The 288,358-nt window shown below is 37.7% G+C and overlaps 1 pseudogene; it reads right to left on the bottom strand.

Moving 5' to 3' along the window:
- On the bottom strand, positions 19,153-20,103 carry LOC102168309 (annotated as a pseudogene).

Here is a 288,358-nt window from a genome sequence, read left to right on the forward strand (position 1 = left end):
CCAAAATTTACAAATAGCTCATGTGGCTCAATACCATATAACCAACAACCCCATCAATAAATGAGCAGAAGACCTAAATGAGCATTTTTTCAAAGAAGATATACAGATGGCAAAGAGGCACACAAAGAGATGTTCAACACTGATTATTATTGGGGCTTTCCTGTTACTCAGATGGTAAAAAGAATTTGCATGTAATACAGGAGACCTGGGTTCTATCACTGGCTTGGGAAGATGTCCTGGAGGAGAGCATGGCAACCTACTCCAGTATTCTTGCCTGGAGAATCCCCATGGACAGAGGAGCCTGGTAGGCTACATAATTATTAGAGATTATTAGATAACTAATAATTACTGCTGCTGCTGCTGCTAAGTAGCTTCAGTCGTGTCCGACTCTGTGCAACCCCCAAGACGGCAGCCCACCAGGCTGCCCCGTCCCTGGGATTCTCCAGGAAAGAACACTGGAGTGGGTTGCCATTTCCTTCTCCAATGCATGAGAGTGAAAAGTGAAAGTGAATTCACTCAGTCGTGCCTGACTCTTGGCGACCCCATTGTGCAGCCTTCCAGGCTCCTTTGTCCATGGGATTTTCCAGGAGAGAGTACTGGAGTGGGTTGCCATTGCCTTAGAAATGCAAATCAAAACAATGAACTATCACCTCACACGGGTCAGAATGGCCATCATGCAAAAGTCTACAAACAATTAATGCTAGAGGGAGTGTGGAGAAAAGCGAACCCTCCTACACTGTTGGTGGGAATGTAAATGGGTACAACCACTATGGAGAACAATATGGAGGTTTCTTAAAAAACTGAAAATAGTATTGCCATGTGATTCAGCAGTCCAACTCCTGGGCATTTATCTGTAGAAAAACACGGTCTGAAAAGATAAATACATCTCATTGTTTATTGCAGCACTGCTCACAATAGCGAAGACATGAAAGCAGCCTAAATGTTCATTGACCAATGAATGGATAAAGAAGATGGTGCGTACACATACACACACACACACACACACACACACACACACACACACCAGAATACTACTCAATCATTAAAAAGAATGAAACTGTGCCATTTGCAGCAATGTGAATAGGTACACTTTTAAGATGGCTTGCAATGATTTTTACCTCTTGGTATTTTTCACTCTCCAGTATAATCTTGTCCTTTTGAATGTTGGCAGGACCCAGTGTCTGGTTTCTGATGCATTGAATATGTACAAGCTACAAGTTGTCACTTTCTAGTTTAGGCCACAGAAGACTTGAATTCCTTTTACCCGGCTCTCTTTCTCCTGGCTTGCTCATGGCAACAAACCTTGATGGAGTCTGAAAGAAACCCTACCCAAGTTGAACCTTAAGATGACTGCAGCTTCTTCTGAAACTCTGATTCAGTCTTTTTCTTTTTTTTAAATTTATTCCTGTATTTGATCATTTAAAACAATAACTGGAGCTGTTTTCTATCACTCCACAAAAGACTAAACCATTTGTACAACAGAAACATGAAATGGAAAAATTGCGTCCATTGTATCCCAAAAGGGACAAATTCATTTTTCCCTTTCACAAAGTTGAACTACATAGTGTAGTTAATGGGCACTTTTCTTACCATATTGATATGCTTTTGTGCATTTTCTGCCCATAATTTTTAAATTTATTTTTAGTTTTTATTTGATATTATAGTTGATTAACAATGTTGCATTCATTTCAGGTGTATAGAAAAGCTTTACCTATACATGTTCCTATTCTTTTTCAAATTATTTTTCCATTTAGAGCATTGAGCACAGTTCCCTGTGATATATAGTAGGTCCTTCTTGTTGTTCAGTTGCTAAATCATATCTGACTCTTTGAGACCCCATGGACTACAGCACACCGGGCTTCCCTGTCCAATCTCCTCTGATTCAGTCTTGTGAGAACTGTTGGTTCAGACATACTGAACTGTATTCCTGATTTAAAAAAAAGAGCAAAAAACTCCCAAACCCAAAAGTTAACAAACAAAAAAACCTGTGAGATAATAAATGTTACTAAGTTTTGGGTAAGCCACTAAGCTTGAAAGTAGTTTGTTATACAGGAATAGAAAAACTAGTGCATTCATGTTGATATTTGGCAAAAAAAAAAAAAGATTCTGTAAAGTTCAGTTCAGTTCAGTTCAGTTTCTCAGTCGTGTCTGACTCTTTGCAACCCCATGAAGCACAACAGGCGTCCCTGTCCATCACCAACTCCGAGTTTACTTAAACTCATGTCCATTGAGTTGGTGATGCCATCCAACCATCCCATGCTCTATTGTCCCTTTCTCCTCCTGCCCTCAATCTTTCCCAGCATCAGCGTCTTATCAAATGAGTCAGCTCTTTGCATCAGGTAGCCAAAGAATTAGAGTTTCAGCTTCAACATCAGTCCTTCCAATGAACACCCAGGACTATCTCCTTTAGGATGGACTGGTTGGATCTCCTTGAAGTCCAAGGGCTCTCAAGAGTCTTCTCCAACACTACAGTTCAAAAACATTAATTCTTCTGTACTCAGCTTTCTTTATAGTCCAACTCTCACATCCATACATGACCTCTGGTTCCTCTGCCTTTTCTAAAACCAGCTTGAACATCTGGAAGTTCATGATTCACATATTGCTGAAGCCTGGCTTGGAGAATTTTGAGCATTATTTTACTAGCGTGTGAGATGAATAAAGCAATTATCCTCCAATTAATAAATAAATATTTTTTAAAAAAAGATAAAACTACTTCAAACATATCTACACAATACTCTCATTTCCTGCAAATTTCTATTTGCAATGGTTCTTTTTTAAAATACATTAGTTTCTGTGGTTAAAGACATGTCTTCTCATGTACAAATGCTTTTATATAGTTATTTCCTCTCTAACTCCAAATCCTAGAAAGAATGAATAGGCAGTAATTTTCTTCAGAATAGATACCAAATGAGAAAAAAAAAATGTTTGGTTCAGGAGCAGAGATCTAAAATATTGTATTTTAATAAATCCATTGTATAATAAAGCAGCCAAAAAACAATTTTGAGGTTTTAGATTTTTAAAACAAATAACCTAAGAAACACAAATAAGAATAAAATATTTTTCTTCTCCCAAGGAAGTGCGAATCACTAGTTAGGAAAACTGGATATAGGAGGAAGGCTTACTAATACGCCAAAGTAATAAATGACAATTGGATTGCACAGATAGTAAGCAACCTAGAAAAGAAAAGAATAGCTTCCCAGGGGGATGCAGAACATATTCTAGTCCTTCAAAATGATTACAATCAGAAACTAGCCCAGGGAGTTGCCTGGGGGTCCAGGGGTTAGGATTTGGTGCTTCCACTTGGTGGCTTGGGTTCAGTCTCTAGTTGGAGAACTGAGTTTCCATAAGCTCTGTGGAGAGGCCAAAGAGGGAAAAAAGAGAAGAAGAAAAAAAAAAAAAAAAGAAAGTAGTCAAATTTCCAGCCTCCACTTTACCAAAACTAGTGTCTCTGCTCCTTGGTAGTTCATTGCCATCTACCTCAGCACAGATAGCATTTTATTTTACTTATGCATCTACAGGATGATACAGAAAGTTTATACAACTGCCCTAAAGATAGAGGAAATATTGGAAAAAGTCCAAATATTGGACTATATAAAGAAATATAGTCAACCAATTAATTTTTAAATTTTAAGTTGAAAAAGAAAACAATCAAAATATACTTATTGTATTGCTTATCTGTCATATAAACAATGTAAAAAATCACAATTTGAGGTTAAAACTATTTCCATTTTCAATAAACTGTTTTTGTATTATGCTTCCATTTTAAACTTCTGGAAGACTTATAGACTGAATGGCTAAATAGATATTTTTATTTAATGATACTGGTGAAATGCCCTAGTAGATATTTTTCAAAATTGTGATGTTATTCACACTCTAAGAGAGAAATAATACCCAGAGGAGTGTGAAGAAAGCAAGGAGGGTCACAGGAGTAAGGAGGAATGACATTTTATACAGGAAAAAATAATTAATAAAGACAAATACGGTAGCAAGATTGAGTATGTTAAAGACTCAGAAATGCCCAATGCGTGTGAAAATGTGATGGTTCTTTGATTTTAATAAGAGATGGCTTTAGTCATGAATATAGAGTCATAGGGCATAAATTGGAATTCAATGGATTAAAGAGTGAATATGAAGTGAGAAAATGACAAAAACAGATCAGCTTTTTGAAAAATTTAAATTAAGAGCAGAAGAGAGAGATTTGGTTACTGGAAGAGGACTTAGGCTCAGGGAGGTAAAAAAGTTTGAAGGATGTTTACAAATAGGAGACAGACAGAGAGAGAGAGAGCTCTCCAAAGCAAGACCTAAGTAGTTGAGTCAAGTGGTTCACTGTGAAGAAAAAGCTAGACTGCCTTGAATAGAAGGGGACTGCATCTCTAAGAATAATTATGAAGAGAAAAAATATAAGCAAATGTGTGGTTGTGTGAGAAAGATAACTGACTGCTTTCATTTTCTCTCTGCTGAGTGTAGGGAGGGCATTGGCAGCTTCTAAAGTAAATGCCTTACATTTATTGTAAGATTATTTCTTTTCTGAGTCATAGGTGAGTAGATGCAGTAGTCATATATGTCTTAAACTAGGTTTTTTCAGGTTTTTCCATAAGATGTTACGGGAAATCTCAAATTAACTCTTTGGCCAATCCAAAGACCAAACTTTGTTAGTCATGAAAACACTCCCTTACTTTTACTTTTGTCTTTTAGCCTCTTTCTCATATCTGTGTTATTTTGCATAGGCTAACAGAGAAAAGGATTAAGATTTATAAACTTTGAAGAAAAGATAGGAGATATTTGAAACCTGGAAATATGCACTTCAGATCTATTTTAGTTTATGTTGAAAATTAGATGTATTACTATAAAGAAAGCAGCTAAAGATTCTTTATTTAAAGGTAAAGCAAATTGCTTGTACATAACTGGGGGGTCAAAAGCTTGCTTGCAAACTCATTTTTAAAATATTCCTTTTTCCAAATGACTTATCCCAACAAACAAGTGAAGTCAGAGGCTGTTCTTGTTAGGAAAGACAATATGTGCAGGAAAAATATCTTGGACCCAGAGTTATAAAGTAGGGATTTGAGGCTCAATTGTGATATTTACTAAATCTTTGGTGTGGGGCAAGTTGTTTAAACTCTCTGAATCAGAATTTCCTACTTGTAAAACACGTATAAGATCTATTGTCCAGGAAGATTGTCTGAAAAAAATAATAAAATAATATTTCTGAAGGTGTGTGGTGAAATATAAATTGTCCTATAATAATGTTTTGGGCTTTTTTTTTTTTTTTTTTTTTTTTTGCTTAAAATATGCCTGAGATAAGATTTTCACCCCTGATCACTTTAAGGCTTCCCTGATAACTCAGTTGGTAAAGAATCCGCCTGCAATGCAGAAGACCCAGTTCAATTCCTGGGTTGGGAAATCGATTGGAAAGAGGAAAGGCTACCCATTTCAGTATTCTGGCCTGGAGAATTCCATGGACTGTATAGCTCATGGGGTTGCCAAGAATTGGTTTTGGTTCATACATTTCTGCCAGTGTGGGGATATTTGGCCATAGGTTATAGAAAATCCAATACAAATGGATCAAGCCTAAATTCATGTGAGGCATATTTTGATTTGCCATCATACAGAACACTTTAGAAAGTTTAGAGAACACAGAAGGGGAAAAAGTAATTCATAGACCTATAGTGAAAGTGAAGGTCAGGCAGTCATGTCTGACTCTTTGCAACCCCATAGACTATAACAGATTCTTTACCAGCTGAGCCACCAACGAAGCCCCCTATCACTTAAAGAGTGTGTCTTACTGTTTTATTCTCCATTCCCATTGGTTATATTGACATATATATATATATATATATATACACATATATATATACATACATGCATACATACATACATATATTTGAAGTGAAATGAAGTGTTAGTCACTAATATATGTCTGACTCTTTGTAATCTCATGGACTGTAGCCCCAGGCTCTTCTATCCATGAGATTTTCCAGGCAGTAATACTGGAGTGGGTTGCCATGCCCTCCTCCAGGGTATCTTTCCAACCCAGGGATCAAACTTGGGTCTCCTGCATTGCAGGTGGATTCTTTACCATCTGAGCCACCAGGGAAGATATTTTAAAAGTTATATATATATATATATATATATATATATATATATATATATATATATATATATATACACACACACATACATATATGTATAGGTATATATAAATTAAACCTTTTAAAATTAAATCTATAAATACAACATTTTTCTGTGGTATTGCAGCCTTTATAGACATGAGTTCAAAAAGTTCCACTGTGTGGACTTATCAGTATTACTAATCATTTAATGCATTTCTAGTTTTTTACTATTGCCGCGGCCAGCACAAGCAAGAGTCGCACCTGCACAGGGAGAGAACGGAGCGTCCCCGCTAAGAAAAATAAGAGAGAGACAAAAGATGGGGTTGAGAGGATCAGACCAAAATGGCTGATGCCTTCCTTTATTGTGCTGCAGTATATATAGGATAAAGTACGTGACTTCTGACATTTACAAGATTGTTTTTAATCTCCAGATACAATCACCAGACCCTTACCATTGTGTACAGATCACAATAAGATAATCTATCTTCTATCAATAAGATAATCTATCTTCTATGAAATGTTGCAAGAACCAAACGTCCTGGAGCCTTAAGGGTAATAAATTCTTCAGGGGGGCGGGACAGGGAGCTTAGGAACATGCCTAAGGCTCTGCATAACGCCGAGCAGCTCCCAAGACAACCCTTCACAGGCAGTCCCCCGCATACTATTATATATAATGAATATAAATCCTTGCTGAATTTAGAACTGTTTAACTCTCATGAGACCCATTCCTTAGGTTTATATTACTTACAGGAGAGATTTACTATTTGATTTTTTTTTTTTTTAACCTCAGGTCTTTAAATTTCATTTATTTTCTTTCATAGGTAGTGTCTTTTTTTATAAAATGAATTGAGTGAATAAACGTACTACAGTAGGTTGTGTTAATTCCCAAGAAACTGCACTCTTCATAAGGTTCAGAGTCTATCCTTCACCATAAAATCACCCTGGTTACCTAACATAGTATTTCAGAAGGAGTTGGCACCTAATTCATAGAATGAATTGTTTGTCAGTTTAGAAAGCTAGTTCATTGTCCAAGCTGGAGATACTGGTCTCTTCCAATGGCAGTGTAGAGAGAAACGGAGTCATGCAGTGCCTATAATGTTTTGTCATGTGAGAGAGATTATTTCAAGGCTAGTTGGGCAAATGATAATGTAGGCATAGCATATCCACAAATTAGATAAACAGATGGGCTTTTATTGCCGGAAATTATTTGTTCCTGGAAGGAACATCTAACACTGGTGACTCTCAGATTTTGACAGCAGAATGACATTTGGGATTGGAGTCAGAAGTGACCTGGCACAGTTCTAAAAGAGGACATCTCTGAAGCAAGTGAATAGCAGTTCATTTAGTATTATTATTTTTAATAGAGTACATTTGGTAAATTATTTATCTCAAATCACATTTGCTTAGTTATAGTACTCATTTCTAAACGTTTTAACTTTTTATAAGCAATGAGTACCGAGTCCTCACTGGTGCTAAATCTAATCTTACTTCCTAGACAGTTCCGTTATCATTTCAAATAACTACAGCCAGAGCATTCCATTACAGTGAAGCCCATGGGCTGAAGTACAAATCTGATGTGACACCTTATTATTTACTTAAGAATGATGGTCAGTCTTAAAAATTCTAGATAAGAGATGGAATATTATTTCTATCTGTATTGTGAATGATTTGAGGCGAGGAACTACTTCTTATGTAGTTCATATGTTTTATTTCTATCTTCCAATGGTTAGTTCTACCGTCATGAATAGATTCGTCATAACTGCTTGATTTTGAATGTATAGATACATAGCAGAAACAATAATTTCTCCTATCTCTAGTTATTGCCAAGTTTGTTACATGTTTGTTTCATGTCTAATCTTCCTTGAATTCCAAAATCCTAGTAACCAGTGGGTTATTCTTTAATTTACTTTTCCATTTATTCGATAGCTACGTTTTGAAAGTCTACCATGAATGTGCTCAACATTGCAAATGAGCTTAACACAGCAAAACTCAAAAAGTTAAATTGATGCTTTAAGATTATATACTAATAGAGATCTGGTATGTGCCACTACCAAGTATTTACAAGGAACACCTAATTTGAATGGCGAGGGAGATAGGGAAGTGAGTGAATGAGAAAGAGACCAAGAGAGGGACACAGAGATTGGCTTTGGGAAGTAACCATAAACCATTTAGTGATTTCATTCAATAAAGATTGCTTAGAGTTTCAGCTTTGTCCAGCTTTGTTAGATAAATGGATTTTGTTAGGGAATGACACAGCCATAAGAAAACTGGCTAGAGCCAATTAGGTCCAAGAAGGAGCTGACTTTCGCTAGACCTTGAGCCTTGGTATTTACACCCATTGTGACATATCAACAAGCTAAATGATACGCCCTTCAACTAAATCTGACCAAATGTTCTATACACCCTTTTTATTGATTGTTTTGATAAAACTTCCTAAATCGAATTATTTTGAAGTTCTTTTGACCTCTAGCTAACTTTGGGATGCCTCAGAGGGCCCCTGAAGCTGTGTTTATTTGGTTGGTTAATTTACATGGAAAAGATTATCAAATGAGTAATAAATTCTCTCATGTTATAATGTATGGTAAAATTTTTAATACAGATATCTTAGAAATTATATGGAGTTCTTAACATTCTGATATGTCCTGGTATTCTAATGGAAAACCTGAAGACTTCACAAAAGTTAACAAAAGGATTCAATGAACCAGCAAATATGCTTATAATTTTTATGGTTTCTGTCTGAAAAATGACGGGTTTGAATCTTATGTTTTCTGGGAGTAGGGAAAACCTTCCTCTCAAACTAATTATGACAATCAGTCAGTCAGTTCAGTCACTCAGTTGTGTCCGACTCTTTGAGACCCCATGAATGGCAGCACACCAGGCCTCCCCGTCCATCACCATCTCCCGGAGTTCACTCAGACTCACGCCCATCGAGTCCGTGATGCCATCCAGCCACCTCATCCTCTAGCATCCCCTTCTCCTCCTGCCCCCAATCCCTCCCAGCATCAGAGTCTTTTCCAATGAGTCAACTCTTCACATGAAGTGTCCAAAGTACTGGAGTTTCAGCTTTAGCATCATTCCTTCCAAAGAACTCCCAGGGCTGATCTCCTTTAGAATGGACTGGTTGGATCTCCTTGCAGTCCAAGGGACTCTCAAGAGTCTTCTCCAACACCACAGTTCAAAAGCATCAATTCTTCAGTGCTCAGCCCTCTTCACAGTCCAACTCTCATATCCATATGTGACCACAGGAAAAACCATAGCCTTGACTTGATGAACCTTAGTCAGCAAAGTAATGTCTCTGCTTTTGAATATACTATCTAGGTTGGTCATAACTTTTCTTCCAAAGAGTAAGCGTCTTTTAATTTCATGGCTGCAGTCACCATCTGCAGTGATTTTGGAGCCCCCAAAAATAAAGTCTGACACTGTTTCCACTGTTTCCCCATTTACTTCCCATGAAGTGATGGGACCGGATGCCATGATCCTCGTTTTCTTAATGTTGAGCTTTAAGCCAACTTTTTCACTCTCCTCTTTCACTTTCATCAAGAGGCTTTTTAGTTCCTCTTCACTTTCTGCCATAAGGGTGGTGTCATCTGCATATCTGAGGTTAGTGGTATTTCTCCCGGCAATCTAGATTCCAGCTTGTGTTTCTCCCAGTCCAGCGTTTCTCATGTTGTACTCTGCATATAAGTTAAATAAGCAGGGTGACAACATACAGCCTTGACGTACTCCTTTTCCTATTTGGAACCTGTCTGTTGTTCCATGTCCAGTACTAACTATTGCTTCCTGACTTGCATACAGATTTCTCAAGAGGCAGGTTAGGTGGTCTGGTATTCACATCTCTTTCAGAAATTTCCACAGTTTATTGTGACCCACACAGTCAAAAGCTTTGGCATAGTCAATAAAGCAGAAATATATGTTTTTCTAGAACTCTCTTGCTTTTTCCATGATCCAGCGGATGTTGGCAGTTTGATCTCTGGTTCCTCTTCCTTTTCTAAAACCAGCTTGAACATCAGGGAGTTCACGGTTCACGTATTGCTGAAGCCTGGCTTGGAGAATTTTGAGCATAACTTTACTAGCATGTGAGATGAGTGCAATTGTGCGGTAGTTTGAGCATTCTTTGGCATTGCCTTTCTTTGGGATTGGAATGAAAACTGACCTTTTCCAGTCCTGTGGCCACTGCTGAGTTTTCCAAATTTGCTAGCATATTGAGTGCAGAACTTTCACAGCATCATCTTTCAGGATTTGAAACAGCTCAACTGGAATTCCATCGCTTCCAGTAGTTTTGTTCATAGTGATGCTTTCTAAGGCCCACTTGACTTGACATTCCAAGATGTCTGACTCTAGATTAGTGATCACACTATCGTGATTATCTGGGTCATGAAGACTTTTTTTTGTATGACAATACTTTGGTAAAATCATACATTAGAAACAAAACAATTATATTTTCTCTCTGACTCCTCCAGAAATTGGAAACTCTTAGGTTTCCAGTAAGTTTATCAAATGAATTAGTAAGGTTATCTCACTAACAGGTACAAAAATCTCAAGAAATTTTGAGATCTTAAAAAGGGAAGAATTCACCTAGATTTGTTAGGCAAAATCTGTGATAAGCTTTTGGTGTAAGTTTCCCAGCCCTGTTTTATTTTAAAGGTTCAGTCTGAGACTCTATAAATGTTTCAGCAAAATAGAAAGTCTATAATCAATTATGATTATATAAATCATCAGACCAAAATTAGTGAGAACAGACCTATTTTGCAAACAAACTAAACTTAATTTGGTTATATTTGATAAAAATGAGGGTAATTTTAGGAAGAAAAAGATGTTTCAATAAATGTTAAATCCCAGTTTGTTAATGGAGGTCTGCATATAGTAAAACTCATTTCTTGGATAGTTCTTTGCTGTTATGTGATATTAATGTAAAATTTAATTGAATTCCTAAAGAACAACCTGTTTGTTTCTGAAGCTTATCTCAGTAATCTATCTTTGGATGAAGGTCAGATGCCTCATGACCTGCAACCAGGACTGGAAAAAGACATAGTTTAAGGTACTGTCTCCAACCTGGCTGGAAGGACTTTTTTATCAGGTACTCTTAACTAGCTCATGCATAATGAAACTGAAGGGAAATTAACTCTTAGATTAATTCCCACTTCCAAAGGCCCCTACACTGGATTGGTCTATAAAGAAGATAGCTGACCTGATCTCACCTTAAAATGATGCTCAAATAGAGGAGAAACTACACTGCACCAGGATGGGAAGATGATGACATCAGAGGTAGACAGCTTGCCCAAGATGCTGGACCTGAGTCATATCATTTATAAAGTTTCCTTAACTTCTTAGACCTTTGCATATAAATCAAAAGCTTTTCTATCATAGGCCTGATCCTATGCTAGTTTTAGAAATCAATCTAATTGTTGCATTTGTGGCCAATTACCTGTGTCTAGTTCTGGGTTACCTTTGTAAATTTCTCTACTACAAGACTCTAACTGGTTGGCCCTGAGAAAATTTACTTAAAATATATATATATATATATAATCATATTCAAGTCACTATGATATAACTAGATGGGATCCCCTCATTAGGCCAATTAATAATGCCTTCTCTGACTCTGGCCATAAATTTGAGCTTTCTTTTATTACTCAGGCTCAATCAGAGGAACAAGCAAAGTTTCAGCAAAGGAGGAAAAAATCTCCCACAATTACGGGATGGATTTATATAGATAACACCAGGCTATGGTAATTTAGGTTTAAAGTCTCCTCTGTGTTGGAAACATTAAATCATACTAAGGATAATCAGTCTAGTAACACTAGAATACTGGGCTATGTGCCTTATAGACAGTGCCAATATATAATTTACCTGGAAGATAAAGATTCTACAGAGCAGAATAAGTCAGATGACCTGAGATATACTGGGCTACATCTAATGGAGGCTCTTAACTAAGTCTTACTTTGACTTTATTAATACTGCTGGCTATCTTATTTGTATTTTACCTGTTTTACAAAATTGCTGTTTCTTACACTGCCAAATGCGTGACTGAGGCCTCTGATAGAATAATATATAGTTCCATATGAGATCAATGATGGTAACAGTGTAACTCTAGATATGGGAAGAAGCAACAAGATGCTTGTAAGGACCGAAAGGCTAGTAAGACAGGTAGTCCAGAGAATTTTGGATGCTGTTTTATGACCTAGTCTAGTAACAGCACATTGAGTGGTCTATCAACAAAATCTTTGCCAAACCTGAGAATGGACATTTTCAGTTGCTAAGTCGCTTCAGTCGTGTCCGACACTGTGCGACCCCACAGACGGCAGCCCACCAGGCTCCCCCGTCCCTGGGATTCTCCAGGCAAGAACACTGGAGTGGGTTGCCATTTCCTTCTCCAATGCATGAAAGTGAAAAGTGAAAGTGAAGTCTCTCAGTCTTGTCTGACTCTTAGCGACCCCATGGACTGCAGCCTGCCAGGCTCCTCCGTCCATGGGATTTTCCAGGCAAGAGTACTGGAGTGGGTTGCCATTGCCTTCTCCAGACATTCTCAGTACCATGGGATAAAATGATCATGAAATGCAATCATGGCCACTATAACTACTGACTTTCAATGCCTCTGAAAGGATTTCAGGATGAAAATCAGGAATGAGGCACTCTGTGCTCTGGGAAAAACTGGCAGAACAGTCCTTCAGATAGTTAGATCCTTTTAAGAGAAGATTTCATGAGTTCCAATTCTTGCATCTTCTCATACCTAGAGAAACACAGACGTCATTAATTGTGACATCTGCTTTGGCTAGTAAGGAAAATTTTACAGTTAAAAAGTCAAAATAGAGTGGCTATGGTTTAGACATCCTGGAAAATAACTAGGTAACACTATGGTGTAATTTCAGATTAGACATTGTATTGCTAACACTTGAGTTTTCTGAGTCATGTCAGGCTTAGATGCCACCATTCTCAAAACAATGTCTGCTAGAAGCTAGTAACTGCAACCTTACTTTTTATAAAACTAGGCAACTGGCTACCTGGCTACAAGTCTCCCTGAAGTGCAGGTTTCCAGACTGGGTTTCAGGCCTATTCTTCTAAAAAGAAATGATATTTATTTTGTGTATTAAAATTCCAGTTATCCCCTCCTCCAGCTACTTATCATTGGATCTGTTACAACAAAATGGCAGACCAAGGGATTGAGATTTTAATCATGTAAGACTCAGATCTAGGACTTGGACTCAGAAATACTTACAATTCAGTGTCTCTTCTCCAAGCTGAGGCACTCCTATGCTCCATTTTGACAGGAAGTTATCACAGTCATAGCTGCCCAGTTCCCTAAATTAAAATTGAGCAGGATGCTGTGGGGCTCTGGAGTACAGATCTCTTCTGTGTTCTCCATTTCTCGTCTGTAGGATATAGGCTTCATTCAGCCTCCTTGACTTTCCCTGAGTTCCAAAGGGTAGATTCAAACAATTGCTAATTAGGGAAGGGAGGGGATACAGAAACAGGAGAAACAAGCAAGAGTTGGTACAGCCTGCAGACAAAGTCCTTGTTCCTACTCAAAGAAATATGCATAACAATGTCTTTGAGTTCTTCTACAGAACTGGAGCCCCCACCCAGGTGGAGGATGGTAACTTCACACTGAACACAAGATTCCTGGAGGACTGCTCTGTTGCCTCACCACCAACCAATCAAAAAGGGTCACAAACCCTGCAACCCTCACCCCAAATGTTGCCTTCCAGGGACCAGAGATGACCATCCTGTTAGGTCTCCTGTTTGGCCTCTGTCTATTTCATCTCTGAGAGGGGCCAACAGTTTCAAACTAAATTGCTGTTATTAAAGGGTAAATATTGGTTTCAGGCAAAAAATACCTTGACTTAGATCAGGTAGAGAGACTTCTGCTCTACTAGGCAGGCCTACGCCCATGTACAGCAGGAAGAAGTTAGAGAAGAAAGAGAGCTCCACCCCAATTCCCAAGAAGTATCCTGAGTATGATGTCTCTCAGCGGGGAGTTGTTAGGGGAAGCACACTGACTGAAACCGCCCGCCCTGGTCAGGCCCTTTAGTAACCATTCACATGAGCTGTTTTATGACAGGAGATCCTCATAAGGAATATGAAACTAATAAGCCACCACCAACCGGAAGAGTTTGGGAAAGGTCAAAAGGAGACACTGTGTGCCCGTCCACATCCCAGAATCCTTCTCACTAGTATCCATCTTGGCTGAGTGATGAGTGCACCATCAGGAAAGACTCTGAATTAGAATGATTGGCCAAAGACAACCTGGAAGCTAATACCATCACCATAAAACCCAAGACTGTGAGCCACGTGGCAGAGCAGTTCTCCTGGGTTCCCTTACCCTACTGCTCTCCACCCAAGTGCCCTTGCCAATAAAATCTCTTGCTTTGTCAGCAATGTGTCTCCTTGGACAACTCATTTCTGAGTGTTAGATAAGAGCCCAGTATCGGGCCCTGGAAGGGGTCCCCCTTTCTGCAACAGTACCATTAAAACTATTATGTAGTTTCATTTATTTGGGAAAATATATTGATTGCTTGTGTATTCTTGGTTCTAGGTCTTACCTGGTGGAGTATGTGAAGAATAAAAGTCTTTATAGGATATCAGTTATTTCAAGGTTTTTTTTTTTTTCTTTTCTTTTTAAAATTAAGTTATTTCTTAGTTGAAGGATAATTGCTTTACAGAATTTTGTTAGTTTCTGCCAAACAGCAACATGAATCAGCCATTGGTATACATACGTCCCCTTCCTCTTGGAGAAGTTTCAAAGTTTCTAACGCATCTTTCCTTTAATCAAATGAAGAATCTGTCAAGCATTTAACAGGAACTTATAGTTTAGCTTTTTGGACAATGAAATGTTCAACTTATGAACAAATCAAAGAAGGTCAAACCCAGCATGAATCAAATTAGTATAAATTAGTAGGTGAAATTTTAAGAAATGTGTATTAGGACTGTTCTCTCTCTCCAGCTATGAGAAGTGAAAGGGAAGAACTCTTTTTCTATACTCACACATCTGACACTAACTACCCAGAATTAGCACAGACACCACAGATTAAAGGCTCAGTCCCACAGGACTGTCCCCAATTCTCAAGTCTAGAACTGCTGTACTTCTGGCCAACTGGTTCCATAACAGAGGTTAACACAATCTCTCTCCTAACATTCAATAATTTTCTAGAATGCTTCACAGAACTCAGGAAAGCATTTTGCTTGTCACACTACAGTCCATGGGATTGCAAAGGGTCAGACATACCTGAGTGACTGAGCTCAGCACAACAGCATTTTAAAGGATATAGTAATAACTCAGAAACGGCCATGTGGAAGACAGCCAAGACAAGATGAGGCGTGTCTACATGACTTCTAAGGAATGAAATGTTTCTATGCCCTCTCCAGGGATGCCATCCTTCTAGTACCAAGACATATTCACCAAACCTGAAGTTCTTGGAACTCCTTTGTTTAAGGTTTTCATAGAGGTTCCATTAGACAGGCATGATTAACTAGATCACTGACCATTGGTGATTAACTTACCCTTGTTCCTTTCCCCTCCCCAGTGATCAGGGAGTGGGTCTGAAAGTTCTAACTCTCTAATTAGTTTTTTTCTGGTGGCAGCCAGCCCACATCCTCCAAGAGTCACCACATTATCAAAAACTCAGGTTTGATAGAAAGGGACTCACTATGAATAACAAAAGATTCTCCTCTCACCACTAACAGTCAGGAAATCCCAAGGGTTTTAGAAGTTCTATCTTAGGAATCAGAGATAGAGATCAAAAATATATTTCTTATTATGCCACAGAAACAATTCAGTTTAATCATTAATGACTGGATATACATGAAATTCAATAACCAGCCTGTACATATGATGAACATGATTGTTTTCAAAAACTGTGAATCAAAGTACTGATGACTTTCAAGGAGTATGAGGTTTTTAAACTGCAGAAGGAAAGAAAAAGCCAAGAAGATAGAGATAAGGAGATGGTAGGTAATTGTGCGTGCTTGCTAAGTCACTTCAGTAGTGTCCGACTCTTTGCAACCCTATGGATCATAGACTACTAGGCTCCTCTTTCCATGGGATTCTCCAGGCATGAATACCAGAGTGGGTTGCCATGCCTTCCTCCAGGGGATCTTCCCGACCCTGGGATAGAACCCATGTCTTGTACTTCTCCTGCATTGTCAGGCAGGATCTTTACCACTGGTGCTACCAAGTAAAAGTTCATATGGTTAAAATAATTTTGCTTTATTGAATATGGATATTTTATGTTATGCACCGAGCCCGTATCTCTGAACCGACCGAGAGAAAGCAAGTCCTCCACAGTAATGCAAAAAGGCAGGAAGGGAGTTTATTTCTAGCCCGCTAGGGTCCGAGTCTCATCCGACACAGCGGAATCTGACAGGGACCCCGAACAAAGGGATATGGCGGTTTATATACAGTCAGTTCTTTGTCTCAGTTACAGGAGTCGCTAACGTTACATGATTGGCTAGACAGGATGAGCGCATGTCCTGTCTCTTTCTGGTTGGTGTGTATGGGAAGTCTTCCTAATTTGGTCAAGGAATGCTGTTTTTTTCTTCCCAGCTAACAGGAAACATGACTCAGGTCCCTGGTGCTATGCACCTCACTGAGCCGTCTGGCCTGCCTGACATTTTATATCTACAAATAATAAAGGGGGAGGGAAATTCAGATTTTATTCCAGAGAGTTACTCACATGCTGAATTCATATAATGTACACTGTATGGGTGAAAATCACCCATATGTTATGAATAACATACACAAAATATACAAGAGTAGAAAAGGACAAATGTAGTTTTCAACTTCTGGGTATGTGAAAACATTTTAAAAACTAAATTAAAAGTGAAATGTGTATATATATATATATAACATTGAAATGCTTTAAAAACTGCTTTCATTTAACATACAGAATTATGATTTATTTTTTTAAATCTAGAGAAACAAAAGACAGATTAGGTCTCATGATACTCAAATTTTCTTTATTTGATATCAATTGAAAAAGGAAAATTGAGTCATTTTCTATTTTTAAATTGATTGTTTCAATTATCAGTATGTCATTCTTAACAAAATATAAAGTAATCGAATAAAAAAAATGAATGTTTCAGAGTTAACCAGAGAAAGAAAAGATGGGTACCTCCTTTTCCCTCTAAAATTAATTATGTTAGAATATATTTTTATTACATAAAATTAGAAGATTCTCATTAGCCAAAAAATAATTGGAATATTTATATTCTTCTCCTACAAGTAACCATTACTAACCTTTGGTAAAGTTTCTTTCAGAATTTTTTCATTACATATTATTCATTAAATAAATATTTTTATAAGACCAAGGAGCATATTATTTTTTTCACTAAATTATACATCACAAACATGCTTCTACAGTATAAAAGTGTCCTTCAATATAATTGGGCACAATGTTTTATCTTATTTATGAATTAATAATGAGTTATTTAATTGTTATAACAACAGAGAGACGTTTAAAGGGAATTTAAATGTCTAGAAGAGGTCAAGAAGGTAACTTAAATCTTTGATTTAGATAATAATGCTTCTGAAACAACCGGAGAACCCAAGGCTAGCCTAAAAGATTTTAAGTATAATTTAAAATAAAAACAGAAACAAAAATTGCATTTTTAAATTGAGAAAAAATAAAAATATTTATTTGGTACCATACCTGATAATTCACATATTTGAAGAATTTCATGGGTCTCATCCAGTTGAGACCCAAATTATGCTGTATTTTTTAGATTGTTTAAGTCCCTGCTTTTATGACACTGCTGCTGCTGCTAAGTCGCTTCAGCCATGTCTGACTCTGTGCAACCCCATAGACGGCAGCCCATCAGGCTCCCCCGTCCCTGAGATTCTCCAGGCAAGAACACTGGAGCAGGTTGCCATTTCCTTCTCCAGTGCATGAAAGTGAAAAGTGAAAGTGAAGTCACTCAGTCGTGTCTGACTCTTAGCGACCCCATGGACTGCAGCCCACCAGGCTCCTCCATCCATGGCATTTTCGAGGCAGGAGTACTGGAGTGGGGTGCCATTGACACTAGGGAAAAACAAAACAAACAAACAAAAAACTTCTGAGAAGTCCAGTCCAGAGTATAATCTTCTGGAGCTGATTTTCTTTTCCTTCTGCAAGGTTCTACAGGATGTGACCTCTTTTTTTTTCTTTCTTTTAATTATTTGAGATATTGAAAAGACTTGCAAAAATAATACAAAGAATTTTGCTTTGCACAAAAATTTTCTAAAGTATTAATATTAATATTTCACCACATTTTCTCCTCTCTTGCTTTATATTTATATAAAATTACGCCTGGTGGCTCAGACAGTAAAGAATTCACCTGCAATGTGGGAGACCTGGGTTCAATCCCTGGGTTGGGAAAATCTCCTGGAGAAAGCATGGCAACCCACTCTAGTATTCTTGCCTGAAAAATCCCTATGGTCAGAGGCACCTGGTGGGCTACAGCCCATGAGGTTACAAAGAGTCGGACAGGACTGAGAAACTAAGCACAGCAGAGAGCCGATTGGAATGCTATTTCTTAATTTGTGGTTTTCTAGATTATGTAAGTGTTTTTAACTAAAACCACAACTCCTCCTAACTTAGACCAGTAATTGCATATACTTTCCCCCAAGAATCTTATTTAAAGCAAAGAAAAAACATCTTTACTCTTGCTTTGCTGTTCTGTTTGTTTTACTGGTAGATTTTTTTTTTTTTTTTCAGAAGAACACTTTTTATTTGAGGCAAAGAAAAGTCTAGCTGAAAGGATTACAGTACCAAGCAATCAAAATCCCACTGTTAGAAGGCACTATTCTGATTTTGTAAATTCAGTTTAGAAAAGAGTATTTGGGTTGCATGTTCCCCAGTTCCCCAGACAAGAAGGGCAAAGGAAAACTGAAGAGACCTCTACTAGTCTACTGATTCTGTTCTTTGGACCTGACACCAAGCTGGCCAAGCCCTCACCGGTTTGTCTAGAAGTTGCTGATCCACCACTGAGGGACACGGGTCAAATTACACTACACACAAGAAAAGAGGTGGGAGATGGCAGGTCATCTGGCCAAGGGCAGACACATGCAGCTTCAAAACTCCTCGTGAAAGGGGTAATCCCCATGGGAGGCACAGCTCACCAAGGCACAAGCCCTCCAGTCCCTGTTGTAGTTGAGCAAGGTGGTCATATCCTCCTTGTTCAGTTCAAAGTCAAAGACCTGGAAGTTCTCAGCAATGCGTTCAGGTGTCACCAACTTAGCGATCATGATCAGGTTCATCTACATGGGGAATCAGATCAGCACCTGGGCTGTGGTTCTATTGTGCTTGTCTGCAATCGCTATGATCCTTGGGTCCTCCAATATGGCAGGGTCCTTGGGCTTGGCCCAGGCCCTGTTGGGAGAGCTGAGAGGACTATAGGCAGTCACCACAATGCCTTTGGAGTTGCAGTATTGGATTAACTTCTCCTGAGTGAGGTATGGGTGGCACTCGATCTGGTTAACTACCGGCTTGTATTTTAAGCCAGGTTGTTTAAGAATCTTCTCCACTTGGAGATGGTTGAAGTTGGAAACTCCAATAACTTTAACCAGCCCTTCATCCACTGGCTCTTCCATGGCCATCCAGGTATCCATGAAATCTTCCTCATTGGGAATCATGTCTATGTCCTCATCCAATGGGAAAAAGTCTTTCCCAAGCTTGAAGCCCATGGGCCAGTGGATGAGGTAGAGGTCCAGGTAATTCAGCTTCAGGTCGCTGAGCGTCTTCTGGCAGGCTCCTTTCACCAGGTCCTTGTTGTGATACGTGCCCCACAGCTTGCTGACGATGAAGAGGTCCTCACATTTTACAACCTTCTCCTGCAGCTTGGCATGGGGGGCCAAACCCACCTCATTCTCATTCTAGTACGTGTGGGCACAGTCAATGTGACAGTACCCAAAGTCAGTCACCACCTTCACAGCCTCTGTCACTTTGCCTGGAGGGGACTTCCAGGTGCCCAGCCCCAAGATGGGCATCTTGGCGCCAGTGTAGAGCACAATGTGGTTGGCCATGACTGCTGAGCTGCGCTGACAGGGATCAGAGGACCGTGGTAGATATTTTTCTAGTCTACTTTTTTTCAATGAAGATATAGTGCCTTAAGTATTATCAATGTATGGGAGGATCTCAATTCTGTTGGTTCTGAGACCTTTCCCCTTTTTCCAAGTGATGATCAATACCCGCAGTTTTAGGGTCCTGGTATCAGCATATGTCTGTAAGATATGTGTCTATAGTTATATATTTATAGCTGTGGCTTCATTTTTTTTCATCACTTTCATTTCAACTTATTTTTTCACTTTTGCTTTATGCAGATTTTACCTCAACCTGTTGAGAGATCTCTTATCCATTTAAATATGTTTGTAAAAATGTATTCAGCATTTCTAGATGTTTAATCATGCATCATTTTTCACAATATCAAAGCAGCCTATTGCTAGAACAATTCTAAATAACAATTTTAAAGATAACATTTTCAATTGTTTACCTTGAATATAATATTCATTATATTTTAATGAGTCTGAAAAATAAAAATGTCAGAACTTATCATACTTACTGTTATAGATTCTTCTCCCCAAAGCCCCAATGAAATCACTGTATATAAAATAATTAATTATATATATATTCCTCTTCATCAATTAACTTATTTCTTTTGACATTTTGAAGATAAATCCTATCTTGGGTGTGCAGATGTTTTGTTGTTTTCCTAACATTCAGCTTGCTATTTTTAGCCAAAAAAATATAAGCAATAAGTTTCTAAGCAATGTATTAAAGAAAATGAATGCTTAAGTAACATTTGATACTGAGAACTGGAAAATGAGTTGATCAGAATCACACTGGTTAGCCTGGAAAGTGAGTTTTTAACAGAAAGCAAATTTGGCAGTGCCAACTCTGAACTACTCATTGTTTATGACATGATTTGACATTATAATCATTCACCTTACACTCTTTGTACTAATTCTTTATATGAAGTAAGCAAACTTGTCTTTATAGTTTGGCTTCCCATTTGATTTCCTACAGAGATTATAAGTTGGTCAAGGAAACTATAAATCTTGTCTGCTTAGCAGTGATATTTCTTTCTGTACATTGTTAAATTAGCATTCAGTTCTGTGCTAGCTTTTGTGAGCTTGGCTGACCTGAGACTATCTGGGAAAGATTGAAAGGCTAAAAATGAAACCTGAAATATTATGAACACAAGGATTCTGGGATGCTATATACATTACCAATGAATCAGTTATCCCTTAAATTGTTCCAGTGTTTTAGTCACGTAGACAGTCATTTATTTCTGTCATTATTCATTTAATCATGCATTTATCCATGCACCCATCCATGCATCCACCCATCCATTTAGCTATTCACTGAACCAGTACTTATTAAATATCTATTTATCTAGTTCTGTGCTAGCTGGTAGTAATAAATAGGAAATGATTTCCAGCAACTTTTCTTTAGAAGGGAGGCAGATAGGTGAAACAGAAACATAATCACATATTACAAACATAAAAATATAAAAATAAGTGTTACTCAGTATGATCAGAAGAAAAAGTGAGTTTACCCTGGAGAACAACAAAAAAAGGAAGCAAATATTTGTAACTCCTAATATCATCACTCTCTTTCAATTTCTCTGAAATTATGCCTTTAGTTATGAAAGAATATGAATTGATCTTGGATATATTTCTTATTTACATGTAAGTAAGTAAAAAATGAATAAAAATAGGCAAAATGTATGAAGTCACATCACAAGAGCCATCATTGGAAATATTTCCTCATTTAATAAGTGTATGCTGAACACCAATATGTACAATTATGTACAAGGCATATTTAATCACTGAATCGTGTGACTAAAAGTAATGCATCAATATCAAACTTGGCCTTTTATATTTTTAGAATATAAATGCAAATATAGAATTTTAATTTTTCATGTTAAATTTTAAACTATTGGAAGAAATCACAATTACAAATCTAAAGCTTCTTAGCTTCATGCTCTATTACATTAATTTTTAAACTACAGATTATTATGTAGATCAAAAAGACCTCAAAAGTGTTTAGTAGTGCTTTTACCAATAAATGAAACATCTATGATTAACACGTGAGTATTAATCTTTGACATATACAAATGCCATGTAGATCTATATATAATTTTATCTATATGTCCATAAGAAGAGGACTTATTTTTTAGAATATGAAGGAAGAGTATTCATTTTTTTAAGAGACAAAATTTTGTGCTCAGTGATTAGGAGATGAAAAAAAGAACCTAGAAATTTAACTGGGCACATTGGTCATGAACCAATACTGGATTTCCATAAATTATGTAATCTAAAATTACTGATCTGACATTTATAATATTAATTTACAACATTTATTTTCTTTGTCTCATTACAAAATTTGACTGTCTGTAAATTTTTGGCCTTGGATTAAGAATTTTAGATATTTATTTATATTTAAGATTACTGAGAAAATATATGATGAATTTTCTCTCTAATACAAAATATTATTCTCTAGTGTTGTAATTTTTATTCTAATGGTGGATAGTTAAACAGTATTTATCTGTTGTATACAGGTTTATTAACTACCAATTGGCCCTTGCCATTGCACTTGCCATCTACCACAAGGATTAAATCATGTGCTGCTGCAGGTGCTGATTTTCAACACCCTCTGAGAGCAATTCAAGGTTGAGAGCAGAAATGAGGCAGCCTGTGGTGGGGGTGGGGGTGCTGTGGGGGAGGAAACTGGAAGAACAAGTCTTCAGATAGTTAAATATTTTCAGGAGCCAATTTTATCAGTTCAATTCTTATATCTCTTTGTACGTAGAAAAGCACTAAAATACTTTATAGTGATGACCGCTCCTCATGACAAGCAGAAAACTTCTGCAAAAAATATGGGATTGATTACATGTACTACCCTCTTCAACAAAATAACATATATTCTGACCTTCCCCTCTATCTCTTTGGAGCAGTTTCTCAGGGCTATCTGAGGTGCTGTCTCTTGGGCTATAGTTCTCATTTTGCCCCCAATAAAGGTTAACTCACAACTCTCACTTTGTGTATTTTTAAAAGTCAACACTTGTTTAAATTACTAAACTGACAACACAAATACTACATATATTCTCAAACTCATTTATTAAATTAGAACAAAAATTAGCACATTTTAAGTATGCGCGTTAAAAATATCACAAAGTTCAAGGATTTAAATTTCACTCACATTTTCTGAACATTTCTTGAGGTAAAAGACATAGTGTTAGGTAATGTAAATAACATACAACGGGTTTCATGAAGAATCAAATAAGGTAACTGTGATAAATGCAGAATAGAGATATGAGGCAAAGGGCTGGTACAGAGGAGGGAACGATTGAGGGTTCTTGACACAAGACAGTCTTTCAGAATAATTCTTGCTTGAACTGGGCTTTTGATTACAAATAGATTTTTTTTTTTTTCCCAGGTAAATGAGGGTGGTGTAAAAGGGTATTGAGAATAGAGGAAAATAGAATAGCACATTCAAGAAACTATTCAGTATCCTAGAATGCAAGATGCAGATTTTCAGCAGGATGTATCTGCAATGTGGATATGATCAGATTCTATAGGATCTTGTGACTCAAGCTAGTATCTTTATCACTTGGATAATGGCAAGCCACTGAGACACAGAAAAGTTTAGAAACTGAGGTGAAAACAAACACACATACCCCTCCCATATATTATTTTTCACCTTAGCAAATACGTTATTTATTTTATATTTTCAAAAGAAAAAGAAAAAGAAAAAGAGAACAACTGAATCTTCTGAAACTCATACAAAATTTAAGGGTTTTTTTGTTGTTAAATTTTTTTAAATTTACTTTTTATTGGAGTACAGTTACTTTGCAATGTTGTGTTATTTTCTCCTGTATGGCAAAATAAATCAGCTTTGGAAAGGAACATAGGAGTTTGCAAGGTCAATCTCTACTCTTGGCAGATAAAGACTTTAAGCTTCTTAGAAGCTAAATGAGGTCCTTAAGCTCTTACCAAGGACCAGATGCAAAACTAGACTAGACCACAGGTCACCTACGCATTGTCCAGAATTATCTGGAGATTCAATATTATTGTGACTTTGCAAGATAGTTGCAATGTATTGATGCTTGGTACTGTTTAATGCCAGTACCATCATTCACCTATTATAAAATAGCTCTTGTATTTTGCTTTCATTAATCCAGGCTTTTAAGGTTCCTTGACTTTCAGATTAATCTTTGGCATATGCACTGTTAGTAGGAATAGCATTTGGTTTTCATGTGGCTTCTTTTAATCTCAGTATGATTGAAAACAAAATGAATGTTTCTTCTGACTCTCTGTGCCCTAATCCCAGCATGGAAGTTCGAATACAGAATATGATGCATTGGCAGAGACCCAAGATGGAAGCAGAAGGAGGTGCCAAAGGTCTGATGATAGGAGTCAAGGTTTTTGGCTTGTCTATGAAGGAAAATTAACACATGGGCTTTAAATGAAAAATATCCCATCTTCATGCAAAATGCAGCAACATTAATTACAAGAGTAAAGTCTATTCATACCTTACTTCAGAAGAAGGTGGGTTATTTTTCATTCTGGATGCACTGATTGTTATTCAATAACCTTGCTGGATTTTGCCCTTAACTGCATTTATCAACTATGAGACTTGCTCAGAAAATAAGTTTATAAGGTTAATTACCAGCACATTATGCAGAATGCAGAAAATTTGATGGTGGCTTTATATTCTGCTGGCATGTGAGGGAACATTTCGAAGGGCTCAGCTCTGATTGTTTGTGACATGGTGTTTCCTTAATTAAGAATGGCTATTCTCCTACATGTATGCTCCCCACACAAGGTAAATGTCAAGATTTAATTTTTTTAACTATTCTTTTTTTTTTAACAGCAAAAACCAAGATCAATTTACTGATTTGTTGGGAAAAAATTCTAATACTTAATTATTTTAAATTGCTATATAAGAAAAGAGCACTTCCATCATTATAAGGGGACTTTAGTTTTTTTTTTTATGCATATTATATGGGTTTCTGAATGTGTTGTGTGACAATGATAAACTGCTTAGTCCTTCTCTCAAAACTGTCAATATACCATTGAATTTTTTATTGTCTTTCAGTTTTCACTCTGACACTTAAGTGGAATACATGCTTTATCTGTTTGCTTAGGGTACATGATTAAGAGATAAGTACTCCTTGGGGGCTCAGACTATAAAGAATCTACTTGCAATGAGGGAGACCTGGGTTCAATCCCTGGGTTGGGAAGATCCCCTGGAGGAAGGCAAGGCAACCCACTCCAGTATTTTTGCCTGAAGAATCCCCACGGACAGAGGAGCCTGGTAGCCTACAGTCCATGGGGTCTCAAAGAGTCAGACATGACAGGGTGAGTAAGTACACAGCACTCTCCTATCTACTTCTTAAGATTTATAAACTGAATGGCTTTCAACATCTCTTGAGGAAAACAACATGGAAGACTAGAAGACTCTGAATGAATATATATACATCTAACAGTCCATACAGTTAATATTTGATGGCCACTATTTCCTTCCTTTAATTAAACCTAAGGTAATTGATCAATCTATGAGACTACCAAAGATCCATTTTCACAAGCCAAGAGGATTTTTTGTTTTAGAAATTTCATGACAATAGAGAAAAAGGAAGGTTTTTTTTACATTTTTATAATCCTAGGAAAATTTGGAAAATTCTTAGGCTTCAAAGTGTTGAACAACAAGAACCCTTACCTCCTTCTCTAACCTGTTCTGATATTACTCTTTTCCTAGCTATATTCCCACCATGCCAGTTATCTTTCAGGTCCTCAAACATTTCATGCTCATTTTTACTGCAGCTGATTTATCCTTGCCATTTCCTCTGCCTGAAATAATCATCCACAATTCTTGAATAGCTGACTCCTGGTTGTCATTCAGGGCCCAGTTCAAAGGGACTTTCCTTAGAGAGGTTATGCTAATAATCTAATGTACAGCACAGGAATCCCTAATACCAACCATTCTCTCTTTCTTCAAACTTCTTTCATTCTCATCGTAAAGAATAGAAGTATCAGAATGTATTTAGTTGCTCATTCTCTGTCGTCTCCTTCCAAAATGTAAAGACTTGGATGGTTTTTATATTCCTACTATTTAGAAGGATAGTAGTTCAAAAATACTGGTTGAATATAAGAAAGAGGGTTTCCCAGTGGTAAAGAACCCATCTTTCAATCAGGAAACCCAGGTTCGATCCCTGGGTTGGAAAGATCCCCTGGAGAAGGAAATAGCAACCCACTCTAGTAGTCTCACCTGGGAAATCCTCTGGACAGAGGGGCCTGGCAGACTACGATCCATGGTGTCGCAGAAGAGTTGGATATAACAACAACTAATCAACAACAAAAAATACAAAGAACAGATAGCAGCATCCTGTGTGTGGAGCTTTCTGTAATACATTCAGTGCATGTCTGTCTTAAATTAGTGGTTACAAATTCAAATGCCTACAGAGGTCAGGTAAACATTATGAGTGAAGTAGTGAGGTATCATGATAAATAGGGATAGGAAGGGGGAAGATTATGGCAAATTGTGGAATATTTCCTCTACCTACACTCAGTTCTGACTAACACTTATTTTCATGAATTTGAACTCCAAAATGCCAGAGTTTATGTATAATTCTTGAATTTTAGTGTTGGCAAAATAAATCTTCTTTTTAGAATTTTATTAGCCAAAAATGTATCTCTATGGTACATAAGTATTACTGATCCTCTTGTTTGCAACTTCAGCTACAGAATTAAATGTTACCATAACAAAGTATCAAAAATTCCCAGAGGGGAAAAAATAATCTCAGGAAATTGCATATGACATGTCACTCCAAATAAGGTATGTATTATATGACATTTCCATCTATAAAGACCAATTCAGTTGTAATTGAAACCCCAAAATGATAGTGGTTTGAACAAGGTACAGATTATTTTTCTCATAATGAGATATAGTATGTTGGCTTTCTAGGCCAGGAATCTGGTCTCCTTCAATTTAATTGCTTTACCAGCTTCACAAATGAGTTTTTCCTCATGGTTCTCAGTAGCTGCTTCAGTTCAAGATAACAAATCTGCATTTTGAAACAAGAATACATTTTGTGGTGGTAGCAAAACAAGAAAAGAAAGAGATAGACATCAGATTTGTACTGCAATCAGCAGAAAAAAGGAAGTGGATGAAAGAAAAGTGGTAAAAAATATCTGTTACTCAGCTCTTAAAAAATTTTCCTGGAAACAGATACATACGGTTTTTGCACATTCAACATATTTATTTAACAAATATTTACTAAGAGGAATTAAGTATGAATACACAACACATTTTTCACTGGATCCCCAGGATAAGGCACCATTTTGAGGTAGGGAAACACCAGTGAACAAACCATAATATCTGCCCTATGACATTTATGTTCAGGGAAGAGAAGAATAAAAAATGAAAATATATAGAAGTAAAATATATACAGTTGACCCTTGAATAGCATGAATTTAAACTGAGCAGATCCAATTACAGGTGGGTTTTTCCAATAATAAATACTATAGTACTACACTATTCTCAGGTGATTGAATCCACAGATACAGTACTGAGGATACAGAGGAACCAGGTATACGGTGCATGCATGCCTGCTCAGTCGCTAAGCTGTGTCTGACTCATTGCAACCCCATGGATGAAGCCCATTAGATTCTTCTGTCCATGGGATTTCCCAGGCAAGAATATTAGAGTGGGTTGCCATTTCCTTCTCCAAGAGATCTTCCTGACCCAGGGATTGAACCTGTGTCTCGTGCCTTGGCAGGTGGATTCTTTACCACTGAGCCACTTAGGAACCCCTTGGTATACAGAGGGCCCACTATATGTGGGAATGTAAATTGGTGCAGCCACTATAAAAAACTGTATGGAGGTTCCTCAAAAGACTGAAAACACAGTTGCTGTATGATCCAGCAGTTCCACTCCTGGCATATATCCTGACAAAACTATAAATCAAAAAGATACAAGCACCCCTATGTTCATAACGACACTATTTACAACAGCAAAAACATGGAAACAAACTAAATGTCCATCAACAGATAAGTGGATAAAGAACATGGAATACTACTCAGCTGTGAAAAAGAACAAAATAATGCCCTTTTGTAGCAATATGAATGCAAATAGAGATTATCATGCTAAGTGAAGTAAAAGAGAAAGATAAGTGATATGCTATCGCTTATATGTGGAATCTAAAATACAAATGAACCTTTCTAAGAAACAAGAAGACTCACAGATATACAGAACAGACTTCTAGTTGTCAGGGGAGGGCAGGGGTGTGGGAAGGATGGGAGAGGGAAGGACTGGGAGTTTGGGGAGAACAGACCCAAACTCTTATATATAATGGATAAACAACAAGTTCTTACTGTGTAGCACAGGGAATTTTGTTAAATATCCTGGGATAAACCATACTAAAAATGAATATGAAAAGGAATGTGTATATATATGTGTGTGTATGTGTGTATAACTGAATCACTGAATCACTTTGTTGTAGCAGCAGAAATTAACACATTGTAAATTAACTAGACTTCAATATAATTTTTTTAAAATTTAGCCATTTTAATAGATGTATAGTGCTTTTTATGTGGTTTAATTTGCATTTCTCTGGTGAAAAGTACTGATTAACACATGTTCATATCCTGTTTGCTATTTGTATTTATTTGTGAAATATATGTTCAACTTTTACTTGTTTTCTTTAATTTTTTGGTCATCTTTTTAATATTACATTGTAATGGTTCTTTATACTTCTGGAAGCAGATCCCTTAGTTAGTTATATGTTATACACACATTACACACATTTTCTCTAAGTCTATGACTTTCCTTTTTATTTTTTTAACTTTATCTTTCAATGAGCTTTAATTTATATGAATATTGTTGTTCAGCTGCTCAGTCATGTCTGACCCTTTGCGACCCCATGGACTACAGCATGCCAGGCTTCCCTGTCCTTCACCATCTCCTGGAGTTTGTTCAAACTCATGTCCAGCGAGTCAGTGATGCTAACAAACCATCTTGTCCTCTGTTGTCCCCTTCTCCTCCTGCCTTCTATCTTTCCCAGCATCAGGATCTTTTCCAACGAGTCAGTTCTTCACATCATGTGGCCAAAGTATTGGAGCTTCACCTTCAGCATTGGTCCTTCCAATGAGTATTCAGGGTTGATTTCCTTAGGATTGACTAGTTTGATCTTGTTTTCCAAGGGACTCTATTAATTTTCTTTTGCATTTTGTACTTTTTGTATTTGGTTTATATTTTCTTTTTTTCCCTATTTCAACATCACAAGAATTTTCTTCCTTGCTTTCTTCTAAGTCTTAATATTTTTATCTCTTTTATTTAGGTCTATGATCAGTTTCAGGTAATTTTTGTGGATGGTTTGAGGCATGAGTCAAGGTTCATCCATTGTATTGGCTTATTATCTTTGTCAAAACTCATTTGATGATATAAGTATGAGTCTACCTCTGACTATTCCATTGATTTTGATGTCTATCATTATGTGACTATCATACTATAGCTTTATAATAAGTTTTGAAATCGGATAGTATGAATCCCAGAATCCTGTTCATTTTCAAGAATGGCTAGTATGATTTTATACTATTTAGTTTAATCCTATGGGAAGGCAATGGCACCCCACTCCAGTACTCTTGCCTGGAAAATACCATGGGTGGAGGAGCCTGGTAGGCTGCAGTCTATGGGGTCGCTAAGAGTTGGACACGACTGAGTGACTTCACTTTCACTTTTCACTTTCATGCATTGGAGAAGGAAATGGCAACCCAATCCAGTGTTCTTGCCTCGAGAATCCCAGGAATGGTGGAGCCTGATGGCCTGCCATCTATGGGGTCGCACAGAGTCGGACACGACTGAAGCGACTTGGCAGCAGCAGCAGCAGCAGCAGCAGCAGCAGCAGCAGCAGCAGTTTAATCCTAACAATATACTCTGGTATAGTGGTTATTGTTATTGCCATTAACTGCAACAGAAATCTTATATATAAAAATGGCAGAGCCAAATTTGAATAATGCCAGTGTGACTCCAAAATCTATCAATTCAACCATTGTATAGTTCTGTCTCCCTGTATATGGACGATATGATATTGGACCTATTTATGGACACTAATGACTGAAAGAAAGCTAATGACATCTGTATTGAGTGTGTGTGTGTGTATGTGTGTGCATGCTCATACATGTGTATGTATCTGTATTATATATGAAAATTCAGATCAAGAACTTGTGCTGTCTTTTAGAAGATAATAATTTTCCCATCAGCCTCAGTAGATTTAACTTTATAGTTTTTGCTGAGTTTCTATGCTCTTTTTGGCCTTCCTGGTAAAAATCCTTAATCATATTGCCACATATGCCATGTTTCAAACCCATGTTCAGAGCTCATGACCTTTCTAAAATACTTGAACTGCTACAAGTTCATACAATAACACTGGTTTATAGATTTACATAATGCAGATATTAAAATCTTATCATGAGACAACAGTATTCCTGACATAATACATGAGATAACACAGGCCTTGGTGGAAGAAGACAATGGCAAATTTAAATTTCAAAATTCAGGAGGATTATTTTATATATATATATAAAATTATGGTATAAATAAAGTTTCTAAGTGCCTGAAATAATGGGAACTGACTCTGCCTGGTCTGTCAGACAACATATACTGAACTAGTTTTACTGAGTGGATCAAGGGAGGAAGATACTATAGTCTTCAGGAATGACATTGCAGAAATGGTGCCATCAGAGAGCCTGGCATTCCATGGGCCTAAAGCAGAGATGTATGTGTATAATCACTTGTTAAGGGTATAAGTATTAGAAATACTTTCTCTAGATTCAAGAATTAGTTTATAGCTACATTATCTGAGTATTTACCAAAGTCACAAAAAAAAAATAGGAAAAAATTATTTTCTGAGGTCAAACACTAAAATGGAATTGTTCATATGCCCCTAAAAAATAGAATTTTACAAAACTCACTTCCCAGTATTAGAGCTGATTTCTAAGGAATTAATAGAACAATTGTCAGTTGACAGAAAGAGAAAAAGAGTATTTTAGAGATGTGCTAAAAGATGAACCCAAGAAAGAGGTTTGCCTCTCTCAGCCATGATACCAACTTCAGTGGCACACCCTGACATATATGTGTAGAGGTAAGGCTAGGGAATCAAGAAGTGAACTATTGCAATAATTTTATTCCAGGTAGGAAGTGTTGAGGGACAACAATGGCAGTGCAACTAGAAAGTTTTATGAAGTAGGATCAGTGGGATACAGTAATCATTTGAAGAGAACAGATGTTTGAATTTTTCAGATCATGATTCTCCTTGTAATATAAACATTTTCCTTTAAAAAAAAGCCTTAAATGGACTCTTTGGAACAACACTTATTTTTAGTAGTCAATGTTAATAGGGAAAAGCTATTTAGAGCAAGAGAATGAAGGGAAAAGAGTGGATGATCTTCCCAGGCATGTGTTTCACAATGAATACAGACCCATCTGGGCCCAGCAATCTCCATCTCTGCCACTGAAAGTATGCTCCATATGTATTCACGAGTTCCCGCTTTAGCGTGCTAGGAGCCTGTGACCTTCAATTTGGCAAGGCGCGCTACAACAGGATGAATGGTATTCTGTATTCAAAGAATATTCAAAAAAAAAAAATCCAAAAAGCTATTGTGTTCAAAGGCTTGTATTAAAAAAAAAAAAAAAACACGTATCTTTTAATCTTGAGGAAACAATGGTGTGAATTAGACCATACGCTTGTTCTCTGAATAAAATTTTTATTGGCTCTAGTTAATGTTGCCTGAGTCCCAGATACAAACTAAGGAAGATCTGTAGACTTACCATGCGCTGAGAACATTTCTAATAGTATAACCAAGGACCTGCATTAGGAAACAGGCCATGTTAACTTTCTCTGCTTAATATAATGCAACTTAATAAATGTTTCATATATGAAATGATCTGCAGGGATGTGTGTGCTTTTTGAATAATGAGTTGAAAAGTGAAGGGAAAAAACAACCATTCAACTGGTTAAAGTCTCTTCATGATACCAGGCTATTATTTTGACCGATGTTGGCACTCAACTACCTGGGCTATTGTTGCCACATTGCCGTGACATACCCTGAAGAAGGCAATTAAGTCTCAAAATGGAAATATCCAGAACTGAAAAAAAGAAAAACCAAAGACAAAATCCACCAAAGAGAGACAAATTCTATGATGTGATGGTTTTGCATCCTGAAAACAAGCCATTTTTCAACTGCATGGTATTAACAGAGAAGTTGAAGAAACTAAAATGGATCAGAAACATCTGACTGTTCAATGTTGGTATAGTCATTTACCTTTCTTCTGATTTTGAAATGTTCTGAAACTTTCTGTACCTACTTCTTCATTTGGTGCCTGAATGTTGTACTTCAAAAAGTGTTACAAATGTAAAATTACAGTTGTAACTTGCTTAGCCTGTAAAAAGGGGAAAAAAAAAAAAAAAGTCAATTCACTTGTGCCTGCTTCCTTCCTTTGTAGTTATTGAAGTTAGATACATGATTTCCTGCTTCACTAGTGGCTCAGACTGTAAAGAATTTGTCTGCAATGCAGGAGGCCCAGGTTTGATCCCTGGATAGAGAAGATCCCCTGAAGAAGGGAATGGCTATCTATTCCAGTAGTCTTGCCTGGAGAATTGCACGGACAGAGGAACCTAGCAAGTTACAGTCCATGGGGTCGCAGAGTTGGATATGACTGACTAGTACTTTCACGTGATTTCCTAAGAAGAGAGGAAAATCCCCATTCAGTTTGTCCACCACTGATTTTGGCCACAATTGTTCTGACCGATCAGGCTTGGGGTGAGGGGGGAGAAAAGATGCGTACAGATGCTGTCTTGTAGAGACAGAACTGTCTGAAATAAAAGGAGAGGAGCAGAATGATGATGAAATGTGAAGGGTGATAGAGAAAGATGACTCTCTTAGCTTGGCTTGATCACCGTTAGAGATATTCCATGAGTCAAGAGTATAGTCATAAAATTAGCCCTAATCAAATGAAAACACTTATATAAGTACCCATGATGCCCTTTAATTTAACACACAGATAACTCATCAGCAGAACTAGAAACCATTTGAGCATCTTTATTTTTTAACAATTATTTAAAGTTTTAAAAATTATTTATTTTTTTTGCTGTTGTCATAGCTTTTCTTCCAAGGAGCAAACATTTTTAAATTTTGTGGCTGCAATCACTGTCATCAGTGATTTTGGAGCCCAAGGAAATAAAGTCTTTCACTGTTTCCATTGTTTCCACATCTATTTGCCATGAAGTAATAGGACTGGACCCCATGATCTTAGGTTTTTGAATGTTGTTTTAAGCCAATTTTTTCATTCTCTCTTTTACCTTCAACAAGAAGCTCTTTAGTTCCTCTTTGCTTTCTGCCATAAGGGTGGTGTCATCTGCATATCTGAGGTTATTGATATTTCCCCTGGCAGTCTTGATTCCAGCTTGTGCTTTATGCAGCCTGGCATTTTGCATGCTGTACTATGCATATAAATTAAATAAGCAGAGTGACAATAAACAGCTTTGATGTACTCCTTTCCCAATTTGGAACCAGTCAGTCATTCCATGTCCAGTTCTAACTGTTGCTTCTTGACCTGTAAACGGTTTTTCAGGAGGCAGGTATGGTGGTCTGGGATTGTCATCTCTTTAAGAATTTTCCACAGTTTGTTGTCATCCACACATTCAAAGGCTTTAGCATAGTCAGTGAAGCTGAAGTAGATTTTTTTTCTGGAATTTTCTTGCTTTTCTATGATTTAGTGGATGTTGGCAATAGATTCAGTAACATATAGCATTTTAAATGTCATTTTACTTGAAATTCATCTCTCTCTTAACTCTGTGGCTCTGAACCCTGTCTCCTAAGGTTAGTGTTTCCCAAAGCAGATTTCTGTTCTTTTGACATCTGATAGTTAGGGTTAACTTTTACAAGACTGGCTGCTACAAAGCTTCAAAGAAACTCGTTACCCTGATGCTTAAAGGCATACAGTCCTGCAGAGGATCGCAACGAGAGTTCAGAGTAATGGTTCTACCAAGTTGACTAACTGTAACCACATTACACGCTCAGTGGTTTGAACTCTAGTCCCTGATGATACCAGTGGAGGCACTAAAATTCTCATGACTGTGAATACTAGATTGATGGCACAGGAATTCTACTAGTTGTATAGTTGTATTCTTAATGTCTAGACCTCAGTTTCTTAATCACCAACGGGGAGGGTGTTCTCTCAGTTAATGAGTGCTTCAATTCTGGATTAAGCTTGGAGACAAGGTCCCCAGCCAAGGAGTTTAGGAGCCCCCAGACCTTTGACCAGGATCCCTCTTCTGGAGCCTAATGTCCAGACTTTTGTGTGCTGGCACAGCAAGCGAAGAGCCACAGAATCCTGCCATTGCTCTCTTTTTGGTGACTATTCTCCACTGATGGATGCTGATTCGGAAGGCAGGTGTGCTTGCTCCATAATAATTCACCTTCACTTAATCTTTAAGTCTTTTTCCTCAAGGAATCCATCTATTCATGACCTTCTTCTACTTATGCCAAGGTTCAGGGTAGAGAGTATAATTTATTAAATCTTATGTCTCTGTTGCCTAGCACAATAACTGCTGCAAGTAAGATTTTGCTCTACCAAACTCAACAATCCAACAGCAAGACATCACAGCCTTTTTTTTTTTAATAGATGAGTGAGAAACATTATCTGAGCAGTTCTTTTAGAGATTCATTTTCCTTCCAAAAAAAAGGTCTCTTGTTTACTTCCTATCTTTTTGAATAATGCAATAATTGACTCTTGTCATCCAAGCTCAATATCTTGGAGCCACTTCTGAATCTTGTCTCTGTGAGTTTCCATGTTAGTGACAAGTGGATTAAGGCAGACTGTGCTGGCTATAAATTCTGATTGCTACCATTGGATGTCTTAACAAACTGCACGTAGGAAACAAAGTACCAAACAGATACACAGTAGTAGCTTTTCACCATCTGTTGTTATACTTGTTTTTCTTTTTTTGGTAAATATCTTGTCTCCTCATCTAAATTAAAAGCTCTTTAAGGGCGATGACCTTATTTTCCCACAATAACTAGAACCATTCTGTGCCTAATTTCTGCTTAAGAAATACTGGTTAATTTTGATTAGATGATAAGAGTTATGGAAGAGGATAAAAACATAAGGAGGAGAGAAGCATCACAGGACACAGAGGAGGGTAAAGAATTAGGAGGTGTTCAAAGATGTGTCACCCATTTCACAAGTTTTATTGGAATGAGTTCTCTACGAACCTAAAAGGCCAGGCTGATGAACTGACCTGAAAGTACAGCGATTTCAGCTCTCCTCCAGACAGCTGATGCTTTTCAGCCTGATGACAGTCTGCTCTCTAATCAAACTAAGGAAGCTCTCCACATTTTCAGTGATTGGGAATCATAGAAAATTTAGACATGGGAATATTTCTCATTATCTTTGATACATGTACACTTTTAAAAATAAATCTCTAGACGGAATATTAACAAACAAAAAAAAAACACCAGAGAGAATAGAGTGGCACATGTTTTCCTGGAGGGCTACAGCTCTTACAAATGTCTGACCTTGTTTGCCGGGTTGAGGACAGCATTAGTAGATTTCCCCATCTGAAATTAACACCATCCATCTACATTCTGGCAAGTGTCTGGAGAGGCAGAGTCCAAGGTATCAGCTTGTAGGCTCATGGGATTGAATGCCCAGGTTCCTTGGGTCTTGGGAGCAAGACATTTTCATATGTGCTCATCAAGTGGACTTTTGGTCTGTAAGGAACATTATTTTGTAATTTGCCAAGGAATGTATTGGAATTACAGAAAATATCCAGAGAAAAATGCCTGGATTCGCTTATGAAGATTGCAGTGTTATCACAAAAGTACAGGTTTATACCCCAAAGTTTGTGTGTATCCAAAATAAAACATAGTGGGTAGAGATAGTTTTATACTATTTTACCTCTCTTTTGTCTTGTTTCAAAATTCTAAGGCATAGTTTGTCTGTCCATATCTCTTTCCATATGTGTATATAATCATGTCTTATGTGTTTTTTTGTGTGTGTATGGCTCTGACACTTTCACTCTTTAAATGGTGATTTCTCTGATCCTTTTGTTAAATTCTTTTATTTTTTTAATTGAAGGATAATTGCTTTACAGAATTTTGTGATTTTCTCCAAAAACTGACCCCCTTCCTAGCTCTCTGATTTCATCTGTAACTACTCCACATTTTGAACTCTCTACTAGAAATAGCATTTTATGTAGTTCTCTCAAAATACCCAATCACTGTATACCTATGTTCCTTTGTACTTGGTGTTCTCTCCACCTGGAATGCTGCATATGTCCTGTATGAATAATAAGATCATACAATGAACCTAGTTTGACAAAGATACTTTGAAGGATTCCTAGCCATTACTGTAGGAGGCAGAAAGAGAAAAAGGCAGAAAGTCATTCTCCTGTATTATGGAAGAAATTTGTGCTATACCACTCTCCTCCATGTAAGTTCTCAAGTTCTTTGAGTTTTAGTCTCCAACATTTAAAAATGAGGATAATAATATGTCATATGACTGCTGTAAGGATGAAAAAAAAAAAAATAGTGTGGAAGCTGAGTTAGGCATTCCTGACAAAATGGAAGCATGGCCCTAAACCCCCTCCGTTTGTTCCATAGGCACGGACCTGGAATGAAGGAGTTAGGCTTTGTGATTCTGCCTTGTTTTTTCCTTTCCTTGGCTGAGTTGATTGAAGAGAATATTAAGGTGCTATTGTTTTTGAGAGGAGCATGAGAAGGCATAAAGCCTTCTGCAACTGTGCTCAAAGAATAATTCATGAAGTTAATTATTGAAATTTGTCAATAACTTTTACAAAAGAGTGTTCCAGGGTGGGCACGTAGGCTGCAGCTTGAGATCATGGGAGGGATTGCTATCTGAGGCCTATTTCTGAGGAAAGTGTTTATGACAAGAGTTTGCTGAATTTAGGGCTTAGGAATAATTAAAATAATAAGAAGCTAAAGATTTAAGGAATGTTGTAATGTTAGCATATTCTACTATAGCTTATAGAAATTAGGGACTTTAGAGATATTATTAGCTAGAAGCCTTTTCTAAGAAATAGTGAACTTAGGATACTAGGGGCAAACAGGACTTAGAAAGATAAGAAATAAACTGAGGAATGTGGTATGCAGCCCAGACATTAGAATGAGTTACAGTGTATTCACAAGGACAGATAAGAAAAAGTAGAGAAGAGAGTCACTGAGGCAGAAACTCCTTTTGAGGGGCAAAAATGATTTTTGGAGAAAAATAAATCTGAGTCTATGAGAACTAAAAATATCAAACCTCTGACCTAATGCTTTTGTAAAAGTATAAAAGAGAATCATAGCTTGAAATAAACAGGCAGTCCAAGAAAACTGAGAGGCTGCCTCAGTTTCTCACTGATACCACTCACCCCTTCAGGGTGAATCCCTGGCTGCTGGAGCTGGACTCTGGCAAAAAAGATTATATGAAATGTTATAGGCAAGGTAAATACTATTTTAGGAGTTTACTTCAGATCATCAATTATATGAATTTATGATTTTATCCCAATTCTATTAGTGTCATTTTTCCCTTTAGGACTGGCCAAGAACTGTTACTAGGAGGAATCTATCTTCTGTATATTTATCCTTTGTCTTTATCATCAGGAGAACCACCTAGACCAAGATTATTCATTATTTGAAAAAATTATCAATTTTGCTTAAGAGCTTTAGCTAACATTATTGACTATGCCAAAGCCTTTGACTGTGTGCATCACAAGAAACTGTGGAAAATTCTGAAAGAGATGGGAATACCAGACCACCTGACCTGCTTCTTGAGAAACCTATATGCAGGTCATGAGGCAACAGTTAGAACTGGACATGGAACAACAGACTGGTTCCAAATAGGAAAAGGAGTACGTCAAGGCTGTATATTGTCACCCTCCTTATTTAACTTCTATGCAGAGTACATCATGAGAAACGCTGGACTGGAAAAAGCATAAGCTGGAATCAAGATTGCCAGGACAAATATCAATAACCTCAGATATGCAGATGACACCACCCTTATGGCAGAAAGTGAAGAGGAGCTAAAAAGCCTCCTGATGAAAGTGAAAGAGGAGAGCAAAAAAGTTGGCTTAAAGCTCAACATTCAGAAAATGAAGATCATGATATCTGGTCCCATCTCTTCATGGGAAACAGATGGGGAAACAGTGGAAACAATGTCAGACTTTGTTTTTTTGGGCTCCCAAATCACTGCAGATGTTGACTGCAGCCACGAAATTAAAAGATGCTTACTCCTTGGAAGAAAAGTTATGACCAACCTAGATAGCATATACAAAAGCAGAGACATTACTTTGCCAACAAAGGTCCGTCTAGTCAAGGCTATGGTTTTTCCTGTGGTCATGTATGGATGTGAGAGTTATACTGTGAAGAAAGCTGAGTGCCAAAGAACTGATGCTTTTGAACTGTGGTGTTGGAGAAGACTTCTGAGAGTCCCTTGGACTGCAAGGAGATACAACCTGTCCATTCCGAAGGAGATCAACCCTGGGATTTCTTTGGAAGGAATGATGCTAAAGTTGAAACTCCAGTACTTTGGTCACTTCATGCGAAGAGTTGACTCATTGGAAAAGACTCTGATGTTGGGAGGGATTGGGGGCAGGAGGAGAAGGGGATGACCCAGAATGAGATGGCTGGATGGCATCACTGACTCGATGGCGTGAGTCTGAGTGAACTCCGGGAGTTGGTGATGGACAGGGAGGTCTGGCATGCTGTGATACATGGGGTTGGAAAATTGGACATGACTGAGCGACTGAACTGAACTGAACTGAAGATAAATGTGGAGTTATTTTGAGAATTTAGGGATCTTACTCCAACTGTAATTCTTAGAAATTGCATTCTTTGTAATTCTTAGAAACGCTTTGGTCAGGTCCTTTTTTTAATCTTTCGCCTTCCAGTACCACAAGATGCCTTCTCCTTATTTTTCAATGGGTGTCTAGTATGTCTTCTTTATCCTTTTTTCTGTAGCTTAATTTCTTCTATGTAGCCTGTGAATTCTGCTCTACCATGACTTCAGCTATTCTGTCTCTCTACTTGATGTAATTTTATAGATCTCCTTCCTAAGAATAAGAGTTTAACTTTATCCCTTCATTAAAATTCTTGTGAGCTGGATAAAGCTACTCAGTTCAGGAGTTCAGGTTAACTGGAACAACATGGCTCCTTATGGACACCATACACCCCACGAGCTGTGCCACAGAAGATGATTTGGGTTTGAAGGCAAAAGTAAGCATGTCTATTGAGCTATATCTTTTTTGATTCATTTTCTAGAGTAATGGAAATAAAAACTAAAATAAACAAATGGGACCTAATTAAACTCAAAAGCTTTTGCACTGCAAAGGAAACCATAAACAATATGAAAGAAAATCCACACATTGGAAGAAAATATTAAAAATGCTGCTACCAACAAAGGATTAATCTCCAAAATTTGCAAACAGCTCATGTGACTAAAAAACGAAAACAAAACCCAATCAAAAAGTAGGTGGTAGGCATAAATAGACATTTCTCCAAAGAAGATCTACATGAAAACACACTCAACATCACTAATTATTAGAGAAATGCAAATCAAAAGTACAATAAGACATCACCTCACACAGTCATAATGGCCATTATCAAAAAGACTACAAATAATAAACTCTGGAGAGGGTTGGGAGAAAAGAGAAATTTCCTACACTGCTGGTGGGAATATAAATTGGTACAGCCACTATGGAGAACAGTAAGGAGGTTCATTAAAGTACTAAAAATAGAGCTATTATATGATCCAACAATCCCACTCATGAGCATCTGGAGAAAAACATGGTTTGAAAGGATACATGCACCTTTATGTTAATTGTGCCACTGTTTACAATAGCCAAGACATGGGAACAATCTAAATATTCACTGATGGATGAATAGATAAAGAAGATGTGGGGTGTGTGTGTGTGTGTGTGTGTGTGTGTGTAATGGAATATTACTCAACTATTAAAAAGAATGAAATAATGGCATTTGCAGCAACATGGATTGATCTGAAGATTATGCTAAATGAAGTAAGTCAGACAGAGAAAGACAAATATCATATGATATCGTGTACATGCAGAATCTTAAAAATGATACAAATAAATTTATTTACAAGAGTGAAACATAATCAGGGAATAAGAGAACAAATTTATGGTTCCTGGGGGGAATGGTGGGACAGGGGGAGGGATATATATGGAGTTTGGGGTCGACATGTACATGCTGCTATATTTAAAATAGAGAACTAACAAGGACTTTCTGTACAGCACAGGGAACTCTACTCAATACTCTGTAGTAACCTAAATGGGAAAGAATTTTTAAAACAGTCAGTTCAGTCGCTTAGTCGAGTCCCACTCTTCGCTACTCCATGGACTGCAGCATGCCAGCCCTCACTGTCCATCACCAATGCCCGGAGTTTACTCAGACTCATGTCCATTGAGTCAGTGATGCCATCCAACCATCTCATTCTCTGTCGTCCCCTTCTCCTTTTGCCTTCAATCTTTACCAGCGTCAGGGTCTTTTTCAAATTTAGTCAGCCCTTTGCATCAGGTGGCCAAAGTATTGGAGTTTCAGCTTCAATATTGGTCCTTCCAATGAATATTCAGGACTGATTCCCTTTAGGATAGACTGGTTGGATCTCCTTGCAGTCCAAGGAACTCTCAAGAGTCTTCAACACCACAGTTCAAAAGCATCAATTCTTTGGTGCTCTGCTTTCTTAATAGTCCAAGTCTAACATTCATACATAACCAATGGAAAAACCATAGCCTTGACTAGACGGGCCTTTGTTGACCAAGTAATGTCTCTGCTTTTTAGATATTGTCTAGGTTGGTCATAACTTTCCTTCCAAGGAGTTAGCGTCTTTTAATTTCATGCTGCAGTCACCTTCTGCAGTGATTTGGGAGTACAAAAAGATAAAGTCAGCCACTGTTTCCACTGTTTCCCCATCTATTTCCCATGAAGTGATGGTACCGGATGCCATGATCTTAATTTTCTGAATGTTGAGCTTTAAGCCAAAATTTTCACTCTCCTCTTTCACTTTCATCAAGAGGCTCTTTAGTTCTTCTTCAGTTTCTACCATAAGGGTGGTGTCCCCTGCAAATTTGAGATTATTTATATTTTTTCCAGCAATCTTGATTCCAGAGTAGATACATGTATTTGTATAATTGAATCACTCTGCTATACATTTGAAACCAATACAATATTGTTAATCAAATATAATCAACTATATACAGTTGATTGTTAATCAATTATATAATAAAGGGTTTACTTTCAAATTCTACTAGGATTTGAGACCACCTGAAATCTGACAATCTTCTAGGATCTATCAGAGGATCCTGGTTGTACAAGGGAAAAGGTAGGGAGAAGACACAAGGACTGACCTCAGCTTTAGGATTCCAGGAATTTTTTCTTGCTTGGTTTCCATTCTGCATTCTGGAAAGCTTCCTTCCGTTTAGATACTTTCTAGTTAGTCTCATTTAGATTACTTGGGTTTCCTGAAGGTCAGTGTCATAGGAAGGGGAATGAGAAAATAGAGCAAGTGCAGTTTTCAGTTTCTCTCCCAGATCTGCCTTATGACCTTTGAATAAAAGTGGAAACTGAAAACTGAAAGCAACGGAGCACTCATACTTACCTGGCTAAGAGGACACTGTGGTTGTCTCCCCAACATCTCTGTCACTCTTTCCTCGTGGTATCCCCATGAAATGCAGATAGATTGATCCACTCCAACATCTGGGTGGGAGAGTTCAGATTTGATTAACCGTCAGCCACAGTTACTGCTTACAGAGGTCTATTTCTTAGTCTGTCAATCTTAGCATTCCTCTGACCACAGGGGATGTGTAAGAATGAGTATTACATAAAACTTGGTTGCTGCTGCTGCTAAGTCACTTCAGTCGTGTCCAACTCTGTGTGACCCCATAGACGGCAGCCCACCAGGCTTCCCCATCCCTGGGATTCTCCAAGCAAGAACACTGGAGTGGGTTGACATTTCCTTCTCCAATGCATGAAAGTGAAAGGTGAAAGTGAAGTCGCTCAGTCGTGTCCGACTCTTAGCGACCCCATGGACTGTAGCCTACCAGGTTCCTCTGTCCATGGTATTTTCCAGGCAAGAGTACTGGAGTGGGATGCCATTGCCTTCTCCAAAAACTTGGTTAATAGGACATAAATGTGACACTTTATTGTTTTTTAAAGTGTTTTTCTGACAAACTTACTACCAAGTAGGATTATTCTTTCATTAGACAAATTCAGTTCGGTTCAACACTCAGTTGTGTCCGACTCTTTGCAACCCCATGAATTGCAGTATGCCAGGAGTCCCTGTGCATCATCATCTCCCAGAGTTCATGCAGACTCATGTCCATCGAGTCGGTGATGCCATCCAGCCATCTTATCCTCAGTCGTCCCACTCTCCTGCTGCCCCCAATCCCTCCCAGCATGAGAGTCTTTACCAATGAGTCAACTCTTCGCATGAGGTGGCCAAAGTACTGGAGCCTCAGCTTTAGCATCATTCTTTCCAAAGAAATCCCAGGGTTGATCTCCTTCAGAATGGACTGGTTGGATCTCCTTGCGTCCAAGGGATTCTCAAGAATCTTCTCTAACACCACAGTTCAAAACCTCAATTCTTCGGCATTCAGCCTTCTTGACAGTCCAACTCTCACATCCACACATGACCACAGGAAAAACCATAGCCTTAACTGGACGGACCTTAGTCAGCAAAGTAATGTCTCTGCTTTTGTATATGCTATCTAGGTTGGTCATAACTTTTCTTCCAAGGAGTAACTGTCTTTTAATTTCATGGCTGCAGTCACCATCTGCAGTGATTTTGGAACTGAAAAATATAAAGTCTGACACTGTTTCCATTGTTTCCCCATCTATTTCCCAAGAAGTGATGGGACCAGATGCCATGATCTTCGTTTTCTGAATGTTGAGCTTTAAGCCAACTTTTTCGCTCTCCTCTTTCATGTTCATCAAGAGGCTTTTTAGTTCCTCTTCACTTTCTCCCATAAGGGTGGTGTCATCTGCATATCTGAGGTTATTGATATTTCTCCCAGCAATCTTGATTCCAACTTGTTTTTCTTCCAGTACAGCATTTCTCATGATGTACTCTGCATAGAAGTTAAATAAGCAGGGTGACAATATACAGCCTTGACACACTCCTTTTCCTATTTGGAACCAGTCTGTTGTTCCATGTCCAGTTCTAACTGTTGCTTCCTGACCTGCATACAGATTTCTCAACAGGCAGGTTAGGTGGTCTGGTATTCCCATCTCTTTCAGAATTTTCCACAGTTTATCATGATCCACACAGTCAAAGGCTTTGGCATAGTCAATAAAACAGAAATAGATGTTTTTTTCTGGAACTCTCTTGCCTTTTCCATGATCCAGCAGATGTTGGCAATTTGATCTCTGGTTCCTCTGCCTTTTCTAAAACTGCCTTGAACATCAGGGAGTTCATAGTTCACATATTGCTGAAGCCTGGCTTGGATAATTCTGAGCATTACTTTACTAGCATGTGAGATGAGTGCAATTGTGCGGTAGTTGGAGCATACTTTTGCATTGCCTTTCTTTGGAATTGGAATGAAAACTGAACTTTTCCAGTCCTGTGGCCACTGCTGAGTTTTCCAAATTTGCTGGCATATTGAGTTCAGCACTTTCACTGTATCATCTTTCAGGATTTGAAAGAGCTCCACTGGAATTCCATCACCTCCACTAGCTTTGTTCATAGTGATGCTTTCTAAAGGCCCACTTGGCTTCACATTCCAAGATGTCTGGCTCTAGATTAGTGATCACATCATCATGATTATCTGGGTCGTGAAGATCTTTTTTGTACAGTTCTTCCGTGTATTCTTGCCACCTGTTCTTAATATCTTCTGCTTATGTTAGTTGCCTTGAGAACCCCATGAAGAGTATGAAAAGGCAAAATGAAAGGATACCAAAAGAGGAACTCCCCAGGTCAGTAGGTGCCCAATATGCTACTGGAGATCAGTGGCGAAATAGCTCCAGAAAGAATGAAGGGATGGAGACAAAACAAAAACAATACCCACCTGTGGATGTGACTAGTGATAGAAGCAAGATCTGATGCTGTAAAGAGCAATATTGCATAGGAACCTGGAATGTCAGGTCGATGAATCAAGGCAAATTGGAAGTGGTCAAACAAGAGATGGCAAGGGTGAACGTTGACATTCTAGGAATCAGCGAACTAAAATGAACTGAAATGGGTGACTATAACTCAGATGACCATTATATCTACTGCTGTGGGCAGGAATCCCTCAGAAGAAATGGAGTAGCCATCATGGTCAACAAAAGAGTCTGAAATGCACTACTTGGATGCAATCTCAAAAATGACAGAATGATCTCTGTTCATCTCCAAGGCAAACCATTCAATATCACAGTTATCCAAGTCTATGCCCCAACCAGTAATGCTGAAGAAGCTGAAGTTGAACGCTTTTATGAAGACCTACAAGATCTTTTAGAACTAACACCCAAAAAAGATATCCTTTTCATTATAGGGGATTGGAATGCAAAAGTAGGTAGTCAAGAAACACTTGGAATAACAGGCAAATTTGGCCTTGGAATGCAGAATGAAGCAGGGCAGAGACTAATAGAGTTTTGCCAAGAAAATGCACTGGTCATAGCAACCACTCTCTTCCAACAACACAAGAGAAGATCTACACATGGACATCACCAGATGGTCAACACTGAAATCAGATTGATTATCTTCTTTGCAGCCAAAGATGGAGAAGCTCTATACAGTCAACAAAAACAAGACCAGAAGCTGACTGTGGCTCAGATCATGAACTCCTTATTACCAAATTCAGACTCAAATTAAAGAAAGTAGGGAAAACTGCTAGGCCATTCAGGTATGACCTAAATCAAATCCCTTATGATTATACAGTGGAAGTGAGAAATAGATTTAAGGGCCTAGATCTGATAGATAGAGAGCCTGATGAACTATGGAATGAGGTTTGTGACATTGTACAGGAGACAGGAATCAAGACTATCTCCATGGTAAAGAAATGCAAAAAAGCACAATGGCTGTCTGGGGAGGCCTTACAAATAGCTGTGAAAAGAAGAGAGATGAAAAGCAAAGGAGAAAAGGAAAGATATAAGCATCTGAATGCAGAGTTCCAAAGAATAGCAAGAAGAGATAATAAAGCCTTCTTCAGCGATCAATGCAAAGAAATAGAGGAAAACAACAGAATGGGAAAGACTAGAGATCTCATCATTAGACAAGGACACATGTAAATCTCATTACAACTGGCCATCCTGTTATTATGAAAAAGCCAGACTTTATAAAAAGCAGTTATTATGGAAAACAGCTAAGAGAAATCAAAAGGAAATGGGTCTTGACAGCATCACTGAACACTCAAGTGAAACAAAATCTGAAGTTCTTTGTATTTTTTAGCTATGTGAACCAATATAGTATATGTATTATTTAAGCCATTTGCAGTAATTTTTTTTCTTGCTTCCAAAAACATCCTAACAGATACCTTTGCTTCAGAATTAATTAAAAAGAAAACACTTGTTGGACTATATAACAGATTTTCCAAGGTATTCTATCTTCAGATATGACTGGATACAGCAACAGTTCCTGGATACAGGAACTGTTTTGTCTCTCTTGAGTCTCTCTTCTACTTAGTTGGACTTATTTTCTGGTTTCATTCAGCAGCCCTCAGATAGTCAAAGGTCTGCTTCTGAAGCAAGGGGTGGAGTGAACAATCCTAGCAGAATACAGTAAAAGTAAAATGAAGGGTAATTTTCTAGTGGCAAATTGCATTAAGCGATCAGAAGAAGAATGGATGAATTCTGGGCAGGAGTAAAAATAGATATCTACTAAATAAGGGCAGATCACTTGACTAAAAAGTCCTTAGTTCTAGCCCCAGTTGATCTGTAATCAGTCGATCAGTCTTGTCCAACCCTTTGCAACCCTGTGGACTGCAGCATGCCAGGCTTCCCTGTCCATCACCATCTCCCGAAGCTTGCTCAAACTCATGCCCATCGAGTTGGTGATGCCATCCAACTATCTTGTCCTGTCATCCCCTTCTCCTCCTGCCTGCAATCTTTCCCAGCAACAGGGGCTTTTCTAATTAGTAGGCTCTTTGCATCAGGTGGCCAAAGTATTGGAGCTTCAGCTCTAGCATCCGTCCTTCCAATGAATATTCAGGACTGATTTCCTTTAAGATTGACTGGTCTCATCTCCTTGCAGTCCAAGGAACTCTCAAGAGTCTTCTCCAACACCACAGTTCAAAAGCATCGATGCTTCAGTGCTCAGCTTTTTTACAGTCCAAATCTCACATCAGTACATGGCTACTGGAAAAACCATAGCTTTGGGTAGATGGGCCTTTGTTGGCAAAGTAATGTCTCTGCTTTTTAATATGCTGTCTAGATTGGTCATACCTTTTCTTCCAAGGAGCAAGCGTCTTTTAACTTCATGGCCGCAGGCACCATCTACAGTGATTTTGGATCTCAAGAAAATAAAGTCTGTAATTGTTTCCATTGTTTCCCCATCTATTTGACATCGAGTGATGGGACCAGATGCCATGATCTTCATTTTTTGCATGTTGAGTTCTACTGTTGAGTTTTTGAATGTTGAGTACTATAGTATAATGTAGTATAGTATATTTAGTATACTATAACATCAGAAGAAAATCAAAGTAAACCCTAAAGATTGTTTATGCTAACTACAACTTTGGAAAATTAAGGTTAAAACGCATGTAAGAATTAAAGATTTTAAAATTTAAAAAAAAATAAAAAATTAAAATTAAAAAAAAAAACATTTTAAATTAAAAAAAAAAAAAAAAGAATTTAAATGACTTTTCCAAGGTCACCTCCAGTGAACTGTAGACCAACTGGGACTAGAGCTAAGGACTCATTAGTCAGGTAATTTCCCTGTAAAAATTGGAAGAAGGTGATATATCAGTAAGAAAGAATAACTCAGTATCTTAGTTAGGTTTCTTACACAGTATAACTCTGGGACTATCACTCTCACTGAGAGGATGATAACATTTTGCTCCTTGCTTCATTTTCGGAGGAGAAAATAAGTGCTCCAATTTAGCAAAAAAGTTTTAATCTAGGGAGAAAAAAATCTCTTCAAATACACCACAGCATACCTCTGTGAAGGTTATTTCTTTATTTCTTGGCAGGTTGGCATCTTAATTATTTTAACTGTTAAAGCCACATATGGATTTCTTCTGCTGCCGGATAATCATCAAAAATGAAAAAAGTTGCTTTGATCTTGAAAGAACATTTTAATCACAGGATGAATTAAATACAAGTCAGCAATTTATATCTGACTTGTAGAGCATCTGAAACCCTGAATCTCATCTAAAAAGGCAAAAAAAGAAGAGAAATGAGTAAATATACTAATATTTTTTCAGGGTAAGTAGTCACTTTTCACTGTACTTCTTTCAGTGAATATGTAAATAATTCTTTAATAATAAGAGGCAAAAGAAAGAAATAAAGAGGGTTGCATAATGGCTACAGGTTTGACATATCAAATTCAGAAAGTAATAGGACAAAGAGTGAAATGTTTCTCAAGGGCTTCAATTCAAGGGCCATGAAACCATAAGTGTTGTCCTTTGGCTTCTAGAGCCACTGCAGAGTTTTTTAATTTGACACTGCCAAAAAGAATTTTAAATATTTTGCAGGCTACTAACAGCTTAGAGTCCCAAAGAGATTTTAAAGGTATCATAAAGGTTGTGATAATACTTATTTTTCTTCTTACAGAGTGGGTCAGAGGTTCTATTGAAAAGCCTCTTTAATATAAAATCAATGTAAGAAATTCTCAGATAGGAACTCTATGTAGAACAGACAATTTCTAACATAATGACACCAGATTTTGTCCCAACAGAGGGGTCAAATAGCTACAGTGTGTGACCTCAGTTGCAGTAATTTTATGTCACTAATTTCCATTAGTGGAGGGAGTTGTGTTGCAAGCAGAGAGAAAACATAACTTCAAGTTACTGGTCTTATATATTGCTATTCATGTGGGGAAAAAAAGAGGCATGAGTTTAAATGGAGGTAGACACAGAGGTAGAGTGCAGGTAGACCATTTACTGTAAACAGAAGTGTTTTATTCATATACTTTCATTCATCATATTTCTGAATATTTCCTATGAACCAAATTCAGCACTACTCTTTAGATTCGTTCAGAAGTGCTAATGAGGGACATTAAGAACATTCACTGGAAGAACTGATTAGAAAAGTGTAAGAAAGCACTCAGCTGTGCGTACATGTGCATACCCGTGTACATGGACTTTGACACAATAGTTTTTTTTTTTTCATTGTAACTCGTTTTATTTATTTTGACTTCTTATAATAAATAACTTGTTTAAAATATAAATTTATTTATTATAATTGAAAAGAATACATTTGAATCAGTTCTAATGAGGTGGATGAAACTGGAGTCTATTATACAGACTGAAGTAAGCAGAAAGAAAACCACCAACACAGTATACTAATGCATATATATGGAATTTAGAAAGATGGTAACGATAACCCTGTACGCGAGACAGCAAAAGAGACACAGATGTATAGAATAAATAACTTGTTAAAATTGCAGTGTAATTGTTTTACAATGTTGTGTTAGTTTCTGCTGTACAACAATGTGAATCAGATATAAGTAAACATATATCCCCTCCCCTTTCACCTTTTTCTCAAGTTCATCCTGGAAACTTCTCCAGGATAAATCACATCCTGGGCCATAAATCTAGCCTTGGTAAGTTCAAAAAAACTGAAATCATTCCAAGCATCTTTTGTGACCACAATGCAGCAAGATTAGATCTCAATTACAGGAGAAAAACTATTAAAAATTCCAACTTATGGAGGCAGAACAACACACTTCTGAATAACCAACAAATCACAGAAGAAACCAAAAAAGAAATCAAAATATGCATAGAAATGAATGAAAATGAAAACACAACAACCCAAAACCTGTGGGACACTGTAAAAGCAGTGCTAATGGGAAAGTTCATAGCAATACAGGCATGCCTCAAGAAACAAGAAAAAAGTCAAATAAACAACCTAACTCTACACCTAAAGCAACTAGAAAAGGAAGAAATGAAGAACCCCAGGGTTAGTAGAAAGAAAAAGATCTTAAAATTAGGGCAGAAATAAAAGCAAAAGAAACAAAAGAGACCATAGCAAAAATCAAAGCCAAAAGCTGGTTCTTTGAAAGGATAAATAAAATTGACAAACCATTAGCCAGACTCATCAAGAAACAAAGAGAGAAAAATCAAATCAATAAAATTAGAAAGGAAAATGGAGAGATCACAACAGAAAACACAGAAATACAAAGGATCATAAGAGACTACTATCAGCAATTATATGCCAATAAAATGGACAACGTGGAAGAAATGGACAAATTCTCGAAAAAGTACAACTTTCCAAAACTGAACCAGGAAGAAATAGAAAATCTTAACAGACCCATCATAAGCACGGAAATTGAAACTGTAATCAGAAATCTTCCAGCAAACAAAAGCCCAGGTCCAGATGGCTTCACAGCTGAATTCTACCAAAAATTTAGAGAAGAGCTAACACTTATCCTACACAAACTCTTCCAGAAAATTGCAGAGAAGGTAAACTTCCAAACTCATTCTATGAGGCCACCATCAGCCTAATACCAAAACCTGACAAAAATGTCACAAAAAAAGAAAACTACAGGCTAATATCACTGATGAACATAGATGCAAAAACCCTTAACAAAATTCTACCAATCAGAATCCAACAACACATTAAAAAGATCATACACCATGATCAAGTGGGCTTTATCCTGAGATGCAGTTCAGTTCAGTTCAGTTCAGTCACTCAGTCGTGTCCAACACTTTGCGACCCCATGAATCGCAGCACTCCAGGCCTCCCTGTCCATCACCATCTCCCGGAGTTCACTCAGACTCACATCCATCGAGTCCGTGATGCCATCCAGCCATCTCATCCTCTGTCGTCCCCTTCTTCTCCTGCCTCCAATCCCTCCGAGCATCAGAGTCTTTTCCAATGAGTCAACTCTTCACATAAGGTGTCCAGAGTACTGGAGCTTCAGCTTTGGCATCATTCCTTCCAAAGAAATCCCAGGGTTGATCTCCTTCAGAATGGACTGGTTGGATCTCCTTGCAGTCCAAGGGACTCTCAGGAGTCTTCTCCAACACCACAGTTCAAAAGCATCAATTCTTTGGTGCTCAGCCTTCTTGACAGTCCAACTCTCACATCCATACATGACCACAGGAAAAACCATAGCCTTGACTAGACGGACCTTAGTCGGCAAAGTAATATCTCTGCTTTTGCATATACTATCTAGGTTGGTCATAACTTTTCTTGCAAGGAGTAAGCATCTTTTAATTTCATGGCTGCACTTACCATCTGTAGTGATTTTGGAGCCCCCCAAAAATAAGGTCTGACACTGTTTCTACTGTTTCCCCATCTATTTCCCATGAAGTGGTGGGACCAGATGCCATGATTTTCATTTCCTGAATGTTGAGCTTTAAGCCAACTTTTTCACTCTCCTCTTTCACTTTTATCAAGAGGCTTTTTAGTTCCTCTTCACTTTCTGCCATAAGGGTGATGTCATCTGCATGTCTGAGGTTATGGATATTTCTCCCTGCAATCTTGATTCCAGCTTGTGTTTCTTCCAGTCTAGCATTTCTCATGATGTACTCTGCATAGAAGTTAAATAAGCAGGGTGACAATATACAGCCTTGATGTACTCCTTTTCCTATTTGGAACCAGTCTGTTGTTTCATGTCTAGTTCTAACTGTTTCTTCCTGACCTGCATACAGATTTCTCAAGAGGCAGGTCAGGTGGTCTGGTATTCCCATCTCTTTCAGAACTTTCCACAGTTTCTTGTGATCCACACAGTCAAAGGCTTTGGCATAGTCAATAAAGCAGAAATAGATGTTTTTCTAGAACTCTCTTGGTTTTTCCATGATCCAGCGGATGTTGGCAATTTGATCTCTGGTTCCTCTGCCTTTTCTAAAACCACCTTGAATATCAGGGAGTTCACAGTTCACGTACTGCTGAAGCCTGGCTTGGAGAATTTTGAGCATTACTTTACTAGCATGTGAGATGAGTGCAATTGTGCTGTAGTTTGAGCATTCTTTGGCATTGCCTTTCTTTGGAATTGGAATGAAAACTGACCTTTTCCAGTCCTGTGGCCACTGCTGAGTTTTCCAAACTTGCTAGCATATTGAGTGCAGCACCTTCACAGCATCATCTTTCAGGATTTGAAACAGCTCAACTTGAATTCCATCACCTCCACTAGCTTTGTTCATAGTGATACACAAATCAATCAATCTAAAATACCACATCAACAAATTGCAAAATAAAAGCCATATGATTATCTCAATAGATGCAGAGAAAGCCTTTGACAAAATTCTACATTCATTTATGATAAAAACTCTCCAGAAAGCAGGAATAGAAGGAACATAACTCCACAAAATAAAAGCTATATATGTCAAACCCACAGCAAGCATTATCCTCAATGGTGAAAAATTGAAAGCATTTCCCCTAAAGTCAGGAACAAGACAAGGGTGCCCACTTTCACCACTACTATTCAACATAGTTTTGAAGTTTAGGCCACAGCAATCAGAGCAGAAAAAGAAAGAAAAGGAATCCAAATTGGAAAAGAAGAAGTAAAACTCTCACTGTTTGCAGATGACATGATCCTCTACATGGAAAACCCTAAAGACTCCACCAGAAAACTACTACAGCTAATCAATGAATACAGTAATGTTGCAGGATATACAATCAAGACACAATAGTTTTTAACTTTTTATTTTAAAATAAGAAGATTTGTAACATGTCATATAAAAAGTGCCATGCTAAGTCGCCTCAGTTGTGTCTGACTCTTTTTGACCCTATAAACTATAGCCCTCCAGGCTCCTCTGTTCTGGGGCTCTCCAGGAGAGAATACTGCAGTGGGTTGCCATGCCCTTGTCTAGGGGATCTTCCATGCCCAGGGATCGAACCTATATCTCTTAGGTCTCCTGCATCAGCAGGCCAGGTTTTTACTACTGGTGCCACCTGGGAAGCCCATATAAAGAGTACAGATAATTATTTCTAAGAATCTCTATCAAGGAAATAATCAGACATATGTGTACAGGCTTATTAATGAGGATGTTCATTACAGTGTTACTTACGAGCCTAACTGAAAATAATTTAAGTGAATATCAATTGAGAACCAGTTAAATACATTAATATATGTTCACATTATTAAATATTTATAGCCATTGAATAATGTATATAAATTAAATATTTATTTATCATAACCTCAATTTTATTATGTAATCTTATGAAAGAAAATGAAAGTGTTAGTTGCTCAGTCCTGTCTGACTTTTTCTGGCCCAATGGACTGTAGCCCATCAGGCGCCTTTGTCCATGGAATTCTCTAGGCAAGAAAACTGGATTGGGTAGCCACTCTCTCCATGGGATCTTCCTGACTGAGGGATCAAATCTGAGTCTTTTGCATTGCAGGTGAATTCTTTACCATCTGAGGCACCAGTAACCTTAAAGACATGTATAAAATTTGAAGGAAGTTTATAACCAAAGAGCTGTTATCTTTAGGTGGTGGTGACTACAGTTTTTTTCTGGATAGTATATTTTCAGGTAGTTGAGCTTTCTCAGATTAAAAGCAGATTTGACGAGTGAATATCAGCTAACTGCTAAATCACAACTGTTGATCATAATTCTCTGTTTTTGATGGTATTCTCTCAGTCACATTTAGGTTTACATGTTAGCAGAGAATATGATTGTGTAATGTGATATATTCGTGACATAGTAAAGGGCTCACTGCATAAAACTCCATCCTGCTACTGCTAAGTTGTTTCAGTTGTGTCCAACTCTGTGTGATTCCATAGACGGCAGCCCACCAGCTCCCACGTCCCTGGGATTCTCCAGGCAAGAACACAGGAGTGGGTTGCCATTTCCTTCTCCAATGCATGAAAGTGAAAAGTGAAAGTGAAGTCGCTCAGTTGTGTCCAACTCTTAGCGACCCCATGGACTGCAGCCCACCAGACTCCTCCGTCCATGGGATTTTCCAGGCAAGTATACTGGAGTAGGGTGACATTGCCCTCTCCAAAACTCCATCCAATTCCTTTTAAAAAAATTCTTTTTTTTTTTTTTTTTTTTGGCCACAGCTCATGGTATGTTGGATCTTAGTTCCCCAACCAACTGGCATTGGACCAGTATCCCTTGCAGTAGGCACACAGACTTAACAGCTGGACCACTAGGGAAGTCCCAGATCCATCTGATTTATTGCTAATGCCTTGAATTCCACAGATGGACATTAGGTTTTAATGTTTAAATGCCACAAATAAATAAAATAAATGACTTAAATTCACATTATGTGTCAATACTGTTAATACATTCCCTTAAGAGGGGGATTTTGAAGAAGACAGAGGGAGGTAGTTCAAGTTGAACCTGCTTTAAAGAGGGGAAAAAAGACTCTGAGGGAAGTTGCTGGAGATGAAGATAGCCATCACTGATTTCTGATTTTACAGCTTTCCTGAGGGTTGACTTACATTTAGTCATGCAAAAGGATATGCTTTGTGATATTTAAGTATCCCTTTTCAAAATACGAGATTTCATTTTGAATTATTTCTCCTGTTGATTAATCGTCTTTCCCATTAGACTGGAAGTTCCCTAAGGGTGGAGGCTTTGTTTTCTATGCAATTACAATCCTAGCTCCCAGTGCCTTTGCAAATTAAAAATGTATTTAAAAATATGTGAGTCAACCTACATTTTTAGAAACAGAAAAGGCTTTGGAATCAGATAGATCTGGTTATTACAATGGCTTTGTCACTACCACTATGATCCTTTTTTCCTCCCTTCCTTCCTTCACAGCTTCCTTCCTTCCCTTCCTTCTACAAATATTTAATTAGCTAAACACCAACAATATGAAGCTTTATGTTAAGTGCAAGCAAGTTAAAAACCTCTTAATCTCTATGTTTTATCAATGACAAAATGAAGATAAAATAGTTCTCAATTCTAGATGGTTGAGAATATTCTGTGCAATGAGAAATTATGCATTTGAGACATCTTGCATCATTTTCACAGTTTCCTAACTTAGTAAATGATAAATGGTAGCTATTAATAGCAATATAGTACTGTATAATAAAGTAGTCCTTTTGCACTTATTCATGATTTATATTGCAGATATTTATTGAGTAATTAATCTTCCCTGGTGGCTCAGACGGTAAAGCCTCTGCCTACAATGCAGGAGATCCGAGTTCAATCCCTGGGCCGGGAAGATTCCCTGGAGAAGGAAATGGCAACCCACTCCAGCAATCTTGCCTGGAAAACCCCATGGACGGAGGAGCCTTGTAGGCAACAGTCCATGGAGTCACACAGTCAGACACGACTGAGCGACTTCACTTATTTACTGAGTATTCTTGGAGGTCCAGGGATTGTTCTATAGATTGTCAATACAAAGGTGACTAAGACAGAGTTCTGGGCCTCTGGGATCTCAGATCACAGTGAAAAACATACCAAAAGGGCACAAAACCAAGTTACCTGATACACTTTTTGCAGCCAAGTTACATGACCCCTCCTCCCCATACTGTATTTTTCAAAAGTGTGATTAAAAAAAAAAAATACTGAAAGCTAAATCAGTCTAAGTCACTCACAGAAGTTGCAGGCTTCTCTTGGGTAATTCTTTACTTGACTGACCTTAGTGTGACAGAATGAAGGGCATCTGAGTGGAAGCAAAGGATGCTGGCTTTTCTGTAGGACTTCAACTTTTTAAGGGAGCATGGTCCTAACTCATTCTCAGTTGACCCAATCAGTACTAGGCTTTGTGTATCAGTTTCTAGAATAGATATGAGTGCTGTCCCATCAAGACTTTGAGGGAAGGAAGGGCCAGGGGCAAGAGACCTAGATTTCTGCAAAAGCAATAGAAAAAAAAGTATATTCAGGGGACAGGAAGATGAACAAAATTTAGGAATAAAGTTGAGCTTTACACTGAACATTGAATCAGAATGCACTAGGTAGAATATCAGAAACTGTTTGGGGCATATATTAAAAAAAGCATTGCAATTTTCCTCCTTATTGTCTGTCACTTGTATAATACATGTGTGTGTGCTCAGTTGCTTCAGTTATGTCCAATTTTTGCGACACTATGGACTGTAGCCTCCCAGGCTCCTCTGTCCAAGGGATTTTCCAGGCATGAATACTAGCTGGAGTGGGTTGCCATTTCCTATTCCAGGGGATCTTCCCAAACCAGAGATTGAATGTACAACTCTGAGTCTCCTGCATTGGCAGGCATGTTCTTTACCACTAGCACTACTCGGGAAGCCCTGCATAATACATGGATAGGGCTTTTCTGGCCTAACCTTAGAGCACTGAGGCAGACTCTTGCTACCTGCAAATCTTGAGGTTCCTGGAATGAGAGAACAGAGAAAAGGACTGGAAAAGGCTCTCTCAAATCTCCTGATGAAAATTCATAGCAACAGTTTCTAGACAAGTCCTACTATATGTAAACAATTCCTGCTGCCTGCAGTGGCAGATATGTCAGTACCACACTAGTGTGAGTGTAGCTGACTTCTCCTGTGTGCCTGTGTGCTCAGCTGCTCAGTCATGTCCAACTCTTAGCAATCCGATGGCCTGTAGCCTGCTAGGCTCCTCTGTCCATGGAATTCTTCAGGTAAGAAAACTAGAGTAAGTTGCCACTATTCCAGAGGATATTTCTGACCCAGGGGATATTCCTGACCTAGGGATCAAACTCACATCTCTGATATCTCCTGCATAGGCATGGGGCTCTTTACCACTGCACCAGCTAGATTAACAATTCAGTCAAAGTAAGGGTGTTGAAGACCCTCCATAATGCATGACTGGAGGGGAAAAATTGGGGAAATTTACTGATTATACAGAAACTTTCTTGTTGAGTCTAAAAAGGGACTATTTGATCGCTGATGAAGTCTTTCTCATTGTCCTTCAAAGAAAATCTCGATCTTCAGAGGCAAATCTATGTGTGACTGTAAGTACAGGATTCCTCAATGAAATGTTCTCTTTTAAGCATGAATAGTTCAGAAGGTTGGAGCCAAAGAGAAGCAGCTATCTGCTTTCCCTGTTTCCTAGCTACAGCCCTGAAGTAAGCTCCCACCCAGCTGGAAATGAGTTTTGACTGCGGCAATTATATAGATGTCACTGTAAGCTGTTATCTTATCAGATTTTTTTCTTTTCTTTCAGAGTCCCAGCATCATCTTTCAGAGGGACTGGATTACTTAAGATAAAGAGAGAGCTTAGATACATTGCCACAATAAAAACAAAGATGCCTCAGACATTGGCTTTATAATGTTAGCCTCAAATGGAAACTGCTTGAAAGGATACATGAAAATAAAAGCGAACCCAGCTCACTCATTGCTCAAGCAGTAATGATAGTCAGACTTTTCAAAGATTCTGGACACTGACTGATTTATCCATTACAAAGCTTGCATCTTACTTGAGGAAATTCTTTAAATGCAAGGTCAATGCATGCTGCAATGTCTTTTAGTGTCTATAGGGAGAAGTATCTAAAATCTTACCAACAAATCTGGATTCTGTGAAGCTTACTCAATGCTTGGAACAAAAATGCACTCATCCAAGAGTGCAATCTCAGTGAATGAGGGCAGACCTGCCACATTTTTGATGAAGACATGGTCTAGGAATGGACAGGAGCCTCTGAAAGACCCCACAAAAGACCAAGCAGGAAAGAAAGGTAATTTACAATTTTGCACATTTGTGAAAGGGAGGTGGCCTTAGCAAAGTGAAAATGGCATGTTAGCCTTCAGCTACATTTTCCATTAAAGAATGGGGGAGATTAAAAAGCAACACCAAAGAATGTTCAAAGTACCACACAATTGTACTCATCTCACACGCTAGTAAAGTAATGCTCAAAATTCTCCAAGCCAGGCTTCAGCAATATGTGAACAATGAACTTCCAGATGCTCAAGCTGGTTTTAGAAAAGGCAGAGGAACCAGAGATCAAATTGCCGACATCAAATTGCCGATCATCAAAAAGCAAGAGAGTTCCAGAAAGACATCTATTTCTCCTTTATTGACTATGCCAAAGCCTTTGACTGTGTGGATCACAATAAACTGTGGAAATTTCTGAACGAGATGGGAATACCAGACCACCTGACCTGCCTCTTGAGAAACCTATATGCAGGTCATGAAGCAACAGTTAGAACTGGACATGGAACAACAGACTGGTTCCAAATCGGGAAAGGAGTACTTCAAGGCTGTATATTGTCACCTAGTTTATTTAACTTATATGCAGAGTACACAATGGGAATGCTGCCCTGGATGAACACAAGCTGGAATTAAGATTGCCGGGAGAAATATCGATAACCTCAGATATGCACTCTTATGGCAGAAAGTGAAGAACTAAAAAGGCTCTTGATGAAGGTGAAAGAAAAGAGTGAAAAGGTTTGCTTAAAGCTCCACATTCAGAAAATGAAGATCATGGCACCCAGTCCCATCACTTCATGGCAAATAGATGGGGAAACAGTGGAAAAAGTGGCTGACTGTATTTTTCTGGGCTCCAAAATCACTGCAGATGTTGATTGCAGCCATGAAATTAAGACGCTTACTCCTTGGAAAGAAAGTTATGACCAACTTAGATAGCATATTAAAAAGCAGAAACATTACTTTGTCAACAAAGATCCGCCTAATCAAAGCTATGATTTTTCCAATAGTCATGTATGGATGCGAGAGCTGAACTTATAAAGAAAGCTGAGCGCCGAAGAATTGATGCTTTTGAACTGTGGTGTTTGAGAAGATTCTTGAGAGTCCCTTGCACTGTAACGAGATCCAATCAGTCCATCCTAAAGGAGATCAGTCCTGGGTGCTCATTGGAAGGACTGATGTTGAAGCTGAAACTCCAATACTTTGACCACTTGATGCAGAGAGCTGACTCATTTGAAAAGACCCTGATGCAGGGAAAGATTGAGGGCAGAGGAGAAGGGGATGACAGAGGATGAGATGATTGGATGGCATCACCGATTCAATGGACATGAGTTTGGGTAAACTCCGGGAATTGGTGATAGTCACAGAGGCCTGGTGTGCTGTGGTTCATAGGTTCACAAAGAGTTGCACGTGACTGAGCGACTAAACTGAACTGGTCTTAGAAAACTTTAACTCAGAAATTTATGATTTGCCAAGATTAGAATTTTGCCCCTGACTCTTCATTTCCTCATCTGCAGGGGAATCATAATGCACTCTCTATTAATACCTGACTTGAAGTGCCTCCCTAGGGCAGGAGTATAGGTACTGCACATTAAGACTTTCTTTGGCTGATGCAAAGTAAGAAGTGCCACATCTCTATATCAGGACAATGTTAAAAAGCAAGAGTTTCCAGAAAAAAAAAATCTGTTTCTCATTCACTGACTATGGTGAAGCCTTTGACTATGTAGATCACAAAACACTGTGGTAAATTCTTCAAGAGATAAGAGTACTAGACCACCTTACCTGCCTCCTGAGAAATGCGTATGAATTTCAAGAAGCAATAGTTAGAACTGGACATGGAACAACAGACTGGTTCCAAATCGGGAAATGAGTATATCATGACTGTATATTGTCACCTTGCTTATTTAACTTATATGCAGAGGCCTGGCTTGCTGCAGTCTATGGGGTCGTAAAGAGTCAGACATGCCTGAGGGACTGAAATGAACTGACTGAGGGACATTTTTGATTGTCGTGACTGATGAGAGGAGGGATGCCACTGGCATCTAATGGGTAAAGTACAGGGATGCTGCTAAACATCCTCCAATATATAGGACAGGCACCCTGCTTCAATCTCAACAAAGAATTATTTGATCCAGAATGTCTGCGGTGAGGAAGTTCTGGAAATTGATAGTGGTGATGGTTGTACAATTATGTGAGTGTGCTTAATGTCAATAAACTATATGCTTTAAAAAAAAAAAAAAAAAAACTTATATGCAGAGTACATCATGCAAAATGCCAGGCAGCATGAAGCACAAGCTGGAATCAAGGTTGCCAGGAGAAATGTCAATAATCTCAGATATGGAGATGAAACCACCCTTAGGGCAGAAAGCAAAGAACTAAAGAGCCTCTTGATGAAAGTGAAAGAGGAGAGTGAAAAAGTTGGCTTAAAACTCAACATTCAAACAATGAAAATCATGGTACCTGGTCACATCACTTCATGGCAAATAGATGGGGAAACAGTGACAGACTGTTTTTCTTGGGCTCTAAAATCACTGCAGATAGTGACTGCAGCCATGAAATTAATACACTTGCTCCTTGGAAGAAAAGCTATGACCAACCCAGACAGCACATTAAAAAGCAGAGACATTACTTTGCCGACAAAGGTCCATCTAGTCAAAACTATGGTTTTTCCAGTAGTCATGTATAGATGGGAGAGTTGGACCATAAAGAAAGCTGAGCACCAAAGAACAGATGCTTTTGAACTGTGGTGTTGGAGAAAACTCTTAAGGTCCCTTGAACTGCAAGGAGATCAAGCCAGTCAATCCTAAAGGAAATCAGTCCTGAATATTCATTGGAAGGACTATGCTGAAGCTGAAGCTCCAATTCTTTGGCCAACTGATGGGAAGAGCCAACTCACTGGAAAAGACCCTGATGCTGGGAAAGATTGAGAGCAGGAGAAGGAAGCAATGGAGGATAAAATGGTTGGATGGTATCATCAACTCAATGGACCTAAGTCTGAGCAAACTCCAGGAGATACTGAAGGGCAGGGAAACCTGGCATGCTACCATGCATGGGGAGCTGGAAAGGGTCAGACATTACTGAGCAGCTGAACAACAACATTTAATAAATGGGATAAAATATCAAAGAGTCTTAAGTGAATTTTCCATACAACTAGTATAAGACAGAATCATTTTCAGATCAGTTTTTGCCTCAAAGGTCAGTGTCGTTTCCACCATATCACAATGGCCTCTTCACTGACCTCAGAAAATTCTCTGAAGGATGCAAAGCACAGGTTAAGTCCTGTTTCTTGAAAGCCTAGCCTCGCCCACTGAGTCCATAATTGTCTCTCTTTCCTAAAAATCTACCTTACAAATTTCCTCATATGGAATTCAAGCAAACATAGCATCATTACTTTCTTTTTCAAGCTTAATATGTGCATGTTATCTGTCAGGCGAGTGTAATCTCAGTTCTGGATCATCTCAACAAAAATTTGAAACGACAGACACTAAAGCCCTCAGTGCATCACAGCTCTTGGACAGACTGTGGTCTCGAACAGACTGTGTTACAGCTCTTAGATCAGTGCTACAGCTCCATGTTACAGCTCAGTTTTATTTAGAAAATAGGAGGAAAATACATTCTTGAGCATGAGGGCATGCCAACCCAAAGATGTGAAGAGAAGAGAGAGAGCCCGCGAGAGAGAACAAGCACGCGAGCACAGGAGAGGAGAGAGGCCCCCGGCCCGTTGGCTCCTCTTTTTATATGTCCCCCCCCCCACACCCCCCACCCCACACCCCTGGCTTTCCCTGTGTAAATTGGGCTAGACAGGTGTGCTGTTCATTCTACCTGAGGTCCTCACTCTGGTCCTTGGACTTTCCTTTAACCTTCCTGTATTCTATTTCCGCGAGACTTTCCCTTCCTTGTCTTTTAGCCACTGCCATTTTGGACTCCTGTTTCCTATTCTAACTACCTAACATTCCCACTCAAGAGATGGGAGGCCCAATTCTTTGGGAATAGGGACGTCGAGGTCTTTCTGGCTACTTCCTGCTGAGCTGGCACGGCAAGGGGTATTGGGCCTCCCCCTCTTGCTAATCTCAGGCCTCAGAGTCCTTATAGTCCATCTAAGGGTGGGTGATATTTTCTGTGGTCGGCTGTAGTTTTATATATGCTTGTTGAACTGGAACTGCTTGTTGTAGCTTGTTGACCAGGTAGCAGAGGCTTAGCCTCTATGGTCTCAAAATTGGAGACTACTGCATATCCGGCTTTTTTTTTTTTTTTTTTTCCATCCAAGACAAAGCTGCTTCCATGAGTGTACCAGATTTCCTCAGGATTGATCAGAGGATCTCCCAACAATCCCTCTCAGGGTTTTGTCCAGTGGTTCAAGGTTTCTAGGCAAGAATGAAAGGGGAGAGAGCCCTCAGGGGTAGGCAGGAGGGTGGTTGGGTTAAGAACCTCACAAGGGGTTATACTGAGGCCTGGATTTTCCATCAGCACTACTTGATATCTGAGGATTTTTTGATCAGACATCCGTAAGTGGCCTCTCCCATTTAGGAGTTGTTTTACTTGATGGCTGGTAAAAATAGTTAGTTTGCCCCCAAAGGAGTTTTAAAGTTTCTTCTATCAGGATTGCAACAGCTGCAAGATTTCAAAGGCAGGGAGACCAGCCTTGGGCAGCTGGGTCCAGCCTCTTGGATAAATAAGCTTCAGGCTGGGGCTCAGATCCCAATCTTTGAGTTAATACTCCCAAGGCTATTCCTTCTCTTTCATGGACATAAACTTGGAATGCTTTTTCTGGCTCTGGAAACCTCAAGGCAGGTGCCTGAGTTAAGGCTTATTTTAGTGTAGCCTCTGCCTTCTTTTGAGAAGTTCCTGACATCAGTGGGATTGAATCATTCCATCCCTTTAAGCTTTCATATAAGGGCCGGGCAATTAGACCATAGTTGGGTATCCAGATTCTACAATACCCAGTTAGCCCCAGGAAAGCTTTCAATTGTTTTTGAGTCATGGGGGAGGGCAACTGGAGGATTCCTTGTACTCAATCAGAGGACAGCCTCTTGGACCTGTGTGCAATCTGAACTCCCAGGTAAGTGACCTTTGTCTCAACCATCTGTGCCTTAGCATGGGAGACTTTGTATCCTCTCTCTGCTGAAAAGTTTAGAACCCGAATTTCATGTTGTTGGGCATTTTTCTCATCTGGAGAGCAGATTAGTAGGTCATCTAGATATTTTAACTGTTTCCCATTAGGTCCCAGGTCCAGATCTAGGAGATCTCAGCTAAGGGTCTGACCAAATAGGTGGGGGCTATCTCTAAACCTATGAGGTAATACTGTCCAAGTCATCTGTTGGTGTTTTTCTCCTGGGGCTTCCCATTCAAAGGCAAAAAGATATTGGGATTCTTTAGCCAGTGGTATGCAAAAAAATGCATCTTTGAGATCCAAGACTGTAAACCACTTGGCACTGGGTGGGATTTCTCCCAAGATTACATAGGGATTGGGTACTGTGGGATGGAGGGGGACTACAGATTCATTTATAATCTGGAGATCTTGAACCATTCACCCGGTTCTGTCCTTTTACTTTACTGAGAGGATTGGGGTGTTATATGGCAAATTGATGGGGACCAATAGCCCACAAACAAGGAATTTATTTATTAAGGGCTGTAGTCCCTCCTGAGCCTCTCTTTTGAGGGGATATGTTTTCCAGTTAGGAAACCAAGTGGGATCTCAGAGGACAATGATGAGTGGTTCAGCTTGGTGGCCTTGTTCCACACCTGGGGGTTAATTTTGTCCTCCCATAGTTTTTGGTCCCTCTGTATTGGAGAGGGTGTAATGGGTTCTTCAGTAGTAACCAGAAGCTGTAGGGCTCTAGGGGCTGAAAAACTTTCCATCACAAGGGTGGTCCTCAGTTTAGTGAGAATATCTCTTCCCAATAAGGGAGGAGGACACTCAGGGACCACCAGAAACTGGTGGGAAAATATTTGTCCATCCCAGCAACAAAGAAGTGCTTGGGTGAATCTTTTAGTAGTTGTTTTTCCTGTAGCACTGCAAATGGCACAGGTTTGGGAGGAGAAGGCTCTGGAATAGGAGATCAGCACAGAGTAAGTAGCCCTTGTGTCAACCAAGAAATTCTCAGACCTACCTGCCACATCCAGTTGCACCCTTGGCTCCAGCCCCGTGATGGTTATCTGTGACAGGTGGGCTGGCTGGAGTGGGCCGCTTTAGTCCTGTTGAACCATCATGAGGGAAGGCTTGGCACATGACCTCGAGCCTCTTGAGTCCCAAGGGCAGAGTGCTGCCAAATGTCCCAATTGACAGCATTTGTAGCAAGCCATTTTAGGAGACTTGTCACGGTTTGGACACTCTTTGGCCCAATACCCTGCCTGTCTACAGATTAGGCATTTGCCTCGTGCTTTGTCCTTTAAGGACTTGGGGTTTGCCATAGGTCCATGGAGGGCAGCCACCATCTGGGCATGCCTTGTCTCTTTCCTTCTCTCCCTCTCCTGGGCCTGGCCTCCTTCTCCTGTTCTCTGTTGTAGCTGTTATAACTTTATTCTGATATCTGATGCACACTGGGACAGGAATTTGTCCTTTAAAATCACTTGTCCCTCTTTAGAGTGTAAGTCCAGATTGGTAAACTTTTGTAGGGCCTCTTTTAGCCTTTCCAGAAAAGCAGTGGGGTCCTCACTGGGATCCTGAATTATTGCTGAGACCCGGGCATAGCTGATTACGTTTTGCTGGGCTGCTTTCAGTCCTGCCTTCACAGAGATTAGAAAATGATCTAATTTTAAAGATGTGCTCAGGTTCATTATAATTCCAATTAGGATCTAAAGAGGGGACTGCAGTTTCCCGTACTGAGTATTTATCACTTGACATGTGAAGCCCTGTTCCATAACTTCTGGCTTCCTTTAAGACCCTAGTATGCTCAGGGTAAGATAACTTTGACTAAATATGACCATAATGTCCTTCCACATCAGGTCAAAGGCCAAGGTAATGTGTTGGAATGTATTTATATTTGCCTGGGTCATCTGTATAGCTTCCCAGGTCTTGTTTGATCTGTCTTAGTTCTAAGAGGGAGAAGAGCTTATGGACCCAGGTTGGTCTGAATTCTCTTCCAGTTTCAACTAAGGGACATATTTGAGTTGGCTTTTGTGGAGGGGGTGTTCCCAGATATGGGGGCACGTTTGGACACAAGGAAGGAACACCAGGCAACTCAGGAGCTGTAGGAGGCTCCAGCCTCTTCGGGGGTGTGAGAGGTGAGCCTTCATGGGCGGGGGGGGGGGGGGGGGGGCGGTTCTTTCTCTTGGTTGCCTGTGCCTAACACCATTTGCCTAGTAGGCTCACTTTTAGGGCATACAACAATCCCATACTTAAGACAGAGTTCCTTCATATCTCTTAGCCGGAAGAAAATTTGGGCATAGGGGATCTCTGCCCATTTCCCTTGTCTTTTGCAGAATAATTATAGCTGCAGGATAGTATTGTAATTTAAACTCCCATCCTCAGGCCAGGATACTGAGAGAATACCCTCCAGAGGATACTGTGGCCACGCAGTGGCAAAAAAGAATTTTAAGTGACTTCTTAGTTATCAAGGATGCATCTCATGGGCATCTGCGGGGAAGTGGATTGCTTATTTCCTATTTGAAAGACAATCATGAAAGGAAGGAAAATAAAAAGAAAAAACTAATAGGTCTCCTTCAGTTTCCATGGGTGACTTCCTTAGGGGTGAGTCTTTCTGAAGCTTATCCTACCCAGTACTGTTGCAACTTGAGAGCCAGGCATCCCCTGGGTCAGGGTGCAGATCCCCAGTCAGGCTGAGACATGACAGCCTCCTAGAGATCGAATCCCTGGGCAGGTCGAGGAGTGATGGCCTCCTAGGACCCCTGGACTGGAGGATCCCAGAGCAGGTTGAGGTGAGACAACATTTCGAGGACCAGATCCCTAAGCAGGTCAAGGCAGGTTGACCTCCTGGGACCCCTGGACTGGAGTTGGGTGTCCCCAAGATCTCCAGTGTGACCAGTGCTGAGTAGGATTAAGAGGTTTAATTTTAACTCATTGCCAGTATATTCACCACAGATGGGAATAGATAACCTGATGTAAGGCAATCCAAGCCTGTGCCCTGAGACTGGGAAACAGTGAAACAGTCATAAGCCTTGTCCTCTTACTGCTCTAAGGGATTGTAAATCACTGATTTCCTCCCCTAGGGCAATGAGACATCAGAGCTTGAGCTTCAGTAGGTCCTGAAGCCAGAAAATCTGCTAAATACCTGACCTGTGCTCACAGTTTTCATTGGCTTGATCCTTGGCACAAAGATTAAGGACAGAAGAACCCCCACCCACTTGGGTAACAGCTACTGGGGCTCAGCAGATAGTGGCTTTGGGACATACTGAGAAATAGCCTCTCCAAAATCCCTCAATAAATTAGGCATATGTCCCTCCAGCCATAGGAGAGAGGACGCTCCTACCTTAACCGGAGGTCTTCTGGAAACTGAGACAGCTGTGTGAGCTTTCTGCTGAGTTCGTTTTTCACTGTCCTGGTTTTCAGCACAATGGGCCTCTTGTCATTTCCTTTGTGCTGGGTTTTCTTCACGTTCCACTTCTACCGAGGGAGGTTTGCTGGGTTGGGCTCCTGCTGTGTTTGGCCTCTTCCTTGTGGGGACCGCGTGGAGATTGTTTCAGCCAGGTTAAACTCAAGTCACAGTACCATACATGTCAGGCTAGTGTAATCTCCTCGGTTCTGTCTTGTCTCAACAAAATTTGAAGTGATGGACATTAAAGCCCTTGGAGCATCACAGCTCTTGGACAGACCGTGTTATAGCTCTTAGCCAGATCTATGTTACAGCTTCATGTTACAGCTCAGTTTTATTTTGAAAATAGCAGGAAAATACATCCTCCAGGCATGAGGCCATGCTGACCCAAAGATGCAAAGAGAAGAGAGAGAGAGAGAGAGCACCAGCGCTCGTATACAGAAGAGGGGAGAGAGAGAGGCCCCTGGCCCTTTGGCTCCTCTTTTTATATGCTTTCTCCTCCCCCACACCCTGGGCCTGCCCTATGTAATTTGGGCTAGCCAGGAGTGCTCTTTTTTCTACTTTAGGTCCCCACTCCAGTCCTCAGACCTTCCTTTGACCTTCCTTTGTTCTATTTTCATAGACTTTTCCCTTCCTTGTCTTAGCCACTGCCATTTTGGACTCCTGTTTCCTATTCTAACTACCTAACACTATCCTTGCTTAACTCAACTTGATCCATTAAAGTAAGTATGTACTTGTGTTCATTCCCATCTGGATAAATGAATCACTTCCCTTTTCAGGAAAATTACTTTGTGGAGGGGGTGAGATTGGACAGAAAGCCTCAACATCATTGATACTTGCTTATATCCAATTAACATAAAAAGAGGACACAGAAACCACGAAAAAGATGACACACCTTGTAAGAGGTAGAGACTGTGTTCTAAGATTTTAGCTTATGTCTTTAAATGCCTAATTTACGATGTTTCTCACTGTGCTACATGACGCATATGGCTGGTTTCAATAACGTAATTTTTATTTTTAAAGCAGAAAAGTTCTCTGATTTGTCCTCACTCCCTAAATTGCCCAACAAAAGTATGTATTGAAAGGAAAACTTCCAGATTTGCTATACATCACCTGTGAGAAATTGCTCAAGAAATAATTCCTCAACTCATTCAGTCTCATTACTTTTCTCCTTTGAGGGATGGAAAAATGGATCTTTCTAGCAAAAATCAAATTTGTGCATGACAGTCAGTTGAGCTCAGAGGTCAAAGGATAAATTTGGGTTGCTTCAGTGCATTCCCATCCGTTCAATCTTTTGTCATGCTTGCACAGCAGGCAGTATTTGAAAGAGAATCTGCCCTTGTCTAAATAACTCTTTTTTTTTTTTTTTTCTCTTCTTCTTTTAATGGCTGAAAATAATCAGACCTATACTTGAAAACAGCTAGTCAGTGCCAGTTCCAGTACTAAAGTAAACCTCTGCCAATACTTAGGCTTGGCAAAATATTTCAAAAGTAATTGCCATGGCCCAGAACAGATCTTAGTGAAGTTTTATGTCTGTACTTACGTATGCAGCAAGAGAGTTGAAGGGGCAGGAGAGAATTTTTCAAGGAAGGGTCTCAGAAAAGTGTGTCTTTCCACAAATGCATGAAAGGGAGCACAGACATAAGCCCAAAGCTGATGTCACCACACACCAATATCTCCATCAAGCTCCAAGTTCCCAGTGACTTTATCAGTGCAATTTCAATTTTAGCTCCCAAGCTGCTGTTCTTACTAGGATTTGGTAAAAGGACTTGGTAAAAGTAAAGGACAAAGGTCAAAAACAGGAATAAAAATGAGAAATAAAAATCAAAAGCAGAAATCTCTGTTGTCTCCTGTTCTCACTTCACTTTTAAAATATTCTGCTTCCACATACCTGGTGCATTTCCCTTTAGGAAGAACCTGCTTTGAGCATTCTGAAGAGGCATGCACGCAGGTGTGCTAAGTTGCTGCAGCCATGCCTCACTCTCTGCAGCCCTATGGATGTGTAGGCCTCCAGGCTCCTCTGTTACTGAGTCCAAGCTCACTCTGCTCACTGCACGGTAGGCCAATGAATCCAAGAGATGAGGTGTTGAGGCAAGGAAGAGCCTTTAGTCGGGGAGCAGGCAAACCAAGAAGACAGCAGGTTAGTGCCTCAAAATAACCATCTTGTTAGGGTCTGGATGCCAAGTTCTTTAATAGATCAGAAAGAGGTAATGAGGAACTAAAGTCAAAAGGCAGACTAGAGAGGGAGAGCACTGGGGAAGTAAAGTGAAAGGGTCTTCAGTCTTGCAAAACATCTTCAAGGGAATGCCCAGCCTTCAGAAAGAGTGTGTTAAACTCTTCTATTCATAGGCGAGCATGGAAAAAGTATCTCTCTGTGAGCTGAACAAAAGCACTTGAATTTACAGTCAAGCAGAGAGGCAGGGTCCTCCAGGCAAGCCATTGAATATGATTATAATAATAAAAGCAAGGCAAAGAAACAGTTTACAACATGGAGTCAGAATCGACTTCCACCCTGCAACATGTCCATGGGATTCTCCAGGGAAGAATACTGGAACGGGTTATCATGCTCTTCTCCATGGCATCTTTCCAACCCAAGGATTGAACCCCATTCTCTCAAGTCTCCTGCATTGGCATGTGAGTTCTTTACCACTAGCGCCACCTGGGAAGCCCTCAAAAGAGGTGAGGTTGCCAAAGTCCTTGGAACTATTTTCCAAGTCCCAGACTTCAAAGTCAGAGCAACACTTTCTACTTAAAAAAAAAAAAAAAAAAAATTGTCTTTATTTGGCAGTGCTGGGTCTTAGTTGAGGCATGCAGAATCTAGTTCCCCAACCAAGGATTGAACTTAAGGGGCCTGCATTTGGAGTGCAGAGTCTTAGCCACTGAACCACCAGGGAAGCCCCAATGTCAGAGCAATGCTTTCTGTCAAGGCTGTGAAGTCCTGATGCTTTGTTAGCCTAGGTAGGGTCTCATCATATTGAAGCACACATACTTTTCTGATTTATTAAATATTGATGATGTCTAAATTTAAATAATTAAGAGATGTGGTCAGATTTATGTTTTGAGATTGTGATTTTCCATTTCTGTGTGAGCTATACACCTTGTGTCTCACTTTAGGTCAGCTGGACTCCTGTCCTAAGTGTTCTTAGCAGCCACATCATTTGAAACAGTTCTTTGCTTAGCAAACCAGTTTTCAGAAGACTTCATGTAAGTTTGTGTGTCTGCATGTGGCTTCCTTCACAACACCCAGGGCCTGGCTTCTCCATTGAAAGTTGTGTCATCTGCCCAGGGCTAGTCACTGAAACACCCCTTCTCCCCCAGCCTTCTCTGCAGCAGGACTAGAAGTTTTAGTGCCCTTAACACTGGTGAGTGAGACAAGTAAAAACAAGTTTTTCCCAGAAGAATTTTAGTCCACTATCTGCTGCCAATGAGGGAAGAGAATTTTAAGTACTAGTGGATTATAAAAACAATTCAAAATCTTAAAACAGGACATGGTGAGGGAGAAAGCAGGGAGTCATTTTTCAACAGTCACAAATGCTTGAAGAGCATTGAGAATATTCTTTAAAGATTACATTAAGGGAGACTTAAAGAAAATTTATCTGTATATTGAGATGTTGTTTTTTAAAGAGAAAAGCTGAAACACTCTTTTTATCTTGTGAAGTGCTATTAGAACTGCAAATATTTAATTTAGGGAACAGTCTTACTTTGATGAGTGTGCATGTGCACTCAATTGTACAAGATTCTTTGTGACCCTATGGACCATAGCCTGCCAGGCTTCTCTATTCTTGGGATTCTCCAGGCAAGAATACTGGAGTGGGTTGCCATTTCCTACTCTAGGGGATCTTCCAGACCCAGAGATTTAACCTGGATCTCCTGCATTGCAAGCAGATTCCTCACTACTGAGTCACCAGGGAAGCCCACTTTAATGAGAGCCTCTTGTGATTTAGAAATATTTCTATTTAAGCAATGATTAAAGCATATAGGTAACATGATTATAAAGGTTACTTAGTAGCTGTGGTAAGGATCTTGCCTTCTTAAAAAGGGAATCAAGTGAATATAGACCCGAAGGAAGATGAAAAGGAAGCAGCCTAAGATAGTGGTAAGATTGGACTGAAAGGGATCAAGCCCAGCTTTGCCAACTATTAATATCAATGTGCCACTCTGGGCAAGTAACTTCATGTTTCCACCCTTAGTCTCCCATTTGTAAAATGTAATTAATTATACTAATGCTTCTATAATGAAAGCACAAGAATACTTTTTTTTTAAGTATAAGGCATTTTGCATAATATAAATGGCATAGTAAATGTATAACAGTTACTATTGTTATTTATTAAAAATAATTATTGAAACTCCCACTATCTTCAAAATATTCATAATCATTTATTATAAGAAAGAAGATGAAAAAGTAGAATTCTACTGAATTTCATATTGTCTCCACAATGGGGAATAATTTGCAGTGTTTTGTTTTATATGTTCCTATTTCTGTTATTACTTTCTCCACTATTCTGTTCACCAAAATCCCTTTCAGGCTTCAGGGACCATCTCCAAACCTTACCTTACCCTTGATGAGCTCTGATGAAAGAAATTTTACCCATATTTCAGCATCCCTTTTATCCCATTACTTTGTTCTCTGTCATCTGCGGCATGTATTTATCTGCCTTATACTATATTTGGGCTCCCCTGGTGGCTCAGATGGTAAAGAATCTGCCTGCAATGCAGAAGACCCAGGTTTATTTATGTGTGTGTGTTTTTCTAAGTGCCAGTTGTGCAACAGGTACACAATAAACACTGTTGTATGAATGATGCATGTTTTTAACTAAAAATATTTTAGTTTATTTTGTATTTTGTACTTTAAAAATACAAAGCTTGAAACATTTTACTGTGACATAATAATTGGCAGAATTTTCAGAGGATGCATCCCAGAAGATAAATACACACACATACACAAGGATTACAAACACATTAGAAGTTGTACAAGGCTTTTTGTTGCAAGAAGCAGAGAGTCATTTTGGATAACATAAATAGGAAAATGATTTGTTGAAAGGTAGCAGATATCACACAAAATGTTTGGAAAAACTAAATACTGAATCTTTAAAATTAGGCAGAAAACCACAATAAATGGAACATAGAAACCACAGCTAGTGTGAGCAGCAGGAAGAGTTTGGATGGTGCCTGGCCTTTGGTGTCATCTCTGGATACAGCCATTCGGGCCAGGCTAATGAAAAGAAACCTTAAATTTCTTAAGCATATTTATCACTCAGTTAAGTTTCAAAACTTGTTGGTAAAATGAGTTCTAAACTCATCGTTTTGGTAAAATCAGATTTGAATGCCCAGGATTTATGGAAAGGTAAGATTTCCCTTCATTAGTTTTGACAGATGCACATGATGATAGATTAATCTCAAATTAACGTAGACATTGAAGTTAAAGAGACACTGAATGACAAATATACTTCACAATTAATTCTTTCTACTCCCCAAACCAGGGGAAAAAAATCCACCAACATATAATAAGACTGTTTTACACACAACTGAGAGTACATTCCTTCCACCTGCAAAGTGACAAAACCCCAAATCAGTTCATTTGTACAACACAATGCTCAGAATCTCTGGACTGGATGTACATTTCTCTTTAAGTTTTATGATGCTATTTCAATATATTGTAACCTATGGGCTGACTCAATTGTAGGGATAATCATCATCAATGTACCCAACAGAAAACTGTGGAACATTTAAGGGAGAAAAATCAATTGAAAATAAAATGAAAGTAGGTATGAGCTAAAATTGCTATTCTGCAATTGATCTTGAGGCTCTATTTTTTTATGACCTGATCCACCACATTCTTTTCCATGTATCTGTTTCCTCTCTTCAGCTAGTATCTCAGTTTATTGGGGTCTTTTTCCTAGCGAATCATTCAAACCTTAATATCTGAGAGCTTTGAACATTGAACAGCCTCCACTGAACAAGATTTCAGTTCAATTAAATTCATTCACTCAATCGTTTCTGACTCTGTGGCCAAATGAACTGCAGCAAGCCAGGCCTCCCTGTCCATCACCAACTCCCAGAGTTTACCCAAAATCATGTCCATGGAGTCAGTGATGCCATGCAACCACTTTATCCTCTGTTGTCCCCTTCTCCTCCTGCCCTCAATCTTTCCCAGGAGCAGGGTCTTTTCAAATGAGTCAGCTCTTCGCATGAGGTGGCCAAAGTACTGGAGTTTCAGCTTCAACATAAGTCCTTCCAATGAACACCCAGGACTGATCTTTAGGATGCACTTGTTGGATCTCCTTGCAGTCAAGGGACTCTCAAGAGTCTTCTCCAACAGCACAGTTCAAAAGCATCAATTCTTTGGCACTCAGCTTTCTTTATAGTCCAACTCTTACATCCATACATGACTATTGGAAAAACCATAGCCTTGACTAGCTATGGACCTTTGTTGACAAAGTAATGTTTCTGCTTTTTAATATGCTGTCTAGGTTGGTCATAAGTGTCTTTTAATTTCATGGCTGCAATACCATCTGCAGTGATTCTGGACCCCAAGAAAATAAAGTCAGCCACTGTTTCCCCATCTATTTGCCATGAAGTGATGGGACTGGGTCCCATGATCTTCATTTTCTGAATGTTGAGCTTTAAGCCAACTTTTTCACTCTCCTTTTTCACTTTCATCAAGAGTCTCTTTAGTTCTTCTTCAATTTCTGCCATAAGGGTTGTATCATCTACATATCTGAGGTTATTGATATTTCTCCCAGCAATCTTGATTCTAGTTTGTGCTCATGCAGGGCAGCATTCCCCATGATGTACTCTGCATATAAGTTAAACAAGCAGGGTGACAATATACAGCCTTGACGTACTCCTTTCCCAATCTGGAACCAGTCTGTTGTTCCATGTCCAGTTCTAACTGTTGCTTCCTGACCTTCATACAGGTTTCTCAAGAGGCAGGTCAGGTGGTCTGGTATTTCCATCTCTTTCAGAATTTTCCACACTTTATTGTGATCCATACAAAGACTTCGGCATAGTCAAGAAAGCAGAAATAGATGTTTTTTCTGGAACTCTCTTGCTTTTTCCATGATCCAGCAGATGTTGGCAATTTGATCTCTGTTTCTTCTGCCTTTTCTAAAACCAGCTTGTACATCTGGAAGTTCACAGTTCACGTATTGCTAAAGCTTGGCTTGGAGAATTATGAGCATTACTTTACTAGCGTGTGAGATGAGTGCAATTGTGTGGTAGTTTGAGCATTCTTTGGCATTTCCTTTCTTTGGGACTGGAATGAAAACTGACCTTTTCCAGTCCTGTGGCCACTGCTGAGTTTTCCAAATTTGCTGGCATATTGAGTGCAGCACTTTCATAGCATCATCTTTCAGGATTTGAAATAGCTCAACTGGAACTCCACCTCCACTAACTTTGTTTGTAATGATGCTTCCTAAGGCCCACTTGACTTCATATTCCAGGATGTCTGGCTCTAGGTGAGTGATCACACCATCGTGATTATCTGGGTCACGAAGTTCTTTTGTGTACAGTTCTTCTGTGTATTCTTGCCACCTCTTAATATCTTCTGCTTCTGTTAGGACCATATAATTTCTGTCCTTTATTGAGCCCATCTTTGCATTAAATGTTCCCTTGGTATGTCTAGTTTTCTTAAGGATATCTCTAGTCTTTGTCATTCTATTGTTTTCCTCTATTTCTTTGCACTGATCCCTGAGGAAGGCTTTCTTATCTTTCCTTGCTATTCTTTAGAACTCTGAATTCAAATGGGTATACCTTTCCTTTCCTCCTTTGCTTTCAGCTTCTCTCTTTTCACAGCTATTTGCAAGGGTTCCTCCGACAGCAATGTTGCTTTTTTGCATTTGTTTTTCTTGGGGATAGTCTTGATCCCTGTCTCCTGTACAGTGTCCCGAACCTCCATCCATAATTCATCAGGCACTCTGTCTATCAGGTCTAGTCCCTTAAATCTGTTTTTCACTTCCACTGTGTAATCAAAAGGGATTTGATTTAGGTCATACCTGAATGGTCTAGTGTTTTTCTCCACTTTCTTCAATTTGAGTCTGAATTTGGCAATAAGGAATTCATGATCTGAGCCACAGTCAGCTCCTGGTCTTGTTTTTGCTGACTGTATAGAGCTTTTCCATCTTTGGCTGCAAAGAATATAATCAATCTGATTTCAGTGTTGACCATCTGGTGATGTCCATGTGTAGAGTCTGCTCTTGTGTTTTTGGAAGAGGGTGTTTGTTATCACCAGTGTGTTCTCTTTGCAGAACTCTATTAACCTTTGCTCTACTTCATTTTGTACTGCAAGGTCAAATTTGCCTGTTATTCCAGGTATTTCTTGACTTCCTACATTTGCACTCCAGTCCCCTATAATGAAAAGGACATCTTTTTTGGGTGTTAGTTCTAAAAGGTCTTGTAGGTCTTCATAGAATCAGTCAACTTCAGTTTCTTCAGCCTTACTGGTCGGGGCATAGACTTGGATTACTGTGATATTGAATGGTTTGCCTTGGAAATGAACAGAGATCATTCTGTCATTTTTGAGATTGCATCCAAGTACTGCATTTCAGAATCTATTGTTGTCTATGATGGCTACTCCATTTCTTCTAAGTCATTCCTGCCCACAGTAGTAGATATAATGATCATCTGAGTTAAATTCACCCATTCCAGTCCATCTTAGTTCGCTGATTCCCAGCATGTCGACATTCACTCTTGCCATCTCCTGTTTGACCAGGAGTATAAGGTTAATGTGACACAAAAAGGCACTCCGAGAATTACTTTGGCTCCTGTCTTACTTCTTTCCTCTGCTCTCATTATACAGTAACAATCTTGTTTCCTGGATGATCAAAAATCAATCACCTCAACCCAAGGTAATCTGCTTTGCTGCCTGCTTATGTTGCCTTGAGAAGCCCCTAAGGGCCAAACAAGGAGACTAAACTCCCAGTTCAGTGGGTGGTCCTCTGGTGGAAGTAGTCTCCTTTAGGTAATAAAAAACAGACAGTTAGACATAAAGCCTCCCTAAATAGTAAGCTTCATGAATTACATGAAGGGAGATAAATGTAAGTCTTATAATTACCTGAGTTCATGTGTCTGTTGACTTTTTTGGAGAGATGTACCTTTAATTATTCAGTATATTTATTCTTTACCTCTGCATCTCCCAACCCTTACCCACTGCCCATTTGCTTTCTTTTTCCGCATATATGTTAGTCAGACTCACCTGCAGAAACAGAGTCAACAGGGGTATAATGGGACAGGAAGAAAGAAGTTATTAAATGTCTAGAGTAGTAGGTTATAGGTTCAGAGAAGAGGTCATCCACCAATTAATTGATCAGCTCCTGATGTGGGAGCTTATGGAGAAGATTATGGGTATGTCAGTATAGGCACTGCCTCTGTGGATTCACAAACAACTGTCTTGTTTTGGAGGAGCTGGACAAAAGGTAGAGGAGAGTGAGGCAAAGCAGAAGATTGTCAATGACCCTGTGCCTGTCATCATGGCAGAATTTCAGAGAGGAATTTCAGAGAAGAATGACTGCTATTTTACTTCTGCTTTCTAAATTTGCTCAAGTTTTTTCTTTTATCAAACACTTAACTGGAATCATATAGTTCCCAACTTAGTCAAGTTGACAAAACACAGTCCATCACACTGTGTGTGTATAAATTGTTACCAAATTAGATCAATATAGTAACTATAGCTTTGTATACATCTTTATTTTAACACATAAATTACAAGCATTTACCTATGCCATCAAATTTTACATGAATGTACCAAGAAAAAGCACACTGGAGCAGAAAAGTGTAAATAACATTTTAATTGTCCCTTGATGGGTGTGGGGGAGGGGGTTGGGGAGTAAAACAGAAAGTGGCATTAAGACAGAGGAAATAACATAAACAAAGAATGAAGGGAATGGACAATGTGTTTAGGGAACAGCTAGTAGCTGGCCGTGGAGAAGATACAGGGTAAATAAAATATTTAGAGACATAATAGGAACATAGATTCAACTGTACTTAACCTGACTTTAAATTTCATATCAGAGAGTTTAGACTTAATGCCAGGGACAATGGGGAGCCAATTAATAGTTTTAAGTTTGAGAGTGGTGATTGGGTTTGTTTTTCAGTTAAATCACTCATGAGTAAGTGTAGGAACTGGATTAAAAGGGCCAAGGGAATAGAGCAGAGAGAATCGTTAAGAGGTAACTGGAAGAGTTCAGGAGAGACATGATTCAGAATTAACCAGGGCAGTGGCTATGAGAAATGCTAGGAAAGGAGAAATCTGAAATTCACCATGGTAGCCGAATCCAATAGTTTGATAACTAAATATAGAGACTGGGATATAAAAGTGTGTTAGAGATGATTTTGAGTATTCTATCTTGAGTTGATTGGATAGAGAGTAAGATTAATTTGAATTAATTTAAATTCATATTAGAGACAGTTTAGGCTTGAAATATAGTGAGCCAGAATTGCTGCAGCAATTTTTAAGGAAGTCTCCCTCATCAGTGGCAAAAAGTAGTGATTTTCAGACATGGTAGACAGTCAAAGAACCAAAGGACCATAGAGAAGGCTCAGCACTGAAGAAATGATGCTTTTGAACTGTGGATAAGATGCTTGCAAACTGGAGAATATTCTTGAGAGTCCCTTGGACAGCAAGGAGATCAAATTAGTCAATCCTAAAGGGAATCAACCTTGAATATTCATTGGAAGGACTGATGCTGAAGTTGAAGCTCCAATACTTTGGCCACCTGATGTGAAGAGCAGAGTCACTGGAAAATACCCTAAAGCTGGGAAGGATTGAAAGAAGGAGAAGAAAAGGGAAATAGAGGATGAGATAGTTGGATAACATCACTGACTCAGTGGACCTGGGTTTGAGCAAACTCCGAAAGACAGTGAAGGACAGGGAAGCTTGGCATGCGGCAGTCCATGGGGTTGTAAAGAGTCGACTGAACGACAACAGTGATTCTGATGGTCTGCTAAGTTAGTGAGTTTGAATGTTGATTGGTCCAACTTTAAAGTGCCAATCATTTCCAATTTGGATTCCTTTTATTTCTTTTTCTGCTCTGATTGCTGTGGCCAAAACTTCTGAAACTATGTTGAATAGTAGTGATGAAAGTGGGCAACCTTGTCTTGCTCTCACTGTTTGCAGATGACATGATCCTCTACACAGAAAACCCTAAAGACTCCACCAGAAATTTACTAGAGCTAATCAATGAATATAGTAAAGTTGCAGGACCCTAAAGACTCCACCAGAAATTTACTAGATCTAATCAATGAATATAGTAAAGTTGCGGGATATAAAATCAACACACAGAAATCCTTGCATTCCTATACATTGATAATGAGAAAATAGAGATATTAAGGAAACAATTCCATTCACCATTGCAACGAACAGAATAAAATACTCAGGAATATATCTACGTAAAGAAACTAAAGACATATATAGAAAACTATAAAACACTGGTGAAAGAAATCAAGTTCAGTTTACTTCATTTCAGTTCAGTCATTCAGTCATGTCTGACTCTTTGCGAACCCATGAATCACAGCACACCAGGCCTCCCTATCCATCACCAACTCCTGGAGTTCACTCAATCTCATGTCCATTGAGTCCATTATGCCATCCAACCATCTCATCCTCTGTCATCCCCTTATCCTGCCCCCAATCCCTCCCAGCATCAGAGTCTTTTCCAATGAGTCAACTCTTTGCATGAGGTGGTTCAAAGTATTGGAGTTTTAGCTTCAGCGTCATTCCCTCCAAAGACATCCCAGGGCTGATCTCCTTCAGAATGGACTGGGTGGATCTCCTTGCAGTCCAAGGGACTCTCAAGAGTCTTCTCCAACACCACAGTTCAAAAGCATCAATTCTTCGGCACTCAGAGTTCTTCACAGTCCAAATCTCACATCCATACATGACCACAGGAAACACCATAGCCTTGACTAGACAGACCTTTGTTGGCAAAGTAATGTCTCTGCTTTTAAATATGCTGTCTAGGTTGGTCATAACTTTTCTTCCAAAGAGTAAGCGTCTTTTAATTTCATGGCTGCAGTCACCATCTGCAGTGATTTTGGAGCCCAAGAAAATAAAGCCTGACACTGTTTCCACTGTTTCCCCATCTACTTCCCATGAAGTCAAAGAGGACACTAATAGATGGAGAAATATACCATATTCATGGATCAGAAGAATCAATATAGTGAAAATGAGTATACTACCCAAAGCAATCTATAGATTCAATGCAATCCCTATCAAGCTACCAATGGTATTTTTCACAGAGCTAGAACAAATAATTTTACAATTTGTATGGAAATACAAAAAACCTCGAGTAGCCAAAGCAATCTTGAGAAAGAAGAATGGGTCTGGAGGTATCAACCTGTCTGACTTCAGACTCTACTACAAAGCCACAGTCGTCAAGACAGTATGGTACTGGCACAAAGACAGAAATATAGATCAACGGAATAAAATAGAAAGCCCAGAGATAAATCCACGCACCTATGGACACCTTATCTTTAACAAAGGAGGCAAGAATATACAATGGAGAAAAGACAATCTCTTTAACAAGTGGTGCTGGGAAAACTGGTCAACCACTTGTAAAAGAATGAAACTAGATCACTTTCTAACACCATACACAAAAATAAACTCAAAATGGATTAAAGATCTAAACGTAAGACCAAAAACTATAAAACTCTTAGAGGAGAACATAGGCTAAACACTCTCCGACATAAATCACAGCAGGATCCTCTATGACCCGCCTCCCAGAATATTGGAAATAAAAGCAAAAATAAACAAATGGAACCTAATTAAAATTAAAAGCTTCTGCACAACAAAGGAAACTATAAGCAAGGTGAAAAGACAGTCTTCTGAATGGGAGAAAATAATAGCAAATGAAGCAACTGACAAACAACTAATCTCAAAAACATACAAGCAACTTATGCAGCTCAATTCCAGAAAAATAAACGACCCAATCAAAAAATGGGCCAAAGAACTAAATAGACATTTCTCCAAAGAGGACATACAGATGGCTAACAAACACATGAAAAGATGCTCAACATCACTCATTACCAGAGAAATGCAAATCAAAACCACAGTGAGGTACTACTATTTCATGCCAGTCAGAATGGCTGCGATCCAAACGTCTGCAAGCAATAAAAGCTGGGGAGGGTGTGGAGAAAAGGGAACCCTCTTACACTGTTGGTGGGAATGCAAACTAGTACAGTCACTATGGAGAACAGTGTGGAGATTCTTTAAAAAACTGGAAATAGAACTGCCTTATGGCCCAGCAATCCCACTTCTGGGCATACACATCAGAATTGAAAGAGACACATGAACCACAATGTTCATCGCAGCACTGTTTATAATAGCCAGGACATGGAAACAACCTAGATGTCCATCAGCAGATGAATGGATAAGAAAGCGGTGGTACATATACACAATGAAGTATTACTCAGCCATTAAAAAGAATACATTTGAATCAGTTCTAATGAGGTGGATGAAACTGGAGCCTATTATACAGAGTGATGTAAGCCAGAAAGAAAAACACCAATACAGTATACTAGCGCATATATGTGGAATTTAGAAAGATGGTAATGATAACCCTGTATGCGAGACAGCAAAAGAGACACAGATGTAAAGAGCAGACTTTTGAACTCTATGGGAGAGGGAGAGGGTGGGATGATTTGGGAGAATGGCATTGAAACATGTGTAATATCATATATGAAACGAATTGCCAGTCCCGGTTTGATGCAGGATACAGGATGCTTGGGGCTGGTGCACTGGGATGACCCAGAGGGATGGTATGGGGAGAGAGGTGGGAGGGGGGTTCAGGATGTGGAACACGTATACACCCATAGCAGATTCATGTTGATGTATGGCAAAACCAATACAATATTGTAAATTTTTTAAAAAGCCACTAAAAAAAGTATATTTAATTTTAAAAATTACATAAAAATTTTATACAAAAGAAAAAAAAAATAAAGTGCCAATCATGATAACCATCTTTGTGAATATAAAGTGCACAATGTATATGGCAGTAAGCAGTTGTGCTGCTTATGCCTCGAGACTTCCTATTGAGAAAATAACCAAAGACAATTCACAAAACAGAATGATATGAAGATTAAACAAACCCAGACTAAAATCATAAAATAAAAATGTTTCTAGGGATGACTACAGGGTAGTTAACAAATACTGAAATAGTAATAGAGGAAAAATTTGGCTGTTTTTTGAATTTGCAAACTTGCCTCTGAAATTTCTGAACACTAGAGTGAATGACCCACGAGGGAGGGAACTTTGATTTTCTTCACTGTTGTATCCCCAACACCTTATAAAGAGACCGGTGTATAATAAGTGCTCAATAGATGAATTCAGTCATTTATCCTACACATGTTATCAAGCTTCATGTATTTTTTCATACTTTGTGCTAAAATAACTTTGTGATCACAGATGCTTGCATGTTGCTTTGCAGGAATGCTAGAGATTTCAGCATGATTGAAGGGTACATTGCAAGGAGAGGAAGGCTAGAGGCATGGATAAGGGTCAGACATATGCTTTGTTTGTTACCATGTCTCTAAATCTAGGGAAGTGCCTAAACAGAATAAATGCCTACTTTATTCAAAATAAATTAATAGGCCAAAGCATTGCAGAAAATACTTTGTAATTTATCTAGGAAGAAATGGAAAACTGCCAAAGGATATAAAGTAGATGAATCACATGAGAAGGTTTTTATTTTATAAAGGTTAATTTAAGCAGCATTGTGATATGTGGTGCCATTGAATGTAAGAAGAGCAATTAGGTGATTATCACAATTCTCCAAACAAGAGTAATTTAGAGTCTCAGAAAAGAAGAGCAGTTGAAATAGGAGAAAGAAGCAATAGGAAAGCAGGAGTACATGATTCAGGTGAAATAAGTACCTAATTCTATGTATCCATGGCTGAAGAGCAGTTGCTATTTCCAAAGGCAGAACTGTTGACAAAATTAATCAAACCTGTTTGCTACATGTTATGCCAAAAATTAACATGATTATATAACAAGGTACCAGGTAAGTAAGTTTATGTGTAATTTCTCTTACCACTGTTTGGTCTTCTTAAATAATCCTTTTTATTGTTTTCCTAAATTTGTGAGTTAAAAGACCCCTTGAGATAGTTTAAATTAAAAATGCCTAAAATTTTCATGAAATAACTGTCTAAACTTTACCAAAAAAGTGCCTTCTTCAGGACTCTTATGTAACTGGGGACCTTTCAGAATTACTTGGACAAATGATATGCTATATCCAAGGATGACTATGATTGCATTTGTCAAGCACACATACTATAAATATAGGGGCTTGTATACCACAGTTGCTCTGCAAATATCATGGTAAGAAAAGAATTGTACTAGCACAGAATCTCAGATGTTGATATTTTGAGTTATGATATGAATAAAAATAAGAGTCTTGACATTAATTATAATCAGAATCATAAGATCAGGCAATTTGAACCTCCTTCTCACCATTGGCCTTTAAAGAAAGATGACTCTTAATGGACATATCTGCATAATGGCTTTTCTATGTTACTTTCACTTAGAGCTAACTGACTGTAGATTGAGAAAGTTCAAAAACAGATGTTTGTGGCCTGGGCTGCCAAGGAATCTGACCATGACTCTAAGGGATATCAAACTTCCCAGGTAAAGCCTGTAAAAACATGTCACCTACTAATTTTTTCAACATTCATACACAATTATGTTATTCTAATTATATAGTGAGACAGAAAAACAATGAAACTTTTTTTTTTATAAATTGAAAACTTATAAAAATCTGTGGAGTTCTCTCACTCTGTGTCAGGTATGGAAAAGAACATTATCTGTCTCCCAAGAATTACAGTCTTCCATGTAGCAGACAAATTCCCTCAGCTTTTGACTAGCGAAGGGCCTTAGAGACTAAAATCTTTTGTAACTTGTTCCTAGAGGTAATAACCAGCGGGGTAAAGCATTCTGGTACTTTTAGTAAAAGACATGAACATTAAATAAGAAATATCTGGTAACTTGATCAGAGACACTTATTGGGACTATATATTGGACTAGAACTTAAAACTCCAATGTCTACAAATGCTTCCTATTTATATGTTTGTTTGTTTAGACTAATCTGTGCTGCTGTTGACAGCCAATTCAGCTAATCAAAAGTACCAGAGGAAACTTGTTATGAAATAATTTTGACAACTAAAGATCGACCTCCCCATACCAAGTCAAAACAGTTTTCTAATACAAATTCAGATTGTGATAAACCTAAGTTAAAAAGAAACATAATTGTTTGCACACACACTAATATATCATTGAGTTCCCACTAATCTTTTAATCTATTTAATTCAGAGACCTTAAATTAGATGTAGAAGAAACTCAGGCTATTAACCACAACAGTGGAACAACCCATTAGCAATGGACCATGAAGTTACAGCTCTTTCCCCTGTTAAAATAAAGAGCCATCCAGGGCTTTGATTGATTGGGAAATTTTAGATGTTTTCTAATTGCACCAAGAGGCTGCATCTAATAATTTATGAAAATCACATTAAAACTATCTGATGAAAATACATCCTGTAGAGCAGACTACCTTGTAATTGTTACAGGATTAGAATTGATTATTATCTTGAATAGTTTTAAATGGCTTAAAGTGGAAATGGAGAAAGCATCCTTCTATTTCAAGCCATTTGCTGATCAGTCATAGTCTATTATTTATTACTTTTCACATCCTAGTGGCTCAGATGGTAAAGAATCTGCCTGCTATGCAAGAGATCTGGGTTTGATCCCTGGGTCAGGAATGGCTGTCCACTCTAGTATTCTTGCCTGAAGAATTCCATGAATAGAGGATAGAGGAACCTGATGGGATATAAATATCTATGTATATTTATATGTGTATATTAAATATATGTATATATATTTGTATATATGTACACATGTGTACTAAATAACTTCAGTCGTGTCAGACTCTTTGGAACCCTATGAACCATAGCCTGCCAGGCTCCTCTGTCCATGGGATTCTCCAGGCAAAATGCTGAAGTGGGTTGCCATGTCTTCCTGCAAAGGATCTTCCTAACCCAGGAATCAAACCTCTTATGTCTCCTGCATTGGCAGTAGGGTTCTTTACTACGAGGGCCATTTTGGGAAGCCCATATACAAAATGTTTACATTTATTTATTCATGTGATAATAAATAAGATTGATAGATACATATCTATATATCTACACACATATATACATAAAGATATTTATATACACACACACAAATATATATATGTATACATATCTTTTCTTTTCTCCCAGATAGACACATAGTTGTATCTTCTGAATTCTTTTAGATTTCAATTCAAATATCATCCTTTCCAAAAGTGACTAATATAGTAATCCCAAACATTATTACCCAATTTTCTTTTATTAATTGCACTAAACTCTTAAAAAAAATCCTTATATTGTTATTTGCCTTTTAAAAATCATTTGCATAATTAAAATAGAAGCTTTTTCTGTCCAGTGGTCTTGCCTATCTTAGTCATTCTGAATTGCCTGTACCTAGAATTGTATTTACTAAAAAAAAAAAAAGAATAAGAAACTCAATAGATATTTATTATACATTCATTAAATGACTGAATGACTGAGCTAACTTTATTATAATGATATTGCCAAAGTGTCCTAAAATTAATGGTTCCTAGTTATACCATGACTAAAGCCAGGCTTTCAAATGCAAAGAATTATTTTTAAAATCAAGTAAAACTTTTGACAGGTAAGGAAGTAGAAGCTCAGGAACTAAAGAAACACAAACACTTTAACAAGTATGAATATCAGCAAAATCGGAAAAAGGACAAGTACCCTATCATTCACTGAAAATGTTAATCCAATGAATTATCCAGCATAGATATTAAATCGACAGTTGATATAAGTGAGTGTTATTTCTGTCCCTTTTCCAGTTGCATACAGAGATTCAACTAAATGTGTGTTCTTTACATATTTGTCTATCTACCCCTAATCCTTATCTATATCCCATTCAGAAAAGAAAAAAAAAAAAAACTTTTCAGATAGACAAATACTTCTCTGAGCATGCTTCTCAAGCAATAAGAATGGCACATGAGTCCTTCAGAGAAAATAAAATAATGATCTTAAAAGCAGTTGGAAGAAGTTTGAGTGTGGAGAAAGTGGAGGTTGGAAGGATTTCTGGTTTCCTCTTATGATCTGGAGAGCTGGAAAGAGCATCACTTCCACCCACACAAGGAAACAATAAAGCTGGACAAATGCAAGATCATGGATTTCCTTGAGCTTGAGCTGAGATTACTGTCAGCTAACCAGGTCTAAAATCCATGGAGAGGCAGCCACCAAACTCTTGGGAGATATAACATGCACACTGATAAGAAACTGATAACAAGAATCCTTTTAGAGAGGTTAGGATATTTAAAGGAGGCTCAGTCAAGGCTTGTGTACTGGCAAGAGAATGTGAGCCCTTGGGAGCTACAGACCTTGAGGAATCTGAGCCCTTAATAGAGCTATTCTCCAAAAACAGTACTGTACACTCACAAAAGACTGGAGAAAGTTTTAAGAAAATATTCCTGGTGGTACAGTCCTGGGAGAGAGGTGCTGCATGAGTAGGGGTGAAGGTGGGGCACAATGTGCACCCAGCTCCTTCTCCTCTGTCTTCCTCTGGCACTTTCATCTGTGGGTCAAACACAATCGCCCTAAGGACACTTGTGAAAACCCAAGAAAACCTACCACATCTGGAAAGAGGGAAAAGAGGAGGGGGTAGAAATCTACTCCCTGTGAGCAGAAGGGCTAACCTGGAGGCCCAGTGGTAAAGAACCCACCTGCCAATGCAGGAGACATAGATTTGATCCCTGGGTTGGGAAAATCCTCTGGAGAAGGAAAGGGCAACCCACTCCAGCATCCTTGCCTGGGAAATCTCATGGACTGAGGAGCCTGGTGGGCCACAGTCCATGGGGTTGTGAAAGGAGTCAGATTCAATAACAACATGAGCAGGAGAGGATTATGTGTGGGGCCAGGGTGTTACCAGCCAGGATTCTTGGCCTCCTCAAACAATAGAAATTGATCAGAAGCCAGACAAATAATTCAGGCAAGGCTTAATAATTTCAGGCAGCGGGCAGGGTGGGCAAGGAAGAGTAGTAGGTTCCCTTGTTTGCTTGTTCCCAACTGGAGGCTCCGAGCTGGTTCCTTATATGGGATGAAGATAGGGGTGTGTCCAGGGGTTGGGCCGGAAGGGTGGCTTAAGTGGTCTGCCCATCCTTCAAGTTGCTCCCAACCTCCTGCTTTTGTTTCAACTCTTCAGAAGTGGCAGTAGGGCTTTTTGGTCTTTTTTTTGTGTGTTTTGTTGTCCATAATTTGCCTCAACTGCACATGCATGGAGTTATTTCTGGTTCCTTACCGTTTCTTTGTATTTTGCTGCTTGAGGATACATTTGTCTAGATGCAAGCACTGCAGTAAAGGGTCCCTGGTCCTAAGTCCTAGCCTGTCTTAAGAGGAATCACTTGGAGAGGAACAAAAGAATGGAGTAGAACATATTCTTGAGACCTATGGAAGAGGCATCTACCTAATCCCCCACATATCTTCAGGTTAACCAGTGTTAACTGGCAAATAACTGTGGAAAACGGGAAAGTAAAAGTGTTAGTTGCTCATTCATGTTCAACCCCATAGACTATAGCATGCCAGATTCCTCTGTCCATGGAATAAGGGACACACGAGCATAAAAAGAGACTGTCTGGGATACAGCACCTAAAGCTGAGGGTGGAACAGAGGTTAAGGTTAAAAGTCTTTGGCAAACTAGCTTACCAGTCTAAATACTAAGTATCAATAGAAGAATTTGAAGATTGTGATGAACAATAACCTCAGATATGCAGATGCCACTACCCTTATGGCAGAAAGTGAAGAGGAACTAAAAAGCCTCTTGATGAAAGTGAAAGAGGAGAGTGAAAAAGTTGGCTTAAAGCTCAACATTCAGAAAATAAAGATCATGGCATCCAGTCCCATCACTTCATGGGAAATAGATGGGGAAACAGTGAAAACAGTGTCAGACTTTATTTTTCGGGGCTCCAAAATCACTGCAGATGGTGATTGCAGCCATGAAATTAAAAGACACTTACTCCTTGGAAGGAAAGTTATGACCAACCTAGATAGAATATTCAAAAGCAGAGACATTACTTTGCCAACAAAGGTCTGTCTAGTCAAGGCTATAGTTTTTCCAGTGGTCATGTATGGATGTGAGAGTTGGACTGAAAAGAAAGCTGAGTGCCGAAGAATTGATGCTTTTGAACTGTGGTGTTGGAGAAGACTCTTGAGAGTCCCTTGGACTGCAAGGAGATCCAATCAGTCCATTCTAAAGCAGATTCCCCGACCCCCCCCAAAAAAAGGAGATCAGTCCTTGCTGTTCATTGGTGGGGCTGATGCTGAGGCTGAAACTCCAATACTTTGACCACCTCATGCGAAGAGTTGACTCATTGGAAAAGACCCTGATGCTGGGAGGGGTAGGGGTCAGGAGCAGAAAGGGACGACAGAGGATGAGATGACTGGATGGCATCACCGACTTGATGCACATGAGTTTGAGTGAACTCTGGGAGTTGGTGATGGACAGGGAGGCCTGGCATGCTGTAATTCATGGGGTCGCAAAGAGTCAGACACGACTGAGTGACTGAACCGAACTGAACTGAGGGTAAACATAGCAACAATGCATCTCAAGCAGCTCCACTCCTAACTAATTCAGTAGACTGTACTTAAGGCTCAGAAGGACGAGCACACTCATTTCTAGAAATAAAAGCTGCCTCAGTGTCAGCTGAACTGCACAAGATGTCTGATGTTCAGAAATATACATATAATAAACTCTCCTGAACCAACCAACCAAACAACTGGAACTGTTTCTCAGTGACAAAGTAATCATCAGAGCAAGATTTCTGTATGACATAGATACTGAAAGTTTCTAACATGGAATTTGAAGTAGCTATAAATGATATATTAAAGGCTCTAGTGGAAAAGGTGGGAAATCTGTAAGATCCGATATGTAATTTCAGTAGAAAGATGGAAACTATAGGAAAGATTCAATGGAAATGCTAGAAATTAAAAAGCATTAGAAATGTAAAATGACTTTGATATGTGCATTGTAAATGCAATAAAATCTATAAAAGAAACAATGAACTTAAAGTTGGGTCAATAGAAATTACCCAAATTAAGACACTAAAGAAGAAAAAAGGGAAGGGAAGAGGTAAATAATAGAATACCTAGCATTTGTTGAACAGTTTAAAATACTCCAATATATGCATAATAGGTAACCTGAGAAAGAGAAGAGTAAGAGAATTAAGAGGAAGGGAAAAGAAACATTTGAAGAAATAGTGGCCAATAATTTTCCAAAATTGTATAATTTATGTGATCTTCGACTAAAGGCTAAACTACAGAAGAAAAAAATGATCTGAGATAGCAAGGGATTTGAGTGGAGGTGGGTGTAGGGTTTGATTACAAAGGGTAGCATGAAGGACTTTAGTGGAAAAGTAACCATGTCATAAGTAACTATATGTCACTTGAGGCATTTGTCGGAAGGCATAAGATTCAGCAACACAAAAAGAATTTTTACGCTATGTAAGTTGTCCTTAAATCCATCAAGATCTTGGAGAAAACCAGGGGTAGAAGGCAGACAAATGAATCCAACTGTATCACAAATCAATCATATAATCACACAGAAAGGAACAGGGAAGAAGGAACTTGCCTGGGTGCTATAAGGTCCCCAAGGGCACTGTAGACAAACAGAATTTGTTACATACATATGTTCATCATAGGAGTAAGAATTACCAGTTCTACAAGTACATATTAATTAGGGTTGAAGAAAACAGTTAATATATGAGAGCAATATTCTCACTGTTGTAGAAGGAAAAAAATCTATAAATAAATGAAGAGGGGAGGCTGTAATGAGTTCTATAGTGATATATAAATAGATGCAGATATGGATATAAACCCCTAATATAGATTAGAGTCAGTGTTTTGTATGAACTGATATTTTATATAGAAAAATATAAATGCATGTATATGTGTTTATATATATATATATGCTTGGGTTAACATGGTTACACATATTTCCTAGTTCTATGTCCTGAGAGGGAATAAAAGCACTGTCTGCTGAAGCACTGAGCAATGAGCACACTTAGCCATCAGATTCTGGTTTTTAAATATCATTTTCCAACAACAGTAACAGGATTCCTTGGTGAAGTGGCTGATTCCAAATTGGGGTCACATAAAATTACAAGTTGAGTCTGCAATACTTTGTGTTGACAGAAAGTATGGAAGAGATCGAGAAACAACAGAATGCTGTGTCAAAAAGCACAGGAGCCAACCTGAAAGAGCTCCCAACGGCCAAAATCAGAACAATCTGGGAAACAAAATAAGGAACAGTAGTAACTGATTGCACTCCCCACTCTAAACAAAGGAAATTATGTTGGTCCATATTGATAAAAATAAATAAATGAATACGAAAATAAATGAGAAAGAAAAGATAACCTTTCCTTAAACAGAATTCAAATAAATAAATGTACAAGAAATGCATGCACCATTAAAACATCACAGTAAGTACTGCACAATGAACTGAATGGATGAGTGCTAATGTCAAGAAGAGGAAAATTTAAGGAGAAACAAGATATTTGTGCAATCTCAAATCATCTCAAAAAGCAATGCTTTATTCACAAAAAGGGGAAATTATAAATTCACAGTCAAGTAAACAGGCAGACACTCTTCTAACCAAGTGGTCAAGTTAGTATCATCAGTAAGAAAACATATGGAGATCATGCACCTCCAAGTATGGAGTACTGAGAAGGTGTGATACTCACTTTGGTGATATTCTACCCAGAAACGCAAAACTTGAATTTTTGGTGAGGGAAATACGTAGAAATATATGTTAAACACTTAAAATACCTATGGCACAAAGGGAACAACCTATGAATTTTAATTATTTTAATAGCAATAACTACTATTATACCCATTTTACAATATGTTGATAAGCCAATAAATTAATATATGCATGTTGTTGGTGTTCAGTCACCACGTCACACCCAACTCTTCACAACGTCATGGACTGCAGCATGCCAGGCTTCCCTGTCCCTCACCATCTCCCAGAGTTTGCCCAAGTTCATGTTCACTGAATGGGTGATGCAATCCAACCATGCATTCTTTGCCCAAAAAGAAGAATTCACTGATAAATTGCAGTCAAAGGAAACTTGCTATTAAAAAAAAAATGACCATGTCTTTTGAGAATTCTTAATATCAAAGGAAGGGAATACTTTTTCTATTCAGGGGCACTATCTGTGAATTTAGAAAAATAAATGTCAAGATTCTCAGAGCAAAAAAAGGTGTAATCCTCTGTAGAAGCTTTATAAGGGACCAAGTCTCAAGAGAAACATGTTGCGCTGTAGTGGGGAAAAAAATAAAACCATAAAGCAAATGATGTAACCACAAATGAAGAAAAAAGTGGAACTAAAAAAAAAAAAAAAAACACGTATTTTGGCCACAGAAAAGGCTTTCCAGTGTGTTATGATTTCCAAAGGAAAGGATATCAAACAACAAGAAAAAACAGAAAATAGTGCTGTAGAACTGTAAAACTAGGTGAAGAGGGTTAAATCCCAGAATGCACTGTGGCACAATAGACTAAGAACAATAAAAAAAAAAAAAAGCTTATGAAGCTGTGTTTAGGAAAAAATGAACAAGAAAGTAATAACACCAGAGCTTGATGTGTAATGTAAATGTTCTACAGATTTCAGAGAGACAGAGCTTCTATTTTGCACCTCTTTTCCTTTGCAAGGAGAATAAACTTTAATATGAAAGTTTCCCTTAACTGCAGAAGTTGTAAAGAATATTTAAAGTCTCTGGAAAGAAAACAGGAAAAAGAACAAGATACCTGCAGATGGATGAATTCCTCAGCTTCCTAAAATGTAAACACTAGGGAAAGCCAAAATGATAGCACCTAATGTAAACTCCCCAAAATGTCTAGTCCAGATTACAAAACAGATGGTTTGTGAATGCTTGCAAAGAAAGCACTTAACATTTGGGCTCAGCATGATCTCCGTAAATGAAACATGACAAACTAAATTTATTCCCTTTTTTAATATAGCTACCAGACTATTAGATGAGGAAAAATACCCTAGACATAAGGCATCTGGATTTCAGAAATACATTTGACAATTTTCTCAGCTGTCCCTGTGAGCAAGTAGGAGCAATGTGGGCCATTGGATGGTCTCAAGCCTGCTTGTGTGGCTGTACTAAGGGTGGTGATTCATGCATCAGTGTAAGGCAGGTGGAAACCATCTAGTGCCATGTGCCAACACTCTGTTCTTGGCTTTGTTTCATTCCACCAATTTATCAATATCTGTTTGAGTTCTCACTGCAGCTCTTGGTAAGTTATATTAAAGCAGAAGCAAAATTTACTAATTTATTCAGCAGCCACTGTATGTTGATCATAGTGCATACATTATTTAAACTTATCCTTTCAACAGCCCATTAAAGCGGTTGTGGTCATCACTAAGTCATGTCTGACTCTTGCACACCCATGGACTGTAGCACGCCAGGCTCCTCTGTCCATGTGATTTTCCGGGCAAGAATACTGAAATGGGTTGCCATTTCTTTCTCAAGGGGATCTTCCCAACCCAAGACTCAAACTCAGGTCTCCTACATTGTAGGCGGATTCTTTACCGACTGAGTCACCAGGGAAGCCCTTCAAGGTATGGGATATTACTTCCATTTTACTGAGAAGAAAATGGAACTTAGCTAAAATACTTGTTCCATAGCTAGCATGTAGCAGAACAAGGAAACAGGCTTATATAATGCCAAAGTTTATGGCCTTAACACTGCATTATGCTATCTCCAAATGAAGATCAATTGCAGAATGTGATTATCATAAAAATTATTGCTGGCTTCTGCTACATTAATAGGCATTTAGTGACCAGATTAATGGAGGCAATTATTCTACTCTGCTCTGCAGTGGTTTGGCTATATCTAGAGTTACTTTGTAAGGAGCTGTTGCACATTAAGAGAAACACAGACAAAATGCAGTGGTTTAAAAAACAACCTGGGTTTGGAAACCAGTTATATGACTAGTTGTTATATAACAGAAGACATTTAAAGTTATAATAGATGTTTTAAAAAAATAGAGAATCTATGAAGGAAAGGAAATATTTTGTAGAGTTTAAGTCATCAGATATTGAATCAATAGGTAATGCCGACAAGGACAAATTACTATAAGTGCTTCATAAATAATAGGTCACTGCACAAAGTGAGTAGTTTACCTTGTGAGGGAACAAGCTTCCTACCATTGAATGAGAAATAGGATGACACAGAATGAGATATTGTGGGAAATGCTGTCACTTAACCCTCTTTTTTACACCCCTGTTGACTCACAACATGTGACACACAAACATCAGTATACTGTATTAAATGAAACATAAATAATTAGGGATAAAATAGACTTAAACTCTTGTATCACACAATGCATCTATTTTATCCATTAATCATACAGGTAGGACCTAACTGCCTCTAAGAGCTTACAATTTGGAGTTTGAAAAAACATATTAGCTCCAAACTACAGAAAAGAAATGCCACTATAAAAATTTAAAAAATGTTTAATGAAGAATTGAAAATATATCAGGAAATGAATTTTAATCTATGTAATTATTTATAGAGGAAAATATTGAGACAGTTACTGTGATTGATTCTATAGAATACCAAAAGTAAATAACACATAGAAAATATCTTTTTAAAAACAGCCAAATTCAATTTTAATAGATGGAAACTAAAAACTGTGAGATGAAAATGATATTTTATGGAATTAGCAACAGATTAGATTAGATATTGAATAAGAAAAGATCATTGAACCCAGAGACATGGTATTAGAAAATATCCAGAAAGAAACAGAGCACAGAAGTAAAATTTTTAAAAATGAAAGTAAGCAGTACCTCAGTGCTGCAAGTGATACAAGTGATCATAGTGATACAAATGATCCAGTAAACATAGAGGAAGGCAAAATTTATTTGAAGAAATATTTCCCAAATTGAATAAAAACTGTAATAATAAAAAAAAAAAACAGTGACATTTCACAAAAGCTGATATAAGTAATTGATTACCAGCAGGCCCATACAACAGAAAATGTTAAAGGACATCTTTTAGGCAGAAGAAAAATGCTACTACGTGGACCCATGAACCTGCATAGAAGAAAAATGATCACAAAGTGATGGTAACTGCATGTGTAGTCCACTCCAATCCTGAACTTGGAAGAAAGCACTGGAAAGATTCTTTCTTCACAGAAGAGCAGTCTTTGATGTTCTGGGCACACTCCAGCCTCTGAAACTTTGTGCTTGCTCTTCCCTCCTTTACTCTAGATTTAAGAATAAATTGCTCCATCTCTTCATGCAAGTATCCTTTGCTTCAGCAGTATATTCTTAGAGAGACTTTCCCCATCAAATTAAAATAACACCCCCTATAATCTTCAAGACTTCATTCTGTTCTGCTTTAAATTACTTATCACTTCAACAAATTGTATGCTATCTAAAACTCTCCATTCCATTTTTGGACCTGGCTAGTGGTGATTTGTTCACTTTATGAAAGTTTTTCCAGCTGCTGCTTTATCATTCTATTTTCTACATGCATGCTATGCACCAAATAAAAATATTTTTAAACACAAAAGAAAAACACAATGAGACACCATCACATATCTATTGCTCTTGTTTAGTCACTAAGCTGTGTCTGACTCTGCAGCCCCATGAACTGCAGCATGCCAGGCTTACCTGTCCTTCGCTGTCTCCCTGAGTTTGCCCAAGTTCATGTCCACTGAATTGGTGATGCTATCCAACCATCTCATCCTCTGTTAATCCCTTCTCTTCTTGCCCTCAATCTTTCCCAGCATCAGGATCATTTCCAATAAGTCACACATATATTAGAATGAATGAAATATAAACATTGAGTTCACCAAGTATAGGCTTCCCTGGTGGCTCAGACAGTAAAGAATCTGCCTGCAATGTGGGAGACCTGGCTTCAATCCCTGGATTGGGAAGATCCACTGTAGAAGGGAATGGCTATCTACTCCAATATTCTGGCCCGGAGAATCCCAGGGACTGTATAGTCCACGTGGTCACAAAGAGTCAGACACAACTGAGTGACTTTCACTTCACCAAATATAGATGCAGATATTAGGTAATGAACATTCTTAGTCAATGTTGAAAGGAATTTTTAATTGTTCAAGATCTTGAGTTTTTAAAAATACTTCTAAATTGTTTTAAAACTATAAGACATTTTCCTAAAAATTTAAAGTTTACTATAATATAGCTATTTTATACCTAGGCATTTCCCCTAGTAAATTAAAACATATATTCACAAAAAGACTCATATACAAATGCTCCCTGTAGTTATGCTCATGAGAGCTAAGAACTGGGAATAAGTCATCAAATGGAGAATATTCATTAAGAATTGAGTGAAAAAATAATACACATAATAATATCTACATAGTGAATTCTACTCAATAATAAAAAGGAACAACCTTCTACTGATACAACAATTTGAAAAACCTCAAAATTATTATGCTGAGTGAAAGAGGTAACACAAGACATTGTAAACTATGTGACTCCACTTACATAAAATTATGCAAACCAACAGGCAATTTATAGTAAAAAAAAAAAAGGCAGATTGACAGTTTCAGAGAAAATGGATTACAAAAGATAAGATGGATTGCAAAAGAGTATGGAGAAACTTTTGAGATGATATAACCTATTATGTAACTTGATTGCTCCAAACTCATTAAATGAATGAGTTTGCTATACATAAATCAAATCTCATTGAAGTTCATTCAAAATTTAGTTTTCCTTGGTACTCTCTCTTTCAGACAGTTCTTATCTTCTGCACTTTTCCTTTTCTTCCATGATATTACCTATTCCTGGCACTAGACAGACACAATAAATTATGCATAGAACTTTTTCATATTTGGCTTCAAATTATGTACTAGTCCAAGTTAAACTTAAGTGTATCTTAGTCAAGTTATTTTTCTCTCAAAACTTCTACTATGCTAAGCAATTTATTTCTGTAGCTTCCAATATGTGACACTGTCTGTATTTAGCTTTCCTACTTTACCAGGGAAATGAAGTAGCAATATGCTAGGAATGGCTATTCATGGCCTGCCTGCAATTACCATTCAGAATCTCACAGATCACACTGAATTCCATCACCTGAAGCCTTCCTTTTGCCATATATGAGAAACCCATAAAAATGGTAATTGGAGAAAAGGCAGGATTTAGTAAATTCTGGAAGCAGGGCCTGCTCTCAGGGCATTATTACATAATGAGAGTTTGTTCTTGCAAAGTAAGGCTTTTAACTAGAAGCTTCATTTCCCAAATGTGGTCAGAAAGCTCGGCTGATACCGCAATGCAATCCTGCAGTCTTCCGAAAGGTGTTGCGTGGAGGCAAACAGATTTTTCTTCTATCTCATGCAATTCCATAAGTAGCCTAATTCATTTGGTTCTTCCTCTTAATCTATTGGTAGTTTCCTTGTGACTGAAAGCATCTTTAATATGTTGAAAACCAAACCAAAACAAAACAAACAATAAAAATAGAAGTCTTTTTCATTGAACTGTAGCTTCATTAAAAAAAAATAGTTCATTTATTTTAATTAGAGGCTAATTACTTTACAATATTGTAGTGGTTTTTGCCATGCATTGACATGAATCAGCCATGGGTGTACATGTTTCCCCAATCCTGAACCCCCTTCCCCCCTCCTTCCCCATCCCATCCCTGAGGATCATCCCAGTGCACTAGGCCTGAACACCCTGTCTCATGCATCGAACCTGGACTGGCGATCTATTTCACATATAGTAATATACATGTTTCAATGTTATTCTCTCAAATCATCCCACTCTCGCCTTCTCCACAGAGGCCAAAATTCTGTTCTTTACATCTGTCTTTTTTGCTGTCTCGCATATAGGGTCATTATTACCATCTTTCTAAATTCCATATATATGCATTAACATACTGTATTGGTGTTTTTCCTTCTGACTTACTTCACTCTGTATAATAGGCTCCAGTTTCATCCACCTCATTAGAACTGATTCAAATGCACAGACTAAGTCACAAAGAAACTGTGTGAAGGACAGGGAAAGCAAGTTTGGAGCAGTCAGATGTGGATTTGAATCCTAGCTCCACCAGTTTGCAGGGTGACTAGGAGTGAGTCACAGTCTATTAGAGCTTCATGCATTTTCCTCAGTAAAGTGCTGACAGGCAGCACGCCATTATAGTCATAAGGATAAGTATAATGTGCACAAAGTGCTAGATACAGCTTTTGTTTTTAATCCAAGATGTAGTCTATATTATGCAGGACATAGTCTATACACATCAATTATATCTTATATGGGAGAAACAGACATAGAGAACAGACGACACGGGGAGACGAGAAGACAGGGTAAGATCTACGGAGAGAGTAACATGGAAACTTGCTGCTGCCGCTGCTGCTGCTGCTGCTAAGTCGCTTCAGTCGTGTCCGATTCTGTGCGACCCCATAGACGGCAGCCCACCAGGCTCCCCCGTCCCTGGGATTCTCCAGGCAAGAACACTGGAGTGGGTTGCCATTTCCTTCTCCAATGCATGAAAATGAAAGTCCGTGTCCAACTGCTAGCGACCCCATGGACTGCAGCCCACCAGGCTCCTCCATCCATGGGATTTTCCAGGCAAGAGTACCGGAGTGGGGCGCCATTACTACCATATGTAAAATCGATAGCGGATGGAAATTTGCTGTATGTCTCAGGGAACACAAACAGGGGTTCTGTATCAACCTAGAAGGGTGGGATGGGGATGGAGATGGGGGGGGAGGTTCAAGATGGAGGCGACATATGTATACCTATGGCTGATTCATGTTGAGGTTTGACAGAAAACAACAAGATTTTGTAAAGCAATTATCCTTCAATTAAAACATAAATTAGTTAAAATTATATTTTATGTTAATTGTATCATAAAGAACAAATTTCAAATTAAGAGTTAAACATATTGGATATCAGTACATATATGGAATCTACAAAATGGTACTGATGAACCTATCTGCAGGGCAGGGATAGAGATGTAGATGTAGAGAATGGGCTTGTGGACACAAGGGAAGAAGGGAAGGGTGGGACGAATTGAGAGAACAGCACTGACATATATATACATGATCATGTGTAAAATACATAGCTAGTGGGATGCTGCTCTATAGCATAGAGAGCTTACCTCTGTGATGATCTAGACGGATGGGATGGGGGTGAGGTGGGAGGGAGGGGATATAAGTATAGAGAGCTGATTCACTTTATTGTACAGCAGACACTAACATTGTAAAGCAATTATACTCCAATTAAAAAATAAAAAACGGGTTTATTATGTTTCCACGTAAGGAAAAGGTATCATACTGAAAATATCAGGAGATAACTGACAGTTTTGAAAGAAAATACTGACTACCCCTATGAATAGTGCCAAATGCTGTGTGTGAGGAAAGCCAAATAGCTGCGAGGGAGAATGGTAAAGCATGACATTTTAAGATAAACATAAATGCAACCCAACCTGAAAAATTCAAATACCTTAGACTTACTTAAAGCAATTGTCAATTGACAGAAACTAATGATTGCAATAACCCTTAAAATTAATGAGTGTTACCCAGAGTTCATTCTCTGATTCAACACTAACTCTGAAGAACCTTCTTTTGTACTATGGTGAGAGGTAAGCCTTTGCTTACTTACAGTCTTACATTTCAGAAGTGATGGCTAGGACATCACTTTGGCAGCCGATTGAATTCCTTTGAACCTAATTTACCACATGGGGAAATCTTATTCTGGATTATTTTGTTTTATACTGGTGTGATAATCCTTCATTTTTTATAAAAAAAACACAACAATATATTTTCTTATATAATTTCAGAGTGTTTCCTGCAGTTAGGCCAATTTTTATGTTGTATTTAGAGGGATATTATAGGTAAAACTTCCAAAGCAGCATAAAGTATTCAAAAGCATTCACAATCTGTGAACTCAGATAGATGATAACTTGATTCCCAACCCTAACACGTACTTAGTGTATGATCACTTGTGTATCTACTTTGTTTCTTTACCTGTTAGGTACTTACCTCAAAGGGCTATTGCAGAATTAAGATAATATTTGGGAACTGTCTATATATTTAGCAGGCACTCAACAATCATAGCTCTCTTTTAGGATATCAAGGGGAAAATAAACCAGTTATCTTCTAAATGTTTCCTTTTCCCAATACTGTTTTGCTGATACTATATTAATATATTTATGTCCATTAATTTGTTACAAAATTGATTACTGTTGACAAGATAAATAAATCCCCTAGAGCTCTCAGAAATATCCACAGCAAAGAATAGTAACTATTGGCCCTCATGTTTCTAAGGACACAAAACTCACAAAGTTGTCGACAGGTAATTTAGTGCCCAGTGAGGTAATCCAGACTTGTCGCCTTCAGTGCTCCTTTCATGGGATGGATTGTGCTTTGCAGAATCAGCAAAACTGCTTGGCAAACTACTAGGGTTACATTACTCCTTCAGCTCTCAAGTCACTCTAAATGTTTTACGAAGCAAAGTCTTGAGGCTTTAACAGAACAGTGAATGCGCTCTCTCAGCAAGACACAACAGAAATATTAGAAAGATAATGCTAGAAATAGACAGTGACTTCTGAAGTGTGTTCCTTTTCAGAAATTCAGCCACAGAAAAGGAAATAAAAGCTCTTCTTCCACCTCTTCCTTCCTTCCTTCCTTCCTTCCTTCTTTCAACCAATTTTTTTAAAGAACATAAGTACTTAGCACTGTTCTGGACACAGGATATAGAAATACAACAGATGGAAGTTGATGTATCATAGGGGAGTCTGTGCAAGCTCAGTTGCTCAGTCCTGTCCAACTCTTTGCGACCCCATGGACTGTAGCCCACTATGCTCCTGTGTCCATGGAATTTTTCCAGGAAAGAATATCGGAGTGAATTGCCATTTCCTCCTCCAGGGGAAATTCCTGACCAAGGATCAAACCTATGTCTCCTGAGTTTCCTGCATTGGCAAGCAGATTCTTTACCACTGAGCCACCTGGGAGAACGCCTTCTATTATAGGGGAATCAGATACTAAATAAATAAACCATGAACTATTATTTCACACGGTGACGACTGCAGTGGAAAAAAAGTAAAATAAGGCCAAGAGGATAGGAACTCCTGAACAGGAGTGGCTTGACATAATCTATGTTTTAATAATAATAAATATATATTATGAGACCAAATTATGCAATTTCTAAAATCACTTTAGGGTGTAATTTCCAAGTGCATTTTACCTTTTCTATATGATCTGCTTTTTTTCATAAGAGAAAAAATAAAACTAATACTGAGCTCTTTCTATGTGGCTGGCAGTTTACAAATTTGATTACCTTCAATTTTCACAAACTCTGTGAGAAAGAAATTATTATTTCCATTTGAAAGACAAGGAAGCAACCCTCAACTAACTAAAAGCTTTATCCAAAGATACCTTGATAGCAAAAATAGAGCTAAGCTTCCAATTCAAAGTCCATTGTAATTTTTCCCACCATGTCATTAAAATCTTTTCCACTTGGCTGTGCAAAAGGTGATTAAACTAACTATGAAGAGTAAAAATTAATAAAGCACTTGTATTAGATTGAGAGTGTTATTATGTGTAAAATAGATAACTAGCAGGAAGTTGCTATGTAACACAGGAAGCCCAGCCTAACACTCTGTGATAACCTAGAGGGGTGGGATGGGTGGGGTGAGGCTCAAGAGGGAGGGGAGATATATATATATATATATAAAATATATAAAATTATGACTGATTCATGTTAATGTATTGCAGAGACCACCCTTACATTGTAAAGCAATTATCCTTTAATACAAAATAAATAAAAATAAATAGATAGAGAGTGTTGGTATTGAGCAGGAGTTAACATGTAACGCTTTCTTTTCCTTATTCCTTTTAGTTCAGGCTTGCTAAAAGATTAGACTTTGTCTATTATAGAACTCTGTTACTATGAAACCAGATTCAGACAGGTTTCCATCTACTATTTACAGACAATTTGCTTCGTATATTCAAGATTTGCTCCATGGAGAATTTCTCCCAGTTCTTCCCTTTTCCCACAGGACTCTTAATTGCTCTGACACCTCCATGTGGTGCTTCCCCAGCCATGACTCAAAGACTTTAAATGACTGTATTTATTTCAAGAAAAACTCCAGTGCCTATAAAAACAGCATGTTCTCCTGTCGCACATCTGTTCTCTCTCTGAGTTTTATATCACCTCTTTGCCAGAGGTTTTACCTGCTACTTTAAGGGAGCTTGGTGTGTTCTGATTCCACTAGATTCTCATTCGTACTGAGTATAATTAGCTGAATATGTGGGGCATACTGATATAATTGCATGATCTTTGCCAGTTACTAGACTCTTCTGATCCTGAATGTCTTCATCTGTGAAAAGAAAACAGTAGTGTCTTCTTTGAAAGGTTTTCATATCTGTTTACTTTGCAAGAGCTTTTCCTTCCCTTTGGGTTAGCACTGCCTTTTCCTGGCATTTTCTTTTAATTATACTTTGGATTCAGTTCAGTTCAGTCACTCAGTCATGTCTGACTCTTTGCAACCCCACGGACTGCAGCACACCAGGCCTCCCTGTGCATCACCACCTCCCGGAGTTTACTCAAACTCATGTCCATTGAGTCAGTGATGTCATCCAATTATCTCATCCTCTGTCATCCTCTTCTCCTCCCACCCTCAATCTTTCCCAGCATCAGGGTCTTTTCAAATAAGTCAGTTCTTCACATCAGGTGGCCAAAGGATTGGAGTTTCGGCTTCATCATCAGTCCTTCCAATGAATATTCAGGACTGATTTACTTTAGGATGGACATTTTGGATTAGTGACACATTATTATTTTTTTCTCCATTTATATTTGTACCCAAACCTGTGTACTGTATTACTTTCTTATATTTCCTTTGTTCAGGACTCTTAATGACTTAGGGCATTAAACATGGAGAAGACAGCTGAATAGTTTTTGGTTTGGTATGTGTATTTGCATAAAATTTGACTCCATCTTGCCTTAAATGTGTTTTTCTAGTCAAATATCTTGACAGAGCCTTGGTTCAACTTAATGACTGTGTCACCACAATAATATGTCCCACTTGCAGTAAATAATAGCCAAAATAATATTAATTCTAAAGCACGGATATATTGGGTCAGGTTTAGTCTGCTGTAGAGTCAAATAAGCCCATAAAGTATGCTAAAGATTAGCCAGTCTTTCTCCATCTTGTAATTTTGCCATCTGATGCCTGTTGCCTCCAAAGTTATGATAATGGGGAGAAAAAGACATAGGAGATTCTTAAAAACACCTACCATGATATGTTCAGTTCTGCTAAAAATTCACTGACCAGGAGTCATAATATGGCTCCAATTTAATTGCAAGAAAATTCAGTGAGTACCACATTTCTACCTGAATAATATTATTTCTATCTCAGTAATGCATATCAGTTCCCCTATATGCTATCTGGATCCTACTGCTTCAAAGAAGACAAATCCCAGACTAACAGTTCTGTGTCTTACGGAATTTTATAGCAAACAATAAAACCCTAACAAAGAAATTCATGACCAGAACACAGAATATTGACAAAAGTTAGCCTATTTTAGACTAATAAGAGTAGAAAAATATAAATGAGCTATGTTTAATGACAGGAAACATATTATCCTCCTTACTAATAAGTATGCAGAAAAGTAACAATGATTTTTGTAATGGTGCACTATGGCATTTACTTTCTTTAGCAAATAACAACTCTCAATTAATTCATTAACTTCCATTAACTCTCAGCTACAATGCAGTGATAGTATTCTTCAAGATGAGAGTTTTAGTTACCAGAGTAACAACACTGCTTGCAAAATCCATATAGGCACTTAACAGTTTTAAAATTAGACTATCTCTTAAATCCACAGGAATGAATTTCTGAAATCTCAGAACTGTGGAGCTTCAATTTATGAACAACAACATCTAGACACCAAGTCAGGCTTTCAGTTGCTTCTTTTTTATCTTTAAAATAGACACAATTCACTGATTATCTCTAAACATTTAGAATCTTCTAAAATAAAACAGATTTAACAAGGATTGTCACAAAGTAATTGAACAATATTTGAATGGGAAAGAAAAGATAAAAGAGAAAACTGGCAAATATCCTTTAATGTAGAGTCAATAATTTAGAATTTTAATGTAGAGTGAATTCACTACAGAGATGTTTTTTCATTGGCATTACACACCAAAGAGGTCACAGTGAAAATGACAGATAAAGCAATTTCTGTGAACAGCCCAGATGATATGCATGTCTATGAAAATATATTTCATACAGTATGAATAAGCAAGCATTATTTATCTGCTAAGGCCCAACAGATTGTGACTGAATATTTTCAGTGTTTTAACTAATGATATGTTTTTTCTCATATTATTTTAAAATTGCAGTTGAATTTTTTCTGGTAGCTAAAAAATTATCTGTTTACAACAGAAAATTGGGAAATAAAAGCAGGAAAATAAAAACTCCAAGTAAAGTTTCAACAGCATACAATGCTTTGATTTGCTTACTTTTGACTTTATTCCAAAGGATCTATTAATTATATAAAAATTTAAGTCATACTATATATGTCTGACATATGATACACAGTTTTCAAAGCCTAAATTTTAGTGGTTATTTGACATACACCAACATAAATTCATATGTGGTGATATTTAATAGGTCCTATTTTGGATGTTTGAGCTATATCTAAAAATTTTACTGTATAATGAACTATACTGAACATATAAACACATAAGCCTGTACTCATATATCTCATTTATTTCTTGGGCTTATATTACTTCAAAAGGCAGTATTTTTGACTCTTAATAAGTACTGCCAAGCAGCAGTGACATTCTATAAACCAATCAAAATGAAGGTTTCATTCTTTAAAATTAATGAAATGTACTCATAGAATTTTGTTTATTGGCATTGAGAAATGAATGCTTTAATTTATAAAGAAAGTGTTATGGAGAAAGAATCTCACTGAATGGAGAAATGTAAGCTGTTTCCTAAATAAAAAGGCATTCCAAGATACAGCATGAAATAAGTGGACCAGGGAATGTGAAAACTGATGAGAAGCAAATTGCTTTAGGATGGTAATATATTCCTTCCAGAAGACAACTGTGAATAACTTCAATGGTAAGGTGAGGAAGAACCTCTGATTTATAGGATATGGGGACCTATCAGCATTTTAAGGAAGGTGATAAGTGAAGATTGTTTTGAGGAACAAGAAAAAAATATTGCAGAAGTGTTTAGACTTCTTAGCATGAGAGAAATACACAGTTTAAGAAGCATTTTAAAGAAAATTTATTCTTTTCCTTAGAATTAGTTAATGAAGCCACCCAATCAATACTGGCTGAGAAAAGAGCAGAGCATTAGGAACATAAAGTAGTATACCAAAACTATAAATGGGCTCAACTTTTTCATTCCAGTTTCATACATCTTGCCATTTTTTAGCCAGGTGCTGTGTGAAGCACTAGCAAAGGTGATTCCCACGTTGTGAGAATCCAGAGTAAAGGGAGAAGAAGAAGCAATTATTTACAAAGATTACAGTATAAGAATTGTAATAATAATGGGATATGATGGAATAAAATAACAGATAAATAACATGATGCCATAATGGAGATCTCAGATGGAACAAATCAGAGGACATGACAAACTATGAGGTGACATCAGGCTTTGTGAGGAGAGTCAATGCAGGTGACATTACACGACTAACCTGAAAGGTATCAAGGAGTCCGTCAAGAGGAAAGTTTTGCAGCAGGCATTCGGGGCTGCAAGGCAGGCACATTCAGAGTCAGGGAGGGGTAGAAGTGCGCGTGCATCCAGGGAAGTACCGTTATTTCAGTAGGGCTGTTGTTCTGGATTCACACACACTCAGATGGAAAGTTCTACCAGATTCATGTTGAAAACAAAGAGTTTACATTTTAACACATTGTGTCAGAAAGTCAATAAAAATGTTAAGCAGGAATTAATGAGATACACTGTGGTCTTGTCCTGTCCTATGTGTCACGCAGACACTTCTTCATATACACTCATAGGTAAGTAGCTTGTCTGAGCTCCGACCCTAGAATTACTTTGTAAAGACAGTCTCCTTGATTTTCTGCCTAAATATATTTATCTCCTGAACTTTGAGAGAAATATTTTAAGTGACAACATAGAGGAACTACCTTCTAAGTAGCTTGGGTAAGATGCTCCCCACACCTTACTCTATAGTAGATGATTATGGCATAAAATATAATAAACATCTCTTGAACTATAAAAAAGAATAATGCTTGTGTATGTGTGTTTAAACATATATAAAACATACTGTGAAACTTACTTTTTTCTTCTAAGATATAACATATCTTGAAATATCAACATGCATATAAGTGAATAATATATATAATATATACACATATAATTATATTAGATACATTCTACCTTAGGTGAAAAAAAATAATCATTTGTATAATATTGCTTATTTGTAAAAAAAAATAGGAAAGTCAATAAAAATATGTCTTAAATCACTTATCACTGCATCCAACATTTTGCATTTCTGAAAGAATATACCAGGAGTTACTAATATTAGTTACCACTGAGGAGTGGCAGTAAATAATCAGATTTTAAGAATAAGGAAATAATACAACTGACATTTTACTCTTCTATACTTCATTTTATATTTTGATCAGATAAATATGTTTACAGTTAAAAATTGTTTTACTTCATTATTATTATTACTGAGTGTTTAGATTGGAAGCATGTGAATGGAATGCCTCAAGTTCAAAATTCAAGATGTGCTTGAGAAGAATGTGTATGGCAATATTTCATAACAGGATTTTATATATGTCTATTAACCAAACTTGTGAATCATGTTATCCATAAAATGATAAGATACCAAAAGAGGAACTCCCCAGGTCAGTAGGTGCCCAATTTGCTACTGGAGATCAGGGGAGAAATAACTCCAGAAAGAATGAAGGCATGGAGCCAAAGCAAAAACAATACCCATCTGTGGATGTGACTGGTGATAGAAGCAAGATCCGATGCTGTAAAGAGCAATATTGCATAGGAACCTGGAATGTCAGGTCCATGAATCAAGGCAAATTGGAAGCGGTCAAACGAGATGGCAAGGGTGAACATCGACATTCTAGGAATCAGGGAACTAAAATGGACTGGAATGGGTGAATTTAACTCAGATGACCATTATATCTACTACTGCAGGCAGGAATCCCTCAGAAGAAATGGAGTAGCCATCATGGTCAAGAACAGTCTGAAATGCAGTACTTGGATGCAATCTCAAAAATGACAGAATGATCTCCGTTCATCTCCAAGGCAAACCATTCAATGTCACAGTTATCGAAGTCTATAGCCCAACCAGTAATGCTGAAGAAGCTGAAGTTGAACGGTTTTATGAAGACCTACAAGACGTTTTAGAACTAACACCCCAAAAAGATGTCCTTTTCATTATAGGGGACTGGAATGCAAAAGTAGGAAGTCAAGAAACACCTGGAGTAACAGGCAACTTTGGCCTTGGAATGCGGAATGAAGCAGGGCAAAGACTAATAGAGTTTTGCCAAGAAAATGCACTGGTCATAGCAAACATCCTTTTCCAACAACACAAGAGAAGACTCTACACATGGACATCACCAGATGGTCAACACCGAAATCAGACTGATTATCTTCTTTGCAGCCAAAGATGGAGAAGCTCTATACAGTTAACAAAAACAAGACCAGGAGCTGGCTGTGGCTCAGCTCATGAACTCCTTATTACTAAATTCAGACTCAAATTGAAGAAAGTAGGCAAAACTGCTAGACCATTCAGGTATGACCTAAATCAAATCCCTTATGATTATACAGTGGAAGTGAGAAATAGATTTAAGGGCCTAGATCTGATAGATAGAGTGCCTGATGAACTATGGAATGAGGTTCGTGACATTGTACAGGAGACAGGGGTCAAGACCAGCCCCATAGAAAAGAAATGCAAAAAAGCAAAATGGCTGTCTGGGGAGGCCTTACAAACAGCTGTGAAAAGAAGAGAGGTGAAAAGCAAAGGAGAAAAGGAAAGATATAAGCATCTGAATGCAGATTTCCAAAGAATAGCAAGGAGAGATAACAAAGCCTTCCTCAGTGATCAATGCAAAGAAATTGAGGAAAACAACAGAATGGGAAAGACTAGAGATCTTTTCAAGAAAATTAGAGATACCAAGGGAACATTTTGTGCAAAGATGGGCTCAATAAAGGACAGAAATGGTATGGACCTAACAGAAGCAGAAGATATTAAGAAGAGGTGGCAAGTATACACAGAAGAACTGTACAAAAAAGATCTTCATGACCCAGATAATCATGATGAAGTGATCACTCACCTAGAGCCAGACATCTTGGAAAGTGAAGTTAAGTGGGCCTTAGAAAGCATCACTACGAACAAAGCTAGTGGAGGTGATGGAATTCCAGTTGAGCTGTTTCAAATCCTGAAAGATGATGCTGTGAAAGTGCTGCCCTCAATATGCCAGCAAACTTGGAAAACTCAGCAGTGGCCACAGGACTGGAAAAGGTCAGTTTTCATTCCAATTTCAATGAAAGGCAATGCCAAAGAATGCTCAAACTACCGCACAATTGCACTCATCTCACATGCTAGTAAAGTAATGCTCAAAATTCTCCAAGCCAGGTTTCAGCAATATGTGAACCGTGAACTCCCTGATATTCAAGCTGGTTTTAGAAAAGGCAGAGGAACCAGAGATCAAATTGCCAGCATCCGCTGGATCATCGAAAAAGCAAGAGAGTTCCAGAAAAACATCTATTTCTGCTTTATTGACTATGCCAAAGCCTTTGACTGTGTGGATCACAATCAACTGTGGAAAATTCTGAAAGAGATGGGAATACCAGACCACCTAATCTGCCTCTTGAGAAATCTGTATGCAGGTCAGGAAGCAACAGTTATAACTGGACTTGGAACAACAGACAGGTTCCAAATAGGAAAAGGAGTATGTCAAGGCTGCATATTGTCACCCTGCTTATTTAACTTCTATGCAGAGTACATCATGAGAAATGCTGGACTGGAAGAAACACAAGCTGGAATCAAGATTGCTGGGAGAAAATATCAATAACCTCAGATATGCAGATGACACCACCCTTATGGCAGTAAGTGAAGAGGAGCTAAAAAGCCTCTTGATGAAAGTGAAAGAGGAGAGCGAAAAAGTTGGCTTAAAGCTCAACATTCAGAAAACGAAGATCATGGCATCTGGTCCCATCACATCATGGGAAATAGATAGGGAAACAGTGGAAACAGTGTCAGACTTTCTTTTTCTGGGTTCTAATATCACTGCAGATGGTGATTGCAGCCATGAAATTAAAAGACGCTTACTCCTTGGAAGAAAAGTTATGACCAACCTAGATAGTATATTCAAAAGCAGAGACATTACTTTGCCAACTAAGGTCCGTCTAGTTAAGGCCATGATTTTTCCTGTGGTCATGTATGGATGTGAGAGTTGGACTGTGAAGAAGGCTGAGCACCGAAGAATTGATGCTTTTGAACTGTGGTGTTGAAGAAGACTTTTGAGAGTCCCTTGGACTGCAAGGAGATCCAACCAGTCCGTTCTGAAGGAGATCAACTCTGGGATTTCTTTGGAAGGAATGATGTTAAAGCTGAAACTCCAGTATTTTGGTCACCTCATGAAAAGAGTTGACTCATTGGAAAAGAGTCTGATGCTGGGAGGGATTGGGGGCAGGAGGAGAAGGGGACAACAGAGGATGAGATGGCTGGATGGCATCGTGGACTCGATGGTCGTTTTTCTGAGTGAACACCGGGAGATGGTGATGGACAGGGAGGCCTGGAGTGCTGCGATTCATGGGGTCACAAAGAGTAGGACATGACTGAGTGACTGAACTGATAAACTGATAAAACTGATATTTGCTATTTTGTTGTTATTCAGTCACTTGGTCATGTCCTACTATTTGCAACCCTATTGACTGCATCACACCAGGCTTCCCTGTCCATCACCATCTCCTGGAGCTTTCTCAAAGTCACATCCATTGAGTCGGTGATTCCATCCAACCATCTCATCTTCTGTCATCCCCTTCTCCTCCTGCCTTCAATCTTTCACAGAATCAGGGGCCTTTCAAGTGAGTCAGCTCTTCACATCAGGTAGCCAAAATATTGGAGCTTCAGTTTCAGCATCAGTTCTTCCAATGAATATTCGGGATTGATTTCCTTTAGAATTAACTGGTTTGATCTCTTTGTAGTCCAAGGTACTTTCAAGAGTCTTTTCCAACACCACAGTTCAAGCAGCTTCAATTCTTTGGTGCTCAGCCTTCTTTATGGTTCAACTCTCACATTCATACATGACTACTTGAAAAATCTTAGCTTTGACTAGATGGACCTTTGTCAGCAAAGTGATGGCTCTGCTTTTTAAAATGCTGTCTAGGTTGGTCATAGCTTTTCTTCAAAGGAGCAAGCAGCTTTAAATTTCATGGCTTCAGTAACCATCTGCAGTGATTTTGGAGCCCAAGAAAATAGTCTGTCCCTATTTCCATTTTTCTCTGTCTATTTGCCATGAAGTGATGGGACTGGATGCCATGATCTTCATTTTTTGTTGAGTTTTCAAGCCATCTTTTTTACTCTCCCCTTTCACTTTCAGCAAGAGGCTCTTTACTTCCTCTTGGTTTCTGCCATAAAGATGGTGTCATCTACATATATAAGGTTATTGATACTTCTCCTTGCAAACTTGATTCCAGCTTTTGCTTCATCCAGCCTACCATTTCTCATGATATACTCTGTATATAAGTTAAATAAGCAAGGTGACAATATATAGTCTTGATGTAGCCATTTCCCAATTTTTAACCAGTCTGTTGTTTCATGTCCAGCTCTAACTGTTGCTCCTTGACCTGCATACAGGTTTCTCAGGAGGCAGGTAAGGTGGTCTGGTATTCCTATTTCTTGAGGAATTTTCCACAGTTTGTTGTGATCCACACAGTCAAAGCTATACTTCTATTCAATTTTTTAGGCTCTCTAATCTATTAGTTCATTAAAGATACATTAAAATATCACCATATGGTGACTAATTTATCGTTTCTATTAACTCTGCAAAATTTTATTTCATATTATTAAGATTTTATTAAGATGTTATTAAATATTGTTGGGTACTGCATATACAGGATAAATATATATTCTGGACGATTTGTTCAAGAAATTGCTGAATAATCCTTTTTTCTCCTGTCATTTTTAATTTTAAAACTCATACTTGATTTAATAATATCAAGTTTTTCTGTGGACATGAAGCAGTTGGAATTCTCATAAACCACTGATGGGAATGTAAATTTTACAGCCACCCTGGGACACTACAAATTTGAATATATCAGGTAAATTGAATATATGTATTTTTCATATGAGGCAATTCTACTCCCAGATGTATACTCAACATGGACATGTTCACTAAAGCAATATAAAGAAGAATATTCATGTTGGCATTTTTATACCTACAAATTGAAAACATCCCAAATATCCATCAACAGTAAGTGAGGTATATGAACTGTAGTAAATTTATACAATCAATATGATAGAGTGATAAAGATGAAGTCAGCCACATGAATGAATCCTGTGTACTTCATGTCAAATGAAAGAAGTAAACCCTAAAAACTACTTACGAGGAATACTTAATCACACAGAAGTAGAACATTCCTCAGCTTTAGGAATAAAGGAGGAGTAGTGTTTGAGAGACTGTATGAATAGTGGTTTTAAGAGTTGGCAATTACTTTTCCTTTGACCTTGCTGATAGTTATACAGGTTTTGTTTTGAGGTAATTTATTTACTAGTATGTATGTTTTTATGTACTTTCTTATATGGTTGTAATACTCAATAGCAAAAAAAGAAAGATTTTTGAGAAATAGATGAATATTTGCCAAACCATAAAATACATTTAACTCATCTGCTAAACCAACATACTTAATTTGAAAAAAATTAAAAAAAAGAGAGAATATTTCCTATTAAGTTAGAAATACAGGAAAAGTAGACCTTAACATTATTTTATAATCTTTATCAATGATGTTACACAGTGCATTCAGGCAGGAAAATAAACCTGACATTAAAAGCAAATGTAGAGGGACTTCCCTGATGGTTCAGTGGTTAAGACTTCCCTGGTCAGGGACCTAATATCCTACATGCCTCCTGGCCAAAGAACCAGAACATAAACAACAGAGGCAATATTGTAACAAATTCAACTTAGATGAAAAAAAAAAAAAAGGTCCACATCAAAAAAAAAAAATTTTAATGTGGAAAGGAAGAGTTAAATTTTCTATTTTCATAGACTATAATTGTATATGTGTGACATTTAAGAGGAAAACCTAAAAATTCAACAATCTAGTCACTAGGTATTAAATTGACAGACATCAATAGCTTTCATATGTAACATTTAGATGGCAAAATCAAAGAGAAGCTGCCATTTATCATAACAACAGAAACAAAAATTAAACTTCTAGAAATGTAGTAAATAAGTAAATATATATGTATATATATATATACACTTGTATATGTATATTTATATATATATATATGGAATGTTTTTTGTTTTAAAAGCACTATCAAAAGGCACACAATATGTTTTAAACAAATAGAATAAATATAATATTCTTGGATAAGAAGATTCACCGTTGTAAAATTCTCAGTTTACCTTGTTATTTTATGTTTAATGAGATCCCAATAAAATACTATTTTTGTTCTTTCAAGTCTATAGTTCATAAGGGAAAGAAGAACTTGGGAAAATCTCAAATAGAAGAGAAATAAGGAAGAGACTGCTACTTCCATATATATATATATATATATATATATATAATATGCTTTAAAAATTAAAACACAGTGTGCAGAGTTATTAGTAAACTGAAAAGCCAACATAAGAAAACAGAAATTCCAAAAATAGATTATAATGGAATCTGTACAGTTATTTATTTTATAGAAGTGGCAACTCAAGTCAGGCAGGAAAATGTAGTATTTATCTAACAGTGTTGAGAAAAGTGGAATAGCCATTTTTGAAACTAATTTTGATGTATGCTTCATATTGCATAGAAGGATAAATTCTAAATAGACTAAAGATTTAAATGTAGAAACAAATCTTTTAAAATACTAGAATAAAACATGAAGATATTCTTTGAAAATTTCAGGGAAGTATTTCTATGTCTCAAAATCCATGAAATATTACAATAAATAAATAAATTTACTGAGAGCATGATTTTTTGAAACAATTAAACAATAGACATGCTACCAAAATCATATTTTAAGCCCATCAGAAGACACATCTAGAAAGGGGACTAGACAAGTTAAAATTCAACCTGTTAGGAAAGTGTCAATAATCAACCACTTTCTTACCATTTATCAGTTCTGAGCATGGGCCCAGGATGAAGCATGACCTCATTAGAGGAACTCTACTAGGGAAAAGAGAGAGAGAAGGATTTGTGATGGTTGAGAAAGCTGGCATGACAGATTGTCAAGTAGAGAAGCCCTTTCCTCATAAGAAATTTGTTGAGATTTGTAGCCAAGCAGAAAGCTGGAGAGCTGAAGCATGTAGAAGGGCAGAGTGTAGTTTTGTGAACTTGTGGGGCTTCCCAGGTTGTGCTAGAGGTAAAGAACCTGCCTGCCAATGCACAAGACATAAGAGATGCTGGTTTGACCTCTGGGTCAGGAAGATTCCCTGGAGAAGGAAATGGCTACCTACTCCAGTATTCTTGCCTGGAGAATTCCATGGACAGAGGAGCCTGATGGGCTATAGTCCATACGGATGCAAAGAATCAGACACGATTGAAGTGACTTAACATATGCAGATGATACCACCCTTATGGGAGAAAGTAAAGAAGAACTAAAGAGCCTCTTGATGAAAGTGAAAGACGAGAGTGAAAAAGTTAGATTAAAGCTCAACGTTCAGAAAACTAAAATCATGGCATCCAGTCCCATCACTTCATGGAAAATAGATGGGGAAACAGTGGAAACAGTGGCTGACTTTATTTTTCTGGATTCCAAAATCACCACAGATGGTGATTGCCGCCATGAAATTAAAAGACGCTTACTCCTGGGAATAAAGTTGTGACCAACCTAGACAGCATATTAAAAAGCAGAGACATCACTTTGTCAACAAAGGTCTGTCTAGTCAAGGCTATGGTTTTTTCCAGTGGTTATATATGGACGTAAGAGTTGGAATATAAAGAAAGCTGAGTGCTGAAGAATTGATGCTTTTGAACTGTGGTGTTGGAGAAGACTCTTGAGAGTCCCTTGGACTGCAAGGAGATCCAACCAGTCCCTCCTAAAGGAGATCAGTCCTTGGTGTTCATTGGAAAGACTGAGGCTGAAGGTGAAACTCCTATACTTTAGCCATCTGATGCGAAGAGCTGACTCATTTGAAAAGACCCTGATGCTGGGAAAGATTGAGGGCAGAAGGAGAAGGGGACGACAGAGGATGAGATGGTTGGATGGCATCACCAACTCGATGGACATGGGTTTGGGCGGACTCCGGGAGCTGGTGATGGACAGCGAGGCCTGGTGTGCTGCAGTTCATGGGGCAGCACAGTTCTTCTGCAAAGAATCGAACACGACAAAGCAACTCAACTGAACTGATGTGTTTAGGATTCAAAGGCCCACTCAAAGAGGGGACCTGCTTTGAATACGTGAGTTTTCTCTCTTTAAGATGTGTATCAGATTCTTAGGTATTGTGTGTGGAGAATAAGGAGTTAAACACTGAACTTCCGAAGGGCCGAATCTAATATCTGGCAACACTCAACCAAAGGAGTCAGAAACCATGGCTTACAAAAACCAAAATCCCAGGAGGGTTACAGCTGAGGAAAAGTGGAAACTCTGGAGTAGATAGAATTTTACTAAAACCGTAATCTGACTCAAGCTCAACTCCTGGTTGATAAACGTTACCAGTACATTACCTTATTTGCCTAACAGAGACAAGGAAATCACTTTTTTATGGAAAATAATACTATCACGGTATCTCCAATGTTCTTCAACACATATACAGCACAGAATTAAATATTAAAAGAAATGTGGCGGCAAGGAATTATGATTGATTATCAAGAGAAGCAAACAACAGAAATAATCAATAACCATTTCTTCTTGGCTTTTCCCAGCTAAATACTCTGTGCAGCAAGGTTACAATGACTGGCCCATTTCTGCCCAAGGAGAGCTTCTTATTCTGATGGACAAGTTCTGCTTGATCATTATTTATCACCATGATTGAAGTTTGCTCAGAATTTAGTTGCAATCTGAGACTCGTCTTCCTGATTATATTTGTCTGTTCAGTCTGCTATACTGCCTACCATTGGCTGAGCTGCTTAAACATAGGAATGTATTTCTCACAAATTTGGAGGCTGGTAAATTAAAGATCAAGGTGCCAGCCAATTTGTGAGAACCCTCTTCTTGTCTTGCAGATAGATTCCTTCTCACAATATCCTCACATGATGGAGAGAAAAAGCTCTGACCTTTCTTTCTCTTCTTAGAAAGACACAAATTCCATCATGGGGGCCAAACCCTGATGACCTCAACTAAACCTAGTTATCTTCTAAAGGCCCCACCTTCAAATAACATCACACTGAGTATTAGTACTTCAACACGTGAACTTTTGGAGGACACAGTTCAGTCCAGAGTGATGATCCTTCCCTTTCTTCATTTATAGGAGTCAAAGCATCCTTCAGACTCTCCCTGTTTACACTTGCTTTTTCAGCCTGTTTACTCTTGTATCTCCAACAATAAATATCTTGTATATTTAATTCTGTCTTGGCATTTATTTATCAGAGAATCTGAAGGGCTTCCCTGGTGGCTCAGATGGTAAAGAATCTGCCTGCAATGCATGAGACCTGGGTTTGATCCCTAGGTCGAGAAGATTCCCTGGAGAAGGGAATGGTTACCCACTCCAGTACTCTTGCCTGGAGAATTCCACAGACAGAGGAGTTTGGCAGACTACAGTACATTGTGGTCTTAAAGAGTGAGACATGACTGAGTGACTAACACTCTCACTTTTTTGATGGCATCTATTTATAAAGAATCCAAAGGACACAGTGCAATACATATTAAAACCATCATTATGCTTTTTTTTGGAGCCTCATATAAAAGAGACCAAGAATGCTGAGCTAATTTTAATGCAAGTTTGGAAAAAATGTCAAATGAACAAATCTGATATATATTTTTAAATGACAGTTTAGCTGCTCTAAGATGAAATATATAACATATTTGCTGTTTTGAATTATCAAGGCCATTGCTGTCCTCTCTGGCTTAGAAAACTGAAAACTTTCTGCAAGAGATATGAGGACCAGACTTTCAGAAATGAGTTGTTGAAGGTGAGCGAGGTAGTAAGCAGTCTACTCACATCATATCTGTCAGAATTCAATTCCCACTACAATATAATTGAATAGCTCTAACCTTCCTGACGAAAATTCCCTTGGAGCTTAACTCCATAATGTTCATTTTCTCCCACCATCTGTTGATAGCAATGTGCTACCAGTCTCTGAGGCTACTAGCCTGCAATCAGTAGTTTCTGCCTTACAGAACTGCATGAAAACATTTCCAGAGTCCTGGTCTTGGTCTCAGGAGATACATGGACATAGCGATGCAGACATGCCAGTCACCGATAAATAAAGAATCTGTACAACTACTCTAGATATCCTTGTCCACTAGTTCTTGCTAAGCATACTTCATCAACTATAGCAATAGGTAAACCATCATTAATTTGAAGAGTAAGCTAACACACAGGTTCAGGCTGTCAACTGAAATACAAATCAGAAGTATACATTAAGCTTTACTTTAAAAAAGTCAAAATACTGATGGACGAAGAGGCTCGTACAAAGCAGAAAGAAACCTTGAATTTTCAAGGCAGATCCCCAGATTTTTCCTTTCTGTGTCAGACATGTGCTTCAGGTACAGATAAAAGGAGATCTTTAAGTGTGACTCACGGATTTCCTTAGACAGCAGCAAGCACTTAAAGAGGGCTGTGGAGCTCTTACAACACTCTCATTGGAGCCTGGCCCCATGGTTCCTGCTTCCTATTACTATAGGCAATAAGGAGCCAGAAGCGTCCTATTAAGAGCTTTTACTACATAAATATCTTTCCCCTAGCAAATATCTTTGGTCAATTTACCTGAAGGCCCAGTTGATAAGGAGCTTAAATTTGATCACCTGCATTCCTTGTCTCATGGGAACATGTCCTTGGCTGCCGCCTACCTAAAGGGCATGAATGTACCAAGGGTAACTGGCTCAATACTATCTTCCTGTGAATAACAGATGTAAGAATGTGGGGAAAGAAAGAAATAATTCCAAAGGAAATGGCTGATAAGGGAAGAGAAACAGATCATAAAGAAATATAAAGGAAGACAGAATTTATTGACTATCAGAGGGAGAGTGGTTTATTCAAAAGATATAGAACCTGGGGAAGTAGATAGGGAAACAGTGGAAATTGTGAGAGACTTATTTTTGAGGGCTCCAAAATCACTGCAGATGGTGACTGCAGCCATGAAATTAAATACGCTTGCTCCTTGGAAGAAAAGCTATGACCAACCTAGACAGCATATTAAAAAGCAGAGATATTACTTTGCCAACTATGGTCCATCTAGTCAAAGCTATGGTTTTTCCAGTGGTCATGTACGGATGTGAGCAGTGGACTATACAGAAAACTGAGCACCAAAGAATTGGTGCTTTTGAACTGTGGTTTTGGAGAAGACTCTTGAGAGTTCCTTGGACTGCAAGGAGATCCAACCAGTCCATTCTGAAGGAAATCAGTCTTGAACATTCATTGGAAGGACTGATGATGAAGCTGAAACTCCAATCCTTTGACCATCTGATGTGAAGAGCTGACTCATTTGAAAAGACCCTGATGCTGGGAAAGATTGAGGGCAGGAGGAGAAGGGGAGGACAGAGGGTGAGATTGTTGGATGGCATCACCAACTCAATGGACATAAGTTTGAGTAAACTCTGGGAGTTGGCGATGGAGAGGGAGGCCTGGCATGCTGCAGTCCCAGACACGACTAAGCAACTGAACTGAACTGATAGAACCTGGACTTCATGGTTAGGCTCTGTTTTTGTTCAGTTGTCAAGTCTTGTCCTCCTCTTCAAGACCCCATGGGCTGCAGCACTCCAGGCTCTTCCCTGTCCCTCACCATCTTCTGGAGTTTGCCCAAGTTCCTGTCCATTGAATCGGTGGTGCCATCCAAACATCTCATCTTCTGTCACCATCTCCTTCTGCCTTCAGTCTTCCAGTATCAGGGTCTTTTCCAATGAGCCAGTTGTTCTGATCAGGTTAGGCTCTAGTTTCCATCTTAGTATTATCATTATTATCATTATTATTTATTTTTCTCATGCAGTTTAACCTCTATGGGCTTGAGCTTCCTCAATAATAAAGTGGTGATGATATTTTTCCACAAGATGGTTATGAGGATCTGCTGCTAAGTTGCTTCAGTTGTATCCAACTCTGTGTGACCCCTTAGACGGCAGCCCACCAGCCTCTTCTGTCCCTGGGATTCTCCAGGCAAGAATAGTGGAGTGGGTTGCCATTTCCTTCTCCAATCCATGCCTGAATGCTACGTCACTTCAGTCATGTTGACTCTGTGCGACATTATGGACTGTAGCTGACTAGGCTCCTCTGTCCACGGGATTTTCTAGGCAAGAATACTGGAATGGGTTGACATTTCCTTCTCTATATGAAACCTTATGTGAAGGTGCCAGTTATCAGGTAGGAGCACATTAAAAAAAAACATTAGTCACTCAGTCATGTTCAACTCTTTGGAGCCCCATGGACTGTAGCCTGCTAGGCTCCTTTCCATGGAATTCTCCAGGCAAGAATACTGGAGTAGATACCCATTCCTTTCTCTAGGGGACCTTCCTGAACCAGGGACCAAACCCGGGTCTCCTGTATTGCAGGCAGATTCTTTACTGTCTGAGCCACCAGGGAAGCCCCATATATTTTCTTAATTTACTTTTTAAAGAAGCAGAAGATAATACTTTTTTGGAATTTTTTGTCCTTTTTTAATGGACATAACACAAATGTCCCAAATATCTGCCAACTATTTTTGTATGCTTTACCTGTTCTCAAAATACATGTTAGGTTCCTTTAGGGAAATGTAATTGTGTAGATGTTTATACTCTAAAGAGGTTAGATGTCAACTCTACTGCAGACTATTTCTATAAAAGTTACATTTATATAATGCTTTTAACTAATGCTACCTCTCTGAACACTAGAAAAGCATCAGGAAGGTCAAAATTTATAAATTAGGGGTTGGGGAGAGGCCAACTAATTAATTAGCTTTATTTCAGTTCTTCCCTCTATTTTACAGATGATAGACATATTTGTGTGACTTACAGCACATGCTAGAGCTATATCTAAGAAGGTTCCTCTCTCAGAATATGCAGCTTTCTTGCTAAATCCCAAAGTCTGACTGCTTTTGAATGAAATGAAAAAGAATCTCATGCTCTATCACTGATGGACAGAAGTCAGGCGCTAATGTAACTCAGTGCATTGTGGCAAGGTCTCCAACATGACAGTTGTTCTCATGCCTTAGGGAACAGTAAAAAGAAAAAGCAGTGCATGAGCTTGTGATCAAATTGTTGCTATTTTCCAGACATGCTTCCTAGATTGGGTCACATTGAAAAGCAAGTGGTCTCTCTAGGTATGCGGATTTTTATGTGCATACAAATCTATTTTGAATCTTGTAACACAGCTCATCTAATTAAATTTCATATCAGGGTAGTAGGGATGCCATCCCGAAGACAGGGAACTAACAGTATAGGTTGCACTGCTCTCACCTAGACTCTCCAAGACTTTCAGCAGAGATGTGCACAACGCTGTGATTCAGTCTGTCTACAGAAACAGTTTGTCTTTGGACCAGTCCGGCCACCAATAATTTGGCACTAATTTCAAGCTACAGTGGACTTGAAATTACTTCCTTGCCTTATTAGATTTTAAATCTGTAAAAAATGAAAATTCTTTCATGGCAGGAACCTCACAAAAATGAAAATCTTATAATTTCTTTTTTCTGGTCAGGCTTCTTGCATACTCTACTGACTTCAAATTAATCATTCTCCCATTAAGTAATGCCCTTCTGATGAGCATGGCATCAGACTATTGATTAACTGTGGTAATTGAATGCCATGATGAGGAAGTCATATTCTGCAGAAGAAATGAGACTAGAATGTGTTCACAACTCAGGCACTTAGTTGAATCCCTGTGCTTTAAAAAAAACAAAACAAAACAAAACAAAAAAACTGATAGTCTATATTTTGAGCAGTTTTAGTTTTATAAGAAAATTGAACAAATAGTACAAAGAGTTCTTGTATACCCCTTCTTTCCCCTCTCACATTATCCCTTATTAATATCTACCTAATAACTAATGATAGGTCTTTTCTCAAATATATATTCTGCAAATACTTTCCCCCAGTATTTGGTTTGCCTATGTATTGTCAGAACTATGTTTTTTATAGAACAGAAGTTTTCATTTTAATGACATGTAACTGATTATTTTATTCATAGATCATGCTTTAGGTGTTGTATCTAAAAAGTCATTGCCAAACCAAGGTTATCTAGATTTTGTCCTATGTTATCTTCTAAAAGTTTTATGTTTTTCTGTTTTATATCTAGAACTATGATCTATTTTGAGTCAGTTTTTGGGAAGGGTAAAATGTCTGTGTCTAGATTTTTTTTTTTTTTTGCATGAAGACATCCACTTGTTCCAGCAATATTTGTTAAAAAAATATCCTTTTCTCATTAAATTATCTTTGATCTTTGACAAAGATCAAATGACTTTATTTGTATTGATTTGTTTCTGAATTCTCTATTCTGTTCCATTGACCTGTTTATTCTTTATCAGTACCATATTATCTTGATTATTGTAGCTTTACAGTAAACCTTGGAATCAGGTAGTGTCCGTTCTCTGATTTTGTTATTCTTCTTCTATATTTTGTTGGCAATTTTGAGCCTTTTGTCTTTTACACATGAACTCCTGAATTAGGTAAAATCCACAAAATAACTTGGTGAGATTTTTAGTAGGACTGCACTGTACAGATAAAACAAGTTGGGGATAACTGATTTCTTGACAGTATTGTCCTTTTATCATTGAACACAGGATATCTATTTATTTAATTCTTTGATTTTCCTATCAGAGTTTTGTAGGTTTCCTCATGAAGATATTGTACCTATTTTGTTGAGTCTTGCCTGGATATTTCATTTGGGAGGACATGCTAATATAAATAAAAACACAGTTTTGATATAATTGGTGATATATGTGCACGCATGCTAACTCACTTCAGTTATGCGCAGTTCAGCTGAGTCATGTCCAACTCTTTGCAACCCCATGAACAGGGAGGCACGCCAGGCCTCCCTGTCCATCACCAACTCCTGGAGTTCACCCAAACTTATGTCCATTGAGTCGGTGATGCCATCCAACAATCTCATCTTCTGTTGTCCCCTTCTCCTCCTGCCCCCAATCCCTCCCAGCATCAGGGTCTTTTCAAATGAGTCAGCTCTTCGCATGAGGTGGCCAAAGTACTGGAGTTTCAGCTTCAACATCAGTCCTTCCAATGAACACCCAGGACTGATATCCTTTAGGATAGACTGGTTGGATCTCCTTGCAGTCCAAGAGATGCTCAAGAGTCTTCTCCAACACCACAGTTCAAAAGCATTTATTCTTCAGTGCTCAGTTTTCTTTATAGTCAAACTCTCACACCCATACATGACTACTGGAAAAACTATAGCCTTGACTAGACAGACCTTTGTTGACAAAGTAATATCTCTGCTTTTCAATATGCTGTCTAAGTTGGTCATAACTTTCTTTCAAAGGAGTAAGTGTCTTTTAATTTCATGGCTGCAATCATCATCTGCAGTGATTTTGGAGCCCAGAAAAATAAAGTCAGCCATTGTTTTCACTGTTTCCCCATCTATTTGCCATGAAGTGATGGGACCGGATGCCATGATCTTAGTTTTCTGAATGTTGAGCTTTAAGCCAACTTTTTCACTCTCCTCTTTCACTTTCAGCCAGAGGCTCTTTAGCTCCTCTTCCCTTTCTCCCATAACGGTGGTTTCATCTGCATATCTGAGGTTATTGATATTTCTCCCGGCAATCTTGATTCCAGATTGTGCTTCCTCAGGTCAAGCATTTCTCATGATGTTCTCTGCGTATAAGTTAAATAAGCAGGGTGACAATATACAGCCTTGATGTACACCTTTTCCTATTTGGAATCAGTCTGTTGTTCCATGTGCAGTTCTAACTGTTGCTTCCTGACCTGCATATAGGTTTCTCAAGAGGCAGGTCAGGTGGTCTGGTATTCCCATCTCTTTCAGAATTTTCCACAGTGTATTGTGATCCACACAGTCAAAGGTTTTGGCATAGTCAATAAAGCAGAAATAGATGTTTTTCTGGAACTCCCTTGCTTTTTTGATGGTCCAGCAGATGTTGGCAATTTGATCTCTGGTTCCTCTGCCTTTCCTAAAACCAGCTTGAACATCTGAAATTTCATGGTTCACATATTGCTGAAACCTGGCTTGGAGAATTTTGAGCATTACTTTACTAGTGTATGCAATGAGTGCAATTGTGCAGTAGTTTGAGCATTCTTTGGCATTGCCTTTCTTTGGGATTGGTATGAAAACTGACTTTTTTCTAGTCCTGTGACCACTGCTGAGTTTTCTAAATTTACTGGCATATTGAGTGCAGCACTTTCACTTCAGTTATGTTCAAGTCTTTGCGATTTTATGGATCATAATCCTTCAGGCTGTCTTTCATTGGCAAGTAGGTTCTTTACCACTAGAGCCACCCAGAAAGCCCCATAATCAGTGGTATATAGGATATCAATCAACTTCTGAATATTAACTTTGTGTCCTGAAACATCATTGTAATTGCATACTAGTTTCTGGAGATTTTGGACAATATTCCTTTCTTCCAGATTTTCTATATAGGCCGTCATGTGATTTGTAAAGAAAGGTGGTTTTGTTTATTTCTTCTGAATATATGTGTATTTTATTTCCTTTTCTTTTCTTACTGTATTAGCTAAGATAGCCACTAAAATGATGAACAAGAGTTTGAAAAGGAACATCCTTGACTTGTTTCCAATTTGAGAGAGAAAGCATCTCATTTTGTATCACTAGGCATAAAAATAGCTGTACATTTTTTGTAGGTGTTCTTTATGAGGTTTAGGAAGTTGCCCTCTATGTCCAGTTTGCTGAGAGTTTTATCATAAATAGGTGCTTTTTCTGCATCAAATGATATGGTTATATGATATTCCTTTTTAACCTGTTGATATGATGGGTTACATTACAGTTGACCCTAAAACAACATGTATTTAAACTGCATGGATCCCCTTACATAAGGATATTTTCCAATAAATACATTGAAAAAATATTTTGGAGATTTGTCACAGTTTGAAAAAAAAAACTTACAAAGAACTCAGTAGTCTAGAAATATCAAAAAATAAGGAGTTACTTATTCATGGAAGCATAAAATATATGTAGATACTAGTCTATTTTGTCATTTACTACTATTATATACATGAAAGTCTACCATATAAAGCTAACATTTATCAAAACTTACACAAATAAACACTTACAGACCATACATGACAGCATTCACAGTTGAGATAAATGTAAATATATAAATATGAAGTATTAAATCACAACTGCATAAAATTAATTGTAGTATCTACTTTACTATTGTAATAATTTTGTAACCACTTCCTGTTGCTATTCTGGTGAGCTCTAATGTTGCAAGTATTCTATAAAATACCTTGTGGCACTAATCATCTCTGTGTTAGCATTTTCCCTCCAGTAAATGCCATATTGCAGTAAAACATGATCTCTCACTGTTCTCACATATTTTTCATTATGTTTAATGCCATATCAGGGGCTTCTGTGGTAGCTCAGCTGGTAAAGAATCCACCTGCAATGCAAGAGACCCCAGTTCTATTCCTGGGTCAGGAAGATCTCCTGGAGAAGGGATAGGCTACCCAATCCAGTATTCTTGGGCTTCCCTAGTGACTCAGATGGTAAAGAATCGACCTGCAATGTGGGAGACCTGGGTTAGAAATAGTATTGGCTTAAAAATGTGATGGTAACAGAAGAAGCAGCTTCTGCCCACCAAGAGGCAGCAGATGCATTCTTAGACAACATTAAGAAAACCATCGAGGAGGAGATCTGCTTGAACAGGTTCTTAATGCAGATGAAAGTGCCCTATTCTTGAAAAAAAAAACACCACAGTGAACATTTATTATTAGGAAGAGCAGTGAGCCCAGGATTTAGAGCAGGAAAGGATAGTCTAAATGCAGTTTTGTAGTCAGGCTTATGCTCAGGACTGCCCTTATCTATAAAGCTGCTATCTTCTAGATTTTTGTAAGGAAAACGTAACAGCAGTCACTGTTTTCTGCTTGCACAAGAAGTCCTGGTCAGGACTTTTTCTGAATTGTTTCCATCAATGCTTTAACGTTCCATCAACCTTTGAAGGGAGGTACCTTGCCAGTAAAAAGTTTTACTGTCAAAGTTTTAAAGTTCTTTTGATATTGGACAATGCCTTTGGCCACTCAGCACTTCATGAGTTCAACACCAAAGGTGTCAAAGTGGTCTACTTGCTCCAAAACACAATGTCTCTAATTCAGCCTCTTAAATCAGGGGATCATGAGGACCTTTAAGGCTCACTGCATGTGCTATTCTATGGAAAGGATTGCTAACGCTATGGAGAAGTAGCCCAATAGAGAGAACATCATGAAAGTCTAGAAGGGTTACACCATTGAAGATGCTAGCCCCAAACAATAAATTCCTACTGGAGAAAACTGCGTCCGGATGTTGAACATGACTTCACAGGATTACAGCTGAGCTAATTTAGGAAATCATGAAAGAGATTATGTATATGGAAAAAAAAAATGTTGGGCATAGAATTTTGACTGCACAGGTGGTCAGCATCCCTAATCCCACATTGTTCAAGGGTCAACTTTAATTGATTTTCAAATGTTTAACCAGCCTTGTATATCTGAGATAAAGCCCACTTGGTCATGGTGTATAATTTTTTTACACATTGTTGAATTCAATATGTTATTATTTCATTGCAAATTTTTGCATCTATGGCCATGATTTCCTATTAATGGATTTTTATTAAGTTAGATTATTAGCTATCAGATTTTCTGTATATAGATTTCCTTTCTATTATTCCCATATCTTCTTTTGAGATTAGAGTAAGGCTGGCCTCATAGAATGAGATAAGAAGTCTTTCCTCTGCTTCTATTTTCTGCAAGATATTATAGACTGTGGTAGAATTTCATCCTTAAATGTTTGGCAGAATTCACCAGTGAACCTATCTGGGCCTAGTTCTTTCTGTCTCAAAGTTAGTTATTTTTTCCATTTCTCCAATAGATATGGTCCTACTATTTAGATTGTCTATTTTTCTTTGTGTGAATTTTGATAGGTTGTGTCTTTTTTGGAACTTGTTCATCAAGTTGTCAAATTTGGAGGCATATAGTTTTTCATATTTCTTTATCAGTCTTTTAATGTATGTTGAATAAGTAGTGATGGCTCATCTTTCATTTCTGATATGAATAATTTGTATTTTTTTTTTTTCTAGTTAGGTGGTTATTTTATCTTAGGGCTTTTTTTTCCTTAGGGCTTTTTTTTTCCACAGTTATATTTTTTTCCCATTCTCAAGAGAGAGGGATAAAAATTTGTGTTGTGGAAAGGTACTGGTCCTTTTATCACTGTTGGTGAACAATGTGAACAACAGATGAGAAGGAACCTAATCACTGTCACCAAACCCAGGTGTAAAGTATGTGGAAATTGTGTGTGTGTGCACCAGGCTCCTCTGTCCGTGGGATTTTTCAGGCAAGAACACTGGAGTGGGTTGCCTTTTCCACCTCCAGGGGATCTTCCCAATTCAGGGATCAAACCCACATCTCCTGCGTCTCCTGCATTGGCAGGTGGATTCTTTATCACTGAGTCACTTGGGAATCCTGTATGGAAATTAGGGGAATAATATTAGCTAGTGGGTTTTTGATGGCCTACTAAGTGCCCACAACAATAAATGGAATGCAATTTCCTTTCCCATAAAATTCAACAACTATCAACAATGAGTATTAAGCTTATTTTACAGAGAAAATTCATACTCAGATAAATTAAAAAATACTTTCTGAGTTACAAAAGAAAAAGACAAGAGTGATGAGGCAAAATTTTGAACCCATGTCTTTCAGGCTTCATAACTTATCCTCTTTCAGTGATGTTTGTTTCCTGGGGTGATTCAACCTCTATTGTCCTGAGCCCTGAGGGAAAAAGCAAAAGCAAAGTCTGTATCATTTAGCATAATATAAAACAGATGATACACTTTATATTATGAGAAATATAGCTGTTTATTTACCTATTAAGTTATTTTAATACTTCTGCTTACTCCTAGGGCTGAAGTTTTGGTGAAAGAAAAAGCAACCTGTCAGTAAATTATGAGTATATTTATAAAGTTTATTTGAGAGTATAAGTCATTTTTACCAAAAAGTGGCATGTGTTACCAAGAAATCAATAAACAAATAAGTTTGATAAAATATATTAATGATATGTCTAGAATTCTCCCTAGTTATGTGCTATTTCATGTCATTAGTGCAGCCAGTAATCATAAATTAAGCACAGGAAAAAAAAAGCCAGGTGTCTTAGGGTCATTCTTTTTACTGATGTATCATTATTATTTTGGTTTGTGACAGCTACAGTATTAGTGGCTATTAGATACATCCACTTAAGTCATTTCTAGAAACACAATTCTTTCAGTAGGTATGGTTTTAGGGTACTTTTTTAAAAAAGCTTCTGCAATAAATTTGAGGAAGGAACAGACTAAAGACCACAGAATACATGTTGAGCACAGAGAGTACAGGATGAAAAAAAGATTTCTGATAATGAAGTGATTATGATTAATTTTCATTCATATAAATCTTTTCATACATTAGAAGTGCTTCTCCTAAGTTCTTTATTTCAACTTCTATTAATTTCCTTTTACATGGATGTCTGAGAAACAGCGGGCATGAGGGCCCAAGGCCTGCATTTTAAGACACTATTCCTCATCACCATGCCTGTCAAAACAGCAGTCAAGAGAGAGTTAATAGAAGTCAGAAATACATGCTGGGAGGAAGGTAGAGAGAACAGGAAGCAGAGAGAGAGAGAGAAAGGAAGAAAAATAAACAAACAAGATGGCTTTAGAAGCTACGACTTTTTCCTCAGAGAGTAGAATTACATTTTCCATCTGATTGTTTTCAGGCTTTTCTTGTATGAAATAGGCGCAATGCTGATAAAAGGGGTGCATGAGGAAGTATGGTGACTCCCTCATCCAGTTATTTCCATGTGTAACTACATGCCTGGGAGAGGGAACCAATCTCCTGAATGCGGCATGGTAGATCTATATCATTTACCACACGGAGTACTGCTTGATTTGATTTTTTAACTCTGATAAAAAGCTTGTAATTTCTACACTGTCATAGGAAAACTTCCCATGGCATTTTGTAAATCCCAGTGAACATAGCTGATTTCATGTTTTCAACAGTCTGTCAAGCTTCTGACAGTTGGAACTCTTCGCCTCTGGAACACTGGAAAAACACCATGTTGGAATATTATGTTGGGAAATTAGTGAGCCAGTTTAGGGTTCGGAGAGGCATGAGAGCAGATTCCTCTACAGCTGCACATATAAGAATGATGGCTGAGGGCCTGACTCCCAGGGTTAAGATGTCTGGGAACAAATGTTTCTCAGTGTCAGAGTGGTCTAACTAGTCTTAAGCAGGAAGAGTTTAAAAATTCCGGTGCCTCAAGGTCTTCACTGCTGCTGCTGCTAAGTCGCTTCAGTCGTGCCTGACTCTGTGTGACCCCATAGACGGCAGCCCACCAGGTTCCCCCATCCCTGGGATTCTCCAGGCAAGAACACTGGAGTGGGTTGCCATTTCCTTCTCCAATGCATGAAAGTGAAAAGTGAAAAGTGAAAGTGAAGTCGCTTAGTCAGGTCCAACTCCTAGCGACCCCATGGACTGCAGCCTACCAGGCTCCTCCATCCATGGGATTCTCCAGGCAAGAGTACTGGAGTGGGCAAGGTCTTCACTAGAATAGTAAAATTAGTATCTCTGAGATGGGGCCTAGATCTTCACACACACATACACACATAGATGCATATATATATATATATTGCATATAATCATATGTTGATGCTAAGTCGCTTCAGTGGTGTCAAATCTGCATGACCCTATGGACTGTAGCCTGCCAGGCTCCTCTGTCCATGGGTTTCCCTAGGCAAGAATACTGGAGAGGGTTGCCATGCCCTCCTCCAGGGGATCTTCTTGACCCAGGGACTGAACCCACATTTCTTATGTCTCCTGCATTGGCAGTCTGGTTCTTTACTAGTGCCACCTTGGAAGCCTGTATATTTGACTTTAATATATAAGCAAGGCTTTGAACAAAATTTCTGAGACATTAACAAGAAAACAATATCAGTTTGATATGGGCTGATGAAAATTGGGAGCTGAGCCCAAGGTGTATCAAATACTGGTTGAGGTCTATCTCCAATCAGATATCTTCTGGACTCTTAGCAAGGGTCCATATATTGTTCTTGGGGTGATTCAATGAGAAATTGTGTTTTGAGGTAAACAGCGTCTCCAAGGAGGAAAGGGAATCAGTCATTCAAACCGGCTTTCAGAGTGGGTATAATCTGCATTCCCGGTACTCCCCCCTCACCCCTCGCCCCACATAGTCAGTGTTCTATTTCACCCTGGAACAAGTGTTCTACAAAGTACCACCTGTATGTCTAATCTGTCCTGCTGCTTGGTTCTGCATGGCCCATGAGCCAAGGATAGTGTTTACATTTTTACTGTTAAAAAAAAAGATCAAAAGAGGAATGCTATTAATACTTTGTGACATAGAAAGATTCAATATTCATAGATCAACTTTTATTGGATCATGGCCACGCTCATCTGTTTGCACATTGACTGTGGCTATTTTCACATTGTCTGTGTCTGTTTTCACACTATAGTGCAGAATTCAATAGTTGCACAGTGTTCAAGAGACTGTATGGCTCATCAAATTTAAAATATTTACTATTCAGATCTTTCATTAGGTTTCTATCACTACTGTAACAAATGATCACAAAGTTCAGCAGCATGAAATAATACAAATCTATCCTCTCAATGTTCTGGAAGCTAAAAAGTCCAAACTCAAGGTTTTGGGAGAGCTATGCTACCTCCAGAGACTTTAAGACTCCATTCTCTGCTTCTTCCAGCTTCTGGTGGCTCCAAGTGTTCCTTGGCTTTTGGCTATCACTCCAACCTCAGCTTTGGTTTTTACAAGGTCTGTCTCCTTGGCGTTTCCCTTTAGAATAGACACCTGTCATTGGACTGAGGGGATAATTCAGGATGATCTCTTCTCAAGTCTCTTAATTACATATGCAAAAAAATATTTCTTTCCAAAGAATATCACATTCACTTTCCAATTAGACATAGCTTTGCAATGGGACATTATCTAACACATGAGATCCCTTTATAGAAAAAGTTTGATTGTCCTGGTCTAGAATTTTAACTCTCAGTTATGGGAAATGAGAATGTAGGAGGAAGGATGGTAAATTGTTAGTACTTTTACATTTTTCCAGTGTGGGCATCTTTTTATCCAGAAGGGACAAGGAAGACTGGTGGAAGTTAGATGGTCTTTGCAGACAGTGAAGAGGATGCTTTGGGGGAAAAGAGGGACTCATTCCATCCAAACATAATTCCTTATATTCCAACAGCTATTTTTTTTAAAGTATACCATATGTCAGTTCACTGACAACTAGTCTAGAGACTAGGTTTTAAAAGTAAGGTCATGTTTCAGAAACACCAGTAAATGTAATCAGAACCATGTTAAACAGAAACTGGATCTAAGTAACTGATCTGGCCCAGTTAAGATAACCCACTGACAGCCACATCTTTTTTACTTTTCTTTATATGACTTCATACAACTGAATCCTTGATAAAATTAGAGAAAGTCAAGGGGGACATGGCTGAGTCTCTCAGAACACCCAGCGGGGATCCTATTGACTATCTTGGAGTGTGGAGGTTGGGGTAGTATCAGAACCTGGTAGCAAGTCTTCTTCTTGTACCCTGAGCCTGTAGTTCTTCCTTTAAAGGCCCCTTTAAGGGAGGAAACAAAGTGAGTGTTCAATTATGATTACAACACTTCAAATACAGTGAGAGCTTAGCCTGGATTTGTGGTAGCGCTTCAGGCGTCTGTCTAGTCATAATCCAGGAAACCTGCAGGTGCAAAACAAAAAACAAAAAAACAAAAGACAGCCTTGGGCCAAGAGAAATGGCTGGATCAGCACTCAGAATTCTAAACAAAGGAATCAGGCAGTTTGGATGTCTGCCTCCCCTGCAGATCTGTGATTAAGAGGGTGGGAGGACATTTGGCTTTCTGGTTGATTGCTGGGTGAGGAGAATAGGCGGCAGAAATGCCATCTTTTCATGATGTCACTGCAGACACCGGAGAAGCTACAGCCTTAGGACTAGAGGCAGTATGAAGGAGTGCCCGTGGTAAGGGAACCTATGAATAATGAATATGAGACAGACATGATCTTCCTCTGTGGGCATAACTTTAACAGAAGAGAAAGTAATTTAACTTGAGATATTTCTTTGTGATATGATCTAAATAATATTTGAAACATAACTAAGAGCTTTATAATATATCCTTAAAAAGATGACAATTTTATGTAACTATGTATTGATAAATATATAGGTATGCTCATAAATATGTATTGATGAATGAACATGTATATATGTATATGGTTATACATCATGTATACATATGTGCATACATGTAGTTACTATGTAAGTATAACTAACTGTATTAGCATATAATGAAACTAACAGTTCACATATATAACTATGTAATCAACAGGATGGAAGGAAATCATAACTGTTATGAGATTGGATGAGAGAGTCAATAAAGCACTGATGTCTGATGAAACTCATGGAGTCAGTGAACATCCAAGGCACGGGGAATGCTGACCGATTGGCATTACACGCTTTGGTGTTTCTTTTGTTGGTCCATCACCCTAACAGGATCTGTACATGTAAAGATGAAAACAAGTATTTACTGTTTTCATGCCTAAGACAAAAGTGCAATAAATAAATCTAAAATGAGATAAATGGTATTCTACATAGGAAATCTACATACAAAAATGAAAAAAAGTTGATTTTAGTGGAAATATATTTAAGTTAAATAATTTTTTTCTTCTAGATCTCTATTTTTTCTCCCCCCAAAAATTTTTTTACAAGACAGATACCCTTAATTTCTTAATTATGGTGGATTTAGGATTTGCCTAAATTTGCCCACTACAAAACAAAACAACAAAATTTTTTTACAAATTTGAGTAGAAATACCTCAGAGAATGGGGATACATAAAGAACAAATTATCTTTCTTAGAAGAAACTAAGAATAGGACATCATTCCTCCAAGGAAAGGAAAAGCATTAACTTTTCTTTTATAAATAAAATGAAGAAAAAAAAATAAAGCAGCAGAAACCCCAAGGTTTATGTGGAATAAATAGCAGTATCCAATCTGTCAATGACAGCATGGATGGGTGATGAGTAATTATTGTCTAAGAAAGAAAGACACTGAAAATTCAAAAGTAAATATATGAGGAAGTACATAATACAAAGTACTTTTGTCTTAAAAATAATAAACTGGCACATTGAGATCTGAATACTTCTATCTTTTCGAATATCAGAAAGAGTTTTCTGAATTGATAAGAACGTTTATGCTAAACATGAGCCAAATAGTAGCAACAGTTGGCAAAGGATTGTGTATGAAAAATAAGGCTGGGGAATGAGGGACATATGTTTTTTGGTGAGAAAATGTTATTGCCAATGCACAGGGCTTTCCCCAGAGGGATCTGAAAACGTGAGCAAATCAATCACATGGTAGATTCCCTCCCCCATCATTTTTATATAGCTGAACATGAATTGAACTGAACATTTTTTTTCTGAAAATAAAAAAGAGGGGGAAAAAAAACCCCAGAGCCACAGAAAAGTAGCTCATAACTGGAGAAGTAGCAGGGTGGTAGGGAAGAATTTAAAAACTGATGGTAACAAACTTAACATTTATTGATTACATGTGCCAGGCAATGTCGTAAGCACTCTATATGTATTGTTTAACTTAATTTTCATAATAAATTTGTAAGTGGGTAATAGCAATATCTTTATTTTCTAGAAAAAGAAATAGGAATGGAGAAGTAAAACTGCTTAGCATAAGTACAAGGTTACTATTATTAGTAATACTAATATCATTGAAGTTATTAAACAGTTACTATATGCCAATCGCTCTTCTAGGATTCCTCATACTTTAGCTTATGTGATTCTCATCTAACTATCAAAAATAACGTTATTTCCATTTCCTGGTGGTTCACTGGTAAAAAATCAGCCTGCCATTGCAGGAGACACAGCTTCTATTCCTGGTCTGGGAAGATCCCAGACGCCTCGCAACAACTGAGCCTGCGCTCTAGAGTCCATGCTCCGCAGCAAGAGAAGCCACTGCTATGAGAAGCCCACAGACTGCAACGAAGCTCCCCGCAGCTGGGGAAAAGCCCGTGCAGCAGTCAACAATCACGAAAATAAAATAAATGATAGAATGAAATGGCTGAGCTGGGTTCTAAGTCCAGTTAACAGACCCTAGAGCCATATATTTAACTTTTGGACTGTTGCTGTTCAGTCACATCCATGGACTGCAGCACACCAGGCTGCTGTTTCAAAAAATAATAATAATGAACAGCAACGTCAATTAAATAAACTCAAGAAATCCAAATGAGGAACACTTACATCCTACAACAATAGCAGAGCCCAGTGGGAAGAAAGACTCTTTTTTCCCGTGCAATGACTCAGTCAATGAAAAGCTTGGACTCTTTACTGACTATAAAGGAAACTGCCCTTTTCTCTCTACAGAAGATTTCTCCTTCCTTTGCATATAAGGACTTGCATGTGGCTCTCATGGTTTATATCCTGCTTTGTAACTCTCTGCTGATCCTAAGTAAGCCCGTCACTGCTGAAGAAATATGTAGCAGTCTATTTGTTTTAGATCAACATTTTGGTGGCACATACCAGAAATGATTCCAGACAGCTCCAGTGCCGATGAGCAAAAACAGGTCCAGTACTCATAATCGAGCCCATTGTTGCTCACTGCTTGGCTCACATACCATGGAATTTGAAGGCTTGCTTTTGTCTTGGACCCACGGTCATGCCTGCTTTGCATTTGAAGTTCTCCAGGCTTTATTCAGGGTCTATTTTAAGATTCTGCTTTTTCTGATTAAGTTCTAATTCTGTGTGTAAGTACAAGTGTCTCAGATGGTTAAGAATCTGCCTGCAAAGCAGGAGACCCAGGTTCCATCCCTGGGTCAGGAAGATCCCCTGGAAAAAGGAATGGCTACCCACTCCAGTATTCTTACCTGGAAGATTCCATGGACAGAAGAGCCTGGAGGGCTACAGTCTATGGAGTGGAAAAGAGTCAGACATGACTGAGTGACTAACACTTTCGCTTTTGTCACATATCTGGCACTCTGGTCTGGTTTTGAGATCAGGTTTTTATCAATAGAAGCTGGTTGAGATGCCTTTGGTCTATTGATTTATATCTTGAAAGTATAGAATTTAGTATAAAATATGACCATAAGGTTATGATAAACAATATAAAAAATTAAATACAGTTTATAAAATATATCAAAAGTTATTTTTCTTAATGAGAGGCAAGAATTTGTGATACTTATATTTCACTCTGAATTTTTTTTGTTTCACCCATCCAAAAGGACATAATAAAAAAATAAGGAAAATGAACTTTACATGAAGTTCAAAGTATCAAAATTAAGTACTAAACTTTTGTGGGCTTGTGCATAATCAGTCAGTCATGTCTAACTCTTGGTGACCCTTTGGACTGTAGCCCACCAGGTTTCTCTGTCCATGGGATTTTTCAGGCAAGAATAATGGAATGGGTTGCCATTCCCTCCCAAATCAGGGATCAAACTTATTTGTGTCCAATAAGGGGAACAAAAGAAAGTCTATAAGGGAGTTATGGTTTGGGGTAAAATAGTGAATATTTTTAAACGTTGTATTTCCTGTTCCAGGTTATATGAAAAAAGAAGAGCAATGAATAAAAATGATTTTAGGAAACAAAGGCATAAACTTCTAGACATTTATAGACAGGAGAATGTCTTTAAGGTGTTTGCAAGGGAAATTTCAGAAACAATACATTTTAATTACTTATATTTGTTATAATTTATCTGTAAATTATAGACGACAAGTATCTATCTAATTTTTCAATAGATTAATAAGTATCTGTTTTTTAATAGGTTCATTTATTTCTCTAAGGATTCCAATCTTAATGAAAACATCAACTGTTGGTATAGATACATAAAATCTTTAACTATCATTCCAGGTATATAATTAATACTTGTAAAATTGTACCAATTCTTGGAAGTCTTCCTAGGTGTTACCAAAATCCTGAAGATTTCTTCAAAAGATACTCCAGAGGAATTTTTCTCCTTATTTAATTCAAAACCGTAACTTTTCTTGACACCACTAGAGAAGTAATCTAGTGAAAATTCAGACACAAAGCAGAAAAGCACACCACACCATCATTTTTTTGCCTTGTTTTGGACAAGTGTTCAGTATGCTTATATTCCCCGCCAAAAACCCACTCTCCTACTATATCCTAGGTATGAGCGGGTATTTATCAAATATCACTGGACCATATTTATTAATATAGAAATCAGTCCCTTTGCTTATTTGCTCATCTAAGAATGAGTTACTATGGGAACAGTGGTAGATCTAGGAGTAGTCCAGTAAAAGTATTCCACTTAACAGGGATTCCTAGCACTTCATTTCTAAGAACAAGTGTGCTTAGCAATCTGATAGTTTCAAAACCAAACATTTAAAAAGTCATCCAAAACCTGTGCTTTAAAAAATATATCTCAAAAAAAAAATTTCTCAAAGTTAAAAAAATCTCTGACTAGGAGGCCTACAAAATTCTGATTAATATGTAGCATACCCATTTAGATATTCTGGTTCATATTTAATTTGGAAAGAGTATAAAATGAATTATCTATGGAGAATCTGTAAAGATCAATGCAATTACAAACATATATTTTTTCAGAATTAGCAACTAATTGGCATAAAAAAAAGCAGTACACAACAGTTTTGCTTGCATTTGTTAATAATTGACTTGATCATAAGGGATAGTCACTTTAAATACCTGAGGCCTCTGTCTACATCTGGAAAGTGTTTTGTGGGGCCTGTCTCATCTATAACATTCTATTTTCTAATAAGTCCCTTTTCCTCACATAGAGAATACAGACTACCTAGAATAATTATTCTACAGAACTATTTAGTGGCAACAATACACTTCACAATGTATTGTTCCCAAACCATCACACTTACAGTCAGAAATAACAAAATAGCTGATTCAAGTAATAAAATTTGTATTTAAATGACATCAAGCAAATGGTTTTCATTTATAAATATCCCAACAATAATTTTGGTATATTGAATCATCACTGACAAATACTACAATTATAAAAGAATATCAGACTCCATTAAGTTTCAACATCTGTGTTCCTTTTCACAGTGTGGATGTCAATTTGGTTGGCAGATGCTATGAAAGATTTCCTTTTGCTCACGACTGTAGCTCAAGTACCTGCAGAGTACTTGACACATAGGTTCTATCAGCAAATACTTGCTAAATGGATAAATGAGTAAATCTTCACATTAGGTGGAAGAAATTGAAGAAAAATCAATAAAAGAGAAATAATACATGTTAGTGTCTTTTTTGTGATGCCAGGTGTTATGCTTTGCATTGTCTATCTCACCTATTCTCAGCAAGAGTTTAGGAAATAGAACTTGAGGAATAATAAATTGCATAATGAACTGTTAACAATAAGAATTCAACATGCCATTTTTAATAAAGCAGCAACAGAGAAAATTTCATTTTTATGTCAAATTATTTTACCTTTCTTACATTTAGAAAAGTATCCTTATCTTATATAAAATTATTTTCTTTCACTGACTATTAAAACCTCATTTATAACTACTCTCACCATTTCACTAATTTGTGTAGCATTTAAGTACCAGAATCAATGATAAACACTTTGTCAGGAAAAGAAAGGAAAATGCCTCATGGATTTGAGAAGGTTATAATTTTTAAATGTAATGATGACATATCAGAAGGCATTTGAGTATTTGATAAAAAGAAAATTTTAGTTATAATTATTGATTACCTCCTTCTGCTTCTCTCTATACGAATGAAAAAGGGAGAAGTAATGACAAAAGGTTTTTTTCTTGCCAGTAATCTCAACTAAACATACATTTTCCAGGGTTGTCTTCCTAGAGAAATGGCAAAATGAACTAAGGTGTTTTGATTCTCATGCCCAGGGGGCTATATTATGATGTAAATTAATTTCTGTTGTTTCTCCTACTGAGAATGTGTATCTCCAGTGCACTTACTCTTAGATAATTTAATTAGTGAGTCTGAATCAAATGTATTCAGAGTTCATTCAAGATTAGTGAATTTGAGTAGTATTTACAAGCTATTTGAAATGATTCTTAACCTGGCTGTTAATTGTAAAAATCAAGTTTTATACCATGTTGGAGATTTGGGCAAGAAAATAACATAAACCTAGTTATCCCAGATTTGTGGAATAAGTGAGAAATCAACTTTTTAATGACCCAACATTGAGCTGTGATTTTCTCTGAGCCTGTACAACATGCCTCTCCAACTGCATTTGAATCTGGTTCAATGCTCTTACCTCTGGCTCTGACTTCAGAAAAATAGTATCGAGTGTTAGAAAACCCTATGAAGCCTGATTAGTCAAATATGTGTAAATATTTTCTTAAAATACTTCATATCTATTATGCGAACAAAAAACATGGCACCTATCTTTTACCATTATGCTTTCAGTTCATTTCAGTTCAGCAAATATCATACAGTGCCTATGCTAGGAAAGCAGAATTCAAAGACAAGGCACATACCCCATTTCTTCCAAGAACTTGTGTTAGCTGTGCTGCTGCTGTTAAGTCGCTTCACTTCAGTCGCTCAGTCATGTCCAACTCTTTGCGACCCATAAATTGCAGCACGCCAGGCCTCCCTGTCCATCACCAACTCCCAGAGTTCACTCAGACTCACGTCCATCGAGTCAGTGATGCCATCCAGCCATCTCATCCTCTGTCGTCCCCTTCTCCTCCTACCCCCAATCCCTCCCAGCATCAGAGTCTTTTCCAATGAGTCAACTCTTTGCCTGAAATGGCCAAAGTATTGGAGTTTCAGCTTCAACATCAGTCCTTCCAGTGAACACCCAGGGCTGATCTCCTTCAGAATGGACTGGTTGAATCTCCTTGCAGTCCAAGGGACTCTCAAGAGTCTTTTCCAACACCACAGTTCAAAAGCATCAATTCTTCACCACTCAGCTTTCTTTATAGTCCAACTCTCACATCCATACATGACTACTGGAAAAACTATAGCCTTGACTAGATGGACCTTTATTGGTAAAGTAATGTCTCTGCTTTTCAATATGCTATCCAGGTTGGTCATAACTTTTCTTCTAAGGGGTAAGCGTCTTATAATTTTGTGGCTGAAATCACCATCTGCAGTGATTTTGGAGCCCCCCCAAATTAAGCCTGACACTGTTTCCACTGTTTCCCCATCTATTTCCCATGAAGTGATGGGACCAGATGCCATGATCTTAGTTTTCTGAATGTTGAGGTTTAAGCCAACTTTTCACTCTCCTTTTTCACTTTCATCAAGAGGCTTTTCAGTTCTCCTTCACTTTCTGCCATAAGGGTGGTTTCATCTGCATATATAGGTTATTGATATTTCTCCTGGTAATCTTGATTCCAGCTTGTTCTTCCTCAGGTCCAGTGTTTCTCATGATGTACTCTGCATAGAAGTTAAATAAGCAGGGTGACCATATACAGCCTTGACGTACTCCTTCTCCTATTTGGAACCAGTCTGTTGTTCCATGTCCAGATCTAACTGTTGCTTCTGACCTGCATATAGGTTTCTCAAGAGGCAGGTCAGGTGGCTTGGTATTCCCATCTCTTGAAGAATTTTCCACAGTTTATTGTGATCCACACAGTCAAAGGCTTTGGCATAGTCAATAAAGCAGAAATAGATGTTTTTCTGAAACTCTCTTTCTTTTTTGATGATCCAGCAGATGTTGGCAATTTGGTCTCTGGTTCCTCTGCCTTTTCTAAAACCAGCTTGAACATCTGGAAATTCTCAGTTCACATACTGCTGAAGCCTGGCTTGGAGAATTTTGAGCATTACTTTACTAGCATGTGAAATGAGTGCAATTGTGCAGTAGTTTGAGCATTCTTTGGCATTGCCTTTCTTTGGGATTGGAATGAAAACTGACCTTTTCCAGTCCTGTGGCCACTGCTGAGTTTTCTAAATTTGCTGGCATATTGAGTGCAGCAGTTTCACAGCATCATCTTTCAGGATCTGAAATAGCTCAACTGGAATTCCATCACCTCCACTAGCTTTGTTTGTTGTGATGCTTTCTAAGGCCCACTTGACTTCACATTCAAGGATGTCTGGCTCTAGGTGAGTGATCAGACCATCGTGATTATCTTGGTCGTGAAGTTCTTTTTTGTACAGTTTTTCTGTGTATTCTTGCCACCTCTTCTTAATATCTTCTGCTTCTGTTAGGTCCATACCATTTCTGTCCTTTATCGAGCCCATCTTTGCATGAAATATTCCCTTAGTATCTCGAACTTTCTTAAAGAGATCTCTAGTGTTTCCCATTCTGTTGTTTTCCTCTATTTCTTTGCATTGATCACTGAGGAAGGCTTTCTTTTCTCTCCTTGCTGTTTTTTGGAACTCTGTATTCAGATGCTTATATCTTTCCTTTTCTCCTTTGCTTTTTGCTTCTCTTCTTTTCACAGCTATTTGTAAGGCCTCCTCAGACAGCCATTTTGCTTTTTTGCATTTTTTTTTCCATGGGTATGTTCTTCATCCCTGTCTCCTGTACAATGTCATGAACCTCTGTCCATAGTTCATCAGGCACTCTATCTATCAGATCTAGTCCCTTAAATCTATTTCTCACTTCCACTGTATAATCATAAGGGATTTGACTTAGGTCATACCTGAATGGTCAACTCTTCAAGTCGCTTCAGTCATGTTCAACTCTTTGTTCAACTCTATAGCCCACCAGGCTCCTCTGTCCATTGGATTCTCCAGGCAAGAATACTAGAATGGGTTGCCACACCCTCCTCCATGGGATCTTTCTAACCCAGGGGTAGAACCTACACCTCTTAAGTATCCTGCATTTACAGGGCTTTTTTTTTTTTTTTTTTTTTTACCACTAGCCCCACCTGGGAAGGCTGCCTCTCATTTTGAAAATCTCTTACATTTTATTTACTAGAGAAAGCCATTGGCTCTTAGATTGATTGATGTCTGTACTGCGTTATTTTTCACTGAAATCTGCCTCTCTGCATTTAAAATGTAAGCTCCTTAAGACGTGTTTACCCCGGTGCCTAATAAGGACCTCACACACAGTAAGTTTTAAGCACATTCATTGAACAAATGTCTTTTGTAGAATGAGAGCAGAATTTTTTTCCAGGTGTTATCATTCCTGGAGTGGAAAAACCAAAGCATTCATGAAATATAGAATGGCTTATGTCTTCCCTTTGAGATTTTTAGTGTATTCTGAGCAACAATATAATTACCTTTAAAAAATGTTCTATTTATCTGTGTGTTTGTTCTAATCCATTGTCTAAAATATTTTGTTTGGTTTCTGTCCCCTTCAAATTGTGTGCTGAGTCAATGTGTTGATCATTCTATCCTAGGAGTTCTTAAGCATGTAACAAATAGAAGAAGGAGAAACTATATTGTCATATTGGAACAGTTTTTAAAATGTTAATGAAAGCATTCAGAAACAGAAACACTCAACAAGTCTGCCTGGCCAGGATGATAAGCTATGGCTTCATATTCCCAAGCACAAATTAAAACATTAATTCCAATAGCTTTGTGGTAACCGTAGTTTATCACAAATCCTCAGTGTTCAATTTTTCTGCATTTGCCAAATGTCTTGCCTATACACATGGTAATGATTCATTTTGAATATTCAAATGTTTGCATTCATTTGTTCAAGTGTTTCCACTGCACTTTATAATTAAAATAATAACAATACAATTTTGGTTTCTGTTAGCAATTTCCCTATACCCATGTGGTAATTCTTTGGGGGGTCTTCACACTTTTGATAAAGGTGGAAAATGGTCTTCTCTGTGAGCCTGTCATTTCATGTTATTACAGAGATCCAAATTTGAAACAGCATGTCTTTGCCACCTATGAATCTTAAAAAATCTAACAAATAAAATAGCCTTTGTATGAGAGTCAGGAGATAGATGGGCCCCAGGCTGTGGATAGATATTCCAGGTTGAAGATAAGAGAGGCTGAGCCTTGCCCAGATGAAAGATAGAGACCACCTATTTGTCATTTTCAAAGTCAAGGAGACCTTCCTAACTATACATGCACAGAAAGGCTCCTTGGAGGTCAAAAGGGGAGTAATGTCAATATACTCACAGGCCTCTTCACTGGAATCCAACTTGGCTAAGAGATGCATGCTTACACATGGGAGGATCCTGAGATATGCCAAATAGAGAGTTAGAACCAGGCAAAATGAAAAGACTGCCAAAGGAAACCTGGAAAAATGCCTCATGCATGTGATTCAGACTACCACGAGGGCATGACTTCCTCCCTGAGACTGCCTGTGTGTGTGTCCACACATACTCTTTTTTCCTCCTGATAAAAACTTTTGTTCCACTACTTTTCTGACTTTGAAAAATTCATTTCTGCAAAGTCAAGGGGCCAGGGCCTTATCACTGACCAGCGGTCTAGTGGCTAGGATTCAACCGTCTCGCTGCCATGGCCCGATCTCAGCCTTTCAGTTCAGATCAGTCGCTCAGTCGTGTCTGACTCTTTGCGACCCCATGAATCGCAGCATGCCAGGCCTCCCTGTTCATCACCATCTCCCGGAGTTCACTCAGACTCATGTCCATCGAGTCCGTGACTGGAAACTAAAATCATGCTTCAAGCCACTGCAGGCTGAGGCCCACCGAGATCAGATTAATATGTATTTTGTTATTCTGTTCAGAAGGAAACTTGCCTCTCTATATTGCTCAAGAAAATCTTTATATGGGTTATATAACCTACACTTAAAACTTAACAACAGTAATAAATTTTGTTAAAACAAAACAAAACAAAATTGTTTAAAAATAGTCAAAGCTGTCTAAAGGGAATTTACTTATCTCATGAGCAGTAGACATATATTACTTATTCTAATGATCTGAGTAGATCTGTATTGTAACTGGGCTTCCCTGCCAGCTTAACTGGTAAAGAGTCTGCCTGCAAGGCAGGAGACCCCAGTTTGATTCCTGGGTTGGGAATATGCCCTGGAGAAGGGAAAGGCTAACCACTCCAGTATTCTGGCCTGGAGAATCCCATGGACTATAGAGTCCATGGGATCACAAAGAGTCGGACATAACTGAGTGACTTTCACTTTCAGTTCAGTTCAGTTCAGTCACTCAGTCATGTCCAACTCTTTGCGACCCCATGAACCACAGCACGCCAGGTCTTCCTGTCCATGAAAACTCCCGGAGTCCACCCAAACCCATGTCCATCCAGTTGGTGATGCCATCCAACCATCTCATCCTCTGTCGTCCCCTTCTCCTTCTGCCCTCAACCTTTCCCAGCATCAGTGTCTTTTCAAATGAGTCAGCTCTTTGCATCAGGTGGCCAAAGCATTGGAGTTTCAGCTTCCATCATCAGTCCTTCCAATGAACACCCAGGGCTGATCTCCTTTAGGATAGACTGGTTGGATCTCCTTGCAGTCCAAGGGACTCTCAAGAGTCTTTTCCAACACCACAGTTCAAAAGCATCAACTCTTCAGTGCTCAGCTTTCTTTATAGTTCAAATATCACATCCATACATGACCACTGGAAAAACGATAGCCTTGACTAGACAGACCTTTGTTGGCAAAGTAATGTTTCTGCTTTTCAATATGCTGTCTAGGTTGGTCATAACTTTCTTTCTAAGGAGTAAGTGTCTTTTAATTTGGCTTTAGTCACCATCTGCAGTGATTTTGGAGCCCAGAAAAATAAAGTCAGCCCCTGTTTCCAATGTGTCTCCATCTATTTGCCATGAAGTGATGGAACTAGATGCCATAAACTCAGTTTTCTGAACACTGAGCTTTAAGCCAACTTTTTCACTCTCCTCTTTCACTTTCATCATGAGGCTTCTCAGTTATTCTTCACTTTCTGCCATAAGGGTGGTGTCATCTGCATATCTGCGGTTATTGATGTTTCTCCTGGCAGTATTGATTACAGCTTGTGTTTCATCCAGTTCAACATTTCTCATGATGTACTTGCATATAAGTTAAATAAACAGGGTGACAGTATACAGCCTTGACGTACTCCTTTTCCTATTTGGAACCAGTCTGTTGTTCCATGTCCAGATCTAACTGTTGCTTCCTGACCTGCATACAGGTTTCTCAAGAGGCATGTCAGGTGGTCTGGTATTCCCATCTCTTGAAGAATTTTCCAGTTTATTGTGATCCACACAAAGACTTTGGCATAGTCAATAAAGCAGAAACAGATGTTTTTCTGGAACTCTCTTGCTTTTTCGATGATCCAGCGGATATTGGCAATTTGACCTCTGGTTCCTCTGCCTTTTCTAAAACCAGCTTGAACATCTGGAAGTTCACAGTTCACGTATTGCTGAAGCCTGGCTTTGAGAATTCTGAGCATTACTTTACTAGCGTGTGAGATGAGTGCAATTGTGTGGTAGTTTGAGCATTCTTTGGCATTGCCTTTCTTTGGGATTGGAATGAAAACTGACCTTTTCCAGTCCTTTCACTTACACTTGCCCACTTTTGTTGGCAACTTTCTTCAACTTTTCTATTTCTCACCATCATTAGCTAATGGGATTTAAAAATCCAAGAAATGTTTGGAATACGAGTAGCAGACAGCCCATCTACCAGAAATCTCCTCCAATTCAAAGTATCTGACTTGCTAACCAGTCTGAGTTGATTGCATTTCAAATGTAGCTTCAGAAACAATTTTCTTAAATACAAGTACATTATAAAAGGGCTTCCCTGAGTAAAGAAGCTGAATACAATGAAGGAGATCTAAGTTAGATCCCTCGGTAGGGAAGATTTCCTGGAGAAAGGGAATGGCTATCCACTCCAATATTCTTATCTGGAGAATTACATGGACAGAGGAGCAAGGCGGGCTACAGTCTGTGCAGTTGCAGAGTCGGACACAACTGAATGACTAGTACACACATTATAAAGAGAAAATGAAAAACATAAAGCCTTATTAGGGTTACCATAATAAATAGATGCAATCTGTTTGTAATTTTTTTGAAAAACATATTAATCCACACTATTTTATTAGACAATCCAAATACTATTTTGCTTATATTATGCTCTTCAAACTGTCAAATTACATTATTCCCAACTTTTTGAAATAATTTGTGAAGATCTAGAAAACAACAAAATCTGCTATGTTTCCTTCTCCCTAAAGATATTTTGCAGTAAATATAAATATTCTTACTCTGCAAATAAATCAATTATTTTGCAGATGTATTGGTTTCTATGAATTTAACTCAGTGTAGCATATTTTTTTCCTTAGCCATAAGGGAGCTTTCTCCATTCCATCCAATAAACACACATATTGAGTCAAGTTGTTCAGGAGGCAAATAGTGATTTCTGTCTTCCCTATATAAGCTATAAGTCAGCCATGCTAGTTGTTAATGAAGTGCTTAGAAAAATCACCACAATAAAACTGGTCAGTGAGAGAAAAAAAATATCTAGAGCCTATAATTCTTTAAATGACTTTGTTAATGCGGCCGAGGACACGAATTTTATACTCAGAACAATGAGTGTGTTCTTTTTTCAGAAAGAACCTCAGAGCGCAACCCAACTCAAGCCAACTCAAACTAAGGTATAACAAAGAGGAAAGGAAAATTCAAAATAGATGTATCCTTTTGAAATTATTTCTATAGTAAAAAAACAAACTCAAATAATGCTGTATTGATACAAGACTAGTGAGCATTTTTATCTTTTATGAAGAAGAACATTTTAAAAGAAAAGTTGCCCTAATCTTCTGGTTTGATAAGAAATTGTGTTGGCAAAATAATTCATTGGAAATAATGGTGAGAAATACATTTTACTATTAAGTGAAGGACAATAGCTTTGGTATACAGGATGCAAAAAGTGACACAAAAAGATAGGAAATTTCCCATTTTTTACTGATGAAAGCACTGAATTAGATGACCACAAAGATTTTTTGTAATGTGAAAATCCCATGAGGAGTTATAAGTTATTAAAGAAGCATAATTGGATAGCTCACAAAAGTTACAAAGATATAGATAACTTACAGTAACATCTGGCTTTTCTTCTACATATATTATGGTATATAATGTAGATGGTAGTATATTAAGAGGCTTTGTTGTAAGTTGGAAGAGAAAAATAGCTGCAAAGGAGTTAAATGATTGACAACTTATAGGTCGCTCATTAAGGTCCCAGATTGAATTAAATCCAACTTTAAATATAGATTTAATCAGATTTATAGATATAATTATAGATTGCAATGAAGAGAATTTGACTCCAAAAATAAAAAGAATCCAAGTGCTATCTGCCCTCAGCCAATCATATAACAGACAGAAGCATCAACTGTTTGTTTTCACAGTAGCTTTGTCAACATAGGTACCATGAACAATCACATATAATTTTGCACTCTCATGCTCATGATAATCAGTCCTACTACTTACAGAAGTGGCTTCCTAGAGGAGAAAGAAGGATACTAAATCTTTAGGGACAATAGAAATATGTGAGAAGATTCGCTTTAAAAAAATATCCATTGCTACTTTTCTTTATCTCTGTCTCAGTCTCTCACACTCTCCCTCTGCACCATGCTAGTGACTGCCAAACACATGCCGGGATGCGAGCTCTCTGGATGACCTACTTAAAGTCGGCCTGCACTTCATCAGTTCCGAATCAAAGACTCGTGAGGCTGAGCGAGGACTCCGGAGGTCGTTTATCTCAGACCCCTGCCTGGAGGAGTCACTATTCTAAACCATCTCAGACTGAGGTTGGATGAGGACTTGCTTCCAAAGGACCCCAGGGTGCTACAGAAGCTGTGCTGGTGACTCAGTTCTGTGCATTCTCCTTCGCAGTCAGGGACCAATCAAAGTTCCTGAGAGGTGGAAAGGCCACCGCACGTTTAGATGTTCCGCCTTTCAAATGTACTCGAAATGAGTTACTCACAATGAGCGGCCATTTAAAACTTCCTAGGATGTCTGAAAGCTACAGCTTTAACAGTTCCTTTAAAGAACTTCCATTTGACATATAAAGTCTTCTTTCTTTTCCTTATAGTGTCAGTTCACTTACTAATCTTCTGCTTTCTCTCCATGTTGAACATTTAGTGGAAACCTGGGCGTCATGTAGTCATTTATTTTCCCTGGAAGTGAGGATTATTCTACACGTGAGTAAATTGTTTGTGAGTTTGTCATAAATAAAAGTCATAGAGGCCCTAAAGTATATTTCACTTAAATATTTTAGGGAATTAAAAATAAAAAGACTCTCTGATTCATGAATAAGAGCAAGTGCATCAGTTACTGGCAAGTGACATCTTCATTTGGTTGTCATCTTTATTTGTGCTTGAAATCTTGGTGACAAGACGGTCATGGTTAAATTTTGTGTTTAGAATGTGTCTAAATTACTGTGGATCCACGGCCATGGATCAATCATATATTCTTTAGATATACTGCGGTCTCCTAGTAACCGGAAATAGTGACATAACATTTTCTGAAGCATCTAATGAGAAACATCTTTGCACTGAGAAAAATGATCATCTATCACAGACTATCTCCAAATCAGGTATTCAAGTCTGAGTCATCAGTAGATGCCATGGATATTAAGAGGAGTGAGAGAGAGGCCCCCTAAAAGTTCTTTATTGATCTAATCAGACTAATGACAAAATAATTACAAGTGGTTTCTTAAAGGATGCTGTTTCCTAATTGTTGCTCAGTCCTCTCAATTCAGCGATAATGCCAAGGATGATATGTATTAAGCCAGACAGGTTGTATATGAGAGGCAATCTTTCAATTGTGTCTGTGCTCCACATAAATTCAGCATTCCCCTACTCATGGGATGGAGGAAGATATGACTCCATGACAGTCATTTGGGATCTGACTAACACAGAAAAAGGAATCAGTAAAATGTGACTTTTTCCACATTCTTTGGTACTCAGGCCAGAGTCCCGCCCTGGAAGGAAAGACTAGGGACTCATTCACATAAGAGAAAACAAGGGAGCCATTTAAACAGACTTTCTGAAAAGTAGTTGTTTATGAATAGCCTGCTTGCCTTCCATTTTTAAAGATCTTTGAAGATTTAGTACATTACAAAGCTAGCTTTCAAACAAGTAGTTAAAAGGTGAAATAGTGTTTAACTCAAATATATATATGTGTGTATGCATATATATATATACATATATATATGTATATATAGTATTTTATATTACTTATCTTAGGCGTTAGCAAAACTATTTTTTTCTTGAAAGGGCCAACTTGTCAATTTTGGCTTTGCAGATTTCTGTCACTCAATTCTACCATTGTAGTGTGAAAGCAGCTGTAGATAGTTCATAAATTAATTGGCATGGCTGAATCTGTCTCATTGTGAGGTATATGTCTGAAGTTTTCCAGCCCCTTTCTTAGACCATAATAATTGCTAGAAATATCAAAGTCTTAAGTGTAAAATAATAAAACCATAAAAGTACTAGAAGAAAACTTGAGAGAAAAATCTTGATGATGTAAAAAAATACTTTTGAAGTATCATCCTAGACTCAGATATTAAAAGAAAAGAATAATAAGCTTGGCTACATATAATTAAAAGGAAAAAAGGCATGGCAACACACACAAATAAAAACAAAAAGAAATAAACTATATAGAAAATGTGTTTGTAATACATCATAGAGTGTAGACTAATATCTTTACTATATAAAAATTTCTTCCCCAAAAAGGGACAAACTATGAGTAGTAACACAGAGAAAATACATATAAATGGATCTTAAACATATTACCCATATTCTCAACTCAAATTTTCAGTAGGAAAATTTGAAGCTAAAAATGAAGCTATAAAATGAGTAATAATTTTTCACCTCTAAGATTGGCAAAGATCAAAACATTTGATAATACATTATACTCAGGGGGTGGCTGTGTGTGTGTAGAAACAGGATCTCTTAAATACTGCTGGTGTTGATATAAATCAATTTATTTTCTATAGAGGATAATGATATTTCAATTAAATTTATATGAAAAGGTTTCAAAACAATGGAAAATTCATGTATATGTTTTTCTACTGACGTTTTGAAACTTGTTCTGATTGAAGTTTAAAATGTATTTGATTAAAATCTAATAAAGCAATAAAAATCATTACATGAATTAGTGCATAAAGCAACTGTGGGCAATTAATTCATTCTCATTTATTTTCTCATAAATCACTATAGCTTCAGAAAGATAAAACTAAAAGATAAAACTATTTAAAATGTCAAACCCATCATTTGGACATCTCCCAACTTGCATTTTAAATGACAGCTTTGCAGAATTCTTTGATTTCACCTATTTCATGTAGTGTCACTTAATTCACAAAGAATGTCAAATTTTATGGCTTCCCTGATGGCTCAGTGGTAAAGAATCTGCCGCCCAATGCAGGAGACATGGGTTTGATCCCTGGTCCAGGAAGTTACCACATACCACGGAGCAATTAAACCTGTCCACCAGAACTACTAAGCCTGTGCTAGAGTCCATGAGATGCAACTACTGAGCCCACGTGCTGCAACTACTGAAGCCTGTGCTCCCAGAGCCTGTTCTCCACGGTAAGAGAAATCACTGGAATGAGAAGCCTAAGAGAGTAGCCCCTGCTCTCCACAGCTAGAGAAAAGCCTGCTTAGCAATGAAGACTTAGCACAGACAAAAATAAATAAATAAAAAAAAAAGAATGTCTAATTTTCAAAGTATTTTTGACTATGAATGCTTCAGTGGCATGTTTCTATGTTTGAAAATCTTGGGCCTTTCCCCCAAATTTTCTAATTATTTTTGATTAATTTATTAATTCACATATTCATCTGTGCAGCATTTATTAAGTGCCTACTTTGTGCCATACTCAGATTAGCCACTGAGAATAGAAAGATGAAGATCAGCTCTATCATTGGGGGAACTCATTACTTAGTAAGGAAGACAAACAAGTAAATAATTGGTTGGAATGTTGCTGGTGTCAGCAAACCACAGCCTTAGGGCAATTACTACATCTGACTCGTTGTCTACCTTCTGATAATCCTGCCCATGACTCACTACCTATAAAAATTCTCACATTGTGATCATACAGTTCCACATGGCATTCTTCAGGAGAGTCTGTACATTTAGCTTTATTGTACTGTCTTAATATTGTTGGGTGAATTATGAAGTGACTAAAGAGACTTAAAGAATCTTTAGATATTGAAGACTGGAGATGGTTGGAGCTACATATAAAGCTTCTTGATTTCCATATTAAAAATGTGGGATCCTATAAGACAACCAAGCTTCCATTGAAAGTTTTTAGCACTGAAAATATCAGATAAGATATATGATTCAGACACAACACAGACAGACATGTGGAAGCTGAATGCAAAGCAGAGATTGTAGGTAGAAAGTTCAATTAGAAGGCTATTTCAATAGCCCACATACAAGGAAAGAAGAGAATGACTGAAAACAGGAGTTACCAGGACATTGTTAAATTAACTCATAAGGCCATGTGAGTGTATAAGAGTGTTTACTTATGTGGGCTTTCATTTTGCCCACTCATTCTAATATCTGTTACAAAAGAGCATAGTTACTGCTGATAGAATATGTATATAAGCTCTGGAGAAGAGTTGTAAGTAAAGACACATTCCCATCCGGTTTCTGTAACACAGCTGTCATCTCCTTAGCTTCAAGGCTCTTTTCTATGATACAAAATTGTAAACACTAATACCACATGTTTGTCTGCAGATAGTACCGTATTCCTGCTAATTTACAGGTGACCTCACATTTCAGATACATTTTAAGGTTTGATCATTTATACTTGCCCTCTGAAAATCAGAGTTTTCACTAAATCTTTTAATGAAGGTGTTGCTACAAACAGCACAAATGCCACTGGAAGCATGTGGGACCTCTCCAGTCTTGAGAATAAACAGTTTTCAGCAAAGAAGAGAAAAAGTGAAAGTGTTAGTAGCTCAGTCGTGTCCAACCCTTTGCGAGCCCATGCACTGTAGCCTGTTGGACTCCTCTATCCATGGAATTCTCCAGGCCAGAATACTGGAAAGGGTAACTGTTCCCTTCTTCAGCAGATCTTCCCTACCTAGGGATCAAATCCAGGTCTCCTGCATTTGTAGGCAGATTCTTACCTGTCTGAGCCACCAAATAATAAATCAAAACCTTGCATCTGCATGAGATATGTCATGTGGATGCAGCTCTTTAGATAGCACATTGCTGGCATCTTTCATTTCATTAGAAAAGACAGAGACCGGCAACCAGTCCTCTATCTTTCTTATGCTTGCCTAAGTTAATGAGGCAGTTTAAGCACAAGAAATAGTTAATTTTTTCCAACTCTATGAAACCTCCTGATTTACCAGAAATTTCTAGAAACAGTGTATGCTTAGAGGAGTTAACATAGAAGTAATTTAAACACTAGTTAGAAGATTAAAATTGATGATATATAAATTTCTATAGATCATTGTCCTAAATACAATATTCAGTCTGATCAAGCGAACCTGTCATTACACGTCAGATTCTGTGTTAAACTTTGCGGTTTGGATTTAACTCCAACACTTAAAATTTATTTGACTGTAGACACATTATTTAACCTCAATTTTTCATATGTAAATTGTGGGTGCCAATATTACTTCGTATGGTGTTTTATTCATTGAGTAACTACACATAAGGTGCTTAAATATGTCATTGCACTTAGTAAGCATTTAATAAATGTAGAATTATTGATTTTACTTTTTCCATATGGGGACAGAACTGACTGAGACTATTAGTTGGTTAGATTACCAACTTTTGAGGTGAATCTAAATGACTTTCAGAAAAAAATACCAATCTCTGAAAATTTCCAATTCAGATCACCTATGAAGTTGATCTTGTTTAGACACGTTGGTTAAAACTTCCCTCTAGGAGCAGTAAAGGCAGTTCATAAGGCAAGGATCATCTTGGAGAGGATAGGCATCTGCTTCAAAAAATGATGTCCATACCTTCTAGGATATTTTTCATCCTACTTGACAAAGTTTTTTTTTCATATCTTCTTACATGAACCCCCAAAGAAGGATTTTCTCCATGTTGTGACTGTACTCAACTAGTCATACCACCAGCTCAAAGCAAAGAAGGATTCTGACTGCTCAAGGAAAGTGCAGAAGATGAGTTGCAAAGACTGGAACTAATAGGATTAAATAGGAAGAGCAGAAACCAAATTATATTTTGGTCCTTTGATTCACATAATTTACCATAATACCAAGTTCATTCCTTTCTTGAAAAACTTCCACAAATCTTGCCCTTCTCATTTAGTCAGAAGGGAAAAGTAACTTCTATTTCAACACCATTTTTTGTAGGTCAAATGGCACTATAAAGAATCTAAGGAAGTTTAGGAAATAATTTTAAAATGAACAGAAAAAAGAACTCTCTGTGAAGACCATCTGCAGGAATCTCTGGAGGTTATTTAAGGAACCACAGTTGCCTGACATATATTTTTTCTTTAAAAGATTTCTCACTCCCCAATAAGAATATTATGCTATGAACTTTGCTACTGTTCTGTCTTAGTGTGACTTCAAGTACACTCATTTTGTGTGTTTGTGAGCTTTATAGTTAACTTTGAATAGCCATGCTAGTTGAGTGAGAAGATGAGTGTATGGAAAATGAGTATCTTCAAATCTCATTTCAAATAATAGATGATGTTCCATCATGAGCAGTCTGTGGCTAACCCATGCAATAACTTTATGGAAAATAAAAGTGGAAACTTTCCAGGCAGCTGTAATCCTGAATCCAGACAAACAGTAAAGTGAGCAGAACAACCACTTCCCTCTAGAATGATCTTGCACAGTACACAGTCTATACAACAAGATGTGACTGCTTGAACTTTGAATTAAAAAAACAAATTACTTGAAAACTTTACATTGTAAATTGATGGTGCAAAAAATGTGTACCACTGGGAAACTAATTAGCATTTTAATTTAATCAACTAAGTCAAAAATATTTTAAATAAGTGAATATATATAGCATCTATAATCTTACCATCTTCTCACAACTGTATCTCTTTCATATATTATATTATACAATATTTTGTATACATTCCAAAGTACATACATTTGTTTTATTTTCCTTAATTTTATCTACATCTATGGACATGTATCATCTTTTAAATTCCTCCTTTTGATTCATTAGTAACATTTCACTATACATACATAATTTGTGGTATTTTATGAGTTGATTCTTTCTGAGTTTTCAGAATCTTATTCTCAACAATCACCTTTTACACTGTGATCTCAAATTGTTGGTATTTAAGTATGATTATCAAGATTTGTCTCTATGAATATTTCATGTGTTCTTTGTCTTATTTTGTCCTTCTGATGCTCATATTTTTTTAGCTGATCCTACTCATCCACCATGTCTTATCTTAGAGGTTAGTTCCTTTGGTAGATACTATGAGTTATTCAGCAGCCAAATCCTACTGATTTTACTTAAGAGTGGAAGTTCCTTGATTTCAGAAGTGATATAAAATTTGCTAGTATTTTCCACTAGTACCAGGGTATAATCATTATGAAATTGAGCTAATCATGAAAATCCCATTTCCTTATGTCAGAACCTCACTTTAGCATCCTCTCACTGGTGCGACCTAAGACATCATTCTGGCAAATGCACTAGAGTATTCCTCTGATGAAAAGACAGAATCTGTAGAGGAAATCAGAAATATGTGGTCCCACTCCATTGTTTTTTTCCTTGATTATTATGGCTTTGACGTGCCAGCAACCATCCTTACCAGGGCTGAAAAGCCAGTGTGCTGGAGATGGCAGAGTAGGAAACAGAATGATATGTTTTATATCACTGGCTTCTTGATAAGACCATTGAGCTTTGGTTCCAAATCTGGTATTACTTACCTTTTATTTTATTTTGTAATTAATTATGTTTATTTTAAATTGTTGTTTTAGCCAATGACTAAATATCTTTATTTGTAAAATCATTAATATTTTTAGAGTCAATTTGATTCTGATCTGTTCATTACATTTGAATAACCTACTCTGGACTCCCAGGTCTGGGCTGGGTATCATTCCTATGTGATTCAATGGCAGAAGTTTATTCTTTATAAGGGAAGTCATCTTAGAATATTAATATTGTCTATTCGTATAAATGAATGACATACTATTTCCTATGTTACTGTTAGAGTATTCAGAATTCATCTTTTTCAATATTCTATCCTTGAGTATCTAACCTAGTTCCTAAGCCACAAAAAATATCAATTAAAATATTCATGTGGAAAAAAGTTGAATTATTTGGTCATTGTCTTTTATTTTTTATTGTTATAAATTATTTTATTGCTTTAAATTATTTCATAATTATGATTATATGTCTATAACCTAGGACAAACTTTTAGTATTAGAATTACTATATAAAAGGTTATACACATTTGTGTACATGTATATTGTAGGACTCTTATTTGATACCATGTGTTACCCAGAGTTAGGTCAAACTCAAATTAAAGGTATAATCCTCCAGACTGCCAAGTGTACTCAAGCTTTTAGACATCATTCACAAATGTGGGAGTTCCCGTAACAACATATTAAAAAACAGAGACATTACGTTGTCAACAAAGGTCCATCTGGTCAAAGGTATGGTTTTTCCAGTAGTCATGTATGGATGTGAGAATAGGACTATAAAAAAAGCTGAGCACTGAAGAACTGATGCTTTTGAGATGTAGTGTTGGAGAAGACTCTTGAGAGTCCCTTGGACTGCAAGGAAATCCAACCACTCCATCTTAAAGGAAATCAGTCCTGAATATATATTGGAAGGACTGATACTGAAGCTGAAACTCCAATACTTTGGCCACCTGATGTGAAGAAGTGACTCATTGGAAAAGACCCTGATGCTGGGAAAGATTGAAGGTGGGATGAGAAGGAGATGACAGAGGATGAGATGGTTGGATGGCATCACCAACTCAATGGACATGAGTTTGAGTAAACTCTGGGAGTTGGTGATGGACAGGGAGGCCTGGTGTGCTACAGTCCATGGGGTCACAAAAAGTCAGACATGACTGAGTGACTGAACTGAACTGGACTAAATTGATTTTTAAATAACCTGTGAAATAAAAGATATGAATATCTAAAATTCCATGCAGTGAATGAATCACTAAATATAAGAGCTAAGAAATTTAACAGTTAAGAAATTCAAGAGACCTAACATTTGCTACTATTAAAATTAGTCATACTCTATGTATCTGCCATTATTTGCTAATGTTTAGATAGAAGTAAAAAGTGTATTTATTAGTGGGAGCAATAGGTTTTGCTTTTGTGTCTTCTTGCATTCAAAGAAGAACTGCTGGTTTCCTTGTATTTTGAGAGGAAAACCGTAGCCTGTAAACAGTAGCAGAGGCTTCTTTAGATTAGAGGTTAGTTTTGTAAAATGCTAGAATGTCTTGTTGAGGGTGATTATACATCTCCTTTTCTAAACAAATTTAAATATATATTTGATCCTTATTTGTCTGGAATGTGATGTTTTCACATGTTGTTCTTCTACACGAAGATAATGCAATAGACTAAAGAATTACTCAATGTTTTCCTAAGTTTTGTGATTTTATCATTTAACTTTATTATTATCAACATAAGGTGATCAATATTTTCAGATGAATTTGGAATTTAGATATTTTAACCCTTCTAGTGTTACCATTAGTTAAACTTCTTAAGCTTTACTATTTCACTCATAAAAAGGCAATTCCAAATGCAAATAAGAGAATGACTCAATGAAGGGTAAATGGAAGAGGATCCATTCTATAAAAGGATTCTATCTCTGGATATCACCAAGATATAGCAACACTCAGCAAAGATCTATGAAAATAATGGTAAGTAATTATAATAATTATTACTACTAAAATAGTGATAATGACATGACATAATATCTATTAAACTTTTCTTTGTGCTACACACTAAAATGCTTTTAAATTATCAAATTAAATTTGCATAGCAATCTGATGAGGTAGGTACTAATATTATTCCTATTCTATAAGAATCTAGGCTTCCCTTGTGGCTCAGTTGGTAAAGAATCCACCTGCAAGGCAAGAGACCCGGGTTCAATCCCTGGATTGGGAAGGTCCCCTAGAGAACGGAAAGGCTACCCACTCCAATATTCTGGCCTGGAGAATTCCATGAACTCTATAGTCCATGGGTTCACAAAGAGTTGGACATGACTGCACAACTTTCACTATATAAGAACCTAAAGGTTAAAGGAATTAAACAATTTTAAATGAATAATAGTGGGAAAGCTGGGGTGATTGTTGGACTAGTCTTTTTGTTTCTTTTTTCTTAGGGATCATATCACTGGTTCTGCCATTGAGTACTGAATAATTGATGCTTCTGAGCTGTGGTGTTGGAGAAGACTCTTGAGAGTCCCTTGGACTGCAAGGAGATGAAACCAGTCAATCCTCAAGAAAATCAATCTTGAATATTCATTAGAAGGACTAATGCTGAAGCTGAAACTCCAATACCTTGGCCATCTGATCTGATGTAAACAACTGACTCCTTGGAAAATACTTTTATGAAGGCAGGAGGAGGAGGGGATGATGGAGGATTAGATGGTTGATGGCATCACTGACTCAATGGACGTGAGTTTGAGCAAGCTCCCAGAGTTGGTGATGGACAGGGAAGCCTGGCATGTTGCAGTCCATGGGGTCACAAAGAGTCAGACATGATTGAGCAACTGAACTACTAGAATGTTTGAAAATAATGTTGTTGTTATTTTTCATTTTATATGTACAGTGAAGAGTAAATCAGGATCTGGTGGGAGGGTAAAAAGTGTCAAAATGGATTCCAAGATTCCAAGATAAGGGAGAAATTGTTTTCACTTCCCTTTTAGAATCAAGAAACAGGCTAGGCTGCATCACTCTCCAGGAAAACATGGTTGATGGGACCAAAGATGACCTCACAATGATTCTGTGCCTTAGAACAGGAAGCAATCTTGGGATTAACTCCTATGCCCTAAAACATGGCATATAACTCATGGAAGAGTGATGCAACTGCATGAATGAAGAGGTTATTTGAGCTGATACATTGTTCCCAGCTGACTTCCCATTTAACCAATATTTTGGTGGCATGTAAGCCTCCATCATTCAAAATTTAGACAAAGCGCTTGCAGGGAAAGATCCAAAGTTGCCTGTGGTTAAGATTCTGTTTTGCTCAAGGAATGGAAATATGAATTATTAATTTGTGTAAGAACAAATTTTACTTTTACTTTTTTATTTCAGAAATGAAGACTTACTAATATCTAATGCACTCATTTGGTGTAATTTCTAAAAATGGTAAATATAATGATGATATATGACTTGATACCTGAATATTTGTATCAGTGTGGTTAATGTAAGTAAACAGCTTAAAATGATTAAGTGAGAATTGTGATATCCTGGTTATTCTGATGATGCGTGATTGCTTACTTTAAAACCCAGTGTAAGCTTCATGGCACCACAAGACTATCCTTAGCTCCTAAGAAGGTTGCTGGTCACCAATTAATGTTGAGTGAATAAATAGAAAGGTGAATATACAGATATATGTGCACATATATATGAAAGTGAAAGTGAAGTCGCTCAGTTGTGTCCAACCCTTTGTGACTCTGTGGACTGTAGCCCACCAGGCTCCTCTGTCCATGGGATTCTTTAGGCAAGAATACTGGAGTGGGTTGCCATTTCATATATATATATATATATATATATATACCAAATAGTCTGATAAGACAAAACTTTGTGTAATGGTATAAATCAAGTTTTTTCTTTATTTCTTGTTTTACCTTCTGTTCGAAATGTCCTTAGGGATCAGAAAACTCACACAGGGTCTTTTTTCAAGTACAATACTGTTCTTGATGGCTCTTAAGTCGTATGTCCACAGATTTTGTAGGATGAAACTGATAAACCTAATAAATTAATTTATATGGTCATGAATGGGTTTACATTAACTATCTCCTAGTAATTTCTGAGGATTATTCTTATCTGAACCATTATCTCTAGTACATGAACATAGTTTGGGTTAAAAGTTTTCCAAGAAATCTTATAATCACTCCAAACGAGCAACTTTTCTCATAATCAGACACTTGATTAACAGAATGAAATATATACACATTACTCTTACTGATATTTCAGCTAATGGGCATTTTTCTTTTAACTGAAGTCCACCAACAAACCCCTCCAATTATGCCTGATGTTTGCAAACATGATCATCAGAACATATCTCCCTCATTTCCTATATCTTTTCAGCCTTCCTTTCACTGAGGAAAATAGTAGGTTATTTGTAGATGGGGAGACTTCTTAAGTTTCTATCACTGTAGGTTTACATTTTAGTGATTAAAATACTTGGCAATGAATTGACATTTTCTTGAATTTGGAAAATATGTGTTCACTTTTATGTTAAATAGTAGTTTTACAATTATACATCATCCAATCCTTGTTTTAAAAGATAGGCATTTATTACCAAAGTGGAAATATTGGAGAAGGGATAAATCAGGAGCTTGGGTTTAACATACACACATTACTATATATAAGATAGATAACTGGGAATTCACTGGGAGCCCAGTGGTTAGGACTCCACACTTCTACTGTAGAGGGTGTGGGTTTGATCCCTGGTCAGAGAGCTAAGTCCTGCATTGTAATAACCTAATGGAAAAGAATGATTAGCATCACAGCATTGTTAATCAACTATGTGCTCAGTGCCAGTCACTCAGTTGTGTCCTACTCTTTGAGCCCCCATAGATTATAGCCCACCAGTCTTCCCTGTCTATGGAATTTTCCACCAAGAATACTGGAGTGGGTTGCCATTTCCTACTCCAGGGTTAATCACCTATACTCTAAACAAAATAAAAAGTTAAAAATTATATATATATATATATATACCAATCACTTTGGTTACACCTGAAACTATTAATAACACAACATTGCAAATCAACTACAATCTCATAAAATTATTTAAAATAAATAAGCAAAATGCACCAAAAAATTAATCAAATGACTAAGCACCTAGGGGTGAAAATTAAACCCAAACACTGAAGAGTACATAGAAATAGCAGAGGAGAAACAAAGACAAAGAAAAACCTTCAACTTTCTCAGTTTAACAAAAGATTTCTACTGCACTAGAATAAAAGGATCGCTATTTCAGGCGCCAACTGGAGTAAAATCCAAAAGACTAAAAGTAATTTTTAAATTGAGTTTTCATCAGTGACACTGACAAAATCTATCCCCCCCCCAAAGTAAACTCATTGTAACATCTCATAGCTATAAATTATGGGCTCCTGTTTTAAACACCTGCACTTACAACAGGTAAATGACTCTCTAAGCTGTTCGCTTCCAAATCAAGTGAGGACAAAATAGGTGGAAATACGGCAATAATACCATCTGAGTGATTTAGAGCAGACATAAGGAAAAGCACTACTCCCTGGTAGTTTATATGCTCATAGATAAGGGGCTGTGTGACCAAGGTGATATACATCTGTCCCTGCCCAGAAACCGAGTAATGTAATACATCACGATTATGGATGTCACGAAATGAATGGATTGGCAACAAGAGACATCGCTGTGTACTTTGGGTGGTGGGGAAGGGAGTAGTTGTGGAACATAGCAGTTCTAGTCTTATAAAATTGATGTAAAAATATCAGATATGGGATTCTTAATTCAGTGCCCTAAAGTAACCATGGATGAGCTTCAGGAAATCTATAACCATATTGAAATTAAGTGTATACAATTTTACATACACATATATGTGACATTTTATAAGGGAAGATCTATTTCTTCTACAGAATTCTTTGTATAGACTATAATCATATATGCACACACAAAGAAGATTAAACACCAAGATAACTCAGGTATAAAGAAAAGGAAGATTCACATTTTTTCAATGTGTCGTAAACTATTCATAAAGAAAATGATTCCACTATTTCTGATTCTTATCTTCCAACTTACTTTTGCTTCCAAGTGTACCCCTTACCCCTAAAGAAATTCTGGTTTGGAAAAATAATTTTCTGAGTACAATTGTACTCTCCCTGCCACCGACTCCAGCCTTCCTCTCACCACAGTTTTGCCTCCCTCAGGCTCTCTGCCCCAGGCCTCTTCGTCCCTTACAATTTCCAATGTGTTTTGAGTTCTCTCTGACATCTCACCCTTTGCAGACACAGCTTTTTCTGTCTGAAATATTATCTCCATCTCTAGTCTTCAACTGATTAACCCTAGTAGTCCTCCAGGATTTCTCTCTGGTGACCTTTGACCAAGTCCCTGGGCAAATTTCTGTCAATGAGCATATCAGACTGCATGGGAAATAGCCTGCTTTTCATTATTTTCCCATTACTAAATTGCAGCTTCTTGAAATTCTATATGTTTAGCAGTAAGCTCATAATCTCTCACAGTGCTTGGTACCTAAAGGGTCAGTAGTCTTTACTGAATGGTAATGTTCAGAAAAAATTAACCAAAAAAATCAATAAGTTTTCTTTTTTAGGGTGTGTGTGTGTTTAAACAAAGAAAAATATGGGCTAAAAGAATTAATGACTACTTTTGGAAGTGATTTCATGCAGAAAGAAGCAGTGTAGAATGATATCTGGTAATAAGGGAACTTTCCTGAAACCACTGAAGTGATTAAATCCACATCACATAGTTGGTACCTTAAGAGACCTATGCTTTCTTGAATCATTAATCACATGTTCTGTTTGAAAGAACCTTAGAATTCACAGTTTTTGTAAACACAGTATAGCTGAAGTTCATAAAAAAGGGATAGAATTTGTATTTTGTCACACAGCTATCCTAAGCAATATTCTATTCTCAAATTATACTTTAGACAAATTTCACTTACTTACTCTTCTGTGATTTTCAATTGGTTGTGTTGTGTATACAGTGATGTTCCCAGCACATGCCCCTTCAGAACTGGAGGACTTGTTCTATAGTTGCTGGTTGTGCTTTGATTGTTTTCAGCTGCCAGACATTCCTATATTTGCCCTCAACTGAAGACAATCTATTCATCCATGATCTCACTCTGTCTCTGGAGAAAATCTACATTCAATAAATGATTGAGGAAGATAAAGGCCTTCACCACCTTGGGACAACTTAGAAAGGCCATTGTAGTTTCAGAGATTCTTATGGAATTGAGTGACTTTTCCCAAGACTACCACAGGCCAACTTCTCCCTTACCCAGAGATGCATTGCTCCTCACCATCCCTTCCCCCAATAAGAGCTAATTTGGAGAGTGTTTCCTATCAAACTAGCTCTTAGGTTGAGATTAGATTCTAATGGACAAATCTGTGAGTAAAGCAATCAGATGGGAGGCTATTGTAGTCCTGGGAAAAAAATGTGTGGTAGAGAGGCCAAAAGTTCAGCCTCTGTGCACCAGTGCCTAATCAAATCTCAGAGACAGAACTTTGAAGTAGAAAAGAATAACTTTATTGCTTTGCCAGGCAAAGGGAGACACAGCAGGCTCCTGCCCCTGAAAACTGTGTCCCAACCTGGGAGGATCTGATAAGCACTTTTATAGCAACAACTCAAGAGTGGGGTTGTTGCCAATGTTAGGATGTGTGCAGCATCTCAGGTTGTTGGTCTCCTAATATTGATGAACTTCTCTGGCCCCTTTAATCTTGCCTCATGTGGTTTCTTGGCTGTTCCTTCCATGATTAACTGTTCAGATGTGCCCTTTGGAGCTAAGGGAAGGTCATGGAGACTGGAGTCTTGCCTGTAAGAAATGGGGGAAACAGAAAGGCTTCAGTGCCCAGAAGCCCTCCAGAGTCCTGTTCAGCTGCAGTAGCAGTGGAGGTGGTGAGAAGTGTTTGAATTTTGGATATATTTTGAAGGTAGGAATAACAGATTTCCTCACAGATTGGTTGTAGGTTGAGAAAGAAAATGCAGCTTTCAAGGATGAGGCCACATTTGTTGGCATAAGTACTGGAAAAATGGAGAAGGATTGTCTATAACTGGAGCAAACTTGGGAAGATGTAACTGAGAATTTGTTTTGGAATATGTTGAGTCTGAAATGTCAGTTGGATATTCAGTAGAGATACTAGTAGACAACCAGATTTATAGGAATGCAGGATAATATAGCACTTGTGTGGAAGATGTAACTTTAGAAGTCTTTGGCATACACTAATTTTTAAAGCTATTAGAATCGATGGGATTGACAAGAGAACAGGTGAGACTGTCAAGAAGAAGAGAAGACCAAAGACTGGGACTTGGAACAGTCAGTCCACTTTGGAGAGTGGGGAGAGAAAAGGAACCAGAAAAGAAAACTGGGGTAAAATGACCACTGAAATGTGCTAAGTATCAAAAAATGTAGAGTTTGGGTAGAAGTGTGAGAAGGTATATGAAAGAGAAGGGTTTGGGCAACAACTTCACATCCTACTTACAGGTGAAATAAACTGACTTGAGTCACTTCGATGGTGATATTGATGACAGTATTTTAAAGAGAGTGATGAGATAGAAAATATAATTAGAGTGGACTTCGGAGAACATGTGAGGATAGAAAATAAAAACACCTGTCTCTAGTCACTTTGCTAAAAATAGGAGGATAAAAATAAGAAGATAAGAATGTGTTCAAAAGATGGATAAAGAAGATGTATATATATATATATATATATATATATATATATACCATAGAATATTACTCTTCCATAAAAAAGAATGGAATTCTGCCATTTTCAACAAGGATGGACTTAAAGGTATGATTAGTAAAAATGTAAGACAGACAAAGACAAATACTATGTGTGTCAACATAATTGTGAAATCTAAAGAAGAAAAATGTACAGAATGAAACCTTGGTTGTCAAAGCGGAGAGGCGTATGCGGAAAGTTAAAATGGGTGAAGGGAATTAAGAAGTACTAATTACTATGTATGATATATATGGTACAAAGATGTGAGGTACAGATAGGGAATACAGAATATTTTAAAATAACTATTAGAATATAGTCTATAAAAATATTGGATTATTATGATGTATACCTGAAACTGGTATAATATTGTAAGTCTCAGTTCAGTTCAGTTGCTCCATCATGTCTGATTCTTTGTGACCCCACAGACTGCAGCACGCCAGGCCTCCCTGTCCATCATCAACTCCTGGAGTTTACTCAGACTCATGTCCATTGAGGTGGTGATGCTATCCAGCTATCTCATCCTATGTCATCTTCTTCTCCTCCCACCTTCAATCTTTCCCAACAACAGGGTCTTTTGAAATGAGTCAGCTCTTTGCATCAGGTGGCCAAAGTATTGGAGTTTCTGCTTCAACATCAGTCCTTCCAATGAATATTCAGGACTGATTTCCTTTAGGATGGACTGGTTAGATCTCTTTGCAGTCCAAGGGACTCTCAAGAGTCTCGTCCAACACTACAGTTCAAAAGCATCGATTATTTGGTGCTCAGATTTCTTTATAGTTCAACACTCACATCCATACCTGATACTGGAAAAACCATACTATTGACTAGATGGACCTTTGTTGGCAAAGTAACGTCTCTGATTTTTAATATGCTGTCTAGGTTGTTCATAACTTTTCTTCCAAGGAGCAAGGATCTTTTAATTTCATGGCTGAAGTTCACCATCTGCAGTGATTTTGGAGCTCCCCAAAATAAAGTCTCTCACTGTTTTGCCATGTATTTACCATGAAGTGATGAGACCAGATGCCATTTTCTTAGTTTTCTGAATGTTGAGCTTTAAGCCAACTTTTTCACTCTCCTCTTTCACTTTCACCAAGAGGCTCTTTAGTTCTTCTTCACTTTTGGCCATAATTTTGGTGTCATCTGCATATCTGAGGTTATTGATATTTCTTGCAGCAGTCTTGATTACAGCTTGTGTTTCATCCAGTTCAGGATTTCTCATGATGTATGCTGCATATAAGATATACAAGTAAGGTGACAATAAACAGCCTTGATGTACTCTTTCCTGATGTGGAACCAGTCTGTTTTTCCATGTCCAGTTCTAACTGTTGATTCTTGACCTGCATACAGATTTCCCAGCAGGCAGGCAAAGTGGTCTGGTATTACCATTTCTTTAAGAATTTTCCACAGTTTATTGTGATTCACACAGTCAAAGTCTTTGGCATAGTCAATAAAGCAGAAACAGATGTTTTCCCTGAACTCTCTTGCTTTTTTGAGAATCCAATGGAAGTTGGCAATTTGATCTCTGGTTCCTCCTTTTCTAAATCTAGCTTGAACATCTGGAAGTTCATGATTCATGTACTGTTGAAGCCTGGCTTGGAGAATTTTGAGCATTACTTTGCTAGCAATTGAGATGAGTGCAATTGTGTGGTAGTTTGAATATTCTTTGGCATTGCCTTTCTTTGGGATTGGAATGAACACTGACCCTTTCCAGTCCTCTGGCCACTGCTGAGTTTTCTAAATTTTCTGGCATATTGAGTGCAGCACTTTCACAGCATCATCTTTTAAGATTTGAAATAGCTCAACTGGAATTCCATCACTTCCACCATAGTGATGCCTCCTAAGGCCCACTTGATTTCACATTCCAGGATGTCTGGCTCTAGGTGAGTGATCACACCACCGTGATTATCTGGGTCATGAAGATCTTTTTTGTATAGTTCTTCTGTGTATTCTTGCCACCTCTTCTTAATATCTTCTGGTTCTGTTAGATCTCTATCATTTCTGTCCTTTACTGTGCCCATTTTTGCATGAAACATTCCCTTGGTGTCTAATTTTCTTGAAGAAATCTCTAGTCTTTCCCATTCTATTGTTTCCCTCTATTTCCTTGCACTGATCACTGAGGAAGGCTTCCTTAACTCTCCTTGCTATTCTTTGGAATGCTGCATTCAAATGGCTATATCTTTCCCTTTCTCCTTTGTCTTTCACTTCTCTTCCTTTCTCAGCTATTTCAAGGCCACCTCAGACAACCATTTTGCCTTTTTGCATTTCTTTTTCTTGGGGACGGTCTTGATCACTGACTCCTGTACAATGTCATGAAATTCCTTCCATACTTCTTCAGACGCTCTGTCTATCAGATGTAATGCCTTGACTCTATTTCTCACTTCCACTGTATAATTAAAAGGGATTTGATTTAGGTCATACCTGAATGGCCTAGTGGTTTTCCCTACTTTCTTCAATTTAAGTCTGAATTTGGCAATAAGGAGTTCATGATCTCAGCCACAGTCAGCTCCTGGTCTTGTTTTCGCTGACTGTATAGAGCTTCTCATTCTTTGGCTGCAAAGGATATAATCAATCTGATTTCAGTGTTGAGCACCTGGTGATGTTCATATGTAGAGGCTTCTCTTGTTGGAAGAGAGTGTTTGCTATGACCAGTGTGTTTTGTCCTGCTTCATTCTGTACTGCAAGGCCAAATTTGCCTGTTACTCTGGGTATTTCTTGACTTCCTGCTTTTGCATTCCAGTCGCCTATAATGAAAAGGACATCTTCTTTGGGTGTTATTCTAGAAGGTCTTGTAGATCTTCACAGAACCAATCAATTTCAGCTTCTTCAGCATTACTGGTGGGAGCATAAACTTGGATTACTGTGATATTGAAAGGTTTGCCTTAGAGATGAACAGAGATTATTCTGTCGCTTTTGAGACTGCATCCAAGCACTGCATTTTGGGCTCTTTTGTTGATTATGGTGGCTATTTCTCCTAAGGGATTCTTGCCCACAGAAGTATGTATAATGGTCATCTGAGTTAAATTCACCCATTCCAGTCCATTTTAGCTCGCTGATTCCTAAAATGTCGACGTTCACACTTCTAATCTCCTGTTTGACCACTTGCAATTTGCCTTGATTCATGGATCTAACATTCCAGGTTCCTATGCGATATTGCTCTTACAGCACTGAACTTTACTTCCATCACCAGTCACGTTCACAGCTGGGTGTTGCTGTTGCTTTGGCTGCATCTCTTCATTCTTTCTGGAGTTATTTCTCCACTGACTTCTAGTAGCATACGGGGCATCTACCGACCTGGGGTGTTCATCTTTCAGTGTCCTATCTTTTTGCCTTTTCATACTGTTCATGGGGTTCTCAAGGCAAGAATACTGAAGTGATTTTTCATTCCCTTCTCCAGTGGAGAACATTTTGTCAGAACTCTCCACAATGACTCATCCATCTTGAGTAGCCCTACATGACATGGCTCATAGTTTCACTGAATTAGGCAAGGCTGTGGTCCATGTGATCAGATTGCTTAGTTTGGAGATCAGATTGGAGCCCAGTATATAAGTGAAGAAATTGGCATTAGGTGTGATCATGATATAGTATTAATAATAAACATTTTTTCATGTGCTTCAATTAAGCCAGTGTACTTGTATAAAGGACTGTTTCTGGAGCTGTGCTTATAAATTATAGGTTGAAGTTATCTCTATAATTTTATCTGGAAAAATATACAGTATATTCAGATAAACCACTGACTTTTTTTTTAAGTATTAAGAGAAAAAATTTCAAAGATTATGTAACACCCTTTTGTCAGTATTATAACTTTCAGTTCAGTTCAGTTGCTCAGTTGTGCCCGACTCTTTGCAACCCCATGAATCACAGCAACCCAGCCCTCCCTGTCCATCACCAACTCCCAGAGTTCACCCAAACTCATGTCCATCGAGTCGGTGATGCCATTCAACCATCTCATCCTCTGTCGTCCCCTTCTCCTCCCATCTTCAATCTTTCCCCAAATCAGGGTCTTTTCCAATGAGTCATTTCTTTACATTGGTGGCCAAATTATTGGAGTTTCAGCTTCAACATTAGTCCTTTCAATGAACACCCAGGACTGATCTTTGGGATGGATTGGTTGGTTCTCCTTGCAGTCCAAGGGAATTTCAAGAGTCTTCTCCAACACCACAGTTCAAAAGCATCAATTCTTCACTGCTCAACTTTCTTCACAGTTCAACTCTCACATCCATACACGACCACTGGAAAAACCATAGCCTTGACTAGATGGACCTTTGCTGGCAAAGTAATGTCTCTGCTTTTCAATATACTATCTAGGTTGGTCATAACTTTCCTTCCAAGGAGTAAGCATCTTTTAATTTCATGGCTGCAATCACCATCTGCAGTGATTTCGGAGCCAAAAAAAGAATAGTGTGACACAGTTTCCACTTTTTCCCCACTATTTGCCATGAAGTGACAAGACCAGATGCCATGATCTTTGTTTTCTGAATATTGAGCTTTAAGCCAACTTTTTCACTCTTCTCTTTCACTTTCATCAAGAAGCTTTTTAGTTGCTCTTCACTTTCTGCCATAAGGGTGGTGTCATCTGCATATCTGAGGTTATTGATATTTCTCCCAGCAATCTTGACTCCAGTTTGTGCTTCTTCCAGCCCAGCGTTTCTCATGATGTACTCTGCATATAAGTTAAATAAGCAGGGTGACAATATACAGACTTGATGTATACCTTTTCCTATTTGGAACCACTCTGTTTTTTCATGTCCAGTTCTAACTGTTGCTGCCTGACCTGCATACAAGTTTCTCAAGAGGCAGGTCAGGTGGTCTGGTATTCCCATCTCTCTCAGAATTTTCCACAGTTTATTGTGATCTTCGCAGTCAAAGCCTTTGGCATAGTCAATAAAGCAGAAATAGATGTTTTTCTGGAACTCTCTTGCTTTTTCGATGATCCAGCGGATGTTGGCAATTTGATCTCTGGTTCCTCTGTCTTTTCTAAAACCAGCTTGAACATCTGAAAGTTCATGATTCACATACTGCTGAAGCCTGGCTTGGAGAATTTTGAGCATTACTTTACTAGTGTGTTAGGTAAGTGCAATTGTGCGGTAGTTTGAGCATTCTTTGGCGTTGCCTTTCTTTGGGTTTGGAATGAAAACTGACCTTTTCCAGTCCTGCGGCCACTGCTGAGTTTTCCAAATTTGCTGGCATATTGAGGGCAGCAGTTTCACAGCATCATCTTTCAGAATTTGAAATAGCTCAACTGGAATTCCATCACCTCCACTAGCTTTGTTTATAGTCGTGTTTTCTAAGGCCCACTTGACTTCACATTCAAGGATGTCTGGCTCTAGGTGAGTGATCACACCATCATGATTATCTGGGTTGTGAAGCTCTTTTTTGTACAGTTTTTCTGTGTATTCTTGCCACCTCTTCTTAATATCTTCTGCTTCTGCTAGGCCATTCCATTTTTTTCCTTTATCGAGCCCATCATTGCATGAAATGTTCCCTTGCTATCTCTAATTAGCATAGTCAAATTGTACCCTACCTTTTCAACATGCATTAGGTCCAAAGCAAAAAAAAAATATATATATATATATATATGTATATATATATATATATATATATATATATATGCCATTATGCTCCTTGGAAGAAAAGTTATGACCACCCTAGACAGCATATTAAAAAGCAGAGACATTACTTTGCCAACAAAGGTCAATCTAGTCAAAGTTATGGTTTTTCCAGTAGTCATGTATGGATGTGAGAGTTAGACTATAAAGAAAGCTGAGTGCCCAAGAATTGATGCTTTTCAATTGTGGTGTCAGAGAAGACTCTTGAGTGTCCCTTGGACTCAAGGAGATCCAACCAGTCCCTCCTAAAGGAAATCAGTCCTGGTTATTCATTGGAAGGACTGATGTTGAAGCTGAAACTCCAATGCTTTGGCCACCTGATGTGAAGTACTGACTCATTCGAAAGACCCTCGTGCTGGGAAAGATTGAAGGCAGGAGGAGAAGGGGATGACAGAGGATGAGATGGTTGGAGGACATCACCAACTCAGTGGACATGAGTTTGCATAAACTCCAGCAGTTGGCAATGGACAGCAAGGCCTGGCGTGCTGCAGTCCTTTGGGTCAAAAGAGTCAGACATGACTGAATAACTGAACTGAACTGAACTGATGTATGTAATTGAGAATATACAATAACATTTTTTCCCTACATATTAATTTAAGGTAAGCACTATACATCACATGTTTATGGAGAAAAAAGTGAAAATGTGCCTAAGAAAAATAAGCATATTAATTATTTTATTTCATTCTTGTTCAAAAATAGAAAAACAAGATTAAGATCTAACAAAAAGTGAGATCGTAACCATATATCATACAGCAATTAGTTTAATGACTGTTATTTCCAAACATCATAATATATTACCAAGAATGGGAATTTAATGTCAAGACATATTGGGAAAAGGAGTTAGCATCTCTCATATATCTTGAATTAACTCTTCAGCTTATGTAAACCATTAAAACATCAGATTAGAGTAGCAAATTCTGTAGCACTGGGCCATACCACTTATAGATAGGAGCATTTGGTAATGATTAACTTGAGAGAAATTTATTTTTTCTTTGTTATTATCAGTATAAGTTTAAACTCTATTTCTGTTATTATTTTTATTTATCTGGGGGCAAAATAAAGGAGATTACATGTAACAACACTGTCCTTTTCTTTAACTCACACCCATCTGTTAAAAGAGTTTATCTTAGCTATGATCTTGGCACCATTTCCAATTTAGGTTACATGTTCTTCTTTATGGGCTTGCTAAAAGCAAACACAATAATCTCGACTATTGTCACTTATACCAAAGATAAATTATTACCATTAGATGAGGAATCCTGGTTACAATATACATGCATGCTCAGTCACTCAGTCATGTACGACTCTTTGTGACCCCATGGACTGTAGCCTACCAGGCTCCTCTGTCCATGGAATTCTCCAGGAAAGTTAGGTAATGCTTTCTGCTCCTCCCAAGATCTTTCCAATACCTCTTCTGTCACTATAGAAAAGCCAGGAAATTAGGAGGTATTACTTTGCATGTGGTGTAAAATTTTTGCAATTGGTCTTGACCCTTGTAATGTCAATCCATTTTCTTGTGTAGAGGAATTCCAACCAATTTGTGTGAGTTTCTGCAGAAAGGGTGACTGCATTCTGGTCACTTAATTATTGTCAAACATGTGGTACAAGTGTTTCTACAATTTTTCTCAAGCAAGGAAGAATAGTTAACATTATGGTAAACTGAGATGTCTAATTTTTTCTTCCCAAGAGGTGTTGATGCATTGGAATTACACTTACCAGTGAAAAAACAGAGCTTTATCTTTCTATATCTATCTGTCTCTCTTGATGTATATCATCTACTGAGGCACTCTATCTAACCACTTATTTTTATGAATTCCTGGTTACACAGGTTAATGAAGCAGAAAAAGAATCAGAAAGAATGTTTGTGTGCATTCTGGCAGGACATTTTACCAAAAAAATCTATTTTTGAACATTTGAATGATGAGTATTAAAAATATGTCTGCAAGATTTTGAGATGGATTCTGCATTGAATCTTTAAGACATTGATTTTTAAAAATCTTCTAGTCATGTTTTTGCTAATTGAAAAATTCCTTTAAAATTGAAACACTCTTTTAAAACAACATATTTTTCTTGTCATTTCTCCATGGTCAAGGATTGTCATGCTGTAGTTCTTGGAGGCGTTGACCAAGAAAATAAATTAGAAAATGCTATTCTCTGTGTGAGGTGCTTGCTGCACTTATCTATATCCCCTGTCTAAACAAACCAATCATTTTTTATTCTTTTACCATTTCTGTAGACCTTTCTCTCAAAGTGGAACTTCTTGCTTATTGACTCATTTAAATAAGAGTCATATTAATTATATTTTCTCCTTTAGTATATGGAGGTAAGAAAAAAATGATGAAGTGAAGTATTGGTAGCTATTTTTTAGGCAAGGGGACAAATCTTGAATTACTTGTGCCATTAACATGGAAGACAGGTGTGAGTGGCAGAGATGAAATTGTATCCTTTAAATAAAATAGCCCAAGAGAAATATATTTCTTCAGTACCTACTTAGGTTGATAACCTGGGCTATTTTCTTGGTCTTGAAGACTATGCTAACCTTTACAGCTTGTGTGGCTCTGTGTGTGGTGTGTGTGTGTGTGTGTGTACATGAATGCATCTACTAGCATTTGAAATGAAAACTTTTACCATCCTCTTACCATATTACTGAAGTACTATGTGTAATATAAGATCACCATATGGAAGAGTCACACATTGTAGGGTGTAAATATCAACCCAAATGTCTTGAAATATTTAAAGCCATATGTGGGAACACATGTTTGCATCAGTAACCTAGATGTAAACTGAATTTTTTATTCAGCATTCTTGTCCCCTGACTTTATTAACCTGTATTATTTTTCTATTTGGCAGTATGAAAATGTATGAGTGCATTTCAATAATCACTCATGTATTTTCTTGTAAGTTCCTGTTTTAGTAACAGTATGAACTCAAGTTCTTTGGCAGAATACGTCCGTTTGAATTGGATATAAAACTGTGTTCTAGGTTGGGAAAGGCAAAGTGTATTTGAGACAGTGATATAATCAGATGATTTTTGACCACGGTTCATGGAAGCTTTATTCCTCTGGTAAAAATCAGCATGATGTCATATGCATTCTGTTGATGACACAGGTGGTGATGACAGAGAGGATACAGATTATTTAAGAATAGAATGGGAACATCTCAGATTATAACTTTATGTTAATGTTTTAATTAAGCCCTATTTTTAGTAAATACATGATTTCTTCAAAAATTTAGAGCCTTAAAAAAAAAAAATTTTAAGAGCCTTTAACTGTGACACAGCTCTGAAAGAAACCTGTAGGCAGCCTAACAGGGAGTTCAAGGGATGCAGACACCATGCCTTAAAATGCTAATCGTATTTAGTCATTGACTGGGACCTGTCTAGAGAGAGTGTATGTTTAACTCAGTCACTGAAATGTATCCCCAAAGTGCAACAACTCAAGACTGCTGCATGCTTGCATACTAAGTTGCTTCAGTCATGTCTGACTCTTTGCTGCCCTATGGACCATAGCCCATTAGGCTCCTCTGTCCATAGAATTTTCCAGGCAAGAATACTGGAGTGGGTTGCCATGCCTCCTTCCAGGGGATCTTCCCGACACAGGGATCAAACTTGCATCTCTTCATTCTTAAAAGTATGTCTGAGTGGCATACATCTTTTGCCTCCATCTTAGTAAACATCAGATTTTTAAAAATTGTATTTATATAATGCCATTTGCAATGTAACAACCATTATATAATACTAGGTATAAATGTAACAACCACCACCACCACCACCACAATGAAATCCTATAAGATTTTTAAAATAAAAAGTGTAAACTCCATGGAAATCATTTGCAACCCCATGGACTGTAGCCTACCAGGCTCCTCCATCCATGGGATTTTCCAGGCAATAGTATTGGAGTGGGTTGCCATTTCCTTCTCCAGGGGATCTTCCCAACCCATGGGTTGAACCCAGGTCTCCTGCATTGCATACAGACACTTTACCCTTTGAGCCATCAGGGAAGTCTGTATCTAAATTTAGAGATATACAATGATCATGGTGGCAAGAGTATACAGAAATACTCTCCAAATTCAGTGAGACACTAATCAATATCCTAGTAAGATTTTATATAGTATTTATGAAATACCAGAATTCAAGAATATCCAAGGTGGAGGGTCAGTTCCAAGATGGTATAGCAGAAAGACCTGAAGCTCACCTCTTCTCATGGGCATACCAAAATTAGCTATTTACAGAAAAACTATCAATGAGAAAGACTGAAGCCTACCAGAAGAGATCTTCTATAGCCAAAGATATAAAGAAGGAAAAACAAAAAGATAGGTAGGGAGGGTAGAGTCACAATATAGTCAAGTCCCATAACCCTAGGTGGGTGACCCACAGACATGAAAATAATTACCATTGTGCAAGTTGTCTCTAAGGAGCAAGGCATCTGAAGCCCACATCATGGTCCCCAGCTTGGGAGTCCAGTACCAGGAAGATGAACCCCTAGTATGCTTGGCTTTGAAGGGAGTGGGACTTATTTTTGGAGGTCCCAAAGAACTGTGGGAGATAGAGACTCACCCTTAAAGGGCACACATTCAATCTCACAGGTTCAGGGACACAGAACAGAAGCAGTAATTTGAAAGGAGACTGGGTCAGACCTGCTTGCTGATCTTGGAGAATTTTCCAGAGTGGCTGGAGGCCATTGGAACTCACACTGTAGACAAAGATACTGGAAATTGCCATTTTGAGAGCTCAAGGCCAAGTGACTAGTTATGCAAGGAAATATCCCTATTCACCAGCAGACAGACCACCTATGACCCCTAAGCCCACAGCAACCTCTAGGCAGGGTGCATCCCACAGGAAGGCCCAGGACCTAATCTTACACACCAGTGTGTAGTCAGAAGACCCACAGCAGTGAAGCCGAGGATCTCAGGACCTACCTCTGCTCATCAGAGACAGATATCAGCTCTAGAATCCGCAGGGTCCCAGCCCTGCCCACCAGTGAGCCTGTTATAACCTCATAGTTGTGTGGACACCAACTCCAGGACAACTGCAGCCCCACAGCCTGCTGTGGTGGGACAAGCCCACCCATCAGTAAGCCAGCCTATGTTTTAAAGTGTAGCCTATTCTTGTTCCTATTTTATAGCTGATAATCTAGGGATTAAAGATGTTCAGAGAAATATTTTTAAACCAGTTCTAACAACAAGTCCATGATCTTTATTACTTTTTGTACCATTTATATTAATCTTTTAGATAAAAGAAAATCAAATCTGTTTTCTCTATTATTTGGATGTGTAAAGGATATTGACTATAAAATAAATGTGCTAATGAGAAAATATGCCTTTATAAAGAACTAAGCATTTGTAAATCCCCTTTCCAGCTCTTGGGACAGTGACTTCTCAGACACAGTCTACATTATACCAGTTGAAATGTCAATTGTGGGCTCATAAATAGAAAAACAGGGCAGAAAGAAGGGTCAATTAAAACCATTAAGACCTGAGGTAGTAGCCAGATGGCTGACCTTTCTCTTGATACTATTTCAGGGTATCCAGATTCTAACGTTCTTATTTACTGCCCCAATGGCAAAGCATTAACATTGTTGGACCAGCCCACACCAGTCTGATGGACTTTCAAATTTTAAGCCAGCTGGAAAGAGCCATTCATAGTTCTGGACCACAATTCTGTGTCCTGAGTCAAGCTGTGAGGATAAGCCCAGATGCACTTACTGCTTTGTAACCTTTTGGCTACAGAGGGAATATATCCTCTCTTTTAGCATTGCTAAGCTGTTTTCTCACCCCGGGTATATACAATGATGTTGGGCATGGTCTGGAAGTCTATTAATTGAACGTGTCACTAGACAGAGAGAAATGGTTACAGGTTCATGATCCAATCTGTAGGTGATCCAGGTTTCCCCCTTCCTCTATTGCTCTTTTCTGATTGTTCTCTTTGACAGTAATTCAGTGTTTCTCTATCACTATCAGAGAGAGAAACTGTCACTTATAAGACCTCAACATCTGTTACTAGAGAAAAAAGAAGGGGGAAAAAAGATAATTAGACAGATGTCTCACAAAGAATTACGTGTACTCAAGAGTTTTGGCCTTAGTCCTAGCTCCTGGGAGGCAATTTCTAAACCTTTGACATTTCGTGAGTGAATGGAACCTCTGTGTCAGTCATGGTGGGTCTGTGAAACCAAACCCAATAGCTTGTGCTAACAAGATGACATGTGGTGGGCTCCTCAGACCCTGACTGATAATTTAGGCTAAAGAGGTAACCCACTGTAGCAAGTGGTCCCTCCACCTTTACTCACTGGTGATTAAATAGTTGAGATTTTGGGGTCAAGTGAAATCAGCCTGATGTCCAGGAGCTGTGGCTAGAGATTTAGTTCAACCCTGTGTGCTGCAAGTCAATCCATCATGCCTGCCTAAAGGAGCCTGGATAAAATCTCTGGACACCAAAGCTAAACGAACATCCTGGCTTGGCTGTATCATTCACATTTTGCTATACTTCAGTGTCAGAAGGGTGACATATCCCTTAAGACATGGTAACTTTGTCTCTAGCATTTTCCTCCCAGTCCCATACTCTGCCCCAAGTAGGTTCCTACTTTTATTCTTTTGCCAAATATAATTAATGGTAAGTACAGTGCTTTCCTGAGTACTGTGAGGAAAATGATCAAATATAAGGGTTGTTACCAGTACCCCCACATTTGTGAATGATGTTACACTTGGCAGTCTGGAGGGTTATATCCTTAGTCTTGAGTTTGAGCTAACTCTGGGTAGCACATGGTGTCAAATAAGAGTCCTACAGTAAACGTACAAAAATGTGTATAATCTTCTATATAGTCATTCTAATATTAAAAGTTTGTCCTAGGTTATAGATATATAATCACTATTACAAAATAGTTTATAGCAATAAAATAATTTGTAACAATAACAAATGAAAGACAATGACTAAATAATTCAACTTTTTTCCACATGAATATTTTAATTGATATTTCTTGTGGCTTAGGAACTAGGTTAGATGCTCAAGGATAGAATATTGCAAAAGATGAATTCTGAATACTCTAACAGTAACATAGGAAATAGTATGTCATTCATTTAGATGAATAGACAATTTTAATATTCTAAGTTGACTTCCCTTATAAAGAATAAATTTCTGCCATTGAATCACATAAGAGTGATACCCAGCCCAGACCTGGGAGTCCAGAGTAGATTATTCAAATGTAATGAACAAATCAGAATAAAATTGACTATAAAAACATTAATGATTTTACAAATAAAGATATTTAGTCATTGGATAAAACAACAATTTAAATTAAACATAACAACAATTCAAAATAAAATAAAAGGTAGGCAATACCAGATTTGGAACCAAAGCTCAGTGATCTTATCAAGAAGCCAGTGATATAAAACATATCATTCTGTTTCCTACTCTGCCACCTCCAGCACACTGGCTTTTCAGCCCTGGAAAGGATGGTTGCGGCATGTCAAAGCCATAATAATCAAGGAAAAAAAGAATGGAGTGGGACCACAGATTTCTGATTTCCTCTACAGATTCTGTCTTTTCATCAGGGGAATCAGTTCGGTTCAGTTCAATTCAGTCGCTCAGTCGTGTCTGACTCTTTGCGACCCCATGAATCGCAGTGGGCCAGGCCTCCCTGTCCATCACCAGCTCCCTATATGCGAGTGCATTTGCCAGAAGGATGTCTTAGGTTGCACCAGTGAGAGGATGCTAACGTGAGGTTCTGACATAAGGAAATGGGATTTTCATGATTAGCTTAATTTCATAATCATTATACCCCAGTACTAGTGGAAAGTGCTAGCAAATTTTATATCACTTCTGAAATCAAGGAACTTCCACTCTTTAATAAAATCAAGTAGGATTAGACTACTGAGTAACTCACAGTATCTACCAAAGAAACTAACCTCTAAGATAAGACATGGTGGATGAATAGGATCAGCTAGAAAAATATGAGCATGAGAGGGACAAAATGGGACAGAGAACACGTGAAATATTCGTAGAGACAAGTCTTGATAATCATACTGAAATACCAACAATTTGAGATCACAGTGTAAAAAGTGATTTTTGAGAATAAGATTCTGAAAATTCTGAAAGAATCAAATTATAAAATACCACAAATTATGTACGTATAATGAAATGTTACTAATGAATCAAAAGGAAGAATTTGAAAGATTATATGAAACATGCCCATAGATGTAGGTAGATTAAGGAAAATAAAACAAATGTATGTACTTTGGAACATATACAAAATATTGTGTAATATAATATATGAAACAGATACAGTTGTGAGAAGATGATAGGATTATAGATGCTGTATATATTCACTTATTTTAAATATTTTTGACTTAGTTGATTAAATTAAAATGCTAATTAGTTTCCCAATGGTACACATTTTTTTGCCCCATCAATTTACAATATAAAGTTTTCAGGTAAATTCTTTTTTTTAATTCAGAGTTCAAGCTGTCACATCTTGTTGCACATATTTTGCACTGTGCAGGATCACTCAAGAGGCAAAAGTGTCCTGTTTTTACGAATAGCTAGAGATATGCTGCACACAAAAACAATTAGGCCATTAAATATACAAATATCTAAATGATCTGTGTTCTATTCTTGAAATCTACTTACACAGAGGATAATTACAGAGATAATTAATCTAATTAAAAGGAGTATTATCTGGAAAAAAAAAATAAGATCCAAGATTGAGATATATCCCCATTACTTAAAGAGGTGTCTGAACTCATTAACCTCTCCTAATTTTAATTTATTCATCTACAAAATGGTATATTTTTCACTTGTGCTACCTATTCATAAGATCTTAAAATCAGTTTAAGTTTAGGAAACATTTATGAGTAGATTTACGAATATGATATTTACTATTATTGTCATTACTACATAAGTACTCTACCCTTACCATAAAAAAGATATTGGGTTGGCCAAAAAGTTTGTTCAGGTGTTTCCATACCATCTTATAGAAAAAGTAGAACAAATATTTGACCAACCCAGGATATACTTCTGACAATGAAATAAACAAGATGTTTATATTAACTATGGCGATATCCTCTGCAAATAAGATACACATTCTAAGTGGTTTAAACAATATGAAAAATTCATTATCTCATTTACCAGATAACTCAAAGTCATGCCAGAGCCTTGCTCTAACACATTACTATTGGTGAGAGAATTTTAGTGTCCAAGTTTCATGCACCCATGCTAGGTAGGACATTGTCTAGTGGGAGAACAGACCATTTCATTTGCCAGCAACACTCTCTTTCCATCTGTTGGCTAACACTTAAATAACTGTATGTATCTATTTAAATTTAAGTTCTTATTAATTAAAATTTAATACAATTCAAAATTCAGAGTTGCTGTCTTACTGGTCACATTTCAAGCACTCAATAGCCTGAAGAGGTTAATGACTGCTATATTGTACAGTGTGGAAATAAAATACTCTGTCATCTCAGAAATTCCTATCAGAAAGGGCTGAAACTTTAGGAAAATCAGAATTTCCTAAATTCCTATGAACCAGAGAAATGCTCATCTTCTTTGAAAGTGGATATCTGAACAAATTTGAGGCTGGCTGAAGCACAAGCTGGAATCAAGATTGCCAGGAGAAATATCAATAACCTCAGATAGGAAACCATATCATAGGAAACCACCTAATGGCAGAAAGCAAACAGGAACTAAAGAGTCTCTTGATGAAGGTGAAAGAGGAGAGTGAAAAAGCTGGCTTAAAACTCAACATTCAAAAAACTGAGATCATGACAACTGTTCCCATCACATCATGGCAAATGGATGGGGAAACAATGGAAACAGTGAGAGACTTTATTCTGGGGGGCTCCAAAATCACTGTAGATGGTGACTACAGCCATGAAATTAAAAGATACTTGACCTTGGGATAAAAGCTATGACAAACCTAGATAGCATATTAAAAAGCAGAGACATTACTTTGCTGACAAAGGTCCATCTAGTCAAAGCTATGGCTTTTTCCAGTAGTCATGTATGGATGTGAGAGTTGGACCATAAAGAAAGCTAAGTGCTGAAGAATTGATGCTTTTCAACTGTAGTGTTGGAGAAGACTCTTGAGAGTCCCTTGGACTGCAAGGAGATCAAATTAGTCAGTTCTAAAGAAAATCAACCCTAAATATTCATTGCAAGGACAGATGCTGAAGTTAAAGCTCCAATACTTTGGCTCCCTGATGTGAAAAGAGCTGACTCATCAGAAAAGACCCTGATGCTGGGAAAGATTGAAGGCAGAAGAAGGGGATGATAGAGAATGAGATGGTTGGATGCATCAGTGACTCAGTGGACATGAGTTGAGCAAGCTCTGGGAGATGGTAAAGAACATACAAGGAAGCCTGGTGTGCTGCAGTCCATGAGGTCCCAAAGAGTCAGACATGACAGAGTGACTGAACAACAACAAATCTAAACAAACTGTGTTTCTATATAGTAAGAAATATCTCAATATTGGATTTGACCATGCAATATGCCATCATTTTGGGGGAAGCAAAAATGGATACATCCCAGGTTTGCATATTGCATACACCTTCCTTCTGCACTACATTTTAGCTGACAAAAAGAGAAGTGGTAGGGAGATTTACATAATAAAATCTATGAATTAATTATCTATAAATTGGACACAAGACAACTACTTAAATGTAAAATTAAAATAATGCCTGCAAGGGTAGCAGAGAAAATATATGAATGAATTATACTACTCACCATAGTAAAACAAATGTGTTCATAATTTAACTTCAGCAACCAAATACATGATTTTATTTTCATATGGCTGGATATCAAATGGAAACATATTTTGTATTTAGAAGGTAGAGCCACTTTTTAAAACTAATAGTCTACATAATCTATGGGGAGAGATTTATAAGAGCTCAATGGTACACTGAGTTTCTACACAGTTTACTCCCTTGTCTTCAAAGCAAATGAACTATCTAACTAGAAGAAATATGATTCCCATTGAATTCCAGTTCACAGGCAGCATTGCTAATTTCTCTTGCTGCTCCTCTTCCCTCTCTCCCTCAAAAAGAAGATACCACTGGGAATGCCTGAACAGCTCCCAAATTCTATTTATACTGTTCAAATTATGAAAAAAATCCAAGATGAAGAATAACTGCTGATATTAAGACTGTAAGACTTTCTCATATAAATGGAACAACAAATTTTGATTATGTTCAAGTTATGAAAAAATGAAAGAAGACTCCAGGAGAAAATGTAAGAATGCTTTTTCATAGCTGAGATAAAGGATGATCTCTCTTATACAGGAAAGAATAGCAGGGCAAATATACCTCTCAGGTCACAAAGCACTAAGGCAATTTACACCTGTCCTTATTTTTATCAATGGTCCCTGGTTGTAATCCCTGACCTCTGAGAAATTCTGGGATTGGCGCATTCTCTTGCCAGCCCCAAGGTCATGCTCTCTTCTGTTTGCTGTGGCTGAAATAGCCGATTGCTTTCATCCTAAATCCACGTTTTGGTTCCTGGACCATCTAAGCATCTGATTAGCTCCATCTTTTATCTCCCATCTCAGTGGCTTTAGACCTTTGGCCTGGTTGTTTCTAATGTTCCCTCCACATTCTGACTGATACAAAGCAGCAAAGTTGGCTTTAGAGCCCTGAATGGGACAGGCCTGGCCTCCTTGGACGACACTTAATACCTTACCAAGAGAAGTCTGATCTCAAGAGAGCTATCAACCATTTTTTTAAACAGTGAATTTAACCTGTTCATTTATTGTGTGCCCTTCTTCACTGCTTTAGAACTAATTGAAACATTTTAGAAACAGAATAAAAAGGCTTAAAAGCAAATTAAAAGTGACAAGAATGAACTAATTTTTAATTATTTATATACTATAGAATAAATTAATCTCCCATTTTTATTTTGTTTTTTGTGTTAGATATTTTAAACTCTAGACAGGCTGTAATCATTAAAATTCATGTTGATTTGCATTTTTTTTGGTAATTGCCTCAATCACAAAATGATATTTAAACTACATATTTTATATATTTGAAGGATCCAGATGTTGTGTTTTACATGTATTCAGCTCCTTAATTAAACACTAAATCTTGTTTCTAAGTCAAAATATGTGCTCATAATTATAAAATATTTAGATCGCTTCAGGTGGTCATCATTCTTTCAACATTATGTACTGTGCTCCTAATTCCAGTCAACCATCTTAAAAACCTGTGTTACTTGTACAATATTGCAAACAAAAGTATATGGCTGGAGAGAACTTTACCATGTAGGGGACAGGAAGCCTGTATCTGAGTTTCAGGTTCACTAATAACTAGATGAATCTGTTCAAGTCATTTAGTTTCCTGTGCTCTCAGTTTCCTCATTTGCAACACTAGCATGTTCATCAAGATGATTTCTAATGTACTTTCAAGTTCAAAGTTGTATGGCTCAACAACAATAATAGCGGAAAACAACCAATTCAACTAAAAGTATGAGCAAAAGACATCAATAGGTACTTCTCCAAATAAGATATATTAGATGACTAGTAAGTGTATGAAAAGACTTGCGGCATCATTGGGCTTCAGTGAAATGTAAAGCAAAACAGCAATAAGATACCACCCCACACCTACTAAGATGAACGTTTTTTTTTTCCTAAAGACAGAAAATAAAAAGTTGGTGAGGATGTGAAGAAATCGGATCCCTCCTACATTGCTGGTAGGAATGTTAAATGTACAGCCTCTGGTAGTTCCTCAAGAAGATAAACACAGAATTATCATATAATATAGAAATTCCATTCCAATGTGTACATCCAAAAATTGAAAATAGGTTCTCAAATAAAAACTGGCACATGTATTTTTTATACACATTCTATTCACAACAGCCAAATGCAGAAACAACTCAAATGTCCATCAACAGACACATCAAAAAAGCAAAATGTATATATTTGTACAATAGAATATTATTACACCATAAAAAAGAATGAAGTACTAAAACATGCTACAGCCAAGATGAACCTTAAAATCATCATGCTGATTGAAAGAAGCAAGGCACATCATCATAGTGTATGATTCCATTTATATGAAATATACCAAATAGGCAAATTCATAAGAAGAGAAAGTAAATTAATTGTTGTTATGGTCTGGAGGAAGGGAGAATGGGGGAAGCATTGCTTAATGGGTGTGGGGTTCCTGTTTGAAGTGATGAAAAATTCTGGAACTAGATAGGGGTGGTATAACATTGTAGATGTACATGAATTCATGCCATGTAATTGTACACTTTAAAATTCTATTTTTATATTACGTGTCAGTTCAGTTCAGTCTCTCAGTCGTGTCCGACTCTTTGCAACCCCATGAACTGCAGCATATCAGGCCTCCCTGTCCATCACCAACTCCTGGAGTTTGCCAACTCACGTCCATTAAGTCAGTGATGCCATCAAACTATCTCATCTTCTGTCGTCCCCTTCTCCTGCCATCAATCTATTTTAATAAAAATTAAACAAGCCATGATTTGATTTATGCAAAGTAGCATCCTTCTACTAGTGTTTGTGAAAAGAAATTCCATTCTTATCAGCTATTGGCAGCAGCTGAAAAGGGAATTATTGATTGTATAGTTTTGTGTAAAGATATAGCATTTGTAGTCTACATAAAAAATAAAGCTCTGGATTATTAATTTTCAAAACAGGGATGAGTTGCTGATCTTCACCAAATCAAGTCTTTCCCATTTAGATTAATGCTGCTTTATTCTGTCAAATTGTCCCCTCTCTCTTTTTCCTGTCCTAAATAGCTCAACATTCAGAAATCTAAGATCATGGCATCTGGTCCCATCACTTCATGGCAAATAGATGGGGAAACAGTGGCTAACTTTATTTTTTTTTTGGCTCCAAAATCAGTACAGATGGTGATTGCAGCCATGAAATTAAAAGATGCTTAATCCTTGGAAGGAAAGTTATGACCAAACTAGACAGCATATTAAAAAGCAGAGTCATTACTTTATTAACAAAAGTCCATCTAGTCAAGACTATGGTTTTCCAGTAGTCATGTATGGATGTGATAGTTTGACTACAATAAAAGCTGAGCACAGAAGAACTGATGCTTTTGAACGGTGGTATTGGGGGAAGATTCTTGAGAGTCCCTTGGACTGCAAGGAGATCCAACCAGTCCATCCTAAAGGAGACCAGTCCTGGGTGTTAAATGGAGGGACTGATGTTAAAGCTGAAACTCCAATACTTTGGCCACTTGATGTGAAGAGCTGACTCATTTAAAAAGACCCTGATGCTAGGAAAGATTGAAGGCAGGAGGAGAAGGGGACAACAGAGGATGAGATGGCTGGATGGCATCACCAACTCAATGGACATGAGTTTGGATAAACTCCGGGAGCTGGTGATGGACAGGGAGGACTGGCGTGCTGTGGTTCAATGTGGTCACAAAGAGTCAGACACGACGGAGAGACTAAACTGAACTGAAATATAATTTTTATTTCTCAGATAGATACTGGATTTTTTTATGGTTAGTACAATTATTTCTCAGTTATAGTGTTTTAATTTACTTTGTGGTCAATGGTTCTCACACACTGCTGTGCATTACTATTAAAAACTGAGGGAAAAAAAAAAACCTTCAAATACTTCAAATTAAAATATTTTGCAGATAGTGATGCTTTACTAGGTTCAGGCTCCTTCACTACATTCTTAATGCTTGTAAAGAATATCACACACACAAAGATGTGTATAGTAATATAAGCTGCTGAAGTAGAATTTGGGTTTTATTTCATATACCTAGATAAGAAATGCAAGTATATGGTAGCTAATAATTATAACACTGGTGACAAATTGAGTATTGGGAGAAAAAGGGTATTATTTTTTATTTAAAAACTCTGATTCAGAGTTATCTGCTTGCTTATTGTGGTAATTTAATTTAGGCATTTCTGGGCTTAATTTCTATATAACACAGTGATTGATTTCTCATTCAAGTCTGTAGTTCAATCTTATTCTAGTTTTTTCTCATTCTCCCTCTTTTCCTTTGTTTCTGGGTTGCTTTACATTTCTGCTGGTCTCTGCATCCCTTCTTTAATTCTGGTGCTAATGGTGTGTTTATCTTCTCTGCTCAGTAGAGGCCCTACCTTTGAATGGCACGGGTGAAGTCTCCCTGGAATGTGCTCCACCCTAAGGGAAGCAGCTTAAACTCCAGAAGCCCCTGAAGTGAAGTGGTTCAGTCGTGTCGGACTCTTTGCGACCCTGTGGGCTGTCTCCTCAATCCACGGAACTCGTCAGGCAAGAATACTGGAGTGGGTTGCCATGATCCAACCCACATTGAGGTTTTTTTGTTTGTTTGTTTGTTTTTAACAATATATTCGCCTAATTGAGCCACAACTGAACAAGTAACTGACTCTTCCCTCAACAGTCTCAGCATTCACATGAGGCCATCAGGGTTGCAGGCATTCAAAGGGTCCTCTCCAATTTCACTGTGAGTCTAGGCTGCTTCTAATGCTTCACACTACATGTTACCATGCAAGGACAAAGGACTTGTCTTTCTGAACATATGTCCCATTTGGAAATCTCAGACAAGATGCTTGGTACAGCGTCACCTCCTCTAGTTTCTCAAACTTCAGAAGAAACTATACTGTAGTTCCAAATTTGCATTATACTTGAATATGAAGAGAACATGTAGATTACTCAGTTTGAATGAGCAGTATATATATATGCAAAGATTTGCTTTGAAAACAGTTAGGAAGACTGCTCCCAACTAAGCCCCAACTAACTAAAACTGCCCAGAACTTTCCTTCCTTCCTTTCCTTCTTGCCATCTCCTTCTCCCTCCCTCTCTCTCTCCCTTCCTCCCTTCATTTTCCTTCTTTTATTAATCCTTCTCTCCCTTCTTCCTTTGTTCGTTTGTTCCTCCCTCCCCACTCCTTTTTTTTTTTTTTTTTTTAAGGAAAAAGGAAAGTGTAAGACACTGGAGAAAACTGAATAGATTAGTAGCAGGACTGTGCATTTAACTAAGCATGTTCAACTATATAAAGAAATATAAATAAGACATGGAAACAACCTAAATATCCATCGACAGAGGAATAGATAAAGTGGATGTAGTACATATATGCAATGGAATGTAGCTCAGCTATAAAAAGAGTGAAATAATGCTATTTTCAGTGACATGAATGGATCTAAATATTGTCATACAGAGTGGAATAAGTCAGACATAGAGAGACATATATGATATTGCTTATATGAGAAATCTATAAATATGGTACAAATGAACCTGTTTACAAAATAGAAATAGTGTCACAGATGTTGAGAACAAAATTATGGTTACAAAGGAGGGAGAGGGAGATAAATGAGGAGATTGGAATTGTCACATACATACTAATATATACAAAATAGATAGCTAATAAGAAACTAGTATATAGCACAAAGATCTCTACTCAGTATTCTGTAATGACCTATATGGGAAAATAATCTTGAGTGGAAATATGTATACATATGATTGATTCATTTTGCTGTACAGCAGAAACTAGCACAACACTGAAAATACTCCAAGGAAAATTAATGTAAAAGTAATATAGATTAATTGCCATAGCAATCTGATTTTTGTCACATGTTCTGATCCATCTGAGCTAGGGAAGGAAAGGGGAAGAAAAACCCTCTAATTCAGTAAAATTAGTCTGATTTATATTTAAAACTCTTTTTAGGTAAGTGTATAGACAATGCTGGATAAAATTTCAGAATTTTATTCCAGTCTGCTTCTCCTAGATGATATCTGAGCATATGGAGGCTTGAGCTTTAGAAGAGAGACACGTCTCTAAATCCTGCAGCTTTTTCTTTACCTTTGTCCCCAGCCCTCCTTGGAGTCCTCCTCATCCCTGGATTTCCCTGCAGCATAGCTGAGCTGTTCCTTCATCTGAAGCATTGCCTGTTGTTGTGTAAGTTCTCTTGGCCTCCCACCACAAAGCCACCTGCTGACTCCTTCTGCTGAAATCTATGGCTAGGGGACAATCAGTCCTTCTCAGCTTAGTCAGGGTGCTGGCAGCTGTCCTTTTAATCAAACACATCTCAGGACTTCCCTGGCAGTCCAGTGGTTAAGACTCTGCACTTTCACTGCAGAGAGCATAGATTCCATCCCTAGTTGGGGAACTAAAATCCCACATGGTGTATGGCCAATAAATTTTTTTCTAAAGAGAATTAAAATAAACCAAACATATCTTGGTGCTCTCTGTTTACGAACTGAGCATACTGAGATCTGAGTGTGAGTCCCATTCTGCCCTTGACCCAAGTAAGTTACAGAGATTTTTTTTTTTTTCCTTGCCTGTACCTGACTGATGCCCTAAAATGGTGTGTGAGAACTTCTGGATCCCACCACTGTCCACAAAACTATAAAGCAGCACTGACTGAGAAGAATCCAGACACTCTCTGCCTAAATAGATTATACAGCACAGATTTTCCTATACGGCTGGCTGTCTTTAGGAATGCATGAGGGTATTCTATGATGCTGACTCTACCAGGACACCAGAAGACAAATTGGGCAGAAGATCCTGAGGTCTTGGCTTTCCCCTGAATGAAAAGAATCCATCCACCACTACATACACCTGACTGCCTGCCTCCTCCGTGCTGTCCCCTGTCATTTCCTTAATCCACCAGGGCTGTAGGTGGCAGTGGCTATTACTCCATTTCTCTTCTTTGGGATGTCCCTTAGATGAAATGCAACACAGTGTTCTCTAGACTTCTCTTCAATATGTTAAATGAATAGATGCAAGAACACCTCTCTTGTTTCCAAATGTTTTTAGTCTTGTTACATTCTTGAAAATACTTTTTTGCATGTCAAAACTTTAATTTTGACCCTGAGGTGTAATAATCCTTCAGTTCAGTTCAGTCGCTCAGTCGTGTCTGACTCTTTGCAACCCCATGGACTGCCGCAGGCCAGGTCTCCCTGTCCATCACCAACTCCAGAGTTTATCCAAACTCATGTCCATTGAGTTGGTGATGCCATCCCACCATCTCAACCTCTGTCATCCCCTTCTCCTCCTGCCTTCAATTTTTCCCAGCATCAGGGTCTTTTAATGAAAGCAATAACTGCTTTGCTTTCATCTGGCATCCCAACATCTATAATCATATAAGCATAAACACTCTCAAAACATAGACTTCTATTCGTCATTTTGAGGGTGGGTAAATTCCTTTCAGTGTCACGCTGAGTACTGATTAGGGCACCTAACCTGACTGAGGAGTATCTAATTGTATAAGGGTGGTTATCTTCATTAAACTGTCTTTTAACTATTTATTAACATACTTTTCAAATCTGTAAGAATAGTGGTTAACTTGCAGAAAACTGGTATTAATGCAATTGTTTCTTGACTGAGTCAGAAAACTGACTCCTGTTCAATAGTAATGTAAAATTATTTCTCCCCAGAAGACAAAGTAACTGCAAATGTTAGAGCTGATTGCTTACATGACATTAATCAGTTTCATATCTAGTTGCAAAATATTTTCAGCATTACTGTGACAGACAGATGACATAAGTCTCCATTTCTTAAAATATGTTTTGAACTAGTTATAACATTTTACTGGTTCCCTTATTGTTATGGACAAATAAAATCTTTGAAATGTTTGTTTACAACCTTCTGAAAATTATACAACAGGATACGCACTATTGAGTGACAAGGGAAATAAATTATGGACACTTATCCCTTACTTAAGGAACTTAGTTTCTGAAAATGTGCATAAGTGAATAAAATCATTAAGTTAAAAAATAATAAAATTATCTCTGAGTGTATATGTGTGTGTGTGTGTATAAAATTTATTGAATTTGTTACAATATTGCTTGTTTTGGTTTTTTGGCTACAAGGCATGTGAGATCTTAGTTCCCTAACCAGGGATTGAACCTATACCACTTGCATTGAAAGGTGAAGTTTTAATAACTTGATTGCCAGGGAAGTCCCTGTATATATTTATAATGAGGAAATTACTGTACATTCCCTACTAATCCAAGATACATCATATTTGCAAACAGAAAATTATGTTAAGTTGAATACTATAAAAATTGTGTAAGTAATAAAATAAATAAATATAGTTTATAAATAAATTATAATTAATGAAGATTTACTATGCTTATCGGGAAAAAAAGATCTGGGGTTATTGCTGAAGGTTGAAAAATAAGTACCAAAGGAGAATCATTCTTTTGAAGATATATCACTGCACTTTTGGGGGCATGTGGTTGTTTATCTTTCACTCAAATTGCACTTAGAAATAAGTCATAGAACAAAAAAACACCCTTAGGGCTCTGAACATAGAGGCAAGACAGGCAAAATATACATTAAAAAATTCTACCCTGGAAGTGCAAAACAGTGGTTACTGATGAAGCTCTTCTTTTTTCCCTTTTCCTGGTCTGAAATCTGGCTGTGGTAGAACAAAGATCTAAATCTTAATTTTGCTTCTGTTTTGAAACGTTTATTATATTTACTTTACCATTTATGATGATATAGAAGGCAGGCATCTCTTTACATTTAACTACTGGTTGCCTTAAAATTGTACAAAAGCATTTGAAGTCAATGTCACATGATTCTACTGAGCTGGACCTGCGAGTCAATAATATTTGAAGTTAATCAACTCTCCCCCTCGAGATCCTCAGCTAACTCCACTTTGAAAGACAGGCATCTTTCCATAGAAGTTAATTTTCACTGTTCAGTTCAATCACTCAGTCATGTCCAACTCTTTGCGACCCCATAGACTGCAGAACACCAGGCCTCCCTGTCCATCACAAACTCCCAGAGTTTACTAAAACTCATTACCACTGAGTGGGTGATGCCATCCAACCATCTCATCCTCTGTCGTCCCCTTCTACTCCCGCCTTCAATCTTTTCCAGCATCAGGGTCTTTTCAAATGAGTCAGTTCTTCGCATCAGGTGGTCAAAGTATTGGAGTTTCGGCTTCAGCATCAGGCCTTCCAATGAATATTCAGGACTGACTTCATTTAGGATGGACTGGTTGGATCTCCTTGCAGTCTGAGGGACTCTCAAGAGTCCTCCAACATTGCAGTTAAGCATCAATTCTTTGGTGCTCAGCTTTTTTGCAGTCTAACTCTCACATCCATACATGACCACTGGAAAAACCATAGCTTTTACTAGATGGACCTTTGTCAGCAAAGTAATGTCTCTGCTTTTTAATATGCTGTCTAGATTGGTCATAGCTATTCTTCCAAGAAGCAAGCATCTTTTAATTTCATGGCTGCAGTCACCATCTACAATGAGATGGAGCTAAAAGCTAGAGTAACTAATCTTTTTTTTTTTTTTTTTAATTTTAAAATCTTTAATTCTTACATGCGTTCCCAAACATGAACCCCCCTCCCACCTCCCTCCCCACAACATCTCTCTGGGTCATCCCCATAGAGTAACTAATCTTAACAGTTCATCAACAGTTTCTTCCCTGCTCCTAAATAATCTTCATTATTTCATTAAGTTCATCAATGTGCTTTTGGCAAATGATGCTTCTTTATTTTTATTCCAGAACGTTCTAAAACCCCTTTAAACTGCTATGAAATGTTCATTGCAGACACTTTAAACAGATGTACAGAAGTAACTAGGAGGATCCAGCAATGTATGGTAAATGACCTTTCAGATATGGCACAAATCACTGACAAATGCATGTAACTAAACAAAGACTGTTCCTATCTAAGCCACTTGCTCAGGAGATGCTGTACAACTGAGAGTCATCCATCAGAGAAGATGGTGCCACCATTAGTTTTAAAGATCATCAAAGACATTTCTTCAACTAATGAATAAATAAATTGCAATTTAAGGTAATTAAATGATATATGGAGTTCCACAGTCACTTAGTGGCAGAAACCAAGATTTCCTCACACTCAATCCAGGGCTTTCTCATTACATTACACCATAAAACAATCAAAAGGTTATTGATGAGCTATGATCATATAGTCCAACCTATGTTGGTCTTAAAATTCAAAATTTTATTGAAGCCAAGTAAAACTAAGGGATCAAACCAAAATTTTAAAATATTGGAGAGACATAGCATTTAATCTACTATGCAGCTAATAACTATTTCTAGAAAGTACACTGTGCATTACTAAGTAATTCATCCTCCTTAGAGACATGAATTATGCACGTTATACTTTTTGTTTAATAGTAAAAATTATAGCAAGTAGATATAAGCATATTTTTCCAAAGGGTTTATTAGAGTGGTACAGCAACTACCAGGCAAATATACGGATAGAAAGGAGTCTTAGTTAAAAAAGAAGCTCATTGGCTTCTCTTAGAGTTCTTATATGAAAATCTGGAGGAAGAGTTATGGAAGAATTTGGTGGATGAAGAAATTGGAATAACTGAAACAAAGGTGGGAATTCAAGAAATAAAATTACAAGGTTACTGAAAGAAGTGATAGAATTTTACTTTCTTTAAATTTCTGCCTAGGACTGGTCATGTTGGTCACAGCTGGCAATTACTTTAGGAGTGCCTATTGCTCTTACTGGATCAGGGGAGGCAAATCTTACTCTCTTTAGGAGCTGCTTTTTATGTTATTTTTGTGAATCTGGTGAGGACAAAGAAGACCTGCAGCCCCAAAGCATACGGGACTAAAAACGGAAGGCTGACTCCATCTACATTACTCTTTTATTCCAAAAATATTTGTCCTGGGAAGGTCAGAGGGTAAATCAGTAAATCACTTTATGATTTGTTTCAGGTTCTTCCCTCAAATTTAATTATCTGAAAAGCAAAAGCTTAACCCGTCTCTAAGACAACAGTTTGTTTATGCAGGTAGACAACCCTCTTCTCAGAAGGAGAGGTCAGCTCAAATGGGCAAGAAGATCATTCAGCTGAAAATTGGAAATGGAGGAACACTTTTCTAACATTGTCACTTGTTTTCATCCACAGATCTTAAACCATTGTATCAAAAACTGTGCCCAAACCCAATCAGATTCAGGCTTTAAATACTTGATTTCAGCAATTAATGCCTTAAGCCCTAGAAATATTCTTCTCTCTCCCTCTTTAGTAAATTAAGTCTCTCTTAGGGTGATGTTATCCATCAGCAGAATAAGTTAATAAACTGACCTTTCCTCAGTCAACAGCTCACTTTGTTGTTCAGGTTGGGGAGCTGATGGTTGATGCTAATAGCAAAGAAAAGCTGCTTTTCAACCATGGGAGTTGCAAATACTGTATTATTCAGGAGATAGACACATCCTGAAGTTCTTGATAGGATTTTAATTTTCTGATTCTCCCACCTACCACTTATAAGATGTAAAATATGTAAAATATGTTGTGCAAAATATTTATGTCAGACACATCATCATAATCAGCATTTTCTGTCCTTTCTTTACTAAAAGATTCAGTATGTTCAGGATGATCTAGGGAGAATGCACATCTCTTATAAGAGTCTGAATATTTTAAAATAAAATACATTTGTCAAGGACCACTGGTGGTTAAAAAGTGAAAGTACCCCAAAGTACTCAACATAAATTTTGCAATAGGAGAACTATAAATACTTTATAGGAAATAGTTTAATTTTTTTTTAGTGGAAGAGCTACTCTAGCTAGAGAAAATGTTGGTTCATGAGTTTTCTGGAAAGCAGACACAGCCTCTGCTATTCTGGGAATAGTTGAGATGCAGGAGAGGGAACGTTCTCCTAGATCCTCTTAGGATTCTTGACCGGGTCTGAAAATTATTAGGCAGATTATGAGAGTCACACAGATTTATTTAATGCAAGTTTTATGTGACTCTTGAGCCTTCATAAGGAAATGAACACTTGAACAGTTAGACCTGAGTATTTTTACGTTAGAGCTGATAAAGAGCAGATAGCCCTGTAGAAACATGACAGACCAAAGAGCATGAGGTGAGTGCGTGAAACTTAGTGAAACTGCGTGAATCTTAGCAAGGCCTGTTTCCTGGAATCCTTCGTGGTGTCTCTGTCTTCAGAATAAGGATGTGCCTTTCCTCTGGGCGCAGGTGTAACAGAGCAGGACGCTATGGGGCCTTCCTGGGATAGACCCTTTCCCCATAGCCTCTGCTTTCACTCCTCTCTGTGCTAAGTCGCTTCAGTCATGTCCGACTCTGTGCGACCCCAGAGACGGCAGCCCACCAGGCTCGCCCGTCCCTGGGATTCTCCAGGCAAGAACACTGGAGTGGGTTGCCATTTCCTTCTCCAATGCATGAGAGTGAAAAGTGAAAGTGAAGTCCCTCAGTCATGTCTGACTCCTGGCGACCCCATGGACTGCAGCCCACCAGGCTCCTCCATCCATGGGGTTTGCCAGGCAAGAGTACTGGAGTGGGTTGCCATTGTCTTCTCCAGCACTCCTCCCTGTAGTTCCTAGATAATAGTATCTGATCCACATTTCTTGAGTAGTTTTACATATGCTAAAACCTCTAGAAGAAATTAACTACCTGACGTCCATGAGCATGTAGCCAACAGATTTACTGGTGTTAAGGACTGATAATGTTAACCCTGTGACACCGCCTTGTCACCATCAACCAATCAGACAACTGTATATGAGCAGATCACATGCCCTGGGATTCCCCTCTCTCACCTCGTCTTTAAAAATGGTTTGCTGAGACCTATCAGGGAATTCAGGCTTTTTGAGCCCTAGATGTCCTAACTCCTTCTATGGTGCCTTGCACTAAATGCTGCACTTCAGCACAACCAGGGGTAAGTAGATTGGCTTTACTGCCTGTGGGCAAGGGGACCCAAGTTTGGTTCAGTGACCTAGAGAGGGAATATCTTACAGAAAGAGTTTTGGTAAGAAGACTTATGATCCTGAAGAAGAAAACATTTCTGCAGATGATAGATGCTGTGTTTTTCAACTTTCTTTCTTCACCACTTGAGCAGAGTTGCAGATTATATTTGCAACAAGTTTGACATTCCTATGCTTCAATCTATTGTTCCAGGGTTAATGCACATTTTTCTCCAGGGTCTGGTAAATTAACTTCGTACCTCTTGATATTGATAACATGAACTAATAAGCCTTGGCTATGGATAAGAAGACAAGTAATAAATATATTATAAATTACTGAAAGTTTCTCTTGATATTTTAAAAATATATATTGAAGTATAGTTGATTTACAATCTTGTGTTAGTTTCAGATATATCCTTCAAATAAAAAGTGTTAGTCACTCATGTCCAACTTTTTGCGACCCCATGGACTGTAGTCCAACAGGCTCCTCTGGCCATAGATTTCTCCAGGCAAGAATATTTGAGTGGATAGTAATTTCTCAGGGGACCTTTCAACACAGGTATTGAACTGGGATTTTCTGCATTGGCAGGCAGAGCAGATTTTTTACCATCTGAGCCAGCAGGGAAGCCTGCAGGTATATCCTGGGTATCTTTATATACAGGATAGCAACAAAAATGGCAAGCTCTTGTATATTTCTAAATATTCCCTGTTATAAACAATATTATCAACTTTCTATAAATGTTTATCAGTTCTTGTCATCTACTGTGAGCTCCTTAAGGGCAGATCATTTGTCTTTGATGGTTTATTTTTTTATTAGCACCTAAAAGAGAGTGAGACACATTCCATATGTTCATTAACCACAGATGAAATAAATAAATAAGCAAATACGTGGTGAGCAAATGAGTGGTTAAGCACCAGGCTGGAAATCTGCTCAAGACAAAACTCTATAGCCTAAGATTTTCCACATTCAACTCATGATTTTGCCATAATTAGGCCTGATTTTGTGCGTACTCTGTTTCAGTCATGCCAAACTACCCTTGGTGGTTATATCATTCTCCAAATGAACCTCACTTTCAGACTTTTCCTTTTTCTATTCCTAGAGCTTAAAAACAATTTTAATAGGAAATAATCATTTAATACACATTGAGTTACATGGATCAGAGGAAATACAAATTTTCCTCTAAACTATTAGATTTTTTGAAGGGGTAAGTGAATTATATTGATAAAACCAGATTGGCAAGATGAATTGGCAATTGTGTATATGTTTATATTTTTTATGTGTACAGGGGATTCACAGAGAAGAAAAACCCAATATAGTCATTATAGAAGGAGATGTATATACTGTTTTAACAAAAGGATATATAATATGATAAGGTGACTAAATATATGATGAATAAGATTTTTATTAGTAAGATTTGTTAATTAGGTTTATCTCAGTGTCATCTGCAGTCTTCCCATGTGGGTAGGGCAAAATCCTTACAAATGGAAATATATGTTACATTCACAAAGAGAAATGTTTCCCCTATTCTTAGGCAGGAAGGGGAAGGAAAGAGGGTTCTTTCTGTGTCTGCTATTTCTCAGTTGCCTTCAGCTCAGAATACTCTTTATGCCAAACTAGCATATTTTGGAGTAGGTTTTTTGGATCCCCTCAGAAATTTATTTTTGAACATTTTAGCATGAACTTGTTGCAGGAAGGGGGACCCCTTCCAGGGCCCAAAACTAGGCTCTTGTCTAACACTCGGAAATGAATTGTCCAAGGAGACACATGTGCTGACAAAGCCAGAGATTTTATTGGGAAAGGGCACTTGGGTAGAGAGCAGCAGGGTAAGAGAATCCAGGAGAACTGCTCTGCCACGCGGTGATGGCATTAGTTTCCGGGTGGTCTTTAGCCAATCATTCTGACTCAGAGTCCTTCCTGGTGGTACACTCCTTGTTCAGCCAAGATGGATACTAGAGAGGATTTTGGGAGGTGGTCAGACCTGTGGTGTCTCCTTTTGACCTTTCCCGAACTCTTCTGGTTGGTGGAGGTCTATTAATCCCCTGTTCCTTACTAGGACCTCCTGTTGTAAAACAACTTATGCAAATGGTTTCTATGGTGCCTGGCCAGGGTAGAAGGTTTCAATTAGTGTGCTTCCCTTAACAAACTCATGTGCTGGTGGTATATTTGCACTAGATTACTTGTGTCAGCCTCACATTCTTCAAAAGGATTGATAATTACAGGGACCTATCATATTTTAAATTCCATAATCTCTCATTTGTCTCTGTAATACATCTGTTTACTCTTGATCTCCATAATCCAGGATAAAATAATAGATCTCAGCTAGTCCTTAAACCTGTTTCAGGAAAGTTCTACGGATCAATAAAAATGCCTTGCATTGAGGGGAAAAAAGTATAAATCACTTTCATGGACATATGAAGTGAGAACAATTTGAAAAGAAGAAAATAAAATTATACCTCTGAGCTATATTGGTTTATTTTTCTCCAAGCCTTACTATCTCAGTATGCTGCATTTACTTCCTGAAAATTAAATTTCTTGTAAGTAGTATGTCATTCCAGGCCTTCTTCAATTGGCCTCTGATATTTGCATATAACTGCCATTGAAGTGAATATGGGTTTTGCTTGGCAATTAATCAGTGTGTCAGAAAGCAGTTCCTTGTAGAAAGTAATTCACATGCAGATAGTTTTCTTTACCTTCTTCATTGAATTCCAAAGGAAATGTATGAAGCATCTGGGTTTTTGACATCCCTCTGTCTCAATAGCTGAAGTGATAATGTTTTCATTGAGAAGATGTAAAACACCTGGGGTGTTAGCATTTAATTGAAGCTTGTTATTTTGAAAGAACAGAAATGAATTTGCACTTTGTCATAATCCATTTCCCTGAAGATTCACTTACTCCACAGAAATCAGACCATAGAACTGTTAACTCATTTGAATTTCAGCCAAATGATCAGAATGCTAATTACCTGACAAATACTAATGTAACTGAAATGAAAACACTAGGAATAACAAATACCACCTTGTGATAAATATATATTTCATTCAACAAAAATATATTTTGTGAGTATAATTTTTACTTTTACTCTTTTCTGTCTATAATACCATCCAGCAACATTCAAAGACAAGTGTGCCCAGGATAATCTTCTATCACTGAATTTGATAAGATGTATATTGTGTTACTGAACTTTCTATATATAAATAAAACACATAATAGCAAAGAATATTTCAACTAGCTATGTGAAGACAACTTCACAATGTTAGTCTTGATAAATCCTACCATTTTAGAGTAGGGTGTTTCAGATTTCAAATTTTAAAAATAATAACTAAAATTATCCATCTTCTTTATCATCTGAGTTCAAAACACTAAATAGGAGCTATGAAATTGGAGGATCTTTATATGCAAATATTTAAAATCAGATGTACATGCAATAACATTATTTTTTCCTTTTTATTGCTGATGAGAACTTAGAATATGTGTTGAAAAAATTTTAAGGTAAAATTATAATACAGAAATATAAAATAAACACATTTCATAAATTTTATTTGGCACCATAATTAATGAGAGAACCAGAAAATATGTAAAAATCAGTTTCAAAGGAGAATTCAAAGGACACACAGGTAGAGAAAAAAGATACACTGAAGTAAATTTGCAAATAGATTCATACTTGACCAAAGTCCACAGGGCAATGATCAACTGCACTTCCATGGAACAAAGTTCATTTGCATTCCTAACAAAAACAATTATTTGCATTACTATCAGTTTTCCACAAGTTACATGGTTGTAAAATACGCTGAAAGACAAAGAGGCTAAAATAATTTCTGGACAATATACTGGTAATTAATTTTGCTCATTTTCAAGTTTTTTATAGTTTTTCTTGACATATATCAGTACAAGACTTCCATTTGAGAGGGAAGGTTAATGTTGTATTTCACTCTCATGCAGTAAAATTAATGAAATAAGAACCACAATCACAAGGAGTTACTTTTCAAGGATGTTTTATCAAATCTAAATTATTGCTATCTGTTTATATAATGTGTGTGTGTTAGTTGCTCCATCCTGTCACACTCTTTGTACCACCATGGACTGTAGCCTACCAGACTCCTCTGTTCATGGAATTCTCCAGGCAAGAATACTGGGGTGGGTTGCCGTTCCCTTCTCCATGGGATCTTCCCAACCCACGGATCAAACCTTGGTCTCCTGAATTGCAGGCAGATTCTTTACTGTCTGAGCCACCAGGGACACCCACTATGTGAATGTTCTCCCCAAATTCCACAGTGTGGAGAACTTGGTCTATTTGTCTAAACTCATATTTAAGGGATAATATTTATTAATAAATCTTTCATCCAAATTTTAATGCAGTCCACAATTCATAGAAAGTTAGAACTTCTACTTCAGGACAAAATTATTCTGATCTATTTGTTTTCCTAACATAATTTTATTCAATCTTTTGGACTATTTATAGCAGAAAATATAGTAGGATTACCACAAAACTCAAGGATACTGGAGCAACAAGCAGATTTGTCTGAAAATCATGCTGGGAGTTGCATTGGTTTCTAGACACTGAACTATTTGGGAACCCCTATTTTTCTATTCACAACTTATTACATCCAAACTGAGTGCATCATAATTGAACTTCTCATAGGACTGATGATTTCTTTTCTGTATCACAAGAAGCCATATTGACACTTCCCAGACAATTCCAGCAAAGCATGGCTGTCTGGCACGTCATATCCTACCCTGGCTGTCTGGCACTTCAGCAAACAGTCTGATTATCTGCCAATTGCTCTATAAGGAGAGAGAGCAATGGCCTGATCAAGTGCTTTTCCTAGAAGGCGGATACACACTACACGTCCTGTGAGAGCCCTGGCGTGATGCCAGCCCATGTAATGATATTAAGTATCAGAAGACCTGTGCCTTTGATCCTTGCTGAACCTTGGTTGCCAAGTTTCTTCATAAAGAATATTCCAATTCCTTAACCCAAGCTGTAGATGCTGTGGAACTTTTGATCAGCTCTAGGAAAATTTGTATTTGTTCCAACTTATGAGAGAAGTAATGATCATAAAGTGATCAAATATATATTCCAATCACCATCATACATATATATGTATATATATAGTTTCTGATTTTCATGATATTTATGAGTTTGCTGAGAAAAGAAATTGTGTGAGACCTTTGGTTGTTTGGCAGGGTGGCTCAGTGGTAAAGAATATGCTTCCAATGCAGGAAACGCTGTTTAGATCCCTGGGTCAGGAAGATCCCTCAGAGGAGGAAATGGTGACATACTCCACTGTTCTTGCCTGGAGAATCCCATGGACAAAGGAGTCTGGTAGGCTATAGTCCATGGGGTTGTAATGAGTCAGACATGACTGAGCAACTGAGCAGGAAGCACAGTGAACTTGGGGGAAGCAGTGGTAGGTAGGACTCCAAGGCCCCTGGTACATGGTCACTATTGGAAATGAGACAAAGATAGCCATCAGGACTCAGCAACTGGGTTGAATTTAGAGAGAAGGGTATTATGTGTGTCATTATATCCTTGACTCAGACAATACAGCAGCATATGCAGACAGTGAACAAGAAAGGATTGCTTATTAAAAAAAAAATAGTAGTTTTATTTAAGCCTTGGCACAGGGGGCATTCTGATATAGCACCCTAATAAAGAAAATGGACCATAAAGTGATACATTTCCTGACCCACACTATAAAATAACCACAGGCTGTCCAGCACTAGAAGTCCTTGTCAAGTGCCTGAGATGAGTGACATCTGTAAGAAGAGCAGACTGAGGGAGATCAGTCACAAGATGAAAAGAAGTACAAGTGAGCTCTGAGCCATCTCCTGGAGCAGCCCAGCAGCAGTGAGCAGAACAAGTATTTAGTCTGCCTTTAACAGCAGAATATCAGCAGTTCAAGCCAGAGATGACAAGAATCTTAAAGACAAGCTTAAGAATAATAATTTGACCTGCCTATGCAGAAATTGTTTTCCTGCGTCAACGTATAAACATAGCTATGGACTTTTATAGGAAGACTTACTTTTCAGTTCAGCTCAGCTCAGTTGCTCAGTCCTGTCCAACTCTTTGCAACCCCAAGGACTCCAGCATGCCAGGCCTCCCTGTCCATGGCCAACTCCCAGAGGTTACTCAAATTCATGGCCTTTGAGTCAGTGATGCCATCCATCCAGTCTTCTGTTGTTCCCTTCTCCCCTCACCTTTAATCTTTCCCAACATCAGGGTCTTTTCAAATGAGTCAGCTCTTCTCATCAGGTGGCCAAAGTATTGGAGTTTCAGCTTTAACATCAGTCTTTCCAATGAACATTCAGGACTGATTTTCTTTAGGATGGACTGGTTGGATCTCCTTGCATTCTAAGGGACTCTCAAGAGTCTTCTTCAACACCACAGTTCAAAAGCATCAATTTTTCAGTGCTCATCTTTCTTTATAGTCCAACTCTCACATCCATACATGACTACTGGAAAAACCATAGCCTTGACTAGATGGACCATTGTTGGCAAAGTAATGTCTCTGCTTTTTAATATGCTGTCTAGGTTACTCATAACTTCTCTTCCAAGGAGTAAGCGTCATTTTATTTCATGGCTGCAGTCACCATCTGCAGTGATTTTGAACCCCCAAAAATAAAGTCTGACGCTGTTTCCAGTGTTTCCCCATCTATTTCCCATGAAGTGATGGGACCAGAAGCCATGATCTTAGTTCTCTAAAATGCTGAGCTTTAAGCCAACTTTTTCACTCTCCTCTTTCACTTTCATCAAGAGGTTCTTTAGTTCTTCTTCACTTTCTGCCTTAAGGGTGGTGTCATCTGCATATCTGAGGTTATTGATATTTATCCTGGCAATCTTGATTCCAGCTTGTGCTTCTTCCAGCCCAGCGTTTCTCATGATGTACTCTGCATATAAGTTAAATAAGCAGGGTGACAATATACAGCCTTGATGCACTCCTTTTCCTATTTGGAACCATTCTGTTGTTTCATGTCAGTTTTAACTGTTGCTTCCTGACCTGCATATAGGTTTCTCAAGAGGCAAGTCAGGTGGTCTGGTATTCCCATCTCTCTCAGAATTTCCCACAGTTTATTGTGATCCACACAGTCAAAGGCTTTGGCATAGTCAATAAAGCAGAAATAGATGTTTTTCTGGAACCCTCTTGCTTTTTTGATGATCCAGCGGATATTGGCAATTTGATCTCTGCTTTCTCTGCCTTTTCTAAAACCAGCTTGAACATCTGGAATTTCACGATTCATGTATTGCTGAAGCCTGGCTTGGAGAATTTGGGGCATTAACTACTAGCGTGTGGGATGAGTGCAATTGTGTAGTAGTTTGAGCATTCTTTGGCACTGCCTTTATTTGGGTTTGGAATGAAAACTGACCTTTTCCAGTCCTGTGGCCACTGCTGAGTTTTCCAAATTTGCTGGCATATTGAGTGCAGCACTTTCACAGCATCATGTTTTAAGGTCTGAAATAGCTCAACTGGAATTTCATCACCTCCACTAGCTTTGCTCATAGTGTTGCTTCCTGAGGCCCACTTGTCTTAGCATTCCAGGATGTCTGGCTCTAGGTGAGTGATCACACCATTGTGATTATCTGGATAGCGAAGATCTTTTTTTGTACAGTTCTTCTATGTATTCTTGCCACCTCTTCTTAATATCTTCTGCTTCTGTTAGGTCCATACCATTTCTGTCCTTTATTGAGCCCATCTTTGCATGAAATGTTCTCTCAGTATCTCTAATTTTCTTGACGAGATCTCTAATCTTTCCCATTCTATTGTTTTCCTCTATTTCTCTGCACTGATCACTGAGGAAGACTTACTGTTAATACAGTAGAAATGACACAGCCCATACTGTATACAGCTAGCTCTTTCAACTTAGGTGTATCTTGGATGTCTTTCCAAATCGGTACCTGTGCATCTTCACACTCCACGTTCGCAGAGCAGAGTCAATGCCTGGGTTCTCAACATCTAGAAAACACCCTCACTTTAACTTTGTATTTGTGGTCCCCTTAGCCTGGAAGGCCCTCTCTCCACCTATATAGACTACATAACTTCTTGATACAGATCTCTTCTTAGTCACCTCTAAGCTCTCTTGTATATGCAGTTCCCCATTCTCAGGCTGTTCTCTGTCGACTTTCTCCCACTACAGTTTATTCACTGGCCCTACTTCGTTTTTCTTGATAGCACTTAGTACTAGTCTCCTTGACATTATGTATTTATCTGCTAATTGTTTACCTTTCTTTCTAAAATGTAAGCTTCAGGATGATAAAGATTGTGTAGGCAGTCTTACTACCTTGTTCTTTATGGCTTAATATAAATTTGATTCTCAATAAGTATTATTCAAAAGATAAAAACAACAATTATTTACCTTGCTGATTATCAATGGTGTGTCTTTCTGGTAACCAACCTTATTCTTCATACATAAAACTGGGGATAACAATGTTACCTGTCTCTTACTGTAAATGTAAAGATAAAAACCCTATTTTGATAATTATAATAGTTAACACTTACTATGTACTGAACAGACTTCACTTATAAGCTTCTCTCCAACCTATAAAATAGAGACTTAGCTAAACCCACTGTAGACGGGTAAACTGAGGCTCAGAGTTTGGAAGTGATAGGGATACAATTGCATCCCAGTCACATTCTAATATTTTCCCCAAAACTACACTATGCTACTCCCTAAATACATGTACCAACTGAAGATGATGAATGTCACTGGTAACACTATTGGTGTGATTTGTTCATTCTTTTCATGATCATATAATGTTTTTATGATTTTATTTAACAGTTTCCTAACTTTTATTTCAGCTACTTTCATTTTAATAAAGTATTATAAAGCAATGCCTCCACAGAATCTCTGTACATCTGTGTGTATCTGAGAAAATATACCTGTAAAAGAAAATTTCTAAAAGTATAATACATAGGCCAAGTCTTTTAAATTTTGATATATTTTTACCAATTTACATTTTTAAAAGATTACATTTTTATCCTTTGAGTCCCACATGGATTTGTCACTTGGTTTTGCCCTTATTTTCATCTTCACTATTTCATTTTACATGAGAAGTTTCCAAGTTACTATTCAGAATTCATAAAGTCATAATTTCCTTTGAAAATAAAAATGAGTTTTTCCTACTTGTTTCAATGCCCAGACTATTTTATTTGAATTTGCTGTTTTCTTTAAGAAACTGTTATATCTTTGCTTTGTTATGTCTTTCATTTGATCCCAAAAAGAACCTTTTGTGTTTCTTATTTTCTAGTGAATGCGGCTCTAAAGTCTAGGCCATGTGATCTTGAAATTTCTAAGTGATTACAAAAGGTCCCAACAAATTCTATACCAGTAAATATTGGTTGGGGGGGGGGGTGGCGGTTATCTTAAAGTGTTCAGAGCAAAGGGGCTTTCTGAGTGTTCATTAAACTGCCATAAATGTGCTCTCTGACTGTATTATTTCACAAAATATTTAGGCAAAAAAAAAAAAATTAAATATATATATATATCAACTTGAAGACCAAAGTTCACTCAAGGAACGCAGATATCTCACAGGTGAGATATTCAAATCCTAAGTATGATCTCTAGCCCATTGAAGGGCCAGCACAAGTGATTATTATCTCTTCTTGAAGAAGACACTCTAACTTGAAGAAGACACACCCTAACTATTCGCTTCACAGGCGGCGTGGTGGTAATAAATCCATCTGCCAATGCAGGAGACACAAGAGACACGGATTCGATCCCTGGGACAGGAAGATCCCCTGGAGGAGGAAATGGCAACCCACTTCAGTATTTCTTGCCTGGAAAACTGCACAGACAGAGGATCCTGGTGGGCTATAGTCCATGGGGTCACAAAGGGTCAGACATGACAGAGCACACATACACACACAGCTATGTCATTGCAGAGTTTACGGAATACTTGTAAAAAAACTGAAAACATTTGACAAGCAGTTGTGGCTCAAGATTACACTTAGCGTTTCTGAATGGAATACAGCACCTATAAGATGTGAACTTGTATAAACAAAATATGAAATGTGGCTACAAAGATCTAATTGCTGTCACTTTTCTAGCGAACCTTTTCAAAAGACACTTGAGGAGGTTTGCCAACATAAATTATCCAATTATTTGGGAAGCATTGCAAAGTACTACTTGTAATGAGTGTGTAAAATAAATGATATACAGATTTCCTGTATTTGACTGCTTCTTTAACTTTTGTACAAGCAAGCAAGCAAGCAAGGAATGTCTGTGTGTGTATGTGTGTATGTATTCCTCTGTGGGGAATTGTTTAAAATTCAGAATGGATGAACCTTTAAACATTCCAGCTATTTATTATCAATAGAATCAATTTTCACTGAAATAAGCACAAGAGACTTGCTTCGCCAAAAGTTTAAAAATAATACTTCACAAAATTCAATGCACAAGAAGTCTTTTGACAATTTCTCATCTCATAGTTTCTGTGTGTAGTACAAGCTTAGCTTAATATTGAGCTAAAAATAAGGAAGAAAACAACTCTGGCATTTTCTTTTTTATCCTCACCACCATCTTCTTAGTTCAAGCCCTGATTATTTGTGCTAAGCCAGTTGTACTGGCCTCCTCTGTCTTCAGAGAACTACAAATTGGTTGGATTTGACAGTAAGTCTAGTTTACCTCCCAGTGAAAGGTACACCAGCTCAGTAAGTAAAAACACAGAATTTTATCTGAGCTATAACTCTTTTACTGCTTTCTATGTGCCCACATTATATACAAAGCATTATCAAGGATGACTTTATTATGCATCAGTTTCCTGAGAGATTCATCTGGTGAACTTAACACACATTTCACTTTTCTGACATAGATTACTTTGATATTTCTGACACATAGCACTTTGATAGTTTCATGTTTTTTTTAAACTGTGTGGATCTAAGGAACCTAAGGGAACACTTCCTAAAAAATGTAGAGATAAATGAATTTTCATTTGCAAGCCTTCATATTCATGATATTATATTAATTTGAAAACATGCACATATCAGTAGTAGGAAACATCTACTATGTGAAAGACATTGCTGAATGTGTTGGGGGAAATAAAAAGCTTTAGAAATTGTGATCCCTATCACAGAGAGCTCACAATTTAGTCAACATGATATTACAGGATTACATAAAAATAACATTTAAAGGGGGTGTATAATTTGGCAAGAGGGGATAGATGTAGACAATGAGTATTATAAAAATTCAAAGGATGAAGAGAATACTTAGTACTCTGAGGCTGAAAAGTCTTTTGATTCACCCATCTTCAACAGAATCACTCTGCTTTTATCTGTTTTATTTGTTTACGCTCCTGGCTAAGATTTCATCCAAAGAGAGGATTCTATGGGAAACATAAGTTTGAAAATCACTGTTCTTACCATCAAGTGAAGCTGTGGGAAATATTTTTAAAACAATATTTGGTAATCTAACATGTATGCATATGCTTGTTTTCATGATGTATCGTATGGCACTTTGGGAGCGTGTTGATTTACTTTCCAAACTGCAATGCCAGTTTTGTTTTGTTTTGTTTTGTTTTGTTTTAATCCATCAACCACCGGCCATTGCCTACAGAGTAAAACTCAAAACTTTTTAGCAAAGCACATTCCCCACACATCAGGCAAAGTTCTTCTGGCTGCAGCGTCCCTTTCTCTATTCCATGACTTCAAATTTCAACCTAATACCTGATCCCACAATCACAGAATCCTAGGAGATTTCTATTTTTGTTTTTGTTTTTGTTTTAATTTAATTTCTATCTTTCAAATAAGAAAACTGAGGTTCAGTATGGTCATTCACCAATAGATAAGAGGCTATCATATAAACTAAGGTTCTTCCACTTGTAAAGGGTTATCTGCTTGTGTCCAACTCTTTGTGACCCCATGGACTGTAGCCCTTCAGGCTCCTCTGCCCATGGAATTTTCAGGCAAGAATACTGGAGTCAGTTGCCATTTCTTACTCCAGGGGATCTTCCTGACCCAGGGATAGAATCCATGTCTCTTACATCTCCTGCATTGGTAAGTGGATTTTTACCACTGCACCACCTGGGAAGCCCAAGTAAAGACAGGTTATTTCCTTAAATAGGCTATTCCCCATGAGTCATCTCCTCTACCACTCCAATGCTAAATCAATAACTCTTGCTCAATGTATGTTGCTTAAATGAATAACAAGCAGGAATGGGATATAGAAGAGAAATGTACGGAAAAATTCCACCCCCAAGCTTACCTCCTTAAGACAGGGAATATGGCATAAAATTGTCAAAGCACTTTCAGTCTTTCAGTGAATGTTCTTTAGTGAAGGGATACAGTCTTCCAGTCTTTGGCGGTCTCTGAAAACTACTTCTCTATTAATCTCAGAGGAAGACTATTACAACTGTAAGACCAACAATTTGAGAGTTCCTGGTACAGGTTCTATGAATGCTGTGAGCAGGCGAGGATGGGAGGAGAAGTAAAGAAAGGGTATATAATGCATGATCTCATCAAAGGGGCCTAGAGTGAGGTCTATTCTTTTGTAGCTAACAAAGTATATTCCCTTATTTCACGAATAAACTGAGGCAGAGGAAACCCTTATATTAATTTCTATGTTGCTCATTTTAAACAAAAAGCAATAGATAAAGCACCAGTTTTACACAGTTCACATTTTGACAGTGTTTCCAAAGAGATACATTTTTATCCAGTCAAGTTAATATTTACAAAAAACAAAAACAAAAACAAAAAACAAACCCAAAAACTCCTTCAGTTGATATATTGGAATTTTAGATAGTGTTTGACAAGCTCATTTAATATCTCCCAACTCCCCAGGTAGGGCTTAAGAAATTATTTTATTTTGTGTGCCAACTCAGAATAACACAGGCCTTTGTAGACAGCATGCTTGCAGTCTACAAATTTAGAAAAAACATATATACTCTATTAAGAAATGCAAAGTAGAACTGGAAAGAGTTCTACTTTCTCCACACTTAATAAAACAACAGCAATCTATTTCTACGATCAAGTTAGATATACGCAAAGCTTTTCTCCTCAAGAACACATGTGTGCATATGTGTGTGTGCACTCAAATGTAGTTTCCATGGAATCAGGGGCTTTTGAGGCAGTGATGGAGAATTCTATTAAAATCTGTAATTCAGCAAGGTGAAATGCAATAGACAATCTTAAATGAATCCTCCAATTTATTTGGCTTACAAAAATAAAAGAACAATGACACACATATTATACATCTTAATTTGTCACCAACTCATAAAACTTTCTCAAATCTTCCCTCTGTGTGTGTGTTTGTGTGTGTGTGTGTGTGTGTGTGTGTGTGTGTGTGCTTAGTCCCTCAGTCATGTTTGACTCACTGTGACCCCATGGACTGTGGCTCACCAAGCTCCTCTGTCCATGGGGATTCTCCAGGCAAGAATACTAAAGTGGGCTGCCATACCCTAGGGGATCTCCTCAACCCGGGGATTGAACCCAGGTCTCCCGCATTGCAGGCAGATTCTTTACCATCTGAGCCACCAGGGAAGCCCAAATTTTCTCTACTATCACCTAAGTACAATATGCCTGTGAGTTTTTATCTTTAATAAGCAACTTGGAATTATTTATTAAAGAAAAGTTTTTGCTTTGCTATAAGAGTTTTAAAAAAAGGCATTTTATCCTTAGCGCAAACTTTTGCTTCTGGATGAGGAACTGTTGCACCTTAGTAAAACTGGCAACCCTTCAAAAAGTTTCTGAAAGTAACTGTGGTATTTGAAGATGAAAAGGATGAAGGCATTGCATGCATTCTGTCCTGTAAACCTTAGGGATAAATCCTTTGATGTTCAAATGAGAGAACCTTAAGTTCCTTTATCTTTCTGCTTTTAAAATACTCTCCATGAATTATTTTTATAAACACTACATTTTCTATAGTGAAGCAGTGCGATTTTATATGCAGACTAGATGATAAGTATGCTCTTTTTGAATGTCAATGTCTCATTACATTTATTTTTCATATCTCTACTGAGGCAGAGTGTTTCAAAGTAAGCAGAAATCTTGAATATTATTAATTACATTAGGGAATTAAAATAACTTATGAAATTCAGTGTCAAGTATTTACTGCCCATCCACTGGTCCATTATCAATCAGCATTTTGTTATCATTTGAAAATGAACAAAACTTAAAATTCTAGCCTATTGCTTCTCTTTTAAGCACCCAAGACAAAATATCTGAAAGAAGTTATATGGAACCTGAATTGTCTCTACAGTGTAAACCTCACTCACAGAGAAGGTCCAGTCTTCTGCAAATCCCCACGTGTGCAATACAAATATTTCTTGATTTCCTGAGAGAGTCTGACAAGTTCCCCACAACTTATCCTGTTCCTCATGGTTACAAGGCTAAGGCACTTAGTGATACTGTGACACGTTAATGAAGAGTAGCTCCTCCAGGACCAAGTGCTGAGCACAAAACATCATTAGGGACTGCTCTGAAGCATCTAATTAGACATTCTGAAAATAGGACATATTATTTTAATATGGTCAAATACACAAAAAGGTAGAAAAGATAATGTCATCTCTGTATATCATCCAGCCACGTAAAGAAAAGGTTACTAAATACATTTGAAGGCCCTTGTGTAGTCTATCAATATACTCTTTTCCATATCATTTACGTTATGTATATTTTCATTATGTGCCTATAGTTGATAGATTCAAGAGATCAGATCTCGTAGACAGAGTACCTGAAGAACTATCAGTGGAGGTTCCCAGCATTGTACATGAAGTCAAGACCAAAACCATCCTCAAGAAAAAGAAATGAAATAAGGCAAAATGATTGTCTGAGGAGGCTTTACAAATAGCTAAGAAAAGAGAAGTGAAAGGTAAGGGAGAAAGGGAAAGATACACCCAGCTAAATGGAGAGTTTCAAAGAATAGCAAGGATAGATAAAAAGTGTTCTTAAGTGAACAATGCAAAGAAATAAAGGAAAACAATAGAACTGGAAAGACTAGAAATCTCTTCAAGAAATTTGGAGATACCAAGGGAACATTTCATGTAGTGATGGGTGCAATAAAGAATAGAAACAGTAAGGACCTAACAGAAGTATCAGAGATTAAGAAGAGATAACAAGAATACAAAGGAGAACTGTACAAAAAAGCTCTTTATGACCCACATAACCACGATGGTGTGATCACTCACCTAGAGCCAGACATCCTGGAATGTGAGGTCAAGTGGGCCTTAGAAAGCATCACTACAAACAAAGCTAGTGGAGGTGATGGAATTCCAGCTGAGCTATTTCAAATCCTAAAAGCTGATGCTGTGAAAGTGGTATAGTCAATATGCCAGTAAATTTGGAAAACTGCGCAATGACCACAGGACAGGAAAAAGTCAGTTTTCATTCCAAGCTCAAAGGAGGACAATGCCAAAGAATGTTTAAACTATTGCACAATTGCATTCATTTCACATGCTAGCAAGGTAATACTCAAAATCCTTCAAACTAAGCTTCAACAGTACATGAACCAAGAAATTCCAGATTTTCAAGTTGGATTTAGAAAAGGCAATGGAACCAGAGATCAAATTGCCAAAACCTGCTGGATCACAGAAAAAATGAGAATTTCAGAAAAACATCTGCTTCTGCTTCACCGATTACACTAAAACCTTTTGACTGTGTAGACAACAACAAGCTGTGGAATATTGGTAAAGAGATGGGAATACCAGACCACATAACCTGCCTCCTGAGAAACCTGTATGCAGGTTAAGAAGCAACATTTAGAACAAGAAATGAAAAAACAGACTGGTCCCAAATGGGAAAGGAGTACATCAGGGCTGTATATTGTCACCCTGCTTACTTAATTCCTATGCAGAGAACATCATGTGACATGCCAGGCTGGCTGAATCACAAGCTGGAATCAAGATTGCTGGGAGAACTATCAACAACCTCAGATATGCAAATGATACCACTCTAATGGCAGAAATTGAAGTGAAACTAAAAAGCCTCTTGATAAAAGTGAAAGAAAAGAGAAAAAGTTGACCTAAAACTCAAAATTCAAAAAACGAAGATCATGGCATTTGGTATCATCATGGCAAATAGATGGGGAAAAATGAAAACAGTGATACTTTATTTCTCGGGCTCAAAAATCACTGTGGATGGTGACTGTAGCCATGAAATTAAAAGATGCTTGCTCCTTGGAAGAAAAGCTATGACAAACCTAGGAAGAATATTAAAAAAGCAGAGACATCACTTTTGCTGATGATGGTAAGCATAGTCAAAAGTATGGTTTTTTCAGGAGTCATGTACAGATGTGAGAGTTAGACCATAAACAAAGCTGAGCAGCAAAGAATTGATGCTTTCAAGTTGGGGTGCTAGAGAAGATGCTTGAGAGTCCCTTGGGACTGCAAGGAGCTCAAACCAGTCAATCTTAAAGGAAGTCAACCCCCAAAATTAATTGGAAGGACTGATGCTGAAGCTGAAGCTCCAATACTTTGTCTACTTGATGTGAAGAGCCAACTCATTGGAAAAGATCCTCATGCTGGGAAAGATAAAAGCCAGGAGGAGAAGAGGACAACAGAGGGTGAGATGTTTGGATGGCATCACCTACCAAATAGACATTTTGAGCAAACTCAAGGAGATAGTGTAGGATAGTGAAGCCTGGTATGCTGCAGTCCAAGGGTTTGCAAAGAGTGGGACATGACATAGCTACTGAAAAATAACAATTTTGCATGAATTAAATATCACATAAATATCATATATATGACATCCCAGTAAGTGTACTTCTATCTTTGTGTTCATCCCCTCAACATTGTTTTATTTCACTTAGTATTTTTTTCAATATTAATTTTGCTCACCTTTCACTCTAGTTAACTCATTTTCATTAAAATTTATCTTTTCCTTGTATATTTTACCAAATTTATTAAAATCTAAACTAATTGAGACAGTGTACCATTGGCTTCCCTTGTGGCTCAGAAGTAACGCAGGAGACATGTTTTCAATACTTGGGTTAGGAAGATCCCCTTGAGAAGGAAATGGTAACCCACTGCAGTATTCTTGCCTGGGAAATCCCAAGGACAGAGGAGACTGGTGAGCTACAGTCCATAGGGTAGCAAAAGAGTCAGACAAGTCTAACAACTAAACAATGACCCCTGGCATAGCAGTAGATGGACTATACTATTGTTGGTAACTTGGTATACGGCAACAGGTGAAAACTGGCTGATATAAGAAGGTTGGAAAAACTGCTTATTGTCATGGAAAAAAATTCCATCACATAATATATAACACACCCACAACAAACTCAAGTGAAGACAAAAACTTTGATAAGTGAATACTTGGTACTCGTCACATAACTTTGGGATTCTCTGAGGGTTTGTCACCTTGCCAGGCTAAACTGCATTTCCCCAAATTCCATTCCCTGTGTCCTGATGGAATAAGCTGCGAGAGATCTTCTGCTCTGTCTCACAGGAAGGCAGCAGCTGGACCTGCAGTTACTCCGTCTTCCCTCGATTCTTTTCTTCAGTTCTCTGACTATTCGGTTAGTTCTTGTGCTTATTTCCATGACTAAGGGCTCCAGCTTCTGCCCTATACCAAGCAAATACTCAGTCACTGATATCAAGACAACAAAAAAGACATGTTTTGGTCCATCTTTGTGGGGTGCTAGCCCCTCCTGTGCAATTCTGCCTGCGAGAGTCTATTTGACCAGAAGACTTCAAGTTCCAAAATCAGACACAGAGATAGTCTTTCCAGAGATGGTTTAGACCACATGGGTCAACCTCTACTGAAGTCAGAGTTGCATTATTCTCTGGAAGGTTTCTCAGCTCTGAATTGTGCCATTGTGGTGTTGTGGGTGTACAATGATAAAGAGGCTGGGTGTGACCCCTGTCATGACATGTATAAACTTGAGTTTTAAACTGCCACAGTGAAGATATTCTATAAAGATATATTAATATGTTGTCTCCATTTTTTAGGCATGGTTTTGATTATGTGTTAAATTGCTAAGGTTTTTTAAGAGGAGAATCTTAAATTTACAGTTATGAGTGTCTAAACATTGTGAATTGTACACCTATATTTTCTGTCTAAAATATTACCTCAGTTTTTAAAAAAATCATTTTCTTTTTGTGATTCATTCTTTCTTATGAAATTATATTTCATTTTCTAAATGAAACATATAAACAAGTGGCGTTTTACCTCAAAATTCAAGTTTGTTACTCAGGAAATCAAATCTGCTATCAAAATGTACCCAGGAAATTCCAGAGTCTAAAGCAATTAACAAGGAGAGAAAATAATAAGAGCTGTTCCAAGTTAAATCGTTATCTCTTTCCATCTGCTGGGACTGTGGGTTTCTTAAAATTTAACTTTCAAAGTTTGAAGCTGAAAGGAAGATAGCATGGTTGATCACAGATTCTAATATCCCTTTCTTCCCATGCTTATCAGAGTCTTCCTGCCCAGCTCATATTGTATTCTTTCTACTGTGAGTAATGAGGCAAATATATTGATGCAAGCTAGCATTATGTCTCACCTCTTCTTACTTTGCACTCCATCAAATTAGCAAGCACAACAAACTGATTTTAATTACTGACCTGGACACTCCTTTTCTACCTCATACTTAGCCCACTGCCTTCGAGATTTTATACATGCTCCTTCTTCTATCAGAGATATTGCCTCTATTTTTCATGACAGGGATCACACCCAGCCTCTTTATCACTGTGCACCCACAACAGCAAATGGCATGATGTCTGTCAGGGACAGACAATAAGCATGAAATGAAACCCTCATTGATCAATTCTTGATAGGATCTTAATGCTAACTGCATTTCCCCACTAATCAGCCACCTTCCCTTAGAAGCCTTTCTCCATTCAAATTTCATGAATGCATATCACATCTTCCTCCCTAATTTGCAACACACAGCAGAAATTGTCTTGTTAAATTGATTCTGGTTCTTCTCCCTTTATCACTTTTATTAAAGAGAGGTAGTCTTTCTCTCCCCTCATAATTGTTATGTGTACATTACCGCAACTGTAATGAAGAGAAACTATATGTCAATTAGGCTCTTGGCAAGAACTAGGTATGATATTAAAGTTGTATACTTTTTCTGAAAGTGAAGTCGCTCAGTCATGTCTGACTCTTTGTGACCCCATGGACTGTAGCCTTTCGGGCTCCTCCATCCATGGGATTTTCCAGGCAAGAGTGCTGGAGTGGATTCCCATTTCCTTCTCCAGGGGCTCTTCCTGACCCAGGAATCGAACCCAGGTCTCCCACATTGCAGGCAGATGCTTTACCATCTGAGCTTAACAAACAGAATATTTATGGAAGTATAGGCAGAATTTAGAAAAGCATAACTTTTCATAAAGTGAAATACTTTGGGGCAAGTAGCACTGTTAGCACACCTAGGTAGCGATCAGGAGGGAGAAGGCATCCTTATCACCAGAGACAGAGAATGTAGAAACAAGAAGGTTATATAAACAAACCTGTTACTTCTTCATCATTTCTCTATCCTAAGTGCAAATATCTTTATCTCATGCATTCCTCTCAGATTTACTCTTTTGTCTGTTAAAAAGGTGTATGTCCTTCCTGCTATGGTTATTTCTTTGATTCAGACCTCTCTGGCGTTCCTCTAATTATGTAAATAATTAAATTTGTTTTCCTCCTGTTAATCTGTCTTTTTATGTCAAACGGGTTTCAGTCAAAAAACTACAAGGACAGAGGAACAATGTTTCCTCCTTGATAGGAGTCTCTCAAGAAAGGGCCTAAGAATGTAAAATAGAAACAGAATAAAAAGGTCAAGAAGAAATCAAGATAAGATAGGGTAAAAATCCTAGATGATGATTAACTCAAGTGTATGAAGTTCTTATTTCACCAACAGTCAGAAGACATTCATTGAGCCTTTCTTATGTACCGGGCCTCTCTGAGCATTTCATCAACTTGAGTCCTTTAATCTTGACATCAACCCAATGAGATAAGAAATTCCAATTTTACAAGGGAAGGTGCCAATGATGAGAGTGGTAACTGACTCATCTAAAGTCATCCAGCTAGTAAGTGCCCAAGCAGAGATGATAGCTAATTATTTTTCTTCTCCAGAAGTCTCCTCCCAGCTTTACTGAGTTATGATTGACAAACAAAAATTCTATATATTTGAATTATACAATGTGGTGGTTTAATATACATGGTGAAATGATTACCACAAACTAATTAACATATCCATCACAGCACATAGTAATCATTATGTGTGTGTATGTGGTTAAAATACTTATTATATACTCTCCTAGCAAATTTCAAGTACATGATACAGTGTTAATTATAGTCATTGTAGTGTACATTAGATTTCCATAACTTATTTATCTTATAACAAATTTATACCCTTTGAACAACATCTCCCTATTCCCTCCACCTCCCCCCTCTTGGCAATCACCATTTCACTCCCTGTTACTATGAGCTGGACGTTTTTTAGATTCATTCTACAAGTGAGATCACACAATATTTGTCTTTCTGTGTCTAATTTATCTCACTTAGTATAATGCCCTCAACATCCATCCATGTTGTCAGAAATGGCAGAATTTCCTTCTCTTTAATGGCCAAATAATATCCCACTGTGTATCTATTCACAAAATGGATCATTTAATCATTTAGGCAAAAGTCTTCTCTTCAACCGGTGATTCATTTTTCCCCCTTCCCCAAATAGATGACTTGGATATTCTCTAAGGTGGCTCCCCTTTGTTACCTGACCCCTTCTCTATTATGACAAGCAAGCATAAGTTAGGGCAAAACAAAAGTCTTTCTTGGCCATTAGACCTCGTGTTTCATTCTCCATCTCCATATGCCTAATGCCTTTAATACAATCTCATTATTTCCTAAGCTCCATTTTTAAAAATATATTTGAGGTAACACAAACATTATTAATTAGATTAATGTGTAAAACACCACATCACTATATTCTTTTTACTGTTAGTAAATAATGACATACTTTAGATAAGCTTTTAAAAGTTCAAATAGAAAATTCTGCGTGAAATCAATAGTTTTGAATGTGAGTCCTGACTCTAGCCAATGGCCCATTATTCATTATAAATGGAAAATCTCGGAAATGAAGCCTACAAATCTAAACTCTTTCAGTATGCCTCATAGGATTTCTTTGAGGACTATCAAAATCCTGAAAATGGAAATCTTGTATAAAAAGATGCATAGTTGAGATTTATCTCTAAATGTATTCTCTTTTATATAATTCACATACAATTCACCCATTTAAAATGTACAATTCAATTGCTTTTAGTATATTACCAGTTGTAAAAAAAAAAATCACCACAAACAGTTTTAGGATATTTTTCATATTCTCAAAAAGAAACCCCACACATTTTATCCCTCACCCCCACCCCCAATCTTTAGTTCCCTTCCTCTGTTCCCATCAGCACCAGGCAATGACTAATCAGTTTACTTTGTCTCTATAGATTTGCCTATTCTGGGCATTTTATATAAATGGCAGCACATAACAGGTGGCCTTTTGCAACAATTTTTTTTTTTTTTTTACTTAGCATAGTGTTTTCAAAGTGCATCCATATTGTAGCATACATCAGTATTTCATTACTCTCTAGGGGCAAGTAATGATCTGTTATATGGTTATCCCACACTTTACTTATCCATTCATCACTTGATGGACCTCTGGTATGTTTCTACTTTTTGGCTATTATGAATAATACTAATATGTAAACATTCATGTACAAGCTACTGTGTTGACATGGTTCTGTTGCTTTTGGGTAGGAGTGGAATTGCTGGGTAACAGCATCATTCTATCTTTAATATTTTGAGAGGCTGGCAGACTATTTCTCAACATGCATGCCTAAGTGTGTTTAAATAAGTTAACACTTTTCTTCTATCAACTTCGGTTTCAGCTGAATGAGAAAGCCTTCTTTGAGTTAAGCTCCCCTGTTTTATATTCCCACACATCATATGGTTATATCATAATAGCATATCGTGCTATATGCTAATTGAACATTTGTTTTTCTGACATCTCTTCAAGACTTCTGGATTGCTTCATGCATAGCAGGTACACAATCAATATACGTGAGCTGAATCACAGTTTTGGAGTTATAAGAAAATTTTATGTTCTTTATATTTCTTTGAAATTTCTGTTTTTTAAACAATGATCAAGTATTATTTCTTGAGTTACTTTTGTAATCAAAGAAGATGTATAATGTGTCATTATAATCATATATCACATAATTTAATTTCTTCTATTGAGCATGTTTACATCATCAGATAAAAATTAACTTATAACAAAACTTTCAGAATACATTATATTAACTATTTTTTAGCATATGAAAAAATAACTGAAAGTGTTTACAGTAACCCTTTCAGGTAGTAATTTCTGTGAGGTGTATTTTTGTTTAGTCTACTTCTGTATACATATTTTAAACAATACTTATTTAAGCAAGTAGCATTCAATTTCTTTGCTTTGAGCCCATATTCAAAAAAAACACATAATCTGGATTTAGTTTCCAAGGAGCACTGAAAATTCCTAAGCAGAAGACATGAATTTTACAACTTTGAAAAGATAAATATAACTCCTAATATACAGTGGATGCATTGTCATTCTGGAGCTTTATTTAATAAATTTGTCTCTAATAGCTTGATCAGCACTGAGTGCATGAACACAACTGAGTTATTATACGTGTAAAATGAAGAACCAGAGTACAAGTGGTGACAGCTTCAAGATATGGCCATCATATAGGAATCAGCCTAGAGCTGGCAGCGTGTCGCTTCCTCTGCAGCAGCAGCAGTGTTAGTTGCTCAGCAGCGTCTGACTCTTTGTAACCCCATGTAATGTAAACCATCAGGCTCCTCTGTCCATGGAATTCTTCAGGCAAGGATACTGGGGTGGGTCAGTTCAGTTTAGTCTCGCAGTTGTGTGAGACTCTTTGAGACCCCGTGGACCACAGCACACCATGCTTCTCTGTCCGTCACCAACTCCCGAGCATACTCAGACTCATGTCCATCGAGTCAGTGATGCCATCCAACTATCATCCTCTGTCGTCCTCTTTTCTTCCAGCCTTCAATCTTTCCCAGCACCAGAGTCTTTTCAAATGAGTCAGTTCTTCGCATCAGGTGGCCAAAGTACTGGAGTTTCAACTTCAGCATCAGTCCTTCCAATAAAAATTCAGGACTGATTTCCCCTAGGACTTACTGGTTGGATCTCCTTTTTGTCTAAGGGACTCTCAAGAGTCTTCTCCAACACCACAGTTCAAAAGCATCAGTTCTTTGGCAGTCAGCTTTCTTTATGGTCAAACTCTCTCTCACATACATACATGACTATTTGAAAAGCCATACCTTTGACTAGATGGAACTTTGTTGGCATAGTAATGTCTCTGCTTTTTAATATGCTGTCTAGGTTGGTCATAGCTTTCCTTCCATGGAGCAAGCGTCTTTAAATTTCATGGCTGCAGTCACCATCTGCAGCGATTTTGGAGCCCCCCAAAGTCTCTCACCATTTCCATTGTTTCCCCCTTCTATTTGCCATGAAATGATGGGACTGTATGACATGATCTTAGTTTTCTGAATGTTGAGTTTTAAGCCAACTTTTTCACTCTCCTCTTTCACTTTAATCAAGAGGCTCTTTAGTTCTTCACTTTCTGCCATAAGGGTGGTGTCATCTGCATATCTGTGGTTATTGATGTTTCTCCTGGCAATCTTGATTCCAGTCTGTGCTTCATCAAGCCCAACATTTCACATGATGTGCTCTGCATATACATAAGCAGGGTGACATACACAACCTTGACGTTTATGTACTCCTTTCCTGATTAGGAACAAGTCTGTTGTTTCATGTCCAGTTCTAACTGTTGCTTCTTGACCTGCATACAGATTTCTCAGGAGGCAGGTTGTGGTCTGGTATTTCCATCTCTTGAAGAATTTCGCACAGTTTGTTGTGATCCACACAGTCAAAGGTTTTGTCATAGTCAATAAAGCAGAAGTAGATGTTTTTCTTGAACTCTCTCTCTCTCTCTCTCTTTTTTTTTTTTTTTTTTTGATGATCCAATGGATGCTGTCAATTTGATATCTGGTTCTGCTACTTTTTCTCAATCCAGCTTGGACATCTGAAAGTGAATGCATGAATGCTAAATCCTTTCCATTGTGTCTGACTTTTTGCATATGGGCTGTAGCCCTCCAGGCTCTTCTGGCCATGACAATTTTCCAGGCAAGAGTACTGGAGTGGGTTGGATAGCCATTCCATTCTCCAGGGAATATTCCCAACTCAGGGATCAAACCTGAGTCTCTTGCATTACAGGCAGATTCTTTACCATCTGAGCCACCAAGGAAGCCCTTGTCTCTTCCTTCAGGACACATCTATTCTATTATTGAGAACTGTAGTCAAATATATAATGAGATTACAATACTTGTGGCTCAGAAAGTTTCAACTTTTTATAGTACATAAGAATGTATTTTAAGTGGAGTGAACCTCAGGGATGTCAGTATGTGATTGCTTCTATGCAAAGTGGAATCTTGAACACAGAAGAGTGATTAAGATATGGATCTGGCAGCCACACTGCCTGAGTAGGAATTCTAGCCTGCAACTTAAGAGCTGTGGGAAATTGAATAAATTATTCAGCTCTCTGTGCCTCAATTCCCTCATTTGTAAGATGGATACACACTAACCTACCTCACAAGATTTATATGAGGGTTATATGTATTAATTATATAGTGATTATATGCTCAGAGAACACATTTAACATATGCAAATACTAGCTAAATCACTGTATTTTTTTTCATTTAATCAGTGATGCAATGATTTTGAATGCCTGACTGTATTTCCTTTTGAACAAGCTATAACTTGGATAATTTATTAATTTAAGCTCTCATCCTCAAGTGGTTCAAAATTTTTAGAATCCATTTACTTCTCAATGTCTTCTTTATTTACATTTTAAACTAAATATTCTAATGATGCATATAAATGGAATATACATTTTTCATTCATTATATTAACTAAATATTCAAATATAGAGTAAAACTTGGCTATAAAACCTTATCCATATTGAAATTGAAAAAATGTTCATTACTTGTGGAAATTATCATGCTAGACATATCTTCACATGTTTAGTGAAGGGAATATAATTAGGGAGAAATTTTTAAATGTACTTCTTTTTGAATTAAATGTTGAAAGCACTGTAACCTCAGATTAAATATGAATGGCCTCTGGTAAAGTGAATGAAAAGGTGCTTTAAAAATCACCAATGGGGAATTTAAGAAAATAACTTTCACATTAATAAGTTAAAGTTATGAGTGTAGAGTTTTGTCCATTCTCCCTTGAGCTGTTATTACTGGCCCAGCAAAGGGAAATTGTTGTGTTAAAAGCCAAGGATTTTTCTTTCCTTTTTTCCTGCAAGTGCTGTGCATTGATCGTTCTTTTAATCACTCTTTTTCAGTTACTATTGCCTTTAAACAGAAAGAGAATTTAATGCTCTGCAGAAAAGAAATGATAAAATGTAGGGCAACAAAACAAGGCAGAAGGAGCCTAGCTGTACCGAGGATTTACTGGATTGCCTTGATAGGAGAATGTCCTGTTTGGGCTACTCTGTGCATGTAATTCTCCGTCTCTACTCCAGTAATTCTCAACCTTGACTTCATATTAGAATCAACTGGGGAACTTTAGAAAATTCCAATTCCCGGATTGTACTAGGGACTAATTAAATCAGAATCTCTGGCAATGAAACCTAAGCATTAGTATTTTTTTTAACTCCCCCTGTTATTTTGATGTTCAGCCAAGGCCAAGGTGCACTGCTCTGGAAACTCTCTTCCACCTCTTTGGGGAAATACATATTTGGGGGCACTTCCCACAACCATCATATTGTTCATCATACTGTTCATTAGTAATCATGTCACCCTCTTCACCCAAGACATTGGGGCCATATTACTGATGACCTTTTATTCCTTTGTTGTGACACATAAGCATTCCATCTTACCTGACATTTTAGAGATTGAAGAAACTCAATAGCTTCTACTAGCATGCTTTCAGAAATTGCAAAGAACTTGGGCAAATGATGACTTTAAAAAACAAATATAAAGAAGGAAAAAAAGATTCACCTAAATCTTCTTCCTCTTACATTATCTACTAGGGACTTCAAACTTCTTGTTTATTATTTATAACTTGATTTTATATTTATTTTAAACTAGGGAAATAATGTTAGACAAAAAGCAAATTTGAGTGGTTTTCTTACTCAAGCTCAAAATGGGTTGTATAGCAGCAGATGCAACTTGTAAAATCAACCATGCATTTGGCCCAGGAACTGCTAACAAAATTACAGTGCAGTGGTAGTTAAATAAATTTTTGAAAGGAGACAAGAAGCTTCAAGATAAGGAACATAGTGACTGGCCATCAAAAGTTGACCATAACCAACTGAGAGCAATCACAGAAGAGAAGCTGATCCTCTTATAACTATACAACAAATTGCCAAGGAACCCAACATCAACCAGTCTACAGTTGTTCAGCATTTGAAGCAAATTAGAAAGGTGAAAAAGCTCTATAAGTGGGTGTCTCATGAGTTGACCAAAGATTTTTTTAAAAAATCATCATTTTGGAGTGTCTTCTCTTATTCTATGCAACCACAATGAACCATTTCTCAATTGGATTATGATGTGTGATTAGAAGTGGATTTCATATAACAACTGGAGATGACTGAGCTCAGTGGTTGGACCAGGAAGCTCCAAAGCACTTCCCAAAGCCAAACTTGCACCAAAAATGGTCATAGTCACTGTTTGCTGGTCTGCAACCTGTCTGATCCACTACAGCTTTCTGAATCCCGGTGAAACCACTATATCTGAGAAGTATGTAAATCAATGAGATTCACTGAAAACTGAAATGCCTGCAACTGGCATTGGTCAACAGAAAGGACCCAGTTCTTCTCCATGATAACACCCAATCGCACGTTGCACAACTGATGCTTTAAAAGTTGAACAAATTGGGGTACAAAGCTTTGCTTCATCTGCCATATTCACCTGACCTCTCACCAACTGACTACCACTTCTTCAAGCATCTCAACAACTTTTTGCAGGGAAAATACTTCCACAACCAGCAGGATGCAGAAAATGCTTTCCAGGAATTCCTTGACTCCTGAAGAACAGATGTTTATGCTACAGGAATAAGCAAATGTATTTCCTGTTGGCAAAAATGTGTTGTTATAACAGTTCTTATTTTGACTAATAAAGATGTATTTGAGCCTAGTTATGATTTAAAATTCATGGTCTGAAACTGCAATTACATTTGCACCTACCTAATAGTTTCTTTTTAGTTTTATTTATCACAATATGAAATGCTTTGCTTTCAGGAGAGAAGGGGTGCAGTTGGGGAAGAAGGGCTATTTTTTTCTTTTTTGGTCTAGCTATTCCCATGAAAGAAGTAATCTTACTCATCTTATTCACTGTTGTATATACAGAGCTTCCAACAGTGACTACGATTCAGTAATTTTTTGAATGAAATATTGGATTCAAACTCTGATCTTCAAACTCCATGATTTTTCCACTGTACAAAAGTCAGTTGCTTATTATTAACAAGCTTTCCAAGATCTCATCACCTCTAATTGCTTTAGTTATTTTTTATTGTTTTATATACATCAACTTTTCACCATTAGACTATATTGGCAAGAAAAAAAAAATGGGTAAACTTTTTAGAAAACAGCTATTAAAATGTGCTTCCCTTATTTGCATGAAATAGTTTAGCAGATTCCTGAGATCAAACAAATCTCAAGCCCTGAGAAAATAAGATCTGAATGGGAAAATTTCATTGTTGAGCCATCTAAAAGATGGGCTAAATAAGTACACAGAGGTGAATAGGCTCTCAACTAACATGACTCTCCCATCACATGGCCTTAAGGATCCATTAAAGCCTCCATCACCAGCTTTAGGTTGTTCACCTAAAGCAACTACTTAAGCTGATCTTATCAGGTAGGATAGCTATTAGCCCAGAAAAAATAGGTTGACTTCTATTAGAACAGTGATTCTGTAACCTTTGTTCACAGGGCCTTCCCAGGTGACTCAGTGGTAAAGAATCTGCCTGTCAATGCAGGACTCACCTGTTTGAACCCTGGGTCAGGAAAATCTCTTGGAGGAGGAAATGGCTACCCACTCCACCATTCTTGCCTAGGTAATTGCATGGACAGAGGAGCCTGGTGAGCCACAGTCCACAGAGTTCCAAAGAGTTGGACACGACTGAGAAACTGAGTACAGAAGCATGCCCCGGGTTCACAGTAGAAACTTCCAGGAAGATTTTAGAAGACACGTATGCCTGCACCTCACCTCCAAAGACTGGAGTGAGCCACTATACTCAGTTCCAGGTGCAGCCAGGGCCTGGCACTTAAAAAATAATTCTCCTCCAGTGAATTTAAAATGTAACCAAGACCGAGGAACACTGCTCTAGGAAAAAGCAGACCACCCAAAACGAAGTGACAAAGTAAAAGAAGTGATAACTTAACTGACTGTTTACACAAAGCATTGCTCTGGAAAGTGCTTTGAGAATTACATACAATTCTTTTTAAATTACCTTGATAAAATCAGAATGGCATATAGAATGCACGGGGCATATCACAGGGAAGCATTTGAGCATTGCTATCGGAAAACAGGTTTATGTCGCCTAACAGGATGAGAGAGATTCTCTGCAGCTTCACTGTGGGTGACTAACGCTTTTTTCTCCTGGTGTCCTTTCCTCATGGCCCTGAGCTACAGCAAAGGAAAACAAAGCGGGGCCCTGGAGGAGCCCTTGGAGCAAATCCATAGGAGAAAAATACACACTTCAGAAGTGCATGCAAAGTTTCAGAGTCCTTCCTGCAGCCAATTTTTTTATGCTATGCTTTCAGTACTTCTGATCTCAGGAAATAATTATTGAGTATATCAGAAGAATATTGTTGAATATCTATAATACATTAGCATGTTAAGGAAGGATTACTTAATGAGGCACTGAAGTAGATGCTTCGTATAACATTAACACATTCCATCCTCAGAAAACCCTTCCAAGTAGGTATTTTTATCACTGTTTTTCTCATGAAGAAAGAGACTGAGAAAAATAAGACGATGTATTCAAGATCACAAAGCTAGGAAGTGATGGAGTGGGTATTCAAAGTCAAGTTTTTGGACTACAAATCCATGCCCCCTGTACTACTGTGACAGGTCTCAGACTACATCAGGTGCCAGGGAAGAATGCTTACTGAGGGAAAATTGTAACTAACAAAGACCTCAAGTAATACTTGAGGAGTTAGAACATGTTTCTGAAGGCTACCAGTTTTCTTTTTCTCTCTTCTTCCCATCTGCTTCCTACTACATTAACAGATTGTCTCAGGATGTATCTTTCTTAAGAATTACGACGCAAAGATGAACAACCGGCCTCCAAAATGGGATACATTTATCTCAAAGCCAAATACAGAGATCATAACGGATGTGGGTCTTGGCATGGGGTTAAGGAATAGAGATGGGTTATGGTGTTATAGTGTCTGACTGGAGCCATGGAAGGTGAATTGTCTAGCCAGCAGCATTCTCATCCAAATCGGAGTCAAGCCACCGCAGAGCCAAACTTTGGCTGGGATGCCAGGAACTTATCTAGCCAGGCTGTAGGATTTTGTACTCCAGGTTGAGGAAAAGGGAAACCACAGCTTCTCATCAGACGATAATGAGACACTTAAAAATGAGAACTTGAGGATTACATACAGCTAGGCAACATCTGTCATTCTCTTGTCTTTCTTGGAGGCACCTGAAGAGAAATGCTCATGATTTGTTTCACTTTTCTCATAACCCTCTAAGCAAAACCCACCAGTAGCCTGCAAATTATATAGGAGGGTGAGTGAGAGCTTGTGGCAATAGTTTTGAGAAAGCCCACATGCACATATGCCATTCTTCTAACTAGATTTTGTGCTTTTTATGTGCTCAGTCAAGAATGAAAACAATATTATAAATGTTATGCTTTCCAGGCTTGACAGATGCTCATCTTGGGATGGAGTTACATACACAGAGAGAAAATGAGATGTAACAAGTTCTTTGCAGAGGATAGGTGGGTGATTTTGGAATCCTTGATGAAAATCCACTGTAGTGTATATATATATATGTGTGTATATATATACACACATATATATATGAATAAGCAATATGGGAAATATGTATATAAGGAATATACATTTTCCTTATTACTTAGACATTCTGTAAAACTCTCCTTCCACATTTTTTACCATCGAACTGACAATTCTCAGCGTTCCTATGCTATTACTGGAATGATGTTTTACAGTGGCTATATGAAGTACCATTGAGAATTAAATTGCTTTCCTTTCTTCCTCATTGTTGTGAACTTGGTGCAGATGAAAGATGGAAGATTGGCAGCCAGGGAGCCCAAAGTCCTCTGTTATCTGTGAGATGCACAAGATATGGACAGAGGGAGCCCAAACATTCCTCTTCACAACCGTATGTCAGCTTTCAAATCTTGGAAAAAAAAAAACTCTGTGGAAGAGTGTGTCATTTATAAAAGATAAGATGTTAAGATTGGCTTTCTTTAAAAGGGGGGTGCCAGTAGTGGGCTTTACAGAGTAGTTGGAAGGATTAAAATAAGTTCCAGGAAAGATTTACCAAGGTACTTTTTGGGGTTCCTATTTAGTTCAAGAACAATGTGAACTATACCTTTTTTTTCTCTTTTTCTCTTGCTCTTTACCTTCATTTGTGTGTCTGTTTTCCACTCTGGAATTCTCTGCCCATTTTGCTGCAGCAGACTTCTTTATCAGCCAGAGCCAAGTCCTGAGGCTCCTTGTAAAAAAGACACAGTCTGGAAATCCAAACCATGGAAGGTCTCCACATGCTATCGCTTTGCCTTCTCTCTGCTTCCAGCCCGCCTGCTCACAGTCAGGTGATGTAGCTTTCTCATTGCCTTGCACCTGGTCTTGCCTCACAGCTCAGCTTGATTCCAGCTTTGTTCCTGGAAAGACCTTTTAGCTCCCTCCTTGCAGCCCGGTAGCCAGCCCTGCACCACCCAATACCCAGCCCAGGCTCTGGAGAACCTGGCCCAGACTCAGGGATTTCTGACAGGACACATCACAGGCAAAATTTGTCATGGGTTTCTTTCCATCGCGCCAGAAAGCTTCCTCTTGCTTTTTGTTTCCTATGGATTTCAAAAGGCTTCTAAACTTCCCAGGATCTCACTATGAGTAAGCTGACCAAATGCTCAAGTTAAACTTTTGATTTTCCTTTCCCTGGGTCATCCGCTCTGCTCCGTGGAGCCCCTTTGACTTTCCTTCCTCCAGCGGTGAGTCTGGTTGAGCAGCTCCATGGGGCTGGCTTTGTGATGCCTAGGCTCACATAATGCAGGGCTTAATAAAAGTTTCTCATTATGATGACGATTGTGCTAATAGATCCCATGATTATGCTTTGTCTAAATTAAATTTTTCATCTCCCAGTGCAGACCTGCTACTCCTCCTATGATCCTTGCTTTTGTTGATGGTACCATTTTTTTCTAGGCTCCCAGCCTTAAATAGCATGGACTCCTCTTTGATTCCTCTCTTGCTACCACATTAAATCTCATTTCAAATCCTGTTGATTCTCATCCACCCACAATTTTCTATTCCCACTACCACAGCTTTTATCCATTTGGATGGAATATTTGAAAAAGTCTCTTAATTTGGCCCCTTGCCTACTGACTCTTTCCATTCAAATCCATTTGACACCCAACTGCCAGATTAAGCTTTCTAAAGTGCTTGAATTTCTATTTTCCACTTGCTTGTTACATTATCAAGGGCAAGATATGAAATTCCTTTATTATTATTTCTTTTTAATTTGATTTTTTGTCCCACTACAGGGCATTTGGGCTCTTAGACCCATGACCCATGTCCAGTGCCTTGGAACTGCAGACTCTTAACACTGGACTGCCAGGGAAGCCCCTGGATTCCTTTAAGTTTCAGTTCTTATCTGTAAAATTATGCTAGTATCTCAGAAGAGTGTTATTATTATTGATCCTTAGTGCTGCACTGTCACAGAACAAAGCACACAGCACTTAACCTGCCATGTGCTGTGTGCTGTGTTGTGCTCAGTTGCATCTGACGCTCTGCAGCCCCATGCACTGTAGACTGCAGGGCTCCTCTGTCCATGGGATTCTCCAGGCAAGAATACTTGAGTGGGTTGCCATTTCCTCCTCCAGAGGATCTTCCTGACCCAGGGATTGAACCCTCATCTCTTCGCAGGCAGGTTTTTTTTATCACTAGCGCCACCTAGGAAGCCCCTAACCTGCTATACTAGCTTTTAAGTTTCCACCTCTTTAGTCCAATGTATTTCCCAACAGTTCTCCTCCCTTTGCACTTCTGATGCTCTGATGGTTATGAAGATGTTGACCACATTAATACTTAATAATACCTATGTGCCACAACTATTCTAACCACTTTAAAAAAAATGGATTCATTCATTTAAACCTCAAACTATAACGAAGGTACAATTACAATCCCTTTTATTACAGAAAGAAAATCAATATCAAAAGAAATAAAGTAACTTGCCCCAAAACACACATTGAGGAAGTGAAAGAACTAGGATCTGAACCCACAGGATGTTCCTCAGAGGTTGTGCTCTGAGGCAGTGTTCTAGCACTTTATGCATGTCAACTGTATCTCTTTTGTTTCAACGTTACTCTTTACAACTTTTTTCTTTTTATTATGAAACTTCAACAGAAGACGGATGAATGGACAAATATCCATAGTTCCTTGAGTCATCAAACACAAAAAAAGCAACATCTATGTCAAATATAGAACACTGCCGAACTCCAGAAGCCACACTCAGTCTTTCCAGTACTGGGTCTTCCATCTGCAAATTACTTTCTTGATTTCATGTTTTATGGGAACTATTTCCTAGATTTTATTTATAATCTTACCCATTTGACATGTGCCTAATCATTTAAGAATAGTTTTGGAGACTTTTGAAATGTATATATACTTCTCTCTATATATTTGTATCTATTTAAACACACGGTGTATATTCTTTTGTGTTAGACTCCTTTTGCTCAATATTTTATTTGTGACATTCATCCATGTAGTTGCATATACCTATAGTTCATTCATTTTCATTTTATATAGTATCCCATTGTACAAAAGCATGACTTTTTAATCCAGTTTATTTGGTGAACTTTTGAATCAATGCTGCCATACGTGTCTTGTACGTATTTTTGGGGATGTATATGCATGCATTTCTGTTGAATGGAATTTCTAGGTCACAGGGAATAAGTATATTTAATCTCAGTAGAATATGCCACAACTTTTGTTTTCCTCAAAATTGATATACTTTACCACCACAAGTGTGTGAAACTTCTCATGGTTTCAAATCTCCATCAGTATTTACTCCAGTAAAGTCTTTCTAATAATATTGGTCATTCTGAAAGAAGTATAATGAACTCTTATTGCAGCTTTCTTTATAGTCCAACTCTCACATCCATACTTGACTACTGGAAAAACCATAGCCTTGACTAGACAGACCTTTGTTGACAAAGTAATGTCTCTGCTTTTCAATATGCTATCTAGGTTGGTCATAACTTTTCTTCCAAGGAGAAGCGTCTTTTAATTTCATGGCTGCAGTCACAATCTGCAGTGATTCTGGAGCCCCCCAAAATAAAGTCTGACACTGTTTCCACTGTTTCCCCATCTATTTCCCATGAAGTGATGGGACCGGATGCCATGATCTTCATTTTCTGAATGTTGAGCTTTAAGTCAACTTTTTCACTCTCCTCTTTCACTTTCATCAAGAGCCTTTTTAGCTCCTCTTCACTTTCTGCTATAAGGGTGGTGTCATCTGAATATCTGAGGTTATTGATATTTCTCCCAGCAAACTTGATTCTAGCTTGTTCTTCTTCCAGCCCAGTGTTTCTCATGATGTACTCTCCATATAAGTTAAATAAGCAGGGTGACAACATACAGCCTTGACGTACTCCTTTTCCCATTTGGAACCAGTCTGTTGTTCCATGTCCAGTTCGAACTGTTGCTTCCTCACCTGCATATAGGTTTCTCAAGAGGCAGGTCAGGTGGTCTGGTATTCCCATCTCTTGAAGAACTTTCCACAGTTTCTTGTGATCCACACAGTCAAAGTCTTTGGCATAGTCGATAAAGCAGAAATAGCTGTTTTTCTGGAACTCTCTTGCTTTTTCCATGATTCAGCAGATGTTGGCAATTTGATCTCTGGTTCCTCTGCCTTTTCTAAAACCACCTTGAACATCAGGGAGTTCACGGTTCACGTATTGCTGAAGCCTGGCTTTGAGAATTTTGAGCATTACTTTACCAGCATGTGAGATGAGTGCAATTTGTGCGGTAGTTTGAGCATTCTTTGGCATTGCCTTTCTTTGGGACTGGAATGAAAACTGACCTTTTCCAGTCCTGTGGCCACTGCTGAGTTTTCCAAATTTGCTGGCATATTGAGTGCAGCAGTTTCACAGCATCATCTTTCAGGATTTGAAATAGCTCAACTGAAATTCCATCACCTCCACTAGGTTTGTTTGTAGTGATGCTTTCTAAGGCCCACTTGACTTCACATTCCAGGATCTCTGGCCCTAGGTGAGTGATCACACCATCGTGATTATCCGGGTCGTGAAGATCTTTTTTGTACAGTTCTTCTGTGTATTCTTGCCACCTCTTCTTAATACCTCTGCTTCTGTTAGGTCCATACCATTTCTGTCCTTTACCGAGCTCATCTTTGCATGAAATGTTTCCTTGGTATCTCTAATTTTCTTGAAGAGATCTCTAGTCTTTCCCATTCTGTTGTTTTCCTCTATTTCTTTCCATTGAGCACTGAGGAAGGCTTTCTTATCTCTTCTTGCTATTCTTTGGAACTCTATATTCAGATGCTTTCCTTTTCTCCTTTGCTTTTCACGTCTCTTCTTTTCAGAGCTATTTGTAAGGCCCCCCTCAGACAGCCATTTTGCTTTTTTGCATTTCTTTTCCATGGGGATGGTCTTGATCCCTGTCTCCTGTACAATGTCAAGAACCTCCATCCATAGTTCATCAGGCACTCTATCTATCAGATCTAGTCCCTTAAATCTATGCTCATTATATCTTTAATACAATCTTCTGTTCATGGGTGTGGCTGTGTTCCCTCCCTGTTGTTTGACCTGAGGCCATACTGTGGTGGAGGTAGTGAAGATAATGATGACCTTCTTCATAAGGTCCCAAGCTTGCTCTGTAGCACTCAGTGCCCTCCAACCCTGCAGCAGGCCACCATCAATACATGCCTCCACTGGAGACTCCTGGACACTCATGGGTGAGTCTCAGTCAGTCTCTTGTGGGGTCACTGCTCCTTTCTCTTGGGTCCTGATGTGTACAAGGTTCTATTTTTGCCCTCCAAGTGCCTGTTTCCCCAGTCCTGTGCAAGTTCTTGTGGCTCTAGGGTGAGGTTAATGGCAACCTCCTCCAAGAGGGCTTATGCCATACCCAGGTCTGCTGCACCAAGAGCTGCTGCCCCTGAGGCAGGCCACTGCTGATCTGTTCCTTCACAGGAGACACCCAAACACAGTTCTGGTCAGTCTCTGTGGGGTCTCTGTGTCCTGGTGTGGACAAGGTTTGTTTGAGTCCTCTGAGCATATCTGGTGGGTAAGGGGATTGATTCTAAATGCAATTTCACCCCCTTACCATCTTGCTGAGGTTTCTCCTTTGCCCTTGCATGTGGGGTATCTTTTTTTGGTGGGATCCAACATTCTCTAGTCAACGGTCGTTCAGCAGTGACTTGTAGTTTTGGAATTCTCACAGGTGAGTGCGTGTCTTTCTACTCTGCCATCTTAAAAGTCACTCCCTAGTTCAGTGCTTCACAGCTAACAAAATGTTACTCACATTTAACCCTATATCTCACATCTTAAAAGTGAACTCTAATGAAGTCTAGCACCAATTGCAGTCATAAATAATCAAATCAAGATTCAACAATCACAACTCAGACATCTTCCCAGAAATTCCTATAAGTTTATTTTCTGTGATCTTAAATCTTCATTCATTGTTGGCTATTAGTAGTATCATGTCAGGAAGGAAGAAATTTTTCTCTACCCTTCCAGGTTCTTGTGGCTGGTCTAAGAATTAAATTGACATGAGATGGAATATACAGGAGAAAATAAAAGTTTAGTAACATGTATACATTGGGCTTCCCGGGTGGCTCAGTGGTTAAGAATCTGTCTGCAAGGCAGGAGATGCAACAGGAGCCACAGGTTCAATCCCTGGGTCAGGGAGATCCCCTGGAGGAGGAAATGGAAGCTCACTCCAATGTTCTCATCTGGGAAATTACATAAACAGAGGAGCCTGACAGATTACAGTCATGGGGTTACCAAAAGTTGGACATAACTTAGTGACTAAGCACAGATACATAGGAGAAACCCAAGAAAACTGAGTAACTCACCAAGATGACCAAAGCACTAACCTTAAATATCATCTTTGGCTGAAAACAAAAAAGGATTTTGCCAGTAGTGGCTTGGCAAGTCAAGGGGGAGGAAGGCAATTCACATAGAGAAGCAAAATCAAATGCTTGGTAAACAAATGTTTGCTGGGTCATGCAGAGACACTGGGACACAGAGTGGACTATGACCTTTTTGCCTCTCATCACACCTAACCCATATTCTTTGTTGATACCTCTGTTGATGGCTCTAATCCTGGAACAGGTCCTCTATCTAAATTACTCTAGGCGGTTGGTGGAAAGGTGAATATTCTTCCTGAGTGTTTTGGAGCTTTATTGTTTTTTATATCAAAATGGATCCATGTACCACAGACATATTATGGGGGTGGCAAATTTTGCTTCTCTAGGATGGTCTCCACTCCAGGAGATAGTGGGGGACAGAGAAGCCTGCCATGCTATAGTCCATGTGTTCTCAATGAGTTGGACATGACTTAGTGACTGAGCAACAACAGTGGTCTCAAATTAAATTATACTTTGTGTCAAACAATTAAATATATTCTCTTTCCCTGGAACACTTCCCTTTCTCTGTAAAGTGCTCAGATTTAGCAACGTAGAGTTAGCAGGACCACCAGAGTAAAGAACAGAAGAGGGGAGATGAGACCACTATCAACTGTGACCTTACTAGAGATGGTAGTAGATGCTCATAGGTGCTCTGAGAATAAAGTCTCTATTACTGCCAAACTGAAAAGTGCTGGAACAGCCAATAAACAGTGCCTGTTTTTAAATCTGCCTTGGGAATAAGCAAGATGAAGTTATAGTTAAATGCCTTCATGCAGAGAACCCATTTCTAACAGATAACTTGAGGGACATAGGCTCAAATACATTTTGTGAAAAACTTTCGTAGGCATTAAGCTTTCTCTGAGACCTTAGAAACTGACTGCCTGCAAATCAGGATAAATATGGATAAGATGGTAAAAGTACGAAATCATTTTTCCCTATGTTGAAGGAAAACTAAGCTTTCCCAGAATGATGGAGGAAAACTGAGTTGCAAGGCAATAATGGGAACATTTTTTCTCAAAATGGAAACATCTATTAGAATTTGCATTAGTCATGCCTTCCCTAGAATACTGTAACTACTTTTGGTTTTCACACCTTAAAAGAGATTTAAAGAAATAGGAGAGGGTCAAGAAAAGTCACAAAAGTAATTAAACAATCATAAATCAAGAACTTTGAGAAAAAGTCAAGGGTACTATATCACTTAACATAAATAATTTAATTCTACAAATATATATCAAATATGACTCTACTTTCCATGATTATATCTTACATAAGAGAGAATATAAAAATGAGTTATGCACAGAGTAAGCAGTTTTAGCATTTAGAAAGATAAATTTTTCAGGTCAACTGTTTCCCATATCTTTTTTCATTGCAATACTGTTTCACTGGTGGGTTTCAGTTAAGAGCACAAATGTTGGCCTTAGATAGATCTGGTTCATGTCCTGGCTCTAAAATATTATTACTGTAAGAATTTGGGTAAATGTTATTAGTTTTTGTGTGCCTTGGCTTACTTATAAAGAGGGAGATAGAATACACAGTAGCACCTAACTGAATGGATGAGATGAATGTGTATCTAATATATGTACACTTTCACACACAGTGCTTCCGTGTTCACTGGCACATCAGTTCAGTTCAGTTGCTCTCAGTTCAGTTGCTCAGTCGTGTCCGACTCTTTGTGACCCCATGAATCGCAGCACGCCAGGCCTCCCTGTCCATCACCATCTCCCGGAGTTCACTCAGACTCACGTCCATCAAGTCCGTGATGCCATCCAGCCATCACATCCTCAGTTGTTCCCTTCTCCTCCTGCCCCCAATCCCTCCCAGCATCAGATTTCTTTCCAATGAGTCAACTCTTTGCATGAGGTGGCCAAAGTACTGAAGTTTCAGCTGTAGCATCATTCCTTCCAAGAAATCCCAGGGTTGATCTCCTTCAGAATGGACTGGTTGGATCTCCTTGCAGTCCAAGGGACTCTCAAGAGTGTTCTCAACACCACAGTTCAAAAGCATCAATTCTTTGGTGCTCAGCCTTCTTCACAGTCCAACTCTCACATCCATACATGACCAAAGGAACAAACATAGCCTTGACTGGACGGACCTTAGTCGGCAAAGTAGCGTCTCTGCTTTTGAATATGCTATCTAGGTTGGTCATAACTTTTCTTCCAAGGAGAAGCGTCTTTTAATTTCATGGCTGCAGTCACCATCTGCAGTGATTCTGGAGCCCCCCAAAAAATAAAGTCTGACACTGTTTCCATGGTTTCCCCATCTATTTCCCATGAAGTGATGAGACCGGATGCCATGATCTTCATATTCTGAATGCTGAGTTTTAGGCCAACTTTTTCGCTCTCCTCTTTCACTTTCACCAAGAGGCTTTTTAGTTCCTCTTCACTTTGTGCCATAAGGGTGGTGTCATCTGCATATCTGAGGTTATTGATATTTCTCTTGGAAATCTTGATTCCAGCTTGTGTTTCTTCCAGTCCAGCATTTCTCATGATGTACTCTGCATAGAAGTTAAATAAGCAGGATGACAACATACAGCCTTGACATACTCCTTTTCCTATGTGAAACCAGTCTGTTGTTCCATGTCCAGTTCTAACTGTTGCTTCCTGACCTGCCTACAGATTTCTCAAGAGGCAGGTCAGGTGGTCTGGTATTCCCATCTCTTTCAGAATTTTCCACAGTTTATTGTAGCAAACCCTTAAGAAAATGTATTCATTTCTATAATAAATTATTAGGAGGCAGATCACATGGAATGTCAAATTCTATGTGTCTATAAAGTTGTTCTGCAGTTCCTCTGGAAACCAAAATGGAAGCAATTAACATAAATTCAGAGAAATGTACATTATTGGGGAGGTCACAATAATAGTAGCTAGTAATTATTGAGCACTTTGCAACACTTTGTACTGTATGTATTTCACATGTACTGACTCATGTAGTTTTCACAAAAAAAAACTTCACAAAGTACATGTTTCTAGTATGTCCATTTTACATGTGGGAAAAAGACTTCAATAACTTTTAGTATGTCACACAATGAGTATGGGAGGAGCTAAGATTTAAACCAGAGAATTTTGACCCACTTATCCACTGCCAAGATTAGTTTTCAAAATTTACAAACAGCTCATGATGCTTAACAGCATCAAAGCAAACAACTCAATTAAAAAAAAATGGGCAGAGAACCTAAATAAACATTTCTCCAAAAAAGATATACAGATGTCCAAGAGGCACATGAAAAGATGTTCTTCATTGCTAATTGTTAGAGAAATGCAAATCAAAACTACAATGAATTATCACCTGACACCAGACAAATGGCTATCCTCAAAAAATCCACAAACAATAAATGCTAGAGAGGATATGAAGAAAAGGGAACTCTCGTACACTGTTGTTGAGAATGTAAATTGGTACAGCTAGTATGGAGAACAGTATAGAGTATCCTTAAAAAGCTAAAAATAGAGCTACCATATGACCCTGCAATCCCACTCATGGGCATATATCTGGAGACAAATATGGTCCAAAAGGATACACGAATCCCATGTTCATTGAAGCACTATTTATAATAGCCAAGACATGGAAGTGTCCTAAATGTCCACTGATGGAGGAATGGATAAAGATGTGGGACATATATACAATGAAATATTAAAGTGAAATTTAAAGTGAAAGTCGCTGAGTTGTGTCCGACTCTTTGCAACCCCATAAACTATACAGTCCATGGAATTCTCCAGGCCAGAATACTGAAGTGGGTAGCCTTTCCCTTCTCCAGGGGATCTTCCCAACTCAGGGATTGAACCCAGGTCTTTCACATTGCAGGTGGATTCTTTACCAGCTGAGCCACAAGGGAAGCCCAAGAACACTGGAATGGATAGACTATTCCTTCTCCAGCGGATCTTCTCGACCCAGGAATCAAACCAGGGTCTTCCGCATTGCAGGTGGATTCTTTACCAACTGAGCTATCAGGGAAGCCCCTAATTAGAATATTACTCAGCCATTAAAAGAATGAATAATGCCTTTTGCAGCAACATGGATGGAACTAGAGACTGTCATACTGAGTGAAGTAAGTCAGATAGAGGGGAAATATCATATGACACCCCTTATAAGTGGAATCAAAAAAGAAATGATACAAATGAATGCACTTACAAAACAGAAACAGACTCACAGACTTAGAGAACAAACTTACAGTTGCCAAGGTATACTTAAGGAGTTTGGGATGGATATGTATGCACTGCTATATTTAAAGTGGATTAAAAAGAACCTACTGTATGGCACGTGGAACTCTGTTCATTGTTATGTGGCAGTATGAATGGGAAGGATGTTTGGGGGAGAATGTATACATAAGGCTGAGTCTCTTTGCTGTTCACCTGAAACTATCACAACATTGTTAATCAGCTATACACCAATACAAAATAAAACATTTAGGGGAAAAAAGAAAGAATGGTGAGGTAAATACATTTGAAAATTATTTTATACTGGGGTAAACAGATTATTATCTCCTCTGCTTTAAATTTGTTTACTTTATTGTATAAGAGAGTATGATGACAGGGATTTGAGAATTCTTAAAAATTTTAGGACATCAACATAATGATCATTCCTAATCCACAGCCTGAAAACAACACACACACACACAAACACAACCTGAGTATATTCTTAGACTATTGACAGTAAAACAAAATTATTGTCCACACCAACTGTGTATTTGGTCTTGGCATCACCCTGCTTATTTACCTTATATGCAGACTAAATCATGAAAAACGCTGGGCTGGAAGAAGCACAAGCTGGAATCAAGATTTCCAAGAGAAATATCAATAACCTCAGATATGCAGATGACACCACCCTTATGGCAGAAAGTGAAGAGGAACTAAAAAGCTTCTTGATGAAAGTGAAAGTGGAGAGTGAAAAAGTTGGCTTAAAGCTCAACATTCAGAAAACAAAGATCATGGCATCCGGTCCCATCACTTCATGGGAAATAGATGGGGAAACCATAGAAACAGTGTCAACCTTTATTTTCGGGGGCTCCAAAATCACTGCAGATGGTGACTGCAGCCATGAAATTAAAAGACACTTATCCTTGGAAGAAAAGTTATGACCAACCTAGATAGCATATTGAAAAGCAGAGACATTACTTTGCCAACAAAGGTCTGTCTAGTCAAGGCTATGGTTTTTCCTGTGGTCATGTATGGATGTGAGAGTTGGACTGTGAAGAAGGCTGAGCACCAAAGAATTGATGCTTTTGAACTGCGGTGTTGGAGAAGACTCTTGAGAGTCCCTTGGATTGCAAAGAGATCCACCAGTCCATTCTAAAAGAGATCGGCCCTGGGATTTCTTTGGAAGGAATGATGCTAAAGCTGAAACTCCAGTACTTTGGCCACCTCATGTGAAGAGCTGACTCATTGGAAAAGACTCTGATGCTGGGAGGGATTGAGGGCAGGAGGAGAAGGGGATGACAGAGGATGAGATGGCTGGATGGCATCACCGACTCGATGGATGTGAGTTTGAGTAAACTCAGGGAGATGATGATGTATAGGGAGGGCTGGATTGCTGTGATTCATGGGGTCACAAAGACTCGGACACTACTGAGCGACTGAATTAAACTGAACTGAACTGAAGTCTGTTTTGAGGCTTTCTGTGTGTTGAGTATTTTCTTATCAATGCCAGTATTTTCTTGCAGTATTTCTATTGTCATAAAATCTGTATCTCAGAATACAAAAACTGAAAAACCTTCAAATCTTAGACCATAATCTATGTATCCAGTATTTGAGAATTTGAATATCAGGCCATATTCAATACCATAATTTGTGTCAGTAAAGAAATGGCATATTTTTAAAGAAAAAATAATTTCAAAATGAATTATTTCTGATGTCAGTTGAATGTATGCAAACTATTAAAATTATTAAAGTAACTTAGACAGAAATTTTAAAAAGCCACATAACTATTTCAAAGCCTGCACGCATACATAAAGATTCTCACCCCATGATGGCAGTTCCAAAGATAAAGTGACAAACAGATAAAACAGCATACCACAGTAACCAAGCTCATAATGCCTGGTGTGATACATAACTACGATTTCCTACTTGATTATACTATTTGGGTCTAAATGACAGAGAATGATGAGACAGGGAATGTGAAGCAGTCAAAGCTAGAGACTTGTCCAGCTCTGACAACACCAATCTTTGTCCAGATATTACAGAAGTCATTTTAGGCAGAAAAGGTATAGCTTATAATTGACTTTTGGTCCAATAAATAAGAAAAGAAAATGAAAATATGCCACACTTAGGTTGATATAAATGTGAAAATTACACACATTGTGTTTCTTTAGCTTTCTCATCAATCAAACTATTTGATTCTAAGTGAATGATTTTTTTTTGTTTTAGTTACTCTTCTTATAATTAAGATAAACCCACTTTTTTTTTTAACATGTGTAGTTTGACTGCATTTTTGACATTAACTGAGAAATATAATGCAACAAGGAGGAGGAGCATATTCCTTTGGAAAAAATACACAATTGACCCTTGAACAACATGAGTTTGATTTGCAAGTTTCCACTTAAACATAAATTTTTTTCAGTGATAAATACTACAGTGCTCAGATCCAGGATTGGTTGAATCTATGGATGTAGAACCATGGCATCAACTACAAGAAAACTTGGATAGAAAGGGGAGGGCCAACTGTAAGTTAAACAGGGATTTTCCACTGCAAGGAGTGTTGTTGCCTCTAACCTGACATGTTCTAGGGTCAACTGCATACATCATTGCTAGTGATTGTGATGCGAAGCACAATTTTCTTAAAAGTGTGAAGTAGTTGAAAAGATGCTAGTCATTAATTTCTGCTTTTTGTTTGATTACTTGGCTTATTTGTAGTAATGTCTTCCTTGAAAAATGGACATTAAATAATCAGTGATCCACATTTTCTCCCACATCAAGGGACATGAAAATTGTGATACAATATTGGAAGTGATAATGAAGTATATTAACCAAAATGAAAAGAGTACTTAACCCACGTTGAGCGAAATTCATTTGCATCTTTCAATCAGTCAGTATTTATGAAGATCTCATTTTTTGCTTAGTACTGTGCTACACAAAAAGGAAAGTGAGCATTGCTTTTAGAGTATACGGTTTGTTAATCATTATGTCAGGCACTTTGTACACCCAATCACAGTGATTTATCAGAAAGATCAAGTAGATTGGATATAACTGTATGCATTTTATATAGAATATAACATAAGTAGAGTAAGTTACTTGCACAAGGTCAAACGTCTAGGAAACTGTGCATTTAGAATTCAAATCTAGAGTATCATGTGACTCTAAAGTTTATAATATTTTTACTCATACTAGTTCAGCTTACTTTTAATTGGGTGGTGCGTAAATGAAAAAGAAGTGAAATAATAAGTAAAACTCATAAAGCAGGTGTCACTGAGAGCTAGGAAGTTTGGAAAAGAGACAGGTAACCATGGGAAAAGGGAAGAGGACATTCAGTATATCTGTGGTAAGTCCTGTGTTGTGTGTTCCAGCTCACAGTACCTCCGCTATCTGATGATTGATGATGTAAGAATAGAATCATAAAACAGTCATTCACAATTACTGGAATATGTCTGGTTGATTTTGACAGAATTTTGATGACCTCCAGTAGTTAAAGGTAAGTAAGAATTACACACATCCTTACTTTAATGTTACTACCAGCTAGGAAAGGAAAAATGCAAGTCTTGGAATGAATCCCATCATACATGTAAGCATTGATGATTAAACACATAAAAATGTATTCACAAAACTTTTCCTCTCAGTTTGGTGTAGTGTCAGCTCCCTCTACCCTTTCAGGAGCTCCACTAACACCTTGCATGAAAATTCACTCGAGGTAACCAGACTGCTGTTCTATTTCAGGTGAAAATATCCTTCCATAGGTGGGTTGATGTGGGGCCTGTTCCTATTCTAAATAAAGGGCACTCAAAGGTCTAGCTATTGAGTCAGCTATATTTTTATAACCTGCACATGAAAGGATGGGAATATCCAACAATATTTCTATCCAACCCACTCACAAAGTCCAATGGAAAATAATATCCTGACATATTCTCTGTTAAAAGGTAACATTTCTAGGTGGGACAAAAGTTGCTTCTACATTTAAATACAGATAATCTCTGACTTAAGAGGGTTCAACTGACAATTTTTTGACTTTACAATGGTACAAAAGTGCTGAATGTTCAGTGTGTATAGTATATATGATATATAATACACACACACATTTATATATACACTTTGAATTTTGCTCTTTTTCTGGGACAGAAATGTGCTGTATGATAGTATGAAACTCTTGTGATTCTGGACAGTCATATGATCACTAATGGAAAAACCTATATTCAGCACAGTATTTAATAAATTACATGAATATTCAACACTTTACTATAGAATAGGCTTTGCTCTTTGCTAAATGATTTGGCCTAACTGTAGGCTAATATAAGTGTTTTGAGCACATTTAAGTAAGGTTTAGGGGCTTCCCCGGTGGCTCAGCAGTAAAGAATCCGCTTGGGATGCAGGAGACTACCAGCAATGCAGGAGATACAGGTTCGATCGCTGGGTCGGGAAGATCCCTTGGAGAGGGAAATGGTAACCCACTACAGTACTCTTGCCTGGGAAATCCTGTGAACAGAGGAGTTTGGTGGGCTACAGTCCATAGGGTTGCAAGGAGTTGGACACAACTGAGTGACTGAGCACAAGGAAGGCTTGCCTAAACTATGTTGCTCAATAGATTCGGTGTATCATGCATTTTCAGCTTAACAACAGGTTTATTGGGAACTCGTCTCATCATAAGTCAAGAAAGATTTGCCATTATGTGTTCCTAAAGATGTTTGTGTATTTTGTGTGTATTTCAAACAATGCCTCAATTTCAGTGTTTTAAGAAAAATTACAGGAAAATATAAAAATTAGTCATGCAAGCTTGATAATAAACTTAAGTCTTGATCAGAATCTAGAAATCCAAGAAAGATTGATCCAGACTACAATGAAAGGAGAGGATTCTGTAAGAGAACTGACATGCTTGAAAACCTGTATAGGTAGTTTAGTGAGTGGGACTCTAAAGATGAGATCAATAGTGTTTACAGTCTCTGAGCTTGCTTTTCAACTTTGGCTCATAGGCCTATGTTGATCATAGAAGTACATCTTTGGAAGGGCAGTGGAAGTGGAAGATAGAGTCATATATTATATAGGGAAGGCCCATTTGATCGGGAGGAAAACGCTTTCCCCAAAGAACCTCTAAGTTCATAAGTAACTTTATTTCTAGTGATGCTTCCTTTTAGTAAAGAGAAGGGCTGCCTCAGGAGTCCCTGTTAGAACTCTTAGGCTTCTGTTGTTTAGCCTGGGCTTTCTAGGAGTCAGGAATATGGACTATTTTGCCTTTTAACTAAGGTTCCTCTCAGCTTTTGTGATTCTGTAAAAGAGGAAGACTTAAAAAAAAAAAAAAAAAAACACTTTGTAATATTTTTCAGTGATTTCTTAGTAATACATTTCTTAAGACCTAGACCCTAAGGCTACCTTCTAAGAAGATACCACTTTAGAGCAAGTTTCCTTTGATAATTCTTCCTCCTTAATGTTCTTTTTGTGGTTTGTTGTTCCTTTAAAAAGGGTTGATGCTTCAGGGCAAGTCAAAAAGAAACTGAGCTGTTTGCCTTTTCTTTGAGTGGTGGCTGTACATCCAAGAGATTGGTGGTTTTGATTATAGTATAGTGGTTAGAATTATTTCAGGTATGGATTTAAAAAATGGATAATGCACCTAATGATTGGACACATTCTTCTCCTTTAAAAATGAAATAAACTGTTTAAAGATTAAATAACATATATACATATATGTATACATAAAACTGAGATATCCAAGTCATGTTTAAAAAATAAAAGTATGTGTTAAATCGTGTCCTACTCTTTGTGACTTCATGGACTGCAGCTCACCAGGCTTCTCTGTCCATGGAATTTTCCAGGAAAGAATACTGGAATGGGTTTCCATGTATTACTCTGAACGATCTTCCTGATGCAGGGATTGAACTGGCATCTTCTGGGAAACCCTTAAAATATAAAATGCACTATAGTCTCTCAGTTGTGTCCAACTCTTTGTGATAAAAGGCACTAGCTAAAGCAATAAGTGTTAGAAGGAAAAAAATATCTATTTATTGACTCTTTCATCACCTTAAACTTTTTATTAGCCATTTTCTCTAAAGATTAACTTATTATCTTTTTCTTGCTCATGAAATGCCTTTGTTTATAACTGATGACTGAAAAGATGGTTTCAGCTACAATAATAATACAGCTGTTAAATTCATTATTAATACTCTTTTGCCACTCATGATGAAGCAAGAAATTCTTTTAAGAATCTTTATTTTATTCTCAAATTAATTGTCCTCTTATCTATCAATATACAGAAATCAGTTTTCACTCTATGTATTTTGCCCAATTTGAAAGACCCCCAGTTGCCTTTGATAAGGTTTATGTGCAATATTACTATATAATAAGTAAGATGAATAAGTATAATAATAAATGTAAAAAATCCTGCCACTTATTAAAAGTCTATAAATGAGTTACTTAATTATAAACTGTGTACACTTTTACCCTTATAACAACTGAAATTGATAGTTCTATTTTATAAATGAGATTTGAAAACCTAGAAAAGTTAAAGTTTTATAATATCACATGGCTGATTATTTTACCAAAACTAGAATTTGAACCAAACATAGACATATGGTTTCCTCTATGCTGTCTCAAATTATAAAATTTCCCTCATTGATTAAATCATCTGTCTCAAGAATCTAGAGACCCTACTCATTTGGCATAATTACAGATAATCTAGCTAACATCTTAATAATAAAGATAGATGAACAAACTGTCTTTGTCTGGTAAAGTCACTATTACTACAAAGTCTTTACAGTAAAAAAAAAAAAGTTAAAACATACTTAGTTTAACTGACATGGAAGATGTGATATGTCATATAACTCTGGAATGATATTTATATGAATATCATAGCTTTTTATGAATCATAAATAGCTACCCAGGATATTTCCATTGTTTTAGATGAATTCAGAATTTTGGTGCTTTTCAAAATTGATACTTCCAACATTAAGATTTTAAGATACTGAAAACTCCAAAAACGTAGCCCCACCCTTACTTTTATTACTGTTGCTATTACTAAATTTCATAATTGAAATAATATTTCAACATTCAAATTAGGTTCAGATCAGTCACTCAGTCATGTCCGACTCTTTGCAACACATGGACGGCGGCAAGCCAGGGTTCCTTGTTTGTCACCAACTCATAGAGCTTATTCAAATTCATATCCATTGAGTCAGTGATGCCATCCAACCATCTCATCCTCTGTCACCCCCATCTCTTCCCACCTTCTATCTTTCCTAGCATCAGGGTCTTTTCCAATAAGTCAGTTCTTTGCATCAGGTGGCCAAAGTATTGGAGCTTCAATTCAGCATCAGTCCTTCCAATGAATATTCAGGACTGATGCCCTTTAGGATTGGCTGGTGGATGTCCTTGTAGTCCAAGGGACTTTCAAGAGTCTTCTCCAACACCACAGTTGAGAAGCCTCAATTCTTTGGCACTCGGCTTTCTTTATAGTCCAACTCTCACATCCATACATGACTACTGGAAAAACCATAGCTTTGACTAGATGGACCATTGTTGGCAAAGTAATGTCTCTGCTTTTTAATATGCTGTCTAGGTTGGTCATAGCTTTTCTTCCAAGGAGCAAGGGTCTTTTAATTTCATGGCTGCAATCACCATCTGCAGTGATTTTGGAGCCCCCAAAAATAAAGTCTCACACTTTTTCCATTGTTTCCCATCTATTTGCCATGAAGTGATGGGACTGGATGCCATGATCTTAGTTTTCTCAATGTTGAATTTTAAGACAACTTTTTCACTCTCCTCTTTCACTTTCATCAAGAGGCTCTATAGTTTTCTTAGCTTTCTGCCATAAGGGTGGTGTCATCTGCATATCTGAGGTAATATATGATATTTCTGAGGTAATATATGATATATGATATATCTCCCCCGCATTTTGCATGATGTAATCTACATATAAGTTGAATAAGCAGGGCGGCAATACACAGCCTTGACATACTCCTTTCCCAATTTGCAAACAGTCTGTTGTTTTATGTCCAGTTCTAACTGTTGCTTCCTGACCTGCATACAGATTTCTCAGGTGGTCTGATATTCCCATCTCTTTAAAAAATTTCCACAGTTTTTTGTGATCCACACAGTCAAAGGCTTTGGCATAGTCAATAAAACAGAAGTAGATGTTTTCCTGGAACTCTCTTGCTTTTTTCATGGTCCAACGGATGTTGGCTATTTGATCTCTGGTTCCTCTGCCTTTTCTAAATCTAGTTTGAACATCTGGAAGTTCACAGTTCACATACCTTTGAAGCCTGGCTTGAAGAATTTTGAGCATTATTTTGCTAGTGTGTGAGATGAGGGCAATTGTGCAGCAGTTGGAACATTCTTTGGCATTGCCTTTCTTTGGGATTGGAATGAAAACTGACCTTTTCCAGTCCACTGCTGAATTTTCCAAATTTGCTGGCATGTTGAGTGCAGCACTTTCACAGCATCATCTTTTAACTTTTGAAATAGCTCAACTGGACTTCTATCACCACCAATAGTTTTTTTTTGTAGTGATGCTTCCTATAGTCCTCGACTTTGCATTCCACTATGTTTCAACATTAAAATATTTTTAATATTTTAAAAATATTTAGTCCATAATATTATATATAACATTGCATAATTATAAAATTATATATAAATCATATATAATTATATATTATATAAATATAATATATATTTAATATAGTCTATAATATTTCAACATTAAAAACTAAAAACTAGTATAATTGATACTCAAAGGCCCTATAGTATGCATGCATCACACATGCATATATATATATATATATATATATATATATATATAGTACTCTCCCATGTTTACTTGAGATCCTTCTGGAGAAATAAATAAATGGTTTAAAAGAGTTGAAATTTTCCAGCTTTTTCCTTTTCCTCTGCTCCTGTCTGAGAATACCATCATTCTGATTTTTCTTGCCTTTATTCTCAAGAAATTTCATTTATGCGTAAATGATACATAGAAATCCTTGTGATTTTGAAATGTATTTGTAATATATTGTATACCTTATTTTATAGCATTCTTTCCCTGTTTTGGCCAATACTATTTGAGTTTTGATGAATATATATTGATTTATCTATAGCTACACATATTTTATTTTCTTTTTTTAATATTTCTAGTACATACATATGGGCCTCCCAGGTGCCACTAGTGGTAAAGTATCTGCCTGCCAAAGCATGAGATATAAAGAGATGAGAGTTTGATCCCTGGAGTCAGGAAGACCCCCTGGAGGAAAGCATGGAAACCCACTCCAGTATTCTTGGCTGGAAAATCCCTTCAACAGAGGAATCTGGTGGGCTATAGTCCATAGGGTCACAAAGAGGTGGACATGATTGAAGCAACTTAGCATGAACTCCTGCAATATATAATATACCTCAAATTACACATCCTTTCTCTTGTGATGTAGGTCTGTAGGTCTGTACAATCCCCCACCACATTTTGGCTTTTAAATAAAGCTTAAGTAAACATTCTTATATATTTCTCCTTTATTTTCTATGTAATAATTTCTCTAGGATAGATATATAAAAGGATTTATTGGCATATAGAGGACATGGCTCTTTAATTTCACTAGATACTGCAGAAGTCTTTTTTGTAAGGTAGTTTTACCAATTTATATTCCCTTGAGTGGTGTATGAGATTTGCCAATTGATTTGCATCTTCATAACTATTTTATGTTCTTTGACTTATAATGTTGTCAGCCTAAATGATGGCAATATATATCTCATTTTGGCTTAAAATCACATTTTTCTGATTACTAATGACATTGAACCTCTTTTCGTATATTTACTTACAATTTGGAACTTATGAGAAAAGCCTATTAATATTGTTTACTCATATTTCTTTTCTTTTTTCTCTCTCTCTTTTATGATTTATAAGCTGAAGACTAGTATTTCATCAGATATATATGGTTCACAAATAAAACCTTACCAAATCTGCAGCTTGTTTCTTCCCAAAAAAATCTGTATTTAGGCACATTTATCAATCAATTTGTTTGTCATTTGGCCTTTTTCCACCTTGTTTAAGTGTGTGAAATGAAATATGAATCCAGTATCCTTTCATTGTGAAAATTCAATGTTACCAGGACAATTTGTTGAATAGTCTAAACTTTATCTGCTGATTTACTAGGCTGACTCTGTCTTACACCAAGCTTCCATAAGTGAAAAGGTCAGTTTCAAACTCTGACACAATGTATTTATTTCTTTGTCAGTATCATGCTGTAAATTGATTTTTTGCCCTGCAATTTTATTGTATTTATTTATTATTTCTAATATATATATATATATACTAGCTATCTGTATATAAAATAATGTCAACTGTAAGTAGTGACAGTTTTACTTATTTTCCAGTCTGGATGCAATTTATTTCTTTTTCTTGCCTAATTACTCTAGCTATGACTTTCAATATTATGTTGAGAAGAATGGTGAAAGTGGGTTTTCTTGCTTCATCTCTCTATGCTGGATTTTGGATAACTTCCTCAAATGTATCTTTAGCTTTTCTGTTTATTTCTTCCACTGTGTTTATTATACTGCTTTATTCTCTGTTGAATTTTTAATTAATATTTAGTTAATTTTTAGTTTTCTCAAGAGAGGCTTATTTTTTTCAGTTGAGATTAGGGACAAAGAGTCAAGCTTCCTTTGTCACAAATGGTTTTCTTGTGTCAAGATAGAGATTTGTTTTAAGTTTTAGACCACATTTATTCTGAAGATGTGGTCTTTTGTTAAAACCAATGTTTTTTATGCATTGGTTTGGAGTCCTGATTTCTGGCTCTTTTAAACCAAAAGTCTCATTGCCTGTCTCTGGAGGATCATTCATATATTTTCTCCCAATTAAAAAAACCTTATTGCATTAAAGTCCCAGCACCAGTTCATACTTATTATTCTGCTTTTGACTCCCTCTTTATGATTGTCCTTTAGTGTTTTTCTTGCTTCCTCAAGAATTCAAATGTTCATTTAAAATAATTTTTTTTCTAGTTTATGCCTCATTTATGGCTATTGTAACGAGTAGGGTTTACATTTGATATAGTCTGTATATTGTCATTCAAAACAGGGAAAAGAAAGGGAAAGGAATCAGTATTTATTGAACACTGCCTTGTGCATAGCACTTTACTGGAACTGTCACATCACTTCCTTAAATTCTTACAAGGAAAATGAGGATAGAAGATACCATTAATATATGATGAAGTCTGTCTTTTTAGAGAGATTATTCTAGAGGCTATTTGAAGAACACTTTGGGGACTCCCTCGATGTTCTTCAGTGATTAATTTCTCTAGAGTAAGAGGAAGATTAAAAGTGTTTGTTTTATTGTAATTCAAAGCAACATGGTAATTTGCATACCCTGAAAGACTGAAAATTGAACAAATTTTTATTACATTGAAGGGATGCTATTAAATGACGAAGTGAAATTTGATATGTCAGATTTACCGTAGGTTATACAGTGGTTATACAGTCTACGTAGGGAAAGAAAAGTAATGATGAGTGCGCCTCACTTATAAGGCAGCCCTGAGATCAAGATTCCAAGCCCCTAATGGTTTCTCCTGGAGCAAAACAGTCTGGAAACATACGCAATTTCAACTCATGTAGGTAATTGTTATATCACTTTTTAAAATAGTTTATTTCCATTATATACCTACAATTTTAATACTCTGAGGGGGGGAAAAATGAAAAACAGCTGATATCTCATTCACCAGTTCCTCTCTCTGCTTTGATCTGTGACCACTGTGTATGTTTCCTGCTGCTCAACTCTTCTGTTCTTTGACCTATTTAGATCATCTCTGTTTTGGCCACCTTTTATGGAAGGTCTTTATTGAGTCTTTTCACCCTCACCTCCTAATATCTGCCAACCTTTAACCTTGTTAGTGCGGTACAGGTTCAGCATCTCCAGAAGCCAGTTGATATGGGCACATTTTTCTACTATAGCCTCTGAACTTTTAAATGAGGGCAGGCCCTCTCTCCTCACACGTGTTGCTGCATGAGTTATCTTGAAAATCTGAAGTCTGCAGCTGTTAGCTCAAGGACAATCCAGAGGAAATGTCATTTCCTCCTAAACTTCTAAAGAAATTTCTTTGTGCTCAGTTCAGGCAGAAGGAAGGAGTAAGATGAAGGCACTGTAATAAACTGACCCCCTAAATCCAAATCTTTCAAGTCCAAAAAACCTTTTTTACTTTCTCCTTAAGGAAGCAAATAGCTGCAGGAAGGACATACTCTCAAAGTATGTCAGGGTTTTGCTTAGCAGAATAAATGTGCATCTATTTTAAAATAGGATCACTAAAAGACATGCAACTTGAGGAAAGAAAGAGACCTGAAGTCAAATTTTTCATCCTTTTAAGAATCCTTCACAATTTTTCTTCCTTGTACTTCAGAAAGAGAAAGATTAAAAGCACGAACAAATCATAAAAACACACACACACATCAGAAAGGGCGTATTTTCCATTTCCTCTGGCAAACCAAGATATATCTAGGAAGTTTAATGACTGCATACAAACAGTATTTTCTGTGTATGAATCACCTTTCATTGAGGACATTCTCTAACACTTTACATGCAAAGAATCCCATTAAATCCAAAACAAGCTCCATTATCACTGGGGACAAATTCCACTAAAATGTTTTCAAGGGATTTAAATTATGAAGAACAAGGCCATACTCTTATTTTGCAATATGACAACCATTACGCTCCAATCCTTTTTTTGGTATATTTTCTCATGCAAAAGAAAATGCATAACATGCTATAATTGGTTTGAAATCTTGTTACTTACAGACTATAATAGACAATGCTCATGTCAGGTAAAGGATTAGAGACAGGGAAGGAAGGAATAGAGATGGTAGGTGTCAGACTCAGGGAAAAGAATCAAACTAGTTGTTCATAGTTATCAACTGCTAAATGTCCTGTTGGGAGAAACAAGACACTCCATACCATTCATTCAGTTTCTTGTCTAGCTGGGGGAGAAGAACAATGAGAAAACCATCATGAAGGGTTGGTTATTAACTATAGCTAAGAGGAAACTGCACATGGAGCAACAGACTGGTTCCCAATAGGAAAAGGAGTACGTTAAGGCTGTATATTGTCACCCTGCTTATTTAACTTATACGCAGAGTACATCATGAGAAATGCTGGGCTAGAAGAAGCACAAGCTGGAATCAAGATTGCTGAGAGAAATATCAATAACCTCAGATACGCAGATGACACCACCCTTATGGCAGAAAGTGAAGAGCAACTAAAACTCCTCTTGATGAGAGTGAAAGAGGAAAGTGAAAAAGTTGGCTTAAAGCTCAACATTCAGAAAACAAAGATCATGGCATCTGGTCCCGTCATTTCATGAGAAATAGATGGGGAAACAGTGGAAACAGTGTCAGACATATTTTTGTGGGCTCCAAAATCACTGCAGATGGTGATTGCAGCCATGAAATTAAAAGACGCTTACTCCTTGGAAGAAAAGTTATGACCAACCTAGATAGCATATTCAAAAACAGAGACATTACTTTGCCGACTAAGGTCCGTCTAGTCAAGGCTATGGTTTTTCCAGTAGTCATTTATGGATGTGAGAGTTGGACTGTGAAGAAAGCTCAGCACTGAAGAACTGATGCTTTTGAACTGTGATGTTGGAGAAGACTTTTGAGAATCCCTTGGACTACAAGGAGATCCAACCAGTCCATTCTAAAGGAGATCAGCCCTGGGTGTTCCTTGGAAGGAATGACGCTAAAGCTGAAACTCCAGTACTTTGGCCACCTCATGCGAAGAGTTGACTTATTGGAAAAGACTCTGATGCTGGGAGGGATTGGGGGCAGGAGGAAAAGGGGACAACAGAGGATGAGATGGCTGGATGGCATCACCGACTCGATGGACGTGAGTTTGAGTGAACTCTGGGAGATGGTGATGGACAGGGAGGCCTGGCGAGCTGCAATTCATGGGGTCGCAGAGTTGGTCACGACTGAGCGACTGAACTGAACTGAACTGAACTAAAGAGGAAACTGCAGAAATAGAGGAAACTGCAGCATTTGCTGTGGACTTTAAGGAAGTCTTAATAAGACTTGGACTGCATGTTTAAATATGGCCTGTAGTTAAGCTGCTGAAGGATAAAAGGGTGGTTGTGAGGTTTTTGTGTGTGTAGGGCAGTGAGGAGGCACGCAGGATAAAACCTCAGTGAAGACCCAATTTAATGTAAGCATGATGGTATAGAATATTCTCCTGTATCTCTCAGAACATCTTAGTGAAGAAACCTTTACAGAGACTTTCCTTGATTCCACATGCAGAATTCACCATTTCCCTAGGGTTCCATTTACAGTCCTTATAATGAGGTTTAATATAAGTAATTATTTTAAGCAAGTAAATATAGCTTTTTTTTTTTTCTTCAAAGAGGTCTCCCCATGCCGTCTCAACTTAGTAGCTCAATAAAGCTGGGCTGCTGCTGCTGCTAAGTCGCATCAGTCCTGTCCTACTCTGTGCGACCCCATAGACAGCAGCCCACCAGCCTCCCCCGTCCCTGGGATTCTCCAGGCAAGAACGCTGGAGTGGGTTGCCATTTCCTTCTCCAATGCATGAAAGTGAAAAGTGAAAGGGAAGTTGCTTAGTCGTGTCTGACTCAGCGACCCCATGGACTGCAGCCTACCAGGCTCCTTCATGCATGGGAATTTCCAGGCAAGAGTACTGGAGTGGGGTGCCATTGCCTTCTCCGATAAAGCTGGGCACCATACTCTAAATCCCAGGTGTATCACATATTACCTAGAACAAGCTCAGTGTTGACTGGATATGTGTTAAATGGAGGGAGGAAAAGGAGAAGAAGAGCGAGAAGAAAGAGAAAGGGAAAGAAAGCTTGCTGAGTACTAGACAATCATTACTTTAGGGAAAATGCTTGGTAGGTTTTTCGGTGGCTATAACAAAGAATATCTTCCATTGAATAAAATGACTTTAGACAAATAGCCTTCTCTTAAACTAAGCAAAATTAAGTCAAATGGAAACATGATTGGTTAAGATGAACACACTTCTGGGTGGTTATTTCTTTTCCCATTTTCAGCTAGAATATTTTGGCATCAGAGGCATATGGCTTTTGTTACATTATCTCCTCGAAAGCAGTTACCATGCCTATCATGTTTATGGTGTCTCTTTTGGTTAGGATTGTCTTGGCTCATTTTTATACTCAATAAATAACTGTTAATGTCATAAAAATTTATGAAGTTTTTAAAAATTTCATTATTTTTTTTGGTGTGGAGAACATTTGTGAAACATATTATAATAACCCAAATGATGATGTGTAATTACCATTATTAGACAGTGCTTTAACTAGGTATTCTAATGGTAATTGCATTGAAAGGATGACCTTTTTCAAATCAACTCATGTTAAAACTGACGTTGTAATGAATACATGTATATGTATGGCTGAGTCTCTTTTCTCTTCACCTGAAACTATCACAACATTGTTAATCGGCTATATCCCAATACAAAATAATAAGTTAAAAAATAAACAAAACTAATAGTGTATATCAGTGAACTGCTGAAATTTTTCAAAAGCTTGGAACTATTGCAGAATAATTTGTCACTCACCAATTAAAATTAACATATATTTTTATCAGCTCATATCGTTAACAAATGCTTCATACCTGATAGGCTTTGAAAGGAGTAGGGAGTGAGAGACAGTAGACACCACAACATTGACAAAGTGGTGTTTCCTTCTTTTCTTTTTACTAATCATCCAATAGAGAAGGAAATGGCACCCCACTCTGGTGTTCTTGCCTGGAGAATCCTATGGACAGAGGAGCCTAGTGTGCTGCAGTCCATGGGGTCGCTCAGAGTCTGATACGACTGAGCGATTTCACTTTGCCTTTTCACTTTCATGCATTGGAGAAGGAAATGGCAACCCACTCTAGTGTTCTTGCCTGGAGAACCCCAGCAAAGGGGAAGCCTAGTGCCCTCCCATTGTCTGGGGTCACACAGAGTTGGACACGACTGAAGTGACTTAGCAGCAGCAGCAGCAACCATCCAATTAATTCCCTTAAAGACTGTTTTTAGGACTTTCCTGCTTTATGCCAAATAAGTCTCCTCCAGTAAAGACCATTCAAAAGCCCTGGAAAAAAGGAAAAAAAAAAAGAGCCTGCATTATGATAGACTCTGATAGGTTCTCTCAGTTCTTACTTAAAAGTCAAGGAAGCAGGTAGATTTTGAAGAACAAAAGTGTCAAACTGAACACTGTCTTTTTGCAGTAAAAGAGAAAGGTCAAAGGGAAAAAAAGCTTAAATTAAAATTTAAATCTAGGGCTTAAGGATATAAATGTGACTCTAACCTTTCACATAATAAGCACAGTGTTGTAAGATGAGGTATTCTTTTATGACCCCCTCTTTCATCATCACTTCTTCAGGGAAAATGTCATATACAATATATAGATATTAACTCTTTGACATAGGTTGGAAGAGCTCTAGGAAAATAACCAATATGGAAATTAAGTCCTTAAATAACATCTTGATTTACAACATGAAGGTACTTTATTGGGTGAGATTATCTGTAACTAGAAGTTCAGTAACATTAGCAGAGGTGGTTTGTGAAGCCACAGAAAGACTGAAAACTAGCTGTTGCCTCTTTCTGGTGATCTGTATTCTTTTGTTGAAGTCAGTCAACCTTAACTCTCTGAGTATATTCTTACTTGTTTTTATCTCTGATCAAATTATTTTTAGAAATATGATTGTGGTGTTGTTCTGTCACTAAGTCATGTCCAACTTTTTGCAACCCCACAGACTGTAGCAAGCTAGGCACCACAGTGTTCTCTAGGCAAGAATACTGGAGAGGGTTGCTATTTCCTTCTCCAGGAGATCTTCTCTTATCAGGAATCAAACCCGTGTCTCCTGCATTGGCAGGTAGATTCTTTACCACTGAGCCATTAGGGAAGCATGATTGTAGGTACACTGAACTTAATTCTTATGCTTAAGTTGCCCTGTTTTCTTCATTCAACTTTGATGCTGTGTTTTTTGTTTATTCATCTTTGTATTGTGAGTATAAAATCAAAACTCAAGTTGCAACTTTCCTCTAGCATCATATATGAGGACAGGGTAATATATATTTTCCCTAGGTAAACTGTGAAGTCCTGATAGTTGGGTAGTCTCTCCAGTGTAACAAACTGTCAGTAAATCCCTGCCCTGTGTTGTACTAATAACCCACTTACCACTTTGTCATGATTTTCAATTTGATCTCAGTAAGTTTCACATATGAACTTTCCTTAGACAATTTCATCTTAACAGCTTTATGTTACTTGATCATAATTTACATCTTGGGCATGTCATTGCTAGAAATGCTTCAAGCAGCATATAAATACCCCCAACACATTAATATAATTTGAAGCAGTGGAAATCCTGAGGAAAAAATGCGTATCTACAAGACAAAACCATATTTACCTGTTTTATACTTTATTATTGGTTATAAATTATATAGTAGTAAAACTTGTAACTTTAAATAAATTTGACAAAGATATTTAACAACCATCATGCATCAGGCTAGCTAATAAGCACTGAGGATTGAGATCTCAGAGACCATAAGAGAGAAATCGCTCTTCATGAAGTAACAGGACCCTGGAGAGAAAAAGGCATGACTACACAACTCTAAAACCATGGGGTTACAATAAAATCACAAGTACAACACTTTGAGAATTTGGAAAATGGAAGACTACTTACAGCTTTTATGCTATGGAGGAGTGAGGAGGCAATAAGGAAATAACTTCATTTTTCATTTATTCTGAGTGTGATGACAATGATTGTTTCTTTCTGTGAAAACAATGAACGTATCAAAACACACAAAATAAATTTATGAATAGTGGCCTGTTATTTGGAGACAAGTTGCATGTTATAAGGAATCTAGAAAAAAAAAAAAGCTTGAGATATTTACCAGTGATTTATTAAATATCTATGACATATCAGGCCCTAAGTTAGGTCAAGTACTAATACCAGGAAAGATACACTGAAAGTAGAATTAGATTTCATTTTCAGAAGGAGTTGTAACAAATCTGTGGCTGTATTTAATCTATCAAAATAAGTACACGGATTTTCTGATTAAAGGACTTCCCTGGTGGTCCAGTGGTTAAGACTCTGCACTTCCAGTGCAGGGCTATGGGTTCAATCCCTGGTTGGGGAACTAAGATTTGACACGCTACACAGCATAGCCAAAAAACTAAATCAAATAAACATTAAAAAAAAAAAAAGCAATTTCCTATTGAATTATTATCTATCCATAATTTAAAATAATTCAGGGATTGTTCATGTTCTATAAATAATACAGTCCATTACTTTCTGAAATAAATGCTCTATTGGACTCAAAGAACCTTAAGCAGTGGCCAGCACAAACTCTAGTGCACAGAAAGTGCCCAGTAAGTACTTATGAGTGATTAGAATCTTTTCAAAAACATTGATTAAAAATAATTGATAATTTTATTCCTTTAAACTTCAGTAAGTTATTTAATAAATTTAGCATGATAGAAATTCATACATCCATGGTGTAAGACAGAACTCTTACATACATAGTGTAAGAACAGTGTGTTGGAAGTAGCTTTTCCTGGCTCTTGAGAGCTAACTACTCACATTTTCAGGAATTTTTTGAGTAATTCTTTGACATGATAGTATCTTGAAATCAGTCACAATGGGAGTGTTACACTACAATATTCAGCAAATGTTACAAATGTTAAACATTTATCAGCTTCTAATAGTGTATCTTTGAGCACTGTGCACGTCCTAGCTGTTCCCTGTACTTTCTAGATCTTTTATCTAAACTCAAGACCCTGGGAAAATTCTTTTTCTGGTCAAAGTTTATTTAGGAAGCCATTGTTCATAGATTTTGAAATAGCAAGTCAATGTCTGTCTATGTTATTCCTTGAGTTTTATATGTTGATTCTGAAATGGATGAAGCACAAGTCCTATTCCTAGGACTGTAAATTGGCTCCCAAACTGTGTTTTCTATCCATGGATCCATATCATGGTATCAAGCCATGTACATTCTCCATAAGACTATGGAGAGCCTTGCTCTTGCTTACCCTTATGGTGATCCAGAAGTTTGACCCAAAAATGTAGCTCTGTGACAGATCCTGTTTGTTAGGATCTCTGCATCATCTATTCTTTGATTCTTAGCCAGCCTCTGGGATAACAATCAGGCTTTCCAGGTGATATTAGTGGTAAAGAACCCGCCTGCCAATGCAGAAGACGTTAAGAGACACATGTTCGATATCTGGGTCGGGAAGGTCCCCTGGAGGAGATAATGGCAACTCACTCCAGTATTCTTGCCTGGAGAATCCCATGGACAGAGGAGCCTGGCCAGCTACAGTCCATAGGATCACAAAGGATTGGACACGACTAAAGCAGCTTAGCATGGAATAATGATCATTGACTCATTCTGATCTCCCTGACACCAGTCTCCCTTTGCCTGGCCCATTCTTACCAACAGTTAACCAGATGATGCCACGATGGTCTGTTTTGCTGCACTTATGTTGTATTTCTGTGGTTTCCCCATCTTGACTCTGCCCGCTCCACAGACACTGTAACACATCCCACTGACCTCCCTCACTGCCAGGAAAGCTTGCCTGTAGCCAAATCCAGAATTGAACACTTTGATTTGTTTTACCTTTGTTGACACGCATTAATGGTAATATGACCAATTTGGTCATATCAGAGTCATTAATTCCTATAGATCATGCATGATTAATGGGCAAGATGGCAGCCATATGTAAATAGCTCCTGGGCAGTCTGCCACATGCAGATATTATCCGATTATATTTGTATTTAATGCTTAAGCAGCAAGCGTTTTATCTGAGAAGAAATGTTAAAAGTTACTCCCTCATTCAAGACATTTCAAATCTCATTTTTTACTGAGGTACTAAATATTGTGCAAAGAATTATCTGACTCATTGTACTAAGATCTGACAACTATTCATACAATAGAACAATAAATTATCTTTAATGGCAAAGAAATCGCATTAGCTAGAGCACTTGAAACTCTCTGTTTATTGATAATAGACACTAATCTAAAATGCAGTAATCTCTCCACTTACTTTCATTTTGATATACATTTGTTTGAGCGAGAGAAGTAGTGTTTCATCAAGCATGATAATGCTCCACTAGTTCTCCAGCTACAGAGTAAAGCTACAGCCATAAAATATTTTGCTTTTCCAAAAGAAACATGAACTATTCTTCTCCCCCAAATAATCTGTATGTGTACAGGCATACTACATAATTATTTAAAAATGTAGTTTTTTTTGTGCCAATTGATGCTAGGGAAATACCTCTCAAATTTTATCCTTGAAAAGACTTCATACAAAATGTGCTTATTGTAGCAAAGCTTTTTAGACATACTGCAAGTTACAAGGCCAATGAATCCCTCTCTAAACATACCTGTTTGGCTGTGAGGCAATATACGAGGGGCATGAACAAACACATATTGAACACTCATAAGATGTCAGGGACTGTGCCTGTTCCTTGTAATATAATGGGTCTCAAGCCCCAGGCTGGGGTTAACACTGTTCCGCTTATTGATTTTCAAAATTCCTTACATTTGTATTTTTTTAATACGTCCAACTAACATAGTAATTTTGTAAGTTTTGAATGACTGATATTAGGATTCTCATCTAAGAGCTACCAAAAACACAATAGAGAAAGGAATGAGTTGTGTATCACCCAATTCACTCTGAGCAGGCAAGGAGCTACCAGATTCTTGGAATCACAGTCCCTGCAATATATTTCCATATAGAGAAAACCTTTTCATTAAAATGTCCATTCATACATATTTATAAGCTCTATTTTATATGAAGATTCAATTAGAAGATGCAAATAAAGGGACTTAGATACAGCTTCTTTCTTCAAGGAGCACATAGTCTAAGAAGATTAAAACATGTAAATAGATATCAAATAATTACACTTGAAATGTACTAAATTGGGATATGGGTGTCAGGGATGGTTTCTAAGAATGATACCAGTCTAGACATTTGAGTGAGGAACTATTACTAGTCAAATTAATTGAGAGAAGTAGAGGAAATAGGGGAGAGTGAGGATATACTTAAGGGTACACTTAAATGCCTAGAGGTGAAGAGAGAAGAGCACATTTGGAGAACCACAGATACTTCAGATGCTGGAGGGGAGGCAAAGGGCAGTGAGGAGGCAGGAGCATGAGATAGGCTGGAAAGGTAAGCAGAGGCCATAAAGGGTATGAGTTTGTTTCACTTAGCTCCAAGAACAATGAGCACCATGAATTCAGTATAAGTGATGAGACAACCAGTTGGTTTAAATGTAAAAATTCAGATATACGCCAATAGTTTTCTCAAAAATGTTTAAGCTTCATCATCAGTATACTACTGTTAAATGACATTTCAGCAAAATGTGGTCATATTATGAAAGAGTCCAAATATGACCTTCATTTATAACTTGTATTTTATATGACTTGTTGAAAGGCTTTGAACAACAAATTACCTACATAATCTCTCCCAACACCTGGTCATTCTAGTCTACTATGTGGAAAGAATTGCTTAATCAGATTAATTTAATGCACTAGGCACTTACTGTTTTGACCACTACAATCATAATTTAAATTTAAAAAAAAACTAAAATATTGATGATCCTAGAAGAGATATTTTACCAAAGCTAGATGACATGTTTATAGCACATAAGTTAACAAATAAAAAACCCACCAGAGTTCAGTAGAGGAGAAGAAATAATTGTTTATCATTTTCTAAGCTGGGTGGTGAGTTCTAGGGAATTCATTATACAACTCCCTCTAATTTGATGAAAAATTAATAAAATTAGTCTTTTGTTTAGCATTGGCTTCTTCAAGATTGAGATTATCAACAAGAGTATGACTTCTGAGCTAGACAGGGAAAAGTCTTACCACTTTGAAACATTAAGAGTTCTTCTGACTCTGCTTTTATAATTAAGAACCTAGCTTATACATCCATTTTCCCCAACCAGTATATAACAATAATGTGATCTCAATAAATATTGCAACAAGATTTTTTTTCCTGGAGGTAGAAAATTAGGTTCTAAAGTCAATACAAAAAATAAATATCTGAGAAGATAAAAAAAAAAAAAACAAACAAACTGAAAAATGATAAAAATAGGGCAAGGAAATTAATAATGATTATTAAAACAGATTATAGAACATGTATAACTTAACAAGTTTCTACTAGTACATAACTGAATAGACCAATACAAGATCCTAAAGAGCATGAACTAGCTTGATCTCTTTAAGATGTCAATGTCACAAATGAGAAAACATAAACAAAGAAAGAGTGTTATTGTTCTAGAGACAGCTGCTTCCTTCGAGGAGCTTAAATAGATATGAAAACAAAACATAATATGTGATTTTGATTGGCTTCTAAATTTTTATAAAAGGGCATTTTGGGGATAATTGGGTAAATCCGAATAGGGACTGAACGTTATGCTATTATGATATAAGTGCTAAATACCTTGTCTTTTATGAGGGTATTACAGTTATGGAAAGAATACTGTAGGTCTGAGAAGATCAGGCTGAATAATTCAGGGATGAAATTTCACTTTTCTGCCACTTAAAAAGTCTAAAATGTGGGGTCCTGCTGCCTAAAGAACTCCAGGTTTTGCCAAAGTTCAGTGACCATAGCTGCTTAGTTAACCAGACTTGGCTCTTGCAGATTCAGGCATGGGGAAGTTTATTAGCAATCACCACATCTCTTATTTCTCCATAGACACTTTAGTTTCTGAAAAAGCAGCAAAGCAGTCAAATGAAAGACTAACGGGTCTTGTGAGTAAAAGTTCACCTTGATCACAGTAAGAAATGCTCTCTGCTAATGGGAAAGCGTGGTAGACTGCCAGCTCCAAGCCTGTTTGGGCTCAGTGTGCATATGCCCTCTTCCATGAGATCCTGGAAGCAGAGAGCTCCTAGCTGACAAAACCTGTGGAGGAGAATGGATCCGGCCCAGAGGTGAGAAGATGACAATCCTTTCCTGTCTCAAGGATGCTCCAAAGGGTCTGGATCCTGATGGAATAAAGTTGTAAATAAAAGACAGACCTATATTATGGGTGCCCCTGATGCCGCATTTGTTTATGTAGCTTATCTGTTGAGAATTTGTCCAAAGAATACTAATGCTGAGAGGTATGGAAGCAAAAGCTGACAGTCTCTCCACTTCCAATATTACTAGACACTTGACATTATGCATAGTGAGGGAAAAAAGCATTTTATACCTGAATATGAATGAAAAATAACAGGGTCATTTTCTCAAGTTCTGGTTCTGAAATGAAATCTTGAGCATCTACTTTAACTTGAACTTCTTAGCAAAAGCAATTTTGTCCCTGATTTTTTACTATAGTGATGTCTGAGGATGGGACATGACCTTTCCGAATATGATAATCATGTGAGCTTTTTTTCACTCTAAACACCATCATGTACACTGGGTAAACCTTGCAAATTTGTGTGTTTTCCTGACTCTCTTGCATTTTTGCAAGTAAACTTTTCCCTCACTTTTATAATTATTTTGTCTCTGAACTTCCCTTTGAATGAGGTAGGAGCTGCATTTCCCCAAGGCAGGTCACATTCTAAATTCTAATGAAGCTGGTGTTAGCAATGAATTTAAGATGGTGGCAGCCACCACAATAACTCAGACAAGGGGAGAGTGTTTACGAAAGATAGGCAAAGTTAGGAAAGTTCCAGACCAGGAGGAATTCACATAGACCAACAGCACTAATAGCGGGAAGACTTCAACAATAGCTCTATTCCAATAATGATGGGCAGCAGAGGAGGTAGGGATTGTGGTGTCTGAATCCTAGAGGGCTCCAAAGCCAGTTCAACTCACTGTAACAGCATATTCACTGGAATATTTATTGGAAGGACTGATGCTGAAGCTGAAGCTTCAAGACTTTGGCCAACTGATGTGGAGAGTCAATTCACTGGAAAAGACCCTTTATGCTGGGAAAAATTGAGGGTAGGAGGAGAAGGGGATGACAGAGGATGAGATGGTTGGATGGCATCATCGACTCAATGGACATGAGTTTGAGCAAACTCCAGGAGACAGTGAAGGACAGGGAAGCCTGGTGTGTTGCAGTCCATGGGACTGCAAAGAGTCAGACATGACTGAACACCTGGACAACAACAACAACATTAGAAGATATCTTAATTGTTTACAGGTCACAAAGGCCAGAAGCTATGCAGCTAGATGTTTTACAGGGGGCAGGGCAGCAGAAGGGAAGAAGAAGTTTTCCTCGAAAGAGGATGCAAGATGGCAGCAGGGCGACAGTGATAAGACCTGCTCCCTATGTTAATTTCTAGTTTCAACAGTCTACAGATGCTAGTTAAAAATAGTAAGGCTGATTTATATGAATGTACAAGTAATGAAAAGAAAGAAAGAAAGTGAAAGTGAAGTGGCTCAGTCATGTCTGACTCTTTGTGACACCATGGACTGTAGCCTGCCAGACTTCTCCATCCATGAGAGTCTCCAGGTAAGAATACTGGAGTGGATTGCCATTTCCTCCTCCAGAGGAGCTTCCCAACCCAGGGATCAAACCAGGATCTCCTACACTGCAGGCAGACTAGAGTTTGAGCCACGAGGGATAGCCCACAACAATGGAGTGCAGTGGGGAATGAACTAGTCACTTGCCTTATCATGGGTCTTGGTCTGCCTAGAGAAAGAGATAACTTTTTCTAGTTTCACAAAGGTGTCATTTGGGTTTTGCAAAAGAGTGTTTTAAGAGTGGAATTAAACAAGATGGAGTTAGGTCAGAACCGGACATAGACACAGAAGCAGTCAGTAAAAGTTTGCCACTGGGGCTAGGTGGACTGTGTCAGGATTCATATAGTTGCATAGCACCTGCATTCAGAAGGGTCTTGCACTTCCAAACAATGCTGGGCTGCCACCGTGTTGAAATTCTTAATAATCTTATCTTCTGATCTTGTATTTTGTAAATGAAGCATAACAATGGAGCATGCATATGAGCAAAGGTGCTATATGCAAAATGCATGTTTTTGCCCCACTTGCATATATGGACATGCTGCCATGTAAGCACAAAATTCTAGTGGATGTATGACTTGTGGTTGCCCAGTAAGGCTCAAGAGTACAAATAACTCTATGCTGAGTAAGCAGAGACCCTGACAGTATTTAGAGGCCAAGCATGTCATGTGAATCCGATCTTGCTTTAAACACAGAAGGAAGGCAATAGTGTTCTAAGTAACACCAGTGACCAATGCGTCTTATCATATCCTTTTTAATCATATTAGTTGCCTATGTTAGTCAACCACTCCTGTTGAAAAAGATGACATAGAAGGAAAGAAAAAAGGACAACCCATAGATCCTTTTCCTTTTAGTTTTTCTTTACTCTTCAGTAAGTAGAAGACAATGTTAGTAAAATATGCATGCAGCAAAAAGTAAAATAAAAGACAACTGAGTTAGTTTTGTAAAGAATTTCCACTGTTTTTGATGAGAATGAAATACATATGTATATGTGACCTAAGAGATATGAGTTGTGATTTTGACATTTCTATTTATGAGATAAACACTTATATTTGCATTTAAAACTGTCATTGCACAATATGAACAGTAAAATTCATGCTAATAATTTAAATGTTTAATTTGTCTTTAATTAGAACACAATTAAATGACCAATAAAAAGTATCTTGACATATTGACAGGAGAGGAAAAAAGCTTATATTTTAGTTTATCTTCAGTGGCACTTCCCCCTCCCCCAGCTTTTTGAACACAGAATTACACATTTTCCTTTTACCCTGACTCTACCTAATGCAATGAAGAAATCAGAGTAGAGATTTCCATACTTTGAGGAAAATGGATCTGGCCCAGAGATAAGAATTCCCTCTAGAGAACTGAGAATTCAGAAGATTTTAGAAAGTGGGACATAAACCCATGAGAGATATAATAGTGACTTTGCCTTCAGAACAGAGAAAAACAAGATTAAACAGATAGGAACCAATCCTTTAAAATATAAATCATAATTGCGAGGGGGAAAAACAGATATGAGCTTTAGCATTCCTGCCCCAAAACCAACATCAAAACAAAGCGAAACTCAGAAAAACAAAATAGCATTAATGATCAAAAAACTTAAGAAAATTAATCTGAAACTAGCAAACTTGGGCCACATAGATTTATAGACAACAAATCATTTACTAAAATTTTACATGTACAATTAAAACTACTCTTAATCATAGGTAAGTTGTTTATGAAAAAGATGTAAATAATTTTGGACCATAAGAATATAACTCAATGAGCTCTAGAAGCAGACTTGCTATTTTCTCTTCTTTTTTTTTTTAATTAAGAGCTACACAACTGTAGATTGATGAACATTTACTATAATCAGTGACCTTAAATAAGTGGAAAGGGTGAACCAGCTCTGCAGCAAATTATATAAAATGAGCTACAGCCAACCCTGACTAATGTCATAGCCACAGGGATGCATGGGTGGAAATGTCTAGCCTGTAAACAAAACCTTCCCTCTCCAACAGACTAAGACAAGCTGTAGGGAAATCAAACAAATTCAGACTATTGCTGGGGGAAAATACAAAGCTGCCAGTATTTTCATGAGAGTGTCACATATTGCAAGTGCAGAGGCCTGGCAATGAGTTTATTGCTCTTGTTTGGTGGGTTGGCCAAAGATTCCTTAAGATCAGGGTGATACTATTTTATAGGGCTTGGAGTCAGAAAGGCTTCAATTTAAATAACAGTTCTGCTCATGTGGCTCAAGTGGTAAAGAATCCTCCTGCCAATGCAGGAGACACAGGAGACTCAGTATTGTTCTCTGAGTCAGGAAGATCCCCTGGAGGAAGTAATGGCAACTTGCTCTAGTAGTCTTGGCGCGATAATCCCATGGACAGAGAAGCTTTGTGGGCTGTAGTCACAGGGTCACAAAGAGTCGGACACTATTGAGCATGCAAACGTGTCTGCCACGTATCAGCTATGTGAATTACAGCGATTTAATCTCTACAGACCGTAGCTTCTATAATGTTGAGATAAAGACTACTTATCTTCCAGAGTTGACTTGAACTTTATACGAATTAAGTATGAAGGGTTTAGTCTAATGGGTAACATAGAATAAGTAATCACTATTATAATATGTTGAATATCAATTAAATAATACTCAATTGTTATCATACTCACATTATTATATTTCCATACTCAATAAATAGTTGTTATTATTGCTGTAAGATTAATGTACAGCTAATCAGCACTATAAGATATAAGCCACATAGATATTAGTTACAAATCTAGAAAATTATCTCCTCCCACATAGTTAAGGGCAGTGAGATTACACACTAAAAATCTTTTTTCTTGGTTTCAGGAAAATGACCCAAAGGTCAACATGTTGTGTGAATCAGTTTAATGTCAAAGCACTTTTCAGCAAGACAAGTTGCTGAGAGATGACCCCTTCAAATGTATGCCAAAAGAAGAGCAAGCTTTGATTGACAGAAAGGGGAAAAGAATGAAGAAATGAGAGATTTAATCCACAGAGAGCTAAATCCCCAAAGAAGATGTAGTGCACCCCATGGAACCTGAGGGGTTGTTTGAGGGACCTGGGAGCCTTTAACAAGACTGTGCTGGTGGAAGGGTGGAAAATGTACAAATTGAGAAAGTAGAAAGATTTTTAAGTTTTTAGTTCAGTTCAGTTCAGTCACTCAGTCGTGTCCTACTCTTTGAAGTGAAGTGAAGTCACTCAGTCGTATCTGACTGTTTGTGACCCCATGGACTGTAGCCCACCAGGCTCCTCTGTCCATGGGATTTTCCAGGCAATAGTACTGGAGTGGATTGCCATTTCCTTCTCCAGGGGATCTTCCCAACCCAGGGATGGAACCCGGGTCTCCTGCATTGTGGACAGGCGCTTTACCATCTGAGCCACCAGGGAAGTCCTTACTGAGAGTAAATTTATAGCAACAGACAGATTTGGCCATAGTTTTCCAAATCTTGTTCCCAAATGTTCTGTGGAATTGTTGTTCCAAATATAAGGCAGTGGTAGCTAATGAACAGGGTTCTCTCTTCTCTAGAATCACTTCTTTGTAATCCTTAACTCCTTTAGCAGTCTTGTGGCACATGGCCTCTACCACCACAGAATCACTCGTCTGTCAGTTGTGCGATATTAGCACACACACAGACAAGGACATGGTTTTAATCTTCTTGACTCTAAATTATAACACCACAGCTCAAAAGCATTAATTCTTCAGTGCTCAGCTTTCTTTATGGTCCAAGTCTCACATCCATACATGACTACTGGAAAAACCATAGCTTTGACTAGACAGACCTTTGTTGGCAAAATAATGAATCTGCTTTTTAATATACTGTTTAGGTTGATCATAGCTTTTCTTCCAAGAAGCAATTGTCTTTTAATTTCATGGCTGCAGTCATCATCTGCAGTGATTTTGGAGCCTGCCAAAATAAAGTCTGTCACTGTTTCCACTGTTTCCCCACCTATTTGCCATGAAGGGACGGGACCAGATCCCATGAACTTCATTTTTTGAATATTTAGTTTTAAGCCAGTTTTTTCACTTTCTTCTTTCACTGTCCTTAAAAGGACAAAAAAAGCCTATTGGATTAGGGTTCCACTCTTATGACCTCATTTAATCTTAATGATCTCTTTAAAGTTTCTATCTTCAAATGTAATCACACTGGGTGTTAGGACCTCAATATATGGATTTTGGAGGATATAATTCAGTCCAAATATTAAGGTAACTTGTTTTTGCTTTTAGATCTTAGTGTCAAAATGCAGCTTTGATCAACTACAGAATGATGTAGTTCTGTTTACAATAACCATATCTATATTGCTTTTTTCTTTAGTTTTTAGTAAACATGAGTCTGCCCCTAGTTTCAGTGATCGCAAGCATGTGGGCCACTGAGCCTCAGGACATGTATTTAGTTAGTTCTCTGCCACTCCTTTTTCTTCCACCTTCCTCTTAATCAATTCTACCCAGTGATAACTATCTGTTTCTATTTATTTTCCCCGTTTCTGATTCTTGCTTCTTATTCATTTTTGCCAACATTTTATTATTCATGTTCTGATTGTTAGATGACTCAAATCTTTTCTGAGACAAGGCAAAAACACATAAAGAAAAAAAAAAAAAAGAGTAGTCAATACAGAGAACTTAATCATTTAAGACACACAGCCTAAGTCCATTATACACATACGAACTATGTACCTATGCCTGTAATTCAAGTTTACTATTTCCAGCCTTTTTCAGTTTTCACTTTCCTTTTGAATCCCCCTATTAAGTAGAAAGTTAAAAAGCTTTTGAGAGAATACATTTCCATTCATTACAGCAAGAACATGTTGGGAGACTTTTATATACAAGTATCAAAAGAATCACACTAGTGCTAACAAGAAAGAATTTCATTATAATGTCATTTTTCAGTACCTACAAGTTTTTTTCTAAAAGAACTGAAAATATTTTGAGGAGAAGGAACCAGAGTAAAAAGAGAGACCTCTAGCATTCTTTGCATACCTTATCCATATTTACCACTGTGCCTGAAAGGTTTCTAATTCCTGAAGGAAGTTTATCATGCCAAGATTTTAAGTCTCTGTCTCTTAACTTCATTAAATATCTTCCAAAGATATATAGGGCACTAAAGGAAAGAGAAAGAGAACACAGATAAAAATGTAGACCCTCCTAATGGAATTTAAAGCTAAATAATATGTACTTTCAGGTGCAATTAATATTTGCTCAGGGAAGAACCAGGAAATTAGGGCAGATGATCTCCAATAGGTGGGTGAAATGTGAGAGATGAAATATATCTTGAAAAGATGTGCATGGCTAATATTTGTTCTCAACTTCCCTGGATAAATTTATCCATTTATGAATATCTCAAAGAATATAACTTGCTTAAAGGGAGAAGCTTACTGACCAATTGATAATCTGTTATATTTTTATAAAAATAAAGTGTGCATAACAGATCCTTGAAAACAAATTGTAATTTTTCTGTCAAGAGGAAATGCACCATGAGACAGGGTGAGATAAAAGAAAATAGAAACACCCGTAACAGTTCTGTCTAGGTTACTGATGAATTTGAGGACATTTCTATTAGACTATTGTGGATTTTAACTACAGATTTTATCAACCACATAAATATATAGTCCTATTACTAGTAGAAGACATTATGTTGTTGTGAAAAAAGAACTAGGATAGGAAGTAGGAACAAGAGTTTGAGCCAACGTCCAACTTTTATTTGCTTGGTGACCTTGAGCATCTCATTTAATTTTTCAACACCCCGGGAATATTTTCCCTGTCTATCAGGCCCAACTGTTTAAAAATCAAAGGGGCAAAGGAGATATATAAAATCATTATAAATTCAAAAGGTATTGCTACAGTTGCTGCTGCTGCTAAGTTGCTTCAGTCGTGTCCGACTCTGTGCGACCCCTAGATGGCAGCCCACCAGGCTCCCCCATCCCTGGGATTCTCCAGGCAAGAACACTGGAGTGGGTTGCCATTTCCTTCTCCAATGCATGAGAGTGAAAAGTGAAAGTGAAGTCGCTCAGTCGTGTCCGACTCCTAGCGACCTCATGGACTGCAGCCCTACCAGGCTCCTCCGTCCATGGGATTTTCCAGGCAAGAGTACTGGAGTACTTTAACATCTTTATTATTAACATCATTATATATTATTTAACATTATTAAGCTCTTATTTTTCAAGTGTTCTACTGGCACACTTTACCCATATAAATATTTCTGTATTGATTTTAAGGATGCTACATATCCATCCATAAGATGTAAGAAACTAACAGCAAGGACTTTCATTATCAGAAAAAGTAAAAGGTCACTTTAAATGTTTTGATATGTTATAATCTAGAGTCAAGAAGAGTAAAACCATGTCCTTGTCTGTGTGTGTGCTAATATCGCACAACTGAGAGACGTGTGATTCTGTGGTGGTAGAGGCCATGAGCCAAAAGACTGCTAAAGGAGTTAAGAATTACAAAGAAGTGATTCTAGAGAAGAGAGAACCCTATTCGTTAGCTACCACTGCCTTATATTTGGAACAATTCCATAGAACATTTGGGAACAAGATTTGGAAAACTATGGCCAAATCTATCTGTTGCTATAAATAAAGTTTTATCGGAACATAATTGTGCTCATTCCCATGGGTATTTCTGTACTGCAGTAGCACAGTTGAGTAGTTGTAAAACAGACTGTATGGCCTAAAATATTTACTTTTGGCCCTTCACAAAAAGATTGTTGCCTCAGTTCTAGGTCACTGCCTAACTGATGTCACTGGAAACCTCCCAGGGGTCAAGCAAGAAGGAAGACTGGACTATGAGATTTATATTTGTTATCACAATTTGAGTTTTAAACTAGGTTGCTGATGTAATATGGTGCTTTTCAAATGTGAGTATGAAAATCAGCTGGGTAGCATAAGGAAAATACTTTTTTTTTTTTTTTTAAAGAAAGGAGTCCACTGCCTTAGAGTGTCTCTGAAAAATGTGAGAGATCTGATAAAAAGGCTTGATGTATCGATTATATAATTCAAGTGCCTGTTCCTCTGATCTGAGGGAATTGTGAACACTTGTGGCTCAGCTGGTAAAGAATCTGCCTGCAATGCGTGAGACCTGGGTTCATCCCTGGATTGGGAAGATCCCCTGGAGAAGGGAAAGGCTACCCACTCCAGTATTCTGGTCTGGAGAATTCTATGGTCAGTCCATGGGGTCACAAAGAGTCGGACATGACTGAGTGACTTTCACTTTCACCAAGAGAATCAGATCAGGGGTCTCTCAGTGTGCACATGTTCCATAACCCACAAAGAGTGTCTTCTTCTCTCCCAAGGGAATAAGAGAAGTTTTAACTATTCTCTCCTCTGCTTTTTATATAAATTGTGTGAAATTCTGTCCAGATTTTGTGGTCACTTTCAAATAAAAGGTACCAGAATATGCCACCCCAAAATATCCTTATATCAAAGAGGCATTTTTTTTTGGAGCAGCAATTCTACCACCTGACAATAACAAAAGAGTCAAATGCACAGCTCTCCTTCTCTTCCACTTTGTCAAGGCAGTTTTACTTCTGAGGTGTGAGGGGAATTTATGTGCATCATAGGTATTGTTGGCATGCCTTTCTGCCTTACCCTGATGGCATTCACTGATGTCTGATTTTCTTCCATTGTGTTTTCATCAGCTTAGGCTTATGCTACCAAGTCTGAGTCTGCGGTCTCGAAACTCAGCCGGTTTCTTGAGCCATTCCATCTAATTCCTTCTTATACCAGGCCCAGAACACTTGTTTCATCCGGCCTTTCTCAGCCCTTCTGCACCTCATAAAACTCCATGCTGTTTGCTCTTTCTGATGGTGCAATTAGCAACTTAAGGAGGCTTTCCTTGAAATCAACAAACTAGGGTTGTATGTAAGGCATGGCTTTTCCAAAACCTTTAGCATGCCCCAGTCTGATGAGAATGAGGCAAAAGCTTACTGCTCCCAGTTCACTTTAATCCCATCCATGGTTTCATCCTTCCCCTAAGATTCAATTAACATAGAGTCATGCTTTGTGGTTATTTCAGTGATGTCCACCCCACCCCCACCCCAGGGTTTTTGTCTTTATTTAAATATTTTCTATTTTGTTCATGATGAATTTTTTGCATTTTTATTTTTAAAAATTACATTAAAACATGAGTTATCTTGATTAATGATTTTTGGTGACCTCTTAAAATTTACACCCTAGGAGAGTGGCTTGCTCACCTCACTTTATTCCCAGCCATATTATCTCTTCCAGTTTTCTCTTTCCTCCCCACAGTCAATGATCTATTACCCCATTTGAATGGGAAAGTGGTCATTCAGTAGTGTCCTACTCTTTGAGACCCCATGGACTGTGGCCTACCAGGCTCCTCTGTCCATGGGATTTTTCAGGCAAGGGTTCTGGAGTGGGTTGCCATTTCCTTCTCCATGGGATCTTCCCAACCCAGGGATCAAACCCAGGTCTCCCGAATTGCAGGCAGATGCTTTACCATGTGAAGCACCAGGGAAGCCTGCCGGGGGCCAGCGTGAGGAACTCCATCCATGGCAAAGGTCATGAGGAAGGAGGCTTGGCATACGCAAAGGCGTGGTCAAGCCTCCGGAAACCCCCTGTTCCCGAGCATCTACCCCAAAACCAGAGTCTGTTTTATGCTCTCCCCCATAATGGTTTTTCTCGGAGAAGGAGTAAATGTGCAGCTCCAAGGCAATAAAAATTCCTGGGCGTGACAAGACTGTTTCAGCTTATGGACTCCTCTGAAAGTTATCTAGCCCGCCTGTATAAGTTCGTCTGGCCACATGTGATTGTTTATAGCCTCCCAACCTGAGAGGCACGAGATGTTTAAGACTTACTAAAGGCAAATTCTTTTGGGGAGTTAGAAATTATTAGTATAGTGGGTTGGTTAGGAATTATATTGGTGAAGGGTTTTTTATTTGTTGTGTCAATAATTGCTGCTAATTCCCTGCCCTGTGTGGGACAGGATGTTTTAGGTCAAACCTCTCTGCTGACAGACTAGCTTGTGTGACAGGATTATCCATACTCCTGCCACTATGCACATGATTGTTTACTACCTCTCAACCATAAACAGCACAGAGAGTTTTGGAGTATTTTGAGAATCTTAATTAGCATAGGGCTTTTCTCATTGCTGAGTCAATGATTGCCGCCAGGCCTCCATATCCTTAGGCACCTAGGAATATATGAATCAATGTATTTGGAATATAGAAAAGGAAATATATTAGTTTTTGATGTTAGCAATACTAGACTTTTTGAGTTAATGGATTTTCTCTTTTGTACTAGATCACTGTACTTTGTTATAAATCACTGTGTCCTTGCTATGTAAAAATGTAACTTTATCACTATCTTAAGACTAAATAGATCTTAAGGGGAACATTGGTGAAAGGATTTGCATTTGTTGGGCTGATGTTTGCTGCTAAATCTCCATGTCCCTTGCCCTTATAACGAATATAACTAACATATAGGAGAAATAAGTATTAACCTTTAAGCATATAGGAGAAATAAGTATTAACCTTTAAGATTAATCATGTTAACCTTGGGTTAAATAAATTCCTTTCTTGGTTGTAACTCACTACACCCTCACCCCATAGGAATGTAAATTTATTTGGAGGGTGGTGCCTGGTTTAAGAAAAAACACCCTTGGAAAAAATAAGTTTTTGGTTATCAGAAAGAAAGGATCATAAAATCCCTGAGACCTTTTTATGTGAAGCACCTGATTTTGATAAAGGTCAGGACTGCTGACCCCCGTGTGACTCTGTATTCATCCCTATGTGTAACAAAAGGTATATAAGCAAACCCAAAAATAAAGAAATCGGATAAGTTTCCGGAAAGACTGATTCCCCCATGTTGTTCTTTCTTGCTCCTCGTTTTTCTGGCTGAATTCCCATCTGGAGCATGGATGCTATTCCACGTAACCCAAGTTATTCAGCCTCTTTTCTCCACTAATCTTCCTACTTACACTATCCGTTTCTAATCTCTCTATATATCTGTGATTAAATATGTATTTTTCCAAGGACGCCAACTCCGTCCCCACCTTCGAATCACCCTGGATCCACCAGGGCTGGACCCCGGCAGAAGCCCTTGAATGGGAAACTAGCACTTAAATTTTCATGTATCATCTTTATGTACCCATGTTATTGATGATCTTACAGCTCTGTTCTTTTTGGATCTTGGATTTTTGACTCTTAAATGCCTTTTCTTCATTTAGAAGACAAGAAAGAAAAAGAAAAGCCCTAGCTCTGTGAATTCCATGTATTGGCTTTCATGATTCTTGTTTATGTCTGTGAGTTAAAAAAAAATGTAAATATTTGGCAACTCAGTTGAATTTTTTCATTATCTTTATTGTTATTATTACTATTATTGTTTTCCATTTATGTCAGTCTCTTCCTATATATACTGCATAAATAAAGCCATGATATTTTCACAGTGAATAAAAATATAGTCCATATCTGAAAATATTATCTTACTATAGTCAAAATAATAACCGAGATAAGGTTACACTAGGTAGAAAACTGAGTAATTGGGCAATATTTAGCTGCTACAATGATCAACAGAAAATAAAGTCTCTAAAAAAAAAAAGAGGATAAGGAAATAGTTAGTTGATTGCAAGTTCCTCTGAAGGCATAGACTATGTTTTATATATTTTGGCAGATAAGAGAGAGATAACATACATTTGGTAAATAAGTATAGCATCATGGTTGGCATTTTAATGATGTCACTGCTTATTTCCTACTTATAACATTCTGTGGAATCTCAAAAAATAGACCAGAATAAGAAATATAAATCATCAATATATATATTTTATCCATATTTTATTAAAAGACTTATTAAAAAATTTTAGGCTCCATTTTGGAAAAAAAAAAAACAAACAATAAAGTGGAATGAAAGTGGGAAGAAAGGGAGCAGAAGGCCACATAGAGAAAATAAACCTTTTGAATGGATTTAGAAAAGAGATAATAAACTGGACAGAAAGCATAAAAGTCCTGCTGGAGATGGAATGACTAAATGCCAATTTCAGAGGCAGGAAGAACCATAGACAGTCTGCAATAGAGTGTGGGAGGCCAAACAGTCCTCTGGGAGCTATGAGGTTAAGGAAATAACTGGGCAGGAGGCAGAGGGACAACTGACCTCTTGCTCATTGAAAGAAATCAGCATGAAGGAGGTTTGGAGAATGTCGTGAATTTCACACTATGTTCTTCAATAGCCAGTGGCTTATCTTTATGAGAGCCCTGAGACACACTTTCACTGATCATTTATCCAGACAGTTGAGTTTCTTTAATGAAATAACATTACTCCTTTGGGGAAAGGATGTGAGGATAGAACATCAGGCCCACAAGCAACTCCCACAATGAGAGTTTTGAGAGCTGGCTGGCTGTCCATGCAGAAGGGAAGCAATCATGCTTACATTGTGATGCATAGCTGAGAGGTAGGGATTTCTTTAAGGTATTTCTTTTTAAAACCACCTCTCACATCTCTCACATCCCTCAATATAAAGTAAGATTAATAGAACTGGGAGACTAAAATTATAATGACTATGATAATAATGATGTTACCTTATCCATAAATTTTAATACAATATTATGGATTTTCTTGAAAAAAAGTATTTCACAATTTTATTTATGTGACTAGCTCTACAATAGTCTTATTTTCTGATTCTGAGTAAGAATTTTCCCATTTTTCAATTATATATTATATCCTTGCTGCTGCTGCTGCTGCTGCTAAGTCACTTCAGTCGTGTCCGACTCTGTGTGACCCCATAGACGGCAGTCCATCAGGCTCCCCCATCCCTGAGATTCTCCAGGCAAGAACACTGGAGTGGGTTGCCATTTCCTTCTCCAATGCATGAAAGTGAAGAGTGAAAGGGAAGTCGCTCAGTCGTGTCGGACTCTTCACGACCCCATGGACCATAGCCTACCAGGCTCCTTTGTCCATGGGATTTTCCAGGCAAGAGTAGTGGAGTGGGGTGCCATATTATATCCTTAGTGCCATATTATTAAAAGACTCAGAGCACCTCCTCCATCTTCATTTTTTTCCTTTATATAATGAATGAATTCATGATCAGACAGTAGATGGTGCTATTATTTCAAAGACCATACAGTCCCAAAGACTTCCAAATTATTTTAAGACTACAGAAACAAGTGGGGAAAAGTGTGAAAGCTTGACATCGTTTCCTAGTTTACAAAGGTTATGGAGTGGGAAGGTATTTTTATGTAGTGACCTATTCTGTCCCCTTGGGGGATAAAAAAACCATCAAAGCCTCCCATCGTAATTAATAAATTCTGTCTCCCTAGAAAAGAAGAGCTATACCCACATTTAATTTTCTCCTTTGAAGCCGCAACAGTCACAGATGCTGTTGCTCATACTGACTGCCATTACAGACAGAAAGCAATTCACGCGCACTCAGCAATGCAGAAGATATTAAAATGTAAAACACATGAATGTGAAGTTTCTTTAAAAATGCTGAAAAAAAAAGATATTTCTAATATAAAGCAATTTATATGTAAAACATCTGTAATCACAAAAGCACCTTAAATACAATATTCAAATGCAAGCCATAAAGCCCTGTATCTGACAATGATAAATCAACATATTAAAAGCTTGCCTCTTCTGGTAGCAGATGCTCTCTGAAAAACTGGTAACAGATGCACACCATAGAGAGGATTCAAACAGTGGTGACACAGACAAGAGGTTGAGTGGAGCCAATGCTTACACGGGTGGTGGATCGTGGTACCTGCAGCTAAAGCACAATCGCTGTTGAGGTTCCTAAATAGTAACACTACCAGTTGTCTCTTTAAAACCCCGTTACTCAGACTTATTGCTCATTGATGGGAACCCTTTACCTGTCTGTGTGCAAAGGTTTGGATGATTCTCATTTTTCCTGCCCAAACAAAACATATGGTGATAGGCTCTCTTAAGGATGAGTCATGTAATCCCACTAAATCTGCAACTCTGAACACCTAAATGTAAAGAAAAATGTGAACCTAGCACTGGGAGATACTGTGGAAGTAATGACAAACACTGGCATTTGAAACATCTGGATAATTAACTGCATTGTTTTTAATCTGCTTGGTTTTGCATTGGAAGGCCAGCCATATTTTCAAACATGCATTTCTAAGAAATTTCAGTATTTTAAATGGTATTTTTTTTAACTCTTGAGTTTCTAATTAGATAATTTTGAATTAGAAATATGGATTTTAATTGTCAACTAACAATTCTGTTCTATTAGCATTGCTAATGTCTCCTGTCCTTTATATTCCTCCTAACTTTGAGGATCATAGAATGGTACAAGTGATGTCAAAAATAAGTAATATGCCATTTTAAATAGAGTTTTTGAAAACAATTGCTAACACTGCTTTATTTCACATTATACACATTTTTATGTTATATTTATATGTGACAATTTTAAGGCATGGTATCAAATTATCAGACATTTCTATCATTTATAGGTGATGTCTATGCCCATTTCCCATGAATCTGGGTGATTGCTTTGACTAATATAATTCAGAGGAAATGACGTCACATTGACATAATTTGACTTCAATACAAATCAGAAGGAACATTAAAGCTTTGGCCTGGGTGTTTCAGAATGCTCAGCTGCTCACTATGGGACCCATCTGCACAGGAACCCACATTCTGAAAAGACCAAGCCGCATGAAGAGGTCATACCTTGATTTAGGTGCCCCTGCTCCTCAGTCCTAGCTGAGGTTATCCTTCCAGTCATTCCAGCCCAGGAGCCAGAAAGAGTGAAAAACCGCCAAATAATTCCAGTTCCTAGATGTTGAATTACCCCTGACATTCAGATCATCTCATTTGAGGCCCCACTGTGTTCTTTTGGGTTATCTGACCCACAGAATCATTAAGGATAAGTCGTGGGTTCGTTTGTTATTCAGCAGTTAACAACTGGAACACCAGAGGAGGGTTATAAATTGCAGTAACATTGCCAGTTATAAACTGTCAAGATATTCAGGTCAGTATGTTTAGTTTAATTTATTTATTTTTGGTTGCATGGGTTCTTTGTAGCTACATGTGGGCTTTCTTCAGTTGTCACAAGTGAGGGCTATTCTTCCTTGCAGTGAGAGGGCTTCTCATTGCAGTGACTTCTCTTGTTGCAGAGGACAGGGTTCTAGGGAATTCAGGTTTCAAGAGTTGTGGCATGTGGACTCAGTAAATGTGGCTCTCAAGCTCCAGAGCACTCAGTAGTGGTATTCTGGCTCAGTTGCTTCACAGCCTATAGAATCTATCTGGACTTGGATTAAACCCATGTCCCATGCATTGGCAGGCGATCTCACCCGCTGTACTACTAGGGAACTCCAGTATATTTAGTTTTACGTATTTTCAGTATTCTGAGTCTTAATAAATTTTCTTGCTTTGACTCTTTCTTCCCTCTGTCCAACCTAGTTGCATGTATGTGTATGCTAAGTCACTAAGGAGTATGGACTATAGATATATACATCCCTACTCTGTCGTTGTGCACCTCCTCTTCCCCTCAAATAAATTCCTTCTTCCCTTTACCTGTAGTCCTTAGATGAGTATTTATTGACTTTTATTCTTTGTCACTTACATGTTGTTGCTGTTCAGTTGCTATGTCATGTCCAACTCTTTGTGACTCCATGGACTACAACATGCCAGGTTTCTCTGTCCTCCACCATTTCCTGGAATTTAGTCAGATTTATGTCCATTGAGTCAGTGATGCTATCTAATCATCTCATCCTCTGCTGTCCTCCTCTCCTTTTGCTTTCAATCTTTTGCAGCCTCATGGTCTTTTCCATTGAGTCAACTCTTTGCCTTAGGGGGACAAAGCATTGGAGCTTCGACTTCAGCATCAGTCCTTTCAGTGAATATTCAGCATTGATTTCCACTTACATATACACATTTATTTCCAACTATTCCTACAAATAATCACAAAAATTGTGGAAAATTCTTAACTACCAGACCACTTTACCTGCTTCTTAAGGAACCTGTATGCAGGTCAAGAAGAGTTAGAACTGGACATGGAACAACTGACTGGTTCAAAACTAAGAAAGGAATATGGCAAATCTTTATACTATCACCCTGCTTACTTAACTTATATACATAGTACATCATGGGAAATGCTGGGCTGGATGAATCACAATCTGAAATCAAGACTGCCAGAAGAAATATCAACAGCCTCAGATATGCAGATAATACCACTGTAATGGTAGAAAGCTAAGAGGAACTAAAGAGCCTCTTGATGAAAGTGAAAGAGGAGAAGGAAAAAGCTAGCTTGAAAGTCAACATTAAAAAAACTATTAAGATCATGGCATCTGGTCCTAAAACTTCATGGCAAATAGAAGGGGAAAAAGTATAAGTAGTGACAGATTTTATTTCCTTGGCTTCCAAAATCACTTTGGATGGTGATTGCAACCATAAAGTTAAAAAAACTTTTGCTACCTCAATGAAAAGCTATGACAAACCTAGAAAGCATATTAAAAAACAGAGATGTCAATTTGCTGACAAAGGTTCGTATAGTCAAAGTTATGGTTTCTCCAGTAATCATGTATGGATGTGAGAGCTGAACCATAAAGAAGGCTGAGCACTGAAGAATTGATGCTTCTGAACTGTGATGTTGGAGAAGACTCTTGAGAGTCCCTTGGACAGCAAGGAGATCAAACCAGTCAATTCTAAAGAAAGTCAACCCTGAATATTCACTGGAAGGACTGATACTGAAGCTCCAATACTTTGGCCATCTGATGTGCAGAGCCAATTAACTGGAAAAGACCCTGATGCTGGGAAAGATTGAAGGCAAAGGAAGAAGGGGACGGCAGAGTATAAGATGGTGAGATAGCAACACTGATTTAGTCGACATGAATCTGAGCTAACTCTGGGAGACAGTGGAGGACAGAGAAGCCTGGTGTGCTATAGTCCATGAGATTGCAAAGAATCAGACATGACTTTGCAACTGAACAAGAAAATTCCTTCAAATGGTTTACCAAATTTGTGAATTTCAAGAGTAAAGAGCTAGAACAATTAAGGGAAAATTTTCAAACTATATGCCTTCTCTGCAAATGTCATCTCAAACCCAAGCACCCCTTGGTGAATCTGATTCAGTTTTCCTGTGTGTGAAATAAGTGTACATCTATCCTTAAAATACAATGAAGGACATAGATGTAGTTAAGAACCTCTAAATTTTCATGTTACAGATATTGTTCCTCAATACCTTTGCTATTTCTATTCTTACTATTTAGGATACTGTCCTCGGGTGCTTCCTCTTAGTTTATCTGAGTCAAATTACCTTTTAGCCAAGAAGCATTTAAGCTCCTTTTCTCTGGATTGTCTTCCTAGGATTTAAATATGATGTTCCTAGATACCTTATATTGACCATTCAATGCCAGCACTTTGGTTAGCTCTGAACAGATATTAAATCACGTGTCACTCCATTTTCTCAAATGCTTTCTATTACCAATCATTTGGTAATTGCTCTATCTTACTCTTCTCTGTTACTTATCTTTTCACCAATATTGTCTCAAATGTTTAAAATAATCCCTGAAGAATAAGGATTTATTTATTTTTTCTTGGTGTCCCTAGGATTTTATAAAGTGAACTGGGACATAATGGGTGGCCAATAACAATTTATAAGGGACAATTCAGCTAAAAATTATTACTTACTGTTAGTATCAAATCTATTGGAATTTCTAGATATCTTTAATCTCTGGCTCTTCTCATTATATCAATCAGGTTCTAAAATGATATATGAGATTTAATTTTGTTAGTAATTTTATAATTCCACTGAGGCCATTTCCAAACACAACTTGTTTTCAGATGGTTGCTCTCACATGACAAATTAGATATACTTTTTTAAGATGGGAGATAAGAACCTTATACAATTCTTGACTTTCACTGAACTTAATGGATTTCTACAGTACTTTGTTGTTTCAATCTAATTAACCACTTACCTTATGTCAAGTATTAATGATATATACTTTTTAAATATAGAATCATCTCTTCCACATTAGATTTCAAAAAATGTCCAATAAACATTCATATTAATGATGCACTTCAGAAACCTATAAAGCAGTTTGATAAGAAGTCATAAACCCCATATAGTTAGCAAGATTTTCACCCAGTTTTCCTGTTCAATGTGCATTAAAACTTGCTAGGACTTATTAATTTCAAGGGGGGAAGGGCATATGTCTTCCAAACTATATACACTATTTTAATATGTTAAATTCCTTAAGTTTGTTTTCTTTCTCATCTACTTATCTTTTAACATCTAATGCCACAAATACATATGCAAATATATGTCTTCATATTTCTATAAGTTTCAGTCAGTGAAATATTACTTTATACCATTAGAGCAGCCTCATAAATTCTATGGAGGAAATAGACAGATTGTTTTGGCTGCATGTTTGTTTTAGACAACCTTCTTCCTTTTTTCTTTTTTTCTTAACTTTGCTGCAGTTGTAAAAGGTAAAATGCTGCACTGGACAACTAAGGAATTTATTCTATTCAGACTAGTGTGATAGAAAAAAACATTCATCAATGAGGAATATCTAAAAAAATTAAGAAAGAAGGGGGCCTGTGGTTTTAGAGAGGCAGGTAAACAAGGGGATCCTCTGTGAGTTTTATGGGATTCATGAAGATGGATGGAGATGAATCACTGAGGAAGGGTAGAGATGGGTCTTAACTGAGAACAAAAAGGGTGGTCCTCTGCTGTTAGCCAGGAACTGGATCACAAAACAGTGACAGCACAGAGCTCAGACAAAATTCAACACAGTCTCAGGGGATTGGGATGGAAGAATGCTAGAAGTTAATGCACACAACTGGGAGGGAATTCTGATGACTCTGTGGTAGAAAACAAAAGATCTAACCTTGGGTATAGAGCCCCAATGACATTACGACTGATGGAAGAAGTGGTTTTAATTGTACAAATTGGACTGTGAGGAATGAGTTCCTAAGTCTCTTAGCTTCACTTTATCCATCCTTAACTCCCAGCTCCCCACTGGAGATATGAGTTAGGGCTCCGTTAGAACATGAAAGATCTCTGTAATGAGAAATAGAACAAATAAAGAGAGGAAGAGGAGAAATGGCATAGAGGGTTCTGAAATGTGCCTTGAAAGTGACAATGTTTGAAACTACTGAACTTCCTGTAAATGAGTCTAGAAATGCAAAGACAAATAGAAACATGAATCTGGCATTAAAGTACTAATAAATGGTTTAACTTAATTTGCAGAAAATATGGCTTATACAGTGATCATTTTCTACCTCTTTCAACTTTATACTGAGTGAGTGCATCACACAGAGAGCTGCTCAGTGTCAGCTAACCCTTACGTTACTTCCCAGTTCAGTTCAGTTGCTTAGTCGTGTCCAACTCTTTGCGACCCCATGGACTGCAGCATGCCAGGCTTCCCTGTCCATCACCAACTCCCGGAGCTTGCTCAAACTCGTGTCCCTCAAGTTGGTGATGTCATCCAGCCATCTCATCCTCTGGCATCCTCTTCTCCTCCTGCCCTCAATCTTTCCAAGAATCAGGGTCTTTTTCAATTCAGACAATAGAGAGAACCTGCTTCACAAAATCAGTGGGTTGTGGTCTCTGTGGCAAGCAAATGAGAAATGGAACTCAACTTGCAGTACCTACCCAGTCCCACTGTGACCAGTGTTATGTGTAAAATGATCATGTGACAAATTGTATGAAGATGGTGAGCTATAATTGCTTGAGAATGCCATTGTGTAACTGTATATAATACCATCTAATAATATTAGGTAAGACTATCTAATAGATGCTTCTTTTTACATAGGCATTTCTAATTTAGTTGGTTAGTTTTCTTCTTTCAAAACGACTTTACTTTTAACAACAAATTTCTCATTGCTGTTTCCTTTCTCTCTCTTGCTCTGCTAAGTAAAAAGATGATGCTATTATACATGCATTAAAGGAATGTACGGCAGAAAGAAGTAAGTCAAGTGGCAAATGGAGAATCTTTATCCATGGTCTTAAAATTTAGGGGAAGGAGTCATTTATTTGGTATCATCAGTTTTAACTACCTAATGATGAGGGGAGAAAGGATGGCCAGTGAGGAAATTTCCAATTGTGCTTATTATTTTTACTTAATTATAGTTTGTGATATCTATTTACTATTTTAGTAATGAGAATATGCATGTATTTCTGTGTTTAATGTGGAACATAAATATAGCAGAATTAGCTACTGAAACTTGAGACTGAGTTTTCATGGCAAGATAAAAGTTCACTCTCTCAGAGTATCTTCTATTATATATAGAATATATGCATATTTCCTACCATTTTCAAACTTCAAACTCAGCTCTAAAATGTGCAAAACAACCCTCTTTTTAACATATAAATTAGGTTGTGTAATCAGGCAATTTTATTGTTAATCTCAATTATATTAAGGATATAGACAAAAATGTGTGTGTGTGTGTCTTGTGTGTATCTTTAAGTTTCATTTTCTGAAATTTCCTCATCAGTACCTCCAAACTGAAACATCTGAGAAATGCATTTGTGATGAACTATCCATTTTAGTGGCTTCCCAGGTGGCTCACTGGTAAAGAACCTGCCTGCCAATGCAGCAGACTCAGATTTGATCCCTGGGTCAGGAAGATCCTCCGGAGAAGGAAATGCCACCTTACTCCAGTATTCTTGCTTGGGGAATCCCATGGACAGAGGAGCCTGGTGAGCTGTGGTCCGTGGGGTCGCAAAGAGTCAGACATGACCGAGCAACTAAACAAATTAACTGTAATATTTTAAGGTTCTGGATGGATATTAACTACAGTCTTCCTTAAAGTGCTTTTAAAATCACAACTACTCCAATGGCAACTAATTACTAGAGTTGATCTTTGTCACTCTGACAGACAAAATATATTTTTTTCCCACTGTTCAAAATGTATACCAGAAAAAAAAAATATTTTATTCAATTTTACTCAACACAATATGCATTAGGACAGGGATGAAATATGTGAATGTCAGAAAGAGATTTAACTAGGTCTTAGAAAGTGAGGAAGGTGAGATAGATAATGATGACAAAGGGAATAAAATCATATTTAAAAAAAGAATATAGCTGAAATCAGGGAGGTAGGAAAGTTGGTACAATTTTAGGGCTAGTAATTGAAGACTCCGATGACTGAAGTTAGGTGGGTAGGGAAGATTTTGGTGATCTGGTAGGACAGAATTTTAAAAGGAAGACCAAATAGTCTGATTCAATTCTCTATGTAATAGGAGAGAGTGTAGGCTTTTAAAAAAACTTTTAACTTTATATTGCAGTGTATCTGATTAACAACATTGTGCTAGTTTCAGGTAAACAGTGACTCAGTTATATATGTAGATGAGAACAGCGTAGGTTTTTGATAAAAGAAATTGTTATCTCTACTCCTTGTTTAAGAAGAGAAATGTGATGGTGATATAAATCATAGATTGAACGCACAAGAGACTGGAAGTCAATACACCAATTAGGAAGCTATTATAATAGTGCTGGCATGCAGTTTAGTAGCATTTGGAAGAGAAGAGAGATCATTGAAACAAATGGCATGGTTAAGAGAGAAGTGACAGAGTTTAAGAAGTGAATCAGAGAATAAGCTGATGTGACTCAAAACTGAGTAAAAGGAAACAAGAGGGTTTAGAAATGGAGATAATGATGTCACTTCCAGGTTGTGACTGTGGAGCTGCCAGCATGGTTACATTGAGATTATAGGTATCAGCTAAAAATCAAACTTGATGGTATGGTCTTGAGGGTCATGAATTTAAAAATAAAAGTTAAACTCTGAAGGTAGATAATACTTTCAAGGGCAAAGTGTGTGGTAAAGATAGACAAGGTTGATATTCAAATAAACGATGAACTTAACACTTAAACAATTGGAGGAGGAAGCTACAAAGGCATCTATATATACAGAAATAGGAAAAATCAGATGAGTACAAGTATTAAAAAATAATAGAAAGTGGTGTTCAATAATTTTATAAACTAAAGTCATGAAGATATCAATTAGAAGGCTACCAGTTATTTCCAAGAGAGCAGCTGAGTAGAACTGTGGGAAGCCAGATGGTGTGATGTAGCCAAGTGTATTATTAAATCATAGTGGAACAGATACTCTTGTTTTGTGACACTAGAATTAAAGAGAAGGCAGTTTGGAAGGGCAGTTAAATCAGGAGAAGGAGTATTTCAGCAGAGAGAAATCAGATTCCAGAGAGTTTAGTGTCTCAGGGAAACAGTAAAGAGCTTAGGATAAGCTAGAGAATAAACTAAAGGAAAAAAAGAGAGAGAGAAGTTTGCAGGAAAACATCAAGAAAAATACAAGCTGCATCTGTGAATCAGAAATATTAACACTTAATTTTGGAGTTACTGTCAGGCTTGGTGGTTGATGTCTATCTTCATGAATAGTAGGCTAATAATAAATGACAACTCATTAATTATCAATACAGAAATATAGAATTTATTTACATGCTATTAGAAAATAAAGAGATTCATAGATATGAATTTCAAGGTACAGAACTTTCTTCCTGAAAAGCTAAATTTTTAGCTACTTTCTAAAATATATATCATATAACTTTCCCTTCTTTGAAGACAAAAGAATGATAAATTTTACCTTTTCTCATGAGTTACGTGTCATTTTGAAATCATCAGTGATGTATAACAGTATTTGATAAAAGTGAGACAAGCAAGAGAAACATCACTGTGGAGGTGGGCAAATGCCAATAAAACTGTTTCTTATGAAGGCAAAACCACTGAGCTGAATAAACACAGAGAACCCTGGGTTTAAGTTCTTTCTGCAACATTTACTAGCTTCACCTTGATTTCCTTCTCTGTGATGAAAATCCAGTTCATTAACTGAAATGATCCATACAAATGCAGGGAAATACAGCAATCAAGTTTTTGGAAAAATTCAGAAAAAAGATCAAGAAGCAAATTCATGAACCAAATGGTTCTTCTCCTTCCTGTTTGTATGTACCAGTTCCAGACCAGCTACTTTTGAGGGGACTTGATTTTGAAATAATCTTATAGAGAAGAACCATGCAGAATTTTAGTTCTAAAAGGCAAATGGCACATGGTAAAGAAACAGATAGATTAGTTCTATCAATGAGACTGTTTTAGGGTGGTCTGTCCGGAGTAATTGGCTTGGCTTGCTGTCAACCCCAGAGTTTGCCATTGCACAGTGTGGCATTGCACTGTGATCTCCCATGAAGAGTTAAAGCCAGGTTATTAGATTACATCTGGGTATGGTCTGATAATTCTTTGGTGTCTCAGTCAGTAAATAATCTGCATGCAATGCAGAAGACCTGGGTTTGAACCCTGAGTCAGGAACATCTCCTGGAGAAGGGAATGCCTACCCACTCTGGTATTCTTGCCTTGAGAATTACAGGGACAGAGGACCCTGAGGGCTACAGTCATGGGTCCTAAAGAGTCGGAGGTAACCAAGCAACTAACACTATACGCACGGTCTGATGCAGTGGTGTTCAAACTGTGTACCATGATACTTGAGAGTTCTCCACAGTGGTGGTTCAGAGACATGTGGTTAGTACGAAAAATTCCAAGTTTGTTTGTTTTTTTAATTTACAAAAATATTTGTTGTGCACCAAATCAGTCTAGCTTAAAGGGACTGACCAAGAAGGTTTTGGAGAAAGTGTGCAAGAAGCAAAACTCTGAGTCCTGTCCTTACCTTAAAGATGTCACTCCACTGGTATCTGTCTAAATATCAGGGGGAAAAAAGTGAAATAAAAGAATTAAAAAAAAAAAGAATAATTCAAGGAATTTGGAGGAACTAGTTGAAAAAAGTTAGAATGTGGTGTCAAAGAAAGGAGGATGCAAGATAACATGTTTAAAAAATACAGAAATGTTTTCAAAGTAAATTTACTGTGATTGAAGGTGTTAGGTGTTAAATGACTTCTATTAATGCTATTTGGGGAGAACAGCAATAGCAGGAGTTACAGTGGGTACTAAAGAAATATGGTACATGTTTGGAATTCCCACTAAGAAGGAAGTAATGGGGTTTAATTTGAGATAAATGCTAAAACTGGCTAACACTAGGGCTGCCCAGCAGAGGTCATTTATAACATGAATCACAATTATTCTATAAATTTCCCCTCATTTCATTCTGTAAGTCAATGGCAGGAAGAGAGAACACAATTCAGGTTATGAAACAATCTTAATTGGAAGGTACAAACTGGAAATATAAATACTAATCAAATTTTGATCAGAGTCTCAATCAATATTTGGATAAGTAGAAAAATAATGGAAAAACACAGTAGCCTTATTTCATATGATACTGAGTTGTGTAAAAATTTTGTAAAAACAAAGCTTTTGTGTTATATTACTGAACTCTATAAGATAATGACAATGTACTGGGATTCTTTGACACTGAAGGGTTGAAGATGTGGGTCTTTTGTCTAACTGTCCATGTCCTTATCTGTGATAAGATTTTCAAGAAGAATTAATTTTTCTGTTAATATTTAAAATAAATAATACCTGAAACTGCTGATGAAATACTAGGTTCATATGAAAACTTTTTGGTACCTTAGTTTGGGTCCCTGTACACAAGGGAGCCACAAGTGAAAGGGTGAAGAGCACGGATCTGAAGTTCAGTCTGTATGAGTTTGAGTCCCTTCTTAATTTTGTGCCCATGGGCAAGTTACTAAAACTTTCTTCATTTTCAGAGCTACAAAATGGGGATTTAAAAGTATCACACTTATAACAAGTTGTGATCATTAAATAGAAAGCTCTATTTAATGAGAAATCCATGGCCCATAAGTTTGGATTGACTACTTCTAACACTACTATTATTATCTATGATGTGGGATCCTACCTTTATACTGTTTAACAGTTCACTTGAGACTTGCTGTCTTCAACTTCATCATCTCCCATTTAAAAAGACCATATTAGAATGTAGGTTTCACGAGGGAAGGTGTTTTTGTTCAACTTTGTTTACTGTTTTGGAACCAAGACTTAAAATAGTACCAAGTACAATATAGGTCTTTGTAAATATTCCGAATAAATGTACACAATTTTAGTGTTTTATAATGAAAGATGAGAATACAATTGGATCAATATGCTTTTCTCTCCTTTTGTCTTTTAGTTACCAGAAACAGAAGGGTTTATTACTTACAATCACAGCTAGCTAAAAGGTGGATTTATACTGTTAGATAAAATGGATGCTTGTGCTAAGAGAGAATATAAAAATGAGGAACACAGAGAGAAATCCTATTTTAATTGTTTGAACAAAGACTAATAAATCAGTTTGGTTGGAAATATCTTAATATAGAACATGCCACTTTGCCTCATAAAGCCTTGGGAGGTCATATGTATAAATGATGAAGATGTAGAGATAATTTTAATGAGTAAAAACAAATCACTAGAGCTTCTGTGCTATTATGGGTATTCAGCAGTTACCAAAGGAGCCATTCTGTACTTTATTGTCATGCTAATACCAACTATAAATGTTTTTAATCTTAATGAATAGAGTATTTATACTGACATTCTTTCCATTTTCCCACTATTTTCCAAAGAAAAATACTTCCCATCTTGGAATAAGTCAGAAGAATAAAATGGCATGGTGTAAAATTTCAGTGATGTGAATTGATACATATTGCGATAATTACATTTTGCCCCTCAAAAGTTTTCTTGACTCTTCGATTTATTTATTTATTTTTGTGGAGATAAAGGAGTGTATTTATTGGAGTGTATAGTATAGTATATTTTTATTGGAGTGTATATTATAGTGCTGTTAGCTGCTGCACAACAAAATGAATCAGTTATAGTGTAAATATATCCCCTGGTTTTTAGGTTTCCTCCCTATTTAGGTCACCACAGAGCACTGAGTAGAGTCCCCTGTGCTATACAGTGGATTCTCATTATCTGTTATATGCATAGCAATGTCTACATGTCAATCCCATTCATGACTCTTTTAAATGAAAAAAACAAAGCTTCTCTTATTCAGAACTGAGTAACAGATCTCTCACAGGTATGTCTCTTTGCTAGGTTTCACACGACAGAAAAAAAATAATGACAACTACAATTGGCTAAAACAAAAAATCCTGAAAAGCTTTTTTCTTTTTTCTTTTCTTCCCTGGTCTATCAAAATTCATCTAGACAATAGGTATAGGACTATTACCAAGGTACAGACTAACAAATTGCCTTCAGTTATCAGATTTTTTTTTTTCCTTTCTCTTTGGATTGTTTAAGAAACAAAGTAACCATTTCAGTGGAGAAAATTCATTGGAGGAAGACAAAGTTAAAAAGAAGGATCAGTATTCCAGGTGGCAAAGAAATTCAGTCATGTAAATCTCATTAAAATACATCACCATCATGGAATCAGTCATGTGAGAGACCTGGTACGCTTTGAAGAAAGGTCCTATGCTTGACAGATGTTCCTTTCCCCTTTTGATGTGTCTCCTACCTTAAGTCACCATCACTTAAATAATATCCCCAAATTCATCATTTTTTCCAGGTGCTCTCAGTTGAAACCTAAATATTAACTGAAGAGACAAAGAGAACATACACAAAAATCTTAAAATAAAAATGATGCTATTTCATAATCAGCTGAATTTAAAAAAAGAGATAATTCATGAAAACAGAATGACAGAACTCTGCACTCCATCATCTCTTATCAGAGTAAAGATGATTCTAAATTGTGAAGTGTGGGACTCAGAGATGGGTTCATATCCACAGAGTATTTTCCCTTTGGCAATTTAGTAAGAGAATAAAGGAAAGGTAGACCAGATAAACACTCAAGAAATAAATTCAAAAAAATTCACAATTATCTCTGCCTTTTATTAGGGATTCATAAATCTGATGATTATGAATCCTCATTATTTCTTCAATGGTTTTTTCTCTAAGGCAATGGATCTAATCATGGATGCACATTAGAATTTCTAAAGACGCTTAAAAAAATTACTAGCATCCTGGCCTCAACCTTGTAGATCCTGATTTAATTGGTTTGAACTGGAGCCAGGCCTTGGTTCTTTTGCAGAGTGCCTGGGGTCCTGTGCATGTGCGGCATGGGATGAGAAACATTAGTTGACATATCGGCATCTTTTATTCTCTCCACTTGTCACCTAACATCTGTAGTTAAAACTAACTACACATACCCTTTTGTGGAAAAACAATTCTTAAAAGATCATGGATAGATGTTTAACCCTTCCAATACCACCTAATATACTATGTGGCAGTTAGCTCTCAGGCTTCACTCGTGGCTCAGTGGTACAGAATCTGCCTGCCAGCTCAGGAGATGTGGGTTCTAACTGTGGGTCTGGAGATGCCCTGGAGAAGGAAATGGCAACCGACCCCAATAATCTAGCTTGGGAAATCCTATGGACAGAGGAGCCTGATGGGATATCGTACATGGGGTTGCAAAGAGACAAAACTGAGCAAGAGAACAAGAGGTAGCTTTCACATCTCTCCATGACCTATTTTTATGCAGCTCGTAGGGTCTGTCCAAGGCACTGCTACCTACTACTTTTCTTCCAGAGTTCCTGCCCTTTCCACTTCCTCCCCATGTACCCTCGGGCTGTGCCTGAAATTCCATAGTCCCTCCATCTGGATTTGCTCTCTTGACCATGAGCTGTATCACTGGATAACATGCTGTTTCCATCATCTCAGTCTTTTTTTTAATCCTACATTGGAGCCTGTCAACTGCTCGTATAATTACACTTTGAGGCCTAAAACTTTTGATGTGAGGAGGAGGTATGATTTTTCAGTTCCCCTTCAAGGAATGATATATCATAAAGAGGTGAGAATTTCAAGCACCTTAGGAGGCCACTAGAAAAAGAATTTAAGCATGATGCAGCATTTCCCAAAATTGATTCTCCAGAAATCTAGTCCTCTGAAACTTTCTGGAGAGATTTTTAAGTGTGACAAATTTGTTAAAGGTTGCATTCTATGCTTTACAAAATTAACTGATCTTAAAACCCATGCTTCCCCATAAAACTCCTATCACATGGTATATAAAATTGCCCATCAGTGAAGTCTTCTTTGGGGGCAGGGGCTCCATCAGGAGGAGGTGGAGATGAATTGAATGCATACAATGCCACCCAGAGTTCATGCGTGAAAAAGCAACACCCGTAATGAAGAAGCATAATATACTAAAGCTGACATTTATTAAATAATTAATATATCATCCTATTACTTCAGTTAAATCATTCAGTTGTGTCCACCTCTTTGTGACCCCATGGACTGCAGCATGCCAGGCTTCCCAGTCCATCACCAACTCCCGGAGCTTACTCAAACTCATGTCCATCGCATTGGTGATGCCATCCAACCATCTCATCCTCAGTAGTACCCTTCTGCTTCTGTCTTCAGTTTTTCTCAGCATTAGGGTCTTTTCCAATGAGTCAGTTCTTCACATCAGGTGGCCAAAGTATTGGAGTTTCAGCTTTAGCACCAGTCTTTCCAATGAATATTCACGATTGATTTCCTTTAGGATTGACTGGTTGTATCTCCTTGCAGTCCAAGGGACTCTCAAGAGTCTTCTCCAACACTGCAGTTCAAAAACATCAATTCTTCGGTGCTCAGCTTTCTTTCTAGTCTAACTCTCACATCCATAAATGACTACTGGAAAAATCATAGCTTTGACTAGATTGACCTTTGTTGGCAAAGTAATGTATCTGCTTTTTAATAAGCTGTCTACATTGGTCATAGGTTTTTTCCCAAGGAGCAAGCGTCTTTCAATTTCATGGCTGCAATCACAATCTTCAGTGATTTTGGAGCCCCCCAAAATAAAGTCTATTACTGTTTCCATTGTTTCCCCATGTATTTGCCATGAAGTGATGTGACTGGATGCCATGATTTTAGTTTTCTGAATGTCGAGTTTTAAGCCAACTTTTTCACTCTCCTCTTTCACTTTCATCAAGAAGCTCTTTAGTTCTTCTTTGCTTTCTGCCATAAGGGTGGTGTCATCTGTATATCTGAGGTTGTTGATATTTCTCCTAGCAATCTCGATTCCAGCTTCTGCTTCATCCAGCCTGGCATTTCTCATGATGTACTATGCATATAAGCAGGGTGACAATACACAGCCTTGACATATTCTTTTCCCAATTTGGAACCAGTCTGGTGACAATACACAGCCTTGACATATTCTTTTCCCAATTTGGAACCAGTCTGTTATTTCATGTCCAGTTCTAACTGTTGCTTCTTGACCTGCATACAGATTTCTCAGAAGGTGGGTCAGGTGGTCTGGTATTCCCATCTCTTTAAGAATTTTCCACAGTTTGTTGTGATCCACACAGTCAAAGGCTTTGGTGCAGTCAATGAAGTGAAAGTAGATATTATCCTATACTATCTCATAATTTTTATGTATATTGTCATATGTGTCATTGTGTTAGGTATATTTATAAATGAAGCGGATAGTAAATATTTCTGTTAAACATCCCACTGCATCAAATTCTCATTCAATCATAAAGTAGGTATAATTATAATCTTCACTCTATAGAAAGAGAAAGTTTGACTCAGAGAGATTAGGTCGTAAATATAAAATAATTCAATCAAAATCTCAAGAATCCAAAAATTGAAATCTTATCCAGAATGATCCCTAATACCATACACAAAGGTAAACTCAAAATGAATTAAACACTTAAATGTAAGACCAGAACTTATAAAACTCTTATAGGAAAACATAGGCAGAATACTCTTTGACATAAATCACAGTAAGTTTCTCTATGACCCACTTTTCAGAGTAATGGAAGTAAAAGCAAAAATAAACAAGTGGGACCTAACTAAACTTAAAAGCTTTAGCACAGCAAAGGAAACTATGAACAAGGTGAAAAGACAGCCCTCGGAATGGGAGAAAATAACAGCAAATGAAACAACTGACAGAGAATTAATCACCACAATATATAAGCATCTCATGCAGCTCAATACCAGAAAAACAGCCAAATCAAAAAGTGGGCAGAAGACCTAAACAGACATTTCTCGAAAGACGTGTAGATGGCTAATAAACACTTGAAAAAGATGCTCAACATCACTCATTATTAGAGAAATGCAAATCAAAACTACAATGAGGTATACTTCACACCAATCAGAATGGCCATCATCAGAAAATCTACGAACAATAAATGCTGGAGAGGGTGTGGATAAAAGAGTACCCACTTGCACTGTTGGCAGGAATGAAAACTGATACCATCACTAGGGAGAACAGTATGGAGATTCCTTTGGAAACATGGAACAAAACTAGCATATGACCCAACAGTTCCATCACTGAGCATATACTCGAGGAAACCATAATTGAAAAAAACACATGTATCCCAATGTTCACTGCAGCACTATTTACAATAGCCAGGACATGGGAGATGTTTATATATGTATACATATATATACTTTCACTTTTCACTTTCATGCATTGGAGAAGGAAATAGCAACCCACTCCAGTATTCTTTCCTGGAGAATCCCAAGGACAGAGGAGCCTGGTGGGCTGCCGTCTGTAGGGTCGCACAGAGTCAGACATGACTGGAGTGACTTAGCAGCAGCAGCAGCAGCAGCATACATATATACATACACATACACACACATATATAGAATGGAATATTACTCATAAGAAGGAATACATTTGAGTCAGTTCTAATGAGGTAAATGAACCTAGAGCCTATTATACAGAGTGAGGTAAATCAGAAAGAGTAAACAAATATATATTAACATGCGTATATGAAGTTTAGAAAGATGGCATTGATGAACCTGTTTGCAGAGCAGAAAATGAGACACAGAAGAGAGAACAGACCTGTGGATACAGTGGGGGAAGGAGAGGGTGGGATGAACTGAGGTGTAGCATTGAAACATATGCATTACTGTATGTAAAGTTAGATGGCCAGCGGGAATTTACTTCAGTGGGAATATGACTCAGGGAGCTTAAACTAGTGCTCTGCCACAACCCAGGGTGGAGGGATGGCTTGGGAGGTGGGAGGGAGTTTCAAGAGGGAGCGAACATATGTATACCAATGGCTGATTCATGCTGATGTATGGCAGAAACCAACACAATATTGTATAGCGATCATCCTCCAATTAAAAATAAATAAATTGAATTTTTAAAATATCCTGTCCAATTTCAGGTACATTTCTTAACTATTTTATGCTAGAGAACCTCCTGTGGTGCTGTGATACAGGTACACCAGTACAGGGGAAAAGCTGCCGTTAGGAAACGGTGAGTTCCATCACCTAGTCACATAGCACCCTGGATCACTTCCCTGATCAACATAAGCAGTTTTATCTTCTCTTAAATATTTTATATATTTTATTCTCATTTGTACCATAAGTGGGCTTCCCTAGTGGCTCAGATGGTAAAGAATCTGCCTGCAATTCAGGAAACCTGGGTTTGATCCCTGGGTTTGATCCCTGGGTTTGGAAGATCCCCTGGAGGAGGGCATGACAAGCCCCTCCAGTATTCTTGCCTGGAGAATGCCCATGGACAGAGGAGCCTGGTGGGATGTAGTCCATGTGGTCGCAAAGAGTCAAACACAATTGAGCAACTAAGCACTGAAGCACTGTACCAGAAACACACTATTGACAACAAAAAATAAATGTTTCAAATAAGTAAGGCAATTACACTACGCTTGTTATAGGTAGCCATGAAAGTTAATTCTAAGTTTTTTACCAGGCAGTGAAAAAGGGGAAGCACAATTCCTTGCATGATCAATCATATCTAAAATATAAAATTACAGTGAATCAATACAAGCAAAACTTTTTTCTTAATCCTGAGATTTTTATTTCCCAAGGAATTCATAATGAGCCTTGTGAACAATGTTCTCACAGTAAATTATTCTATGTTTCCTTGGCTTGCATTTTATCAAGTTCTTCAGCACAGACCAATGGCAGTGTACCAGAGCATGATCAGCAAATGGCTGATCAGCCCGCTGTGTGCTGTGGGAGGGGGAGGTGAGAAGGAGGGTGCAGAAGTAATGCCTTGTTTTTAAGATGGGAAGCTGTCTGCTGGTGTCTGCCAAATTCAAGGATGGATTATCTTAGAGCAGGTAAGGGAATGGATGGACTATGATACATTCAAGCAATTCTTCATAAATATTGTTTTCTGAATCCAATGAAGCCTTTGATAGTTACTAAGCAGCAGAAGTTCCAGCTTCTATCCCCAGTGTACACCTGGAAAATCTATTATCCAACAAATAGAATCTGATCATCAAGCATCTGTCTTCCTAGGCATTTCTTTGAGGTCTCTTTTAATTCTCCCTGACTTATCCCTTCTGTATTATATAACGGAGAAGCAGCTTTAAAAATATCTTTTCCAGTAATCTTTGCTGAGAAAACTAAACAGCTCCAAAACATTAGCAGCTTCTATCTGTCATCTCAAGGTAGTTTTCTATAGTCTTCACCTTTTGTTATTGTTTGTTCTCTTGCCAAAAAGTGGAAAGGGGTTAGATGATAATGAGGGAGGTGGTGGTACAGTCATTAATCACCCTTCTGGAGCTGCCCAAGAGCCCTCATCCACATCAAATTCAGAAACAGTTCTGACCTCTTCTTTGGTCATTCACCGCATGGGGTAATCTGAACCACATGGTACAAACAAAGAAATTTATTGTTTAGTTGCTAGGTCATGTCTGACTCTTTTGTGATCCCATGGACTATAGCCTGACAGGTTCCTCTGTACATGATATTTCCCAGGCAAGAATACTGGAGTGGGTTGTCATTTCCTTCTCATGGGGATCTTCCCGACCAAGGGATCCAACCCTAGTCTCCTGCATTGGCAGGCGTATTCTTTACCACTGAGCAATGAGGGAAGATCTCAAACAAAGGAAATATCATTGTAAATTCCTTTGGGAAATTTTTGTGACCATGTATTTTAGCACATGGCTATAATCTTGTACTTGGCACAAGCAGCAAGAGGAGAATCATCTCTCTCATGAGCCCTTTAAACTTATTTCCATGTGTGGAACTGGTTCAAATTAGTCACTGAAATGAAGGACTTGTATGATTTAGATAGCTAAATGCTGAGTTAAAAGGGAAAAGATTTCCATCATCCATCATTCAAGTCTTCTGAGTTTTGTCTAAAAAAGTAAGTTGTGGAAATTCAAGAAACTACAATATTTGCTTTTTATTTTCTTTATTGGTTATCTATGTGATGGATATTTGTGTTCCATTTCAACCAGGGCCTATCACTGTGAGGATGGTGGTAGGATGGAGGAATAGAGGGAATTAACTGATGATATTCACCTTTCTTGTTTTCTCCTAGAAATTATGAAATTGACTAGCTTTCTTTTACAGGGACAAACAACCAGGAACAAAACCATCTAATTTCACAATTTCTGTAGTTGAAAAGATAAACAAGTTTTCTGGCTTTCAATCCTCTTCCATCAAACACCAAGAAGTTGGATGAGGTCAGGTCTGCATGTTAATTGAATCCTTTATCTATGAAATTCTTGCCATTGATGCTTCAGAGAACATTAATGAAGAAGATGGAACAGGCTCTATCTTCACAAAGCATCAGGTTTCTTAATAAAATTTATTTTTAGAGAACTCCAATCCTGTGTAGGAGTGACAGTGAATGAACAGGGCAGAGGAGAAGGGATGAGTAGGGGTTGGTCAAAATTGGGGGTGGGGGTGAAATTGTCTGCCTGTGGTGGTAGTGTTGATGACAAAGAGACCCATATTGTGTGAGCCCGTGGATGCATTGAAGGAAATAATCCCTATGGAAGAAATAATTCTTATTTCTAGGGAGATCAAGAGATCTTCTACTTGTGAGATAATTTGCTTCAATGTTGAAATCCCTAAGAATGATGGCAGGCTTGTGTGGAAAAGAAATATTTATCAGGTGAATGAGGGAGAAGACACAGCAAGTCAACAAGGAATAACACTAGTAAAATCTGGTGACATGTTCCAAAAAAATTAGAATTTGTGAAAATGGGAGAAGGAGAATTTATTTCAATGTGAAAACTGGGAACATACAACCCCTTATGCTTACAGCCTTAAGGTGCATGAAGTGAGTGTGGGAGGGAATCAAAACCAAGGGAAGCCAGGACCTCACGGGATGGTCCCATTAGTTAGAAGAGAGATTTTGGGGGATGAATTTAAGGATGTAGAGAAATCTGTTGACCACAGACCCTGAATTCCATAGGACATAGTATCAATAAGCATTTGGGGAAAAGAGCTGAGAATAGGATATGAGGCTTAGTAGAATATGTCTGTTGCCGTATGGAAATAGATGTCTATTGAAGACAGATGTAGGTTGATCAGTCCTAGAGGACTGAAGATCTAGGAAGCTTGGGCTTTGCACAAAGACAGAGTGAAAGGAGATGTTGGTTATTAATAATGCAATGGACCCTAGACTTCAACTTTTAGTAAAAGCAAGAAAAGAAAAGATTTCATTCTGACTCGGATTTAACCTTCTAGACTAAAGGCGTTGTGAGCACAACCATTTCAATCATGTCTGATTCTCTGAGACCCCATGGACTGTAGCCTGCCAGGCTCCTATGTTCATGGGATTCTTCAGGCAAGAATATAGGAGTGGTGGCCATTTCCTCCTCCAGAGGATCTTCCCAGATCAGAGATCTAACCCAGGTCTCCTACATCACAGGCAGATTCTTTATCACTGCACCACCTGGGGAGCTGCTTCACTAAATGTGTTTGGAGATTGCAAAAGTATTACAAACAACAACTTGTGATGGGTAGGGCTAGTAACAGCCAATGTGGAAACTGTGGTCTGCCCAGACACTGTAACCAAGGGCACAGTTGTTCTTGGTACATTTACTAAAGATTCATTTATTTTCACAACTGGTTGATGCACAGGTATTTTATAAAAATAGTACCATCACAAACACCAGTAGTAAAATCATTAACTACTATGTATTACACAATTGGCACATGTTAGGTACTTTGTATACAATGTTTTGTGAATCCTCAATAGCCCTTGATGTTAGATGCTATACTCTTAATTTGCAGTGAGGTAATTGTGCACTTCCCTGGTGGCTCAGAAGATAAAGCATCTGTCTGCAATGCAGGAGACCCGGGTTCAGTCCCTGGGTTGGGAAGATCCCCTGGAGAAGGAAATGACAGCCCACTCCAGTACTCTTGCCTGGAAAATCCCATGGACGGAGGAACCTGGTAGGCTACAGTCAGTGGGGTTGCAAAGAGTTGGACACAACTGAGCAGTGTCATTTTCAATTGTAGTTCTCTGAGGTCAAGGGCACTGAAACAGGAAACCAGAAATCTAGTGGATGTTTTATTCTGACTTCAAGAACAAATGATCTTTCCAACCTTTCAAAACTTATTTCTAACTTACTGACAAAATAAAATGAAATCTATCTGTCACTTTGTGAATAGCTCTCAGAAAGATTCACAGAATCTGGTGGTTCTCAAAGTGTCGCCCCTGAACCAGGATATCAGCATCTCTCATGAACTTGTTAGAAAGTCAAATTCTCTGCTTGTCCCAGACCTGCTGAATCAGAAAATCTTAGAAATGGACTCAAAAATCAATGTGTAACAAGTCCTCTGATGCACATTAACTTTTGAGAATCACTGCTTAGTCATATATCTTTGTGGGATGAACAGGACATAAAATTAATATCACCCTTTCCCTTTTTGTATATGAACAAGATTTGAACAGTTGCTGAGTGTAGTAACTGCATGATTTCCTCCTGCAGTTCTAAATTTGAACATTGTAGTAAAATCTTATGAGAGTGGAAAACAACCCCTTAAATTTTTTCATAGGTGTTTTAGAGGTACCCTAAGCTTCAAAATTCTATCCAACCCGGGGTCAGGTCTTAAAGTATCACAGGTCGGCTTCATCTTTTGCAACTCTGTCAGATATTTCTTATGATATTTCATCCATTCTTTGACCTCTATTTTCAAGTTATTTTCTCTTTTATGCCTCCACAGGCTTAGATCTGTTTCTAGGTTTCGTTTTGCCTAAAGGAAAGGTGTATCCAAAGCTACAATTTATTTCAGCAAGAGGCCTCAGGAAATCTTAGCAGAAAAAGGTCAGCATGTCATTACTTACTATGAGATATTGGTGTGCTGTGATATGTAAGTTTGGGCACTAAGTTGATAAGCACTGATATTACTGGCAAACACTCTCTAGCAAATAGCAGTGAATAAATTTATTGTGTGAAATAACTTCACTGAAATAGGACTTTAAAGGCTCTGACCTGATAACCAAACATTTTTTAAAAATGACATCATGCCTAGTATTGAGTGAACGGTCAAAGACTGTGAATTGAATGAATGAATGTACAAACACATTTCAAGAATCAAGAATTCTGATTACATTCTGAGGAAAAAAAGCACGAGTGTAATACATATATGATAGCAGGTCTATCTGGAGATAGAAATAGTGTTTTGGAATAGCAAATACATTAAAAACATGATCAATAACTAAAAATTATTTTTTAATATGTATATATATACACAAATTTTTATGTCTGTTGCTGATAACCACTCAAAACACATGCTTAGAAAGGATTGTTTTTCCTTGTAGATAGAGGTATTGAGAATTGTGCTGAGCTACTGCATTCTGGGATATTGATTTCTGACTAATATCCCCAAAAGTACAGGGGTTATGCACATATAAATACACAGTATATTTTGAAGAATAATTGTTTTGATTTATCAAAAATTAAACAAAATAGTTTGAATACACAAATAACTCATGACAATAACTTTTTATCTTTATTGGGGTCCCTCTGCAACCATAGTTTTCACCTATAAACTGGAAAAATAATGTGATATCTGCATATACAAGGTACCGGTTTCAAATTCAAATTGGAGTTGCTTATAGAAAAAAACCGTATTGGAGTATTTATGAAAGAAAATTTCAATTTCAATTTTTTGAGTTAAAAAAATAAGCTTAATGGTATTCATCTGAGACTTTAAATGTCTACAAAGCCCCAAATTTGGACATAACATCCTTCTTCCACATGTAACACTGTATGAAATGCCTTCTGTGTGAGCTCTGGGTTTTGACTTTCATTTAGAAAGGAAGGCAGGTAACTATCATTACATTGAGAGTGAACTTAGTAATCAGCATGATGATAGACATTCTCCATTTTGTATCTCATTTATTATTACAGGTGAGATGCTAAGGAAGTAACATATTTAGAATTACACTGTTAATAGTAAGTACTAAGCAAATGCTGTTTACTCTATTACTTCTTCATAACTTTTCATGCAGAAAAATGGACAAATTCTTTAGGAAAAGGAGAATCAAGCACTGTGGAACTGAATAGTATTATTATACATCACTCTGAGCAGGCTCCAAAAACCTTGAGGAACTAGGAGTTGCTAAGAACAGTAACAGTACTTTGAATGAAACTGATGATAACTTTTGAGTATTTACTGTACTCTCATCATTATCTAAATATTTATTTTCATTTAGTAACCATATAAAATGGAGAGTATAGCTGTTAAGCCCACCTTATGGATAACAGATTAAAATCTCATAAAGGATTAATAACTGTCACAAGGCAGAGCCAATAAGTGGAGTTGCTGGGTACAACTCCAGGCAGTCTGACTATGAGCCTGTACTTTGACATCTAGTCCTGAGGTTCTTTAATTATACAGTGTGGGAATATATTGATGATGTTGAACTTAGCCCATTGTTAGAGCATATTTCTTTCTTTTACCCTTAAAAATAGGGAGAATCTTAATTCTTACTCTTTAATAAAGACCTTCCCCTTATTAAAGGTCTGGTATTTCTAAATTACATCTGCTTTCTAATGAGCAGGAAGGTAAATTTATCCTGCTTTATAAACATTAATGCAGCTGTGCACTAATATAAAATAAGCAAGGGTATCCAATAGATACACGTGGGCACCTTGTATCCAATAGACTCATGTGTGTAGTTTATATCCAATAGACATATATGCACATCTTAGGCTGACTGTTTTGTACTTGGTTTAACAAAAAATAATTTCCATGATTACTGATACAGGTATAAATTCATTATTTGGGGCTTTGTCTCTAAGTATTTCCTAAAAGAGTAGTTTGTCTATAACATGGGTTTATTAAAAAAATTGGATGGTTGGAAAGAAGATGGAAAAAGTACAGAAAAGGAGGCAAATTGAAAAATGAAATTGAAAGCATACAAACAGTTATTGAAATGTAACTGCTGTGCAGAAGCTTTTAATTTTAATTAGATCCCATTTGTTTATTTTTGCTTTTATTTCCAGAATTCTGGGAGGTGGATCATAGAGGATCCTGCTGTGATTTATGTCTGAGAGTGTTTTGCCTATGTTCTCCTCTAGGAGTTTTATAGTTTCTGATCTTACATTTAGATCTTTAATCCATTTTGAGTTTATTTTTGTGTACG

Source organism: Capra hircus, chromosome 2 (assembly GCF_001704415.2).
Source record: "Capra hircus breed San Clemente chromosome 2, ASM170441v1, whole genome shotgun sequence".
Lineage (NCBI taxonomy): Eukaryota > Metazoa > Chordata > Mammalia > Artiodactyla > Bovidae > Capra > Capra hircus.